General features: G+C 50.0%; 2 protein-coding genes across 3 annotated transcripts; both read right to left on the reverse strand.

Annotated features, from left to right (window-relative positions):
- Window positions 1–7784: 7784 nt before the first annotated feature.
- MYO18B (myosin XVIIIB) lies at window positions 7785–241928 on the reverse strand. Of its 2 annotated transcripts, XM_059895390.1 has the most exons (44): window positions 241751–241927; window positions 228316–228528; window positions 226370–226528; window positions 220141–221403; window positions 219538–219604; window positions 218540–218652; window positions 217061–217237; window positions 212130–212328; window positions 209929–210071; window positions 209001–209101; window positions 207887–207950; window positions 198550–198694; window positions 178923–179096; window positions 175718–175808; window positions 173794–173986; window positions 170438–170518; window positions 167914–168061; window positions 161649–161808; window positions 159035–159218; window positions 158005–158227; window positions 153270–153379; window positions 142989–143054; window positions 138204–138332; window positions 137247–137390; window positions 135676–135765; window positions 122448–122567; window positions 122056–122164; window positions 118708–118832; window positions 114083–114237; window positions 110288–110411; window positions 109210–109410; window positions 105382–105492; window positions 101062–101166; window positions 92075–92227; window positions 75827–75940; window positions 74283–74399; window positions 73418–73501; window positions 72121–72258; window positions 69576–69761; window positions 40285–40415; window positions 31452–31496; window positions 30063–30200; window positions 10239–11427; window positions 7785–8000 (listed from the first exon to the last, which is right to left on the reverse strand). In XM_059895390.1, exons 2-43 carry the CDS (start codon window positions 228352–228354, stop codon window positions 10251–10253), a joined length of 7596 nt encoding a protein of 2531 aa, XP_059751373.1. In that variant the 5' UTR covers window positions 228355–228528; window positions 241751–241927; the 3' UTR covers window positions 7785–8000; window positions 10239–10250. The 2 variants fall into 2 exon arrangements, with proteins under 2 accessions (XP_059751373.1, XP_059751374.1); XM_059895391.1 differs by lacking the exon at window positions 31452–31496 and having other exon boundaries at window positions 241751–241928.
- Window positions 62378–62668, reverse strand: LOC132348012 (transmembrane protein 258-like). Its single transcript, XM_059895132.1, has one exon. The coding sequence runs from the start codon at window positions 62657–62659 to the stop codon at window positions 62435–62437; it is 225 nt and encodes a 74-aa protein (XP_059751115.1). The 5' UTR covers window positions 62660–62668; the 3' UTR covers window positions 62378–62434.
- Window positions 241929–248195: the final 6267 nt, after the last annotated feature.

Consider the following 248195-nt stretch of genomic DNA (forward strand, 5'->3'; position numbering starts at 1 on the left):
TCCACCACTCCTCGCCCCCTCGCTCACCCCACTCCAGCTGTACTGGATTCCTTGCAGATGCTCGAACACATCATTCACCCTCCCACCCCAAGGCCTTTGCACTGGCTGTGAATGCTGCCTAGAATGCTCTTCCCTAAGTTGCAGACATGGCTGCATCCCTCGCTCCCTTCAGATCTTTACTTAATGTGTCTTTTTCAAGAAGTCTTGCTCTACCCACTCCATCTAAAATACTCTCCACACGACTCTCAACACCTCCTGGACCCCTCTCCTGCTTCGTCTTCTCCCCCACACGTTTCACTATCTAAAACATTGAATCTTTTACTTTCTCCTCTTGTTTACCATTTGCCCCTACCCCCAACTAGTATGTGGATTCCATGAGGGCATGAATGCTTGTCTGTTTTAGTCACTGCTCCGTCTCCAGCGCTAGAATAGGTCCAGTGTCTGACACATAGAAGGTGCTTTATAAATCCTGGTTGAGTGAATGCATTTCTTCAGCATCAACCACAGGTTGGGTCCTGCATCTCAGAGTTGGGTGGGGGAAAGCAGTGGGTGAACAGAGGGCTTCATGCTGTGCTACATATATAATGATGGAGGGAGACACAGGTGGGGGGAGACTGTGGCAGAGCCCCCAACCCTACCTGGAAGTTAGGGATGACTGAGGACTGTAGGAGGAAGGGCGATTCATAAGGTGAGAAGACAGGTGAGATGAGATGTAAGTCTCAAACCAGGGACTGCGTCTGGGTTGTTCAGGTTGTTGAGTGGATGCCCAATAAATCCATTTGAATGAATGAATGAATGAGCGAGCCAGGCAGAGAAGAAAGCATATGAGAAAGCCCAGAAGGGAGAAGGAACCGGGTGGGGCTGGGGCAGTGGCCAGGACAGGGGCAGGCAAAGCACTTGGGGACCGTATCACTCAAGACTGATATGAACAGCATGTCTATCATGATGGCAGCTCAAGTCCACAAGTGATTGTAAAGTGCAGGAGAGGTTCCAAGTGCTTTTTCATGCATCCATCTGTTTAATTCTCACAACCAACCTTTGCCCTAGTTTTAGTCTTAGCCCAGGCTCCCGAGGAAATAAACCTGGGGCAAGGTTTAAACATTTGTTATGTTACTGGAAGGTACAATCTCAGGGCAGTGAGACTGAAGGAGAGGGAAGGGAAGGCAGGAAAGATAAGCTACAAAGTCAGTCACACGTTCTGGCCACGGTGGTTGCTGGGCTCCACGGTCTGTCTCTGTTAGAACGCACAGGGAAACTGCCCGGCGTGGTCCAACAGAGGGAGGGGTGGAGAGGGAGCGTGTCCTCCAGTCCTTCACACCCCCACTCACTGGTGAAAGTGCTCTCCAGGGTGATACCCTTCTGGAGTGCTAGGAGGAGCCACAGAGCCTGGCGTTTGGCTCTCTGACCTGCATGTATGTTGCTGTAATAGTAGCTGCAATTCAGACAGCAGCTGAGGGTCCAGGAGATTGATGGGGCCAAGAGAACCAGAGAAAGCTCGGGAGATGGATCCAATACAATCGCTGCTATCCCGCCTCTGTCGCTGTGAAACTGAGGCATCGAGAGGCTACAGAGCTCACCTGCCATGCCTCCAGCAGTCCTGACACACAGTGAGAAGAATGTGGACCCCTTGGGGCTGCAGAGAAAGCAAGAATGTGAAGATGCCATCAGGATTCTCTAGTACACTCTGGGTTATCCACAGTCAACCCAAAGGCTGAATTAGCCTCGAATCATTTCTCTCCAGCTCCAAGAGGCAGCAAGAAGTGAAGGGAAAAACACTAGGTTCAGGTCTGCTCCCAATTTGCTGTGTGACTTTGGGCAATAGATGCTCCCTCTCTGGTCCTGTTTCTGCACATGAAAAATAATGTGCCAGTCCAATGCACTGGTACCAGCAAGGCCCTTCCAGCAGTGTCTGCTCCTCAGCTACAGAGAACATCCCTGCATGCCCCTCCCTGCTTGTCCCTGCCTTCCAAACTCACCTCAGAGATTCCCACACACAGGTATAGTGGGTAACAGTCCAGGGACCATAAGCCATGGCACCCACCCAGCTCTGATTGAGATACCCATTGAGCGATCAGCAGCAAGAATAAATTCAGTTACCTCTCTCTTTTCAGGAGAAGACAGATTTAAATCTATCTGATGGCTTCTTGGGCCATGGCAATTAGGTATGTCACTCAACCCATTAGGCATGAAACTGGGTTCCTTCAAAGACAGGAGAGAGGCCGGGCACCCATGGAGCCAGCCCCCCATTCCACCCTACCTTTGAGGGAGGTTGCTTGAGATCGGAGCTGGCAGCAGAGGTGAACGACTGCTAGGGCGGGGCCCTTGCTCAGTGTCTCTCTGCCTGTGACAGAGCTGGAACCCCCTTTTAGCCTTTCCCCAAACCAGCTAGACAATCAGGCCACGAGACTGGCAGGAGGCCACTGAACCTAAACCAGGAGTCAGGAACTCTGAACTCCAATCCCAGCTCCTTCACTGCTAACTTGGTCAGTCACTTGGTTTTGCAAAGCCTCAGTTTCCCCATCTGTAAAATGGGTGTACTAGCCCTTGTCCTCATGCTTCTGTGAGCCAGACAAGCTTTAAAAATTAGCGTCTCCTCTTCCAACCAAAGGAGTTTAGTAAACTGCTCGAGGTCACAGTTTAAAAAATGGCGAAGACGGGAATAAATCCAAGCCTGTTCCAAGAGTCTGGGCCCCATTACCTCCCAGGTAGAGCAGGCAGGGCCGGCTTAGTTCTGCCAGAGGGAGATGGCGAAGGTGAAGCCATATGATCCATAGACCTGTTCTACCCGTTGACCTTGTAGAAAAGCACTATCTACACTGCCAAGCTTGGCCCATGGTATTATCATCAAGGATGCCTGGGTTTGGAGTCAGAACTCTGGGTTCAAATCCCAGCTCCCCTTGTCACCACTCACGTCCTCTCTGAGCCTCAACACCTGATTTGGGGTGGGGGATCCCCTACCCTCTCCTCTCATTTCCACCTTCTGCCTGACCCCTTGTTTGTTTCCCTCACCCCACATGCTGAGCGATGAAGAACTGCTGTTTATTGAATTGTTCAGAGTCAGCTGCAGTCACTGGACTCAGCTGACGGAGGGCGAGGCCACTGTGCCTTAAAGAACAGCGTCCCCCAGCCTCCCTCCACCTTGGGCCAGAGACTACTCCCCAGGATCAGCTGGGGGCAGGGCCAGGGCAAGGGCTTTGGGCAAATGCAGCTGTGTCTCCCCCTCCCCCCTGCGCCAGCCTGAGCGGGAAGACCACAAACTTGAGATGATGGGGGGTGGGGGATGGAGAGGCTTAAATAAGCCCCTGCCCTGAGCTCTGCACGCTGAAGGCATGTGCGTGAGCAGGATTTTGCCCAGGGCTACCGAGCCTTCGTGCAGCTACTTAACAAAGCAGCGTTTCGAGTCATTTAAAGTGTTTTCTTGCAGGTGTAGAACACACAGCGTGATTGATAGGGCCGAGACCCCCAACACCGCTTCTTAGCAGTGATGTTTGAGTACCGCCCAGCACAGTGGCTGGCTCCTTGCAGACATACAAGGAGTGGGAGTGGCAATGGTTCTTAACAAAGGGTGACAAGGTCACTGCCTCACCTCATCACCAGGCCTGCTGCCTAGCCTCTGTCCCTGAGCCCTGAAGGTTGCTGACAGGTAAATAAGCAATTGGTTCTGGGGGTGGGAACCCCGCCGAGGCTGCCCATCACTCTTGGAAGACAACAGCGGGAGCTCGGCCAGGCCATTCATCACGTCTAGAGCTGCCGAGACTACATCCAGCACCCTCCAGCACCCACGTCCCCCAGCTGCCACAGTCTTCCCTCACCTGTTCTTCCCACTTAACAATCCTTGGGATTGGGAAAAGATGCAAAACCTCAGTCCCTCAGCCCTGAACGGTGCAGACAGCCAGGGGGCTTGGGACAGGGCTGGGTCTCTCTTGGCTTGGGGAGGGCTCTGGGCAGGGCTGGGATGGGACGGACATGGGAGGATGACCTGGAGCAGGTAGGCCACTGAAGGGCCATCAGGTGAGCGGGCCCAGCCGATGGATACATCTCCCAGTTTATTACCTGTCTCCTGCAGTAAACAACAAGCTTCACAAAGGTAGGCCCTCTGGCCATCCTAGTCTCAGCTTTATCTTCAGTGCCCTGGACATGGGGTGGTAGAAAGATTAATAAATATTGATTAAATGAGAAAATGTTAATTGAGTTCTGAACTCAGAACTACCTTTGTCTTGGGACAGATCTTTCCCCTCTCTGAGCCTCCATTTCCTCGCTTGTAAAATTACCTTGAGGCTTTCTTCTAGTCCTGAGAGTCCAGGCTCGTTTCAAGACCGGGGCATGCTGCTAAAAACGGCCCCGGGGCCGGAAACAAGAGGAAACATTTGGGGCGGCCACTCAACCCACCTGGATGTGAGACCTGCAACACCCTCACCTTTGAAATGACTTTGGTTATGATGTCAGGGAAACCACACAGGGCACAGCCGTGCAGATGGAGCCTCTGAGTTGGGCACCAGGGAAAAGCGTTTCTGAGCCCAAAGATCAATGGTGCCACTGTGGACCGCGGGCTACGTGCCAGGCACTGTGCTAAGTGCTTCCTGAGCATTTGATTTTTCAAAATACCCAGTTACCCTGGGTAGCAGAAGTCGAAGAAGTGAAGGCTTGCACGGTGCTTACTGCACTGGGTCCTGGGCTGAGCTTGATGGGACACCAGGATCCATGCTAGAATTTCTGGAGTGAGCTTGCAGGGAGGAGGACCCAGCTGGGTCAGAATCTCCTGCATCAGGCTGTGTTAGGTTGGGGGATTCGAGAGGCAGGGGGACAGTGGTTATCTTCTAGAATGTTGAATTGATTTCTAACAGCATCTTCAGGATTTCTGTTTCCTGATGCATGATGAGGAAAGCTTTGCTGTTGTTATCTGGGTTTAATTTTTTTGAATGCATCACTCACACGACTGAAGAAAAATGATGGCTTCCTTTCTTTACCAAAAGGTACTCTGTAAAATAAACCTCCAGAAAAATTTTAACAGGAAACTTACAAGATAATTTCATCTTTATTTTCCTTTATACCACTTCTCACTCTCTGACAACATATTTATTTTCTTGCTCATTGTCTGTCTCCCCGGCGAGGATGTTGCCTCCAGAAAAGCAGGTGGGGGTTCCACCTGCTCTCCATGGATTCCCCGTGTGGGGAGCAGTGCCTGGTGCCTAGCAGGTGCTCAACAAATATTGGCTGGATAAGTAATCCTGCTGGCACAGGAGGAGAAGCACATGGAAACACACAGGTTCCAGGCCCTAAAAATGTCTGCAAAACTCCAATGCCAGGAAGGCAGTGAGAATCTCTATTCCTGATTTCCACTATTGCTTTTGTTTGGGGACCAAGCTGGGAGTTTGGGACATATTTATCTGATCACTATATTAATAATAATGATCATTATTAATAAACTAACTGGTCACCTTCTCTGGCATAGCATGTGCTATGAGCTGAATTATGACCCCTACAAAATTCATATGTTGAAGTCCTAACACCCATAACCTCAGAAGGTGACTGCATTTGGAGATGGGCCTTTAGAGATGTGACTAAGTTCAAGTGAGGCCCCTGGGCTGGGCCCCAATCCACTCTGACTGGGCTCCTTTATAAGATGAGGAAACCTGAACACAAAGAGAGACACCAGGGATGCATGGGCACAGAGGAATGACAACGTGAGGACACAGCAAGGAGGCGGCCGTCTGCAAGCCAAGGAGTGAGGCCTCAGAAGCCAGACCTGCCACCACCTTGGTCTTGGATGCCAGCCTCCAGAACTGCGAGAAAATAAATTCCTGTTGTTTAGGCACCACTCCCGCCCCCAGCCTGTGGTATTTTGTTATAGCAGCTCTAGCAAACTAGTATAGCCTGCTACACTCTCCCATGCCCAAATCCCATTAGATTCTAATAACTAGTATTCCCACCGTTGAGATGAGGAAACTGAGGCCCAGTGAGGGAAGTGGTTTTTCCAAGGCTCCATGGGTTCCACTGGAGGAAGACACAGGGCTGTGTCTGCTCCCATCCTTACCCCACACCCAAACGTCGGCAAGCTTTTGAACAGCACCCTCTTCCTTGCCAGGACCTCTGATTCCCTGCAGAGATCTCGGATGTCCCCTCCACATGCCCCAGCTCTCTCCGGTGAGCTGGGGCCACTCCTGTGCATGGCAGGCTGGTGGGGGATGTTCCTTAAATACATATAAATATATGATGTATTTGTCTACAGACTCACCAAGCGGGAGAACGCTCCTGCATCTGAGAAAACACAGTCCACTCTTCCACTGACTCTCTCCACCAGAGAGACGGGCAGATGGTGAGGTCTTCCAGGGAGGGCATCCGGTGAATTTCCTTCCCACCCCATCTCTCCTCCTCTTCCCAGTTCTACCCACAACCTCTGGCGAGGATGGTCAGAGCTGAGATCTCCCCTTCTTGGGGTGAGCGCCAACTGGTAAGTTGTTATGGCTTGAATTGTGTCCCCCACCCCCTCCCAAGATACCCGAACCCCCTGGAGCTCAGAGTGTGACCTTATTTGGGGATAAGGTCTATGCACAGGCAATCAAGTTGAGGTTAGGGTTGATTGACTGTGACTATGACTGTGTCCTCATAAAAGGAGGAAATTTGGACACAGAGACAGACATGCACAGGAGGAAGACTGACACATATAAGCCAAGAGAGAGTCCCTTAAGATACTCCAAAGGAGTATCCAAAGGAGTATCCTTTGGCAACCCTGCCAACATCTTGATTTTGGAATTCTAGCCTCTAAAACTTCAAGATAGTAAGTTTCTGTTGTTTAGACCATGCAGTTTGTGGTGCTTTGTTACAGCAGCCCTAGCAAATTAACACACCAGTGATCCCAACAGGGACTTTCCTTCCTGATGGCAGCTGTGACTGGCTGTACCAGAGGGGCCCTAGGAATAGAGGCACATGTGGGGTAGGACGTGGAGTCTGTGCCAGTGGGAACTTAAGGAGAAGCAGCATTGGCTACCTGAACGTAGGCATAAGCTAGTTCTGCCTTTGTAAATAGGAAAAAATAAGTGGATTTATCTCTTGGGACTTTATAAAGTTGGAGTGAGATGCACTGTGTAAAATGCCTAAAATGGTGGTCAGTACACAGTATGTGATCAATAAACATTAGCCTATAGTTTTAGGATTATTGACACTTCAAGGATGTTTGATAAAGCAGGTGTCCAGGCTGTAAGTGTGCCTTTGTGAGTGTAGTTTTAGGTACACGTGCATAGTTGTGTGTGCATGGTAGGCTGTGTATGTGAGGTGTACAGGGGACTGTGGGAACAGAGGGTCACAAGTTCTTGAATGTTGCTGTGGGAGGACATTTGTAGAGATGCATATATGTCAGTGTGTCCCAGGTATTCAGGGTGTATGAGCCACTGACTTGTTCCATGGTTCATTTGCTTGTTCAGTCACTCATTCATCAAAATTTCTTGAATGCCTGCACATCTACACACAATGTAGATATGTAAATAGACAAGGGAAATATGATAGAAGCATGGGATTTAAGGGAGAATAGAGAAAGAGCATTTATTTCAGCTTGATGTATCAGGGAAGACTTCCTGGAGGAAGTGACATTTGAGCAGAACTTGGCCAAGTGAAGAGAGCAAGGCCATTGCATGTAGACACGTAGGGAAAGAAATAGCATTGTGCACCCGAAACTACAAACAGTTTGCATTGGTTCCCTTCCTCGGAACCCTTCTACCCCAAGGTGCACCCCATCAATCCTCCAGAGTCCTAGGTAACATGATCATAGAATAGAGAGAAAGCCCAGATGCCAAGAAGCCAACACTTTATTTGGTACAGACCTAGCATGCTGGGAGCCCCACGCCCCATGGGATGTGCCTCTGCTGGGCCCCCCTGGCCTCTTGAGGGCGGCCACACTGGCTGTGGACTCGAGGCCCCTGGGGAGGCCTGGCTGGTCTTTGTCTCTCTCTCCGGAAAGTCGTGGAGTCGGGAAGTCTTCAAGGAGGGCAGTGTGTCGCAGGAGGCTGGAAACAAATGCAGGTCAGAGCTGAGAAATGGGGCCTGGGGAGTGTGTTTTGGTGGGTGGAAGCCCCTGGAGCCCATATTCCCAGGTGGCGTTACTGCAGCGATGTGCTGAGCGGAATGAGATAGGAGGGGGGCAGAAGGGAAACGAGTGGAGGGAGCCTGAGAGACATCCTGAAGGGCCACCATTTCCAAGTGCAGGTACCTGACATGCACTGTGGCCGCTGGGGCAGTGCTCTGGGCTGGGGTCTCTGATTCACACGCCACTCACAATGCTACTTTGGGTAGCTGGCATTATTACCCCCATTTTCCAGCTGAGAACACAGACGCTCAGCAAGGTTGCATAGCTCGGCAGTTACAGGTAAGAACTGAGCTCTGGGGGCTTGAGTGGTTCCGAATCCCATAACACATTTGTATCGTGGGCAATGGAGCTGTATTGTCGAGCTCAAGACTCCAGCGTGCAAGTCAAATGCGGAGATTTTTAGGCAGGCGCTCCATTATCACAGCGAGCGTTGCTGGGAGGGGGGAAGGGGAGCTGAGCTTTAAAAAAAAAATGGCAGAGACAAGATGTTCTGTGACGACGTCTGCTAAGCACTGTTCCCGTTCGGGACGTGTGCCCTTTACTTGGCCTTTGAAACTGCGTTCTGTGTCCCTGAGAGCATAATAATGTAAATGAATATCAGATCTCTCCTCAGTAATTGAGAGCAGAGAGAAGGCCATGTTAAGTCAATTTAATTTGCTCTGATACAGTCCAAGCCCATCTCCGTGGAAGGGGCAATGGCTTTTTGATGGGCTGAGGGTGACTCTCAAAGTGACAGGACGTGCGGCTTGTTTGGACCCAGGAGGCCTCTGGAAGGAGGGCCGGTGGCTGAGCCAGGTGTGGGCTGAGCGCGACCACTTGACCACCTGAGCCTTGAGCCGCTGCGAGTTCTGAGCTTCAGTGACACGGAGATTTACGGACACCGGGGTTGGGGGGGCCCGCCACTGGGCTGTGGGTTTGCATCGCGTCTGAACCCGGAGGGAGGCTCTAACTCCCCCTCCGCTGCTTCCTGGCCTGCCTCATGGGGCTTTGCATATCAGTCGGGAGCTGTGAAGCGGAACACTCAGTGCCCTGGAGTCTGAAACATGCCCTACGAGGGGCAGTCAGGGGCCAGCCTGGCCTCAGGGCAAAGAGCACTGGACTGGGAGTCAGCGTGGCTGGGTTGGTGGCAGACTCACTGGGTGACCTTGATCTTGAGGTCTTCCTCACTTGTCCAAGAGTGAGGCTGGAGTCTGTGAGCTCCATCCCCCCCCCTTTAGATGTACGATTCTAAGCTCTGCCTCAGTTTGCCCTCCATAGAGGCAACCCCTTTAAAGACCCAGCTCCATCAGTGTGGCTCCGAGTTTACTCACAAAGAGGCCTGGAATACGTACCTAAGAAAAAGTATCACCAACAAAAGTGTGGGGACTCTGGAGTTTCGAATCCCAGTTCTGCCTGGGTGATTCTGTACAAGTGCCTTAACCTATATGATTCTCAGTTTGTCAACCTCTAGAATGGGAATAAATCATACTCACCACCTCTTGGGGTAACTGTGGGCACCAAACGACTGCCTGATAAACACATTCAATAAACTGGAGCTGTTATTAGCAACGAATGTCTCTTCCTACCTTTATTGCAGAGAAGTGCCAGGATCGGGACGGGGAGGAGAAGGCAGAGGGAAGCACTGCTGCTCCCATGGTGTCACTCTGTGACCTTTGTACTTGTCCCCTCCTCCCCCTTCTAGGGCCCCAGTTTCTCTTTACACATTTAATGCAAGAGTTGGACTTCACTAACATCAAGGTCTCGTCTACACTAGCCTGACCCTCCCCCCATCCACCCGGGCTCTCCCGTCACTGTGTGGACAGATGCCTCCACGGCTCCCCCAGCACCAGGTGAAAGGAGCGCTGGAAAGAGAACAGGACAAGGGTGGGAAAACTTTGAAAGCCCAGTGCCTCCTTCAGCACCCTCCCCCCCGCCCCCCACAGGACCCTCACGCTTTCTGATGGGTCTGTATTTTCAAGAGCAGAGAAACCGGTGGCACCTAGTGAGGGCTTCTGATAAGTTTTGCATTTACCAGCAACACATTATTTGCATAAATAGCAACACGTTATTTCAGTGAAAACCTAAAAGCAGTAGCAGCAGCTGGTTGCCTACAGGCTGCCAGCCCTGGGTGGACCACTTCGTTTCATCCCCCCAGGACAGGGCAGCCGGGCGCTGTTACCTGAGCTGGCTCCTACTTCTGTAGGTATTTCTTCATGATGCTCTCAACATCCTCCGCTTTCCTCCCCGCCCCCGGCTCTTCGATCTCGGGGGATGTTCTCTCACCACCGTCACCCTCCAGCCGTGGGATTCTCGGCCGACTCTTGATGCTATCGGCGCTTTTGAAGGACACGATGGAGCTGGAGGAGGAGGATGAGTCGGAGAGGTGAGCGGGGTCCTCCTTGGGCTCCGGGCTCTTTTTCAAAACGGTGGTGATCCCTGAGAGAAAGCCCCTGTCGGCCTCTTCCGTCTCAAAGTGGACGCCTGTACGCTGTGAGCTGTCTTGGCCATCTCTGGCCGCTCGGGCCAAGGACGTAGGCGTCTCCGGCTTCCGGATGGCCGGGAGGAAGTCATCGAAACCCACTTGGGTCTTGCGTTCATAGTTGAGGCTCGGGACCTTCCAGCTGAATGGGTCGCTGCCCAGGGGGTCCCCCATCAGGTGTGCAAACTGGCGGTTCTGGAAGACGAGCGGCTCCTTCCCGAGGTCCGGACAGCCCGCATCTTCCAGCGAGGACTCCAGACAGCGCCTCCGCGGGCGCAGCGTGGGCGACAAGAACGAGCGCCTAAGCGCCGTCGGGGAGCTCGGGGTCCTCCGCGAGCCGGGCCCCGATTCCAGGAGGGACTCGCAGGAACTGAAGCGGGTCTTCAGCTTCTCGGGCGGCGGGCTGGGGCCCCCCACGCTCTTGGAGGAGATGCACTTCAGGCTGGTGGACCGCAGGAGCCCGGCCGACGCGTCCAGGGGAGACTCGGCCCCGGCCCTCAGAGCCAGAGCGCCCTCGTCGCTGCCGGTCCTGGCCCTCCGCAGCGTGGACGCCCCGGTGGTCTGGTAGATGGGGAGAGTGGGCCAGTCCTCCAGGCCCAGCGGCGACCCCCTGCCCCTCTGCGCTCTCTTCCTCCGCAGCCCTTCCACGAACTCCGACAGGGCGGCCGACGGGCTGGGCAGCTTGTCCCTGGGCCGCGGGGACGCGTCTCCACTCGGGGAGGAGGACGGCGTGCCCGACCTCTCTGGGGGCTTTCTCTGGACGCCACACTCTTCGCCGTCCCCGAAGTGGCCGTACTTTCCTCGGCGGAGGGAGAGCGGGGATGTGACCTTGTCCCCCAAGGTCCTGCCGTGGGCGTCCCGGGCCCCGTCGCCGGCCTCCTCCTGGATCCTGCGCCAAGAAGAAACCCTCCGTCAGCAGACATCGTGCCGTCTCTACAGTCGGCGCGACTGAGCCCCAGAGCGCGGGCACTAATAGTATTTTTCTCTGGAAATGCTGACCCCACCTGCACCCTCCAACGAACCGTGTGATTTAATATGCAGACTCAAGCCCGTGTAAATGATTTCTCGTCACTTTCTGAAATGCAATTTCTGCCTATAATTAAACCGAAGTACGTTTGAGTAGATTAAAAGTGCACCTCTGACGGATGACTCAGATTTACGATGCATCGTCTCTGACATGATAGGACCTATCACCACACAGCCTGCTGTGAAATAGGTAATTTGCTTCTTGAAGACTCAGGGGCACCTACGGGAGGTTATTTATTTATTTAGGGCCAAGCCCGGAGGACAGTCCCACCAAGCAGAGCTTGCTAGATAGAGCCAGTGACCCAAATATGCGTCTGAATGAGATGCTCCATGACACCCCTGATTGTTTCATGGGATGGGGGTGGGATTAAAAACAAACAAACAAACAAAAAATACGGTCCTTCAAAAGGGAGACATTTACATCAAATCAACCTGAAACCAAGACTATACACGAGAGGACAGACGCCTTCTATTCTGGGACTGCCAGGCAGAGGTATTTTGCAGCAGCTGAGCCAAAACCACTCTGCCTCTGAAAAGTGGGAATCTCGCAGTGGGGCAAAATTATAGACTGTACAACGAAAAGCAGGGCTTAAAGGAGAGAGACTGGAGTCCATCCACTGTTCCTTTAAAAAATAAAATCTATTTGTCCTCCCTCTAAGACAAACGACCTCCTTCCCACACACCAGCAAAGCTGTAATTTATAAAAAAAAGCAAGAAGGGGCGCCAAATGTCAGAGTTTGGGCGTGGCAGCCAGGGCCGGGGCTCAGCCTGAAGAAGGTGGGAGCAACGGTGACGCAGGTCCCCAGCCGTTAGCCCCTGCTTGCTGCTCTGTCACGACAGGAATGATTCCAAGAGCCAGCCTCCTACGCATAAAGGTTGGAATTCTGGCACAAGACTGAGGAAGGTGTCCTGCTCACCACAGTCTGATTATCACCATTTCCATCCCCTGACCAGGTAGGATAGTTGAGAAGGAAAAGAGCTGACCACAGTGACCCAAAGGGCTTTTCAGTCTCAGAAGAAGCCAAGCCCATGGCCCCTGGAGGTGATGTCAGGAGTGGAGAGTACAGATAGGGTAGGGGATTGGGATCTTTTTCAGGGACCTGGGTAGGGACCTAGGCACTGCCTTCCTGAGCTCCTACCATCCCATAAGCCTCTCTCTTCTGACGCTACCTCCCCTGACCCAGGACCATGGCGATGGTGCTCTGTGAAAAGGTTCCGTGAGTGACAGGCACAGGACTGGTTGCGTTCATCTGTCCCTCCTCATGCCCTAGCTCAGCTAGGTGAAGAGGGTCAATGTCACAGTCTGGGGGCGGTGAGGAGACCAGGAGATGGATCCCAAGGTAGGCGTGCAGATGCGCTGCCTCCATCACGCACTGTCCTCACTATCCTTAGTCTTCCAGGGGGCTCAGGCTCCCGACCCCCTCCCCAACCTCCTGTCTTGTGAGTTAGCCCCTGGCTCACTCTGCTGCAGCCACACGGGTCTTCTGGGACAGGCCATGCTCTTCCTGCTTCCGGGGTTTGCATTTGCAGTTCCCTTCGTTGGATGCACTCCTTCCCCCTCCTCCTAGCCCAGGTCACCGTCCTGATCTCACAGGGAGATCAAGGGGAGAGAAGAAAAGCCCTGGGCCCCGTGCCGGGCACCTAGCTCCTCAAATAATGGTTAACAGTTAGGATTAATAATAATCGATAATGAATGGCTATTAATCATCAATAATTAGTTGTCAGGGCTCATTACGATGACTACTAACAACCTCTGGGTCTCTGGAGCCTAACCCACCACTGGGCTCCACGGAAGCCTCACGTGAAGTCCCAAGAGGAGCGGGCAGGAGGAGGAACGGGCAGCTGACCCTGCGTCCCATCACTCCCGGCAACGGCTGGCCCCCACGTGCTCAAACAAAAGCCTCGCAATTTGCCCAGAGTAGCTGCTCCCTTCCTATTTCTTGCCTGTCACCTTCCATCTCCGTCACAGCTGGACGCAGGCCGGGAAGGGAGCTGGAGAGCTCCTGTGTGATGACCTGAAGGGGTGTTTGTCAACATCATCACTTTAGAATCGCTCCCCTAACACATGGCAAGATGGCATTCACATGCCTTTCTTTCTTTCTTGTCTTCATCTTTTTTTTTTTTTAATAAACAGCTTGGAGCTGCCAGGGGCACTGGGCTGCTGCAGAGCTGACAGAAGTCATTTCCGTCCTGTCTTGGCCCTGAAAGGAGGCGGACGTGATGAATGTGTCTTGGGCGCTCAGTCTCCTCCATCATCTGTCACGTGGGGGTGGCAGCACCCAGGGCTCCTGTTGCCGGGCCTCCTGGGACTCTGCCATCCCACTCGTCCCAGCTCCCCTCTGGCTGCAGAAGCCAAGACAGGGAGGGAAGAGAAGCTACAGGAGGAAAGGGTGGAGGGGGAGGAGGAAGAGTGGTAGGAGAAGAGAAGTGGGGAGAAGTAGAAGCAGGACCAACAAGAGAGAAGGTGAAGTGAGAACGGATGGGGGGATGGAGAGGAAGAGACCGGTGGCGACGGAGGTGGCGAAGGAAGAGGGAGGCTGAGGGCAAGGCCAGGGGGACAGAGGGGAGGGCCGCAGATGGGGTGTGGGCTGGCAGCTGAGGACCGGCCTTCCTCATCTCTGACCACAAGGTGGGACAGGCTGGGGGCACACGAAACTGTCAGCAGCCCAGGAGCGGGGTCTGGAGGTCGCAGTCCATGTGTGCTGCTGTCCAGGTGCAGAGGACACAGGCTCGCTGGGCTGGAGCCACGGGGGACCTCGGCTGCGCCAGACCAGCGGAGATGTGCCCGCCTTCCCCAAGGCCCACCAGGAGCAGCATCTTCCAGAAGGCACAGCCGCTCAGGGCCCACCTGGCTGCCACCAGCTACTGATCACGGAGCCCTGCTGGGGGCCCCCGTGTTGATGTCGTGGGGTGGAGTGGGCAGGGTCCCTCCTTCTGGAGTGGTCTGGTTGGTGCCTTCAGAGCCTCAGCTGGTGGGCTTGAAACCAGAACACAGTCCAAGCAGTGTAGACTCAGCGGGGGAGGGCAGAGAGGACTGGGAGTGGGGGCAGAGTGAGGAGGGAGGGAGGGGAGATGGGGACGGGGTGGGGGAGAAGGAGAGAAAGAAGCCTCGTCTCGGCTGAGCGCTGCCTCCTGGGTTTACCACTCAGAAATCCACCCACGCCTCTGCAGCATCTTATTCTATTTCCTGTCTGCTCCACCACTCCAAGGGGGAAGGTTGCTGCATCCACTCCTTTCTGTGTGGAGACCGCAGCACTGAATCTGAATGCAGACGCCCTCTTGCAAGCTTCAGGGTGTGGGTTCTAGCTCTGCTGTCTGGGTCACGGTGATCCTCTCCGTTTCTGCCCTGGCTCTGGACACTTCAAGCACATTCCCCCGTCTTCCTCCAGGGGCCTGGGAAGACTCATTTTTTCCCCAGCTGTCCTCACGGGACGGCTCAGCTCAGGTGGAACTCCCTTCCGTTGGCATCGCATGACGGACGGATGGTGGCTAATCAAGACGTTGCTGTGCCTGCCTCAGCCAGGGAGAGACGTGATGCACAGGAGGTGCTCCGAGTCGCTGGGAGACGACGGGTGCAGACACAACCTAGGCGGGGGCACTGTGATTCTCTGAGGAAGGACTCCAGAAACATCTTGGGAACTTCTGCACCTGCCCTTCAGTCTATCCCAACAGGAAGAGGCTTCTAGCATACCTGCCTGATAAGGAGCCAGCAGCATTCCTGGGCATCCAGCCGCCCAGGCTCCAGGCTGGGCCCGAAACAGTTACCCCTGGCTGAGCACCTACTGTGCGCTGGGCGCCGTGCTGCTGCCATGGATACAAGGGAGAACAAGCGGGTGGGCCACCTGCCTGCACGGAGCTGACCGCCACGTCCGTTTATAACCTCGACGGCCACCCTGGGGGGTAGGAGTTGTGAGCTCCGGGCACAGTGAGGCGGGGTGGCACACACAGTTGGGAGTAGCAGAGGTGGGGTTCCAACCCCACAGCCAGCAGCACCCTTCTCTGGAAACTTCCTCCACACTCTGTGATGTGATACAGGGTTAACAGTGTCTCCGATGTCACCTTACCAGGTAACATCTGTCCCCTGGAGTCTAGTCTCATTCTGCCACTCACTAGCCACTCACTTGCCTTGGGATAGTCACCTAACTTCTCTAGGCCTCAGTTTCTTCAGCTGTACAATGGGGGGAAACCAGGTCAACCCTGCAGTGTTGCGGAGATAAGAAAGAGCTCCAGGAGGGCAAGAGTTTTTGTCTGTTGCATTCACTGCTCTACTCCTGTGCCTAGAACAGTGTCTGGGCACACAGTAGGCATTCAGTAAACATCTGTTGAGTGAATGAGTGGAGTGCCAGAGCCCTAGCACATAGTAGGTGCTCACTAAATATGTGTTGGATGAATGAGTGGACCTTGAGTCCTCTGGCACATAGCAGGCATTTGATAAATGTCCATTAAGTGAATTGATGAACAAAAGAATATATACGAATACTGTAGCTTTGTGGTATAGTCTGAAGTCAGGGAGTCTGATTCCTCCAGTTCCGTCTTTCTTTCTCTAGATTGCTTTGGCTATTTGGGGTCTTTTGTGTTTCCATATAAATTTAAAAATTTTTTGCTCTAGTTCTGTGACAAATGCCATTGGTAGTTTAATAGGGATTGCACTGAATCTGTAGATTGCCTTGGGTAGTACAGTCTTTTTGACAATATTGACTCTTCCAATCCAAGAACATGATATATCTTTCCATCTGTTCGTGTTGTCTTCCATTTCTTTCATCAGCATCTTATAGTTTTCAGAGTAGAGGTCTTTTGTCTCCTTAGGTAGGTTTATTCCTAGGTATTTTATTCTTCTTGAGGCGATGGTAAATGGGATTGTTTCCTTAACTTCTCTTTCTGATCTTTCATTGTTAGTGTATAGGAATGCAAGAGACTTCTGTGTATTAATTTTATATCCTGCAACTTTACTGAATTCATTGATGAGCTCTAGTAGTTTTCTGGTAGCGTCTTTAGGATTTTCTATGTGTAGTATCATGTCATCTGCAAACAGTGACAGTTTTACTTCTTTTCCAATTTGGATTCCTTTTATTTCTTTTTCTCTAAGTATTGGTGGCTCAACATGTATGAAGGCTTATTAGATAAATCAGGATATGATCATGCAGAAATGCTGGAATTTTTACTCTTTCTAACCTGCAAGGCTAAGAATCCGGGCTTCAGGAAGCAGACAGGCCTGGGTTCAAATCCTAGCTCTGTCCCTTCCTAGCCAGGTACCTTGTGAAGCCTCGCTGTGACAGTGGGAACAGTAACTCCCAACCTCACAGAGACAACGTACGTCATCGGGACAGTCAGTACACATGAGCGTAGCCCATGTACACCTCCACCTGCCCCCAGCTCTTCATGCCAGGTGGATTCTGGTGCAATTGAACTTGCATATATATTACTTATTCATTTCAAAACATTACTACTAATAAATATATGTTTAAAATCTTAATGATTGTTTTTCAATTAATGGCCCCTCCCATTAGGTTAGATTAGATTGAGGATTGAGGGCAGATATTCAAGAATAAACAATTCCTATGTCCGAGCCTGCTCTGAGCAGCACAGAAAAGGGGTGAGGATACCCAAGTGGTCTGTTCAGCCTCAGAGCAAGCCAGCTGCTGACACACGTGTCTCCAAGTTGGGCCACACCCCCTCCCCTGACAGGCCATCCTGTGAATGCGGCTCCATCGTTTTCTCTCTAGTGCCTGCCATAGCAGTAGACATTCCATGAATACTGGGTGAAGAAAAAAATGCATGTACTTTGTATATATCATCTCATCAGGATGTGGATGATCACCCCATCTTGCAGATGAGGAAACTGAGGCTCACCAGTGAGAAGCCATCTGCTCAAGGCTCACACTGCTCAGTGGCAGGGTCTGGATCTGAACCCTGGCTGGCCAGATCTGAAGCCATTGCTTTGTCCTTCCACAACATCACACACCCCCCAGGTAGAAAGCTAAGAGGAAACCTCAACCACTTGAACTCATGTCTACACACATACATTGCTCAAAATCCACTGAGACACAACGAGTAAAACATAGAGAGGCCCAAGTCAGGGAGACACTGGCTTCACTGGCATTAGTCACGGTCACACAATAAAAACCAGAATTCCCAGGTCTGAGTCTGAGCAGAGCCTGAGCCAACGGTAACTACAGGAAACTCGATGCAGATTTAATGACGCCATGAATCATCCCAAAAGACATGCTATCACCCCCCCTCAATTCTGCATCGACACCCTGAAATTAAAGAGGAAATTAAAAATGTATCGATGTTCTTTAACATCGAGGCCTGGATGGGAAACCAGATGTCCTTTGAAGATGGCCTGAAGGTACTGGAACCGAGTCCAACACAGCAGTTGATGGTCTGTAATAGAAGCTGACATGGTGCCCAAAACTGTGCCTGATGCGGTAGGAAACACGAGACATTTATTAAGTCCCTAGAGTGTGCAGATGAATTCTGCATCACAAGAGCCACTGTATATTGCGCCTTTAGGCTTTGCAGACGTTATTCAATTTTATCTTCATGACAGTCCTCTAAGTCAGCAACTCTTATAATCTTCCTATTTCACAAATGAGGCTCAGGAAGGATAAGTAATTTGTCATGGAATAAACGGGAGAAACATGAATTTAAACTAAGGAATCCAGCTTCAGGATTCACGTGTCCTGACCACTCTACTCTGCTGCCCGCTATTGCCTTTGACTGTTCCATTCTACAGAGGAAGAAATGGAGGCTCAGAGGGCAGATGGAGAGGAAGGAGCAGAGCCGAGGCTCTCACCTCAGTCTCACTGACTCTGTATCAATGCAACGCTCAGCTAAGCTCCTCATAGTAGGAGACGGGCTGCCTCAGCCTTTCGGAGGGCACACTGTGGGTGTGGACACTGGATCAACCCATGCAGAAGGGTCAGCAGTGCGAGCAACTCCAGGTACACTGTGAACCGTGGAGTGTAAAATGTGGCAGGAGGCTGGCAAGGGAGAGGCGAGGGGCTGCGGCCTGAGGGCACAGCCTTTCTGGAGGCGGCAGGGTGCAGTCAGGCTTTCGGAAGAGGGGTAGGATCTGGTGGTGGGAGGGGTTGAGGAAGACACCCCAAGTAGAAGAGCCCTCCTGCCAGCTATTAGCTTATTCAATACCCTGGACCAGCAAGGGCTGATGTCTACATTTCACAGGCAGAGACACTAGGGCTTAGAAAGGCCACTCGGCTAAAGGGAAAGACTCGAAGCAAGGAGGAGGCCATGGGGGTGTGATGCCCAGGGAGGCCTGCTTGATGGCAAGCAGGAAAGCTGTGGAATAAGCAGCAGAGAGGCCCTCCGCCTGGTTATTTCTGGCCTGAAGGTGCAGAGACTTGAGTCAGGAAGTAGACTCTGTAAATACCCTATATTCCTTATAGTATAATGTTTTTATGAGGCAAGATAACTCTTAAGCCTTGCGTGCTGTTTTCACTGATCTTAAGCAGGTGCTGAGGCCTTGACACTTAAAAAAAATGACCCATTAACTGCCCTCAGTGGACACCTGCCCACGTATCTCCTGTGGGTCACCAGAATTTGCCTTGTCTCACCCACACATTCTTACTGGTCACCAGGTACTAGGACCAGTGGGTTTTGAACAGAGTTGCCATCAGAATCATGCCTGAAACTCTACTAAAAAAATCAGTTTCAATGGGGGCGGGGAGGTAAGGGGACCATTCTAGTTTAAAAGAGAATAAGGACTAATGGAAGATGTTAATAAGAGGGGAAACTGAGGGTAGGAAGACAGAGACGGGGGAATATGGGCGCTCTGTTCTTTCAGCTTAATTTTTCTCTAAGTCTAAACCTTCTCTAAAAAAATAGTCTATTTACTTTTTTCTAAAAGAGACAGACCCAAAGAAACAAAACAACGAGATGCAATGAGTGCCCTTAATAGGATTCTTCTTTCAAAAAGTACAGTGATACAACTTCAGAACAATTGGGTTAATATGACTGTTGGTATCTTGGATGATACAGTGGATTTGTTCATTTTTTTAGCTGCAATAATGGTGCAAATAGTTAGGAAACGTCCTTCTTCGCAGGATAAAGATGTGAAATTATCTTAAGGAGAACTGTCATGATGTTTTCAACTTACTTTCACGTTGTTGGGCATTAAAAAAATGTGTTTAGATATAGACAGAAGTAGAGAGGAAGGTAAAGATAGAAATCAAGTCAATATGAAAAAAAAAAAACCATTGTCAAATTAAGGTGGAGGCTAGCAGAGTTGATGGTGCCCAGACACCTTCATTGTTTAAAAAAAAAAAAAAAAAAGAAGAAGAAGAAAGAAGGAGAGAGAGAGGGAAAGGGGAAGGAAAGGACACTTTACAGGTGATTCCGAGTGATAAAAAAAAAAAAAAAAAAGAAAAGCAAACGTTTTTACTCGCCCTTCCATGTTCAGCCCCACTGCAGCCACCTCCAGAAGCCTTCGCCCACCTGCCAGGCTGGGCTAGGGGTCTCCTCTGGTTCCTACAGCCCCTGTGCTTCCCCAGCCTCTATCCTATAATTGTTTGCTTACTTGTTTATAACTCCCAACAAGACTGTTAATTCTGAACTAGACTGTATTTTTCTTCTGTGAATTCCCAGGATCTAGAAGAGTCCCTTAAGGGAAGGGCGTGGAGTGGAAAGAGTGAAGGAATGGAGGAATAGAAAGATGAGGGATCGTGGGACTGAAGAAAGAGGGGACAAAAGGCTCCACCTGCCTCATCCGGCTGCTTCATTCAGACCCCAGCAGCCCCACTTACGGGTCAGCCAAACCCACTTCTCTGAGATTCAAACCAAGAGATTCAAAACCAACTTCCAGTACACAACCTAGAGGGGATTCCTCCTATGTCGAAACCCAATCCAAAGCCTGGTTTTATTTCTAGAGAATTTTATCAACTTCAGAATTGAGAGGGAGCTGGAACCACATTTGGTTCGAATCCCTCATTGTCCCCCTGGAAAAACAGAGAAGGAGAGAGCCTCCGGCGTTCACAATCTGATGAGACGGGAAAGTACTGGCTCTCAAACTTGAGCCTGCCCTCTGATAACAACCTCCACAATGTCCTGAAAGAACAAACTGGGTATGTAAAGTAATCAAATCGGATTAGAGATTCAACTTGGGTTCAACAGATTTTAAATAAATTTTCAATGCTTTCTTTCACTTTCTATGCATAAACATTAGCTCAGCTGAGTACTGTACAATGGCAATAACCACATAAAATCTCTGACTTATTCATAACAGCACCCAGTTCATCATAAAAATGCAGCTTTAAGCGAACGGAAGTTACCCATCCATCCACTCCTCCTTCTAGCCATTCAGAATCATTTGTTGAGTGCCATGACGCCAGCTGCTGCTGACACTGAGGTGAATAAACCTTGCATTCAAGAAGCTTATAGTCTAGAGGGGAAGGCAGTTCACCCATGTATGACTGGAGGGAAGTACGAGTGACCCTTCATGTCCTCCTGGGCATGGAAACTAAGGAAGAAATGTTTACTGAGCAAAAGGAGTAGAAAAGTCTCACTCAGCATCCAGCTTGATAGTCTAGCTTGTATCAGAGGAAACTGCTACTTAGGAAAAACAGAAAAGCTAAATTTAAACTTAAAGGCATTGGAGAGTTCAAAAAATAGGCTTATCTAAATTCAGAGCAGAAATTAGGATGGTGGTTACCTTTGAGTAAGGAGGAGGTCACGACTGGACCAGATACAAGAAGGTGTTAGGGGGCTAGCAATGGTCTGGTTTCGATTTTGGTAGTTATTACAAAGGTAAGACCAATTTTTGAAAGTTTCAAAAGATGCAGTTTCCAGTATGTATGTTTTGATAAGTTTACTTAACAAAAGTCTAGCTCAGTTAGAGAACCACAGATACTACAAGAATGTTCTGAACTATCAGTGATTAATCCAAATGGTTTTATGCAAACTTGCATCTAACTTAGGTGAGCCTCAAAATTCCTGAAAGATCTGCAGATCTATCGTATAAGACCTGGAGCTCTGGATAGAAAACAGCCCTCCTTCCCACGGAAGCCTGTCCAAGAGTGATGCTGGCTCCAGAGATAAACCCCGGACAGAGCCAGACTTCGGCTCCTCACTTGCTCAGGCCTTGGGTCCATGGTTAGTATGTTTGCATTGAAAATTTCCATGCTTCCAGCTTCCACATCTTGCGCACTAATCTTCTTAATACTGATAAAACTGAAAAGAACCCTTTTGTCCTAGGAAGACATAAAACCATTTTCATGAGAGGCTCATTCATTAAGTACATTCAGGATGGATTAAAATGATCCTGAGCTCTGGTTCTAAGAATGCAGAGACCAGTAAATAGATGTGCTATTGAAATAAGATTAGCAGTCGGATGCTTAACCTACTTTGAGAACAAGCTGTTTTTAACACCAAGTATCATCCATTCACATTTACATAATTAATGAACTAATTACAAACGAGTCTTATCTAATCATTTAAGCAGGTCTCACATGGACCCATCCTTGGCCCCCACTTCTGCAGTAGAGTAATTGCATTTCCTTGAAAGTAATACAACTTTATTTGAAAGACAATATCTTAGGGCTTCCCAGGTGGCTCAGTGGTTAAGAATCCGCCTGCCAATGCAGGGGACACAGGTTCAAGCCCTGGTCTGGGAAGATCCCACATGCTGCCCAGCAACTAAGCCTGTGTGCCACAACTACTGAGCCTGCACTCTAGAGCCCGCGAGCCACAACTACTGAGCCCGTGTGCCACAACTACTGAAGCCCTCGCACCTAGAGCCCGTGCTCCGCAACAAGAGAAGCCACCGCAATGAGAAGCCCGCGCACCGCAACAAAGAGTAGTCCGCGCTCGCCGCAACTAGAGAAAAGACCGTGCGCAGCAGCAAAGACCCAACGCAGCCAAAAAAAAGACAAAAAAACAAACGAAAAACCCCCTATAGTTTAGACCTTTTTACTGATTCAAGCCAGCCTTATCCTACATAAAAATCCACGGGGGCTGATCAAAGGAGGATGGTGGTGTCTAAATCTTTTGCTTTTTTAAAAAAATTTATTTATATGGTTGAGCAGGGTCTTGTTTGTGGCACGGGGTCTTGGTTGTGGCTCGGGCGCCTTAGTTGGGGCACTCGAACTCTCAGTTGCAGCATGCATGTGCGATCTAGTTCCCTGACCAGGGATCGAACCCCGGCCCCCTGCATTGGGAGCACGGAGTCCTATCCCCTGTGCCACCAGGGAAGTCCCTCTTTTGCTTTTAAACTAAGAACCACAAGCCAAGAGTATGGGGCTGCAAATGTCTACAGAAAGCAAATTTTTCCCTGAAAAAGGAAAAGTTGTAATGCCGTCTTTTAGCCAAATGAAAAGCAGTTGTGTTAAATCAGTACCAAAGCAAATGATACGTACAACAGTAATTAGCGAAGATTACACAGTAATTAAAATCACGATGATTATGTGAGTGAGAATAATTTATACAATAATCTCCACGCTCACACTGCAATATGGTACAAGTCCAATAGCAACAGTGCAGAGCCATGTTTGGTAATAAATTCAAATCACAGCATCTCTTAATTATGTGGTGACAGATCGGTCATTGAAATTGAGGGATAAATAAAGTCTCTGACCAGGATACATACAATTTTATTTGGACTTCCCAAGGCTACCAAATGGGGATCCCAAACACTTGAACACTCCCCATCCCTCCCCCCAACAGAGGGAGCCCCAGACCATCAGGTTCCCCCACTATATTCCAAAAATCCTTGTTCCATGCTGCTAGCAACTTGCTCTGTGATACAAGACAGTTACCCCGTCCGGCAAAGCCACACTTGGCTCTTCATATCAGCGTCATCCTTCTAATCACCCTATCAGAGTGATTAGAGAGGCCATCTAACTTCCATCCACTGGTCATTTATTTGCTCAATGCATGTTTATTGAGCACCTACTATGTGCTAGACACCATGGTGGGTGCTGAGGTAAGAAGGAAAAGAGAAAGCTTATGTCCTTAAATGGTTCACAGCCAATGAGGGAGACAGACACCCGAACAGATGATCCTAACGTATTATGGAAAGTGCTATGGGAGAGGGAATCATGGGGTCTGCAGAACCACGGCAGAGGGGCATGTGACCCAGCCAGGGAGTCGGTGAAGTCTCCTGAGGTAGGTGACACTTGAGCTGAGTCACAAATAAGAGTTCATAAAGTGAAGAAACATGGGAAGGGGGTCCAGTCAGAGCAAAAACCATGGACACAGGACCAAGGGTGGGAAACAACACAGCGTATGAGGGAGTAACATAAACCGTTTGGGGCACAAAGCATGAAGAAAAGATACAGGGAAATGAGACCAGAGAGGCAGACAAGAGCCAGGTCACAGAGGGCACCGGAAGCCCACTAAGGTGCTTGAATTCCATCCTGTTCTATCCTGTAAGGCAGAGGTCACAAAAGGTTTTCTATAAAGGACAGATAGCATATATTTTTGGCTTTGGGGCCATACGATCTCTGTTGCAGCTACTCGATTTTGCCATCATAATGCAAAGGCAGTCATAAACAATATGTAAAATTTTAAAAAAACAAGAGCATGGCTGTTGATCCAATAAAACTTTATTTACAAAAGCAGGTCAAGGGCCATATTTTGCCTGTGGGTGGTAGTTGGCTGACTCCTGCTGTAGGTGACGGGAAGCCACGGAAGAAACCAGATTTTCATTTGAGAGAGATCATCCTGGCTGAAGCTCAGAGGAGGGACTAGAGGAGGGTGGGGTTGGAAGGTCTTTGCCAGAGTCTAGAACAGAAATGATGGTAGCCTGACTTCAAGGTGCTGACAGTGAGGATGGAGAGAAGTAAAAAGGGTCAAGAGTATTTGCTTGGCCGCTTCCCTGGTGGTCCAGAGGTTAAGACTCCATGCTTCCACTACAGGGGACGTGGGTTCGATCCCAGGTTGGGGAAGTAAGATCCCACATGCCGCACAGCCCAGCCCAAAAAAAAAAGCATTTGCTTAAAGCGGGGAGGGGCAGAATAAACAAGATTTAGGGATCAGCTGAATGGGAATGAGCGAGAGGGATGAGAGCCTCAGATGAGTCGAGGGCGCCAGCTTGGGTGGCTTTGTGGATGACAGAACCACCAAATGATACGGATGACACTGGTGGGGGAAAGGGAGGAGTCTCCCCTTGGATACGCTGGGTTCAGACACCAGGGAGACATCCAGGTGGCGAGCTTCTAAAGAAAGGTAGGCGGTTAGATATGATATACGTGTTTGAAACCTGGGAGAACGTAAGAGCTGGAGGGCGAGATTTGGGGGTCATCTGCTTACGGTCAGGGAGTTAAAATCACAAGAGGATTGCCTGGGACCAGGTGGAGAGAAAAACAGCAGGTGAGCGCAGCATCCTGTGATCCCCAGCACACTGGCCGGGCTGGAGAGCCGTCTGGGGAGCGCCAAGGAGCAGAAACAGCTACAAGGCCAGGCAGGCAGGGAGTTCTGAGAAGTGTCTGACAGAGGCCAGTGCAGGAGAGAAGTCCAGAAAAAGATCAAGTCTAGAGAATGTCCCCTGGTGTGTCCCTTTGGGAGCCGCTGACACGGTGAGAAAAGTTTCAGTTCAGTGGCGGGGGCAGGCTCAGGGCTGGAGGAAAGTGAGGCAGAAACGTGAGGTGAGTGAAGACGGTGCATGTGGACCTCGCTGTGAAGAAGCCTGGCTCCAAAGGGAAGGGAAAGGTGATGGGTGGGGACACAGTTAGAACGGGGAGGACCCGCAGGTGCTTATAACCTGTGGAGGAAGGACAAGCAGAAAGGCAGAAGCTGAGGACGCAGGAGAGAGAGGGGGTGCTGCGCGCTGCACGGGAGAGGGGGCAGCGGGATACGGATTCGACTTGAACAGGACTGGATCTTATCTTCTGAGACCAGAGGGAAGACGAGGGCAGAGAGAGATGGATTTATAGACACCACAGAAGTTCAGACCATGATTTTCTTTTCTTTGAATGAACCAGGAGTTTAGGGTGTCTCCTTAGAGTGAGGAATCAGGGCCGGAGGAAAGTCAGGATGGTTTGGAGTAACTGTCCAGTAAAATGAAAAGAAGCAACGGGCCAGTGATAAGACATCAGCATCTGAACAGCTGGTTCAATTAATGCCCCTCAGTGCGTGGACCCTGCAGAAGTGTGTGAGTGACCAAGGCTGGGGTTCCGTGGGACGTGGGGATGGGGGTCTAGACAGAAATGGGGCTTGGACCTGCCTTGGAAAGCCCAAGGTGCTGTGAGGCCCAGAGGGGAGAGGAGAGAAGCCCTTCCTGGCGCACTCTTCCGGCAGGGCAGTGGCCTGGAGGGCAGGAGGCAAAGGCCAGGCACCCTGCAGGGCCGGGGAGAGCATACCAGCCCTGGACGCCCTGGCACCACCTGCAGCCGGCCGTCAAGAGAGGCTCCTGAGCCAGGCGTGGCTGCCACCACCAAGCTCGTGAACTTCCTCCCCGGGGCCACGGAGGTCATTTAGCGTCTCTGTCACCAAAAGCTCTTGCATTTATCAGCGGCAGCTGCATGATTCCTGGGCTGGAAATCATAAAGCTTTAGGTGTATTTCTCTTGAGCTGACATCCCCTTATAAATAATACACGGAATGCTTTGATTTTTTTGGCAGAAGACTGCTTTCTCTCTCTCTTCTCTTTTTAGAGTGACCTTCTTTCTCAGTTAAATTTGGGAATGCCCAAGGGACTCATTTCTTGAGGCCTGTGATGGGCCAGGCAATACGGGGGGCGGGGGGGGGGGGGCGGTGCGGGAGCACACAGGAGCCTTGTATGCTATCCTGCCTCCTCGCACAAACAACGCCCGGATGATCTGGTAGCATCTAGTCAAGTTTAAAATGCAAATTCCCTTTGACCCAGAGAATCATTTGCCCACGTGCATAAGGATGTGTGCCTTTTGTTTTTTTAAAAGGCTTACAGGTTAATAGCAAATATCCTGAACTCAAATAAAAGTGAAACAAGAAGATTGCAGTTTAATAAACCCATGGCATCATTCTAAGATCTTCTGCAGGAATGTAAAAGAATGAGATAGACTTATGTGGACTGATAGGGAGAGATCTCCACGGTATATTGTTGAGGGAAAGAAGCACTTCGTAAGAATTCAGGTAGAGCATAATATACATAAAATAACATCATACCATTTATGTGTTTTAAAAGCCCACAAAAATGGTATGTATTTGCTACAAGTACATGTATGTTTATAAATACACAGAGAAAGATGTGGAAGGATACACGCCAAACTGAAGACGATGGATACCTTTGGGAAGGGAACTGAGGTTGGGGTGGTGGCCAAGAGGACTGTAGCCTTCTCAGTTATATTCTAAGTTCTTAAAAGGGAGAAGGATTTACAGATTATAAAGCTGGAGGTCAAGGCATCTGAACTCTGGGTTAATCCTTACTATAAGCTTAGGTAAGATATTTCCCTCTGCAGACCTCAGTTTTTCCCATTTATATAATGAGAGAATTGGACTAAATAATCCGGTGGTCCCTTCAAACTCAGAAGTTCTAGAACCTTTAAATTGTAAACGTATTCCAAGGACAGGGCTTAAAATTTTCAGGGCTTAATGCCATGGAATCTGGCACTCAGTAGGCACTTAATAAATATCTGTTGGATGGATGTTGAATGTTGAATAAGGATCCTTATGCAGTTTCAATATTAATAACGGGCCAGCTCTTTGCCAGTAAACTCTGCCAGGTGAGTGATCCACCTCCTGGATAAAAGTCAGTCATGGCAGTATGGCAAACACAAATACAGGCTTCGGAGGCGTTCAAACCTGGGTTCAAGGGCTTCCCTGGTGGCGCAGTGGTTGAGAATCTGCCTGCCAATGCAGGGGACACCGGTTCGAGCCCTGGTCTGGGAAGATCCCACATGCCACGGAGCAACTGGGCCCGTGAGCCACAATTACTGAGCCTGCGCGTCTGGAGCCTGTGCTCCGCAACAAGAGAGGCCGCGATGGTGAGAGGCCCGCGCACCGCGATGAAGAGTGGTCCCCACTTGCCGCAACTAGAGAAAGCCCTCGCACAGAAACGAAGACTCAACACAGTCATAAATAAATAAATAAAAGAACGTGAATTTCTTAAAAAACAACAACAACAACAACAACAACAACAACAAAAAACCTGGGTTCAAATCCTGCCTCTTTCACTTACTTGCTGAATGACATGGAGCAAATTTCTGACCCTGAGTCACAGTCAATGATGAGCTGTGACCAAGTACAGTTAGTATTTCTGCTCAAGTGTTGATGTCATGGTCAGCTATTCATTCAACAAACATTTATGGAGCACCATCTGTGTGCCAGCCCAAGGGACACCAACATGAAGAAAACTGACACGGAGCTTATGGTCTCTTCTTGCCTCCTGCCCCGCTGCTGTCCTTGCCGCAGGCCCCTCTGCTCTGAACTGCAGCTGGACAAGCCTGAGGACTTGGAGGGGGAGCAGGCAGGATAAGGGGTACTAGGCTCTAGAGATGGCTGCCTGGAGGCGCTGCCCGAGGCGCAGCTACAGGAACTGGGGTGTGGCCGTCTTTGCCTCAATCAGTTGTTTCCTAATCTCTGGGCCTAAGATCCCTCTTGTGCGACATGGGGGTAATGACATCAGTCTCCTGGGGTTACTCTGGGCATCAAATAGATACCAACACTAATAAAGCAGCTAATTTTCTTGAGCTCTTTCTAGGGCTCTGAGTGCATCCCTCTCATTAACCCTGACAATGATCTACTCACAAGAAAACATGAATAGAGAAGTTAAGCAACTCGCCCCAAACTTATGGTTACCAGGGGGGAATGGTGGGGGGGGGGAGGGATAAATTGGGAGATTGGGATTGACATATACACACTACTATATATAAAATAGATAACTAATAAGGACCTACTGTATAGCACAGGGAACTCTACTGAATACTCTGTAATGACCTATGTGGGAAAAGAACCCAAAAAAGAGTGGATACATGTATATGTATAACAGATTCACTTTGCTGTACATCTGAAACTGACACACCATTGTGAATCAACTATACTCCAATAAAAATTATTTTAAAAAACCCAAAAACTTGCCCCAAATCTCGCAGCTTCAGAGGAGCGAATGTGGGATTGGAAGCCAGATGCTCTGACTTCAGTCCGTGTACTGAAACCACTGCAGCCTCCCACCTCCCACTCAAATAGGTACCAAACAACTCAGTGTGTAATTCCTTATCATGCACCCTAATATAATTATAGTTATGAAACTTGGGTACTATGTTAATGAGCTTTCACATTCAGCTCTGGCTGCCTCAGGTTCTGCTTCTGCTGCCTTATACATTGGCTGACGGGGAAAAACAGAGGTATTTAGTTACCAGGAGAGAAAAAGTCCTCATCGTTCGGAGTTCATAGAGGACATGGCTCTTTCTCCACACAGGTCTTTGTTTTTAATTAAGAGCGGTAATCAGATAATCTTGCTTTAATTAACTCCCCCAATGCACCCCATTCTCAGAGCCTCCCTTTGATATTTTCGACATCAAATCTTTCAGCCTAAGATTATCAGCAGACACGTGCCAGACATTTGTCATTTCCCGAATATGCCCAAAAGCTTGGAGTGAACTTCCACCCCTTTCTTTTTGTAGAGACAACTCCCTGCTTCAGAGCAAACACGTTTCAAGTCAGGAAGGGGTTGTCTGGGTTTGCTCCATTAGTTTGTGATTTTTCTTTCTATCTTATCACATTGGTTCCTCTGTTATCACACAAGCAGTGTGCATTTCATCTTAATTACGCATCTGCTTAATCCATAATTTCTGATTTATGGCCATTAGCTCCTAATTACAAGAGGGCTGCCCTTGAAAAGGAAAACCAAACGAGCTGAGCGGAATGGAGCTGAAAAGCAAGAGGGAAGATGGATTTAAGTCCTACAGCTAAGGCTCAGCCCCGGGGCCCATTTGTTGGAGCAACTTATTGCTGCCAGTCCTATAGATTTGTGAGGGTCCCATCTCAGGCTGTGACTGAATTTGTCTCCTTCTATGGTAGGAAAAAAATATAAAATTCTGACATTCAAACAAAGCTGAAATTTCTGAGGAGGAAATCATCCAGCCTGACGGTCTTTATATGGACTCCCCATTAAAAGAAAAACAAAACCAAAAAACTTTAAGTAAATATGTTTATAGAGAAAAATTTAAATCCATAACTATCTATAAGTGGAAAACTAGTAGGATTTGCCTTAGATAGAAAACAACTATAATAAATCCACAGCTATTTTTTAAAATGTTCAACCCCTGCTATTTAAAATCATCTGGAAAACTGTGCTTTAGGGAGGGCTGTATTAGATTCTCATCATTTCACCTGTTTGGAGCAGTAAATACAATTATATTTCCTTTTACAGGTGAGGAAGTGAAGTCTCAGAGAGGGTAACTGGTCTGCCTAAAGTCACACGGCTAGGAAGTGGCAGGGTCATACCTCAAACTGGACCATGCTTGTCCTTGTCTAGGACAGAGGAAATGGAAGACTTGAACAGCAACCTTCAAAGCCTGAGATTCTTTCAGCTATTGGTCATCCAGAGGCAGCAGGGAGATACTCTTACCTGGGGCTGAGGATACAGCTGCTGGTGGCTGACTGTCGAGAGGGGGTCCTCACCGTGTCTGTGGCCAGGGACAGAGTACAACTCAACCAGGACTGCAGACTGCCCTCTGGCTGGGAGCTGAGGATGGAGACGTTATCTCTAGAACCAGAATGCAAGATGTTGTCAACATGATGACAACCACAGTAACAGCAATAACTAGACAGTCACCCCTTAGCATGAGCCAGGCATTGTGCTAAGTGCTGACATGCCTAACTTTAATCAGTGCTCACAATACTGTCCCTGAGCGGTGCTGCACCTCTTACATAGATGAGAGTAACGGGATTTGGGGAGGCCAGCTTGGGTCTTGACTAAGGTCACCCAATTCCAATGCCTGTGCTAATAACCACTGCTCTTCCTTGGGAAGATAAACACTCTAATATAGATGCTGAGGTATCTCTAATTTTGTAGTAAAGTCTGGCACTGAATTTCATACCAAATGATATGGTCATGGAATATGTCAAATGTGAAGGCCTTAACTCCTTGCCTACCTTAGCTGGAATGTCTTTGGGACAGAGACTTAATTGTATGCCCCCTATTTCTGAAAGCAGCACAGGGAGAGGTCTGTGTGGGACTCTCATTGCTGTGGGTATTCAATGATTATTTTATTTTCTGGTTGATATATTCACTCAAATATATATTATATATAATATATAATAAATTTATATATTGATATATACACAAATTTGTTTGTTTTATAGAACACTCTATGCCGGGCACCATGGGAAGGAACTATAAACATGAACCCAACATTGACCCTGCCCTCAAGACCCCATTTTAGCAGAGTAGACATCTATATAAATAACCATAAAAGAAAATTATCAATGCTGTAGATAAAGACAAGATAGGTTCTAAGGAGGACAAGGAGGGAGCCCTGATTTGCTTCTTGGAGGCATAAGGGAAGGAATCAAGTAGTGGCAGTTGAGCTACATCTTGTTTGAAGGTTAGGGCTTGGCTACGCAGGCCTGGAAGGAACAGCACACACACAGGTGAGGAAGGCACGGATGATATGGACAGCAGGAGTCCCAGGTGGAGGGGGAAGTAAGGGTCAGAATGTGCAGGGCTCAAATGTCAGTCTAAAAGTCTCTTCTGAGGCAACGGGGAGCCATTGACGGTGTCTGAGGACAGTGGCATGGTAAGTCATGGGCTTCTCTTTGTCTGCGAGAAGTTGGACGGTTCAGTAGTACATCCCCGGGGCTATATGTTATGACCATGGAGTCAGAGCTCTCGTGGGCACTGCGGATAACTCTCCAGGTGGGTGTGGATGTTCCTTCTGCAAACTGGACACAGAGGGCCAGGGGCTCGTCTTTGGCTTTGGAGTAATTGGCTCAGTTCTACTCAGGGTTAACTTACGTCTCTTTTCTGACACTGCCGCTACAATCCACTGCTGTCTGGACACTAGAAGGAGGCACAAGAAAGAGTCTGTTATCCTTGTGCTGCCAGGGGCTGGGGAAGAACCCAGTCTTTGATGTTAAATAAACTTGGGTTTGAGTCCCACCTCCAACCTTGGCCACTGTGTGATCTTAGGCAAGTCACTTGTCTTCTCTGAGCCTCCTGTGCTCTTTTGTAAAATGTAGCTAATAATGGGCCTCCTCCCCCAGAGTTGTGGAGCAGACTGAGATAACCCTTATCAAGATCTCAGCATGGTTCCTGGCAAATAAGCAATGTTAATTAAAGGGTAGCAACCATTACCACTCCTCCTGTTTTAGTACAACTAGTACTGCTATTAATAGCATCGTAATTGTCAACGAGCACAGCATTTGCTCTATATTCTTTGTGAGTGTCTGCAAATCAGACACAGGGATGCGGTGGTCGGCTTTCCCAGTGCATTCTGGGAAACTCTGAGCTAATTACAATAGCAGCTATTCTCTTGCGAGCATCCCTTGATTCAACAAATACGCATTACACGCGATCCCACTAACCACCTTGCCAGTCTCCCTCCTGGAGTTGAGGAAGCTGACACCCTTGTCCAAGGTCACGCAGCTTTGAATCCCAGGTCTGTAAGAGCTACTCAGCTCATGCCCTTAACCAGAGTGCAACCACCCAGTGTACGGGTACAGACAGCCAAACCACAAACCTCAGACACCTGAGCCGTGATTTTAATCCTGGTTCCTCAGGCCGGGACCTCCCAGCTTTATTCTTCAGTGAAATCTGGGCAATTCCTTCCCAGAAGCCCTGGTCACTTCCTCTGAAGGAGGCACCTGCAGCTCCTTGGTCCCTACCCTCAAGGGCCAGTCACTCTTGGAGTCTCTACTAACACCTATTCATCCCCACCAGACTGAAAGAGCCCCTCACAGGCCAAGAACACATCTTATTCGTCCCTTTAGCCCCAGGGAAAATTTGGCTAGAGCAGAAGTTCTCTCAGACGATGCCTGGTGAATCCAATAGAACAGGGGTCTGTAAATGATGACCATGGGCCAAATCTAACCTACACATCTGCTCCTATAAATAAAGTTTTATTGGAACACAGCCACTCCCACTCATTTGCATTTTGTCCACGACTGCTTTTGCTCCACAGTGGCAGAGCAGAATAGTTGCAACAGAGACCACACTGTCTGAAAAGCCTGAAATACTTGCTATCTGGCCTTTTAAAGAAAAATTTGTTGACTTCTCCAGTATTAACAAAAAGCACCTTTTGTGAACGACCCCTTGAGAGGCAGAATAATGACCCCACAGATGTCAAGATCCTAATCCCTAATTCCAAGAACCTATGACTGTGTTTCCTGACATGTTAAAAAGGGCTGTGCAGATGTGGTTAAGGTTAAGGATCTTGAGACAGGGAGGTTATCCTGGATTATTGGGGTGGGCCCAGTCTAATGACTCCAATCCTTAAAAGCAGAGACCTTTTCCCAGATGTGGTCAGAGGGACATGTGGCTATGGAAGAAGAGTCAGAGATGCAACATTTCTGGCTTTGAGGATGGAAGGGGCCACAAGCCAAGGAATGCGGGTATCCTCTAGAAACTGGAAAAGGCAAGGAAATGGATTCTCCTCTAGAGTTTCCAGAGGAACACAGCTCTGCTGACACCTTGATTTTAGCCCAGGGAGATTAGACTGGACTTCTAATGAACAGAACTGTAAGACAATAAGCCATAAAATTTGAGCTAATTTGCTATGACAGCAATAGAAAACCCCTGCAATAGAATAAAAGTATTTTTGTAAGTGACCCTAAATCTTCTTGAGGATCTATATAAATTTTTTCTGATACAGCTTTTAAACAAACTATTTATTTATTTGTTTTTTGGGGGTGTGTTGGGTTGCGAGGGCTTTCTCTAGTTGAGGCAAATGGGGGCCACTCTTCATCGCGGTGCGCGGGCCTCTCAGTGTCGCAGCCTCTCTTGTTGCGGAGCACAGGCTCCAGATGCGCAGGCTCAGTAATTGTGGCTCACGGGCCTAGTTGCTCCGCGGCATGTGGGATTTTCCCAGACCAGGGCCTTAACCCGTGTCCCCTGCATTGTCATGCAGATTCTCAACCACTGCGCCACCAGGGAAGCCCTAAACAAACTATTTAAAAATACTTAAAAACTTTAACTGAAGTGGCCAGTGTGAGTAGAACCAGCTTTATTCCTGCTGGTGGCCTGAGTCTCTTCTAAGGCTCTATGCGCTGGGGCTGCAGAAGGAACACCAGACTGTGAGGAAAGGCAACTGAATCCTCGTGTTCTCACTGTGTGGCCTTGGCCTCCTCTCTTCCCTGTTCAGGGTGTCAGGTGTCCCCGTCTGTGAAATGAGGCGTTTGAGCCAAGATGCTTGGATGCTTAAAAATTATGTGCAATGGAGAGGATGCACTTAGGCCCTAGAGTAGGAGTCCTGGGCCTTTTATGAGCTTTTTTTTTTTTAAGATTTATTTTTATTTACTTATTTAGGCTGCGCCAGGACTTAGCTGCAGCACGCGGGATCTTCTTTTTCAGTTGTGGCTTGTGAACTGTTAGTTGCGGCATGCATGCACAGAGTCTTACTCACTGGACCACCAGGGAAGTCCCTATGAGCATCTTATATGAACACCATGGAACTTCCATTTCCCCAGATGCACAAACACAGACTCAAATTTTAGTGCAGTATCTGAGGGTTCAGAGTATAATCTCTAGAACTCGTGTGTGGACACCCCCTCCCTCGACCTACTAGTTCACAGACCCCAGTTAAGGACACTGGTTTCAGCTGACCAACGAAGCTAGAATGTGGTAGGCAAGGGCCCTGGGAAGCGGAGGGAGGGGTTTGCGTGAACAGGGCTACATCTCATTAGAAAGACAAAAGAACTGAAGAGTCTTGCGGCCCAAGCCGCAGAGTTCAAAACAGTGTGGCATGCGCCTTAAAAACAGAGAGGGTGAGTTGTACCTGGAACAAAGTTTCTCGTGCCCGCAAGCAGGGAGGAAGGGCAAACACGGGCCACAGTAGGGGTGGGACTTGAGGCATGATGATAGAGAGGGAGGGGCTTCAGGCCCATTTCCCACCCCAGGAGTCCATGACCCTGATTACAAGAGGGTGCGCCCAGAGATCCTGGTGGGTGCCTGGGCAAGCTAATGTCTCCATCATCCTAAGGCAACTGGCCTTGAACTCTGTAGGAGACAAGGTCTGGGCAGCTGGGCATACTTCCTCACCCACTTCACTGGTTCGATCTTTAATTGAACCCGGCACAGGAATGTCTGCAGAGCACAATGCAACTAACCAAGGTGCAGGCTGGTGTTAATTCATCTGGCACAACTGGACATCTCAAAGTAAATGAGTCTCTAGTCTGGGGGGAAAGAGCCCTTTCAGAAGGGAGCAAATTCAAACACAGAGTCCACCCATGGGGAAACGTCCTCTCTCACTCCGATCAGAGGACGGCTGTACTTCAACCTAAGCTCGAATTTTCTATAGGAGTTTGCTTTGGTGTAAAAGAGGGGGTTCTTCTTAAAGGTGTTTAAAACCCACTGACGCTTCCACCACAAGAAGAAAGAGTCTCTGGACTTCAAGCTCCATGAGGCAGATCCACGTTTGCCTGTTCGCGACCATACCTCCTGCCCTAACATGGGAGGTTCTCATCGATGATGACGATGATGATATGGTGATGATGATGATGATGTTGTTTATCTGCTGGGCGGGCAAGCAGAGGCCCAGGAAGGGCAGGTGACCTGTCCATGGTCCTGATCTCCTTGGCAGTGCAGCCAGCACTGGAACAGGATATGTGGTGCCTGGTTTTCCCCTCATCTCCCGACATGTGGTCAGTGGTTCTTTCTCTTGCCTTGGTGCATGTGACTTTTCAAGAGGAACTTGGGCCAGGCACTTGTGGACAGGGGGATTGCTGATGAGCAAGAGAAGTAACTAAATGTCTTCTGTTGTATTCCTTTCAGGGGAGTCTTGGCTAGACAGCTCCAGCCTGAATGCAAACACTGCCTGGGAAGTAACACTTGAATGCACTGGCACCACATCACAGTGACAGACACAAGTTCACCAGAATGACAGGCCAGTTACTTGGCAGAGAACAAAGACCTTGACAACAGAAAGGGGAAAGATGGGGTACGTTTGACATGACAGCAGAGCTTAGTCACTGGAGGTGTGGGTGATGGGGTCAACCTGGAAATCAAATCCCGGCCCCATCACTTACTGTGTGAGCTGGGGCCAGTTTCTTGACCTCTCTAAGCTCCAGTTTCCTCATCTGTAAACTGGGGGTGATAATGGTTACCAGCCTCAGAGAGCTGTTGTGAGAACTATGTATGTGAGACAGGTAGGCTGTGTGGCCTGGCACAAAGTAAGTCCTCAGGAAAGAGTATTAGCCCAATGATCATGATGTCCTGTAATGCCAGCGTGGATACAGCAGTTTGGAGCCCTCATTCCCCACGAACCCCACTAGCTGGGTATCCAGTCCTTCCAAGCTAGAAAGATGCTTAGAAAGACAGGTGTCCTCTTTGGCATCATTTAAATGTGCTATTCTGCATGAGGGCCCTGTGATGTAACTTGGATGTCTTAGAATAATGGAGAAGTGCTTTCTTTAAGCTCTTCCTTCTAAGCAAAATTAAAAGGTAAGAGAGTTGTGGGAAAAGAGACGCGGGCAGTCCCAGAGCCCGTCCTACTTCGTAGCAGGGACCGTTAGAGTCTGACCAGAGCCTGGGCCCACTGATGAGTAAGTTAACTCAGAATTATGCCCTCAGTGGCAGCTGCAATCTTTGGTTAGACTCAGATCTTTCTACTTGTCCTGCCACAGCCTTGTTTTAGCCAAGTTAAAAGGACGTATGTTGGAAAATGTACAACTTACACTCAACACAGCAACAGAGAACTCCTTTCCAGGGCCATCATCTCAGATGGGGCCAGCTGGCGTGGAGACACTCTTGGCTGACCCAGGAGTCAGGGGTCATCCACTGACCTCTCCACACTTCCCCCCCACCCTGCCCCAAACTCCCAGCCAAAGTGATGACAGAGCAGCTGCAGACCCTGGGCCAGGAACAGTTGGGGCTGTCAGCTGATGCACCCCTCCCTCCATGAGTAATAATCAGGCTCCAGGCCTGGGGGAACAGCTTAAAGCATTTCTCCATTAATCTAAGGAGGTTGACGCCACAGTCTAAGTTACACCGCAAGGGCCCCGGTGCAGGCGGGTACGCGTTTAAATGCTGCCGCACTGGCCACCTGGCTTTCTGAGCACGTAGCCGCGTTTCCAGCCTGGAAGGCCCGTTACACTCGGATCTAATACCCAACATGGGGAAATGCGACTTTTCCTAATTTGAACAAGTCTGCCAAAGAAACTCACCTCCAGCTGAAGCACCGCTCGCTCGCTCTCTCTCTCCCAGGGTGGGTTTGAATCCTAATTGAGAGCTCAGTTTGGAGACAGACCTAGGCCCAATCCCTCAGGCTCCAATCCAACCCTCTTTCCCCAGGCGATGAGGCAATTAAGAGGGGAGTGCAGGGCTGAGCTGTCAGGCTGGGTAAGAGCTCGGGCTGGCCCTGGGGCAGGAGCTGGGGCTCTGCTCTGGATGGCGGCGGCTCTAGAACCCAGCGGCGCACGTATTTCTTTGTACTGTTGATAACCAACTTAGCTGCACTGCGGCCAGACGGCATGGTTTGCACGACACTAATCCTCTGAAACTGAGACTTGAGAAGTGCTGAGGCTTCTCTGTGGCAACTTTTCCCCGGTCTTCCCCCACTCCTACGCTATTATTGAAACCCACGCTCTGTGGAAGTTTCAACTCTAAGTTACAAGATAGCGAGTCAGGACCAAGGCCTACTGAGCATTAGGAGATGCTTCCCGAGAACCACCCTGGGCTCAGGGCTGGCTTCGCAGGCTTACAGCCCGTGCCCAGAGGGGCCTGTGCTTGGTGTGACACTCTGCTGTGACTGCCTTGGAATTCCGAACCTATTCTGAACAAGAAGCCCAGCGTTCTCGTTCCACGGTGGACCCAAACATTGTGCCCGTCAATGCTGCCTGGGGTTCTGGGGCGCTTCATGGGGACACGGTGGGCTTCCGTGGGCCACTTCAAAAGGGGAAGAAAGGTGGGAGAGAGGGAACGAGCAAGAGGAGGAGAGCCTTTTATTCCCACTGATCTCACTCGGGCACACTGGTCAACTTTCACTTCCTAGAATGTTCCTCATTTGCCCTGACTCACTTTTCTTCAGAGCTCCCGCGTCTGACTCTTTCTTTTAATCCGGGTTTCAGTTCAGTTCTTCCTCTCAGAGAGGGCATGTCTACCTCCCTTGCTATTCATCAGAGCTCTGCGTTCTCTGTCTTTGTAATTCCTACTGTATCCTAGCATTTTATTCGTCAGTCTGTCCACTGTATTCATGGGCGGGGACACACACACACACACACACACACACACACACACACACACACACACGCTCGCCCATCACAATGTGGGTTCCACGAAGGCAGAGACCATACCTGTGCTCTCCTCCCTCACTACTCCCTCAAGAATTTAACTTCCGCCTGACCTCGGGCAAGTTATTCAATCTCCCTGTATCTGTAAGATGGAGAAATGTGATAAGAAGAAGCAAGTGGAACAAGACAAACACTCAGCACAGTGTCTGGTGTGGAACACGCAGAATCAATCACATGAATGAATGAATGAAACTGATGATGGCTGAGCCCCCTGCCAGGTAAAAGGTACTAAACCTGGGTCAGATTTTTTCACTTACTTCTTATCATCAACCTGTCTTACAAATGAAGAGACCGAGGCTCCGAGAGGTTGAATAACTCACAGAAGGTCATGCAGACATGAACCGCTGGTTCCCTGACTGGAAATCAGGCTGGCTGAAACGCAGCACCTGCGCCCTCCCCAAGCCGCCCCCAACTTCCAGTTGCAAGAATCCCATGCATCGCCTGGGCTCTTCCAGGTACAAAATGCATTTCTTCACACCTGGGGTTCTATGATCATTTCACCCCTCGCACAACCCTGAGATGCAGGTCAGAGCCCCTCCAATGTCAGGAAGCGTGAGTCAGGTACTGGGCGGACACTGGAGATTCGGACGAGGAAAAGGCACCAGACGTCCAGCCAAGACGAAGATGTAAAGCCCCACAGACAAAAGATCATGAAAATGCAGACAGAAAGCTAGGGTTCGGATTGGATCCCTGTGCGCCCAGGGACTAGAGCTCAGAAAAGCTGGATGGGAACCAGGGGGTGAGCACGAGGCTTGTCACCTGGAGCAAAGACAGATAAAAGAATCTCCTGTTAGGAGGAGGGTGCAGGCAGGGTCCCTTTAAGGCCTGAGGGGATCCCCTATAAACAGAGACCGGAGTGATGTCTGCAACCACCTGTGACCTCACTGCCAGGACCTCATGCCCCAGTTGAGAACCTGCTCCTTGTTCTCTGTCACACCTCTGTCCAGCCTGTCCCCGCACCTCCAAGCACGGACGCTCTGCCTCTTTCCAACCTTGTTATTTTTAGAACTTTTATTGTTTATTAGAAAAGCAGTCTATTGCTATGCAAGTAAAAATGGTTTAAAAGTTTTGCTCATTCACACACAAAAAAAAGAACACAAAATACTAGTATATACAGCCATTAATTCCCATTATGATTAATGCAAAAGCCCTAGCATTTCTATTAACGGAGAGGCCAGCCAAGCATCGAGCGGGTAATATTGACGCCAGGGGTTTGTAATTACAGATGTTAGTTCTGTCATGACACTAATAAAACTGGAGGAGGGGAGGCAGAGGGGGTTCTTGAACGTGACCCTGAGCTGGAAGCAGCTGCAGCATCAGTATTAGCCGTTTCACCAGCAATTTGGCAGCTGTGGAAACTAGCAGGGCGTGGTAGAAATCCTTACAATGTTTGCGTGGGAGCCATTTTTGCACAAACTGAGGACGTTTGAGATAAAGCCCTTGATTTAGAGGCTAGAACATGGCAAGTCCACTGGGTCTCTGTCACACTGACGCTGAGAATGAACATCTTCATGGGAAAGTCGGAGGCTACACGCTGCTGAGCGGCTGTCACCAGCCCAGGACTGCATCAAGGAGAGAATGTGCTCACGGTCTCATATCGGGGTATAAAGTACATGACTTATATGAGCAAGATCTCCCAAAGAGGACGCTAGTACAGCTAGGGATGTGTGTGCATGTTCATTGTAGAAATTTGAGAAAATCTACGTAAGCCTGAAAAAACCAAAAATTTAGGTCAAAATTTAGGCATTTGGTAATGCCTTCCCAATGTATTAGAACGTTGGTGTGCTTCCTTCCAGTCTTTTTTCTGGACTGGGCGTGGTCAGCTCTAACACAGATGCCTGGTTCTTCCCACTGGCTGGACCACAGCCCACACACAACTCTCTCTCCTCCCCCGCTGCCTGGCTCAGCCACACCTCCCGCCGGTCGGCAGCTGGCCCTGCCCACACGCCAGTGCGAGGTCGCTGGCTGGTCCCGGGAGGAACCACACCTGACGGGTAACTCAGGGCATCCCGCCCCTCACCGGCTCATTTTCTACACAAAGAAAACGTCTCTCCCTGTCGCCCAGGCTTTGCTGCAGAGGCTGAGATGGAGGTGGAGACGCCACCGCAAGACGGGCGAGCCGGGCTCTAGGCGTTTGGCGGTAACACGGAGACGTCACCACCAGCGGGGAAGCATCCTGCCTCTGCTGGCCTGAGGCGGCCAGTTATTCCTCCCACGCCCTGGCGCGCCTGAGTCCCCGGACCCCCAGACCTGAGAGGGGAAGCACTGTCCACTGAAGGCTGCAGAGCTCCCCAGGGTGCAGCCCACCTGCCACGCCCAGCCCCAGCCGGCTCCTGGTAGCTTACCTCTCCGTGTCGCTGTCGCTGGACACCACCTCTTCCAAGGCTGCCTGCAGGTCGGCGATCCGCCGGATGGACGTCTCCAGGTCTGTCTGGAGGGTCTGTCTCACTGCGGTGAGCTCCTCCACGTACTTCTCCTGGAGACAGAGACCACAGCACACGCTGACCTTGGGCAAGACCCCCACCCGCCTACGAGAGCCCTGGGGAGGAGCCTGGCGCTCACTGGGACCCTGTGACGTGGTGCGTGCCCACGAGGGGCTCCCTCTACGGACAGGCTCGTGGACCCTCAGATGCTCTGGATTTTACAGAGGAGGAAGTGGACGCCTGGGGGCTCCAGGGCACGGCCCCGCACAGAGCTCACTCACCCACACCGGGGGTGCCGGCCCCAAGTGGACACCCTGGATAGATGGGTCAATGGATGAGTCAGTGAATGTTTCCCAGGAGAGTTGCGGAGGCTGGTTCTGGAAGCGGAGTCTCTGTCCCAGGGATGGATGTGGAGCGGGAGATTGGGGGGAGGGCAGAACAAGAACGGGTCCCTCACAACTCCGTCACCTAGACTCCCCCAACTTTCCATCCTCAAAGGCAGCGAAAGGCAAAGATGGAAACCTCAGTGGGGCTCCCCGTGGAGCCGGCCAGCGCCGCTGGCGCTTACTGAGACCTTTCCACGCCCAGCACTGTGCTCGGCGTTTCATGCTCCTGGCCTCACTCACTCCTCACAAGTCTGGCACGTGGCTCTTTATTACTGATCCCATTTCACAGATGAGGAAATGAGGCCTGGGGGAGCGCAAGCTTGAACTGGAACTCGAGCTGGAACCCAAGCTTGGTGCATCTGACTCTCCATGCTCATCCCGTTACTTTCTGCCCTGATTGGATTTTTGTCCAGACTCTCTGGAAAATCTCTTTCATTTGTAACGTTATTCCCACACTCCTCCCCTTTAACACAATGATTGTCAACTGAGGGTGAGTCTGCCCTCCAGGGGACATCAGGCGACATCCAGAGGCATTTCTGGTTGTCACACTTGGGAGTCTGATGGCATCCAGCAGAGTAGAGGCCAAGGGCGCTGCCCAGCATCTTATAACGCACAGGGCAACCTCCACCATGAAGGATTACTTCACACAAATGTCAACAGTGTCCAGCCTGAGAAACCCTGGGTTAAAACCAGAAACCCACCTTCTGGGAATTAATCCCATGGGGTATAAACCAAAACACAGAGCAAGGCTCTGTACCCGAGGATGCCTGGGGCAGTGCTACTGATGACACGAGACGCTGAGAGCCGCCTTGTCACCCAGCAACTGGGACTGGTTACGGAAATCACAGCATGTCACTTTGGTGCTATTAGGCAGACGTCAACATTAGAAATAAGGATGGTGGCAGTATGGAACGCTTCTGTGAAATAACGTTAAGCAAGCAGAAGAGAACAGAGAATATCGTGCCCAAGTCTACATGCAGATAGCACACATGCAGTTGGGAAAACACTTGGAGAGTTGAGAATATTTATGGATGGGAGCAAAGAGGGGTTATGATTAGGAGTTTTCTTTTGAGCTGCTCTAATTATGTCAAGTTTCTTTTTTGACTGTTGTCTTAAGAAACATGTATATACCAACTGATGAGAGCGTGAAGGGGTGAAAACGTGAGGACTGAGGGTCAATCTAAGCACAATTCCCAGCTCCCCACGCAACCCACTAGCTGCGGGACCGTGAACGGTTCACAGTCCCTCTCTGAGCCTGGGATTGTTTTTATTTTGTAGATGAGGAAACCGAGGCCACTGAAGTCACTCAAGGCAGCAAGGAGTCTGCCCTGCTCCCAGGCCAGTGATCTTTCTGGGGCTCTGTGTGCCCGCCCCAGTGAAAGCCCGCGGGGACCAGGGCTGCTCCTCGTTAGAGGGACACGCTCAGCTCTGCACGGCAGATCAGCTTGTCCATTCGCGGTACTGTAAATCTGTGCCTTTACACTGATTTTGAGTCTTCTCCAATTTGAGAGAGAGAGTGAGCAAAGACCAAGAAAGCCAAAGAAGCAAGCCCAGCTGACGAGAGAAGGGGTGGCGTGGAGAGGTGGGGGAGTGGTGCCGTTGGTTGAAACTGCCAGCTGTGAAATCCCCATCTTGGTGCTGACAAGGTGAGGAACGGTCTGAGGCAGGGCCCCCAGGCAGGAGGTCGGTGGACCGTCAGAGGAAACGACACACCGTGGGACGGCGAGGGGGGTGTTCGCCCAGGATGCGAGCCTGTCAGCTCATAAAGACACCGAGGAAGATGGCTGGGCACACAATCCCAGGAGATTACAGGAGCGTTGCCCGAGCGCTGCTTCTTGCTAGTGGGCCAGGATGACAGCGACCCTGGGAGGCGAGGGGACGAGGCGCCTGTGTATCTGTAAGACACGGAGATGCTACCCATGTCCATGTCTGGGCCATTCCAGGCACGTGGCAAATGTTTCTTTTAGAGACGAGGAAACTGAGCACCAGAACAGCAAAAAGACCCACCCAAGGTCATGCAGCCGGGAGACCACAAAACTGGACAGCCAAGTCTTGGGTTCTCAGGTGAGGCCCTTAGGCCACACGAGCTGAGAGAGAAGAGCCCAGATGTCCCCTCCTGGTTGTGCCTGGGTGACCTTGGCCCATGTCAACGTCACACGGAGGGAGCAACGAGGTCTTACAGTCTCGATCCGCATGAAGCCTCCTGGCGGACAGAGGACAGGGAGGGGAAGGATGCTGGGTCTCAGGGACAGGTGGCTCTGAGCCAGGACCAAGCAGGTGAGCAGAGGAAATAGGGACCTGAGATGCATCAGATCCGTAATATCATGAAAGTGAAAGTAGGCTCTGGAGCCAGGATGACTGGGTTCGAATCCCAGCTCTACCACTCACTGGCTGTGTGACTTTCAGCAAGTTATTCAACCTCTCTGACCCCACGGGTAAAACGGGGGCAGCCGTAGTCCCCTTCCCAGGGCTGTTGTGAGGATCGAATGAGCTTGGCAGAGAGGAAAGGCTTGGCCAGTGGTGGCATTACTACGTTTCAACGCTCAGAGGGGAACGAGGAGCAATTGGGTGGGTGTCCCCACATCACCGGGGAGGTTTGCCAAGGTCACGCAGAAAATAAGGAGGCTGGAATGCAGGACTCTGAAAGCTTTTTCACCATCTGCAGAGGAAAGACAGGGGTGGAAAGCAAGGGCAGCTTAGAGGGTGAGTTATCTAGGCAGAGCAAGGAATGCTGAGAGCAAGAAAACCATCAACAGACAGATGAGGCCTGTGGTTCCGGGGACCTGCCGCTACCGCCACCCTCCACTGTGCCCCTTGCCCTCCGCGCCCCACCCCCATCTGCCTGGGGACGTGCCTCAGGCTCAGCAGGAACCTCCCAGGGAGACGGATTTGGGAAATTCAGAGTCTGTGTAATCAGCAATCAGCAAACCTTTCCTGTTTCAACTTGAAAACCAACTAGTCTGCTGATTGCCGAGACCAAGTCATTAGGCGAAATGGATGCGGTGCCCACACTAGTCTCCTGGGGGCAGACAAAACAAGGCCCAAGCCAGAGACGGCTCGAGAGACATGGAGGGTGGTGCACCAGGAGAAGGGGGCACAGGGGAGGCCCCCCCTCGGGCCTTCTTCCACCTCCGTGACCAGCAGCGCTCAGGATCGGGTCAGGACTGCTACGCAAATGGGATTGTGCTTTGAGGCCAAGTGTGAGCTTGGTCTTCTCTGTTTTTCTCTCTCTTTGGGGGCTTGGAGCAGGAAGAACTTGGGGGGAAAATTAGGGAACAAAACTATTTAGACAGTAAGATGTATACAATAGAAACCTACTAATAAATATACTGTATGTCCATATTACTCCTCAGCTACAATGTAGTGATATACATTGTAATAGACACACAACATACTAACATAGATTATTATATATTCATTTTATATATATATATATATACATACTGCCATGCCATTCATTCAATAAGCATCTACTGAGCATGAACTATGTGCCAGCAGCACTGATCTAGGCACAGGCAGTATAGATAAAATCTTAACTTCCGTGAGCATCATTCTTTCAGGGCCCTGATCTTTCTGTACTGCTGCTGTCTAGAACAGAGCAGGCACTCAATATGTTTTGGGATTGAGTGAATGGCGTTACTGCATGACTGTAAGAGGTGAATGAAGGAGGGACACTCACTAAGGCACACATAATACACACCACGCACACAGAGATCAACACAAGACTACGAGGTATATGTACGCGCCAGCCTCCCCCCGCCCCCACCCCGCATCACATAAGAGAGTCATCAACCCTTGTTAAACTCCCAAGCTGCTCTCCCTGGAACGTGCCGTGTGGAGTCGCCCATGTTGGGAGCAGTTTGTACGATAATTAGTGGCTGCAATTAAAATCATCTCCTCTTGTGATGTTCCATTAGAGGCTAATATTTAAAACTCTTGTCTGGTTTCTCTGCCCCGGGCATCTCAATCTTCAGAGGACCCTCTCCTGCCTGCAGATGCACAGGACTCTCCTATGTCACTTTCTGTGGCTCTGGAGGTTGCCTCTCTAAACTTTGGAGGTGTCCCGCAAGGCCTCCCAAAGTTAATTTCACCTAGTTTGTATTATAGATCAGACTATCTCAAAACATCCTCAAAACCTGATGAAAATTCATCTTGTTATTCTTTTCTTATGTGCTAATGACAAATAGAAACTTCATGTTACAGAGCCTGGTGTTAAGAAAAAATTATACGCACATGCATATGCTGTGTAAATGTGTATAAATATACATTTATATAAAGTATACATGTAGTATATAGAAATGTAAATGTATAAATGTAAATACATAAATATGTATACGTGTGAATGTGTGTTGTCCTGTGTATTTACAGATACACACACAAATATTCCCAGTCTGAAACATAGCACATACTTAATAAGTATTTGTGAATAGTTAATAAATGAACGTATTTATTTCTATTTCTCATGTGGGCAGGCGTGCTACTAAATGTTTGAAAAAAACCCTTATCTCATGTTATCTTTATAAAAACCCTCAGAATCACGTACAATATAAACACATAAAAAGTAACGCGAGAACATTACAACAAACTCGTAGCAGAGCTATTATCTCTGTGCAGTGAGATATCAGGTGATTCTTCCCCCCTTTTTTATACTTCTCCTGATATTCTGCAAAGAATATGATTTACTTTTATTATCAGAAAATTAAAAATACAGGACTTCATTTCTCTCTGCACTGCAACAAACAACTCCCTGGTCCACCTGCTCAATGCCTCTCATGGCAGCCTCATTATCCCCATTTTACAGATGAGCAGGCTGAGCCTCAGGAAGGTTAAGTCACTTGCCCAGGGACATGCACCCAAGACATGACAGGCTAGAGTGGACCCAGGTCTCCTGACCCCAGCCCACAGCTATTTTCCCCTTTGCGCTATTTGCTCCTGCTTCATCCAAGGATGCCTGTGTCTCCAGAGCTGGGGGGGAGTCTTCCCAGAAAGCAAGGTTATGAGGAACTGCCGCTGTTTCATTCAAATTGTCCAAGGGTCACTTGCCTGGGAGAAAGGAGGCTATGGGGGAAAGTAAAAGCCCCGCGCATTGTGTCCTGGCAAGAGCTCCAAGGCCATATTGGCAATGGAGTGAGCATTAGCAGGAAGTGTTCAGTCCCACTTTGGGAAAGAGTTGGGGTGCCCCTTAGAAAACCCCAAGTGATGCATTAGATTCTCTTATTTAAGACTGAGAAAGAGCCCAACCTCCAGCTGGAAGGGGACTAGGGAGAAGGTAGTTGTCACTAGACAATGTCCTTTCTTCATAATCATCCTACAAAGTGTTTTATTTTAATGATGTGGTGACATACACAGAGAGACTCATCAAAGATCCCAAAGTCACCCAGCTAGACAGTGACACGTAGGTTCAAGCTCAGGCCTGTCTGTTTCCAAAGGGTCAGGAAATAACTCACGACTCCTCCTGTCCTTTTCTTCGCCTGTGGCAGGCATGCCTAATCAATCACTGCACAGACCCAGGCAGTGTGGGGCCTGAGTCCTTTCTCTGAACCACCAAGCTAAGTGCTTCACCCCAGTACTGCCCTGTGCTCCATCCACCAACATCAACTGGAACTCCCAACTCTGCCACATTTCAAATGATCTCAATCCTCCTGGAAATGCCTCCTGAATCCTCAAAGAAGACACTTATATAAGTTTGTTGCGGGGGGGTGGGGCTGGTATTTCTCCTTGAAAATTGATGAGTGCTCTATGAAACCCAGGGAAGCTGAAGCCCAACCACACTTCGGGAGGGACCCTGGCTGGTGGGGAGGGGGAGATGCAAACTACCAACAACATGGGAGCAGCAGGAGAAGCACTGGCTTTAGGACTAGATGAACCCTGAAGCACTATGTGAATTTTGAAGAATTACTAACCCTTTCTTACTTTCAGTTCCTCATCTGTTAAAATGACAGTGTTATTCTGCGACAAACAGTACTGCAAGGAACAAATGAAATAATGTAAAACTGCGTATATCTGGTATACCTAATACTGTGGCACGTACTTGATACATAACAAAGGTTCCCATTTCCTTCTTTCAAAGTAAAGACTCCGAAAACATGAAACCTGCAGGGACGGTATAGTGAGGATAGCCTCATTTTCCAGAAAATGAATTCTATGAACCTGATACTTTTTTGTTGAAGCCAGAAGGATTTAATGCAATGCCTCCAAGGAGCCTGTATCAGTCAGGAAACTAGAAATCACTCTAGATCATTCAACCAAAGGAATTTAATATAGGGAACTGGTTTTTCAGGTGATGGAAAAAGATGAGAAGCCAGAAGAGATTAACAGCTACAGGAAGGCACTGCAAACCTAGGGCTGGAAGGAAAAGCCAAGAAGTTGGGCCACCCAACGGGCAACAGCAGGGCTGCCCAATGGGAGCCGCAGTCAGGGAGGAGGGTCCCAAATGGGATCCGGAATTACAGAGGCTGGGCTGCAGGCAGGGATGCCCCCCAACCCCAAGGCAGTGCGAGAGAGGGAGAAATACTCTGGTTCCTCTCCTTCTCCTGTCTTTCAACTGTCCCTCACTGCCGTTCATTTGGCTGAACCTACCAGAAAGCAAGCTCTTAAAACAGTTTAGAGCACAGCAGAGAAACGGTGGGAATGAATCTGAGAGCAAACAGGAGAATTCCCGGTACAGAGCACAGAGGCATCTGGGCTATATCCAGCCTTCATTATTAAAAACAGACGAGGGTGTTTTCAGTCTGTAAAAATTCATCCAACTGTACACTTTTAAGATTTGCACACTCTTCTAGTTGCATATTTCAAGGAAAACATTACAATAAATCCAGAATTACGATTGTCAAGTGTTACAACCAAATTCTGGATTACAACCCCCAGTCTGTATTAGTTATTTATTGCTACATAACAAGTTGCCTCAACACCTAGTCATTTTGAAGTATCAAATATCATTCTCTCTCATGGTTTTCTGTGGGTCAGGAATTCAGAGGTGGCTTACCTGTGTGGTTCTGCCTCATGGTCTATGGTAGGATGAATAAGGCCCCCAAAGATGTCCACGTCCTAATCCCCGAAACATGTGATTATGTTCACTTAGATGGCAAAAGGAATTTTGCAGATGTGACTAAATTAAAAATCTTAAGATGAGAGTTTATCCTGGATTATGTGGATAAGCTGGGTGGCCCCTACATGTAATCATAAGGGTCCTTATAAAAGGGAGGTGAGAGGGTCAGTGGGGAAGAAAACAGTGCTGTGATGATGGAATCATGGATTGGAGTGATGCAGCCAGGAGCCAAGAAATGCTGGCTGCCTCTAGACGCTGGAAGATGCAAGGAATGGATCATCCCCTGGGGCCTCCAGAAGGAGCCAGCCCTCCTTTCGCCTTGATTTTAACCCCTTAAGACTCATTTTGGACTTCCGACCTTCATGACTACCAGAGAATAAACTGTGTTATTTGAAAGCTACTATGTTTGTGGTAATTTGCTGCAACAGCAATGGGACACCTACACAGGATTTGTCATGATGTTACAGTGAAGATGTCAGCCAGGGCTATGGTTGTCTGAAGGCCGCCCTGAAGCTGGAGAGTCCTTTTTAGAAAGCTCACTGACATGGCTATCGGCTGGAGGCCTTAGTTCCCTGCCACGAGGGCCCCCACTGAGCTGCTTGAGTGTCCTCATGACATGGTGGCTGGCTTTACCAGAGCAAGTGATCCAAGGGAGAGCAAGGCAAATGCCAAAGACCTTTTATAACCTAGCCTCCAAGTGACATACCATTGCTCCTGACCATCTATTGGCCACACAGACCAACTCTGATACAGTATGGAGGAGGTTACAGAGGGGTGTGAAGGCAGAGATGGGGACCGCTGAGAACCATCTTGGAGGCTGGCCGTCACAGTAACACTGACACTTCTTCACCCACAGGTCCCATCTCCAGTGACTCCCCCACCCACAAAGGAAAACCCTGGAGGAACCCTGAGCTGCTTCTCGTTTCTCGGAGCACATCTGTTTATAGGTGGTATGAAGTCCCCCCCCCCCAACAAAGACATGTTGAAATCCTAATCCCCAGTAGTTCAGAATGCAACTGTATTTGGAGACAGGGTCTTTACAGAGGCAATCAAGTTGAAACGAGGTCACGAGAGAGGGCCTTAATCCAATATGACCGGTGCTCTTATGAGAAGAGGGAAGTTTGGAAATGGCGACAGTCATGCATAGAGGGAAGGTGATGTGAAGCCACAGAGGGAGAGCGCCGCGTGGAGACAAAAGATTCAAGAGATGCACCTATAATCTAAGGAACATCAAAGATTGCCGGCAAACCACCAGGAGAGGGGCATGGGAGTTTGTTCTCCAGCGCCTTCAGGGAAGCAAGGCCCTGCCGACGACACCTTGATTTCAGATTTCTAGTCTCCAGGATGTGAGACAATACGTTGCTGTTTTACCGAGCTACATGGTTTGTGGTACTTGGTACAGCAGCCCGAGCAAACTAATATAACACCGTGTGCTCTTTTATTTTTCTTTCATACATCATTACCTTCCTTTTCTGGTTCTAATAGGGTTCATTACACAGAATTTAGAAAATAGAGTTGCCAAAGGAAAAAAAAACATTAAAAATTGCCCTTCAGTCTGTTACCTCGGGGACAGCCCCTCTTGATGACTATGCTGGTTTGTCTCCACCCTGTGTTCACTTCTGCATGTGTGTATAGACACATCTACCGGACACGCACTGGGGCAAAAGAGTTTAACAGGAAAGGCAGAATGGAGCTAGCCAGGCGGACAAGCAGGGGACCGCGGTGCCCCTGCCCTGCCAGGACTCTCCGGTATCTCCAGGCAGAAGAACACGTGGGGCTCCGGGCACCTGCTTGCTATCTTTCCTTTCCCTTCTCATTTTTCAAGCTGACTGTTTTAAAATGCCCCCAGCTACTGCCTGAGGGCCTTTATAGCTTTCTGGAAAGTTAATATTTTAGGTAACTTGGGCTGTTCTAGATGATAAAGAGCCGGCCTGCAGAAAGTCTCAGATGTATCTGCTACGCACGTCCACGCATCACATAAACATCTGTGGACACACACACCACATACCAGGGGCCCAAACTGAGGCCCAGGGCAGGAAGCCACCTGGCCAAGGTTGCTGGGCCACTGGGTGGCAGAAGCAGAACTAGAGCCTTTCCTACCCAGGTCATCTCTCTGTCAGCAAGTGTGTGCCTCTCTCCTTTCTCTGTTCTCACACTTCGGATGAGCCATTTTTGCCTAAATCCCGGCTCCAGCTACTCGAGTATTAACAGTGCCACGGGCTGGGGCTACAGTGGTGAGAAGGGGGCTCTGTACTTGATTCTTGGGGTCCCACATTTCTCCTGATGGATGGGGAGTGGCAGAAGGCAGAGCCTCCTTGAAAGGGCATGAGACCCTCACACACAGAAGGGGAATGTGGCTGAGGGTCTTTGGAGCCAGCAGGATGGCAGTGGGGAGGGCAGGGTGAGCAGGCTTCAAGGCACCAGCGGGCAACTCCGCTGTGAGTCTCAGGGTCACAAGGTTTGCAAATACAACTTTTAAAAAACCTCTCTAAAGTTCCTTATAGCTCTAACTACTCAGAGCTTGTAGCCCTCCCAGCCCTAGAACCGCCCCCAGCCTGTGACTTCTGCTGCAGCATCTTCAGAAAGGGATAAAGAACTGTCACCGGAGTGCAACTCTCTCAGGGCCCTCACAAAACCTCCAGCCGCAGAAAGACATCCTGACCTGGCGTGAATCCAAACACCTCACTCCCCACTTCCCAGAGTTGCCCACCCAACTGCTTCCTGCAAAAAGGAAAAAAGGCATTTCATTTTTTCTGCTCCAGTGCAAATATGACATATCTGTGCCACCTGATTTTCCTGACAGATAATTATATCAATGTAATTAAGCCTCAAATGCGGAAATTCTCTGTACCATGTACACCGACACCACACTTCCCCCATCAGAGGGCCATTGCTCCAGGCAGTAATTATCAAGCCACCTTTGACATGTCTTATTTCAATTTAAATGGAAATGAAGCTCATAGATCTTCCCAGCCCACGACCCCACACGACTGCAGAAATAGATAAACTATTGAAACTTTGAACTTTGAATTACTGAACTTTTGAACCGGACTTTGAAACTTCTCAAGTGGCCTCAGGTTTTGCATCCAAAGAAGTTAAAGTGTGAGAACAACTTACTCCTATGAACCCCTGGCCCCTTCTCTGATCCTCAAGTACAGCATCTCATATCAGCACAGTGGGCTTATCTCTTGCCTCTTTCCCCTGCTCTCCATCCCCTGTAAATTTAGTCTTCATCACCATCTCCTGAGGGTTCTCATCGTCTTGGTCCTCCTCTTCAGTCCAGCCCCCTTCTCCAATCCACATTCCATTCAGCATCCAAGGGAGAATCTTTTTAATCCAATCAAGTCCTCTCCTGCTTAAGAGCCTTCAGTGCCTCTTCACCTCCCCAAGTCCAGACTGTGCAGTTGAGCCTATCCAGGCTTTCACAGTCTTTCTTCCAACTCACCTTCCAAGGTTCCTCTCCTTCCACGGCCAACAGTGCACCCACACATCAGTAATTCCCACAGTGCTCAAACATGCCGTGTCCTTTTGTGCCTCTGTGCCTTTGAACCTACCATTCCTCCACCTGGAGTGCTCTTCTCTACTCTGACAAGTGAACTCCTATTCATTCCTCAAGACCCATTCCACAGCCACCTCTTCTGGGATGGCCTCTCTGGCTCCTCTGGGTAGAATCAGCCACTTTCATCTCTGTGCATTGGGACAAGTCACTGAGTTAAGCACATACCTCCATCAGATTGTAATTAATTTCCAGTTTCCAATTTCTAATTTCCTGCTATATTGAGCTCCTTATGAGTAGGGCTATACTCAGCCTAATATCCCAAATGCCTAATGTAGTAGCTGGAACTTAGAAGTCACTCCATAAATATTCATCTTTAAATTCTCCCAGCTCGGGACTTCCCTGGTGGCGCAGTGGTTAAGAATCCTCCTGCCAATGCAGGAGACACGGGTTCGAGCCCTGGTCCCGGAAGATCCCACATGCTGCAGAGCAACTAAGCCCGTGCACCACAACTACTGAGCCTGTGCTCTAGAACCCACGTGCCACGACTACTGAAGCCCACGCGCCTAGAGCCCGTGCTCCGCAACAAGAGAAGCCACCACAGTGAGAAGCCCGCGCACCGCAGCGAAGAGTAGCCCCTGCTCGTCGCAACTAGAGAAAAGCCCGCGCACAGCAACAAAGACCCAACTCAGCACCCCCCGCAAAAAAAAAAAAAAAAAAAAAAAATTCTCCCAGCTCTACATTCATGGTGGGGGCCGTATGCAGCGGGTCTGACCACCACAGGTCTTCAACTCACACAGACATGGGCTTGCAACCCAGCTCCACCACTTGCAGCATGACTATGAGCAAGCCTGTCACCCACCTCCCTGACCCTCAGTCTCCTCATCTGTAAAGTGGGAGTACTGACGGCATCACTGTGCTGTCAGTAGGGACTAGCTGAGGACTCATGGGTGGAAGGTGCTTGAAATGTCGGATAAAACACAGCAAGTTTTATGCTTGATAAACATCAGCCCTCTTCCCTGCTCTCAGAACTACTGGGTGACACCTTGTGAAACACAGCAAGTTTGGGGGGGGGTCTCTTCTCCCCCACTCCCCCATTTCTCCTGGCCCTCCCACACGCCTCATGTAGGCATCTGGTGACCTCAGTCTCACGCCCCACTGGCCTCACCATTTTTTTTTTTTTTTTTTTTTTTTTTTTTTTTTAAATTTTTTTTTTTTTTTTAATTTATTTTATTTATGTATTTTTGGCTGTGTTGGGTCTTCGTTGCTGCACACGGGCCCTCTCTAGTTGTGGCTCGCGGGCTCTACAGCGCCGGCTCAGTAGTTGTGACGCACGGGCTCAGCCGCTCCGCGGCATGTGGGATCTTCCCGGACCAGGGCCCGAACCCGTGTCCCCTGCATTGGCAGGCGGATTCCTAACCACTGCGCCATCAGGGAAGTCCCTGGCCTCACCATTTTAATGCCCCAAACACGGTCCCCCACATCCTTCCAGTCCCCTCGCCACCAGAACATGTTCATGTTTTGTCCCACTCCATCACTGCCAGGTCCCAAGTCACGCAAACATGCCCCCACATCAGACAAAATCCTGACTGCCAACGTGCCAACCCCCCAGGGCAGGTTAGGTCTCACCCCTGCCAGCATCCGTATGTGTCCGGAGCGTCCCAGGAGAGACGCGGCGAGAGACTGCAGACACTGCCCACAGATACAGGAGTCGGAAAACGGCCCCTGAATAAAGTCACCCAAGCCAGCAGTGACCAAAGTGACCACATCCCAGCAGCTATGCCAGGTAGGCACAGCCAGCGAGAGTCAGCACAGGGGTGAGGCTGAGACCCACACCGGACTCAAGACCCGGCAACGAGCCCCACATCCGCACTGGCTCCCCAGGCACCAAGGAGCACACCCTCGAGTCTGTCCCCTCAACTCCATCAGTATCAGCTCCCTCCCGATCTTCAACACAGAAGACTGTGAGGCTCAAGTCACATTCAGGTGCTCTGTAAACCGTGAAGAGCTGAGCGCATATGAGACATTATTTATCACACTGCTTCTTCCCTCTTCAGATCTCCTCCTTTTTTCAGACACATCTGATGGCCTCATCACAACCAAAGCCCTGGCCGGCGTTCTCAACAAACCACAGTACCATCACGAATGAACCCTGGTGAGCGGGGAAAGCAATCCCTCCCAGGTAAATCAACCCCTGTTAATAGTCTTGTATTATTAGATGCGTTCCCCGCAAGAACTGATCAGGGAGAACAAGGACCAGAGACATATTGGTACTGGCGATCAAGGCCATCCTGGCCTTCCTTGTGCTTGGACCAGAGACAATGCCGTCTCGCTGAGAAACAGGTGAAGGAGCTACTGTCAGAGAAAACGTGCGATACAAACAGCAAAAGACGCTGATAAGCGGCGGGCGGCCAGGCGTGATAACGACCAGAGATGAAGACAGTGATCTCTAGACTTGATTGGCTTCCATCTGCAGAGGCAAGAGGATGTTACAGAGACACGAACACCCTGGCCGCATTTCAGACTCGGGGAAAGTTCCACCCATCCATTGGGAAATGGACATTTTTGGTAGTTATGATTCTCACTTATTCATGCCACTTTTGTGGGGCGGTTTCAAATGCTAACTCCTCTAATTCAAGGGCACTATGTGGCCTCCGGAGAGGGGTTCTGGATAGATTTTGATTTTCTGGACTGAAGAAGGCTGAGCTAAAATGCAGGGTTTCTCAACTTCAGCATTACTGCCACTGGGGCCACATGAATCTTTGTTGGCGGGGGGAGGGGAGTGGTCCTGGGTGTTTCAGGATGTTTAGCAGCAACCCCGGCCTCTAACGCACTAGGTATCAGCAGCACCCCGCCCCTAAGTTGTGCCAACCAAAAAGGTCTCCAGATATTGTAAGATATTATTACTTGAGAGGCAAAATCGACCCCAGGTGAGAGCCAAGCTAAAGGCATAGTGGTAGGTGGGAGACGTTAACTTAGAAGACACAGACTCTGGATCACACCGACATGAATCTGAACCCTGAATGAGCCACTTCCCGCTGTGTGATCTCATCTTACAAAACATAAACCTCCCCTTCCCGTGACTTCAGAGGCTGTGGAATAAGGAGAGGGCCAGCCACTCCCAGTGAGGTCCGTGTGCCAGCATCACCAGGAGGCCGGTCACAAATGCAGGCTCTCCGGCCCTGTCCCAGCCCTGCTGACTCAGGTTCTGCCTTTGAACAACATCCCCAGGTGATCTGTATGCACTCGATGTTTGAGAAACACCCGGCACCGCGATTGAGAGCACAGGTTTTAGTGTCAGGAGACTGATTCCATATCCCAGTGCCAAGCTTTCCTAGCTATCCAGCCTTGGGCAAGTCGCTTCACCTCTACGTAAGCCTCTTTAAAATGTGTAAAATAGAGATAAAAATACCACCTCGCTCCAAGGATTGGCAGTGCCCATTTAATGAGATGGGGCACGAGGTGGGCCACAGCACAGACAGGCAGTACGTGTCAGCTCCCGGGCACCCAGTAGGAAGACTCAGAGATGTGGAAGGAAGCTCCCTCTGTGCACTTTTTTGATCTTCCCTTTGATGGAGTCTAGAATTACAACAGCCACGTGGCTGCTCATGGTCCATTTAGTCATTTATTGACCCAGCAGGAAGGAAAAGCAACCGCCAAGCGCTGCGCTCTCTCTCTCTCCCCTGCACATCTCAAGGTTACGGCCTGGTGGCACGTGCCTCTGGGAGGGACAAGCCTCAACACATCCGCCCCGCAGCTGTGCCCAGGGCTCTCCCAGGTCTGTCCGTCCTGCCCTCACAGCGCTCAGGGTCATCTCCTGCTTCTCATCCAGAGGCTTGGCTCTGGGGAAGGCAGGCGGGGTTCCAACGGCTTCTCATTGGTTTCCCTCTGTTCAGAGACAGGCTCTCTGGCTTTCTCCCAGCGCCAGGGAGCACGTCAGCCACAGCCCCTAGAAGCTCTTTCCTCCCCTCATTCCCTCCCTGGAGGCCAGATGCTGTCCTGGGAGAGATGTGGTCTGAACTAGGCAAAACCATCCTCAAAACGGCCCCATGTCCGAGTGGGGCCCCTCAGAACCTCTAAAGTAGGTCTGTGAGTTTACTACGCAAATCCTAGCACTTGAGGAAACTTTTATGTTCCAAACAAGGTGCAAACTCTGGCTCCTGGGATCAAATCTGGCCTGTGCCTGTTTTTGTAAATAAAGTTTTATTTGAACACAACTACACTCGTTTGTTTATGTCTTGTCTACAGCTGCTTTCAGAGTTCAGAGGTTGAGACAGAGGGACTCTGTGGTCCACAAAGCTGAAAATATTTACTACCTGGCCCCTGTTCTAAAATCCTGAGGTTCAGACTCCTCTGGTGGTGCAGTGGTTAAGAATCCGCCTGCTAATGCAGAGGACACGGGTTCAAGCACTGGTCCGGGAAGATCCCACATGCCTCGGAGCAACTACGCCCGTGCGCCACAACTACTGAGCCCACGCACCGCAACTACTGAAGCCTGAGTGCCTAGAGCTTGTGCTCCGCAACAAGAGAAGCCACCACAGTGAGAAGCCTGCTCATTGCAACTAGAGAAAGCCCGCAAGCAACAAGGAAGACCCAATGCAGCCAAAAAACAAAACAAAACAAAAAAATAGCAGGTTCTCAGTTTTGCATATGCAAATGTCTCACCACAGTAGATAGTTGAACCCTTCCTGGGTGTGTAGTTAACTTTTGGGCCCCACCCTGGAAGGGTTAAGAAGAAAGTGATTCTTCTTAAAGAATCAGAAGAAAGGAAGAAGAAGAAGAAAGGAAGTAGACAGTGTCACTGGGGGAAAAAGACACAGAAGCAAAACCACCAAATCACTGATACAAAGGCAGGGACCATAAGCTAAATTGGGCAGTAGACTGTGTGATTAGGGTCTGGATGGGAGAAGCCCTGTCTCTAACCTTTCTCGGCCTCCTGCTCCTCATCTGTAACAGAGTCAGGGTGAAGCACCTACATCAGGGCTCTTCCTGTCTGTGTGAGTCACCTGAGGGTCTTGTTAAAATGCAGATCATGACTCAAAGGTGTGGGGTGGGGCCTGAGGTCCTGCAGCCAAGGTTGCTGGTCTGAGAATGACACTTTGATTTGGAGGTAGGTCACAGGGACTTTGGGAGAATTAAATGGCAGAATGTACAAACCATGTTTAGGCCTGGCACAAATGGTAGGCTGTTAAAGAAATAATAATCATAACAGTGACAACAATGACAACAATAATAAGTAAATACAAACTATACATAACCCAACTTAAAATCAACCTCCAGCTGACGTCCATAACAGAAACAATAAATATGTAAACCCAAAAAGTCACAAATCAGGGTTGTGTTTACCCTTCTCCTACAAAGAGTAATCTCCTCCCCTCCCCCCCCACCCCGTCAAGTGAGTCTTAACTATTAGCATCATCACACAAACGTCAGAATTATCCTGAAGACCCTGTCTAAAAATCGCACCAGTTAAAACACAGAGATAATATTAGCTTTGAAACACAGTGTCCTTGACCTGCAGGCACAGTCTTCAATGTTGGCCCCACATTAAACTACCCTCATCAGCTACTCATTCTAACAAGAGACGTGTGTACACAGAATCTTTGATTTGTGTCCTTGTGATGGAGGTGGGTGGGCTGAGCCAGGGGGGGCATCCTGGCGTGGGAGGGCCCTGGTAGAAACGGACAACAGAAGGACCATCCTTGGGAAACTCAGAGCCGCTAGACCTTCAAATGAGCTACAGAAAAACTGGCATCACCGATCCTGTCCCCATAGCAGGGGCCAACAGGAAAGCTCCAGGCAGCCTTCTTTCATCAGGTTTACTCCCTCGTGATTTTTAGCAGGGGTGAGGAGGTGGGTACTAGGGAGAATTACACTTTATTGACATTTACTATGTGCAAGACACTCCTCTAATATCCAGGTTACCTTAGAGCCCATTTTACAGATGAGGAAACTGAGACTCAAGAAGAGGTGACTTGCCCTGTACACACAGTCTGGAAGAGCTAGAACCATGATTTAAATCTAGTTCTCCTATGCATTCCCTACTCCACTTTTCCTTCCAAAAGAGCTTACAGTAGCAGCTGGCAAACCACAGTCTAGGGGCCAAATCTGGCCCACTGCCTGTCTGTTTTTGTAAATAAAGGTTTATTGGAACACACATGCTCATTCATTGAGGTACTGTCTCTGGCTGCTTTTGTGCTACAGCAAAGTTGAGTAGTTGCAACAGACATAGTATGGCCTGCGAAATGTAAACTATATTTACTACCTGGCCTTTACAGAAAACACTTGCTGATCCCTGGCATAGCACATTTCATTGCTACTGGGTACAACCTCGTGAGGTTTGGCCACCCTCTCAGAAGAAGTGAAAACCATCTTATTTCCTGAGTTCTTTTCCTTTTGTTTGCTGAGAAGTCACATCAGTCGACTTTTTTTCCCCACCTGCCAAGCAATTAGCTCATAAAGGCTGGAGCCTGAAGGATTCCCCCTGAGTGTTTGTTGATAAGCCTCCTTCCAGCAGGACGCTGCATGTCTAAACCACTGCCAAACTTTAATAACAGCATCGACTGCATCACCTCCCACCAAAAGCGAACAGGAAGCCTGGCTCGGCTGCCCAGCTGGGTGGATGTCAGTTGCGGACAGCTGCAAATTGCCTGAACAAGGACAGATGTAGCTTGTCTTTGCCTTTCTTCTTCCATGTGAAAACTTTTCGGGGGGAAGATTAGACTGCTGTTAGGGAAATGAATGTGTTGATTCTAATCATGTGAACAGGGAGGCGGAAGAGGTGACATGCAGCAGGATGGGCTCCAGGTCATTTACCTGGAATGCAGCCAAGGCAAGACTGGGCAAACAACAGAATTCCAATGAAGCTGGTGCCCAGGACACTGAGCACAAAAAAGGAGGCATCTATGAACCCATGGGTCACGGTGCTGGGGGGGCAGGGGGGGACAGCACGTGGGGGACAGAATTCCCAGAACTGTCCAACTGGAAATGATTTAACCACTGCCTAGGCTTATACCTCTGCTCTGAAGCTCAGAGCTTGCCTGTTCTCGAGGGGGCTCTTCTGTGCTCTCTGCTCTGGGTCTCACTCTCATGGTGATGCTGGTGGTGATGATGATGACAGTGTTGAGAATGAGGATGGTGATGATGGTGATGGTGATGATGGTGAATGATGATGGCGGCGGCGGTGGTGGTGGTGATGATGATTACGATGGCAATAAGGATGGCAATGGTGGTAGTGGTGATGATGGAGGTGACAGTGATGATGACTGCTTGGTCTGAATGCTGGCCCTCCACTCCATTCGTATTTTGAAATCCTAACCCCCAAGGTGATGGTATTAGTAGGTGGGGCCTCTGGAAGTGATCAGGTCGTGAGGACAGTGCCCTCATGAATGGGATTAGAAGGCAGAGACAGTCCTAGACCCTTCCACTGTGTGAGGACACAGCAAGAAGGCACCAGCTATGAACCAGGAAGAGAAGCCTTGCCAAAATGCGACCATGCTGGTGCTTTGACCTTGGACTTCCCAACCTCCAGAACTGTGAGTGGTAAATTTCTGTTGTTTATAAGCCACCCAGTCTATGGTATTTTGTTATGGCAGCCTGAACAAATTAAGACAGTGATAATGATGATGATGTGACAGTGAGTTTGCTTTATGCCCTGTGATAAGCATTTAAATGCATTATTTCATTAAATCTTCCTCAAAATGATGTGATGGAGTTGCAATGATTATCCCTATTTCATAAGATAACAGAGACACAGAAGGTGAGCATCTTGACCAAAGGCACACAGTAGGGAAGTGATGGCACTGAGATTTGCACCTAGTCTCCTGACTCCTAGTTCTCTGCCACTTCTGTCAAGCTCCTACTTCATTTGGCGTGCATTTTTTACGCCTCCTATGTGTCAAACAATGTTTGAGGGCAAAGGTAAGCAAATTTTTTTTTTTCTGTAAAGGACCAGTTCATTAGATGAACTGATAAACTCCGTTTGTTTAAGCCAGTTCGAGGTTTGTCACTTACAACCAGAAGAGCTGTAATTTAGACCAGTTCACTCATCCATTTCTATTTCCACATGCTTGCAATTCCAAATCAGCCAATTCTCCCCAAAAAAACCGTTTTCTTTACCATTGCTTGGTCTATCCTCAAGTTCTGAGGTCTCCATCTACTTTCTCATTGTTTAAGTTCAGCCAAGAAAGACAAAAAAAAAAAAAAGGCACCAGAAAGAGATGAATTGTTTTTCAAATCAAATTATAGTCTGGAAATGAATTTAAAACATTAAGAGTCTGATCTGGGGCTCCCTGGGACCACTGTCTCCTGAAGATGTCCAATTGGGACAATGATTGTGCTTTCAATTGTGAAGATTAACCTTCCCAAGCCTCTCTGACATGCAATTAAGTGTGGCTAAATCTCATCTAAACAATTCCAATTGGATTTATTTTAATAATTTAATGTACACCTGCACTGTTCAATCATTATCTCCTCCCACTTTTCTTTTTTTTTTAAGTAACTTTGGGAGGTTAAGTTACTCTAATTTCCAGCAAGTCTAAGGTGACAAAAGTTCAACTGATGAAGTCTCTGGGGACAAGATTAGTATTTGCTCTTCTGTTTGCCATCTCCAGACTCCATGCGTTATTTGTAATTGGTATTAGCAACTTTCAATTCTGATTAATTACTGGAGCGTCTGTTTTTGATGCAGAAACAAAGCCACAAGTCAGGGAGTAATAGACCCAATTATTCCTAGGTAGGCTTTTGGTAATAGATTATATTATCTAGATATCTCATCTCAGAGGTAGACACAAAGAAACTCATTTCGTTAGATGATAAGACCTCTTGAATTGAGACAAGCACATTCACCACCCGGGATCAGGAGAGCCTGGAAAAATTCCGTTTCAGAAATATGTCTGGGGCTGGCAACACCAGGTTCTAAGTCCCTTTTAGGACCACGTTTCTTTTGTACGGAAACCTTTGTGGGGAGACAAGCAGAGGGAGCCCACAGTGCCTGGAAGTGGGGATGATACAAAGGCCCACATTTTCCCCTGCCAGCTGAGAGCACAGGAGGCCGTGACTAGTGGGGAGGGAAGCAATGTGTGAACAGGGAGTTTATAAACGTGTTGGGCCATTTTGGATCACACTGAGATAACGGGACAGTAATTAGGAGAGCTATCTCCCTGTCAAGAGAGCTATAAAAGGTGTTATTTATAACCCTGCTCATGGCCCCAAATGCCCTCCACATGGAATGCCTTTTTAAATACTTCAGTTCCCAGCCAAAATAATTCATCTTTATGCTCTGAAGTTCCGAGCCATTGGTGGGAGAAAAACACTGAGAGCTTTTTAAAATGAAACCCTTAACTCTTGGTTTGGTGGATATACCCTGGGGGGCAGGTGGTGGGAGGGGTCTGCGTTCTGACCTAGAGTTTGGAAACATGGGTCTTCGGGCCGCCAAAAAACAAAACAAACCAAAAGCAAAAACAAACACGAAAACTAAACAGAATCTGGCTCTGGGCTTCCTGAAGCCCTTACCAGCTACGGCCAGATTCTCAGGAGAAAGAGAACCAGAGGCGAAGACGGGGCAGCCAGCATGCCTGCAGGGACAGCTACGTGACAGGCGGGGCGAGAAGCATGGTGTGGATTACTCGCTTCAGTCTTTCTGAGTAGATCTGATCACACCCATTTCATACATGAGGTGAAAGCACGTCCTCAAGAGCACAGAGTTCTCATAGTGAAGTAATCTGGCTTAAAAAAAGACAGTCAGTGAGCGATGGCATTTGACATGAGAGCCTTCGGACTCCACGCTTCTGCTCTTTCTACTCCGAACCAGGGCAGGGCGACCCCGCCCCAAGGAGACTCCAAGCCTGTGATGCGCTGGAACCAGCTCCCACAGACTGGCAAGGGCTGACTGCTGACTTTTCAGGAATTTTGCAAGCCAGCTGTTACACAAATACGTATTATTAAAAATCGAATAACATCGATTTACAATTAAATAAATCACATTAAAGACAAAGGTAACACGTACTCAAAACACACTGCTTCCTAATCTTACTAACATTCTGCCCAGGCTTTTGAAGTTGTTTTTGGCTATCATGTCTGTCCAGTGGAGATGCCATGTAACAGTACTACTGGGCGTGGCTTCCCAACGCCCCATATCGTTAGCTGGAAACCAGCCCCGGGGGAAGATTCACACCACAGAGGAGATAGGAAAACACTACAGACCAACTGAGATTCCACCTACGCTGGAGAGCCGGTTGTTAACCCTCTGCCAGAACACGGCCGCCCCAAGCTCTTCTCTGGTGATCTAGCAGAGTCTTCCCAGATCCCAGTACAAGGGAGAACCTCTCCATTGTGTCCATGGGAGGCTTTCTCCTCACAGGAAAATTCACCAACACAGAAGGGAGACATCCCCTCATCTCTTTTAGGACTCTCATTCTTTTCATTTTTCCCCCCCGAAAGTGGAAAATACACCCCAGAGTTAACACCAAATAAATAATTCATGAACCATATATAATTGATGCTGGGTTTAAAGGAAGTAGAGCCATGAGTGGTTGTCTATTAACTATTTATGACTGCTCGGGCTGCTGACAAGCCAGGCTTGGTGCGGAGATCTCACCCAGGCTCCCATGTTTTATTTAAACATTATTAAAAGCACACAGCCTGCAGCGAGGCCTTCCATCCCACTTAGAATTAGACTCTGCTGTGAAGTCACCTCTGGGTCTTGGAAAGGTTAGGACTGGCTTTTGCTGGAACTGCTACTGACTTTTTCCTTCATGTGGAAGGTGTTAGGCTGCCTCTTCCTCCCACCCTTGAATTTTTCTCTTCTTGATGTGACCCCCACTCCAGTTTTTCTGTGACCTGGGGCGCGTCACATCACCCCTCTGCCCTGAGTCTCAGTTTGACCATCTGTAAAATGGGGAGTATCACAGGCGTTACCTTAAGGGTTACTGTGAGGATGAGATCAGGGCAGTGATTATTAATGGGGTGACTTTGCTCCCCAGGGTACATCTGGCAAGGTCTGAAGATTTTTTTTTTTTTTTGGTCACACATCTGCCTTTATTGTGAGCAGCCGATGGGATACTTCCGGCGTAGTAAAAAAAAAAAAACTAATTTACAAAAGCAGGGATTCAGTGAAGCCGCCTGGTTGGAACCCTTGGGAGCTCATACGTAGATGCTGACCCAGAGCAGCAGGAAGAGGACTCCAAAGCCCATGAAGAGTGAGGCCACGAAAGAGATGAGGAGCGCTTTGTAGATACACCGAGTGGATGCGGTGGAGGTGACCTCATAAACGAAGAACCAGGCGGTGAAGAACATGCCAGTGGCCAACAGCACCACGGTCAGATGCGGAAGGACAGCCGGGTTTACTGGGCTGGTGTACCTGCTCATGGCCGCAAGCTCCACTTTGCCGGGCCCAGGGTAATCCACCGCTCCGCCACCGGGGGAGGTATTTTTGATTGTGATGACTTGGGTGGGGAGCTACTTGCATCCGGTGGGTAGAGGCCAGAGATGCTGCTGAATATCCAACACAGCACAGGACAGCCCCACATCAGACAGTTATTCAACCCAAAATGTCAATAGTGCCAAGACTGAGAAACCCTAGATTACAGAATCAAAGGCAGTATTACTTTTTATGACTCACTTTTTAAAAAAGTACTTGAATGAGTAAATACCACGTGTCTAAATCTTCTGAGGAAGAGAATGGGTTTGAGCTGGTGAGATCTTGGTCCAGATTCTAACTCAGCCACTTAACTGGGATTGTGACTTTGGAGAAGTTGCTTCAGCTCTCTGATCTCAGTTTCTTTATTGGTGAAACAGGGATGGTTAACCTCAGACAGAGAGGCTTAAAAGAGAGATCTCATGTAAAGTCCTTAACCCAATGCCCAGCACACAGCGGTAAAGCACTAGCTCTCATCAACACTGCCCCAGCCATCGTGCGCGTAGGACAGGATGCGGCCGCAGAGCTGGCAGACTTGTGACGAAGTCTGAGTGGACCAAGAAAGAGTCATCGGAGGAGTGAAAAGAAAGGGGAAAGAAAACAAGGGAGCATCTATTAAGTGCCTACTGTGTGCTATCATCGGGCACTTTCACATACACCATCTCATTTACTCCTCACAGCCTCCCAATGAGATCGGTTGTTTTTTGCTCCCAATTTACTGATGGGGAAACTGAGGTTCTGCAGTGTTAACTTAGCCACCCGAGGTCTCATACTTCAAGTCCAATGCTCTTTCCACCAGCCTGCAGTGAGCTAAGGTGTCCTCCCCAAAATCATATCCACTTGGAACCTCAGAATGTGACCTTTTTGGAAATAGGGTCTTTGCAGATGTAGTTAGTTAAGATGAGGTCATACCGGATTAGGGGAGCTTTAAATCCAAGGCCTGGTGTCCTTATGAGAAGAGAGGACACAGAGACAGGGCAGAGAAGAAGCCCATGTGAAGACGGAGGCAGAGATTAAAGTTATGTGGCCGTAGCCAAGGAACGCCCGGAGCCCCCAGAAGCTGGCAGAAGGAGGAAGGAGTCTCCCTTAGAGCCTTCCCAGGGAGTGGCCCTGTTGACGCCGTGACTTCAGACTTCTGGCCCCCAAAACCGTGAGACAACACATCTCTATTGTTTTAAGACAACCAGCTTTTGGCAATCTGTTACGGCAGCCCTGAGAAGCTAATACACACCCTCCTCCTCCCCAAGAGGAGCCAAAACAACTGTGTGAGGAAATGAGAGAGAAAGAGAGAGAGAAACCACATGTCCACACCCAGTCAAGTGAGAACTTGTCCAGCAAGAGAAGCAGCAGGAGAGAGCAGGTGGCAGTGGGGGGAGGGAGGGGTTTTGCAGCTGGCGGCCAGTGGGGGAGCTGCAAGGAGAAAGAAGGAAGAGAAGAAAGAAAGGCGGAGGTGAAGAGTCTGTGTTTACATCCTGATATGTGGGTGTATCTCTGCCTTTCTGGAGACCTGGACATGGCCCGCCACACGGCTGGCGTGCCCTAGACATTTGCTGAATGCAGGTCAGAGACGATGACGAGGTTGAGACGACCATGATCAGACGGCTGCTCGCCCAAATCTGCTGGCCAACACTGCATCCTCCATGCAATCTTCTCCACGTCTCCCGGTTCTACCAAACCACTGCCTCCTTTGCTCGCACATCCCATCCTGTACCAGAAGTATTTAGAGACACATGCATCTCCTCCTCTGGAACTTGAGATCTCCAGAGGCACAGTCCCTGTTCCATTCACATCTGCATCTCCCATAACATCAGGCACAGGGACGGGCACATGGTAGGACGCAAAGTAAAGTGTGTTGATCTGAAAGTTCCAATTTTTAAGATAATTTTTGAGCTGTTCTCTCAAAAGGTAAAACTTCAAAACGCTGTGGAAACTATTCATTCAGCAATTTCTGAGAATCTACCTGTGCCTAACCCTGAACTGGAGACCAAGAGTCAAATAAAACCCACTCCCCTCTCTCAGGTGCTCCCTGTCTAGGAAGACAAGAACAGAAGCAATGACAATAACCCGTATGAATGGAGTGAACACAAGGCGATGTGGAAACACAGAGGAGGTACGTAACTTAGTGACGGGTGGGGGTAACAGTGAGGGCTTCCTGGAGGTGAGCCCTGACCTGTTACAGGCTGAGCAGGCGGGCAGAGGGATGCAGGAGAACAAAGGTGATGAGCCCAGAAATGACCTGGCGCTGGGGCCTGACGCCTTTGTGCTTGAGTAGATCATGCAAGGTGATGAGAGGCACACAACCAAAGGCAGAGAAGTCTACAGAGGCTAGATTTCTGGGAAGAAGTTGGGGCTTTGCTCTGAAGGCAGTGGAGAGCCATGGAAGATTTCTTAGCAGAAGAGCAACACAGTAAGATGTGTCCCTTCTAGAATGACCTTTGGCATGGAGGAGCAAGAGTGGAGGAACAGTGGGGAGCCAAGATACAAGCTAACTGTACAGGCCCAGACCAGAGGGGTTGCAGATTAAAACAGAGAGAGAGGACACGGGGTTGGGACTGGAAAGGATGGATTTGAAAAATACCTCAGTAGGATAAAATCAGCAGATGTGGTCATTAATGTGTATGACTCAGAGGGAGATGGGCCACTGTGATTTCTAGCTTTGGTCACTGGGTGCTGAGCTAAGAGTGAGCAGAGGCGCCATCTAAGGTTTTCAAGGGAAAGTTAAGACTACAGAGAGCCAGGCCAAGGTGCTGAAGGGTAACCCGACAGGTGTAGCCTCCAAAGCCAGTGCACCTGGCTGAAAGCCTACAGAGGGCAGGCCTTCCTGTCACCCTCAACTCTAACTCTTCCAACTGTCCTTGACCGCCCTTGGTCACCCTGTCCTGGGGCTGAGGTGGTTTCCCCTGAGCTCTGTCACTATTGAAAAACAACAGGATATAAATCCACGGATAAGCTGTCTTGCCACCCCAGTGACAAAAGGACTTGAATGATTTAGAGCCAGAATATTCTTGTCTCCATAATGGTTCCTGGAGTCGCCAGGAATAGTGCATTTACGAAAATTAATGGCAACACCTCATTATTCTTTTTTCTGGGAAGAGAAGTTCCATCGGCTGGGTAATTGATCCTGATCTGGACGTGCCGGTTTGCCAGCCAGGGGTGTAAATCATTCACACGGAACAACCTGCGGCCCTTTAAACTAACACCAACAGTGACAAATGGGACAGGGTGTGACGGGCGGAAAGGAACACTGAGGGGAGATCCATCAATATCCTTCCCGCTTCTCACCAGGGCCCAGAGTGTGGGATCCTTTTTGGGGTCTCCGCAGCGGAGCCATTTTTCAGCAGGGTTGGGTTGGGAGGGCAACGTGGTGTCCCAGTGACAGCTTTAGCGCTGGACACGCAGGGAAGCCCATCCCAGCTCCGCCACTCCCGACTCTGCAGCCCTGGGCCAGGCGCCCCTTGCGTCCATATCTGCTGGGGTGACGTAAGCGTGAAAGAAGATGACATCTGCAAAGAGCCTGAGCCCAGAGCGACTCAATCAATGTTTATCCAAGGAATGAATGAAGGAAGGAAGGTATGCTTGGCCCAGGAAGCTCAGAAATTCACTATCCCTCCCAGAGAGATGTGAACTTTAGAAACAGAAGATGAAATGGGCAGTGCTTTACTCAAAGAAGTGATGTGTGGCGATGATCGGGAGCACGATGCCGGCCGGTCTTCTAAGAACCCTCCAAACCCAGCGCACAGACCCTTTGCTTTGCCCGTGAAAGCTCTGAGCGACCACTTTAGAGAAACATATAAAATACACAAGCAATGGCCTTGGCAGTATCTCTCCCTTCAGCACGCGCTCCTCAAGGGTGAGGGTGTGTCTTGTTCCCTGTTGGTCCCCAACATCCAGCACTGGGTTTGGCCCAGAGTAAAACCTAGGGGTACATACCAATCGCATGAACGAAAGAACCAGAACCCTGACTGACAGCCTTGCAGGTGAGGTTTATCGGGAACACGTGGCACGGAGCAGCTCCCCCCTTACCTTACAGGGGTAGGTTGGAGGAAGGGAAATTGGTGGCACAGACATGAACCTGAGAGGTGAGATGTCACCTCCTGGGATGCCTGGAAAAGTGCCAGGACGCCACGCAACGGGAGAGGCCTCACCAACAGGGTTCCTCTGAAAATGACAGTGTTCACTGAACTCTCCCACTGAGCAGCATTCCGTCCACACTGTGAGCGTGTGAAAATCAGGGACGTTATGATTCCCTGCCCCTCCCCTCCAATGCCCATCCCCGTGCCAGGCCCAGAGTTGGTGTTGAATGAATAAATGGATAAATGAAAAAGTAAGAAAATATGATATCCTCTCCTCCCCCAGAGGAAATATCCCAGGGCTCAAAGGCAAGGGGCCTACTTGAGGGCAGGTCGGTTGGTGAGCTCGGGACATCCTCTATCAGGACAGGTCTGCCAGCCTAACACTGTCCCTGTGAGCCCTGCCCATCCACGGAATCACTGCAGAGACAACCGGCTGTGCAGGAACACGCCCTCCCTCCGTAGTGGGTCGAAGGGTGGCCCCCCAAAAGTTACGTCCTCCCAGACCCTGTCAATATGGCCTTATTCAGAAAAAGGGTGTTTACGAATGTAATTAAAGTAAGGGCCCTGAGATGAAATCAAATTGGATTTAGAGTGGCCCTTAAATCCAATTACAGGTGGCCTTAGAAGAAAAGGCAGATGGGTACCTGAGACATACACTCACAGGATGAGGAACCATGTGAAGACAGAGGCAGAGACTGGAGTGACCTGGCCATAAGCCAAGGAACACCCGGAACCACCAGAATTTGGAAGAGCAAAGAAGAATTCTAGCCTGGACCCATCAGAAGGAGCAAAGACCTGCCAATACTTTGATTTCTGACTTTTGGCCTTCAGAACTGTGAGAGAATAAATTTCTCTTGTTTTAAACCACCCAGTTTGGGATAAAATTCTAAGGCAGCCCTGGAAAACTGATACACCGCCCAACCCCAAACACACCAAAATAAAAAGAATAGTTCAGCCTCGGTAAGCTTACCCAGAATCTTACAATGAGAAAACAGAGAAAGATGCAGGTCTAATTTTAGCATACACATAAGCTTTGTGCTTTGCAGTTTTGACCCATATATGGGGGTTGCATTTAATCTTTTCCAGATTCTAGGGCCTTTAAAGATCTGAACATGTCCCTGGGAATGGAGGTAGGGAGAGGAAAGTGAGAAGAGAGGGGAGGAGAGGGGAGGGGAGGGGAGGAGAGGGGAGGGGAGGGAGGGGAGGGGAGGGGAGGGGAGGGGAGGGGAGAGGAGAGGAGAGGAGAGGAGAGGAGAGGAGGGAGAGGGAGAGAGAGGAAAAGAGCAGAGGGGAGAGGAGGAAAACCACTATCTGATGTGACGGGAAAGCCTGGTGTCCGCCCAGTTGAAGAAGACATCGGAGGAGGAGTGCTGGGGATGTTCTCTCGCTGCAGCCAGAGATGGCAGGAGGGGGCTCAGCTGCCAGAGGAGCAGGGCTGGTTAATGAGGAAGTTAGCCCATCAGTTGGAAGAAAGAACCTTTCCCTCTCCCAGGGCCAAGGCGGGTGGAGGAGCTGCTGGTCACGGAGCTTGGATTTGTCTGGGAACCTGGGTCTCTGTGCGGAGCCTCGCCTCACCCCGACACGACAGCCGGGCTGCTGGCTTGTCAGGGGCAGAGCTATGGGGATGACACCGGCCGCGGGAGGCAGTGGCCCAGGAAACATACTTGCTGCAGGAGGACAAGGTGGTGAGACCTGTCACAAAACCAGAGTGGACAGGCCAGGGAGGAGATGACGACGGTGATTTAAAGCCCTCTGGGCCGAACTGCAGCACGTTCTGGGTTGTCTCAGAGAAAGCTCTATGGTGGAGGGCAAAGAGGGTGCCAGACGCCTCCCAGGCTGCAGAAGCGGAAACCTGGAGGCTCGGGGATATCTGGGCTTGCGGGGAAAAGGAGGAGTGGGTGCTCTCAGATGCTCTGTGATCCCTGCAGGAAACTGTTCTCCGAAAAATACAATGAACAATGGAGAAACCTTCCCATTGGGAAGGAAACGAATTTTAAAATGCACCTTGGGCCACACCAGGGGACAAGCATGGCTTAGTGAATAAAAGCAGAGACTACAGAGTTGGACAGACCTGGGTTCCAAGTCTTACTTGCATGTGGCCTCAGGCAGGTGAATGTACCGCTCTGGGCCTCAATCTGGCACGTGTGTCCCCGTGCCTCAATTTCCCCATCTACTTTACAGTACTGACAGGAAGATTTAAACAAGAAAGGTTTAACCCAGAACCTGGCACATAGCCAGTGCTTAATAAATGGTGGATTTAGCATGATCGTTTTTATCTTTTATCTTTATGGTTGCTGTTAACAGCCCAGAAAGAGCTCTGACATTTACAAGGTATGACCTTGGCAAATTATCTCAGCTCTGTCAAGCCTCAGTTTCCTCATCTGTAAAATGGGATAATAATACTGACTTCACAGGGTTATTACGACGCTTACACAGCATTATGGGTGTTAAGACTCCATGCAAGGGAGACATTTAATAAACGTTGGTTCTCTCCTCTTTGCACGAGGCCGCCCTGCCTCTGGAGGAGAATGTGTGAGGCAGGAAGAGAAAGTCCGGAGTCTGAGGCACAAAGGTGGTCGGAAGTCATCCTGCAGGAGTGAATGCGATTGGCTCACTTTGGACCTGCCCCTGGCGTTTGCAGCCCATGGCAGTGTCGGCTCACAGCCCATCCCCTTCCGGTTTCTTCCCTGCTTCCGGTCTACCCCCAAAGGCCCCAGGGACCAGGCCCTGAGGCTCCCATTCAGAAGGATGGAGGGCTCCCCTCCTGAACCCTCCGTCACAGGACCACACTCACCAGCTCCACGCACCGCCGGCTGGCCTCGGCCTCCCGCTGCACCAGCTCTTCCATGTCCACCTTCAGCTCCTCCAGGCGCCGCTGGTAATACTGGCTGCTCTCCCTCTGCTGGGACTCGGCCGTGGCTGCCTGTGAGAGCTCCTCACCCATCTTCATCAGGCTGTCCCGAAGCCGGATCACCAGGACCTGCAGCCCGGGCAGAGAGCACACGCCCACTCTGGAGTTAGAAGCCTGGGGCCCGACACAGGAGGCTCCAGAAAGAAATCTTTTGCTGAGTCTCTGTGCGTTTTTATAAAGTAATCAGGGTAATAATCCTGATTTCTGGTACAAAAATGAAGAAAACATAGAAAATGATAGCTGCTATTCTGAAAGGCAGTGTAGCTTAGTGACAGATGCTGAATTCGTGTTCTGGGTTCAAATCCTACCTCTACCTCTTCCTGGCTGTGTGACCTTGGGCGGGTTATTAACCTCTCTGAGAGACAGGATGATGTCCGGGATGCTGTCAGGGTTGAAAATGTTAAGTTATGCAGAAGGCTTAGCTTGGTGCCTGGCACACAGGATGTGCTGGGTAAGGGCTGGGAATTAAGATTCAGAGCGACCTTCATTCAGCTCAAGGTTTGGGAGGTGGAGTGGCACGGTGGAAAGGACACTATGCCAGGGGGTCCAAATCCCTTCCCCAACATGGATTCTGGTTTCCCGATTTGTAAAATGAGGAAGTTTGAGCAAATAATCTCCCATGAGCCGCAGCTCTAATATTTCACGGCATTTTTCTTTGTGTGTGTGTGGGGGTGGAAATCCACAAGGACACAATGAAACTATGAATAGAGAGAAAAGAGCCGTAAGCATCACCAGTGCTACAGAAAACCAACCCAAAAGCTGTTCTGCAGAATTCATTAGTCAGCCAACAAGTCTGGAACCAATCGATTCTGATGGGTAAATACTTGAGTGATGACATAAAATGCAGCCCACATGAATATTTTAGGTGCCTGCTAAGGACTCTGAGCCCCTTTCCAGATCAGAGACTGAATAATGGCCTAAAAGAAAATCTTTATGATTTGTTTCCTCTTTCCCCTTTCAACTGGAGTTTAGCAACGGTTTCAAAGGGCAACAGGAGGGTCATAAGAAGCGTAGTCCTCCAATTGTGTCCCCAAGGTACCCCATCTCAAGGACCTGGGATTCTACTAAATTCCAATAATGATGGCAGAGAGAAAAGTGAATTTGGAGATAGAATCTGCCATTTAAAGTTACTCTACAATTGTCTTCTTCTCTGCTATCACTTGACCATGCTAGAATCAAGCAAAAAATGATATGTGATATAGCTCAAATTATGTATTTAGTCATTTAAAATATAGTAGATCAAAGTTTCATGGTAATCTGCAGAGACAATTATGCCTTGAGGGATCCCTTGAGCAATTCTGAGAACCACTGAGGGCCAAGGCAAAGAATTTTTCTCTGGTCTTCATCCAGAGCAGGCTTCTTAGAGACCAAAAGCCCAACAGGGGATTGGGAGTAAATGTTTCGGAATGAGAAGAGCAGCCTCCCATCACTCAGACATACCGTCATACTTTGGGTAAGCCCCCTGGCTGCAGGGAGATTAGAACCTGAGACCAGGATGGAGCGAAGGTCAAGAGTCAATCTCCTCCTGTCACTGACACTACCTGGCTTTATCTTAAATAACTCACTTGACCTCTCTGGGGCCATCTTCTCATTCTATCCTGCATGCCCCATGGGGCTGTGAACATCACGTGGAGTAGCTGATGTGGAAGGTTTTGGCAATGGTGATCTCCTCGGTAAATGTCCCATGTCATTGGTGTACAGAGCTAAATGTGAATATAGTCACTGAACTCCACCCCAGCCCATCCAAGTCTTACCTGTCCTTCAAGGTCCAGCACCAAAGCCACCTCCTCCTGTAAGCCTCCCTGATTCCCCAGCCTGAAAGGACCTCCATCCTCCAAACCTCACAGCCCTCTCTCCTTATTATGGGTATTTATGTACATATCTTACCCACATCTCCTACAAAGCTCTATGCTTCTGGAAAACAGAATCTATTTAATACATCTGTCTTCCACACACCCAAAACAAAGCTTAACACACACTAGGGGCAAAATAAATTTCTGCTCAAAAACAAGTCGGGTGCATACGTGGGTAAGTGGTTGGATGGAGATGGGCAGAATTGGATCAATGGATAAAAACATGGACAGACAGAGGGGTTAAGGTCTGAAGGAAAAGAAAAGAATAGAGGAAGAGAAGAAAAAATAGAGAAAGGAAGAAGAACAAATGGAAAGGGGGATGATGGATGGACCGATGATGGTGTATGGAGATGGAGACAGAGGAGGTGACTAGGTTGAGTGAATGGGGAGCTTGTGGGACAGTGCGATAGAAGACAGGAAGGAGGGATGGAGGAAGGGAACTTTGGAGATGGATGAGTGATACAGATCCAGACAAAGGCATATGAGTGGACAGGTGGACGGTGGGAAGAAGGATGTGTTCACATGAAAGCCCTCATAGCTCTAGGCCTGAGCAATATTTACACGCCAGCAAGTACCTCAAATCTCTTGATCTGCACTTTCTGGAACTCCGTCTTGTTCTCCAGGTCACAGATGACCGCCTCCTGCCTGCTGACGATGGCTCGGTCCACTGTGGACTGCTCCAGGTACTCAATGCGCATCTGGGCCACCTGCAGCTGGGGACACACCAAAGAAGGCCGCTGACCACCTGGCAGCCCTGAGTCCCAGAATCGGGGGTCCCAGCAAGACCCAGCCCCGGGCCCGTCCACGCTGCTCCTTCTCAGCTCAGGTGCACAAGCACGAACTGCTGGATCCCAGCTGAGGACCCCACACGGGACCCTGCCCCTTCCTGTGCCTTCAGCTTCCCAAGAGGCCTTTCAGTCAGTGCCTCTCTTACCTCCTCCTCCTGCCCTGATGAAGCACCAAGCCGGGCTGTGGACAGCAAGCTTCAGCATCAAGAACACAACCAAGAGTGGGTTCGGGAGCCCAGCACATATTTCGGGGTTCCACACCTGGCTCCCCACTTTCTAGCTGGGTGTGTCGGGCAAGTCAGTGTCCTCCCCTGAGCCTTGTTTCTTCATGTTTGTGTGTGAAGGAGATTAGTGCCTGGTACACGGCAAGCCCCCAGCAAGTGGCCACTCCTGCTATTATTTTTGTTCTGCTTGTTGTCACTCTGTGCCCGAAGATACTGCTGGAGAGTAGGTCACTCCGACAGCCACCCTAAGTGGGCACACACAATGGTTCTAGAAGAGCTTTCAGAATTTCATGGATGATAGCAACCCACTAGGTAATGAGGGAAATTTAGGGGTGTTTGGAGGAACCATGACTTCAAAGGAAGATGTCACAAAGGATGGTGATCCTGTCTTGCACAGACCAGCCCCTTCTCCTTGGAGCCATTTCTCAGGGGTGAACATCCTGCACGGAATGCCTGATGAGCCTCACTGCGTGGGGCATCTATGGATCCTGCACAAGCATGGGCAGGAGTGTGTGTGCGCGCGCGTGTGTGTGTGTGCGTGCGCGCGCGTGTGTGTGCGTGTGTGTGCGCGCACGCGTGTGTGTCTCTCTCCTCTCTCCCCCTCCCTCTCCCTCTCCTCTCTCTCCCCCTCCCCCTCCCTCTCTCCCTCTCCTCTCTCTCCCCCTCCCCCTCCCTCTCTCTCTCCTTTCTCTCCCCCTCCCCCTCCCTCTCTCTCTCCTCTCTCCACCCCCCTCTCTCCCCCTCTCCACGCCCCCTCGGGATTGTCCTCAATCCATCTGTCATGCAACTGACGTTGAGTGAATGAATGAATGACAGTTCCCAGGATCCTCCCCCACAATACGGCGACTCTGAGCAGGTACTTGTTCTTGAAGCTTGTGCTTCTCCTTCTTGGCTTCCTCTAGCTGCAGCTGCAGTTCCTGGATCTGCCCAATGTCGGCAGCAGACTGGTAAGACGAAAAATGTCACCTTGAGACCACAGGCTTTGCTGGAAGTCCCTTCTCCCCCTGCCCACAGATGTCTACATATCACAGAGCATGATAACAGCTGGTTCTAAAGGGCACCTCACATGCTCCCCAGTATCCCTCATCTCGGTGTGCACCCAGTCACTCCCACTACACAGGCCCATAGCTTCGGTCAACTGTCCAGCGCTTTATTATACACCCTTGAGAGCCCAGACAGAATGAGCTGGCTGCGGCACCAGGACCAGAATTCTGAGGGAAGAGAACTATTCTAGGTCAGGTAACTTGGATTCTAGACCTGGATACCAGCTTTGGCAAGCCACAGAACCACTCTGCACCTCAGTATCCCCATCTGTAAAATGGGCTGATAGTCTCTGCTGAGACCCTCTACATAGGGTTTGTCCAGAGATTAAAATGAGGCAATGGAGAGTAAAGGTCCTTGAAAAAAGAATTGAACCAAACTGTTGAATGCGACTATCCCCAAAGAAAAGAACTCCAGAGGATAGGAGGGCCCCTAGCTTTCTATTTTCCACAGGTATTTATTATTTAAATTATTTATAATGGGCATACGAATCTACTGCTTTTGTAAATGAATAAACTTCCATTTTGAACAAAAGTAAGTGTGATTCACAGTTGCTATTTACCTGTGTGGCATTTATCCCTCCAAGGTCCTAGCACCAGAGAGTGGCCTGACCACATCACCTTCTCACTGTCCCCATCTACCCCATGCAAGGCCACCAAGCCTTCTTCCACCCGAGGCCATTACCTGAGCAATGAGGTCCTTGTGCTTCTGCATGAGGTCGTTCAGGTCGTCCTGGTCCTCATCGATGCGCTTCAGGAGGTCCGCCCTCTCAAACTGCAGCCGGTACAGCTGCTCGTCTACCTGCGGGGGCAGGACGATGGTGGGTGAGAAAAAGGGGGGTAAAAGGGGGACTACAGGGGGCTGATGAAGAGCAAAGGCGGGGCTGGACTTCCCTAGCGGTCCAGCGGTTAAGACTCCCCGCTTCCAATGCAGGTGGTGTGGGTTCGATCCCTGGTCGGGGAACTAAGATCCCACATGCCACGCAGCCAAACAATTTTTTTTTTAATTAAAAAAAAAAAAAAAAAAAAGAACAAAGGGGGACTTGCCTGTGGGTGTGTCAGGTGAGTGAACATCTGCCTGTAAGGGAGGCCATGGCTGTGTCAATGAATGCTGTGTGTGTGTGTGTGTGTGTGTGTGTGTGTGTGTGTGTGCTGGGCCTGCCTGCGACTGCGTGAATGCAGCATGTGTGCACGTGAATGGATATATGTCCGTGTAAGCCTACCTGGGAATCTACATACATACAGTTTAAGTGTACATGGTGCACATGTGTCAGTGATCTCAATAAATATGGCTAAACTTAAATGTATATCTTACCTACGAGGGCATTTATTTTGTATGTGTGTCTGGTGATTTTGTATGTGAGTGTGTACATTCATCCTTGCGTGAGCACGTGTGGGAATGTTTGCGGGCAAGTTCCCCTTGATCTAGCACAAATAAAATCTGGGACAAAAGGGCCAACGGGGATCCTGAGAAAAGCTTTTGCCAATAAATCTCTAGCTCTGTCTAAACTTCGGATTTCACATGTTGTGTATAAATTTAAGCCAACCCTGTACATCCAGACGGGGCACTTAGAAACCCACACCCAATCTTCACCAACGTAATAGATCCATAATATACGTTCATTTGTTCCTGTTCAGCGTTGAGCACACAGTAGGCCCATTACAGATGGCTGGGTCTCTCTTAGGAGTGAGCCCAAGTGGGCCCACAGGCTACCCTTGGCTTAGCTTAGAAGAAAGGATGTGAAGAAGTTGCCCAACAATAGTGACCAAGTGCTCTTGAGGGTGGTGGTGGTGGTGGTGGTGGTGTGTGTGTGTGTGTGTGTGTGTGTGTGTGTGTGTGTGTGTACAGTAGGTCTACAATAGATGGCCGGGAGCTGCTTCCAGTGGTGGGCACAGTGTGGGCTCACAATAGATAGCTGTGCTGCCACTTCAGGTGCTGAGCAAACAACAGGCTCGTACTGGAAGCATCCCCATGGGGCTGAGCACACACTGGGTCCACAGCAGGGTTCCTGGCCTCCCTTCGCACAGGTGAGCACACAGCTGACCCTCACGTGTGTCCTTACACCTTTGTAACGCTCAGCTCTGAGTAGGCTGCCTGTGCTCTCGGAGCGTCCAGCACCCAGTAGGTCTACAATGGATGTCTGTACCGCCAAGTACAGTACGAGTGCCCCGGTCCCTCCTCTAATGCCGCACACACAGTAGGCCCCCAGCCCCAGGAGGGACCGGTACCAGGCTCCTGCTGCGGGTCACGCTCTCCAGCTCGCTGTGCACGCTCTCCAGGTCGGCCGCCAGCGCCTTCTGGGTCTCCAAGGCATCCTCACACTTGGCTTCACTCTGCTGCAGCTGGACCAGGCAGGAGGGGGAGGGGAAAGGGAGAGAGGCCTTGTGACACTGTCTCCTGGAACGTCCCTCCCCTCCAGCCCGGCCCGGCCCCTCCCAGGCAGAAGAGTACTTTACAGGCGACCCTCCCCTCCTCACGGGTGTCCATCAACCCACAGAGGGGGAAGCAGAGGTGTTTGCAGCAGGGGCAGCTGGGCTCTGAGCCCACTCAAAACTGAACTAGCCCTGCCCCACGAAGTAAAGCCAGGCGACCCCCAATTCAGTGCCAGGAGCGAGTCCCCAGTTCCGTTCAGCAGCTATTTGCTGCCGCCCACTCAGTGCCAGGCACGGGGCGTGCACAGAACAGTCAAGGTGGCCCCTGCCCTCCCGTGGGGGAGACAGGCAGGGACAGGTAGTGACAGCCCCTCTGAGGGTACCAGGAAGGGGAGGGTATGGGGACCCTGGAACACAGGATGGGGGCTGGGAAGCCTTCTTGGAGGAGGTGCTCATAGTTCATTCAGTGGGGACTTGCCAAGTAGGCATTTTTAACCAGAGTTGTGAACCCCCTTTTAAATGGTAGGCAAAATAGTCTGTGTGTGAGCATTTCCTGGTACATGACTTTCACTAGATTCTTGATGGTTAAGAGCCACTGACTCAAAGTTTCTCCTCCTCACCCTTTCTTTCTCTTCCTTCCGTCCACATGTACACAGTAGGCCTCCTATCCTAGCAAAGTGGGGCCATGGAGATAGGTACAATGACCTGTGTGGCCCCACAAGACAGACATTTCCCCCGGGAGAGACCACAGTCATGCACAAACCCTAAGTTCGTTCTGCGATTGAGTTTCCCCCTGATTTCTGAACCCTAGAATCTCCAAGCAGAAAACCACCTTATAAATCACTGAAGGCAAATATCTGAGGTTCAGAGAGGGGTGGCGCCTTGTCTGAAGTCACAGAGCTACAAGGAGCAAAGACACCACTTGTATCGTCCAGACCAGCTCGCTTTCTCAACTGCCAGGCCACTGTCCCTCCAAAATAGTAAATGACATTAAGGCTGGTGCTAACAGATAGGGGAAAAAGAAAAGCCAACTAGACCCCTACTGAAATGACATGCACATAATCTGATCCCCGAGGCCACCCAGTGAATGGGGCGCATTGATTTATGAAAGGAAAATGAGGGAGCCAGGGCAAAGGATGCCCCAAGGACAGCTGACCAAGGCGGGGCTCTGTGGGGAGAGTCCGCCTGGGACCATTTTCATCTTCCAAACTGGGCAGAGAACATCTTCCTCAGAATGTCCAGGAGCTCACCCCAGATGCTAGAATAATAGTAATGACACGGGAGGTGGGGAGCAGACAGGCTGCCATTTGTTCCAGTATCGCCCATCAGCCCTCCTGGCAGATCTGGGAGGTGTGCACTGCTAATACCTCCATTACGCAGGCTGGGAAACCAAGGACCCAGCCTCCTCCCACAGCTTCCCCACACGGCACCCTAATCCCAGCCCCACCCCACTGCCAGCAGCCTCAGCCCACAAAAGCCCCATCTTCAAGGCGCCAAGGAAAGCATATTTCTGCAGCTGGGCTCCGTGCTGGGCCTGGGAGGAGGGCTCGGTGGCCCGTTTCCCTCAGCGACTGGAAGGGATCAAGACACACTGAGAAAAATGATGTGGAGCAAGGGAGGTAACTGGCGTTGTTAGAGCATAATCGACAGAGGAAATGAGAAGTCAGGCGCAGTCTCATCTTCCCCGCAGGCGACTCCAGGGCCTCTGGGAAGGCCGGGGGCGGGGGGGCAGTGCTGGGGATGGAGGGCCGCCCAAAGCCAGCCCTGGATTCACGCATAAGTCAGAGGCCTTGCTGAGGAGAGGCATTTAAACTAAGACCTAAATGATGCAAAGGAGACAGCCAGGTAGAGCTTTAAGTGGAAAGGTGCCCTGAGTGGAGGCAACAGCAAGTGCAAAGGTCCTGAGGCAGGAACAGGAAGGAACTTGGTGCTGCAGAACAGAAAGACAGCCAGTGGAGCTGGCCAGCTACACAGAGAAGGCCAGGAGGAGGCGATGCTGAGGAAGTGGATGGGGATCACATCAGTGAGGCTTGCGAGCCAGGACGCAAAGCTTAGCTTTGTTTTTAGTCTGTAGGAGAACCACGGCTGCTCTCTGAGGACTGAGGAGGAGGGTGGCATGATCTCCCTCTGGCTGCTGTGGGGAGGAGGGGCTTTGGTGGACAAGAGTAGCAACAGGGCAGCCAGACAGGATGCTGCTGTGGTCTTCCAGGAAGAGGGAGGTGGAGGTGCTCCAGTCGGAGAGGAAGGAGAGGAAGTGGAGAGAAACGGAAGGGTCTGCGCAGGGCGGTGTGCCAGGAACAAAAGAAATGGGCAGGCAGGAGCAGATGGGCCAGCGTGGGAGAGGATGTCAGATAACTAGTAGTGGAAGGGAGGTGTCCGGCGGGGCCCCGCTGCCAGGCCAAGTTGCTCGGCCCAGGGCCAGGAGGCAGGCGAGAGCCATTGTGAGTAGCTTGACAGGGCAGAGCCGATAGACAACAGCAGTTCCCCTCTGCTGAGCCCCTGCTTCAGCTGAAGGAGGGTTTCATCAACATGATGCTGCTGGTTCTCCTCTGAGCCCCTGGAGAAAGAAGGCTCTATTTTTATCCCCATTTTACAGACGGTATACCCAGACATGCTCCTTCCTTTCCCCAGTCTCCCTGGAGCAAGCAGGGAGAGGGACGATTTATCCCCAGGCAGAAAGGAGCGCAGAGGCAGCATGCAGGCAGTGGAGGGCCTGCTGGCATGAGTCCCAGCTCCCACCGGGCTGGAGAGAGGACTATCTTGGCCCTGATGGTTTGGGCATGAGTGGCCACACCGGCTACTGTTGCTTGGGGACCATTTCCAGGGCACTGGGCTCTAGCTGCTTTGCTTCACAACAGCGCCACCACACCTCTAGGAGAAAGGCGCCATCGTGAGGACCAACTGACCTCGGAGGAAACTGAGGGGAAGCAACGTGCTCACAGGCACACGGCCGGCAGCAGAGGAGCCTGGTTGTTCCAACTCCAGAGCTCAAACCTTAACCACTGGGCTCCGCTGCCCCTCATGGAAAGCCACGCTCTGGAAAGAGTAACATGGATTAAAATGAAGAGAGAATTCCAACTGCGGAGAAAACAGCCGAGTGGCTTGGTGCTACCATGGAAGCCACTCAAGCCGTGTCACGGTGACCTGAGCCAGGAGGGGACTGTAGAATGAGAGGTAGACACATCAGGAAGAATGGACAGAACTTGGAGTCTGAACCCACGTGGTGGCGCTGAGGAAAACACGTCGTGACCGGAGCCTTCCAGGGATGCGCGAGTTCATCCCAAAGGGGAGAGGCAGGAAAGCACTACCCGTGTGGCATCTGCTAAGCGCCAGGTGCACCACGAGCGGGGCCAGAGCGTGGGCACTGGGGCCAGACCTGGGGGGTCTGCCTCTCAAGCCAGTCACTGAACTCACCACGCCTCAGTTTCCTCATCTGTAGAGTGGGGACGGTCACATCCTACCACCCGTGAGGGATAAACCAGTGAAAACATGAGCGTGCTTAGCACAGCACCCAGCACTGAGAAAACGCCAAAAAAGCAACGGTGGATGTCGCTGTTGTTTGTCTCCTTCAGCCCTTAACAGCCTGAGAAGTGGGGACTTTTAACCCCGTTTTAGAGGTGAAAGTGCCAGAGGCCAAGTGAGCTGTCAAGGTCACGGGGCCAGGGGGAGGCAGGGCCTGGACCACAATCCCAGGGAGGGTTTTTAGGCTTCCTGGCCGACTGGGATGTATGCAGGGAGGGTGCCAACCCCAGAGGCACGCAAGTCAAGCAGGCCCAGATTTTCGCTGGGCCTGGGGCTACTGCAGCAACACTAGGAATCCCCCAGCCCATGGCCTCCGCCGGGCAGGCCCGGGGTTGCTGCCGGCGAGCCGTCTTAATGCCGAGCTTTAAAAATTTCTGTTTATTACACTTCAGGGAGCAGGAAGAAATACAGGCCATCTCGGGCTGATTTTCCATTATGGTTGACGTGGCGTAAGAATAACTCACTGCACATTATTTCCATATCGGGGCTGTTTGACTGACGTTTTTATGAAGTCAGGCGGCAAATGGTGTCAGGGCTGAGATCAGCTCCCTCAGCGGTGCGATGCTGCCACCGCTGCTCTGACACTGTCCTCCCGGGAGGAGGTCCGGGTGGAGCAGTCAGAGCAGCCGGCTGGCAAGCGAGTCCCCAGGAAGGGCTCTGGGGGTCCCAACTCCAGCCCTGGCAGCCAGCCTGGCTATGAGGATCCCACACCCCCCTTTCAGCTCCAAGTCACCATCCGGTCCCCATGGACAAACCCTCCCAGGTTCCAAGCAGACCTCCACAGCATGGGGTGGGGAGCGCTGGGGGAGAAAAAGGCCCCCCGGGATTTCCATCCCTCTCCAGACCCAGCGTGGGGCGGGACCCACAATAGGCTCTCAATGACACAACTGATTTGATTTTCGCACAAGTTCACGTTTTTCTTTCCTTCCAAATCTTGTTTCTTGCAAAATCAATACAATAACTTGCAAAGTATGTGGGTACAAAGCACCAAAATGTCTTTAACAGCCAGAAACTCATCTCCCCCTCGCACATGTCCGGTCACGCTATCATTCACTCATTAGATCAGCCACCCTTCCCCAGGGGCTGCTGAAAGGCAGGGTGTCATTTCCTCCCCAGCCCTCTACCAAATGGACACCTTTGTGCATGAACGAAGGGTGTCGAAGCTCTGGCCTGGGGACATGTGGTGAGGTCCTGACTCTTGGACCAGTGTGGGAGGACACTAAGGGTCCTCAAAGCCTGAGTTCTGGGGGGCAAGATGAGACGAGCGGCGTCCAGGCTCGAAGCGCTGCAGCGGCCCAGGGGGCTGCCGTGCACATGGGTTAGGAGCCTGCGCTCTGACACGGTGCCAGGCGTGGCTCTGCCGTCACTCCTTTAACCCTGACAACAACACGCGGAGATAGGGTCAATGGCCATTCTTGTTGCTACCGTTGAGGAAACTGAGGGATAGAGGGGTGAGGTGACTTACCTAAGGTCACCCCGGTACTACGTGGCAGAGCTGGCATATGGAACTAGGCAGCCTGGCTGCCAGCCTGTTATGCTGTACTCCTGTAACAGCAGTGCCCACCACGCATGCTCCAATGGGAAAATCCGGTAATGTGACTGCACACGGCTGCTCTCATTTCTTTTTTTTTTTTTAATTAATTTATTTATTTATTTATGGCTGTGTTGGGTCCTCGTTTCTGTGCGAGGGCTTTCTCTAGTTGCGGCGAGCGAGGGCCACTCCTCATCGCGGTGCGCGGGCCTCTCACTATCGTGGCCTCTCTTGTTGCGGAGCACAGGCTCCAGACGCGCAGGCTCAGTAGCTGTGGCTCGTGGGCCCAGTTGCCCCGCGGCATGTGGGATCCTCCCAGACCAGGGCTCGAACCCGTGTGCCCTGCATTAGCAGGCAGATTCTCAACCACTGCGCCACCAGGGAAGCCCCCTCTCATTTCTTTTGACAGCAGCAACCTATCTTCTCTGCAAAGAATGTCCACCCCCCAAACGTCCATGATGGGGCCAACCCTCCTCCCTCCAGCCCAGAGAAGATGCATGCAACTCAGCCTAGCCAGGCAGAGCACCACTTCCTGCTGGCCACGGTAGTTGGTCGCGGGACAACAGCACGACGGACACCAGGATTTTGTCTGCGACTACGGACACAAGATTGGCTCTTTCTGATGCAGGATATAAGCTTGGAGTGTCTGGGGGCCCTCCTGCCACCAAGAAGGAAGAGATTGCCTAAGAATACAAGGTGACATCAAGGTCGTTGAGGCGAGAGACACATTCTTGATGACATGGTTGGAGCACCTAGATCCAGCCAAGCCTGAAGGCAATCGCAGCCTCAGAACTTTTCAGATATTTTGGCCAATAACGTCCCTTTTTCTGCTGGAGCAAATTTGAGCTGGGTGGCTGTTACCCAGAACCCAGATACAGGATGAGTGAGCAAGTCAGAAGAGCTAATACATACACAGGGTCAGCCACAGAGTAAACAATCAGAACTGTGGTGAGAGTGTTTGCTGATGCTCTTCTGTCAAAAGTTGGATCAAAGTAGCTCCCTCCAAAACCCTGCGACAGAATAACAAACATCTGTTTAACTAATTCTGCGTATGGATCCCTCCTCATAGGGGGATAAATAGTCCCCCTTCCGGACTGTTCAATGGGGAGAAGAAGGAGGGATGGATTTCTTCAGCACCAACCATATCAGGCATGGTATAGGCCTTGATGCTTATTATGACCGTAGCCTACAACAGCCCTGCAAGGGAGTAATCAGCCTGGGCAGGGAAGTGACTTGCCCAAGGTCAGAGTCAAGTCCATGAGACTCTAAACCCAGGCTGTTTCTGGGCCACCACCAGCCCCCTCTGCACACAGTCTTTCTCTATTGCTGAATTCATCTCAGGCGTTCTCTCCCCAGCACCCACCCCCTCTCATTCAGTGGGAGGGCGATTGAGATTCCCAGCACACAGACAGCAACTACAAACCGATGAATAGCATTACTTTCCTATGCAATGCCATCTGCCCACTTTAAATACCTGGGTAAAATGTTTGCTCTGGACTTATTAAGCTACGAGATGAGTTGGCTCGACACACGGAATGAGGTGGGGGAAGAGGGAAAATTCTGATATTTCAGCAGAGCGGTTAGAACCTGGATTTCTGGGTCTGATTGAACAACTCAGAAGATTTAAAAATACCACATTGCAAACGCCACGGGGAAGTGCTCTAAGAAATGGTGGCTTTGGCAGGCTGATCTCAACACATCCCAGGCCTTGACATCCCATCAGTGCACTTGGAAGAGTTAACCTTCAGTAGGAAGGCTTTCCCTGAAGGGAATCACCAATATCTCAAACTACAGACAGCCGTGATAGGGAACAAATTTAGTAAGTGCAACATATTAAAAATGTCAGGTCAGGTCCACCAATGGTCTGTCCAACTCAGAAGTTTGATGACAGTGGCCTCAAGGGAAAGTTCCTCAGACCATATGGTGGTTACTCTCTGTGTCCTTGATCTCCAACTATTTGGGCATATACTAAACATTCCATGATTTTCCTTACATTGTGCTGGACACCCATCGTCTATGGATGCACTGAAATGCTTTCTGAGGATTTACTGTTTCCATCATCTTCATCTTCAGAGTAATAATAATCATGACGAGTAGTGGAATAATAATAACTGCTCCCTGTGGATGCTGACCATGTGTTTGTTCATTTGCAACATGTACCGCGTCTGTGAAGTACACAGTTTCATCTTCATTTTATCGATGAGGAAACTGAGTCTCAGAGAGGTCAGTTAATTTGTCAAGGTCACACAGCTATTAAACGGTGACTGGAGCCAGGACACGAACTGAGGTCTCTTTTAAACGCACAGCTTTTCCTTGTAAGCCCTGTGGCATGTGCTTACCACTTGCTGAGTAAAGCAGGTCTCCTTTTACTTGTTTTAAGTCTGTTTCTTTGAGGGTTTAGGAGTCCTTTCTAATTTTGTGTCATAGGATCTAAGGACGGCACAGGTCCTACATGATTGAACAGACTTCAAGAATTTCCTTCCTGACTTCCCTCTGGTGACAATGGATTTGTAACTCACAGGTGCTCTCCAAAGAGAGAAAGAAAAAAAAAAAACACAACACTTGGAAAAACAGGATAAAATACTCAAAAAAGGTTCTCCCTGCCCCCATCCTATTCACGCCCCCCCTTTTAAAATTATATTCCAGCTCTCCAGTGCTCCTATAAATAATTAGTACAACGTCTGAGGGCCTCCACGTCTGTCTTCCTGCTGGACAGCGGGCTCTGGAGGGTCACTGGGTCTTGCTCACCTCTGGGGGCCCACACAGTAGCGACTCCACACCCACGTGCTGAGGAGACAAGGCTGCGAGGTCAGCTCTGCGTATCACTGAGCCCGCCCCTGTCGGCGGGGCTGCCCACGTCTGCAGCCTGAGCTGCCCACCGCCCCAGGCGGCTCGCAGGAGCCCCGAATGCCCCCTCGGGAGGCCACCCGCTGCCTGGCCGCCCCCGGGTCCTCCCGAGCACAGATCTCTGACCCAGATGCCGGCAGGTGTCCAGAGAGAGGCTCCACGGTAAGGACAAGGGGCGGGGGCAGGACCCTGCCTGCAGGAGCAGATGAGCTGGATGGGGAGAGCAACCACAGACACGTTCAGCAAACCCCGGGGCCCCGAGCAGGTCCCTTTCTGTAAAGCTGGAAGGAAGTCTGTCCAGGTTACACGGGGGAAACCCAGTCAAGGCCCAGCTTCCGGGTGGGCAGGGCAGAGGGTGTTCTCATGAGACTTCCCTTTAATAAAAGGGTTCTTTCGCACACACAAAAATACACACATACTTGAAAAGCACCAGGATAGATTAAATCTGCCTTCCTCACTTCACAAAAGAAAGCTCTGAAGCCGCCCACCCTCCCCGCCCGCTTGAGACAGTGCATACTGGGGAGGGGCTGGACGGCCTCCCGGGGTACACCCTACGGAAATGCACACACATGTGCCTCCCCCATGTAAGATAGCATGGGGAAACATTCAGAGCAGCTCTATTCCTAACAACCAAAATCTAGATGACTCACTTGTCCATCAACAGCAAGGGGGCTAAGTTGTGATACAGTCTCATAAACTAGCAAGGAGAATGACGCAGCTAAGACATATGGTAACATCAGCAGGTCTCGTCTATATCAGTGGAACAAAGAAAGCAAGACACAAGGAGAGAACAGGCGGAGGATGGGAATTCAGCCAAGGGGTAACAAGAGCGGATGAGTAACCGAGGAACAGCTTTTAAATGCGCATCTGGTTCACTGGCTTCTCCCCTAAACCTATGGGTACCTTTTGAGAACAGGCCTTACGGAGAGGCCAGAATTACTTAGGGCTTGAGGCACTGGCTCTACGGTGACCAGCTCACCCCTGTTTGCCTGGGACTTTTTTGGTTTTAAAATCAGAAGTCCCGTGTCCCGGGAACACGCTCAGGGCTCTATGGATGGTGTCACGAAACTGAGCACAGGCTGTTAACACATTCTAGGTTGGATCCTGAACAGGGAGAAAAATTGTTACAAAGAACATCAGTAAAACAACAGGCAAAATTTGAATAGTCAGCAGATTAGATCAGGGGTCAGCAAACTTCTCCTTCAAGGACAAGTTAGACAATATTTTAGGCCATGCAGGCCGAGAGGCAAAATTGAAGTATATATGCAGGTACTTATCTAACTGTAAACGTAGCCATTTGAAAACGAAAACCATTCTTCGCTCTCAGGCTGTAATAAGAAAAACAAAAACAAGACAACAATGAAAAAATAGGCAGCATGGGCTGGATTTGGCCTGTGAGCCATAGTTCACTAACCCCTGGATTAGAAAATAGTATTTTATCAATGTTAAAATTTCCGATTTTGATTAGGGTAAAGGGACCTCACGTCTGTAACTTGTTTTCAAATAATTCAGAGAACGTGATTTAGTGAGAAAATGATAAAGCAAATGTGGCAAAACGTTAAAAAGTGAGGGCTCTAGGTGAAGGATCCAAAGGAGTCCTTTGAATTATTTTTGTAATTTTTTGGTAAGTTTGAAATTCTTTCAAAGCACATTATTTAAAATACATCCCAGTTGCCCCCCAAACTCTGTGACTTTGGGCAGGATTCTCATACGCTGCGCTTCCTCCCGCATAAAGTGGGCCTAAGACCAGCTGCTTCCTCTGGAGACTCCGCCCACCCCGTGGGGCCCTATTCTCGCACAGAGCACTGCTGTGCGCAGACACGCTTCTGCACTCTGGCCCCAGAGAGAGAGGCCGCTCTACTCACGGAGCTCACTACACTCAAGCGGGCTGGGGGGATAAAGTTCGGTCATGACCTCTAAGCGCTTGGCCCTGTGCCCGGCACGGTGTAAGCCACGGATGCTTGCCATCAATGTTCCCTGGTTATGATTACCCTGGTGGGCGGCCCGGCTGCTCTGGGGGCCTGGCACTCCGCAGCTAAATAGTACCAGGCCCTGTGGGAGAGATGCATAGACGGTGCTCCCCAAAGGCTGCAATGAAACCAGCCTTTTCCCGCCTCATTCATCACCGCCTTGGAAGTGTCAATATTTGTGGGGTGAACAGGCTCCTGATAACCATGTTTTTAACCAATTACAATTTGGACTTTATCTCCTCTGGCAGGAGGTTATGCTAATATTGAATCAATTCACTCCAACACAATCTTTCTTTAGAAAAGTCTCTTCAAATAAAACATCCAGGCCACCTGTTCTGTGGTTCCGGGCTGGAGAGAAGTGTTCCCTCAGTGCTCGCTCACACGCAAGACTCCTATTGGGGTCGTCCTCCCAGAGCTTGCTGGTTACCTTCAACGTCTCACGGAAGCGCGGGTGACACCTGGTGACCACCATCCTGATTAAGGGCACCGGGGATCCTCAGTCGTCTGCGCACTAGCAGGGACCACTGGGGGTTCACTGTGTGTAAGATGCACCAGGCCTAACGGCCCACCTGAGGGACACTGAAGCCAAGCCGCAATTCCCCAGTGGAGGGGCTACAGGAGCACTGGGGCGTCCAGACGGGCTGGGAGAGCCCAGAGTGGGCAGCAGGCCAACAGGAGGCACACTGGTAGTTTGGGGTGGTGGTTATCACACTGCCAGGGGTTTAAGTCAGACTCGGGGGGTTCCAGTCCCACCTCAATCACTTCTGACCTTTCTGTGACTCAAGCAAAGAGGTAACTGTGACAGAATGATCTGGACTGTCCTGGGGGAAGCCCAGGAGCTCGTGAGAGAAAGGAGCTGGGCCCCTCGCCCAGACCCTGGAGGTCAGAGATGGCTCCCAGAGATGAGGCCCAAACCCAAGTCCGGAGGATGACTAGATGCCCATCAGGCAAAGAGGTTTCAGTGGGAGAAGCGAGTGTCCGGCAGAAGGCATGGCTTGGTGTGGGGACCCCAAGACGGTCTAAGCTGCTGGTCAGAGGTGACGGGAAGGTAGGAGCTGGACTGTGCATCTTTAAAGGTCACGTTGAGGCACGCGGACTATACTCTGAGGGCCAGGGGAGCCACTGATGGATCCTGAATGCAAAGAACCAAGATTGTATTTAAATTTTAAAAATCTCTCTCCAAAGATCAGGGGGCAGAAAGATTGCTCGGACAAGACCGAGGCCAGCAGACTTGAGAGAATTCCAAATGAGAGATGCAGGTGGTGTGCGATAAGAGGGGAGAAGCGAGGAGGGGCTAGATTCCAGAGCTCTTTAGGGGGCACAATGGCTGAGACTCAGCAACAGCTTTGTCCTCTGCAGGAAGGGGGGAACGCGGCCCCCTGGCATGAATTAAGTAAACAACTAAAGAGCTCAGTGCAAACTCTTCTCCATTTAACAAAACAAAACAAAAAAAGCAAATAACATAGTTCCTTTCGGGAGGAGGCAAAGGTCAAGGCATGAATCAAATTTAAACAAAAAGCCACCACTGCCTGGGAGCAGACATCACCTTCCACTTTCTCCTCGGAGCCAGGTGCCGGCAGCTGCTGCTCACAGATGTTATTTATGCACAGCGATTATCTCAATGATATATCTTGGTTGTTGGAACTGCTTCTGTCTCCAGATTAGTTTGTTTCCAGTGGCAGCATTCCACGGGAATTAATTAGTAATTGCTCCTGAAGAACAGGTGTCATTAGACCCACCCCACACATGGCCTCGTCTACCTGTCCAAGAGGTCTTGTGCAATCCTGGGCCCAGGATCCAAAGTCTTCCACCAGCTGACGCCGGGGGGTGGGACGCAGGGGCCAGTGGGCAGCTCTACATTTAAAACTCATTGTCTTGTAGTTTTCAATTTAGAGAATTCCTTTGAATCCAGGGTCTAGGGTTCTTTATACTAGCCCAATAGCTGGGAATATCAGGCTCTTTTTTTTTTAGGTAAGGAAAAGGAGCCTCTGAAAGACAGGGTGACTTGCTCAAAATCGTACAACTAATTAAGTAGCAGAGGCAGGATCTGAACTCACAAGGTGTGTGTCTTTCCTCCGAGAGTCTTCCATGTTTTACCCCAGAGTCTTTAGCCTCAGGTGTTGGCTGAGACAGAGCCAAGTCTCCCAATGGAGGGAAACTGGGCAGAAAGAGCCAAATAATTTTCTCGGGACTCTAGATGGTAGGGCAACGGGCAGAGGGGAATGCCTGCCCACCTGGGAAGAAGGCAGGGGCTCTGGGAGATGCCCTGCCTAGGGGAACCCTCCCATGCCTCTGGTTGAGCCCGGCATGCCACACATCACTGCTTCAGTTGGGCCTAGAATCCTGCCGTTGTTTTTACAAGCACTTCTGACCGTGCCCTTCCCCGCTCTGTAGCTCTCTACAGCTCCCTATCACCTTTGGGATAAAACCCAAACTCCTTAGTTGGGCTCACTAATCCGTTCACGAGCTGACTCCAGCCTCGATGACCGACGTTACCCTCTCTGCTCTTCCCCGGGGAACGCTGCACACCAGCAACACTAGGCCAAGCGGAACACGCTCCCTGTCTCCTCCCGCCCCCGCCCCTGGTGCTCCCTCCTACAACGCCCATGTGCATCTTACCCAGCCAGCCATTCGTTCCCACCTTTAAGAAGACAGCTGAAGCCACCGGCTCCTCTCCCACAGCTAAATCAAGGGCATCCTTTTTAGCTAAACCCCAACATTCCGCCAGGAAAATTCAACACCCTGCTGGCCACAGTCTGCTCCTAGGTCGGCCTCTCGCCTAGACTGGGAGCCCCTCTCGGGAAGGGCTCTTCCTTATCCCCGCAGCCTGGCCTTGAATTCGTCCAGAGTGGACACCTTATCGGGATCTGCTGAACACACACAGTTCACTAACAGGTGCTTTCAAACGCATTCCCTCATCTTTGCCCTCAGAGAGAAAACCTTTCTCTAGGTTACCCGGCACCATGGTTAGCGAGCTGTAGAAGCTGCAGAGGGTGTTCAGGCTTCTCAAGCCTTCGCGGGCTAGACCTCATTGGCCCCCACCCCCACCAGCACCTGGGACACGAGGCGATGACGATGCTCCGCTTCAGGAGAGGGGCTCATGGAGGTCCTGTCACACGGCGAAGGTCACAACATTAGCAAGTGCGGGATCCAGTTCTCCTGACTCAATATTTAATGAATTGTAAAACTGGTTGAACTAGGCTCTGTCACACTAATATAACCTCACCATCAGTTTTCTCATCTGCAAATGCGCCTATGCCATGGAACTTGAAAGGGAGTTTTGAGGGGTAAACAAGGCCCATGATTCCCAAATGGTGGTCCTAAGACCAGCATTGGAATCCCCTCATGTGACTGTTGAAAATGTAGATCCTGGGGCTTCCCTGGTGGTGCAGTGGTTAAGAATTCGCCTGCCGATGCAGGGAACACAGGTTCGAGGCCTGGTCCGGGAAGATCCCACATGCTGTGGAGCAACTAAGCCCGTGTGCTACAGCTACTGAGCCTGTGCTCTAGAGCCTGCAAGCCACAACTACGGAGCCCACGTGCCACAACTGCTGAAACCCACGCTCTGCAACAAGAGAAGCCACTGCAACGAGAAGCCTGTGCACCGCAACGAAGAGTAGCCCCTGCTTGCCACAACTAGAGAAAGCCCGCGCGCAGCCATGAAGACCCAACGCAGCCAAAAATAAAATAATTAATTTTAAAAAAAATGTAGATCCTGGGTCTCAATGGGAAGAGAAAAGGAGGAGGGGGGCCTGTAAATCTGTGATTTTTAAACGGTACTTAAGTTATCGGATGTGCAGCCAAGTTTGGGGACCCCGAAATTCCAAGGAAAAGCCTGATACATAGTAGGTGGTTGAAAAATGTTAACATCATGGGTACAGAACTGTCGGCGCTGGCGGCATTAAGACATATGCTGCTGTGTGCCATTGGGTAAATTACTCAACCTCTCAGAGCCTGTTTCCTTATTAGTAAAATGGGTCAAAAATAGAAATAGCCACCTCCTAGGGTTCTGGTGAGGATGATCTAAGTAATGCACTTCTTGTTGCCACCCCGACCATCTACCAGTCCCGTCAGCTCCAAACCAGCCCCCACTTTGCCTCCTCTCACCATCCCCACAACCATTTAACCCAGGAGACCCTTTCCTCCAGCCTAGAGGGGTACTCTAGCCTCCTAACAGCATGCACTCATCCCTCCTCAATCCCTTCCCCACACAGAGGAGTGATCCTCTGAATCCGATTATGTCACGCTCTGCTCAGAACGTCCCAACGGCTTCTCATCACCCCTGGAATAAAATCCAAACCTCCCAGGCCCCGCACATTCTGGTCTCTGCCTGCTTCTCCTTCTCCCAGGGGAGTTTAGCTGATCACCCAAGCTAAACGAGACCCCTTGCAATTCCCTATTCCCTTTATTATTTATAATAACCCCACTTATTTCCTTTACTACCTGAATTAAGATGTGGGATACTTCTGTTTATGTGTATCATTGTTTGCTTGTCCTCTTTTCCAGCAGACATCAGTTTCAAAGGGAGAAGACCATGCCTGTCTTACTAACCATAATATACTTAGATCTAGCACATCGCCTGACACTCAGTAGATGCAGCATAAATAGTGAATGAAGGAATGAATGGAATAGTCCAGCACTGAAGACACAGCCGGCAGCAAAGTTAGCTCCCTCTCCCTTCCCCCCTCCCGTCTGCTCTCCCTGCCTCTGTCCCTGGAGGCTTCAGGTAAAGGACAAATACCGTACACGGGAGAGGAGAGACAGCAATGCCCAATGTCATCGCTACTTTATTTGATTAGCTCTGACTCTGGCATCCGGGACACGTGTGCTGGGAGCCAAAGCAACTGTACCCTGACCTCTGGTCCACACGATCCCATCCTTATAACAATTTCCATGACAACAGCAACAGAAAGCCAAGGCTGTGAATTCTCTTTGATAGGAGCCGGATGCAGAGATGGGGAAGGACTTTCAGAAGAATGAAGCTCTTTGATTCAGCTCAAGGCGCCTTCACTAAATACCACTATTTTCCAAGAACACACATTTTAACCCTGCAGAGGGAGACTTCTCATGAATAATAAAAAAAGAAAAAAGAAAAGAGGAAAAAACAAAACCACTGTGGTTCCTTTCCAAGAACATTCACCTACGGAGAGAGGGGACTTGGACGGCATCAGGAATATTTTGATGGAAGACAGGCAGAATACAGGGCCTCCTGCCAAGGGGGCCGCATGAACCCAAGATGCCCGAGTGGTGGCTGAGTGCTCAGACATCCTGACTGCCTGACGGAGGAGGCTCAGGGTCCTCCACCCACCTGGTCGGTCAGACAGACAGGAAGACGCAGGGTGAAGCAAAAGAGCCCCCAGATTCTGCACTTAGAATCATGAGCCCTGGATTTGAATCCCAACCCTGCCACCTACCTGCTGTGTTACCTTGGGTGCATTGCTTCCCACCTGTGGACAGAACTTTCCCATCTGTTAAATGCGCACAATATCATTTGCCCTCCCCCAGGGGTACCACGAGGATTGAGGGAGGGGACACATTCAAGCACAAGTGATTCTAATGTTCTGACATGGCCATGAAGAGAAATGAGTGACCAACTGTCCTGGTGCCCCTGGGGCTGAGGGCTTGCCCGGGACACGGGACTTTTAGCACTAAACCAGGACAGTCTGAGCCCATCACGTCTCCTGAGGTGCTCAGCTCCCTCCTGGCCTCACCTCTCATCCGCCTCCCGTTCTTCTCTGAGGCAGCCAGGGAAGGTGGGGCCTGAAGACCTGGGTTTGAATCCCGACTCTGCCACCCTCTAGCTGCGGGCCTCCGCGTGAGTCACCGCTCTTGTGAATGGAGGTGCTCACCCTCACGTAGGGTCTGCATTATCAGCACTGTCCGTTTCACATCCAGCCCCGCTGGTCACCACGCACGCACGCGTGCACACAGGCACGCGTGCGTGCTGCACTCAGCCATCCTGCCCCAGGGCCCTGATCTGCCCAAGGACTCAAACTCACTCTGCCTCAGTCCTAAAGAAGGGAACAGGACTCCTAAGTCATTTATAAACCCCCTTCCTCATCTACCATATCCATGTGACCCATCCAGCCCCGCAGTGCCCTCCACCTCCACGCAGGTCTGTGAAAGTCAGACATCAGCACTGTGGCCACGCCCATCTGGGTGGGAGAACCATTCTCCCCCCGCTGGCCGCAGCATCCTCCCCATGGGGTTCTGAGAGGACCCCGTGACACCCACCTGGCTTTGCACTTTCTCCAGCTCCTCCTTGCTGACCGACGTCTTGCTGTCCTCCATGGTCCCCAGCAGGAGCTGCACGTCTGACAATAGCGCGTGAGTCCTTCTGAGGTCCCTCCGAAGACGCTTCTCCACATCAAAGTCCCGATGGCCGATCTGGAAGCCAAGGGAAGGCTTGTGAGCTAAGATGGCAAAGTAGTGGCCAGGGTCCAAGTTCTCTGGAACCTGGAACATCGTGCCTCCACCACTCACACTGTGTGACCTTGGACAAGACCTTTCTCCTCCCCAAGCCTAAGCCTCCTCATCGGCAAAACAAGAATGGCAGCATTATCTTCAATAAAGGAGGCAAGAATATACAGTGGAGGAGACAGCCTCTTCAATAAGTGGTGCTGGGAAAACTGGACAGGTACATGTAAAAGTATGAAATTAGAACACTCCCTAACACCATACACAAAAATAAACTCAAAATGGATTAAAGACCTAAATGTAAGGCCAGACACTATAAAACTGTTAGAGGAAAACATAGGCAGAACACTCTATGACATAAATTACAGCAAGATCCTTTTTGACCCACCTCCTAGAGTAATGGAAATAAAAACAAAAATAAACAAATGGGACCTAATGAAACTTAAAAGCTTTTGCACAGCAAAGGAAACCATAAACAAGACCAAAAGACAACCCTCAGAATGGGAGAAAATATTTGCAAATGAAGCAACTGACAAAGGATTAATCTCCAAAATTTATAAGCAGCTCATGCAGCTCAATATCAATAAAACAAACAACCCAATCCAAAAATGGGCAGAAGATCTAAACAGACATTTCTCCAAAGAAGATATACAGATTGCCAACAGACACATGAAAGAATGCTCAACATCATTAATCATTAGAGAAATGCAAATCAAAACTACAATGAGATATCATCTCACACCGGTCAGAATGGCCATCATCAAAAAATCTACAAACAATAAATGCTGGAGACGGTGTGGAGAAAAGGGAACCCTCTTGCACTGTTGGTCCAAATGTAAATTGATACAGCCACTATGGAGAACAGTATGGAGGTTCCTTAAAAAACTAAAAATAGAACTACCATATGACCCAGCAATCCCACTACTGGGCATATACCCTGAGAAAACCATAATTCAAAAAGAGTCATGTACCACAATGTTCACTGCAGCACTATTTACAATAGCCAGGACATGGAAGCAACCTAAGTGTCCATCAACAGATGAATGGATAAAGAAGATGTGGCACATCTATACAATGGAATATTACTCAGCCATAAAAAGAAATGAAATTGAGTTATTTGTAGTGAGGTGGATGGACCTAGAGTCTGTCATACAGAGTGAAGTAAGTCAGAAAGAGAAAAACAAATACCGTATGCTAACACATATATATGGAATCTAAGAAAAAAAAAAAAAAAGGCCATGAAGAACCTAGTGGCAAGACGGGAATAAAGACACAGACCTACTAGAGAATGGACTTGAGGATATGGGGAGGGGGAAGGGTAAGCTAGGACAAGGTGAGAGAGTGGCATGGACATATATATACACTACCAAACGTAAAACAGATAGCTAGTGGGAAGCAGCCGCAGAGCACAGGGAGATCAGCTTGGTGCTTTGTGACCACCTAGAGGGGTGGGATAGGGAGGGTGGGAGGGAGGGAGACGCAAGAGGGAAGAGATATGGGGACATATGTATATGTATAACTGATTCACTTTGTTATAAAGCAGATACTAACACACCATTGTAAAGCAATTATACTCCAATAAAGATGTAAAAAAAAAAAAAAAAAAGAATGGCAGCAACCACACAGGGCTGCTGTGGAAATTAAACAGGTGTTTAGCCCACAGCATGACTCATAGTAAAGGCACAACAAATCTGAGCTGCTGTCATGACTGTTATCACAGCCTGTAAGGATCCAAAGTTATTCTGTCTCATAATGTATACCACAGCCATCACCTTGCAAGAGCTTACATGTCAGGCGAGGCCCTCTGCTGACAGAAGTCAGGACAGCAGTTACCCTGGAGGGGCAGTGACTGGGTAATACAGGAGGCAGGGTTGTTTGTGGTGTTAATCTGGGTGCCGGCTTTAAGAGCTGATGCAAATTCAATGAGCAGTACAGGTGGGATAAGGTGTGCTTCCCTGCATGTATGTTACACATCAGTAAATGGTATTAGAAATATTTGTGCTGCTTTTGAAGGTCTAAATCAAGCTCTTCTGTCCCTTGAGCGGGTCTCTTTTGCTCGTATAAAGACAGGCTATTTTCTGCAGAGGGACCTTGCCCAGAGGTGAGCACATTCCCTCCCCCAGGATCCTGTCCTCCAAGACAGTAGTCACGTGGCTCCTGAAGAAGCCGCAGCCTGGACTTGGCACGGGGAGGGCGAATTAGATTCGTTAACAACTCCCAGTGGCCAACAGTACAGGCCGAGACAAACCAAGGGAGGTGCAGAATCAGGTAGGGGCCCCGTGAAACCCTGACAGCCCATGGTCTCCCCTAGAAACAGAACACCTACTTCAAAAGCATTGGGGTTAATGTCTCTGAAAGAAACTAACAGCCCCTTTCTCTGCAGGAGACCAGAGGAAGGAACATGGCACCACTGGTCAGATGGGGAGTTTTCAAGAAAATGGGGTGCAGGTGTGTCATCCATGGAACCCAGTTTCTACACCCCTGGACATCTGTGCCTCCACACCAAGTGCAACCAATTCCTGGATGCTCAGAATGCCCCAGAATATTCTAGAAAGAACTTGGGATTTAGAATGAGGTGGCCCAGGCTTGAAACCCTGGCTCGCCACTTGCTGGCGGTGGGACTGAGGCTGAGTCATGCCACCTCTCAGAGCCTGAGTTTCCTCATCTATAAAGGAAGAGGTTAAAAAAAAAAAAAAAAAAATCCCTATCCTCCATGTTGAGATAAGACAAGGATCAGATGTGATAATGGATCGAAAAGCACTTTGTACGCTGTCAAATGCTTCACAAATATAAAAGATTATGAGTACTGTCTGATGACCTGGAATGTATTCCTCTAGACTTTGTGTTATTTTTCTACCGCCAGTTCTGAATTCTTTGAAAAATGAGTTGGTTCTTAGAATATAGCCTCTTAGTTCTCAGATTTATTGCTTTGTTAAGTTTAAAATGCTGAGGTGTGTGTATTTATATTTATATATATATATCTCCTCCTGAGCTGAGGAGCTGAGGACTGGGCATGGTGCCAGGCCCTTTGTCACATATTACTGCATTTCACTCCTGTGATAGTCTCTTTAAAGTGACATTATTATTATTGCCTTTATTAAAATAGTAATAGCTTACACTTCGGGCTTGCTAAGCGTCAGACACTGTTCTAAACGCTTTATGGGTATGAACACGTGGAGTCCGCATGGTGAATCTATGGGGTGTGAAGTATTATGATTCCCATTTTATGGATGATGAAACTGAGGCTTACAAAAGTGAAGCAGTTTGCCCAAGATCACACAGCTAATCATAAGTGGCAGAGTTAGGATATGAACCCAACTTTTCTGACTGCAAAGAGGTAATTTTAGTAAAATATACAAGAAAAGAGGTTATGTTTTGCTCTTTAATTTAAAAAAAAAAAAAAAGGGTGTTATGAAGGCACAGAGGAGCATCCCAGCCAAGGCTGGGATGGGACTAGACACAGTCTCAAGTAAGCAGGAGCTAGTTAGGTGAGGTGCAGGAAGGGGCACAGCTGAGAAACCATCTTGAATATGCGGTTCTGGGTGATTAGCATGAGGGTATAAAACACAGGGATGGGGAAGGTCACAGAATGAGAGAAGTTCCCTGGGGCCAGCTCACGTGAGCTGTGTGGAGCTCTTCAGTATGTACTGTCATAGGGAAATGGAGGCACAACCGATAAAACAGAGAGTGTAAGTGATCAGCCCAAGGCCACACTGCTCCTAAGTGGCTACCCAGGGACTGGAACCCAGGCAGCTCAGTATTAGAATTCAAGTCTCTAACCACTGCACCAGAGTGCCTGGTGAAATCTGAGCCGGGACTTATTAACTCGAGAGCCCAGATTCTTTGCCATGATTACACTCAAGCAGCATGCTTTTGCACCTTCCTCATTTTTGTATCTGCTCTTGCTCTGCACACATCCTAAAGTGCCTTTAATTCTCCTGTGGGGCAGGTCAGCATCAGGGACATTCAGGATGACCCCATTCTTGCTGCCAGAAAGGCTCTGAAAATGCTGGCACCATCTCCTTTCCAGAGGGATCACTGCAAACAAATTCACAACAAAACCTCAGACCAAGTCATCCTCCCCTTCATAATAAATTGCTACGCAAAAGGAGGAGAAAAAAAACCACCCCAAAACTCATTAGGTTAATGGGAAATAAATGTCATTCTACAAGTTTACATTTTGCAGCACAAAGATTCAAATTTAGATAAAGCTGGTGAATAATTAACCAATAAAACTAAATGATGTTTAGTGTTGTTGTGGGAAACTCTGTTCCAACCTGGATTGTTTCACCATTTATCATTAAGGGTAAATTGTTTGGGGCAGTTGTTCAATGTCTGTCATCAAAGAACTCTCTAAGCACTTTTAACAAATGATCTAAAAATGTTATTAGGGGTAATCAAACCACTTTACAGATGGGGAAATTGAGGCTTAGAGAGAACGTATGTAGCTGAAGGTTGCACAGCAAATTAATGGCAGATCTGGATTGCCTGATAACATTAGGAAAGAAGATGGCCCAGAAAAGGATAATTCTAGTTAACTAAACCTTAATCACTTTTTAAGCAGCATGGTGTTAGATTTAATTAAAAAATACAGGTTTTCAAATAATATATTGATAGACCTCACTTCGAATTCACGTAGGCCACTAACAACCTATATGATCTTGGGCAATGTGCTTTACCTTTTGAGCCTCACTTGTTTCATTTATATGAAGGAACTGATAGTATCTAATAGAACAAAAGAGATCATAGAAGACATTATCAATCTACCCCAAAGGAGGAAAGGAATAAAGGAAGAAGCAAAGAAAGGGGGCAATAAACCAACAAAATTAAACACAAAAGAATAGAAATAATTTCAAATGTATCAGTCATTATATAAATGTAAATGAATTAAATTCTCCAATGAAAAGTTAGAGACTAAAATATTGCATTAAAAAGTATCCATCTGTTTAAGGGACACACACACAGAGAAAGGTTAAAAACAAAGAGATAAAAAAGGCCTTGCGGGCAAACTAAAAGAAATCACACAAAATAAAATAAGGCAAAAATAATTCACAGAGAAAAAAAGGGACACCATACAACAATTAGAAGAACAATGTACAATGTGCCAAGGAAATAAAACAATAACAAACTTAAATGTACCTAAAAATATAACCTCAAAATATATAAAGAGAAAACTATAACACAATTATAAGCAAAATGTATCCCCATGTACCACTATAATTAATAGAAGTATAGAAAAATATTCTACTTATAAGAGCCACAGAAACAACAAGATTCCTAGAAGTAAATCTAACAGAAGAGCTCAAGACTTATATGGAAAAAAATAATAAAATATACAATAAAATAAATATTATTTTTTATTATTATAAGGTATTAATTTACAATAAAAAATATATTTATGAAAGCCATAGATATATGAAGAAACATAGCATGCTCATGATTGCAATACTTCAATATTAAAAAAATATGTCTCTTGTTCCCAACTAACTTACAAACCAATGCATTTGAAAATCCCCACCAGGCTTTGTTATGGAATCTCAAAAAGAAGATTAAAGGATCGCAAATAGCTAAGACAATTTTAGAGATGAGAAAGATAAGCTGTTTACAAGTTATCAAACCCAGCCATTAAGACCACATGGTGCAGGAACTGAAGAATAAACCAATTAAACAGAATGGGTAGCCCCAAAACACAGCCATACATGTATGGAAATTGTAGAAAAAATTACTCACGAAATAAAACAAAGGTGGTCTATATCGGGAAAATATAGATTCCTACCTCACACATACCAAAATAAAATCTAGGTGGGACTTCCCTGGTGGCACAGTGGTTGGGGGTCCGCCTGCCAGTGCAGGGGACATGGGTTCGAGCCCTGGTCCGGGAAGATCCCACATGCCGCGGAGCAACTAAGCCCGTGTGGCACAGCTGCTGAGTCTGCACTCTAGAGCCCGCGAGCCACAACTACTGAGCCCACGTGCCTGGAGTCCATGCTCCGCAACAAGAGAAGCCACCACAATGAGAAGCCCGCGCACCGCAACGAAAAGTAGCCCCCGCTCGCCGCAACTAGTGAAAGCCCACGCGCAGCAACGAAGACCCAACGCAGCCAAAAATAAATAAATAAATTAATTAATTAAAAAATAAAATAAAATCTAGCTGGGTTAAAGGCCTAAAAATGCTCAAAACTTTAGAAATTTTCAGAAATATGGTGAAATATCTTTACGAACTCTGTTAAGGAAAGAAATCTTAAAAGAATCAACCATAACTGATGAATATGACTATATAAAAAACACTTTTTATTAAGTAAAAAACATTATAAACAAAGTGAAATGATTATCCATAGAGTAGGAGATATTTGCAAAATATACAACCAAAAGTGGATTAGCATCTTGGATCAGGATCGTGAATAATGAATAGAAAAAAAAGGTGAAGACAAAACACTACAAACAGGCAACTCACATAAGAGAAAACCATAATAAACGTGAAAAATGCACAACTTCACTAGTCATGAGGGACAAGCCGTACAACTTAACACTCAGTAACTGGTAAAGATCTTTAAATGTCTGACAGTGCCACGTGTCGGGGGTGGGGGGAATGTGTGGTAGCAAAGAAAAAACTGCTGGTGACAATGTAAACCGCCACAATCACTCTGAGGAACAATCTGGGCAACATCTAATAATTCCAAAGTGGTACATTCCTAACAGCCAGCAATTGCTCTTCTAGATTCATACCCTGGAGAATCTCTTTCCCACGTGCACAGGGAGACATGTATAAGAATATGCACTGTAGCTCTGCGTCCTAGAATGGAAACAGCTAAATATCCACCAACAGAAGAGTAGGATTAAAGAAAATGAATACTGTGTAGCAGTTAAAAAAGAACAGATTAGAGCTACATGTATTATCATGGAGGAATCTCAAAAACAGAGTACGGAAGGGCAGTAGAAGTAAAGGCAGAATCATATGTACTGTATACAGTTAAAGTTCAAATATACACACAGGGGAATTAAAGTCTCCAACCTCAGGAGAATGGTCCCCTCTGGGAGTGAAGGACGAAAAGATGGAAGGATAAAGGGATGGGAGATGAGGAACAGAAACCAAGGGGCCACCAACTGTTTTTGAAATGCTTTGCTTCCTTAAAAGCATCGGAATCTGATGCGGCAAAATGTTAATTTCTGTGAACCCTGTCCCCTTGACGCACAAGCATCAATTACACTGTCTGTTCTACTTTCCCATGTGTTTGGCAAATGTCTTACTAAGACATTTAAAAGTATCCAATGCGATGTTATTCAAAGGCTCCAGCTTGGTGACTAACACAAAATTAGCTTCTCGTTCACTTAAAGTTACCTTCTCCTTGCATGTAAAACTTCAAATTTTAGCAATATTTATAAAAACCTTTCTTTACTGGATTAATTCCTTTGTTTTCTTAAACAGACCATGCTGGATAGAAGGCAACCTTCTCCCAACGATTTCCGACTATCATTCCAGAATCAAATCCTGGGGTGTTCTCTCTCGCGCGGATGCCGAAGGGAGAGGAGCCTCAGTGGCTCTGCACTCAGTGGCCCCAGTTTGCTCGGCTGAAAACCCAGAAAACCCAAAGAAGGAAGATCATGTAGTCCTCCCACTGATGTCCTCAGCTTCCGACTCTCACTCTCACGGCTGTAGGGGTCCCGCTCTAGAACTCACTCATTTACTCAATAAAAAAACAAAACAAAACATAGTGAGCACCTATTTGTCCGAAGCCTGGCTGCCCTGGATGACCGTTTGGAGGGGACCCACATTCCTCTGTGAACAAGACGAACGACTGTGGGGAGGTTATTGACAGCAAGGTCGTTACTAATTAAAAGACAATGAACACAAGTTAAGCAGATACATTAAAAAACACTCCTATGATATTTAAAAAGAAATCATGGAAGCCACCAGCATTCCTCTCCAATGTCGGGGTTTCATGGAGGAGCGATTCCCCCCAACTCTGATACTGGGAGCTGGCTCTGGGCACTGCTGGCTGCTTCCTTCACAGCAGTGGTTCTCTGTAAAGAGGGAGGTTGACTGCGTCCTGGAGGAACACGTGGTAACGTCCGTAGACACTGGTGGTCGTTACAACTGGGGGAGATGCTTCTGGCATTTAGGAGGTGGAGGCCAGGGATGGTGCTCAACAGCCTACGATGAGACAGCGCCACCTCCCTCCAGCACCCCGGCCGGCCGCCAACAGCAAAGAATGATGCAGCTCAAAACGTCTGCAGTGCTGCAGCTGACAACCCTGGTCTACAGCGACGACGGCAACAACCCCACAAGGCTCTGCTCTCCAGCAGCTCAGAGCAGTTCATTAGATCACGCAAAGCCAAGGAGATAGAAGTGGCCCAGCTAGGGTCTAAAGAGCCATTGGCCTGACTCTGCCTTCAGCAAAAGTCTGTTCTCACGAGGCCAGCTCTGAGCACAGCAGCCATTCACAGTCAGCCCATTAAAGCAAAGGCTGTCTATACTCTCACCCCAACAGCGGCTGAAGGCAAGGCGACCTCGTCTGTCACTTGTGGCTGGGCCCACTCTCTTTATTCTCAAGGGTTCTTCCAAGAACCCTGCTGTGTGAAGACTCCCCCCATGGAAGGTGCCCTCTGAAGAGGCAGTGACTGAGGGCAGAGACAGAATTGGTGAAGAAGGCGCCTGGGAGGAGCAGGTGGAGGCCAGCTGAAAGGTCTACCCTGGGCTGGTCCTAAGACCCCTCCAGCTGGTCTCCCCACAAATCAGCTCTCTAACAGGGCCCCCGGAGGCAGGGGATGCGCTTCCCAAATATCTGCTGGTGTCTCCCTCTTACCTGATCACAGAGGGTTCCGATCAAGCCTTCTAAGTCCTGCTTCTCATGGAGGACCATCTGCTTCTCCTCATATTCTTGCTCCAGCTGCATTTCCAGTTGGCGGAGCTGTGGGCACAAAGGGCAGATGAAGGCATAGGATACAAGAGCTCTACCCGACAAACCCCACGAGGCAGGGACCCTCTGGAGGATGGGGTGGGGGAGGTGGAGTTCACGGCCCCTCGCCCAGTTCCACAACGGCTCACCTAGCAGTTGGAGGGGGTGTCTCTGTCAGAGGACTTGGGAGCCTAAAAGCTCAGGAGCCGGACAACTATGGGGAGAGCTGGCCAATTACGGGGAGCCCCCTGCCATTCACTGTGAAGTTCCCGCCCCCAGTTCCTTTCCCATTTCCTAACACATGTCTCCTTCCTCTGCCATGACCTAGCTTGAATAGTTACAAGTCTTGGCACTCTGACTTTTTAAGACTCTGCACAACATTGTATCCAGCACAATAAAATGCATTCACCTCGCTTATTAAATACACTGTGATGTAGCAAAAAAAAAAAAAAAGTTGCATTTGAGATTATTTGGTGTTTGGACTGCACGTTTGTCTCTCCAAAATTCCTAATCCCAATGCAGTATTACTTGCTGATGGGGCCTCTGGGGGATAGTGAGGTTTAGATGAGGTCATGAGGGTGGAGCCCCCATGCTGGGATTAGTGCCCTTGTAAGAAGAGACACCAGGGAACTTGCTTCCTCTCTCTCTCCACTGCGTGAGGACACAGTGAGAAGGCAGCCGTCTATCTACAAGCCAGGAGCAGGGCCCTCACCCCACACCAAATCTGCCAGCACCTCCATCTTGGACTTTCCAGCCTCCAGAACTGTGAGAAATATACGTTTGTTGTTTAAGCTCCCCCACCCCACGCCCCCAGTCTACGATATTCTGCTATAGCAGCCCAAACTAAGACCTTTGGCTACGAGCAACTCATTTAGTTTACAATTGGCTCTGATTTCTCAGTAATCACCCAGCAAAGGCAGGCACTCCCTGCTAAAGTGGATGCCCCACTATAACGGTGCTTTGCACATCCTCTTCTGCACCAGACTCTCTCATGTGTGTTGTCTCACCCCTTCCTCCTTTCTCCATCCTGTGCTCTCAATGACCTTCTTTACACAGACGGGCAAACTGAGTCAGAGAGCGGTCCTGAAGCACAGACTCCTACATCAACTGCTGCTGAGAACAGTCAGCATGCCGTCTCCTGGCCCCAGCTCTTGTGCCACACAAGACAGCCATCGGCATTCCCACCCAGGTCTCTAATGATTGATTTCCTGCCCTGGTGATAGACAGACTGAGCAGAGCAGTCACTAGATGTGCAGTCAATGTTAGTATCTGTCATAGGAGAAAAACACCTTTCCCTGACCTCACCCTCCCCCTCTATAAATCTGTCCATGGAAAAGCCTCAGGAGGGTCTGGGTCACATCTCCAACTCATCAGGGTCCTGGCTCGGGGCACTCATGATGCTCGGAGGCACTCTTGGAATGCACTAGAAATTGTGCTCCCTTCACCTGAGGGCACATGGGCAGGGACTGGGGGCTTCTATCTCCTGACCCACGGACAGAAAAAAAGTACTGATGGATGGACATTTCAGAAGAAAGTTGGTTTCAAAATTTTCTTTTAAGAGTGAGAGACACAAGGCACTCTGCTCACACCTGCTTAAAATGAAGACTGCAAAAGCTGAAACTCGTTTTGAGAAATATACAATAAAAATTATGTATCAAGCAGGGCAAAGTTTTCTGGAGTGTGTTCTGTAGAACATTTCCACATGGTGTTCACACGTATACTGTGTGTGTGGGGAAGGGAGGGAAGTCCACGCTAGAATAAGTGTGGGAGAGCCACTGAGTTAACAGGGCCTTCCATGCAGTACTTATCAGAGCCTTTGGTGAGTTCATGTGCAGAGAAGTGCTAAAGGATGCAGCACTGCCCAAGGTTGACTTCTATCAAGTGCTTCCTAAATGGCCTTCCATAGTCCAAACATTTGCAAAATTAAAAAAAAAACTTTTTAAATCTAGTTATTTTGGTTAAGAGATTGGGCTTTGGAGTCAGACAGATCTAAGTTCAAGTCCGAGCTCATTTACTTCCCAGTGAGGTAACCTTGGGGAAGACCCTTCACCTTTGGGACTCTATTTTCCTCATCTGTAGAACCAGTACTATAACCCTTACAGAGTGCTTATGAGAATTAAGTAAGCTGACAGACATAAAGAACCCAGCCTGAAACATGGTGCCCACTGGGTATTCAAAGAATCTCATTCATTTCTTCCAAATATGCAATAATGGAAAATAAGCAGAAATTGGCCCCTCAATGATAATTCACAGCAGTTTACAGTTTATAAGGCATCTGCCATTCTTTCATCTTATTCTCACAACAGCGTAGGTAAGGTAGAACATTTTCTCTTATTGCTCCCATTTTGTAGATGAGAAAACTGAGTCTTAGGGCAGTTACAAGACTTACTCAAGGGCACACAGGTCTGGTTGAACCTAAAATCTATGACTCTTCTTTTCCAACTCTGGGGAGTTCTGGGGGGAACGCACTTGGCCCATTGGGATGATCCATGTAAACCCCCAGAAGGGCTGAGCTCTAAAGGGGCCCCAAAAGGAGTATTTGAGGAGCAGGAAGGGCAGCAGATGCAGCAGCACCAACCACTGGGAGTGGAGAGGGGCTCAGTTCTTACTTACTCCCCTCACCCCCCCCAGAGTGATGACAGGATGCCAAGGCGACCCCATCTGCCCAGGACCTGCTCACTAGAGTCCCGTCTCCGCCGAGGTCCTGACACCACTGAGGCCTCCTCCAGCCCCGCCCAGGATGATGCTCTTGGGGGGCTCTGCAGAGCACCAAGTCCCTGAACCCTTCTTCTCTTGGATGGATTAGTCACACCCAAGAGCAAGGCAACCACCAGGTTTGTTCCCTGGTTCCTCTGGAAGGATCAGCTACCTGAAAATCCACGCACACACCGGTATTGCTCATAAGTTTCCAACCATCAAGGGTTACATTACAAAGCTCTGTGCAATAGTTCCACATCTGTGATCTCCTTGAATCTTCCCTGTGACCCGGCAGGGGGCCATCATTATCCTATTTTACGGATGAGAGAAGTGAGGCTTATTAGCAAGGTTACGTGATTTCTCCAACGCCCCACAGTTGATAGCTAATGGAGCTGGGACTTGATCCAAGCCTCTGTGACTCCAAATAAAGTAGCAACGTTGGCTTTTTGTGTGTCTTGTAAACTGGCTCTGAGTGACCAGCGGTGGATACAGAGAATGGAATGTAGTTTAGTTGGAGTTGAGGGTTTAAAATCACTTTCCCAAAATCACAGTTGTTAAGTTGGAAGGGCAAAGATTCAAACCAAGAGTCTATGAGTTCCAGCACCCATGCTCTCAGGCCCTGCAGTTTGGAGGTCTCTGTTTACAGAACTAATAATCAGAGTCAACTTTGGGAAATGCTACTCGGCCCCTTCTTGGAGATTCACAATGTACCCAAGGCTATGAAAGGCCCACAGAAATCCTGCCTAGACAAAACCTGTTAAATGAGGCTTAACCCAAAGCTTCTCAGCAATTCCATTTTAAAGATTCATCTTACACATTCACATCAGTGAATGCATCTGTAAGGAGGTTTGTCTCAGCATTGGCCATAAAAACAGAAAATGTCCAATGACAAGAGAATTAATGAGAGCACACGCCTAAGGTGGAATACTTTTATGAGACATTAAACATGTAAATTAGATCCGCATTTACTGACATGAGAGGAGGCCCAGGACAAACTTCCCAGTGAAAACAGCAGGCTTCAAAGCAGCATGACCCCATTTAGGTAAAATGGTATCTCTACAAATATGCACTTGTGGGTACAATGAAAGAGAGAGAGGAAAGAACATTTAAAAATAGTAATAATGATGGTGCCTTGGTGGTAAGATTTCAAGGGTTTACTGCCTTCTTATACACTGTTTGAAATGTCTGCAAAGAGCTTGGATAAAATGTAAGAAGTGATGTGCAAGGCAAATAGCCAGAAGGGACTGGTCCCTTTCTTGAAACATATAAATCCTTACCCAAAGCATCAGTCACATGGCACTGTGGGCTCTTGGTAGAAATCTTGGGGTGATTATGCTAGACAGTTTCAGAGGATCGTAGTTAGGACAGGTACGTCTGCTCCAGCACCCTTGAAAGCACTGAGGAAGCTAAGGTCTCAGGTGGTTGAAGAGTCCGTCCCCAGGCCCTGGGATTCCCCTCCCTCTAAGGATGAGGCACCCAGACTGACCCTGCCGGGACCCCAGGACACAGCTGTGCTCGTGGCTCACGTACCCGCTTCTGGCAGGACTGGCGGATGTCCTCCATCTCCTCCTCCTTGTCCTCTTGGTCCTTCTGGTGCATCTGCTTCATCCGTTCAATCTCCAGCTCAAACCGCTGGCGGAGCTGGGGGCAGCAAGGACAGCGTGTGAGGGTGACCCACACCGTCCGTGTCGTTCTTAGCATTTCAGCTGCATTTCTCATTTTGGGACTGCATGGATGAGAGTCAAGTTATCCCCCCCACCCCGCCCCAGGCAGCCAGGGAGGTCAGAAATGGTAGATAAATAGCCCAAATACTGCCTCTATCCCTTCCGTGGTCAAAACATAACGTCACTAATCAATCACACTCTTTGCCACTGAGTTTAGATATCATTTTGGAATCCTTCTCAACACTCTCAGAATGAAACAAATTTGTCATCCCTGGAGCAGGCATCAGGGAAGTTCTTCTAGATGGGTGGATAGGTGGGTGAATGGATGGTAGAATAAAAGTTTACTTATGAAGACAGGAAATCCCGGAGAGGGAGATAACTTGCCCAAGATGCTACCTTGACAATTCACTTTGCCTCTGGTTAGTTACCTTGCTCTGTAGAAAACAGCTTTCTTAAAATACATTTGTGAGAATGAAATGAAATGACATATAAAGCACTTAGCACAACGCCCGGCACAAAAAGATTACGTTTTCTTTCCCCATTATTTTGAAAACAGAGTAAGGATTGGCCCCTCCCTTCCCGGAAGCCTGACATAACCAAGAACTGTGTTCCCATTAAGGAGGTGAGTCTTTTCAATGAGAGCCTCCAACACCTGCTCAGGGCAGGAAAAGAGCTGCGTGTGATGTTTAAGCTGTGCCATCTTACATAAAAGGCTCCAGAACTGGAGGCAGAAGTCATGGGATCCAATTCTAGTTCAAGAATTTACTTTCTTGATTTTCATAATTGAGAGACTGATCCAAGCTCTTGCTTGTCAAGTTTTGTGGCATATTAGAATTACCTGGTGCCTTTTTCTAAAAAAATTTCAATTCCAGGACTTCACTCTAGACCTACTGGGTCAGAATCTCCAGGATACGGGCCTCAGGAACCTGTACTGTTAAGCTTTCATTGATGTATCCTCTTCAGTGCTGTTGGTCATGGAGCAGCGTGGAACCCACCAGTGCAGAGGGTCAGACTGTAGAAACTACAACGTCCTGACCATTTGCTACTCTGCCCTGGCACCTCACAGCAAGCTTTCATGAGGCTACAATTGTTGCCTCTCTAACATGGACATGCAGTTGAAAAAAGACAACTGTGGTCTTTCCCAACGTTGATGATATTCTCTACTACAGAGGACTGTGGTGAAGAGGAAGAAGAATGGCGTGCATCAGAGCCCCTACTGTAGTTCTCGGCAGAAAGCAGGCTCACTTTAAATGCCAACTTCCTTCCCTGCCTCCTTTAAAATGACAGAGGTTATGGGAAGATAATCCAAAATGAGGAGCATTTAAAGCAAGTAAATGTAATATTTCTTTTTCATTTTTTTCCTAGCCTCTTGGACACTCCTGACATCTGCAATACCATTTATGTCAAGCTTATATGAGTTAACATAAAATTTCCTGGAAAAAGTGCTATGTTGTAATCAATAAATATCTCCTGGATGTCTACAATAGCCCAGTGCAGTGTGAGATGATGGGTGAAGCTGAAGATGGATGAAAGGGTTGAGTCAGCTTCGCCTCCTGTGTAAGCTGACGGGGGTACTGGGAAGCTGCATTCAGCCTCGGGTCCCTGAGGTCACCGTAGCACATTTCTGCTTCCGAACACCGAGTGGTCCCCTGGTGACATCTTCAAGAGGTAACACAGCTTTCCAAAGTGCTCACTCTGTTCTTGACTCTGGGTTGCTATGTGACGCTGTTCCACCCTCTACGTCCCAGAACGACCTGCACAGATATCCCCCCTCCTTCACGAACCTTCACAGATTCACAGCTGGGGTTGGGGGGAGGCTAGGGGGTTGACAAGGCTCTGACTTCACTGTACAGATGAGGAGACTAAAGTCTAGAGAAAACAGGGGGCTCGCCTAACGTCACACAGACCCCATCTGCATGTGACCATCTTGCAGTTCCTTAAATGCCACGTGACTCCCCTGCCTGCAGGTCTTTGCACTGGCTGTTCCCCCTGCCTGGAACTCTCCCCCGTCAGCCAACTCAGACTCATCCTTCAGCTTTCAGCTTCAGTAAATGTCACTTCCTCCAGGAAGTCTTCCCTGACTGTTCCAAACCTGCTCCCCAAACCAGATCTGCAAGTTAAACCTTCTCATAACACTCAGCATAACTATAACCTTCGGCAGAGCGGAGACCACATTCGTCTTGTTTACAGCTGTATCCCTAGCATCCACCCTGTGCCTGGCACACAGTAGGTGCTTAATAAATATGGGTTTGACTGAGTGAGTAAAGAAGCTGTTTTCTGAACCACTACAGACTGTCCCTCCACGCCTGCCACATCCATGTCTCAATACTCAGCAGACTCCATCCCGATGGAGTGGGGATATGTGAGAAGCAAGGGCCAGCACCCCAGCCTCCCCCTGACCGCCCCCACTTTACCAGAGCTGCTCAGTTTATTTGCTTTTACGTATTCATGCTGCCTGGTCAGATGTTCTTGAAAAAGGAGTTCCAACCTTAAAACCATTTCAACATAATTACCCCTTATGAAATCCCACATGAGAAATTTCTTTAGAACTAAGCATCAAGAAAAGCCTTGCTTCCCCTCAAAAACCTGGCTTGTTTTTATCTTGGGGATGATAAAAAAGCATGTAACTCACATTTCCTTTTTCTCTCTGGCCACCAGGAATTTTAGAGCTAAACCTATTAAGTGTGTAAGATCGTATGTTCTGCATGTCTGCTTATTAATTCACCACCCCACCGTTCCTTAGCACCGGTTTTAATTTGTGTTTTTCTGGTTTGGCTTGTTTTATTTATTCTTCTATTTTATTATGCATACATCTTATAAGCTGCCTCAAATTCTTTGTGGAATGAGTTGGGCATATAAACAAACAAGCAGATAAAATATTCATCAGGTGCTTCGTTGAGCGGGCTGGTACAAGAGTATTGGATTCCTGCCTTATTCCCCTCAGTTATTTTGCGTTTTCCAAAGATCAGGGCTCCCATCTCCCTGGAGGCTGTGCACAGCACAGGTATCCGAGGCGCTGTGGAGTCAGATGGTGCAGGCTCCAAATTCCGTACCTGCCATTTTCTCCCTGTCCCTGAGCCTCAGTTTCCACATCCGTAAAGTGGGGATAATACTAATATCTCAGCATATAAACTTCTTGGGGAGATTGATGAGGTGAGATGTGAGGAGAGCTTAGGGCTGAGTCTGGTACACAGACAGTGCTCAATAAACACCAGATATTGGGTCAACAGTTATTTAATGAGTACCAACTATGCACCGGCCTCATTCCAGGCTCTGGGGATGCCCTGATAAGCAAGATCAACCAAAAAGGCCTCCTGCTTCCCTGAAACTTATATCCTAATGGGGGAGAGAAGCATTGAGTACATTTTTTAAAGCACTATGGCACACGACGGCAGGTGCTATGAAGGAGAACCAAATGGCTAAGGAGTGGCGTGGAGGTGGGGTTGTTTTCAAGAAGGAGATCAGGGCAAGCTTCTCGGAGGAGCTGACACTGACGCCTGCAGGATGGCAGGAGGGGCTACATCATGAAAGGTCTGAATGGCAGACCTAGGGGGGCTGAGGTTCTCTGGGGTGCCAGGGAGCCGCAGAAGAATGAGGAGCCGCTGAGTGAGGCGCTTATGTCGTATCTGGGTAACGACCTTCTGCACTGGAGTCAGCATGCGGCAGGGCATCGCCCTGGACAGGACCTTCCTACCCGCTCCAGCTGCTTGATGGTGTTTTCCTGCTGCTTGTGGATTTTCTCTTGCTCGAGGGCACTGGATTCCAGCTTCCAGAGCCTCTCCTTCAAGGCCGCAATGCAATTCTCCCCCAGAGAGGGTGACCCCAGCAGCTCCTGCTTCTGGGCCTGCAGCATCTCCACCTCCTGCTTCAGCTGCAAGGTTTCTTGCTCCTTTCGCTACAGAGACAAAGTGGGCAGAGATCCGAAGTCACATGACCGTACTCCTGCTCCCCTTGGGACACCTCTACAACCTGCGGGAGGGCGCCTTCCACTGTTCAGTGCACGTCATCTCCACTGCCATCTCCACCTGGATCTCGCGGCCCCCCGCTGCGCCCCCTGTGGGACGCCAAGGGCCCCTCCCTGGGACAGCTCAGACAGGCTGGGGTGGCGAGTTTGTGGGAAGCAACGCCCTTGCCCCTAGAGCTAGACCTCAGAGCACAAACAGGAGGTGTGTGCCCCATTTGAAAGCTGTGTACCTGCCAAGGCTGGGCCTGAGATGCTGGAGCAGGGAAGCAAAGTGGCCAGGAATGACTCTTCCAGGTTAGAAAGTCAGCTCCAGGGTGAAAGAAGTCTGGGCTACATCAGGAAGGAGCTGCCCGCCAGGCTAAGAGGTGCAGAGGTTCTCCCAGAGTAACAGGGAGCCACAGCAGGCCTTGAGGAGCAGCTGAGGGAGGTGCCTGTGTCATATGTTAATCAAATCCCTCTGCACTGGAACCTGCAGTGGACAGGGCACTGCCCCTAGCTGGGTCTACAGCTAATTCATCCTGAGCCAAGCCTCTCCCCGCTCCCAGGTGGGCAGCTCAGAAGTCAGGTAGGTGACCGGAGCAAGATCGTGAGGGACGTGGAGCTAGGGAGGCCTGCTTATCCATCACCTGCCACCCACGGTTTGTTGATTCAGGCGCCCTGGGCTCCGTGACCCCGGCAGGCCAAGGCCGGCCGACCAGGACGGCCACACACAGAGCTCTCGCCCCGCACCATCTGTAGCAGGCGCGCGAGGGGTTTCCTGAGACCCAGCAACCAAGAGCCAGCGGGGCGCCGTGCCCCCGCCCCTCACCTTCAGGTGCTGCTGAAGCTTGCCCAGCTCGCACCGGACGCTGGTGTTCTCCTGGGCCACTTTCTCGCGGAGGCCCTTCTCAAACACGGACTCTCCCAGGGCCTGGGCCAGCTGCGTGTCAAACCTGTCAGAGCAGAACGCGGGTCATGGCCCCGAGGCGGGTGTGCCTGGGCCGGGGGGCGGGGAGGGAAGGCGGGTGCTAGAGAGAGGCAGTTAGCTTGCTGAGAACCGCTAGGGAGAGAAAGAGAATTAAATGATGCAGGGTTTGTGGATGTGGGGTAGGAATCCTGAACACCAGAGGGCAACACTGAGGGTTTATAGTTTCCACAAAAATACCGGACACTTATTTAAAATGTGATAAAAACATATACACAAAAATAAAAATAGAATAAAACTATACAAATAGAGAATAAGAACAAAAACCATATAGACATATAGAAAAAACTAACCTATCAGGTTTGCTGACATACACCAAGGACCTTTAATTCTACAAGGCCCAGGTTTGGCATCTAATATCCATTGATTGGTATATGAATGTATTTATCAGCCCAAACAAGGGATATTCAACATTTCATATTGTGCATGATACTGTGGGGCTCATGCACTCATAAGCCATATTAGAGCACGGTTATTACGGATAGAATGCTGGACGGTTATACATTCCACCTTGTCTTCATTTGGTTCCTAAGCAGAAAACACAGAGACTGGACAGTCCTATGCGGGCCGTCGGGGAAGGAGGAAGTACCTCCTTTGGAGCGCACCGGCCCCTCCACGATGGTGACCACTGGGTGGGAAGCGCTTCCTGGACTGGACATCATTCCACTCATCAGCCTCTGTCCCTATCACAGGCGAGGAAACTGGCAGAGGTTCTGACAAGCCTCAATAAGATGTGACTTTGGTCACTTGCCCTCAGCCCACACAGAAAGGCCACCTGCTCCAGGGAACTGGGTGTGGCCAGAATGGCTGAACTGGGCGCGGGGTTTTGGCCTTGGTGAGAAGAAGGTCTCCCTTGTTACAAGATTATCCAGTGTCCCTTAACGCTAGATGGTCATTCAAAGCCTCAAGACTCCTGAGAGAGCCAACTACAGGTCATATGAGGGAGCCCTACTGTTGGAAGGGCCCAGAGGCTTTCTGATTGGCTGTTGGTGACATCATTCAAGAGGCACTATTGGCTGCCTCTGAATGGCAACACTGATGATGATGATAATGGTCCAGCAGTCCCAAAATGCCAGGCTCTGAGCTGGGATCCATGGGGTCCTTATAACAATTCAGTAAGAAACACATTATAACCATTTCATACAAGAGAAAACTGAAGTTCAGAGAGAGCTGAACTGATTCAGCCAAAATCCCAAAGCGGGTTTGAGCCAGCTTCTCTGCTGATTTAGCTGGTCCCCCATCTACCTGTTCATGCCCTGGAACAGGGAAGGAAAGACAGTGGGGGCCAGACAGTGATGGATGTTTTAAAGGAGTCCTTACTGGGCCACCTGATGCCAAAGAATGCCTCCAACAGACCCTAACTTTTGGAACACACTGACCGACCAACTGCCTGAGGCCAGAGGGACTCACACCCTTCACCCCACTAGGAGCGGGCTGGGGGTCCAACCTCCTGTGGCTCCGGCACAGGCCTTATCCCTGTGGAAGCAGCTGGGAGCTCCATCAGCCCTCGGAACTGAGCTTTGTGACCCATGAGGAACCATGGCAACAAGAAGCCAACCTCAAATGGAGCCTTTCTGGGCCACTCTGAACTTAGAAGCCAAGGTGGGGCAGGGAACTCTATCAGCATGGAGACATCACTCCATCCAGAGCCCAGCAAACTAAGGAGGCAGCTGCATCTACACTTCAATTAAACTTAAAGAGGTGTGAGGAAGTAACACTAACTTCTAGATCTCTCCCTCACTATAGGCATTCTGTCTGAATTTCCACCGTTAGACAGAGACTTCTACCCCCTTATGGGCTCCCTGCTAAAATGCTAGCCCACCTAGAAAGGTAATGGCTGCTATTTGCAATGAGCATCAAAACATAAATTAACTTCTGCTAAGATACGGTAGTGGAGTAGAGAGCATGACAGGGCAGGTAAGTCTTAAGAAGAAGAAATGTAAGTATGATGAAATGGGGACTTTCCCGGGGGCCATCATGGGGAGGTTCTTGAGGACCTGGAATGAAGGGTTCTGCCCAAGGGGGTCGATCACAGGAAAGACCAGAGAGATGGAATTTTCTGGCTGCATAAACTCCAAGGACAGAACCCTGCCCCCTGCCACCCATCAGAAATCTGAAACCCCCTCATAAGGCCTCTCAGAACAGAAGTGGAGCCCACAGATAAGGGCCAGAATTGTCACAGCTGGCAGAAACCTGAGGGGTGATGGAGTCTCACTTCTCAATTTACAGATAGGGGTCTGTCAGAGCCACTCTTCAGCACCAGGTGGCCTGCTTAAGTCCAAGGACGGCTCTGAAACATCAGTCACTGTCCGGCCCAGACAAGTAGTGTCACTTGACAAGGTCACCCAGGAAATGACCAAGGTGGGACTAAGCCATTCTCCCCACTGCAAGGACAAGGTTTAGCCAGAGCATCCATGGGAAGCTGGAAAAGGAAGCAGAGTCAGCTATCAGCAAGAAAAGAATAAACTTCTCTCATTTTGGGGGCATACTAATAACACCCCAAAGAGCTTCTTTTTTTTTTTTTTCCCCCCAAATGAAGGAGCCAGCTCAGGAAAGCTCGAAGGTAAATGAGAGAAACAATATTTAATGCAGATCAAGTTCAAAACCTGTGCCAGTCCCATGGAAATAAAACTCAGCTTGCTACCTGTTGGAAATAGGCACCCTCGGCAAAACCACATCCTGGCACACATAGCAAGGTTCTTCTGTATTTTTATCCTGGACCTTCTCAAAGAGGCTGTGTTTCATCTATTTGCCTCCTAGGAAGTTTCCATTAGGGCTTATCTGGCTCAGAACAGGACCCCTGCACACCTTTACCCTCACCAGGTGAGCTGAAGAACTTTGGACACAGCCAAGGAGTCCAGGGATGAAGGCACCCCAGGAGCTGAGGTTCCACGTAAGGAGGCCTGTGAGTGTAAACCTGGGCTCCTGGTCTAGGCTCCACCCACGGAAACCTGTGACAGCACCGTCGGAAAGCAAGCACGGGAACCAGTGTGCAGATTCAAGACTGGCATCTTGTTTGTGCACAAAGCCCAGTCTCTGCCAGAACTGCTCACGTGAGCTGAGAGTCTAAACTTCAAATGAAAAGGGCACTGACTCAAGTTTTTGGCCTCCTCACCATTTTCAACAGTGGGAATAGGAACCAGACTCTAGTCCTGCGGGATCTACCAACTGTATCATCTAGTCTTCACCACAAGGGGAGCGCTCCACCTAAGGAGAAGAATCAGGCTGAGAAGGGTTGAATGACTTGTCCAAGGTCACACAACTAGCAAGAGGCCCAGCTGAGACTTGAACCAGCACTTGCACCCCTAACCACCAGGCCAGGCTGTCTTTGCCCTCCACAACGAACTCTACACTTGATAAGTGGGGATGCGGAGGCCCAGAGAGGCCAAGAAAGTTCCTCAAGCTCACATGGTCAGTTGGTAATAGAGCTGAGACTAGATAACAGAAAAGAATGATTTCTTGCTGGATTCTTGGGAGAACCATATAGGAATGTGTGAGGGGAGAGAGAGGAAAATCAGAGCAGAACAAGGATGGTAGGCTCCATGGACGAAGAGCCCTGACTGAAGTGGAGGGGTTTGGAAGAACCCGGAGACCCCAGAAGACCCCAGCGCCCAGGTGCTGACGTGGAACGCGACTCACTTCTTCTGCTTCTTCTCTAGCTCGTGGTTTCGGCTCTGTTGGTTCTCCAGCAGGAAGTGGGTGTCCTGCAGGTCGCAGGTCAGGTGGTGGCACTTCCTCTTCAGCTGCTGGGCCATCCTCTTGGCGCCCTCGTAAGCACTCTGCAGCTCCCCAAGCTGTGGGAGGAGTAGAACGAATCAGCCAGCTCCGTCAGTGCCGAACTGCCCCCTACTTTCTAGGTCAAGTAGCTGCTGTTTCCAGTGTGAGTGTAATGGGAAGAGAATAGGCACGGGGGCTGGAGCGACCCCGTCCTGACCACTTTTCACCTGTGTCGCCGTGAGGAAGCTACTTCTCTGAGCTTCAGTTTGCTCAGGGGTAAAATGGGGCGGGGGTGTCTATCATTCTCTTCGGGTTTTTAATTTTCCTCAGTAATCCTCCTGCCAGTGTGCCCACAGAGTCTTTACATGCCCTGCCTCAACTCGACGGCCCCTTGAGGACTGTGCATAACTGACATCCCCATCAGTGGGCATAATCTGGGGAGACGCATGCGGATCAGCCATGAAGCAGCCAAAATGGCACATGGAGAAAATCTGACCAGGAAACCCCTGAGACGGGCTGTAAAGGTCAAGGCGGTAACTGGCACTTGAGATGGGCTGGCTTCCACAGGGACACGCGCTGCTGGAAACAAACGGAAAAGCCACGGCACTTGCATCTTCCTCCAGGAAACACCCTCCCAAATGTCCTAGTTTAGATCTGGGAGAGAGGGCAACTCAGCACACTCGCTTTGAAGAAATGGCCTCATTAAAGAATTGCTTTAAATAAGCAAAACGCTGAGTTAATGAAGCCTGTAATTCTAAATTCAGTATTTGAAGGCAAATGGGATGTTTTCGTATATTCTGCTGCTCAGAAAAAGGTTGCACTTTTATTACTTTTTAATGTAGCATGAGTATCCCTCCTTCCTTGGGGAGGCTGACCCGACTTTATAATTTGTTATCAAAGAACTGGGCTGTTCCCCTGTGGCTGTCCCTTGCTGGTTATCTATCTATGTCTTCTGAGGACCATGATACAATGTCCATCTTGGAAGTGACCCCTAAAACCATCTCCAGAGAGCCTCACTTCCACTGTTTATAAAATCCCGTGTGATCTCTTCCTGGCCCACCTCTGCAAGTTGATTCCATGATACTTTTCTCTCACAATGAGGATATATATATATATATATATATATATATATATATATATATATAAAATAGCGGGACAGGAAATATGACTTCAACTCTTATTGTGCTTACCTCTAATGGGGACACCAAGAAGTAAGCAGATAATTACAACACAGCATGATGAGGCTTGTTATCTGGGGAAATAATTCAGGGGCACCCAACCCAATCTGTGTCAGGGAAGACTTTCTGGAGGGAAGGACATTTAAGCTGAGATCTTAAGGTTAGTTGGAGATATCTAGGTAGGGAAGAGAAAGAAAGTGTCCTAGGAAAAGGAAACAGCATATGCAAAGGCCCAGAGGTGAGAAAGAATAAGGCTGTTTGGAAGGAGGGGGAAAAAAAAAGTGCAATGGAACAGAATAGAGTCCAGAAAAAGACCCACAGAAATACAGTCAGTTGATCTTCCACAAAGGGGCAAATGCTATACAGTGAAGCAAAGACAATCTTTTCGACAAATGGTGCTGAAACAACTGGTCATCCACATGCAAAAAAAATGAATCTAGACACAGATTTTACACAAAAATGAACTTAAAATGGATCACAGACGTAAATGTAAAATGCAAAACTATAAAGCTCCTGGAAGATAACATAGGAGAAAACCTTGATGACCTTGGATTTGGCAATGACTTTTTAGATATGATGCCAAAGTCACAACCCATGAAAGAAAGAATTTATAAGCTGGACTTTATTAAAACTAAAAATTTCTGCTCTGCAAAAGACATTATCAAGAGAATGAAAAACCACTGACAGGAAGAAAATATTTGCAAAAGACATATCTGATAAAGAACTTATCCAAAATATACAAGGAACTCTTAAAATCCAATGATTAGAAAACAAACAACTCAAATAAAAAAACAGGACAAAGACCTTAACAGACACTTCACCAAATAAGGTTACTGATGGCAAATAAGAATATGAAAATATGTTCCACACCTTATGTCATCAGGGAAATTAAAACAAGATACTACTACACATCTATTAGAATGACTAGAATACAGAACACTGACAACACCAATTGCTGACAAGGATGTGGAGCAACAGGAACTCTTACACATTCCTGATGGGAATGCAAAATGGTACAGCCACTTCGGAAGACAGTTTGATGGTTTCTTACAAAACTAAAGATACTCTTACCATATGATCCAGAAACCATGTACTTTGGTATTCACCCAAAGGCACTGAAAACTTACATCCACATAAACACCTGCACATGGATATTTACTGACAAAACATGGAAGCAACTGAGATGTCCTTCAGTAGGTGAATTGATAAATGAACTGTGATACATCCAGATGATGGAATATTATTCAGAGCTAATAAGAAATGAGTTATCAAGCTATAAATGAAAAGATGTGGAGGAACCTCAAATGCGTATTCCTAAGTGAAAGAAGCCAATCTCAAAAGGCTGCATATGGTATGATTCCAACTATATGACATTCTGGAAAAGGCGAAGCTATGGGGACAGTAAAAACATCAGTGCTTGCCAGAGGTTGGGGGCGAGGGTAAACTGATGGAGCACAGAGGATTTTTAGGGCAGTGAATCTATTATGTATCGAACTATAATATGGATACATGTCATTATACATTTGTCCAAACCCACAGAATATATGACAGTAAGGGTAAACCCTAAAGTAAACTACAGCAAACTACAGTCCTTAGTGATGGGTCAACGAATGTTCATTGATTGTAACAAATGTCCCACTCTGGTGGAGGATGTTGATAATGGGGGAGGCTATGCAAGTGTAGGGATGGGGGTAGATGGGAAACCTCTGTACCTTCCTCTCAATTTTCCTGTGAGCCTTAAACAACTGAATGGGTTGGACTCAGTGGTGTGCTGGAGCTGTCTTGTACCAACTTACAAGAGCTGATTCTGCACATCTCTTCCCAGTTCCACATTCAGTAACATCACAATGGTAGCCTGAAATTGGTCATGGTGGGAACATTTACACCACGGAAATCGGCAACTGGCAAACATTACACATCAGGGTCTGTTTTTAGAGTGACAGTTTATCAGCACACCACTGGTTAAAGTGTAGACTGGGTAGAATGTAGACTAGGGGTGGTTGGAGACAATGCAAAACAGAGGCCAAATTACTTTCATCTAGATATGCCAGACAAAGTTACATTATATTTGTAATGCCCAGCTGCACTTTCAAGAAAAAAAGGGAAATTGTAGGATGTCAGAAATGCAGAGGACACAAAACAAGAACACTCATGGTAGATGCTAACACTATCGCAGTCAAGGTGGGGGAGAAGAAGAGCAGCAGAAAGATCCAGAAATATCCCTAATGATAGAGGCTGTGTTCAAATGCCCAGAGGGAGACAGGAGACAAGGCCTTGGGGCCATGGAAGGTGGGAGCTTGGAAGGAAGACCCTTGCACTAAGCCAGGACCCTGAAAGAGCTGCACCTATTTGACAGGGGGCAAGGAAAGCTCCACCCATGGCCTGGAAGGTGGTTAAGAATGCTTGCTGCCACTCTGGCTCCCAGTCAGGGAGAAAGGGTTCCCATGAGAAATCAAAACCCCAGGTCTGTGCCTCATGTGAGTTCAAAGCTCAGACTGACACTTTGGACATGCTGCAAAAATCTGAAATGCAGAATTTATTTAGCATAACCTCGGGGGCTGCTGCAGAAGAAAAAGTGCAAAAGTGCTTCTTCTAAGAGGAACACATCCAAAAACATAAGACTCCATTTAAAATCAATAAAAAGGTTTTTAAAATTTTTAAAATAAGATCAACTCAATTAAAAAAAAAAAAAAAGCTAAAGACACATAAAATCTCACCATGAGTCAGAAAGGAAAAAAGGAACATCTACAATGCCAACTACGTGGGGCTGGTGTGTGGGAGGCGCCTGTGGAAGATGAACTCACAATCAAAATTTACAGAACACACAGGCAAACAATTCCCAGCGACAGTCAGTCTAACTTGTGATAACAGAACAATCTGAAAGAGATGCTGAAAGATCCCCTGGCTGCTGTGTGGTTGCGGGGAGAGGCTGGAAGCACTGAGACCAGTTAGGAGGCTGTTGCTCTGATATAGACGAGAGATGGAGGTGGAAAGTTAGGCTAGAGGCAATGGGGGCTGATATCATTTGACTATTTTAGGAGCACATTACAATCATTTTACAGATGAGAAACCTGATACCCAAAAGGTAAAAGTGCTTTCCACAAGGTCAGAGCAGAAAGGGAACTGGAACTCAGGTATCCCGAGCTCACTTTCATGTTCTTTAGTCCACAGCGTAGAACATTCGCATGTAGAGAAACTATCACCCATATCCCATAGCGACCTTCATGTGTAATATCAGTGGAGGTGGAGAAGCACGGAACAGGTGATGCCCTCTCTCCCTTCCTGGGTTCAGCCAACACCCTGAAGAGGGAGGTGAGACCCTGCCCAATCGCTGCCACTTTTGCAACCCAGACTATCTCCCCCCCTTACCTTCTGCTCCAGCTCGTTCCTAGACGCCAGCTCCGAGTCCAGCCTCTCCTCGGACTGCTGGAGACGCTTCCTGAGGAACTCGTTCTCCATCTGAGCACAGTCGAAGCGCATCTGCCACTCATCCACTGTTTAACAGAGTCAGAGAGGCCAGGATGGGAGGCTCAGTGAACGAGGGTGGTTCTCTCCCACGGTCTTAGCTCTTTGTGCACAATTTCACAGTGTTAATAGAATTCCTGAGGCTCGACCTCAGGCTTCAGATTAGGAAATCCCACTTTAAGTCCAAGCTTTAAAAACCACTTCCTCCAGGCAGCCTGCCCTGACTACCTCCAGGTGTCTAACGTTATTGACCACTCACTATTTTAAGCTTGGTCGTTTTACACTGTTCAATTTCTCTACAAGTGTGCAAAGACCTTTTTTTCCCCAAGGAAAGTCCATAATTTTTGAGGGTAGGGGAGCTGTTTTACTCATTTGCGGGTTTCTCCACACACTCTAGAAGAGTTTCCCACACACAGCCATTCCCCCCCCCAACATGGTAACACAAGTTCTCCAACTGGAGTCATCCTACTGGCCTACCACACTGGGTGACAGAGAATAAAATCAGTGACTGTTGGTTGAATTAATTAACAAATAAATCAATGAGCAATAATTAAAGTGTCTATTAAATGAAGAGCAACAGACACACTGGTCGCAAGATGTCTCTATGTGATAGCAAAACAATCCCTTGATTTGGTAAAAATCTAAGAAAAATCATTTGCTGGTGTGATGAAAACTGTCTGGCTGAAGAGAACAGGCTGCAGTAAGTTGTGATATCTTTTAACTGAATAATAGAGTAACATCCTTTAAGGTAATGGAGATGTGGAAAACACTGCACAAATGGACAGTTTAAGATACAGACCCATCCATTTCTCCATCCACCCATCCGTCCTTCATCCATTGTTCCATCTACCTTCCATCCATCCAAACACTCACTGGGCACACTACTCCACACCAGGCACAAGGGATCATGAACAAGAAACCATTCTATCTTCTGGAAGTATCTACTTGTGGAGACAAACATGTAAAAATTCAGCTTCAACACAGCATGACCAGTAGTCTCATAAAGGAACTTAAGGAACTCCAGAAGAGGACTCAAACTCATAAGGGCAGCAAACTCTGTTCTGTTCATGATTGTGTCCAAAGGACTTACTACGATGCCCAGCATATCATAAACGCTCCATAACTTTCACTGGAGAGGTGGGTGGATGGACGTTAGGGTGCACGGAGAGGTGGGTACGTGGATGGGTGGATGGATGAATGGATGGTGGGACTGAGGTCTTGTAGGAGGTCACCCCAATAGGGATTCTCACATAAAACAGAAGAATGATATAACTGTAAGAAGTCAGAGCCTCTTCAAGTTTCCATCAAGGTAAATAATATCATGGTAGGAAAGGAATCCTATCCCCTCGCCAGGTAAAAAGTCTCAAGTAGCAAACAGCACAGCCTGCAAAAGGAAGGGGCAGCAGAAAGGATTTCTGAGGCAGCCTGTGTACTCTGTGCTCCAGAGAGGGGTGTGAGTGGGCCGCACGAACGGATGAGGAAACTTCTCCACTCTGCAAGGCTGATTTCCACCTCCAGCCTCCCTCCCCATGGGCACCGTTTTTCACCAGTATGTGTAAGTGGGCCCTTCATTTTCCAGGCACATCTTTCCTGGGTTTCTCTGACCTCCCCATTTACATCGCAAGTTTCTTGAGAGCAGGGCCCAACTAAAATTCTTCTATAAACCACCCCCCACACAAAACAGGGTCTGGCTCAGTGCTGGACGCATACCGTAAAAGGTTCTCTTTAAATACTTAACCATGTAGAGTGGGAAAACATATATATTTTTAGTAATTTCTACTGCACCTTGATCCATAGAAGAGGCTGTGGTGCCACTGCAGTGGTGTGGTTAAAGTGTTTTATTGCTTCTTTCAACTTTCCTGTATTTTAGAGATTTTCTGTAATGAGTATGTATTACTTTCATAATGAAAAACAAAATATTTGTGGATTAGCTTCCTGGAATAAGCATCCCGAGCTGAAAGCCTGCACAGCTAATGTGCTCGTGAGCTAAGCGCATTTCCCCCATCGTCCGACTCCCGTATCTTTGCACAGGAAAACAAATGGCCGGGGAGTATCATTCAGACATAAATCACGGTCAGGATGGAACTGGGGCTGATGTTCTTCTGGGGAAATTGTGCCGGTTCTGGGCCAACACGTTCCCCACTCCCTGCATGGATCCTGCCTTGTTGGGTCTCAGGTATCTGAGAACCTCAGACTCCTCTGGATTAACCTCCCTGGTAGACACCTGCCCTGGGGGTAGCCAGGATGAGAGGATAACGAGAGTAGAGCAGGAAGCAAATGTGCCTTGCCTCTCCTCCACCACCTCTGGCCTTGGCTCCTCTGAGTGTCCCTGATGTTTCTAGGGCACTGATTCTCTGGGGGCACTGAAGGAATGATATCAACGTTTTATAAAGGCTGACAGACACGCTGGGAATCCTCCTCAGCTGACTCATTTAGACTGGGGAGAGGAGGTGACAAAGACGTCATCCTGCCCATCCAGCCGTGAGACGTGAGTCCCCAGGTTACCGTCTAAGACGGGCACCACCAGGAACCCCTGGCTCCTCCGAACATACCTCTCATTGGGCAATTCAGGGGTCCCCTCACCCTCTCTCCATTCATTCAGTAACTGCTAAGGGCCTGACGTCACTTTTAAATGGGGACAGTAGTCGCTGCTCCACAGGCGATAAGCAGGGATAATGATCCCGCTATCAGTAATATCAGAAATAATGACAAAGTAACTAACAGCTATTCAGCATTCTGTACCATGCACGTGGCTAAACACCTTCCATTAATCATCTATGGCTACATCCATTTGAAAGATGAGAAAACCGAGGCCCGATAAAGTCTTTGCCCAAAGCCACCCATCTAATAAGCAATGGAGTCTAGAGTCAAATCCAGAAATGGGATTTTGTAGATTTCACTTTTTAACCACTGAACTGCCTTCCTCAAAAATTATATTAAAAAGACTCATATAAATATAAGGGTACCTTGCTCATCCATAGAACCACTATATTTTTAAATCATTCTTTGCATTATTACTAAACAGCACCTGCCACACTGATAATTTGTTACTTGGGATATTGTTGGATTATCTGTTTAATGACTGTGTCTTCCACTGGGCTGAGAAGGCAAGGACTGTTCCTTTCTCTCTGCCAACGTCTCAGCCCCTAATGCAGCGCCTAGAGCATCGTGAGTGCGCAGTACATGTGAATGAATGGAATAAAAGGACAGCTTTTCCACCAGTGTCTAATGCCAGGGGTCCCAGTGGCTCACCTCCTCCAGTGTGACTCCTTTCCAAATCATTCAAGCGAATTTTCTGCTGGGCTTCTTCCAACTGCTTCTCCACTTCTCCCAAATTCTTCTGGACTTGCTCATACTTGCTCTGGAAGAGAGGTCTCAAGGTTTCAAACTGGAGCTAGACAGAGGCCATCTCACCTAAGGTGCCTCCAAACCAGTACTGGCCACCTACCCCCTGCACAGTCTTCACCCAGGACACCTCCAAGGCCAAGACTTAGGAAGACTCAAATGTCCTCCAGGACTCCGAGGGTGGGAGTCGGTAAGCCTGTGCATCCCAGATGTGAGCCCGGGGTTGCAGGGGGGGCAGGCCCACCTCTCCCAGCCACTCTGCTCGGCCACTCCCACCCCCGGCACTCCCGACCACTCGCCTTTAGCTCCTGAACTTCCCGGGAGGCCCGCAGCCGCTCTGCCCGCTCACTCTCCAGCACCTGGCAGGCCACGTCCCCTTTGAAGCGCTCGTCGGCCAGCTCTGTGGTCAACTCAGCAATCTGGGAGGGGGAGGGTTAAGGCAGGGTTACTTGCTGGCGCTGCAAACCCTTCCCTCTCCACACACACTCCACGGGACCACCCTTGAACTAATCACTGGGTCTTATCGCAAGGCAACCCTTCAGCATAAGGTGGTTAAGAGCACGGATGCTGGAATTTTACTGGTCTTGGTGTGTTAGGATTCCTGGCCCAACGCTCTGAACTAGGCAGCATGCCTCTCGGATGCTCAGTTTTCTCAGCTTTAGCGGGGTGGGGATAACTGATAGAACTGTCGTGAGAACTGAGATAATCCACATAAAGCTTAGCATGGTGCCCAGCACATAGTAAGCATTCAATTAAAACCCAGTTATTCTAGTAGAAACTCTCCTTAGCCATCCTTCAGGGAGCCATCTCACTGGACCAACCAACAGGCTCCCTCAGGAAGACACACTCACAGGTGCCCATCCCCCAAGGATGCTCTCAGCCAGGAAACCCCTCCATGGTTCCCCAGGGTCCACCTGCCTCCACCAGGTGACAGCCACGCTCACCCGGTATCGACTGTGAGTGCTCCCAACCTGTTTATGTCTCATATACTTTTACCACCATTACCTATCCTATTAGCTATTACATAAACCTGTAAAATGTGACCGGGCAAAGAGTTTCCATGAAAACTAGGTTGAATGCTTTGGAGGTAACAAATACAAGTGAGTTGCTTCTTAAAATTCTGTCAAACAGGTGTAGGTGCAAAAACTATACAGAAAAAAACAGAAGTAAAAAATTTAGGCTTTTGCGTTCAAATTTCTTTGCCATTTGCTCTGCTTTAAAGAAATCAAAACTGGAAATCATGTAGCTGTGTGTTAGGGGCGTGGTCCAAAAAAGAAGTAGATCTGGGGTCAGACGCTCATCCTCCAAGGGCTTTGGTCCTACCTCAGTGAGTTGAGGTAGACACGTTTAAAGTTAAAAATAAAAATGTTTATTTTTAAATGAATTCCCACTTGCACTGACTTTTTCCCCCCGCCCCCAAAATAACCAACCAACAACAAACACCAAACGGGTCAGCGCTTCTGTGGTCTTATTGTTCCAAAATACAGCCTTCTGGGTTAAAGGATATGCCGAAGAAAGTGAGGAGAGAATCATATGAGTGGACAGTTTAGACCAAGAGGCACACAATTGACCTTGCACAGAAGAGGAGTCCTCATGAAACTGAGGCTACCCCTTGTGCGGGGCAGTGGCTCAAGTCCAGAGGGAGAGAACGAAAAAAAAAAAAAAAAAATAGAGGCAAGAACCCCGTACAGCGTTCAAGTTCAGACACAACAACTAACATATTGTGTGACCCTGGACAAGTTTCTTCCTCTCTGGGGCTGTGGTCACCTGAACTACAAAATGCACTGAATTAGGTGATGTCTCCTGTCCTTCTGGCAATCCCATTCTATGCCACAGATCTTGCATATAAAGATGTCAGAACACCACAGTTCCCCATCAGACCCTCTGTGTGGTACCGAGGGGCGGCTGTGCGGTGCTCTCACACACACTCGAGGTGGCCCTTCTGGTGTGGAACCCAGGCCCCGTCAACACTATCAGCTCACAGGCGGCCTCAAAAACCACTCAGCTGCCCCATGAAGGAGGAGGATGCAGATCTATATGTTCCGACATTAAAAAAAAAAAAAAAAAAAAAATCCCCAAGTCATATTGCCAAGGGCAAAAAGAAAGCAACGTTGCAGAATAGAACGTTTGGCATGTTTCCATTTTTGTCTGTACTTGCACAGAAAAAGGCACGCCCAAACTGTGAATGGGGATTCCCCCCCCGCGGACCCCCGAAGGATGCACTCACAGAGGACTCCAATTTCCTTGTGACGCATTTCTGTACTGGTGACTTTTTAAACCGCTTTTGTAATCAGAAAAACACAAAACAATCTTTTTAAAATAGTCTAAACCATAAATTGAGCTGGGGCTGCCCTGTCCATTCTATGCCCCCCACCTTTCTTCCTCCTCCAGCCCATCAGCTTCACTCCCATCTTGATGACCATACCAGTGACAGCTCAGGCCAAAACGCCAATTTCAATAAACAGAGGAAAAAACCGAGGCTTAAGGGGAGCGTTCTTAAGTCACACAGCAAGTGAGCAGCAGAGCGTAGATGTGGACCCAGGTCCCTTACATCCAAGTACCGACCACCAGTTAAAGGGGAAAGGGCTCTCTGGCCCTGTTCCTGGCTGTCTTTGGGGTGGGGCTTCCTTTGCTATTCCTCACACTGTCGTCTCTAAAGTATTCATTGCAGTGACCTCGGACGGTTGTTTAAATGCAAATCTCAGGATCCTCAGATCCGCCAAACCGAAGTCTCTGAGGTGGGACCCAGGAATCTGAATTTCAACACACTCCAGGGTGATTCTTTAGCACCACAAAGTTTAAGAATTACTGCCGTAGAAATAGCTAGGATCGCCTCCTAATTTTGGCCTCACTTGGCTTTAGACGGGTTAGATTTGCCTAGGGATGTGCAAAGGCATTCAAGCTGGAAAAATGATCACTTGCAGTGGGTGCCGACTACAGGCCAGTGCAATCCAGGAGCGCCCCAGGTCACGCCCCGAAACATGCCCCGCAGCCGTGAGATCAGCACTGATCCCAAACGCAACTGTGTTCTCTCTGCCTTAGCCAATTAGTATGAAATTTAATTTGTGCTAATGGGCCTGAGCAAACGGAACACAAAATTAATTTAATGCATTAATTCTGAGTTCCACAGACCCAAGTCTGGAGACCAAAGGACAATTAGTCCTTTTAACCTGGGGAAACGACAGCCGCTTTTAACAGAGACAGTAGCCCTTGACCTCCCCCTGTCCCCACAAAGCCCTCTCCCTTCACACGTTTTGGGGTCTGGGGGCTTTGTCCTTGTGGTGAGGGGTAGGCACTACGCCCAGAGCGATTAGGTGAGTGCAAAATGAAGGCCAAGTTAATGAGGGGAGGGCCTGGTCTTTAAAGCCAGAAGGGTCCTCTGCAGATTGCTCCAGGACCAGTTAACCAGAAATTATTCTGGAAACCTCCCTGGGTCCATCACTTGGCCAAGTCATCAGAAACCCTCTTTCTACTTAGGGACAATGACTCCAAGGGCCTGCCAGAGAGGGGGAGACAGAAAGGAATTAATCTGCTGTACATTTTGCACAAACAGAAATAATATATCCTGCATGCTGACACCATGCGCAGTTTGGGGCAACAGTGGGTAACGGGGATTTGAAAGACATTAGCGCTGAGCACACGTGGGGTCCCATGGGCTGTCACTGTCACCTGCCCTTCATGATACAAGCACCCCTGCCCTCAAAGACTCCACTGTCGAGTTGGGGAGAGAAAAAAACCACATGTGAGGCGCCCACGTGTCTTGGCTCAACCCTGCCCTGGGCTCTTATACTCAAGGACCCTCTGACCCCAAGTCACCTTTCCCGTCGAGAGCAAACAGCACCCTTTCCCTCTCCTCCTGTACTTTTCAGTTTAACCAAAAGGATTTGTTCATAATAAGCTCTCGAATGAGAAACAGCTCACTCATCCACCGCTGAGGACAGACATGAGCTTATTGAGCACTGGGCATAGACACCTGACGAGGAGGGTCTTTGCACAGGACAAGAAACAGAGGCACTGAGAGGTGAAATGATGTGCTCAAGTCAGAGCTGATGAGTCTCGGAGGGAGTCCGCCAGGGCGGCCTCACTCCCGGGTCCTGGCTGGACCTCTGTCCAGACGGTCCTCTGTCCCACATCCACTGCGCAACTCAATCCCCTGCCCCTGGGCCCCTGGGGGCAGCAGAGCAGGAATCGTCGTCCTCCAGGAGCAGACGTGGAACAGCCGGCGGGTGCGGGTCAGCGGCCTGATAAGACCTGGACCCCAACCACTCCACGGGGCCATGGCCAAAGGAAGCCTTGTGGACCCCCCATAGAAGGGAAGCCCCCATCCCCCCATCCTCATCAACCTGAGTGGCTAAAACAGAAAATGGGAAAAAAAAAACAGAAGAGAGAAAAGAGAGAGAGGCGAGAAAATGAATCGACAGGTGAAGGGCAGCCTGACGGCAAGGCCAGTGGCGGGAGGGGTGGGGGGGCCGCTGTCTGCTGGTCAAGGAGATTAAGTAGGTCTCACCGTACCTGCCCCTAAAGCTGCCCCAGGCATCATGGATGACTCAGGACAAACCTCCGGGGGCCCCCAGAGATGCAGGCGGACACCATTGCAGGCACCACTGTATTTCCCTTCCCAGCTGGGGACGCCACCTGCTCGTAAGTAACAGTAATAGTGATAGTGACAGTAATACCTTAGTCACAATCACCACCACAGACAGTGCTGATGGCGTGCCCAGCACGGGCTAACCCACAGAGCCTTCACGGCAACGCAGACAGGCGGGTACTGACAGCTCCAGGCTGCAGATGAGGCACCACGGTGCAGGCGGCCAAGGACAGCCAGCCAGCCAGGGGCACAGCTGGGCTATGAATTATGGCAGCCTGGCTCCTGAGCCTTCACTTCTAACCACAGCATCAAACTGCCTCTTGGGGGCTCAAAGAACATGTGCTGAATGAACAAATAAATGTGTGTGAACCAAGGAGTAAATGTCGGTGGAGACGGGCCGCTGCTTTAAGAATGCCGAGAGAAGGGGCATCTCCTGAGCGGGACATGTGGGGATGGACACGTCACCGACTGGCCTTGGGGGGAGAAGGGACAGTTATGGGCTTTCACGAGCATTAGAAAGGGTCTTCAAGGAACCCTAGCACCCCCCAAAAAGATAATAACCCCTCAGATGCTGTCACCCACACATCCCATCCTAAGAATGTTCTTTGGTCCGGCCCCTACCTTCAGGATGGAGTTCAACCCTCTAACATGCTTCTCACGGCCCCTGTGACCCGGCCCAGCTTCATGGCCTGACCCCCACCCCGTAATCACCCTCGTTACATGAGACACTCCAACCGCCAGGACTGCAGGTGCCAGATCAGGTCCCCTCTCTCTGTCTCTGCCCTTGCTCTGCCCTCCACCTGGAATGCCTCCCCACCCCATGGCCTGGCTGGGCCTGCTCATCCTTCAAGACCCCTCCTCCGAGAAGCCCTCCCTGAGCCCATTCCCAGTCTGGGTAGATGCTCCTCCTCGATCCCAGCCAGACCTGGGTTCCAATCCCAGCTCTGCTACTCACGGGCTGTGTGATGTCAGACAAATCACTTCCCCTCGACGACCTTCACTTTCCTCATCTAGGACGTGGGGGTACCAACACCTCCCTCACAGTGTGATTTGAAGGTAAAATGAGATGATGCAGGTAAAGTATTTATCACAGCACCTGGCACAGACACACTGCTCATTAAATGTTACTTTAATTACTAAATTCGGTACTATTCCATTCATTCATTCAACGCCCACTGAATGCTTGGAGGGGTGCAGAAATAGCTGAGATGTATCATTATCTTTGAGGAACTCAGTTTGCTGGGGGGAAGGTAAAAAATGTCAGCTGTGTATTAGTCACAGTGGTGATGCGTCAGAGGTAGTGTGATGGCTGCTTTACAGGCACCTCCCCACACAGCCCTACACAGAGGAACGCGTAATATTACCGTCACCGTCTTACTCATGGTGACACAAGGGCTCAGAGTCTTGAAGAATCTGCCTACAATCCCGCAGCAATAAGGGCACAAGGTCAGCCGTCCCGATGGACCCTCCGCTCCTGTCCCAGAGCACCGGGGCAGGTCACCGTCCTCATCCCCACCTCGTACAGCCCCCGCTTCTGCATTTGTGTTGCAAGGCAGGTAGAGACGAGATGACGGGCCCCATTTTCACCTGGGGAAGCAGAGGCACACAGAATGGACTTTCCAGCCGAGCCCTCCTCTGTGGGGCTTTGGCTCACCCCACCGTGGCCATCCTTGAACAGGCTCACCCGGTGTTGGCAGAGCCTCTGCAGCTGGCTGTCCGCCGGGAGGATGCCCTCCCCGGCATGTGCCCCCAGTGAAGGCCCAAGAGACCCTAACATCTTGAGTCAGGTAGGAAACCAGGCTGCTTTATTCTCCTGGGGACGAGGGGCTACCACATCCCGTCCCCACCGAGGCAGAGCGCTGTGCCAGAGCACGGAACCAGGCGTCAGGAGAGCTGGGATGAGGTCAAGGCCTGTGACCCCCAGCAAGTCACTTCCTGTCCCCTCCTAGAGGTCAGCTGCTGCTGGACACCGTCACGGCCATCAGAGTCACCTCCCTCAGGGCTACGCTAACGCACTTCTGCCCTAAGTCTCCAGTCCCCGCTGCATCCCGGTGATTCTCTCGGCAATTCCTTACCCAGAAGTGAAACTTCCTGGGCTAATGAGGCCAGACATCGGGGCGCATGGGCCTCCGTCTTTTGCCGTAAATAAGGTCCTGGATACATTCCAGAGAGAGAAGAGACCACCCCTCTCTCACGCACCGCCACGTGCTCCCGCAGCCTGCCAGGTGCTCCCTACCAGACTGGCTGCTTCCTTGTGAAAATAAAAAGCCCCACTTGGCATCCAGGCCGATTCTGCTTGAAGAAGATTTATAGCCAGCGACTCAGAGGCTCCTCGTCTCCTCTTCTGCTCCTTCGCAAATGAAGCACTCAAATCATTTTGCCATAACGTTGTCTTTTGACTAAGCCCCGTCAAATGGAGTTCCCACTGAAGAGGCAACACCATGTTTCAGCCATGGTTCTGCGGCTGTCTCCCCCCTGCTGAGATGAGGGTGGGGTGCAGATGCCGTGAAGGGGGCTGGGGGGTCTTCAGGAGGCACAGCCCTGAAGGAGTGTCTGCTCCCCAACTGTCAACAGAAACTTGCTTCCAAGAAAGGAGAACCGTGTGGAAGATGTGGGAAGAGATACTTTGTATTAACGTTTCTCAAAGTGTGATCCCCGGACCAGCAGGTTCAGCATCACCTGAGAACTTATTAGAAACACAGAAGCTCCAGGGCCACCCCAAGCCACCGACTCAGAACCTCGAAGGCCGGGATCCAGCGATCTACATCCTGACACGTCCTCTCGGGGATTCTGACACACATTCACCACTGCTCTAACACAGCACAACCCTCCCGCGTCAGAGTCACCTCAAGGCTTGGTGAAGAGGCACTGAAGGACCCCCACCTCCAAGATTCCCTCCTGGGTCAAAGCCTTGAGAGATGGGACCAGGGAAGCTACAGGGTTAACAGCTCCTCTGGATGATTCCGATGCTCTTTAAAGTGCAAAAGCAACCAATATAAATCAACAGTAGCTTTGCCCAGGCCAGGTCGTGGGTGGGAGGTGGTGGGGAGGGAAGGGAATTAGAGCTCTTTCTTCAAATAGAATCTTACTTGGGCCCCAACATGCTACATTCCACCAAGTCTGAGCTGCCACTGATTGTTAAGATGCACCGTTACAGAATGTAAGAAACGAACATGTGGCCAATTTTTAGTGTTAGCTGCCAATGACTGTTAAGATGCATCCTGAGTCCAGAGATGTACAAAGGGAGAAAATAATGTGCATCTGAGAATCGATAAAAACATAGAATGAAACCAAAAAAGTGCATATACTGTAATGGATGCAGGTATGGGAGTCCTGGAGCCCTCTGACCTCCTCCTCACCCTCTGGTGGGTCTGAAGAGACACAGGGCTTCAGAAAACACTTCAAATTACCGCATCAGAGAAGGCAAGCCACGGAGTGGAAGGCATGTGTACTACTTACATTGAGCAACTGACCTTATATCCATGGCATATAAAGAACTGCTACAAATCAACAAGAAAAGCAACAGAAAAGACGTGAAAGACCACTTTGCCAAAGAGGATAACCAAATAGCCAAAAGCATGTGAAAAGGTGCAAATTAAAATCACAATGTTGTACAAGTGCACACCCACCAAAATCGCTAAATGAAAAAGGCAGATAGTGCCCAGTGCAGGTAAGGGTGCAGAGCAGTCAGAATGCTCACCTGTGGCCACGGGCAAGTGCAAACCGACACAAACACGGTAGCAAGCTGTTTGGCAGCATCTACGAAAACTGAACACAGAAATAACTTAAAACCCAGCCATTCCATCCCTAGGTGTATTCCTAACAGAAATGTATGACCTGTGCACCAAAAGACACGTGTGAGGCTGTTCACAGCAGGCTTGTTCTTTATAGTTGAAAAACAGAAACAACTGAATGTTCCTTTAGAGTAGAAGGGGTTAAGAGTGGTCTCTGCGCATAATGGACTACTCTACAGCAAAGGGAGGGAGTGATCCACCATCACCCATGACGAGGCGGATGAATGTCACAAATGATGTCAAATGAAAGAAACCAGACACAAATGAGTACACACCTTTGATGAATTTAGGCAAAGTGCAAAAACAGGGAGAAAACTAATCTATAGTGTCAGAAGTCAGTTTGGTGGTTACGGGTGGAGGGTAGTGGCTGAAAGGGGGCACCAGGGGGGAATCTGAGGGAAGCTGGGAGTGACCTGTGTCACACTCTGGGTGCTGGTTGCATTGGTGTGTCCACTTTGTGAAAATTCACTAAGCTGTACACTTAAGATGTGTGCACTTTTGTGTATGTTGGACCTTAACATAAAGTCTAAAAGGCAGGAGGAAAGGAGAAACAGGAGGAAGAAGAAGAGGCGGCAGAAAGGGGGGTTTGAGGAGGAAGAGGAAGAAATCCTAACACTCAGTCATCTTAACGTGCTTCCTAGATAAAGTGCTGCTTCGACTCCTGGCTGAATTCTCTTTATGGCACTGGCATCACACCCTTGGCTTGCGTTTCAAGGAGATGCTACCAAAAGCATTCCTACAGACCCCTCTTGTATTTACTGTGTGAATAGTGCCCTTGGTGCCCTTTTAATGAGGATTCATGGGAGAAACTTCTCTAATATCTAGATTATCTCAATACCCTGAAAAGTTACTCTTTTCTCAAGCAACAGGTGTGTGTGTGTATGTTTAACCTAGGCACAACATGTCTATGGAATATCCTGTTTTCCTCTTTGCTTTGGTTGCTAGGAAGCTCAGTGTCAAAATTTCGGCCCACTTTTAATGGTTCCACTCACCCATTCTGTGTCTATTCTGTACCTGGGGCCGGGCTGACGTGATAAGCAAGACACATCCCTGCCCTTGGGTTCTCCCAGTCTAGCTGGGACACAGGTGATTAGGTTGCACCAATCAATGCTGTGAGGGGAAGGAAGCACAGGGCCAGTGGTAGAATATAGTGGGGGCCTAACCCACCCTTAGAGGGTCAACGAAGGCTTCTTGGAGGAAGCACCACCTGAACTAAGTAAGAAGGAATGACCCGACATTTACCAGGTGAAGAGGGTGGAGAGGAATGTTCCAGGCAGAGGGAAGAGCACAGGCAAAGGCTGTGAAGTAAGAGTGAGTCTGAGGCCAATAGTAAATGTCTATATTCTAACTCTTTCCCTGGTTTTCTATATTCCTCAAATCTTAGTTCCTTTTGCTCTGATTTTCTTAGCTTTAAATTTTTGTCTTATTTTTTCAAGGCCCCGTGCATTCAACTGTGTGTGATACAAAGACAAAAAGAGCCTGGACAGAATATTCCATAGGTGCTGACATGTCTATGCTTGGTTCAGGTCTCAGAAGCCTGGCTCCCTCCCTCTCTCCTCCCAGTGTCCCATAAGCTGGAGCTCTAGATGCTAAAGGTGCTCACCACATCCCTCTCTCCAAGTCTTGCCCAGCAGCGGACACATCGCAAACCCCCAAGTCCAACCTGACAGCTCGAGATGAATTACTGCATCAAGCGTCAGCTCAGTGGGAAGGAATTTCTACCAGGAAGTCACTGATATTCCCCACCAGCCCACAGAGCTCCAATTTTTTGCTTCTGCTGCTCTACTCATGGCTACTTCCGGCAAGAGAGGTCAGGCCGCTGGCCCTCTGGAGCCTCGATGGAGAATGTAAGGCACTCTCAGTTGTCATTTCCACTCCGCCTCACAGTCTCGTCCACGAGAGGGGCACCGGCTCATGACGCAGCAGCCCCGCCCGCCCAGCTTCTCCTAACTCTGTGTGCAGACGTGACTCTCCCTTCCAGGGGCCCCTGCCTCTTGCCTGACCATAGGAGTGGGTGTGGATTAAGCAGACAGAGGACGCTTGGTGGGGAGAGTGGACACAGTCACGGGGAGGATGAGAAGGGTGGAAAAGAGACAGCCCCTCCACCCCAACTTCATTCCATGTCCCACGTGAGCCAGCCAGGCTCAACTCAGGCTGTGAACGTAGGGCAAAGGAGGAGTTATGTTGGCTTGATGGTGAATCTAATTACAGTCCCCATTAGCCATCAACCAAACCAAGCAATATTACCAGTAATGATAACATCATAGCCTCGCTGGTAGAGAAAGCTCTAGTTTTGCTCTGGACTGAGCTTTATCTCATGTTGCTTCAGGACCTTTGCACTTGCTGTTTCTACCCTTCCTCCGGATCTGCACAGAGATGGGTACAGCAAATCGTTCTGATCTAGATTCAAATATCTCAATCCACAGAAGCCTTCCCTGACCACTCAGGAAATATTGGCCCCCACTCGACCTCCCTCCACCGTCACCTCGCTCTGCTTAATACCTGCAGCACTCCACAATCTGAAACCAGTTTGCGTGTTTATTTACTTGTGATCTGTCTCCCTCTATCGGCCTGGAGACTTGGTGAGGACAGGGACTTTGCTTTGTCCCTGGCTGTATCCAAGGGGTCCGGTTGAATGCCTGCCACGTGGGAGATGCTCAGACATAGTATGTGATGAACAAGGGAATAAATAAGTTCCATCTGAACTTCACCAGAACCCTGTGAGGTACCCAGGGCTTCCTGAAGAAAGGCAGCGAAGTGTTCAACTAGGGTGCAAAATTGAAGGGAGCACCAAAAACCTCAGAAATCAAGATAAATTAAAAACGTTAACGCAATCTTTAAGAAAATCAAAATTAATGCCAAAAATCTGTGATGACTAAAATATCAAACTTTTAAATAAAGAATCAAGACAGGATCCCACCGTGCAGAGTTCGTCACTTGCCTCACCCTAATCTTGGCCCGCAAACCCTGCATTTATTTAAAATTCTGATATTCAACTCATCCTGGATTTTTTGCATGCAATTTATCTCTTAAAAGATACTGCATTAGGTCTTCCCTGGTGGCGCAGTGGTTGAGAATCTGCCTGCTAATGCAGGGGACACGGGTTCGAGCCCTGGTCTGGGAAGATCCCACATGCCGCGGGATCACTAGGCCCGTGAGCCACAACTGCTGAGCCTGCGCGTCTGGAGCCTGTGCTCCGCAACAAGAGAGGCCGCGATAGTGAGGGGCCCGCGCATGGCGATGAAGAGTGGTCCCCACTTGCCACAACTAAAGAAAGCCCTCGCACAGAAACAAAGACCCAACACAGCCATAAATAATAAATAAATAAAGGGAAAAAGATGGTTCTATTTAAAAAATATATATATACTGCATTAAATATTATTTATCTCGCTGAGTTTTTTGGTGCCCCTTTCAATTCTGTGCCCCAGACACGTGCCTTCCTCTCCTCACCCTCATCCAGGCCCCGAGAGCTGAGTGGGATGGCAAGTTTTCCTTGGAGAGCTCTTTCGCCGTCTCCCCACAGCTCACTGACCACGACCCACATAATACGGAATGAAGACGTGTAGGGGTCTGTAATATAAGATCGTCTCCTTGGGGGCAGGGCCATCCGGTTCACGTCTTCATCCCCAGCCCACGAACTCAATCCCCAGCCAAAGAGAGAAAATCCCGGCCTGCAGTCACACACTCCCCCAGCCCAACCTTCCCCAGTCACGTGTCCCTTCCATCCCCCAGAGTCAGCCACTACGCAGAATCTGGCATTATTATTCCCATGAATATCTTTACACCATAACTACTTAGGTATATTCCCCAATCAATGTATAGTATTGTTGTGCACATTTTAAAAATTGATATGTACTGTAACATATTTTAGGCATTCTTTTGTAAATTAATCCTTTTCCTTCAGCACTTTGTTTTCGAGGGCAATCCATGTTGGTTCATGTATCTCTGGTTGAAGGGTCAGGAAACATCTTCTATAAAGAGCCAGATAGTAAATATTTTTAATCTCTGAAGGTCATACAGTCTCTGTCACAACTACTCAACTCTGCCTTTGTAGCACAAAAGCAGCCAGAGACTATGCACAAATGAATGGGCGTGGCTGTGTGCCCATAAAACTTTACAAAGAACAGGTGGTGGAATGGATTTGCCCTATGGGCCACAGTTTGCCTGCCTCTTTATCCATTTTCACTTTGGTAACTCAGTTTTTAGTATAACAAAATGTGTTCATCCATTCTGTCAACAGACTCCCTTTTGGGTGTTTACATTTCTGCAACATGACAAATGCTGCTGCTATAAGCTTCTTGTCCTTGCATTTAGGTGAGAGAGATTCTCCTGCAAGTGTGCCTAGAAGTGGAATTGCTGGGTCACAGGGTACAGGCAGCTTCATCTTTCAGAGATAATGCTAGATTGTTCAAGAGCCATGAGATCAATTTACACTCCCACCAGCAGCGTGAGTTCCTGCTGCTACGCACCCCTGCCGGCACTTGGCTACATCAGACTTCTGGATTTTGCCCATCTGAAGCGTGAAATGACACCTATTGTCGTGTTAATTTACATTTCCTGATTGCTAGTTAGTTGCTCATCTTTTCATGAGTTTATTGGCCATTTGAATTCCTGATCACAGGAACTCTTGTTCCTGGGAACTGCCAATTCCTAATTTTTGCCCATTTTTTTTAACTGGAGTGTCTGCCTTTTTTCCAGTTGATTTGAGGAAATTCTTTACATATTCTGGTTACTCTTTGTCAGTTATATGAGTCACAAATTTCATCTCCAAGTATGTGGTGTGTCTCTATTTTATGCTCTGACAGTCAGAAGTTGATTACTTTACCCGGGGTCACAGTGATCATTTTCCCCCTGCGATTTGTGCTTTTGTGACTTATTTAAGAAATTCTTCCCTTTGGAGCCAAATGACATGGGTTTGAATCTCAGCTCTATACTTGCTGATTGTGTGGCCTGGGGAAGGAACCTAATATCCCAGAGCCTCCGTTTCCTCCTCTGTAAAACGGGGACAGTAACAGCATACACCTCACAGGGTTATTCTGAGGCGGCGTGAAGGCACTTAGCACAATGCCAGGCTCATCCTCATCATCTTCTCCATCAGCAGACCTCCCCCCGCACAGGGACCCCGCACAGGAGGGATGGGGCTACCTTGCTCTCCAGCAGGTCTGTGTTCTGCCGGAGATCATTCCGAGACCTCTCTGACTTCTCTAGCTTCTGTCTCAGCGTTGTAAGCTCCGCCTAGAAAAGCAAACACCTTAACAGAAGCCATTCTGGACTGGAGGTATAGGTTCCATGTATACAATAAAGAGTGGCCAGGGAATGAAGTAGGCAATTCAGCAGCCTATCTGTGATGACACCCAGATGCTAAGTTCCTATGAGGGATGTTTCCTTTGACCATTTCTGAATATCAATGTCTCTGCTCACGCAAGTCTGGTCCACACCAGCCCAGTCTAGGGGCTGAATGCAAATCCTCAGAACAGGACCGCTGCTTACCCCGAGACTGGGCACGCCCGAGTGAGACGGGCGCTCAGCTCTTCATCTTCCCCAATTATCACTTTCTGGCCAGTGGGTCAGCACGAGGTTTACAAGACCACCATTAGGAGCAAGTGAAATGCCCACCCACTGCAGGCTGGTGGAGTGAACCATGAAACACACACACCAAGGAGGACTATGTGGCCATGAAAAGAGAACAAGGAAGACTTCTTTTAAAATGGGAATCCTGTGACAATATATAAATGTAACACATTAACATGTTGCACACCTTAAATTCACAATGTTGCAGGTCAAATATATTTCAATTAAAACATTTTTTTAAAGAAAATCCAAAAAAATAGACATGGCATGATTCTTAAAATATATTTTGAAGTGAAAAATGCAAGTTGCAGAAGAAAACATAGTATGCTACCTTTTGTGTAAAAAAGAAAGGAACCATTAGCTCAGTGTGTGTGTATATGTGTGTATACAGGCATACTTTGTTTCACTGAGCTGGGCTTTATTGCACTTTGCAGACATTGTATTTTTTTACAAATTGAAGGTTGGTGGCAACCCTGTGTTGAGCAAGTCTATTGGTGCATTTTTTCCAACAGCATTATTTTTTAATTAAGGTATGTACATTGTTTTTTTTAGACAGAATGCTATTGCACACTTAATAAAGTACAGTGTCAACTTTTATAGGCTCTGGGAAGCCACCAAATTCACGTGACTCACTTTATTGTGATATCCACTTTATCTCGGTGGTCTAGAACTGAACCTGCACTATCTCCGAGAAGTGCCTGTATTTGCTAATTTTTGCAAAAAGGAACAACAGGCAGGATAAACCAGAAACCAATCAGAGCAGTTATCTATACCAGGTGGGTGCTAACGGGGTAGAAGGGAGAGTAAGGGGAGTGCCCCCTGAGAGGTAAGAAGATAAAGGACTCAGAAACTCTCGCCTTGAGTCTCGCGGGGATGAGCAGTAAGCGAGCGTTCGCACGCCCCCGGGGTGGTGATGGCGCCTCTGACCAGCACCCACTAGCCTAGGGAGGAGCTGGCCACGTGGTGCAGGGCGGTCTGTGTCGAAGGGAGCAGAGGGATATCTGCAAGGGGGCAGCGAGGGCTGTTGGTGGAGCATTCCCAGATGAAGAGTTTCGAGGGGTGGGGCACTGGGTCTGGATGCAAACACTAAGGGCCGGGGGGTGGGGGGGGCGGGGGGAGGCGCCCTGCCTGCCCCGTGGACCCACCTCCTTGGCGCGGAGCTGCTCCTCCCCGATGGTGGCACTCAGCAGGGGTCGAAGGGAACCCAGGAGCTGCCACCACGGCCAGTCCTTGACCGCCAGGAACACAGCCACGTTCTTCTGGATGCACTGGGCAGCCAGCCGGTGAATCTGCAGGGGAGGGAGAGTGGAAACTGAAGGGCCTTTCCCAGCTGAAGGAGGCAGAGGGTGGCAAAGGGGGTAGAGGAAATGGGTTTATCCTAGTGGAAGGGATTGGGTAAACTTAAAAAAAAAAAAACCTTCCTTTCATGGAGTCAGGCTCCTGGCATCAATATTAGCCCACAGTTTAATCTTGCATCACCTAATAATAATAATAGGACAAGGAGTAGAAAACATTACGTAACACAACAGGGTCACCTCTTACATGGGGATCAGGCTCAGAAGTCACTGTGCAAGGCAAAAACTATCCTCAAAAATCCCTGACACTGCCTGCGAGAAACAGTGGCCACGATCATGTCACTAGTTGATATTTGGTCCCAAAGGCCTCTGTGGCCAGGTCCTGCCCACGTGCTCTCTGCTGACCCATGAAAGCCAAGTTCTCCAGAGATGGGACAGGTTGAAACCATTTCCAACCCAGGAGGGCTTGGACAATCTCATGGATATCCTGACCAAGGCTCACATCGGTGGTGATTTGATGTCAGGGTCCTAGAACTATCGTATCATCTTACAAAGTGTCTATTAAAGTCTGACCACTCGGGGTGGGTCTGCGGACCAGCAGCTCTGGCACCATCATGGGAGACGGGCAGACCCCCGTGCTCACTCCAGACCCACTGGACCAGAATCCACAAGTTAACATCCCACTGGAGATTCATGCACAAGAGGAAGTGTGAAAAGCAGGGATGACAGCCCCCGGACCAGCACAGATGGTGCTTTTCCAGGAACCAGCACCCCTGCCAGGTTCACAAGGCACTTGGGCCCCCGCACCTTCAGCTTCTTGAATTCCTGGCGAAACAGAAAGCCCTTGCAAGCCGCCTGGAACAAGATGATGCTGTGAGACACCAGCTTCTCCCGCTGCTTCTCCAGCCTGGAGACCACGCCCGCCTTGAGGAAGACCTGGAAGGAGAGAAGGCTGCAGGTGACTTCGCTGCCACCGAATCAGACTGCCTCAAGTGGGAGGGGCTGCCGCTCAGACCCCAGTTCTCCTAGATCTACCCGAAATATCTGTCAGTAGCTGCCCTTGACTGGGGGTCTAAATGGTCAAAGCATCTTGTCTCCTGATGCCTCCTCTTTCCCTTCTTCTGGTCCCTGGATGCTCAGAGTGGGGTCCACGCACCTGAGTGTGGTCATCGTCACCTCCTGGGGGTTTGTTATAAACGCAGCATCTCAGGCCCCACCCCAGAGCTGCTGAAGCAGAACTGGCATTTTCATTTACTCCCCAGGGTATTCATGCACACACTCATTTGAGAACCACTGGTAGGACAGATCTGACTAAGCGTCTCTGTGCACCGGAATCACCCAGGGAAGGTGGTCAATGCACATTCCCAGGCCCCACCCCAGGATATGCAGAATCATGGGCTTGGTGTCAGTCCTGGGTGTGCATTCTTTTTTGATAAGTGCTGTTGGCCATGAGACAAGCGCCACCCCAGAAATACTCGGTCCTGCCTTATAAGGAGGGGCAGAGAATGTGGGGGAAGTGAGGGCAGCCCTCCTTGGTCAGGAGGGGATGGGGCCTGGCTGGTGCCACCGGCGGGAGGCGTAGGCATTGAGCAGAACACAGCGGAAAACACAGTTTCCAGGCCTTGGCGCATCAATAATGGATGAGGGCCCCTGCAGCAAAGTGATCACTGCCTCCCCGGCACCCCCGCAGCTGCCCCCAAGAGACTGCAGGGAACACGGGAGGGTTTTCAGAGAGAACCGGAAGCTCTGGGGCCAGGCCTGCTCCGGCCAATGCGGTGGGGTCACTAAAGCTGGTGTCGCCTCCCCAGAGGCAAAGGAAAGACACTCTGCTGCTGGGATATGTATGAGTCGGTGACAGTGGAGGGTTACGTTTCAGACGCCTTCGTGCCGCTTATTTCGAAGCACAGTCCTGTGCGTTTCCTTGCCAGATGTGGCTTGTAGCCCCAAAGGTGTTCAGTTTCTCTGGAGCCACTGGTGAGCTCCACCTTGATCACTGATATTGTCAAGTAATCCATGACATTATCAATCAATGGCTAACATTGATGGAGCCCGCCTGTGTTCTGGATCTGAACTAACCGTTTGGTATGCAGGCAAAGCACTTTACATGCAGAATCTTACATGGTAGTTACAACAATCCCCCCATTTCATGGAGGCAGAAACTAAGGCTAAAAAAGGCATGTGCCAACAATCCTCCACCAGCAGGTGGTAACACCGGGATTTATTTCCCTCTCTCTGACTCCAGACGAGACTACAATTGTCACTGAATGTAATTAACATTTGCATGGCATCTACATTTTTCCAAAGCTCTTTCTCCTATGTCCCATTTTAATACGCAGAACAGTCCCATGAGGAATCTGTAAGCTCAAGGAAGCTGTGTCAATGACTCAAGTTCACATAGCTGGTGGTCAGCAAAGCTGAGACTTGAACCCAGAACCTCAAGTCCACGCCCTGTACCCGTTCTCAATGTCGGCAGGAAGCTTCATTTCCTCGCTCACATGATCCAAACACCGGGAGTTTGAGGCTGAAATGCAATGTGATTCCAGGTGGAACAAAGGGTCTCAATCGATTCTCCATTCCCTTAAACCCATTTTCTGTAATGAAGACCACTCTGCTAATCCCACGGTAAACTTTTTCTCAGAGGGAAAATGGAAATTAGCGCAGCCAATCGGTGCTAACTCTGCTTTGCAACCCTCCATCGCTTTACAGAACACTATCAGCCAGGACTACCAAGACAATTAGCCTCATTGAAATAAAGACACGACTGACTCATTACCTATCAGATTGCCTCAATAATGACTGTATTAATTTCACAAGCTATTGAGTCCCAAAAGCTGCTATAAAAAAAAAATCAATGATCAAAGTGATGAGAGCGCTAGTCCATATATTACAAAAGGCAGCGAGTGCTGCCAAACCCGTTATTGATTAAGTATGAGGCTTTCATTAAAAAGATAATTGGAAATGACCATACGCAGAGTGGGAATAAGTCATCGCCGCTGCAGAATCTTAGCTTGATTTTTTTTCTTTTCCTTTTAAGAGCGTACTGCCGACCAGAAGGCCGACGGCATGTGGAATCCCACCTTTTTCATAAATGTCATGGCCCTCGGCACAGGCTTCGATAAGGTACCGGGGGCTGAGAATCACAAAGAAAAATCTAAATTATTCACTTTTCAGGGGTCCAGCTGCTTATCGGGCCCACGCAGAGTGTAACATCCCAACATCCCTATCTTTAAGGGATCTCTGGGAGCCACTGTTGGGCAAGCCAAGGTTTAAAAATCTAATATGGCAACCGCTCTCCTTTCTGGTATTGCTGAGGAATTAGCTACCCGTCTCTTAGTAATTTTCCAGATTAGAGGAGTTTAATTCTTTAAACATTAAAACGCTATCCTGTTTGACAAGCATCCTGACCCCATTGGCAAATGCCTGCCACAAGTGATGACAGCCAGCCCCTGTAATTTACTGATTCCCACAGCCAGCTTGGGAGGTAGAGAGCAGTGGGTCCATTTTACAGATGCGGGAACTGAGGCTCAGAGAGGCTAAATCACTTACTCAAGATTCACACAGTTAGGCAGTGGTGGGGCCTGGGTGTGGACCAGGTCAGCCTGTTCTCTTCCCCTATTCACAGCCTTCCCACCTACTAAGTGCCGAACCCTGCAAAGCGTGAGAGTTGCATCTGCCCTTAAAGATCTCAGTCTATTGCCTTGCCTGGCTTCCCAAAGGACACAGTGACCTTGATTTGCTCTGGACAGTTTCTTAGTGAATGCCAAGTATTAATAATAATAATGTTTTATTATGGGGATGTTTTTGGCTTGCCTCGCCACTGTGAGACTCTGTATAGCGACTTTTCATCTTGCTGTTTTCTTCCCTGCTCTGCAACAGTTGATGGGATCACAGGGACTGGTTTTGAAATTCATGAAATAACTAAGTAATTTATCTAAACAGTGGTTCTCAAACTTGAGCACGTACTGGAATCCCCTACAGGGCACGTTACAACCCAGACTGCAGGGTTCCATCCCCAGAGTTTCCGAATCAGTGGGTCTGGGGCGGCACCTGAGAGTTCTGTTTCCGGGAAGCTCCCGGGTGATGCTGCTGCAGCCGGCCTAGGGACCACACTTCGAGAACCACTGGTCTAGAAGGATGAAGTTCCTGGAGCTGAAGAAGAATTCCTCTGATTCAAGACCATAAACACCTGTGTGTAAAGAATTTGCTGTATATTTCCATTAATAAACAATAGAACCCACAGCGTATTGAAGAGAACTTGGGGGTTGGACCAGTACAGGTTTCCATGGGAGCTGTGCTCCTGGCTCCCTAGAGGACCTGGAAAAGGGGCTGACTTCCCAGAGGTACATTTTCCTCGTCTGTGAAGAAGGGATACCGTAATTATCTCAAGAGAGACTGTGAGGGGAAAAGAGGAATAATATATGAATTTGCCTAGCATAGCACCAGGCTTGTGGTGGGAGCCCAGTAACCCAGGGGTTTATCTCCTCTACTGGACATGTCCACAGAGTTGCTGCCAGCTCCCAGCAGGATCAATCAGGTTGGAACCACAGCAGACTTAACAGCTTCAACCATAGGCTGTAGAAGGACCAAGAAGCCTGCGGGGAGAGGCTAGTGTGTCTAGGGGGCAATGACCAGCGTGAATGACTGTGAGCTCTCCGAGGAAAGAGGTGTGATGGGGCGGCACACTTCACTTTGCAAGAGGTACTAATGGCCAATAATGCCACCAACACTTTACACGGTACCTGAACGTGGAAGGCAATTAATTGACAAAGGTTTCCTGGGTGCCATTAATCAATCAGTAGATAACTAAGTGGGGAGGTGGTCCCTTGGTCTCTTCTCTCTCCAGTTTGTATTTCTAAACGTTGTCCCTACTCCCCTGCCCTCCTCCTGGGTCCCTGAGTTTCCAACCTCTGTTCCCCACTCCCCACACTATGACCCAGGGAACGCTAGTTCTGGGAGGTGGTAATGGGTCTTCCACAAAAACGAAAGGGTGAGGGTTCCAGGGTCAGATCATTTGGGGAGCCCTAAACAATATATTTTCCCTCTTGAAAACTTACAAGATGTATGAGCATATTAGGGCTCCATGAAATTCTTCTCTAAAGGTTTCAACTTTTCTGGAAGGGCTTTTGGCTCAACACCAGCTTGGAGAAATCTACGTCTCTCAGCCCTAAAATCATGTACCTTCTTCTCATGCCCTCTCCTTTCACTTACTGCTGCTAATCCGCTAGGACTACTGTTGTGTTACAGTTGGTTGCAAAGCAAAAGTTACAAGGCTCGGAGTGAAGCTGGGTGTTTCTGAGGTTCCGAAAGTCCTACCTGAAGTCCAGATGTTAATTCTCCAGACCACTGAGGTCCCTGGGAGTGTTACCTCTAATAAATGATATTCCCCAATGTTATTTCCTCCCACATTATAACATTTTGTCTTAACAGCCTTGTCACATAACAAGGGCAGAGATCACTTAGCCCCGTGTTCAGCCCTGTCTGGTGGAAAGGAGACACACAGAAGTAGTGGATGCTGAGGAAGGACAAGACTCAGGTCTCACGTGCGTCCCTGATGTCATGGGTAGAACGGCAAAAGGAAGAAGCTCTACTCACCTGGCTGTGCCCCACGGCCACTGTCTTCTTCTCCAGATCCAGGGTCTGCAGGAGCTCTGCCACAGCCTGGGAAAAAGAGGAGAGTTAGAAAGGAAGACAGACTGAGGGCAGGAGACTCCCAAAGTGGAAGGTCAGCTGGCTGCATGGCTGAGGGATACACCGGGAGAGAGAGGGTGACCCCACATGTCCGTGAGCTGACAGAGCTCCACCTCCCCAGGTAAGTGCGGAGGATGAGCACGTACTGGGCACCTACTGTGTACCATCCACCCTGCTGGGACCTTCACAGACACCACCTCGTTCCAGCCTCACAGCAACCCTAGGTGGGTCGTCATACTACCATGCCCATTTCATAGAGGAGAAAACCACAGATGCAAAACTCAACGGAAAATGTGTCTGCTACGGAAAACAGTATGGCGGCTCCTCGAAAAGTTAAACATGCATTTACTATATGATCTAGAAATTCCACTTCTAGATAGATACCCAAAAAAGTGAAAGCAGGGACTTGAACAGATACTCGCACACACTCATATTCATGCCAGTACCATTCACAGTAGCCAAAAGGTAGAAGTAACCCAAGTGTCCATCAACAGATGGATGGATAAACAAAATGTGGTACATATGCCCAACGGAATATTAATCAGCTTTAAAGGGGAAGGAAATTCTGACACATGCTACAACATGGATGAACCCTGAGGACATCATGCTAAGTACAATAAGCCAAACACAAAAGGACAAATACTGTATGATTCCACTTACAGAAGGTCCCTGGAGCAGCCAAATTCATAGAGACCGAAAGTAGAATGGTGGTTGCCAGGGGCTTCGGGGAGGGGCGTGGGGAGTTAGTGTTTACTGGGTACAGAGTTTCGTTTCAGTTTTACAAGATGAAGGAATTGTGGAGCTGGATGGCGGTGATGGCTGCACAGTAGTGTGAATGTACTTAAAACCACTGAGCTGCGCACTTAAAATTGGCTACAATGGTAAATTTTATGTTACCTATGTTTTACCACCATTTTAAAAAAACGGAATGAAAGCATTTCCCCAAGGTTATAAGTTACACATGGGCCGAACCAGACTCGAATCAAGGTGTGTCGGGCCACAATGCAACACCTATGTCTCGACTGCTTCCCAGGCCCCAGACAGCTGCAGAGGGCCCTGGGCTACTGGGGAATTTACCTGCTGTGTCCCCCGTGACAGCCTCCCCAGCACCCTGTCCTTCTCATCACACGTGCCGGAGACGGCCTCACTCTCCCAAGTATGTGAATAAATGGCGTGGCCTTTAACCCTGTGTTCCTGACCTAGGTTAGGGAGGGAGAGCCTGTGTTTAATTCACCTGTTTCCTCCACTGCACCTGGTACTGTTCTATGCACACGGTAGGAGCTCAATAAATATGATGACTGAATGAGGAACGCCCAGCAAGAGAGACCCAGGGAGGGTAGAAACGGGGTAGGGTTGGGGGGGAGTGTGGAGAAAGGCCACCCCCTCCAGGAGAAACAAATTCACTCAGAGATCCCTGGATGCAGCCTTAGCCAAACCACCAGCCATTTAATGGAATTTTCCTCTTGTCGTATAGGCCCGCAGGCTCTGAAACAAGCCTGCCAGAGATCCGTACCCTCAGATGAACGCAGGTCGTGCCTCGCTCCCTGGTGACTGCCATTCCCCTCCCGCTCCACCCTCACACCACCCCTCACGGACCTTCCATTCACCGGAAATCACAAAGTCTATCTTCAGAATAAGCTGTCAGAAAAGTAATTGCGACACTCAAAGAAGCAAAAGGTATTATGAGACACAGTGATCTGGTAGATGAGTTTCAATTCCATGGGTCATTGGCATCACAGAAAACTTCCTAAGATACAAAAAAAAAAAAATGCTTATTGAAAGTCTACTCTGAGGCTGTAATCTGGGGGGAAGTTTCCTCCTCTGGCCTCTGAGAGGAACATTCCATAGCGCCCCTTCCAAAAATTCAGTGGTTTCACTTATTACATTTTAGCCAAAAATGTTCCAAGGGAGCTATAGGCAGCAGAATGCATAAAACCAACATATCCAGACTACAACATTTTTTTTCTCTCTGCACGAGAAGAAAACAAAATAAACACTGGCTGAAAACAAGATGGACGGATGGAAAAGAAACGAAGCCTACAGCTGGTGACAATTTTCTAACCTACTTTGGAGTTAACGCCCAGAGTCCACGTGTGGGAGGAAAAAATCAGGATGTGGAGTCAGATCCGCCTGGACTGAGATTCTCGTTTAACCACTCACGAACCGTGTGACCCTGCACAAGCATTCTACTCTGAGCTGCAGGCTGCTCTTCAGAAAAGTGGGGGGAAATAACGGCACCTATTATGGAAGACTCTGTGGCTGTGCCTGTGGAGGGCTTCACAAAATAGCTGTATACAGTAGGCACTCAGGAAACATTCTGAGCCTGTCCTGATGTCCCAGAGCTGGTCCTAGCGGCCTCTCTCTTGGATAAAATGGCAGAGGTGCTGCAGAATGCGGACTAAGCTTCCATTGCTCAGGTGTACCCCAAACACGGCCAAAACACACACCCGGCCCCACAAGATCCAAGGATTCTTCTCCGTCTCCCTGCTTTCTTAGAGCCCTTTAGATGTCTGTGTAGCCAAGCACATTAGGCCTCACAGAGATATTCTGTCCTGTTGACCTCATTGTACAGATAAGGGCGCTGAGGTCCAAGTGACAGAGTGAACAGGTGGCTGCGGGCACTGAACTGTGCTTCTGACCCTCATTTTCCTCACCTGCAAAATGATGCTAACATTCCCTGCCTAGACTGTACAGGGGCCGGGACAATTAACTGAGAATATGTACATGAAAATGACTTTGTCAGTGACTTTGTACTCAGTTGCTCTCATTATCAACATTAATAGTACTCTTAGATCGAACCACATGAAATTGTCACTTGCTTAGGTGAAATACCAGTGATTTCATTTGTTTCTACCTAATACGATCACTGTCTAAGAGCCAGCTGGTGGATGACAGGGCAAGAATCCAGGTGGCTGTAAGAAATTTCTTCCTTGTTCCGCATCTTTATGGAATCAGCTAATCCATCTGAATTGTCCCGACAGTTGAGGTAAAACCTCTCGGCATGGAAGGCTGAGTAAAATGTTGGCCATTTTGCTTCCAAAAAATGAGTTTTCCCTTGTGTTTTGGGGTCTGAGCACTGCTCTAAGTGTTTTACCCATAACTCATCTAATTTTCAAATCTCTGTGACTATCTTAGGAAGTTTTATGCCCATTTTATAGAGAAAGAAAGTGAGGTCGAGTGCAATGAAAGGATTTGTCAAACATCACATGCTAAGAAGTAATGGAGGGGGACACAACCCCAGGGAATCAGAGAACTCAGTTTGTTCTCTGCCCTCGGATGCTGCGATCCAGTACAGCTCCATCTTCTGCTAGCTGTGTGACCCTGAGCACGCCGCCCCTCCCCTCTGGTCCTCTTGGTGCCCTATTCTAGAATAGGAGTAGTCATGCCTATGCTACAAGGATGTGGTGGCGGTTTAATGAGACCACGAAAGTAGTGTGTAGGAGTGAGACTTCCAGAATGCCATACAAGGAGCTTGATAAATCCTCTCCCCCCCAAAACAAAGATAGAAATGGATACAGTTTTCAAAAACAACAACTTTGATACTCTGGAAATTGAGCAAGGGGATACAGCAAATTGAGAAACATTTATTCAAGAGAAACTACTGGGCCTTTAAGAACCGTGGGAGTTTATGGCAGTCATGACCAAGACCCTTCCACTCCCCACTAAGCTCTGTCACTGCAGTGGTCCTACCAGGGCGAGGTAAGCTGTGAAAACCATCCACTTTGCTGCCAGACGGAGTTCACTTACAAGGAGCAAAGTAAGGGGACATCCCACACCCAGGAACATTGTCAGAAACAGTAGTGCTCTTGGCAGCAAACAAATGGAGAAGGTCAATGGCACAGCTAGCCTGTTATCCTGACAGGGGCAAGCAATGGGCCAGTGACTAGCCAGGTCCCTATAACAAGGAGATATAGGGAATGGGACAGTTATAGTGGGCCTTGAGAACCTCCCATATATTCCTGGCAATCTGGAAAGCTACACACATGCACAGGAGGGACTGAGAGAGCCTTAGGCATCTAAATAGCCCTACTTAAATATAAGGCCATGTGCACAGGCAGAAAACATGTGAAAGAGCCACATAGAAAGTAATATCTGTGGCACACTGCAAATGCCTGAATGTCGAATACATTTCCCAACCCACACAGAGTACCATAAGAATTAGATAAAAGCTTCACAGATTCAAAATGTTTGACCACAACCTCTCCTGACCACTAAGCTGTGCGGACACAGGGGCAACTCTTGAGAAACCACAATTTATAATAAAAACAAGAGTGAAACAAACTGAAAAGAGTTGGCAGCAGTCTCCCAACATGGGGGAGCCAGACTCCACAACCCTAGTTCAGATAAGTTACCAAGTAACTGGGAAAAGAGCAGGATTTAGAGATGCAGTTTTATATTATTGAAAATGGCCAGCTTTCAACAAAAAATTACAAGACACGCAAAGAAACTGGAAAGTGTGACCTATACTCAAGAAAACAAACAAACAAAAAGCAGTCAACAGAAACCCTCTGTGGGCTTGGATGCTGGACTTAAAGACTTCCAAGCAGCTCTTACAATGCACATAATGTACTTAATATCATGCCTGGCACATGCTAAGTTTCAATAAGTACTAATAACTGGTGGAGACTCTGAGGTTATAAGCCCCTCTTTGGCACTGCAGAGTGATGACACACCCTTCACCTTCACCATTCTAGGCTCAAATTATGAGTCCTTCAACGTACCTGGGAGAAACCCAATTCATGCCTCCACTTGCAGAATCCTTTTGTGTCCTAGAATTTTGCACAGAGCTTTCCCTCCAATGTTCAATAAAAAGCACACAGTCTGACATCTCACGTTAAGCTGAACACGCCAGACAAGCAGCAGAAGACTCCAGGAACCACAAAGAGCCATGGCTGGGAAGAGCTTCCCCAACTCAATCCTCAGCAGGCAGTGTGATGCAGGGAACCCACGTCTGTGGAGATAGATGCTCTCCTAGTAAACCATTTGGCTGCTGTCAGTACAGCACCTTCTGCAGGAAACCCACACCATGACCCAATGGCTGCCATGTGTTTGGGCACCTACTATGTGCCGGGCACTTTGTTATGCCCTATCACGTGTTGTCCCTGGTCATACAGCTATCAAGCATCATGGGGCATGGATGAATGGAAAGAGAGATGGCAGATACCAGGATTTGAACCCAAGTCTGTCTGGCTCTAAACCACATGCTTTTAACCACTGAAAACTCTCACTTACACACTGATCAAATCATTCCATAAGGGTGGGGACTGTATCTCTGTTCTTTAACTCTATAGGCTCAAGACTGTAAACAGAATGTCTGGCACAAAGCATAAACTATATGGACGAACATATAAATAACACACACATATTTATATAATTGGGTTGGTTAACACAGAATGGAAAACATGTAGAATTATTAAAACAGTAGACCCCAACTGGAGGAGGACAGCAAGGTGAGAAAGAAAAGGATGACGAATAAATTCCAGAGGGCTAAGGCTATGGAAGGCCCTGTAAAAATCGTTTAGCATCGTGAGACCGGACAGCTCCCTCTCTCCCTCCCCCCACCCCTCTGCCCCAGTCACGGGCTCGCAGGGGCCTCTCCCCAGCAGAAAAGGGCTCTGAGACAAATTCAGAGGAAATCGGGAGTGTCTACCAGGGTCTAAGACGGAACAAGAGTGGCTGCCTTTGAGAAGACAGACTGGCATGCCTTAGGTGTGTTCAGATCAAGTCCCCAGGGACACAGATTTGGTTGGCTAAAATCAATCATCACTGTAGACTCAGGGGAAGAGGGTGGGCCCAGGGCTTTCCTATCATGGATCAGGGAGACTGAGTGATTCCTGCCTCAGCAGCAGAGAGACTGAAGGGACCAGAATCTGGGACAGAGCCAAGGTGAACCAAATGAGCTCTTCCAGGAACCTGCCTGAGGTCACTCTGGGAGGGCTTCAGTGTGGGTTAAGGCATAAGCTTAACCAGATGGGATAACCTGGGAGACAGCAATGGGACCCACGATGGTTACAGAGGGGAAACAGGGTCATTTTGGAGACCGGAGCAGGTGCCTGGGTGTCTAGAAGAGACGGGCATCCTCAACGGCTGGAAGTTGGCGTGAAAACACTGCTCCCTATAGAGGGCCATGGAATGGGCAGAGCCAACTTGACTTCCTTCACAATTTTGCTTAAGCCAGTTCAAATAATAACGATCTGGTCTTCAAAGCCATGCTCCTGCTGATAACCTTTTGGTTAGCTATCACTGACCACCTGATAAAGCCCAGACTCTATCCCTGCTAACAATGACTGTGGTCTGGCCCCTGCCAACAACCTCAGACCCTTTTCTTGACACTTGGCAGCATTTATGCTCCAGCCACACTAGATTAGCCATGTAACCTCACGACTCTGGATCTCTGTTCATGCTGTTCCCAATGTGGCTTGCCCTGTACTCTTTCACTTACTTGATTCCTCAAAATTGTCCCAGAAACCTCAACTCGATCATCATCTGCTCTGAGGTGTCTTCCCTGAATGTCCCACCCTCACCCCTGCTACAAAAATCAGAAGTTTTAGATGTGTTTCCTGGGGCATCCCAGAACTATCCCTCTGTCTGGAAATTACTCATTTTCATCTTTCTTCCCCACGAAGCTGTGTTCTGTTCATTCCTGTCTCTCTGGCAGCTAGCACAGGGCCTGGTGCAAAGCAGGCACTTGGTTACAGTTGGACGGGATCAATAATAATTATTTTAAATTAACATCACAGATGGCACATTCGATACAAAACTTCACGGAATACTCTTGTCTTCAAAAGGCTCCCATTCGGAAGTCCTTTATGAACATGGAAAGATGCTCACCAGCCCTGACCATCAGAGGACTGCAAATCAAAACCACAATGAGATACCACCTCACACCCATTAGGATAACTACTGCAAAACAAACAAACAGAAAACCCAGAAAATAACAAACGTTGGCAAAGATGTGGAGAAACTGGAACCCTCGTCGGGGGGAATATAAAATAATGCAGCCATTATGGAAAACAGTTTGGAGCTTCCTCAAAAAATTAAACATAGGATTACCATATGATCCAGCAATTCCACTTTGGGTATATACCCAAAAGAATCAAACACAGGGTCTCAAAGAGATATTTGTACACTGTGTTCATAGCAGGGTCACTCAGAATAGCCAAAAGGTGGAAGCAGTCCAAGTGTCCACCGACAGAGGATGGATAAACAAAATGCTGTACTACATAAACACAATGGAACAGTATTCAGCCTTCAAAGAAGGAAATTCTTCTTTTAAGAATGTGCTGCAACATGTGCTACAACATGGGTGAACCTTGAGGACATCATACTGCGTGCAGTAAGCCAGTTACAAAAGGACAAATACTAGATGATTCCACTTATATGAGGTCCCTAGAGCAATCAAATTCATAGAGACAGAAAGCAGAATGGTGGTTGCCAAGGGCTGGTTGGGGGGCGGGGGATGGGGAGTTCGTGTTTAATGAAGACAGTCTCAGTTTTGGAAAATGAAGAGTTCTGGAGATGGATGGATGGATGGATCCATGGATGGATGGATGGCAGTGGTGGCTTCACAACAATACGAATGTACTTAAGGTCACTATGCTTGAAAATGGTTAAGATGGTAAATTTTATGTTATGTGTATTTTACCACAATAAATAGTAAAAAGCCCTATATGAGCAATTTGAGAGCCTGAGTTCAAATCCCAGCTCTATCACTGCCCCACTGCCCGGCTGGGGGGTGACAGCCTCAGTTGCCTCTGCTGTAAAATGGGGATAATTCCCAGAGCAGGGAGGCTTTATATACTGAGAGCTGTAACCTTTTCACATTACGCCTGGTATTTTGTGATGAGGGTTTGTGCATCTGTGGTAAAAGGCACACACTATTTTTGTTTCGGGAGCACAAAATATCCATCAGGGACCCTCCAAATGAGAGTACTTCACTGGGAAAGAGCCTTGTTTAAGCACCACGTGCATGTTGGGCACACAGGGGATGCACCAAGGCCCATTTCACACCCTGACAATGAATTCCCTCTGCTGCTGTCTAGTGTCTAATGATAATATTGACCTTTTCTAGCTGTCAAACTTGTCTTATTAAATCCTGAGGTCTTAAATGCTTTGCACACAGAGGCTGACAGTTTGCCCACCCGAGCACGTGTTCATGTATAATTCATGGCATATCATGTTGCCTGGCAAATGAATATTTATCAGCTTTTTCATAAGAGGCAGGATGGCGTTTCCTTTTGTTGCTACCAAAATCCTATGCTGCAGCAAATGAAATTTGTGAGCAAATAAAAAGAGAATAAGCAGCAGTAAAAACTCCCAAGTCCATTCCACTTGTAATTTTCCACTTTCCGAGGCCTCCAGCGAGGGTATGGAGGTGGTTTCGGTTTGGCTACAAGAGAGAACTGCTGAGTCGTCCAGAATAGAAATGCTTCCATATGCTACCCCCACTGCCCCCGCAGAAAGCTCCCCCACGCCCCACTTCTGTGCTGTTTTCAACTGCAGAGGAGCCCAAGCCCCTTTCAATGGTTCCATTCCAGATGCTCTGAACGGAGATTAAGACTGGGGGGGGGACCTAGGATAAAGAACCCCAATGAAGCTTGGTACAGAGTGGCTGGTGGCACCAAGCCAGGCAGAGTTTCGTGGTTTCCAAGACGGGTTGGAGGGGATAGCCCTGCTCCACACCAGCTTGCGTCTGAGGTCCCCTCCCCACGGTGACTCAGGAGGGCCACAGAGAAATGCCGCCTTGTCTGCAGGAGGTGGCCTGCGCCCTGGCCCCTGCCGCAGAAAAGAGCCGAGAGATGACTTAAGAATTGTGACTCTTTTCACTCTTCTTGCCTCACAACTCAGTGAGCTCAGGCATGCAAGGACACACTCACTTGGAGGGGGAGTTTCAACATGGTTGTGAATATCCAGTCTGTGTGGCTTGGCTGCCATCACTCTGGCCTTGAAAGATGATGATGGTGGTGCTGATGCTGCTGACAGTAGTTCATATATAATGAGCCCTTATTATATGCCGGGCCCTGCGTCAAGCACATCAATTATACTATTACATATAATCCTCCAAACGCCCCACTGGAGTTGGTATTATTGTTGTTCCCATTTTACAGATGAGGAAACTGAGGCAGAAAGATAGATTCACTCGTTTACGTTCACACAGCCCCAGCTGGGAGTCAACTGCGAGTCTGTTTGACTCTGGAGCTCAGGCTTTCTCAAAGGCACTCCCTGGAATCAAGAAATTTGGGTTCAAGGACAAAACCCATGAATGCTCGGCTGTGTGGCCTCAAGGGAATCATTCATCTCCATGAGCCTACGTCTCCTCATTTATAAAAGAGATGTAATAGCTCTTGTTTTGCAGGGCTGTTGTGAGGATGCACTAGGGCTTTGCAAATTCTGAAGAGCTCTATCATCATTGATTAGCCGGTGGCCATTCTCAATAGAAACATTTACCGAGGCTTTGGCACTAGGGGTGAAGACTTCCGGCTCCAGAAGTTTACAGTAGAGATGGAGAAAGGAGATACCCAGGCGCAGAAATAACAAGGTTAGGTACATATTTTCATTCATTCATCCAACGGGAAATTTATCGAGCACTTGCTGTGAGCTAGAGAACACACAAGCAATCTGTGTATAATTTCAGATAAGGATAAGTGCTATGCAACTATTAAAATAAGATAATGTGATGGAGAATAGCATCTGAGCCAAGATCTGAATAGCAAGATGACAATGACACTGGCCAGGCAAGGACTGGGGAGAAAAGTGCTCCAGGCAGAGGGGACAGTTAGTGCAAAGGCCCTGAGGGGGAGTGTTTGGGACCACAGAGCCCTCTTTTCATAGACTATATCTCAGGGTGCTGGTGCCGCGTGGAACACTCCTATGGGTGGGAATGATGACTTTTCATCTTGCTAGGAGCCCTCCTGGCTGGGACTTGCTCTTTTCGTGGCTCTAATTCTTTCCCTGCACTTCCTCACACAGGGTTTCAGAAAGACCATTCTGGGCTAGGCGGTGTCCTAAGTGACATGGCAGGGGGCGAAGTCTGGAGCAGGGGTCTGAGTCAAACCTCACGCTACCGTCATCTTAGCCCCCAAGGCCCAGCTCTCGGATCCCAGCTGCCCCAGCTGCCCCCAGGGCCATCCCCTATGGAGCAGAAGCAATGGGGCCTCCACCTCCCCATCACCTGGCTCCACATACCGTCTTCTCATCCACTCTCTCGGGGGCCGACATGAGCTTCTTCATGAGCAGAGGGTCCAGCACCTGAAATCTTCGGCGGAACTGAGTGAGCCCCATGTGGTCAGCGTAGCCTGGGGTGGGGGGAGCAGAAGAACAAAGAATCCAAATGAGAAGCCCAGCCCAGGGGTCCAGGGGTCTGCTCCCAGCCTTGCTACTCATTGTGTGCCCTCATGTCTTGGGGCCTCAGTTTCCCCATTTGCTAATTTAAGAAATTGGGTTCAATCAGCATTTCCCAACTGCATTCCCCAGAACAAGGACCCTATAAAAGGCTCCAATGAAAGTTTGAAAAAGCTGCTCCCTCATCTGCTTCTTAGAAGGTCACAATCTGTGTGAGCACTGACGTCAAAGGTTCCAGAACCTCTGCAGGGAAGATGCCCTTATTAGCTTTCCTTAACCCAGAGTTCTCCAAACTTGGACCATGGAAAAAAAACTTTTTTTTGGTTTAATACTTTTTACCGCCCCACAGACTGCATGTGGGAAATGCTGCATCAGATGCTATCTACATGTTAAATCTAACATGTAGGATGGACACAGCTGCACCCTTCTGTGTGGAAACTGGGAAGTGGCATCTGAAAAGCTACTGAGAGAAGGTGACGTTCGAGCTGGCCTTTGAAGGGGCCGTGAGAGTGTGCCAGAGGATTTGGTGTGGAAGGAAGTCCAGGCAGACGGAGCCACAGCAGGAAAATACAAGGTTTGTTCCACAGTCATAGCAAAAGCAGTTACTGAGCTTTTATGTGTGCAAGACACTAGGATAACAACTTCCTTGTGTTACAGACACTCTGGGGACTGTATTATTACACCCATTATATAGATTGGAAATTGAGGCCCAGAGAGTTCAAGCCACGTAGCCCAAAGTGAAGTCAACCCTAACTCTCCCAGATGGCATCCAAACCCAGACAGCGATGATAACGAACCCAGTGGAGAGTAACCAACAATGAGGTCAAAGACAAGCAGGAACTGGGTCCCCAAAGAACTTGAAATCAAATTCCAGACCTCGAGGCTTGAACTTCATCCTGGATACAAGGGGCGTGGTAGAGCCTCAGTTGTCTTAAAAAGACCCCTCAAGTGGCTGGATGGGAGAAGGTCTGGCGAAATCTTACTCCATTTTGAGACTTCACTTTACAATAAGCCAAATGCATAAACCATGAGGAAGAGTCATGGTGGGTACATGTGGCAAATCCATGAAGCCTTCCCGGGGGAAGAGGAGGGTTTCAGGCCAGGTTGGAAGGATGCTGACCGCACAGAGACCTGGGGGCTGGGAGGTTACAGGCCTGTCCTTTTGAGTCAGACTTACTTGGGTTCGTATCTCACATCTGCCCTGATTAGCCCTCTGACCAACGACAAATGACCCTATTTCTTTGAGGTTCAAGTTCTTCACTTGTCAGATGAGAGTAATAAGATCTCCTGTCACACAGTCATGATGAGGATTAAATCCAATGATGACTGTAGTATTGGGTTGGCCAAAAAGTTTGTTCGGGTTTTGCTGTGCCACCCCGAATGAACTTTCCAGCCAACCCAATAAAGGAGGCTGATGTGTTTTGAGCACTCTCCCAGGTCCAGGCACTTTTCTGTTATTCCCTTATTAATTTATCAACCCACTCGACAGCTCTCTGAGACCTGAGCTATCACAGGAGATAGAAGGCAGGCACGACCTAGGGCCCTGCCAGTGTCAGCCACAGTCAAGCCCAGGCCAACTGGTTCCAGAGTCTGAGCTGTGTCCACCAGTCTGCCCCATGTGTAAGGTTTGCTGAGCATTTACTCTCCTCCAGGCATTGTGCTAAGGGCTTTGTGAGAACAACATCAGTTAGTATGTGTAACCGCAGTGCCCAGCACATCGTAGGTACCTGAGAAACAGCATATGTATGTGTGGATCATGCGTGCATGTGTATATGTATTCAGGCACACCTGACATGTTGCAGGTTCAGTTCCAGACCACTGCAACAAATCAAACATCGCAATAAAGCACCCCCAAAACTTTTTGGTTTCCCAGTGCGTATAAAAGTTATCTTTAGACTACACTATATTCTTTTTTTTTCAATGTTAAACTCATCTTTTTAAAAATATTTATTTATTTATTTATTTTGGCTGTGCCGGGTCTTAGTTGCGGCACGCGGGATCTTTGTTGCGGCATGCGAACTCTTAGTTGCGGCATGCGCACGGGATCTAGTTCCCTGACCAGGGATCAAACTCGGGCACCCGGCACTGGGAGCGTGGAGTCTTACCCACTGCACCACCAGGGAAGTCCCTAGACTATACTATATTCTATTAAGCATGCAATACCATTACATCTAAAAAACAATGTACATACTTTAATTAAAAAATACTTTATTACTAGTATTTTCCTGTTGAATTTTATAATCACTTTATTTTTACTAAAGGGTATTAATTGAATAAGTAAATTGATACATTACTTATAATTCTGTGTTTTTATAAAAATAAATTAAAAATTTTTTTAAAATACTTTATTACTAAAAAATACTAACCGTCATCTCAGCCCTCAGCGAGTTGTAAATTTTTGCTGGTGGTGGGTTGGAAACATTGCAAGAATTAACAAAATGTGACACAAAGACACAAAGTGAGCAAATGCTGTAGGAAAAAGCGGTGACAACAGACTGGCTTGACAGACGGTTACCACAAACCTTCGATTTGTAAAAAAGTGCACTCTCTGTGAAGCGCAATAAAGCGAAGCACAATAAAACAACGTCTGCTCGTGTATACGTTACATGTGCACAGATTCCAAACCATAAATATGTGATACATGTGTATGGATCTTTGTATGCTTGTAAATATTTCTTGTATGGTATGAGACAGAAGTGACTCAGAGCAGAAAACAATGAGGAGGACTTCCCTGGTGGCGCAGTGGTTAAGAATCCACCTGCCAATGCAGGGGACATGGGTTCGAGCCCTGGTCCGGGAAGATCCCATATGCTGCGGAGCCACTAAGCCCGTGCGCCACAACTACTGAGCCTGCACTCTAGAGCCTGTGAGCCACAACTACTGAAGCCCGCACGCCTAGAACCCATGCTCCGCAACAAGAGAAGCCACCACAATGAGAAGTCCGCGCACTGCAAGTAAGAGTAGCCCCTGCTCACTGCAACTAGAGAAAGCCCGCGCACAGCAACGAAGACCCAATGCAGCCAAAAATAAATAAATTAATTAAAAAACAAAACAAAACAAGAAAACAATGAGGAAATGAACCAGGTCTGGGAGACAGAAATTTGGGAAGTTATACCACTAGACTTCAACCCTTCACTGAGTTGGAAGCTCCCTGAGTCGGGCGGCGCTGAGAACGCAGAGGGCGGACCCACAGGGAGGAAGGGGACGCTGACCCGCGCCTGAACGCAGGGACTCCAACCCTCGGGCAAGGGCGCCTCCGGCCAGCGGGGCGCCATCGATCAGCCATGGGCTGTGACCACCTCGCTCTGCCCGTGCGACAGTATCTGTCTTCCTGTGCCTGTGGCTGCGTGGACAGGTGGGAAAATCAATGTGATGCTGAAGGGAGCAAGGGGCTCATCTTTGCTTCCAGCTGCTCCCTGCTTCTCCGTCAACTACCTCATGCCCAGGGTTCCGTATTAACGCGGTGGGAGGACACGGGGGCAGTGACCACAAGCTGAGGCGTCAGTGACCACAGAAATATTAAACAAATGGGTGCCCACCCAGACTCCCCGCCAGCCCTGCCACCCCATCCGCTGACTTCGCCTGAGCTGTTTCTGGCAGGGAGGGGAATCCATGGGGTGGCCTATGGGGTCTCAGAGGCAGAAGAGAATGGGAAAATTTCAGATCAAACTCAACTCATAAGATGAGCTAATGGGGGAACCCTGGTGCACGCTTGCTTTCTCAAATACAGGCCTGACACTTCGTTCCTTTGGCTGAAACCCCTCATTCCGCTATCACCCCATCACCTCCTCAGCTGGACCCAGGAAAGCCAAACTTCCAAAGACAGCATTCACAGGCTGTCTCTCCTGGTGGATCCGCCCCTCATCTCCCACAATCCCCCACTCATTTTGAACCCGATTCCCTGAAAACCAAGGCTCCTCCATGCCTCCCTGCCTTTGCGTACGGTGATCCCTCGGCCAAGCTTTTCCTCTCCCTGCACCGGCCAGAGGTGAGCTACCTGCTTCCTTCCAAGACTCAACTAAGACGTTATCTCCTCCAGGAGGTTTTCCCAGTCTCCCTGCTTCCTCCTCTGGGCATCCCCATGTGACACATGCCCTGGTCCCATCACGGACCAGGCTTGTTTCCACACAGATCTCCCAAACCAGGCTGAGTGTCTTGAAGACCAAATATTAATCGTTGTGGAAATTTCACCCTCTACTCCAAGGTAGATGCCCCTGAGATGTTTGTTGTTGAAAGGAAGATGAGTAAGACACACCTGTAGTCTTCCAGGAGTTCACAACTAAGTCAGGAAATAAGATGTGCTTTGGACTCAAAGAGACCTCGGCATAAACCTAGGCTTTGCCGCATCCCGCTGTGTGGCCCTAAGCAAGTCCCTTCTCCTCTCTGAGCCTCAGCTTCTTCATCTGTAAAATGGGGTAATCATAGCTCCCCCCTCACAGCATTGCTGGGCAGTTTCGACGGGATGCCGCATGGAAAGCTCCTGGCACATAGCTGATGCTCCTGTCCCTCGGCTGCCACTGGCACAGGAGCGTGTCCCAGGAGTCAGAGACAAGGTGCTCGCTCCCAGGCCGCCGCTTACCTGCCCTGTGCAGGCGCAGCGCCTCCAGGATGTAGGACCCTGCAAGCTGCACCCTCAGTGCCGGGATGTCCAAGGGCAGGGACCCGCCTGCCCCGGGCTTGTCTCTACCAGGCTGCGGTGGAGTCAGAGAGCCCTGCCCGCCTCTGCTCTCCACCACTGGGCTCGGCACCAGGCAGTGGATGAAGTGTAACTGAGACCGTCTGATCACGCTGATCAATGCATCCTAGGACAGAGAGGAGATGGGGTCGCGGTCAGGGCCAGGGTGAGACAGACAGGGGTCTGAACATTCCCCAAATGTATATGCGGTCTGGCCTGGGCATCTCTGTGGGGCCCCTATGTCCTACACCAAGGACCTCCTATCCGTGGCCTGATTAGTACTCATGAGAAATAAAGGACCTTTATAACAACCCTTATTATAACAGATGGAGAAATTGGGACATGGAGAGGACAAGCGAGCGGCCTCAGGCCGCATGGACCACTAGCCGAAAAGGAAGACTAGAACCCGGGACCTGGTCTGCGGGCTTTTCCAGTATAACATGCTACGAGTCATTTCTTCAAACCAATCCTTCCCACATCCCACCCTCCGGAGCTCAGCCTGACTCAGCCTGACCACTTGTTTTTGGATCAAGGTGTCCAGGTAACATCTTTACACCCAGTGCTGGGTCCTGCCGCCTCCCCTATGGAGAGCCTAGAGGTCAACATGCAGACCTGTGAGAGGTGAGGAAGGCAGGCGGGGATGGTCTGGCTGTGACATTTGTCACCTTGGTCAAGAGAGCAATTGTGGTTCCTGCAAACTTCCTGAAGCTGCTTAAGCTAAACCAAGGAGCTGAGGCTTTGGCCTCAGACTTGGACGGATCACTTTCCACCAAGTTTCTTTGCTTCTCTGAGCCTTGGTCTCTTCCTTGGTGAAACGTGGGTGTTGCCGGCCCCTTCAGGCTCGCCGGGGAGCTCAGAGATGACGTGGGTGGGTAAGCCACCCTGGAGGCGGGCAGCGAGGCCATGACTCCGCGGGGACAGGGCCCCCACTCACCATCTGCAGCTTGATCTGGGAGCACGGGGCCTTCCTCTTCACCGCGGCCAAGCTGCTGGCGAACGTCCTCCGCACCGTGCAGCTCCTCTGCTGGGCCTGCTGCGAGGTGCCCTCCAGGCCGGCCACGGCCCGGCACACAGGGGACAGCTTGGCCCGGGCCTGGAACAGGCCCCTCAGCTCCTCCCTGGCAGGTAGGAGGGGAAAGAGAGAGGTGCTTCAGGGGGCTCACAGGGTGGAGCGAAGGGGACCCCCCTTGCCTCCTGCTAATCTGCCTCCTGAACCCTCCCCTCGAATCATACCCTAACTGCCTACTGTTCATGGTCCCTTCTGCCACACGAGCCTTTGCTTGGTGACAAATGTCAGCCCCTTCCTCCATGCCTCCCTCCCTCCCCTGACCTCAGAGCAGCTTTCCTTCTACTGGACGTTTCCGTCACTTACGTACCTGCAGGAATTCTACCCCGCCTGCACTTCCTTAGAGGGCAAAATCACCTCGGGATAACCGAGGCCCAGTACACAGCAGGTGCTTACCGTGCTTGTTGTCGAACAGACAGCCTGAGCACCAGGCAGACCCTACTGCGCCCTAGGAGGAAGCAGGGGCCCAGAGGAGGACCCGTGCCTCTCTGGTCGCACCAGCCCATCCCCACCAGTGGACACCTGCGGGCACCTTCCATCGCTCCCTGCAAGTCCGGGCCCCACCCCGGTCCCAGCCCTCAAGACCCATTATCCACCCGCCTCTATGCCTACCCGACTGTCCAATATTAAGGAAATGAGTCTTGCCAGATGCATCAAGGGTGCTGAGAGTGGTTAGACGCATGGCAGAGCGCACAGACTAACAATGGCTTGAATACACTCACGTTGAAATAAAAATCTGGGGAGGGAGCAGTTGGGGGCGTGAAGCCCCTGGAAGCAGCAGCCCTGAGAGCGAAGGACGTTGGCACCAAGCCCTGGTACAGGGAGAGAGGGTCGGGCCCGCAGCCCTGACCCCTGCACAAGGACTGCCCCATCTGTGGGGCTGGGAGACCTGGCTTCTGGTCTCCAATTCAATTTGTGCCTTGGGCAGTCACGTGTCCTCTTTGGCCCTCCACTCCTTATATATAAAGTGAAAGCTGAGTGGGCATGAGAACCTCCTGGGAAGCCCCCACCTGAGAGACTAGATGGGCCCAGGAATGAGAAAGCAATACCAGCAGTCCTAGTGAATCAGCGACCTTGGCTGCAGAACCACATGCTAAGAAAAAGCACCGTCTGCTCTCAAAATCACCAACGCTTGGCTCTCAAGCCTGCAAGACACTCTGCTGGGATTTACCGCCAACCTGCCGTGCTCTCTCACCTCCAAGCACTTTTTCCCAGAACGTTCCCCCACTCACCAGGCCATCTGATCAACCAAGGTGTGCCCGCCCTTCCCTAACCCTACACCCCTCACTCAGCTTGAGCCATGGGATTTTAGAGCAGCAGGGAAATTTACAAGGCCACCAGACGTGTGTTGAGGGCCGGCTATGAACCAGGCTCCTTGATAAGCCATCTGTTATGTTACATCACCAAAGACTGACAGCACAGGTGTAAGCTTGGCAGCACCATTCCCATTTCTCAGACTGTGAAACTGTGACCCAGCTCACGCAGTTTGAAAAAGGCAAAAGCAGCATTTGTACATTTGCCTGACTCCAGAGCTGTGCAACATGGCCTTGCCCAACAAACCCTTATGTCATGGTGGAGGAAGCAAGAAACCCAGAGGAGGGAAAGGGACTGCCCACAGTCACCCAGGTGACACAGGGCAGGGCTGGGAGTTGACCCAGGTCTGCTGGCTCCCCACACAGCCCTCCATGTGCTCGTTACCCTTCCTTCTGCCCCATCCTGACTTGATCTCTCTCCAGGAGCTGTGCGCCCCTGAGCCCCCCCAGATATAGGCTTTCCAATCAACTCTGACCGCCTAGACCCAAATTGTACCCCGGCTCTGCCACTTTTTTTTTTTTTTGCTATGTGATCAAAGGCGAATCACTTGGCCTCCTGGGTCCTCAGTTTTCTCATCTATAAAATGGGCCTAGGGATACAGTTGTTGTAAGAATTTAAAAGATGCTTATAAAGCATTCACCCTGATGCCAGGTGCATAGCAGGTGGTTAGTAAACGTTGTGGTCTCAGCTTCACTCACACGCGCGCACACACACACACACACACACACACACACAAGCATTTCCCAATAGCTCTTTGAAGTCAAAGCAGCCCTCTGCTAGCACTTCTGAGCAGAGCAGTCAAGAAATGCAATGAGCTTTTTTTAATGCTACAAAACATTATCACTTTGGTTTTACGACCCCCTAGTTTGAAGATGTCCATAAAAGTCCTTCCAGTCACATCATCTCCCAGATATTTAATGAAAGGCCAGAAGCCAAAATAAGAAGTCACAGCTTCCTAGCTTTTGTTCCACTTCCCCAGAAGGCCGGCTTTTCTCCTCAGCTGGACTCAGGCTGGCCCTGGGAGACACTGAACTGCTCCTACTTGAGTACGGGTCTTTGCGTCATTAGGGAGGGGTTCCTGTACTGCTCTCCATCACTGGGTTGCTGTGACTTCACAGCCCCAGCACCTCGAATGCCCCAGCCCGTCCCCAGCCCTGGCCAGGCTCACCTCTTCGACTGCTGCAGGACCTGCGGGGCGTCCAGGGCCGAAAGATTAGGCTTGGCCCTGTGGAGCCAGCCCGTGAGGTCATAGCGCACGGGGTCGTGTCCCAGCTGGTGGGCGATCTCGCACTGCAGGGGTTGCTCACAGGTCCGGAGGGCAGAGGTCCCTGAAAGCAGATACGGGGCATGAGTCTTGGGACCTGGTGGGGACACTCTGTCATCACTTGGCATCATTGAGAACACGCTTTTCCCATTTTAATATGTTCCAACCTAGCTGAAGCTACCAGTTCTGGGCACCCATATTTCTCCTGCTTTGTGCATTTATGTGCATTACATCCAACCTCGATTCTGTTCCTCCTTGCTTTCTTAAATCCAGGATACCTGTTTTTCCCAACCACCATCAGCACACACAATCTCCATGATTTTTGCCATACCCATGTATCACCTGGGCTGTTATTTACTTAATGTTTTCTTTCAATCGACTCATGTTTTTACCGGTAAAACGTATTTATACAGAAGCATTATACTGCAGATTTGGTGTGCCAGCCATATTTACTTTCTAATATTTGTGGAAATAAATACATAATTATTAAATATTTTGAAAATTCGTGTGTGTACCACCTGAAATTGTCTTGAATACCAGCTACCAAATAAATGCACAGCATATTCTTGGGAGATGCCGGCGGACACTTGGTTCCAAGGGACAGAGCGGGAGAAACAAATGGGCTTGGAGTTGAGAAGACCTGGGTTCCAATCCTGACGTGACCATTTATTACAGTGGGACAGGGGCCAAGCCACCTACATCTCTGAGCCTCAGTCTCCTCCTCTCCAAAATGTGGATTAAATAATACATGTCTCCCAGGGCAGCATAAGGTCTGAGGAGATAAGGTGTGTGAAGTACTTTGGTGGGGTGCCAGGGCAGTCACTCAGGAAGCAGCAGTCGTGGGTGTCACTGCCACTTCCTGCACTGAAACTTTTGCTGATGTTCTGGAATCACAAAAGGTTGACCTTCACATCCCCAGAGCCCAGCATCACGGTTGGCACATGACTGGAGTCTGGAAGTGCTTGTGGAATGAATGAATGAATGAATGGATGAATGGATGGATGGATGAATGAATGAATTCCTGATCGTTTTTCACATCCCTCTCATTGCAGTGATGCCCTCAGGCTGAGTAGTGGCTCCAGACCAATTATCATCAGGAGGTGTAGTACCATCTCGGTTCCTGTATCTACTCTGAATGATCTTTCTACATTTTCTCATCCCGTGATTGCCAATGGGCCAACACGTATCTAGGATCTTGATTGCCTCCCTTAAATCTTAATTTGCTTCCTCTACACTTCACTGAGCTAAGAAACGAAGGACCTGCGTTTCTTAGAACTCTGCACAAAATAAACAAAGTCCGAGAGTCTTCAGTTCTGATAAGTAAGGGGCATGGATTCTGCCGTCTGTTTGGCTGCTTGGAAATCCTTTGTGCTCACTTCCTGGATCTCCTCTACGTTCTGGATCATTAAAGTTACCAGAAAGGCACACTTCTGGTTAAGTGAAGTATCACTGCGTCAAGAGCGACGCATGAGCCCTTCAGAGCCGTGCAGTCCCTGTCCTTCCATTGAGAGAAGAGCAAGGGACTTCCCTGGCGGTCCAGTAGCTAAGACTCCGAGCTTCCAATGCAGGGGACCCGGGTTCAATCCCTGGTTGGGGAACTAAGATCCCACATGCCACGCAGTGCAGCCAAAAGATTAAAAAGAGAGAGAGAAGAGCAAGGGACAGAGCACACACTCGGCCCTGGGATATACGTCCCCGACGCCCTGCAATGCTGCAGGTGTCTGCTTGCAAGGCTGCCTCCCTGCCCTGGACCGGCAGCAACGTGAGGGCAGGGGTTGTGTCCATTCAGCATGATGTCCAGCAGCTAGCACAGAGTTTGCTTCGAATGATGACCCCAAGGGCATTTGGGGAGGGGAAGGAGGCCAAGAGAGAAGAAAGGCTGCTCATGTCTGCTAAGCCCTGGCCACCCTCCATCACTCAGTCCTCACTCTGGTCTGTGATGTGAGTGTCACTGGCGCCCAGCATGCACCTTAGGTGAGAGGCAACAGACAGCGAGCTGGGTCAGCCAGAAAGCCCCATGTGTTCTGCTTGAATGAACGTTCCCATTAAACGTTGGAACGATGATCAGAGCTAATCAGAAAGCCCTAGAGGCAAAATATATATATATTTTAATACCAAAACGTCTGAGTTAATGTGTCTATCTCAGTCGGTCCAGACAAGAATCTCCCCCCTGGGAACCGAGAGCCTTGCAGCATCCTGCTCCGGGTGTCCGGGACCGGCATGGTCAGGCCTCACAGTGAAAGGAGAGGGGCCGAGGGTCCTGCCCCAGCCACACCCTACAAGACACTTTCCACTTCTGACCCTACTCTGTGTGTCTTTAGCCGAAAAATCAGGACGAAAACATTCCATTCAAGAACTCCATTTCATTCGATTCTGGATCACCAGTGTGACTGGAGCAGAGCAAGCGAGGGGTAGGGAAAGGAAGATGGCAGGTGTCCACGGGGGCCCTGCTATGCTCCAGGCACTGGGGAGACAGCAGAGAACAAGACAGGGGCACCCCGCACCCTCGGGGCATACAGGGTGGTCGGGGGATTGACAAGAAGCAAGCAAAGCAAACGGTTCACCAAACATCCCAGAGCCCAAAAGGGGCCCTGAAGGAAATAAGCAGGGCGTCCTGTGATGGGACAACGTGGCTGAAGAGGGGACAGCTACAGACAGGGGTCAGGGAGGCCCCTGAGGAGGGGCCCTCGAGGAGGGGGCTGAAGGAGCACGTAGGCACACACAAGCTCCTCCGTCCTCACGCCAGCCCCCAGGGGCATCGCCATCTTACAGACGGGAGAGGGAGGCGATTTCCCAGAACTCACACGCATTGCAATTAACTAGTGGAGCAGGGGTCCAACCCAGGTCTCTGGGGTCCACAGCCTGGGTGGGCTTTTAACAGATCTGCCTCCTGGCTTCCTGTGGGTCTACCATCCGCCGGAAAAATAAAAACCATTCCAGAACCCTGGAGACGTTTCCTGCAGACAGAGGCTACTTTCATAGCCTGGAGAAGGGTCAGGGGCCTGGCTGGCTCTCTGAGTGAGGCCTCCTGGGCGCAGCGCCAGCTCCGTTCTCGGTGCCTAAGGGGCCCCGGTCAGCCACATGGCTTCTCCAAGGCCCCAGATGCCCCCTGGAGGTGGGGCATAGTGGAGCCCACAATGCCCAGCTCAGACTAAGGGCTCCACAAATAGCAGTTTCATCTGCCCCTCCATCCCTGTTCACTGGCTGGCAGAGGCGGACGTACCTCGGAAAACAGAGGTGACCTTCCGGAACAGAGATGATCACTGGCAGCATCACATGGAGCACTAGGACCCCCTCCCCACCCTCCCGGGGGAGGGCAGTCCGGGGCTGCGCTATGACCTCCCCGGGCACTTTGCTTTCATGAGCCCCTTCCTCCCTCTCTTTCCATATATATAGATATAGATATGTATTGTGTGTGTGTATATATATATGTATATACAAATACATATATATACATACACACAAAATTACATTTCATGACTGTTGGTATAAAAGCAAATAGATTAATATTAGTAATATATAAGTGTATTATATTAGCTTACTACAGCTGCCATAACAAAGTACCACAGACTGGGTGGCTTAAGCAACAGAAATTAATTTTCCCACAGTTCTGGAGGCTGGAGGCTGGAAGTCCAAGATCAAGGGGTTGTCAGCAGGGTTGGTTTCATTGACGTCTCTCTCCTTGGCTTGGAGACGGCTGCCTTCTCCCTGCATCTTTCCTCTGTGCATGTCTGTGTCCTAATCTCTTCTCCTAAGGACCAGTCATATGAAATTAGGACCCACCTCAAAGACCTTATTTAACCGTTATTACCTCTTTGAAGACCCTATATCTATATAAAGTCACATTCTGGGGTGCTAAGAGTTAGGAATTCAATATATAAATTATTTTGCGGGGGAAATACAATTCAGTCCATAACATATACTTAAAACAATGTACTTAACCTAAACGTTTTTTCTTCTACTTTTAACAGAAATCAAAAGACTTTCATGGGCCGCTAAGAGTACCGTGGGCCCCTAAGAGTACCGTGGGCCCCAGGCACTGCCCCTCTTGCCTGGGGGAGGAGTCGCCGCAGACCCAAGCTCTCCAGGAGCCATCGGGGTATTAACGCTCTGGGCACGGTCCAGGGAGAGCGGCTGGAGCCATCAGGTGGTACTGCTGTTTCTGCTGCTGTCAGCAAATCCAGCGCAGGAGTCCTGGCGGTGAATCCCGGACAGAGGCCCCAGCCTAGCGACATTGAGAGCTGTCACACGTCTTTCTCCAACTCTTCCTCCCAATTTCTCATAAACCACTCCAGTCAGATGGTCACCCCCAACGCTCCCATTGGAGTTGTACTTGTCTTGGTGGTCAGTGACCTCCATGCACGCCAAGTCAGTGCCATTCCTCAGCCATGCCTCACTCGACCTTTCAGGAGCATTCAACTCGGTTGGTCCGTCCCTCCTCCTGCGGCTTCCAGAGTGCCACATCCTCCCACTCCCCTCCTCCATCCCCGGCCACTGCTCCCCAGCCGCCTTTGCTGGACACAAGCTTTGTCCCTGGCCCCTTGACCCTGGAACGTCCCAGGGCTGAATCCCTGGCCATTTTCACTGCCAACCCTCATTCCTTTAGTGATCTAAACCAGAACTGTGGTCCTCAACATCTTACAGATTTTTTTTTTTTTTTTGCTTTATCATACATCTCCTCTGCTAGAATGTCAGTCCCTTGGGGTGGAGATTTTTGTTTTGTTCACAGATGTATTTCCTGGCCTAGGGCAGTGGCCACCACATTTTAGGTGCTCCTGAAATATCTGTTGAATGAACCAGTGAATGAATAAGCCCACATCCTGACCACCATGTCACTTAGGACCTAAAAGACCTCAGAGTGTACTTGTCTTCTTACGTGCCTGGGGGCGTCCAGGTGAGGGGGGCTCACAGAGGTTTAGCTCCAGACAAGGCTTGTGTTGAATCTGCCTTCTGACACTCACCCTCTGGGTGATCTTAGACAAGCGTCTCTACAAGCCTCTCTCTGGAGCTCACTTTCCTCATCCTGGGGGGTAAGAATATCGACCTCCAAATACGTGACAGAATTCTACCAGACGCTGCACAAAGCTCAGAGCCCTGCGTGGAGTGCGGACAGCATTCCTCCAGCCCCTGGAATGACAGGGATGATATTCTTCGTCGCATCCACAGCCTCGGCCTCATCAATGACATCACACCTGGCAGCTGACGACAAAGCTCCACAGGTACATCCTCTCACCCAATCACAGCAGCGGAAATTCTGGTGAAAGGGAGGCCAGGGCGAGCTCCAACCCCATTGTTCAAGACTACGTGAGATTTGTTGGTGCCACGTTGGTGAAAATACGAATAGCCGGACTTGAACTTGAGGCTGACACGTGCCAAATCCTGTGGTCTCTGATCCCACTGTCCCAGCTCGAAGTGTCCATCTCCCCTCACACTTTTCCTGCTGCCAATCCAGCCCATCACCCGGTGCCGGGGACGCTGCCTGCTCGGTACCTCCAGAGTCTGCCCACCTCCCCGGGGCAGGCAGCTCCGCTCTCACCTCCCTGGCCTCCTTCCTATCGTGTCTCCACACTGCAGTCTGGGTGAACTTTCTAGGACATGAATCTGACCATACCCCCTGCTGCCTAGAATCCTTCATGGCTTCTCATTGCTCTTGGGTTAAGACCAACGTTTTCTGTGAGGCCTGCAAGGGCTTGAGGTCTGAGCCCAGATGACATCTCCCGCCTTGTCCTGTACTGTGCTCCCTGCTCTCTGTCACATTCACCGGCACGCCTCTCCCCGTGAGGGCCCCCGGCTCCCAGAGGAATGAGGTCTGCCTGCTGCCCACCACCAAACCCCAGTCTGCCATCTCAGGCTCAGCGGCCACACATGCACTTATGTGTTAGCTTGTCATCTCCCCCATCCCCGACTCCCCCCAGCAAGGACACAGATCCCATCAGTGCGTTTGCCGCCATATAGCATGGTACCCAGCACACGGTAGCTGCTCAGGACACTTGAGGAACACATGAACGAATGAACACACAAATGAATGAAAGCTCACCCAGGCACATGCACAGACGTTTCTGCACTCAGACTCCCCCACCCTGCTGTGCAGGCCTTGTCAGGGCTTTGACAAAGACAGATTCTAACCCCAGGCTGGACTCAGTACCCCGCCCCCACCTTGCTCCCTCACCTTCAGCTGCAGCACCTTTCTTCTCAAAGGCGGCACAGAGGCGCTCGAGCACCACGCCGTCCCCGGAGCCCTCCACCCGGACCTCCTCATCCAGGACCCAGAAGAGGCCCCTGGCATCCTCAGTACCTCCTCTGGCTGGCAAGCGGACCTGGCAGGAGATCAGGATACACTGAGGAGTCCTGATCCTCTGACGGAGGCCAGGCCCGGGTTTCTCTTCCCACCTGTGGGAGTCGGGGGACCTGCCTCCCAGGCACCACAGGCCTAGATCCACACTCCCTACACCCCACACTCCCACTCACTGAAAGACTCTCAGTGTCGAAGCCACAAAACTAACAATCTCTTGGATACCAGGGGTCCAGATCCTGCCTCTGTCTTCATTTCCAGGGTGACCGTGGGCAACTTAACTGCACCTCTCTGAGCCTCATTTTTCCTCTTTTGCAAGATGGAGACTGGTAATCCTTTCCTCCGAGGGCTGTCGTGAGGGTTTAATAAGGGCAAGCACTCTGTAAACTACACATCTCTGGCTCCACACAGGCAGCTGGTCTACTTGTGCACAGCCAAACATGAAAGGATTAATCCCATCTGCATCACTTCCTCTTAGAAGTCTTAGTATTTTTTTAAACTAAAATCTTGAGGGAAAAAAAAAAAGTTCCCAGGGGCTTCCCTGGTGGCGCAGTGGTTGAGAATCTGCCTGCCAATGCAGGGGACACGGGTTTGAGCCCTGGTCTGGGAAGATCCCACATGCCGCGGAGCAGCTGGGCCCGTGAGCCACAATTACTGAGCCTGCGCGTCTGGAGCCTGTGCTCCACAACAAGAGAGGCCACGATAGTGAGAGGCCTGCGCACCGCGATGAAGAGTGGCCCCCACTTGTCGCAACTAGAGAAAGTCCTCGCACAGAAACGAAGACCCAACACAGCCATAAATAAATAAATAAATAAATAAAATTAAAGAAAAAAAAAAAAAAGTTCCCAAAGCATGTCTTAGAGAAGGTGAAGTTGGTTCAGCGGCACAGACGCGGAATTCTAAATCTAGCCACCAGTGTCAGAGACCATCCAGGCGACCCTGACGCTTTGCATACAGGAAACTGAAAGAGGTCTGGAGAGTCTGCGGGACTTATCCGAGGGCCCACAGTGGGCTGACACATCTGAAAATGGTGCCAAGTGGTTAAAGTGGGAATGTGATGCATACGATGGCCAACGGTCCCAGTGTGCCTGGGGCCAGGGGCTTCCCAGGACGTAAGGATTTCAGTGTTGAGGCCAGCAAAGTCCCTGGCAAACCAGCACAGTTGGTCACCCTAATTCAGGAATATTAGTCCACACCCCACTGAGAGGGGTCCAGAGAGGGGAAGGGGCACATCCAGGGTCACATAGAGAGGCCCAGGGGCAGAAGTGGACCTGGATCCCAGGTATCCTGAATCTTCACCTTGGCCTTATTTGCTGGGGTTGAAACCTACAGTCAGCCCATCCCCAGAAGGCAGCTGTTCCAGCCACTGCCCAGGGGTCCCGGGGGTACCATGGTCCTTCCCTCCTTGCACTGCCCGGGTGGTCCCTTCAGGCCTGCCCCTCCCCGGTGAGGAAGCAGGACAGGGACGGGGAACCAGCCCGAGAGGTGCCAGCAAGAAGCAGCAGCAGCAGGTGTGACGGGCCGGCTGGGCTCACAGACTGAGAGAGCTTTGCAGGGGCAGGTACAGCCCGCTGTGAGCCCAGAGAAGCCAAGGGACCAGGACAAGGTGTCCAAGTGCAGGAGAAACGCAACCTGCGGGACACCTACTGTGGGCCACACACCCTGCAGGGGCTTTACGTGCCAGATACCACGGGCGTTCACGACAACCCAGGGGATACCATCTATCGTTCCCACTTGGGTGATGAGGAAGCTGAGGCTTGGAGAGGTTAAGTGACGTGCCCAAGGTCACCAAGATCGGACCGGAGCCCAGCAAGTTCCATGGCCCAAGCACTTTCACACCAAGATGCGCAATGGCCGAGGGCAGCTCTGGGAGACGGTTGAGCATAGGTGCAGATCTGGGGTCAGCACAGTGGGGTCTGGGGCTGGGGAAAGGGAGATAAAGACTCAGGTATCCCCCAAACTAAAGCCTGTCTGCCTCCAAGGAGCTCAAGAGCCTGGATCCACCATCACCCCCGCTCTCCATCCCCCAGGGGCCCCTACTGTCCCGGTCTCTGCTGGGCACAGCACCTTCGTCTGAACACCCCATCTTTCCAGGTGACAGTGGCTGGAGATCACTGGGCACCGGCCCTGGACTCCCCTCACCTCAGACCACAGCCCAGGTGTGGGTGCGTTCTAAGACGCAGACTCAGATTCGCAACCTGATGGGATGTAAATATTCTTTGCCCAGGCCACACCCCCCAGACCAATCAACACAGAATCGGGGAGTGGGTCCCAGGCGTCAGTGTTTTTAACAATCCCTGGGTCACGCTAGGTGCAGGCAGCGTTGAGATCTAGTAGCTCAAAGGCTCAAATCTGCCAGGATTTCTAAAAAGGCCGTGCGGCATCTGAGAGGCCGTTTTACCTGCGAGGGACTCTGATCCACAGCAGCCACCGTGGTCCCCAGGGACGGCTCCGGGAGGTCAAACTGCACAGGAACATCTTCCTAGAAAGTCACAGAAGTTCAGCGTTAGCTCCTTCCATGAGCTGAAGGGGAAGAAGCTTCTGAAGGAGGAAAGAAAAGTGAGGACTTTCATCGTCACACTTTGGCCATTTTTTATCATTATTTTTTAATTGTGGTAAGAGTAGACGTGGCATAAAATTTAACATTTAAATCATTTTTAAGTGCGTGGTTCATTGGTGTAAAGTACATTCACACTGTTGTGTAACTGTCACTATCATCCATCTCCAAAACGTTTCTCACCTTGCAAAACTGAAACTCTGCACCCATTAAACACTAACTCCCCATTTCCCTCTCCCTATTTCTGTGTCTATGAATCTGACTACTATAAACATCTCGTATGAACAGAATCGTACAGGATTTGTCCTTTTGTGACTGGGTTATTGCACACTTAGCATAATGTCCTCAAGGTTCATCCAGTCGTAGCACGTGTCAGAATTTCCTTCCTTTTTATGGCTGAATAATAGCCCCTTGTGTGAATAGATCACATTTCTTTATCCATTCATTCACTGATGGACACTTGGGTTGCTTCTACCTTTTGGCTATTACAAACGATACTGCTGTGAACATGGGCGTACAAATATCTCTTCAAGACCTTGCTTGAAATTCTTTTGGGTAGATACCCAGAAGTGGAATTGCTGGATCAAATGATAGTTCTATTTTTAATTTTTTGAGAAAACACCATACTGTATCCCACAGCAGCTGCACCATTTTTATTGTGCACAAGGGTTCCAACTTCTCTACATCCTCCCCAACACTTCTTACTTTTTTTAGTCTAGTGGGTGTGAAATGGTATCTCAATGTGGTTTTGATTTGCATATCCCTGAACTAGTGATGCTGAACATCTTTTCGTGTATTTGTGGACCATCTGTATATCTTCTTTGGAGAAATATCTATTCAAATCCTTTGCCCATTTTTAATCGGGTTCTTTGTTTATTTGTTTTTTATCATCACCCCTTAGCCTTTGTGTGAGAAGAAAGGATACAGACCAGCATCCCAATAATATCCTGATATTGTTCCTCAGGGTGGTCAGCAATCATGGTGAGAGCTTTATCAGGAACTGATAATTCAGGGCAAACTTTTCTAATATTTACTGAGTACCTAATAAGTGCTGGGCTGAGTGCTGGGTGCTGGATGGAGCAAGAAAACTATGGATAATAACAGTTGGCATATAAAAGTAACCAGAAACATCCAGATAATGCTATGCTCAAAGATGTTCATCACAGTGTTGTTTATAACAGCATAAACGTGGAAATAACCCAGACGGCCAAAAGAGAGTTCAAATAGAATCAGACATAACCACAAACATGCATCCTTACTAAAAGCTGTGAATGGAGTGAGGAAATGTGAATAACATAATGCTACGAGGAAAAACACTACAAACTCGTGTGTACAGATGGATGGGAAATCCGTAGAGAAGACCATATATGGAAAAATGGCTGGTATAAGATACAGACAGTGGTAACAGTGGTTGCCTCTGGGTGGTGGGGCTAAAAGAGATTGTGTTTTCCGCTTCTTGACACTTATATGCACTTTCCAGTTTTTAAATAAAAAACATGTTTTACTTTGATCATCAGAAATAAGTGAAATATTATGGGAAAAAAAATATGATGGCTGCTACCATATGTGGAATGCCTAATACAGATTACGCATTTTCTATCCCACTTCATCAAATGCTCCAAATAGCGCCTTTAGGCAGTACGGTAAAAATGATCGTGAAAATAACCGCCACCTCTCCCCTTCCCCGTATCCACACTCTCTGTACAGATATGGAAGTTTCTCCCATCAAAAAGTGGACGCCATTTCCCCGCCCCGTGAGTCAGGGCTCAGCCTTGGACTTGCTGTGACCAACTGAATAGAGCAGAGGTGACGTTGCCAGTTCCAAGTCTCGGTCCCAAGGGGCCCTGAGCACTCCTGCTCGCTCTCTTGGACCCCTGCCCAGCGCCACGAGAACAGCCTGAGCTAACCTGCTGGAGGACAGGGCACTCCTGGAACACAGGTGAGTCATCCTAGCCAAAGGGCTGCCTGGATCAGCTCATGGCCAGCTGACCCCCAGACACAGGGGAGAGCCAGCCAAGAGCCACCTACCCAACCTGCCTCTGACCACAGGCACATGCTCTCCCAGCCAAGACCAGAAGAGCTACCTAGGCAACCCACAGACCTGCGAGCAATAACAAAAGGTTAGTTTTTAAGCTACTATGTGTTGGGATAGTTTATTATGCAGAATTATTGCGGGAAATGGTAACTGATACAGGAGTATTGCTATTTCTATTTTACATGTGATGAAATTGAGGTTCAGAGAGGGTGAGTGACTTTCCTAAGGCCACACAGCCAATAAGTGACAGAGTTAGAGTGAGACCCCAGGTCTCAGCAATGCCATGTGTTTAAGATTTATTCATATTGATGTTTTCATGTTTATTGCTGTGTGGGCTCCAACCAAAGAAATGACCATCATTTCAATACCCATTATCCTAGTAATAAACAATATGATCATTTCTCATATTTTGCCATTAGCACTTGCTAGAGCCAAAGGGGTCCCCTTCAGGGAGGAAGGAGGGAGCAGATGCTAGGGGGCGTCTGGGGTGCTGGCGATGTTCTCTCCTTTTATCCTGGGTGGTAGCTGCAATGAGTGTGCATGGTTGGACAAATTCACTAAGCTGTACACTTCTGATTCAAGCACTCATCTGTGTAAATGTTACAGTTCAAAAAATTTTTTTAAGTATAAGTAAAGGAGGGCAGGCAGGGACGTGCCTGTACAGGTTTCCTGGTTCACACATACAGAGTTTCTCCGGGGGGCCTCGTAGAAAGGGAACTGCATCTTCACCTTTCCTAGATGCTCCCACATTATGATCCAAAAGGTGTGCAAACCCACTATTTTCACCCACAACCGGGCATGAAGGGCCTTCCACGGGGAAGATGCAAACTAACGGTTGGAGGAGGATTCAGCTTGGGTACGTGGGCGAGGAGGAAGAGGTCAGCACAAAAAAGGGACAGCTGTGGGAGCGAGGTCTGCGGAACCCCAAGTTCTGGACTGTAAGGCGCAGGGGCCGTGGCTGGAGACTGGGCTGTAGAGGGAGACAGGGGAGCAGCAGAGGCCCAGGAGCAGGCCTGGAGTTTGGGTTTTAATTTAATCATCGACGGACCAGACAGGATGAAGCTAAAACCTACCGGAGGACCAGACGACCACCCCCTCCCCTGCCCCGCCCAGCCTCACGCCCTCACTGAGGCCCTGCGAAGGCCCCGCCCCAGTCCAGCCATACCTCTCGGAATCGCTCCAGCGTTGAGACAAAGGTTCGCTGGTAGAAAAGCAGCTGCAAGCGCTCGTGAGCGTAATTGTGGCACAGCTCCTCAAAGGTGGCGGCCCGGTCTTTGCCCTGGTGCCGGGGGTTCTGAAAGCCTGGAGAGTCTACCACCATGATGGAGGCCATGGAGAGGTGGTGGGAGGAGAAGGATCTGGGGGGAAAGGAGAGGAGCTCCGAGAGGACATGGACTCTTAGAACCCCACTGGTCCAAGCCTCCCGCACCCCTGCATCACAGAGATGGAGGAACCGGAGCAGCATGCTGGGCGGGTCTGCAGATCCAGCAGATCTCACCACTTGCAGGCTGTGTGACCTTGGGAAAGTTACTTAACCTCTCTGAGCATGGGTTTCCCCCACTGTTAAATGGTGGTAGGGATGAGTAGGATGACCCCAGGGGCTGCAGTAAGAAGAGAAGGAGTTGAAGTATGGAAAGTGCCTCCCATGGACACCACAGGCCTTCAGGAAATGTGCTCTCTCTACCAGGCCCAGAGGAGAGAAATGACTTGCTTAAGGTTGCACCACAAATTGGCTATAAAGTTAAGACTAGAGTCTCCTTTTCTTGCTTAGTGACACGCTGCTATAGAAAAACAATTTTGTTCAGTGCCTGCCTCAGTTTACAAAGATCTCTCAAGCCATCACCTCCTTGGAGCCTCTTGACAAATCTATCAGGGGGACAGAGAAGGGATTATTCACATCAAAAAGCAGGAGTTAAGAGACTCTGGAGAAAGTCACATGTGGGCTCCAACCCTCGCTCAGCCACGGAGGGGCTGTGTGTCTTGGGAGAGTTGCCTGACCTCTCTGAAACTCAGCTGTGAAAGGGCTAATGACGGAGATGAACTTAGAAGGCCGTTGGGAGGGTTGGATGTGGTAAGACATCCACGGCTCTGAACGTGGCAAAGCGGTAAGTGTTTTCTGCTATTATTATCATTAGCATGACCAGCTATACACTTTGGAGGGCCCTTAGTTTGATCCTGAGCTCTTTGCTGTTACTTGCTGAGGTTTTCCATCTGTAAAATGGGGCCAATAAGATCAGCCACCACATAGACATGCATGAAGATTAAATCAGTTAATGTTCAGAAAGCCAGACGCCTGCGAGGTGCTCATAAACGTGAGCACAGTGGGTATCGTTCTCACCGATACACCCACTTTATGGAGGCAGGCTCCCAGAGCCAACCAGGAAGCAGCCGCCCTCCACTGGCAGCTCACCAATCAATACTTCTTCCCCTAAACACGCATGATCCCCCTGGTTTCTAGATAATGTGTCTGTGGTCTCAGAGGGTAATTACTCCAGCAGCAAGAGAGGGAGCCGATTCTGTGTCTGTGGAGAACCCCACTTGCACTGTTGCTACACGCCAGCCTCATCCCCTTAACAGGATGTCAGAAGCCTAATTACGCCTCCTGCTTTCACAGAGGAGGGAGGGAAGCCCTTGGCCCAGCTCTGGTTTGGCCTCACTGGAACTGCTTAAAGATTCCCCAGGGCTCAGCAGCACTCAGCACGGTAGAGGACAGAGGCTCCCGGCCGTACTACCTGCAGATACCTGCAGTATTTTAGGATCACGATTAGGAAGAGTTGTTTACAGACACTACTTCTTTTTTTACTTTATTGTTTAATTTTTTAGTGATTTCTTTTAATCCTTGCAGTGACCCTGAAGGAAAGAGCCATTTTTACAGATGCAGAAGGGGAGGTCAGAGAGGTGAACTGATTCGCCAAAGTCACACAGCCCACGGGTGGCCAAGGTGGAATTTAAACCCAGCACCATAAGACATGGCTCAACAACCCCCTCTCCGGCTCAACAAAACTCCACTCTGCTAATCTCCCCGGGCTTGGGCTCGTTCATACACTGCAAAGAGGCCGCCTCTGTAACCGGGAGAAGGTTGCCATTACCTGTTGATGAGCGAGACCACAGCGGCAAAGACCTCTTGGTACAGGCCCGAGGCCATGCCCTCCACACACTCCACTCCTGTCATCTTGAGCCCTACAGTGGGGAAGAGGGGGGGGGGTTGGCACCCCGTGGTCAGGACCTTGCCTGGGGCCGAGGACGTCGCTCCAATGCCATCACTACTGGCCTTAGCGCATCTTCCCCCAACGCGCACACACACGTCCCCCTACTGCTGAAATTACTTACGTTCTTAGGACCAAGTTCAAGGGTCTTACCAAGTCTTCCAGGGTCCTGTGTAACCTGGCCCTACCTCCCTAACCTCCATTGTGATCTCCTGCTCAACCCTCAGGGCTCAACCCAATGTCACCTCCTCAGGGAAGCCTGCCTTGACCATCACCACCAACCCATTAAGCCAATTCCCAGGTCTACCTTGCTTTTTTGAAAATTTTATTTATTTTTCAAACTGAAGTAATGATTGACATACCAAAAAACCTGTACATTTTTAATGTATACATCCTGATGAGTTTGAAGTATACACCCATGACACCATCACCATAAACACACCACAAACATAACCATCACCTCTAAAAGTTTCTTCCCTCCCTCTTTGTGTGTGCGTGTGTGTGTGTGTGTGTGCGCGTGTGTGTGTATGCGTGCACACGAGATAGGAACTTTTAACATAAGATTAACAAATTTTTAAGTATAGAATACGGTATTGTTAACTATAGGGACTTTGCTGTACAGTAGAGATATTCATCTACTGATCATTTTATTCATTTACCCTCTAGGATTTATTCATCTTCAATAAATAAAACTATGTGCCCTTTGATCAAAATGTCCCATTTCCCCCTCCCTCCACCACCCTGGTAACCACCATTCTACTCTCTGCCTCTATGAGTTTGACTTTTTGAGATTTCTGATGTGAGTAGTATATTATTCAATAGTAAAAAAAAAAAAAAGAAGGAAATCCTGCCATTTGCTACAACACGGAGGATGAATCTGGAGGACGTCATGCTAAGTGAAGTAAACCGGACACAGGAGGACAGATCTACCCTGATTTTACAGCACTGACCACAGCACATATGTACTTTGTGGTTATTTCGTTAACCTGCGTCTCCCCCACCCACCACCCAGGCAGGGAGCGCCCTGAGGATGAGGACTACCTCTGGGTTTGCTGGCTCCAAATCCCCAATTCCTGACACATAGCAGTTGCTCAGTAAATATCTGTTGTTCCCTCTTTCTAGAGGGAAATTTGGCAATTTTATAGTAGAAGCCATAACATGTTCATATACTTGGACTTAATAACTTCACTCTTAGGATTTTATTCTAATGAAATAATTCAGAGAAACAAAGATTTCTAAGTATGTATGGTCTCCCAATTGTTGCTTAAATTGGCAAAAAAAAATCACTTTTTTGAGACAACCTGAACATCCAACAATAGGAAATGGGTTAGATAATTCGTAGTCCATCCATACAAAGGAATACTTAAAGTCAGGTTTAGAAGAATACTGAATGAGATGGAAAAGTGCCTGCCTATAGTGTTAGGAGGAAAAAAAAAAGCTTAGAAAATTATTATAATGGCGGCCTCAATTTTGTACAAACACACACACTGGTCCCATTAAAACAGCCAGCCTTGATTAGGGGTCACTGAGCAAAGCGGGATAAGGAGTGGAGGGCTCAGATCACAAATATTGACCCTTAGGTTTTGGTTCCATCCACAGGACTGGAAACACAATTTCCAAATCTGCACGCACTAGTGCCTAGAGAAACAGTTCTGCTTGCACATTCCAGGCAGCCCACTGCAACCCCAAAGCATTTCCCGTCCCTGCTTTAACTCTGCCCCCAACCTGGGTCGTTGCTAGGCAACCCACAGCCTCCCAGCATCTCTCATAAGCTTGCCGGTCCCCTGCCTGCTTAACGTCTACCCTTGAGACCTCAGCCTGAGAGGGTGACTCAGCTTCACCAAGCAGCGTGTGCATGCGTCTGTGCTCGTGTGTGCGTGTGTGTGCATATGTGCATTGTGTGCATGTGATGGTGCACGCACATGCATGTGTGCGCATGCCTGTGCATGGTATGTGTGTGTGCCTGTGTCTGAGAGGAACTGTAACCATTAAGCAGACCCCAGCTTACACCAGGGCACAGACCTGGAAGGCAGTGGAGTCTCAGTGACATCAGCCATCAAGCTGAAGTCCCTGGCAGGTGGAGCAGCCACGGGAATCCGAGGGGCCTCTAAGAGATGGACCCCAAAACCACAGTTCCAAACACTGCTACCCACTAAGTCCAGACTCTGTGGTCTCTGGGAGAGCTACTCTTAGAGAGTTTTCAGTGAACCCTGGGGCTCCAAGGGGTCCCTCCGCCCTCACCTTCTGCAGCCAAAGCATCTGGCTGCAGAGGCTGCGGACTTGGCACTCAGCAGACCTCACTCTAGCAGGTGCAGTACAAAGCTCCTGTTTTTCCCCCGGGTCTTTTCAAGCACTCCCATTCCTCCTGCTGCTCAGGCCAAAGTCCTAGAAGGTGTCCTGGCCCCTCGCTTCCACCTAGGGCCCATGCCATCAGCTCTAACTGTAAACTAGACCTTGAACTGGTCCACCTCATTCCATCTGTTCCCACCTCCATCACCTCACCAAGGTGACTTGTACCCATTCCCACTCATTCCCTGATCTTCCTCCAGGCTGAGCTTCATGAAGAATAAAACAAATCATGCCATTCCCCTGCCTGTGTGCCTCCACGGCTTCCCTTGGTCTGAGCAGAAAACCCCTAGTTTACAGACTATTATGTGAGCTGACCCCACTGAGCTCTCCAACCTTATCTACTGTCCTCCCAGCTGGGCCAACCATCCTGGCCTTACTTCTGTTCCTCAAAGTGGAAGGTGAGTCTTCTGTCTACAGTGTAGGGGCTCAGCAGATACAATGTCCACTGGAAACGCGTTGGTCCCTTGGCACCAACCACAGCATCCCCTCTTTGCAGCACAGGGCCCCCTCCTGGGTTTCAGCAGCCTTTGACCCCTGGGCAGAGCTAACTATCTGACCATAAGCACGGTGCCAGAAGGAGCCAAGTCCATTTCCAGGGGAGTGGCTTCCCTTGCACCTAGAAGGTCTGCACACCGTAGACCCTCAGGAAATCCTCAATGGATAGGGAAAGGATGCTGGTGTGTCCCCAGGGGCTGGCCCGCAGGGACACAACCCACCCAGAGAGGCAGCAGTGAGGTACCTGAGCTGGCCTCCTCATCCTCCGGGCCCCGGCGGCTTGGCCCAGACGTCACTTGCTCAATGATCTGTCGCAGGTGGTGCTTGAAGGTGGCCGTGTTCAGCTCCTCATACTCACAGCCCAGGGCCTCTGCTGCGTGGTTGGCCGACTCGAAGTGCATGAACTGCTTCCGGCCCACTGTGCAGGGGACAGAGCAGAAGGAGGGTGGTGAGGTCCCGGGCGGGTGGTGGGCGGGCGACCAAGAACACCTCGGAGAATCTCGCCACCTCCCACCCTCAGCAAGAGCCTGAACAACTGCCCAGGCCTGAGCCCCCAGCTGATGGCCCTGGGCAGGAGATGCTTTCCCAAGAGACAAGTTTGTCCCATTTCCCTGCCATTTGCATTGCTCACTTTCCCAAAGCAATTAAAAATATCATGGGGAACACTCTAAACGTGGGACTGGGGAATGGTCAGTAAGAGTATGACTTACCCACCCACATACCCACTGACCTATCCAACCACCACCCCTGCCACCCACTAACCTAGCCACTCAACTACCCACCCAGCCACATATCCAACCATCTAACCACCCTCCTCTTTATTCCATACATATTTCTGGAGCTCTTACTATGGGACAGGCACTGTGTCAGCCTCTGGGAAATCGGTGATGAGCAAGACAGACAAAGTGTCTGCCCTCACGGAGCTTACAGTCTTTTGAGAGAGGGAGACAATAAACAAGTAAGCAAATAAATAAATATTTCAGGTGATGAAATTATAAAGTTGTTTTTTCCCTCTAAGGAGAAAATAAAACAGGGTGATGGGGTCAAGAGAAACCGAGGGAGTGGCTATGGATGCATGGTGGTCAGAGGCGGCTCTATACGAGGATGTGATAGGTGGACTGGGGGTATGAAAGGTGAGGAGCTGGCCACACACAGAGCCAGGGAAGCGCTTTAGAGGCAGAAGGAGGAGGTGGTGCAAAGGCCCTGAGGCAGAAATGAGCATGATGTGTTAGGGAAGTGCCAAGAAGGTCAGCGTGGCTGGGATGTAAGCGGGGAGGGGAGTAACCAGACGAGGTTGGAGAAGCAATGGGGAACCTCTCTGTGGACTATTATAATGCCACTTAATATCACAACAAAGACCGTACAACATGGTCAATTCTTATAATCAAAATGTTAAATGAAATGGGCTAGAAAATCACGCCACAGTATGACATCAATTGTGTAAATCACTCTAAACTACTATTAAAAAAAATAACAAAAAGGAAATATATCCCAATACGGAACAATCACAGGGTAGGGGAATTTTTTATTTTCCAAACTTTCTGCGGTGGTTCTGCACTAACTTTGTAATCCAAATTTTAAAAAATAATGACTTATTAAAGCAAACACTAGTTCCATCCTTAAGTAATTTTCTCCCAACTCCTATCTTCCCATAAATGTGTTTCCTTCTTTGAAATAAGAATCACAGCTGCCAACAGAGATTTCTCAATCCGTGAGAAAGAGATCATAAGGGCCCAATTCTTCAAACAGACATCTTAAAGAATCTGCCTGGTTTAAGAAAAATTAGGAAATTTGGAAAAAGACTTTATCTGGGGCCTTGACAATACCCAAGAAGAAGGAGCTCTGGCCACTGCTTATCAAGTCCTCCTACATGCCAGTTATTCAGCACTGATTATCTCAAGAACAGCGTTTTATTACCTCCATTTTAGAGATTGAATCTCAGCTTTATCAGAGAGGTTACATGGCTAGTAAAAAAGTCCTGCCACTTTATTTTTATTTTTTTAGTTAATTAATTTTTTTTTTTTTTTGGCTGCATTGGGTCTTCGTTGCTGCGCGCAGGCTTTCTCTAGTTGCGGTGAGCAGGGCCTACTCTTCGTTGCGGTGCTTGGACTTCTCATTGCAGTGGCTTCTCTTGTTGCGGAGCATGGGCTTTAGGTGCATGGGCTTCAGTAGCTGCAACATATGGGTTCAGTAGTTGCGGCACGCGGGCCCTAGAGCATGCAGGCTTCAGGAGTTGCGGCACGTGGGCCCTACAGTGCGTGGGCTTCAGTAATTGTAGCTCACGGGCTCTAGAGCGCATGCTCAGTAGCTGTGACGCATGGGCTTAGTTGCTCTGCAGCATGTGGGATCTTCCCGGACCAGGGATCGAACCCATGTCCCCTGCATTGGCAGGCGGATTCTTAACCACTGAGCCACCAGGAAAGTCCCCTGCCACTTTAAAAAATGGTGAAGAAGGTAACGATGGTGGTGATGACGTGGTGATGATGGTGGAGGTGATAGTGGAGATGATGAGATGATGATGATGACGGTGGTGATGGTGATGATAGCAGTTACCACTCACTGACCCCATTTTATTCAACATGTCATCTTTGTTCAGCTCATGGGTTTTGGAGTCAGAAAGCCTGTCTTGGAGTTCCAGGTGTGACACAGAAAAAAACTCAATACATGCAAGTTGTAATTACTTATTATTATTATTATTACTATTACTGAATCTTCACAAAAGTCCTTGAAAGCAGTATTATTCCCATTTTACAGATGAGAAAACTGATTCGGAAAACTCACCAGAAATCAGGCTAAGTGGAAGAACTATTTCCCCAAAATCAATCCTTCCAATGTCACCTTTAGGAAATTTGTCAAAGCCTTGTGTCCCTAGATAAGACTTTCTTTTAAATGGAATCACTAGTCTTTTTCATGTACATAAATACCTTGTGAAAGGAAATGTTATAGCACTAACTTAAACAAGAACCCATTTGTTGAAGGAGGTCCTTGAGAGAATATGACCACCAGGTGACCTGCGAGCTGGCCCTGGGCAATTAGAAACTCCTCACCCCCTCCCCTGCCCTTGGAATATACATCCAGCCCCTCCCCCACTCCCACGGTGGGAGCTGTTACAAGGACACAGCCTTGAGAGAGCGCGGTGTTACTGAGACCATCCAGAAGGTCTCTGTGACTGAGCCCAGTTCCGGCCTCTATAAACTTTAAGACTCTGGCGGGCGGGGGTGGAGACCTACCCTTCTTGCAGCATCCAAGACAAGCCCTGTATGTCAGTTCCCTTGCATATTACACCTGCCACCCACCAATCTGGAGTGGCTGCCTCTTTCTTCAGTCTCTCCCTGCTCTCCACCACAGTGGGGGCCAGTTTCTGAACCAACACTGTTATCACTTGTCACAAATAGAAAGTAGAAACAAATACAATATGCGTACAGAAATACCATTAGATTCTAATTAGATACAGTTACCTGGGAGTCTGAGGTCTGCTTTCTCTTTGTTGAAAAATGGAGATTAGCAAGTATTACAGAGAGGAGTTAAAGGCTACTAGCCCTGAATGAGATTTCCTTCTTCCTGTGATGGGGTTGAAAGTGAATTAAACAGGAGATGACTGTCTAGGTGGGCAACATCCTGCCCCTCTCCTGCCCCGTCACCTTCACTGCCACCCTCTGAAACAGTCTCCCACACTCTGCCCACAGTGACCTATAGCCTGGCTGAGCTGGGGAGAGCTCATGAAGGGGCTAGGCAATGGTTGTTTCTGAAAAGAGGAGCAGGAAGTGGACTGGGCAGGACTCTCGAGGTCCCGCCTGACTTAAGGGGCATATTTCCAAATGCGCTGAGCAGCAGCCCGCTGGTGAAACCCAGGAGGCACATGGGAGCTCTGCCGGGAAAATGTATTTCTGCTTCCAGCTCCCGAAGGCTGGCCAGGCACCAAATCCAACCCCATGGGCCCCTCCGTCTTCGTCCAGACCTGGGTGGAGGCCACGCCTTCTCAGTGGAGGCTGAGAGCCCTGGGGCAGCACCTGCGGTGAGGAGAAAGGGGACTGGGCAGGAACACAGGCACCAGAGCAGACAGGGTCTGCGTCCCGTTCCCGTCATTCCCAGCTGGCAGCCCTTGGACCAGTCTCACAGCCTTTTTGAGCCTCAGTTTCTTCATCTGCAAAACGGAGTCATAAAACCTCAAACACCTCTTCGCTGGGCTGCAAGGACTGGGCGAGATGGTGGCACGTGAGGTTCTCAGCAGAGCACCTGGCCCTGAGAAGGTGCTGAACAAATCTGAATTCCCTTCTCCACCTGCAAAACCAAAGAGGGCACCGTTCACCCCAACCCGGATTGCCCCGTCCTGGGGCTGCAGGGACTCCTCCAGCAGATGTGTCTGTTGCTTCACGGAAAGCGTGTGTAGAAGGGATAGCGAACTGGTGAACTCCGGATGCCGGTCACGCCCAGGGACTCTGAGCCCACTGAGGTCGTTTCTCCTCCAAGGAAAGGCGGACACACGCTGGGCTCAGCACTTCCCACCAACCTACCCAAAGCCGGGGACAGAGCTATCCTCGGAATGCCACCGAGGTCGGAGATGCCAGTACGCAGAGGGCTCCAGCCCCCGTGAAGCCACCACCAAACGAACGAGGACAGCCACCAAGCAGGGAGCGTGTGCCGTGTGCCAGGCACTGTGCCAGCACTTCCCCCGCCTCCTCGCTTTCCTCTTCTAAGCCCCTGAGATCATTCAGATATGGAACGGGGTAGGTAAGGTCTCATCTCCTGTCCAAGGTGGTTCCAGGAGGGAGGGGCAGTGGGGGAGCCCCACCCTCCCGTGCTGATGTCACACCGTGTGCAGCCGCCCGCTGTTCTGTGCCAGCAGACGTCTGTGTGATCACTGCTCTGGCCTAAGAGAGCTGGCACCAGGAAGCGTTCAATAAACATTAACATGGTGAGTGATGAAATGAAACAAGAAGTGAACGACGAAATTAACATTTCTCACTGATGGCCAGCCCTGCCCAAAGTGGCAGATCTCCAAGATTTGGGAGAGAGAAACACTGTGTTTCCCTCTCCCCCACAAACCAGCCCATCTGAACCTTAGAGCTGCCTTCTCTAACAGGAAAGGTCAAATAGAAGATAAAACAAAAGGGAGAGAGGCAGAGAGACACAGAGAGACACAGAGAGACACAGAGAGGGAGAGGCAACAAGCCAGAGATGGAAACAGAGAGACAGGACCAAAAAAACCTTGGAGGGGAGGGTCTGTGGATTTTTCCCAGCCTCGTAGCCCACCCCATAGGGGATCACACACTCTATCAGGATGCTTTCTTGCCATACAGCAGGAGGCGAGGAGGCTGTGCCCAGAATGATCCCAACGCCAAGTGCAGAGATCATTTCAGGCAGGTGCGTTTGGCTGCAGCCATGCTGCTGGTCACTGGTGGGAAACAGGACCCCGTAGCAGGCGGGCCCAGGGTTCGGCTCTGCGATGGGCTTTCATGCACACCATCTAGGAATCCTCTGCCTCCTCTTCTGCAAACACCACACAAGGACATGTGATGGTGACCCACAGGAAATGCTCCCTGGTGCCCCACCCGTCACCTATCCTCTGTCTCACCCATCCAAGAAAAAAGAATCAGAACGCAAACGCCCAACAGTATTACAAAGGTGACCTTAACATCACAGCATCAGACAGCAGCACCTACAGTACCCCTTCCCAGGGCCAGGCACTGGGCTTGAGCACTGGACACCGCTGCCTCATTTAACCCTCCCTGCAGCCCTACGAGGTCAATGCTAATATCGCCCCTTGACTTATGAGAACACTGAGCCGCAGAGAGGGTGATCTTCCAAGGTCATGCAGCTGGTAAGTGGCAGAGGCAGGATTTGAACTCAAGCCTTCTCACTCCAGCTCTCAATATGCTAACCATGGGCCCATGCAGAGGAGCTTTCTCTCATAAGGGGGTATTGTTCTGAAACCAGAGTCTAAGGTGAAATATCAAGTACCCTTAAAATTACCCTTGAGGATCTCTTAAATCGTACAGTACTGTAGCATATTTCCCTAAGTCCAACACTGCCAGCTTCCCCTCCAGTGGAACACCAAAGGAAATGGGTGGCTTGCCTTTAGGGCCCATGACATATGAAAAAATATGTATCTGTAACCACTGGCCTCACATTTGCCTTTGCGTGGCTGGATTTACATAAATACAATGCATGTCTGATAAGACCGCCCACCCTTGAAACAGTTCTATATTAAAGAACTACTTGCAAATACCAGTTCTATTATTATGCTCAGTAGCAAATGGCCCATGCACCTCGCCATGGCCTGGAGGATGCACACCTGGACACGTCTATACGGAGCGGGAGGACGCTTGTATGACCCTGGCTGATCTCCCAACTGCCTTGCGAGGTCTGCAGGCTGAATACTGTTAGGCCTGATTTATAGTAGAGGCCACCAAGACCCAGAAAGGGACACCGCCCTGCCTTGGGTCACACAGCTGGTAAACGGCTGAGCTAGAACTTGAGTCTAGGTCCCCGGACCCCCAGGTCATGGCATGGGGTTAAGGGCGGCTCTGGTACTCCCAATATCCCACGTTAGACCCAGCTTGAGCACACACGTGGGCTGTAGGTCAGGTCAAAAGGAAACAGGGGCAGACTTCACAAGGCAACAGGGTGGGCGGACCAGAGCAGGGCTGTTGCTTCTCCACAGTACCCCCTGGCACTCACTGTGCGCCCTACAGCTGAGGGCCTTCTCTCGTACTGGCATTTGCTGCAGAACAGGGCATGGGAGGATGTGGCACGGATTAACATTCCCGGCCTTCAAGCAGCGACGAAGGTAAGGCCCTCCGAGTGTGGTAACTCGGGTGCGTGCTCTATGCTGCCCCCCAGAGGTCCCTAGTGGGATGGAGCCCCAGTTGCCCACAGCGGCAGCCGGTTTTGGTGACACTCTTTTTGGCTGCCTTCCTTCCCTACTTCTCTTCCTCACACCCCTCCCAGGACTTCCTGGGATCACCTCCCACATGAAAGTCTACCCCTTGAACCCTTGTCTCAGCAGCTGCACCCATTTAAAGTGCCAAGGCTCAGAGAGGGCCTCAGAAGGTTCTCTGAAAGGGAGCCAAGTTCTTGGCACGCTGCTCTGTTGTGTGTGCGCCTTTGTCTATCATTCAGAAGCCATCTGCACATCTGAGGTGAGGCCTGGCCCCAGCCAATGTGCTACCAAGGGCAGGGCTGAGTCAGAAACTCCCCGGGTGCCCAAAGGGATATGGAGCGGGGCACAGAAGCCACACGGCTGGGGCTCAGAGTTTCCCAAAGGGGCTCCTCATAGCAGTTGTTCCATGGAACATTCATCAGCGTCACGGGGGGAAAATGAATTCTGCATTATACCAACGTGGGCATCGCTTTGGTGAAACAAGTTTCTTAACTTTGGGCCATCTCAGAGCCTTTAAAGTATTATCATATAAAGCTCCAAGAAGGGGATGTTCTGTTCAGACTTATTTGGCCTTGGAATGCTTTTATAGAGTATCTTGATCTAATGTCCCAGGAGACACCGGTTTAGGAAATACTGGCTTAGCTCAGAGAGCCCTCGATTAACCAGGTGACTGCGGGCAAACTGCTTTACCTGAGTCACTTGCCCAAGATCACTCTGCCGGTAAGAGGCAGGCAGGGATTTGAATAGAAGAATGAATAAAGGAGGAACGAGAAAAAGAAAAAAGAAAAAAGGAAGGAGTAAGGGAAAGTTATGGAACTGTAGTTTCTGAGCTGCTCAGATCCACCTGCAAAGGTAGGTTTTTCCCTTTATGCTCAATACAAAAAAAAAACCGAGAAAGAGAGAAAGAGGAAAAAATAACATGACCGTTCTCCCCTCATGCACCGTGAGTTCAATTGCTATCAATTACTGTGACCTCCTGCATTTATTAATAACCAAGTTATTTCTCCTTCCGACAGTAGCCATGCTGCTGCTGAACTACTGAACGTGATGTGACTTATTTATAACGCCGGCACTCCCGGTTCACATTTCCTCACACAGAGGTTTACAGTTCGGAGGCCTATGAAGGAGGAGGCCACCTGCAGGGAACAGACAAGCCTAAAAGGCTGTGGGTGCTACGAGAAAAGGCAGCGCTCCAGAAACAGACTGCGCAGGTTCAAATCCCACCTCTGCTGCCAAAAGCCACGTGATGTTGGCGAAAACTGTCACCTCTTTGAGCCTCAGTTTCCTCCCCTGTAAAATGGGACTCTACGCCATGGAGTCCTCGTGAAGCGTCAGCATGGTTCCAGGTGCAGATCGCTTAGCACAGGATCTGCTGGATAAATGTCTAGGATTATGATCACACTCTGAGAATTCTGCCCAGGGACGTCAGGTCAAGTTCAATTGCTGGGATCCTGGACAATGGGACTGTCTTAAAGGCCAAAACTTTGAGTCTCTTCCTGCATCTTAGGGCTCCCACCTGTTCCTGCTGCCCCCGGGTGCCACGCAGCCCTGCAAACCTGGACAGACCCTAGAGAAAGTCACCTGTCCATCTGCAGTCAGCGCACCCCGTAAGGCCTGGCCAACAAGCCGTCAATAAATCGCTGCTGAGTCCCTCATAATCCAACATAAATCCCTGCTCACGCCCTATCAACTGGAAAGACAACACTTGGACCACCCCTGATGCTCTAGCGTTCTGGACAAAGAGGGCTTGCTGGACAAATCAGCTGGGGCAGCATCCAATTAAACCAACCAAAATGGGCTGCTTCCCTGCAGGACTGCTCTAACCTTGAGTATGCCAATGTGCATCGGGAGTTGACAGGAGAAGGGGAGCATGGGTAGGGGTCTCCTGGACTAATTTGATCAAGAGGCTTAAGGAGAAAGGCGTGGCATCTTTGGGATGGTGGGCAGTTGTGGAAAGAACCAGAGGCTGGGCATCCAAAGGCAGTTTCCGCCTGGTTGCAAGATCTCAAACAGGAAATCTCACCTCTCTGAGCCTCAGTTTCCACATCTGTACAATGGGATGGTTCCTCTCCCAATGGGTCATTATAAGGATGAAACAAGACACTGGGTGTGAAACTGCCTGGGAGTGTCCCCAGAGCAGGTAATCCGACCTGAGAAGCAGAGTCACCAGGGAGACCTCAGTCGAAGGCGTCACTCATCACCTGGGGGAACTGCAGGAGCAAAGGCTCAGGGGTGGGACCAACAGCCGGTGAGTGACCTGTGTGAGGTCACACAGCTAGTGAGGCAGAAGCCAGGATTAAACCCGGCTCTGGCTGGCCCCCAGTCCAACATTCTTTCCATATTCAAGGGTCGCTCACCAAGGTAGACTGAGCAGGGGTCCCTCAACTTATCACACTGTCTCCTTTGAAGCTGGGGCCCAAGGGAAGCCCAGGAACAATAGCTGGTGTTTCCCGAGTACTCACCACATGCCTGGCCCTGTGCTAAGCACTTAATCTCATCAGTGTAAGAACCATATGAAAAGGTATGATTACTAATTCCCCATTTATTGATGACACTGTGGACCATCCAGCAGAACATGGCATGAAGAATAGGGAGAAAGGCTTCAAAGACAGAACTCCTCGGTCCCAAATTGAGCTCCTCCCCTTCCTGAGTCCAGGACCTTAGATAATTGCCTTTATCTCTCTGAGCCTCCACTGACTCACCCATAAGATGGGTATAACCCACCATATAGAGTAAACAAGGATTAAATGGAATAACCATGCACAGCACTTAAATCAAGCCTGGCAGAGAGCAGATTCTCAGTAAACAGTAACAGCTACTAATCCCATCATTAGCATCATCATCATTGCTGTCAGCAGTATTGTTATGCTCTGTCACTGAAGGGTGAGACATGCATGTACGGTGAGGTCCTCACTGAGTCACAGCCTCCTGGAGTCTCTGATGAGCAAGGCTAAACGAGACGCCAGAGAGTGTCCATCATCCCCACTGGGCAAGTCCTTTCCCCTCTCTGAACCTCAGTTTCCTCATCTGTAAAATGGGGTAATGGTGCCTACTCCAGGGGATCATTGAGATGGCCAAAGCTCTTAGAATAGTACCTGCACCTTGTAAGCACTGGATAAACGTCAGCTGCTGTTATTACTTACGGGAAACAGAGGCCAGAAAGAGGGGAGGGGCTTTTGCAGGGCCATCCAGCAAGAGTGGCTAAGCCAACCTGAAGTCGGGTCTCTCGGGGGTTCCATCCTCCTCCCCCTGCCCTCCTGAAGCCCGGGGCTGCCGGCAGGGAAGCCTTCTAGCATCAGCCACTTCAGGGGTTTGTGGCTTTTATAATATAACTGTTTACATCCCACAGCCGCCATTCCAGCTTAACAAATGAATTCAATATGCTTAGAAAATGCAGAATCAATCCTTGCCTGTGGCCCAGAATAGGCCCGGCTGCGGCAGCTGTCGGGCAGGGAGCCAAGCCACCAGCTGGGGGCCTGTGGGCGCGGGAAGGCAGGCAGAGGACAGGGCCCAGGCAGGGACCAGCCTCGGGGGTGCGGGGCCTGCTCCAGGGCCACGTGGTAATCCTCTCTCGATCCCGCAGCACCGGTGCCGGGGTCTGAGGTTGGCGCCTCGCAGACGGGGACACGGAGGCCCCAGGCCTTGCTCGGGCCACCACACCTCTGCTCACCGAGGCTCTGCTGTCTGGAGCATCCTCCCTGATTTCCGCTCTGTTTGGGAGATTCGGTTCAAGGGTCCCAGGCCCTAGGACCCCTTGGGCGGGACTGACCCCTCTGAACTTTGGGTGTCTCCTGCCTAGAATTTTCTCCTGGCGTCTCCAACGTGCCTGTCTAGGTCTCCCTCCCTTGATCAGACGGAAGTTTTGTCTTGGAATGTAAGAACGGCGTTGCCGAGGGCCTACCATCCAATAGGCATAGAGGAGAAGAAGAAAAGGAAGAGAGAAGGAGGGAGAGGAGAGAGAGGAAGGAGAGCAGTAAGGGGGGAGCAGAGGGGGAAGAGGGCGAGTGGGGGAGGAGGAGGAGGATGAAGAAAAGGAGGCCGCGGGGGTGCGGGGGTGGGGAGGGGAGGATGGAGCAGCAAGAACGCAGCCACGGCCCAGGTGTTCAGAGATCCAGACTCCAGTCTCACATCCCCCCCAGGCTTGTGAGGCTGCAGTGAGCCGACCCTTGTGAATACAGGCAGGGGAATCGAGCCATGTCCATGGAAATGTTCAACCTCAAACACGCCCCCTGGTCCAGCAGGCCCAGGCCCAGGCCACCATGGCTCCAGAACGCTCACCCCTGCACCGCCTCCACATACACGGATGTATGCCCACGTGGCGCTGTTTAGAACCCCCCAAAGCAGGAGACTGCCCAAACGCTCATCAGCTGGAGAAGTGCGACATCGACTGAGGCCCCCTCGCCGGGGAAGCCCTGCAGTTAAGGGAGAGAACAAGGGGCGCTGCTGTGAGCCACGGGCAGAGAGGCCCACGCCGCGCCGGCACGGGGAGCAGCAGAGCACGTGGAAGTGGAGCCGGTGTGAACTTGTTTATATTGTAACAGCGCCAGCCAGCCACCCCCGTAGTTGTCACGTGCACAGGTGTAGCTCGTGCTCAGTCTAAAAGGCCTGAGGGTGAGGCCTACACTGGGGACACAGTGACACAGCCACGGCCACTCTCTACTTTTGAGAGGGACTGCAGCCACGTCTGCAGCCACAACTGGGGGAAGGGGTCAGGGACTCGATGTGTTACTGTTCCAGCTACTTATGAATCTATGATGATTTCAAATGAAAAAGTTTAAGAGAAAAAAAAAAAAAAGCCAGCCTGTTAGGGCAGTGGAACTAGCCTGGATCACACGGTCATGGTGGACACACGACATGACATGACACACTTGTCAAATCCCAGAGAATGTACAACACCAAGGGCGAACCCCAAGGTAAACTGGGGACTTCGGTTAATAACGGTGTATCAGTACTGGCTCATCAGTTGTAATAAATGTCACCTTTGCACCTTAACAACGGTCACCTTTGAGGTCAGGAGGATCAAGGGAGTGGGGGGGACCTGCTTTCGACATTCTGTGTTCGTCTGTATTGTTTCCATTTTTCATAGGAAGACAACTTTACAGTATCATTTGTGCAGTTATTTTAGAACAATAAAAAGAGTAAAGTGCGTGAATACATGGTGATTGCTTTGCGTTGACGGCATCACTGTTGCTACTCCCCGGGGCCTTCTGTGCTCAGGGTCTTATCCGGGCTTGGGGAGCATCAGGCCACCTCCTCCTATCCTTGGACGGACTCCCCTGGCTGCTAGATGTCGGGGGTGGGGGGAGGTTCCCAGCAGAAGGTAGGGGGCTGGGTTCCCGTCATCATGACAATCGTCTCTTCTTCCTGCGGGCCCCTCCGGGCTCCCCGAGTTACGGCCCCATCCATTCAGGGACTGATGTCTCTATTAGAACAGGCGCAGAGTGGTGGCCGACGGGCAGCCTCCCTCCATCACTCCATTACAGGCCCCCCCCGGGTTATACATGGGCCCGACTGCATCATATATTAGGCAATGGGGTCAGCAACAAGTAGACTGGCAAATTTAGTAAAAGACAAATAAATTAAACCTCCCATCAGCCTTCAGAGCCAAAGGAAAGCAAAGCAACTCGGCCATCAAGGCAGATACCGCATCCTTGTTATTTTGGATTCTGAACAGTACTGTCATTTTTATGGAGTAATGAGGGACAGCGGGCAGAGTGACAAAGAGTCTCAGACTTTCCAGGGAGGGTGTACGTCTCTTACAGCTACGGGACCACAGGGATTGGAGAGGATTAAAGACGAGCCCGAGTCATCTTTGTAGACTCAAAGCTTTGCCGGGGAAATGCCTGGATGGTGGGCAGGTTTTCCATTAACAATAATAATAGCAATAACAACAAGGGTGGCCGAGCTTTACACATTCAAACTGAATAATTTAAGCCTCCCAAGGACTGTTATCCCCAATCTACAGATGAGGACACTGCGCCTCAGAGGTGAAGAGAGTCACAGATCACACAGGAGAGCTGGGGTGAAACACAGGGCTGCCTGGCCCCAGAGCCCATGCTGTTAGCCTCGATTCCGAGCTCTCCTGCCTCGGTTCTGCTTAGCGGATGCCCTTCCAGATGAAGGAACGGAGATTGGAGACTGGGGACGGAGCTGAGAAGCTGCTCTTAGAGGTGAGGTGGAGGTCCGAGCACCCAAAATGCACCCAAGGACTGGGCCAGATGAGCGGCCTCACAGAGGAGAAGGACACTAGCTTTGGAGGCAAACAGGCACTGATTCTAACCTTGGCTCCACCACGTGGTGCCGTTTGGCCTCGGCAAAGTTACATAACCTCTCTGAGCCTCAGCAGCCTGAACTGCCAAGTGGGAATTCCCTCCCTACCTGTCACGGTTGCCGTGGGAATTAGAGGAGAGAACACAGGTAAGTGACTCCCAGCCTTGGGCTGACATGCAGGACAGCAAGACCCCAGAAGGATTTTGTTCAGGGAACATTCCTGAGAAGAGGGTCCTGACTGGTTTTAATCTCACGCAGCCAAGAGGTCCCGAGACAAGAGAATTGTTTCTTGCTGCAAAAAGGGCTCCGAGTTCCTCCTTGATTTACTCTTCTGTGGGAAAAGGGTCTTTAGGGGAATCAGAGGACACTGGGGGGCACTGGTAATAAAAGTAGGGAGCAGAAATCCCAGGAGCATCCTCCTGCCATCCCAGCAGGGAGCCGGCAAGTATCTCCAAGCTTTGCGACGCCCTAATTCACAACAGCAGCTCTGACAAGTGCCTGGCACTGAGCTTAGCCCTTGACATACATTTCACTTCATCTGCTTAGCAGACCTGTGAAGTCACTACTGTTTTCAATCCCATTGTATAGGTCGGAAAACTGAGTCTCAGAAAGCTTAAGTTCCTTGCTCAAGACCAACATATGGCCACACCAGTATCTCTCACCCGACATGTTCTCGAACCTCGTCACTCCCCCATCCAGGATTGGAGTCTAGACTGCCTGGCCCTTGAAGCTGTGACACAGAGCATGGCAGCAGTGACACTGCATGATAGCTGAGGCCAGCTCAGAAGAGGTGATGCAGCTTCCATGCTGCTCTCTGGAAGCTTCCTTGGAGCCCCGAAGCCACCAGGCCACAAGGAAGCCCGATCAGGCCCACGCTGGGACCCGAGATCTGAGACTCGGAGAGACGGAGGTGCCCAGCTAGTCCCGGCGACTCCAGCCCCACTGTTTCTGGGTCAGCCACCCTCTGACCGCAGCCCAGCCGAGTCCTTCCAAACTGCAGACTCCCAGGAGCTTGGGGAGATAATAAAATGATCATTGTTCAAGCCACGGAACAACATGGGGCTGCCAGGTCATGGCAGCAAGGTCACATGACCAGTCACAAAGCTAGCAAGTGCTGGAATCCTCACTTCCACTTGAGCACAAGACCGTGTCACTCCTGACTGCTCTGACCACTACCCCACACTCTCCCTGGCCCTCAGAACCTTCCTCGAAGCTGTGGGAAGAGCACTGGACTGAGAGTCCGGAACTGGACCCTGGTTCTGAAGCTGCTGTTCACTAGCACAGAGGTTTCACCATGTGCCCTTCAGCAATGAGCTGCATTCCCTGGAGGCTTGAGTTCTCCACCCCGACCCGGCCCATGTCAGGGCAGGCTTTGATGCCAACAGAGCCAACAGATAACAAAAAGCACTTTGCAAAGAAAAGAGAGTCAGGGCTTGCTGAACCCCGCCCATGTGCCAGGTGGGTGGGATGCAGCCATTACCTGACTAACGATGTAGAAGGTAGACAGGGTTTTACCATTTTACAGGCACAGAAGCTGCGGTCCAGAGAGGTGAAATCTCTTGCACAGGTTAAATCACACAGCCAGGAGGTGGAGGAGCCTGAACTCAAGGCCGGCTCTGCCCACTGCAGGGCCCAGAGTGTCCCTCCTCCCCCGCCCTCTCCTTGTCAAGTGAGCTCCAGAGAACAACTGTTTGCTGCCATTCAAAACCCATGGGTGCCAGCTGATTGTTCCATGGGCCACATTCTGCCAAAGGAAAGAAACACGAGGCTGGATAAATGGTTCCCTGATGGCTCCTGAGGGACGGTCCAGGCCATGAGTCTTGGTTCACAGCAAACCATCCCGCGTCAAATCACCCAGGGTTTTCTGCCTGCCATACCGAGGCAGGCCCCAGGGCCCCCTCCCACAGCCTTCCCAAGGGACCCAGCAGGGACAGTGCGCTTGAGAAACAGAAAGGAGGTGGAGACAGTGCAGACAGAAGAAAGAACGCGGCCTCTTTATGACCGGCCGCAGGAACAGCACCCTGCAGGAACTCAGCGCCCTGCTGGACTCAGGGGTCAGTGGGGGCCTAATGCCACTCCCCCAAGAGAGGAGACTCAGGGGCCCCCAGGAGTGTGCTGGGGCCGTGATTGATTACAATGATTTAATCAATCATGCCTGTGTAATGAAACCTCCAAAAACCCCGAACGATGGGGCTCAGAGAGCTGCCGGGTCACTGAACACACTGAGGTGCCGGGAGGGTCGCACAGTGAAGGCAGGGAAGCCCCTTGCTCTATAACTTGCCCTGCGCATCTCTTCCGTTTGGCTGTTCCTGAGTTGTGTGCCTTACGATAAACAGGTACTGGTAAGTAAAAGCCCTCCTAAGTTCTGTCAGTCATTCTAGCAAATTATCAAACCAAGGAGGGGTCTGTGGGAGCCCAACTTTATAGCTGGTCCATCAGAAGTACAGGTGACCCAAACTTATGAACAATGTCTGAAGTGGTACAGTCTTGTGGGACCGAGCCCGTAACCTGCACTAACTCCAAGTAGTATCAGGAGTGGACTAAATTGTAGGACACCCAGTTGGTGTCCGGAGAATCAGAGGACCGGTTGGTGTAAGGAAAACCCCACACATTTGGTGCCAGAAGTGTAAAAACAGGGCACCCCAGTGAAAAAGTGACATCACCAGCCCTTGGAGCCTGTGAGGCCAGAAGCAGCGGCACACAGGGCCAGGGAGGCGAGAGGTGTCATCTCAGAGGTTAGGCTCAGTGCCTGGGCAGACCTGGGTCCAAATCCCACCTCTGGCTTTAGCTGTGTGCCCTTGGGGATGAGGATGAACCTCTCTGGCAGGCCTCAGTCTCCTCATCTGTAAAATGGGCATCTAATAGTTCTCGCTCCTCCTGGGCTAGTCTAAGGCTGTGCAGTGACATCACGTCTGTAAGCACTCAGCACAGGGCCCAGGAAAACAGGTCAATTCTCCAGCAAGGAATGACCCTAACAGCCCTCTGCAAAGTCTAGGGCAGGGGAGTGATCTTTGCAGGGAGACCGGCCGTGGTTCCAAACTGCACTCTGGAACATACTAGCTGTGTGACGTCAGGTAAACCGCATTCCTCCTCTTATAAAGCCGTGAGCCAAGTCCTGTGCTCACACGTTTGGCACTGACTCATTTAATACTCATGACAAGCCTACAAAGTGGGTGCCATCATTAGCCCCATTTTAGAGAGGAGGAAACTGAGGATCAGAGAAGCCAAGCCAGGAGGCTGACTCTTGCCCATGGCGCTATCCTTCCTCACCAGGTTATTGTATGAATCCAATCAGATCAAAAGGCACAAGAGAGGTACAAGTGCTTTTGAAACCATCAAACGCGAAACCAATATTAGTGGTGGTTGTCGTTACTGCTGAAACAGTTCAAAAATCCTAAGTCCAGTTATAAGGGCTGAAATCTCCCCACAGGGACTGATATTGGTTTTTAAAAATAGGATCAGGACTTTCAAAATAAGTTAAGGAAGCTGGGTGCGCTGGGAGGAGAGCATCGTTTTAATGAAAAAAAAAAAAAAACCCTGATTAACGGAAATGATTCTTAATATATTTCGAAATGATCTGTTATGACACAAAGCAAAGACGTTTATATATGACTTTGAAATTCTTAATAGCTGATTTTAGAGCAACCTATTATGAAATCTTCCAAAGCAGAATATATAGTAAGTAAATCATCAAGCAGGCCTCTCAGGCAGACTGACAGCAGCTCCTCTTAAAATAATTTATCAGGTGGTGTGGGGGGAGGCTGGGAGGAATTATTGCCATAATCGTGTACTAATAAAATATTTATAAATGTGCCTTTCTCTTTTATCGTTACAGGCAGCTACAGGTATGAGTCCCGAGCCCCCATCAGAGGGGGTGCCCCAGGAGCCTCAGGAGAAGAAAGTCAGGCATCTAACCTCTCTGGTGACAGGTCAATAGACTGGGGGCTCCCTTAGCCTCTGTTTTGTCGCATCCGAGGCAGAGAGGGTTCAAGCGTGACAATGGAAATCGGAAGGTAGGTCCCAACCGCCCTGTCCTCTCCCTAGGCTTTGCTGAGTGCCGGGAGGGAACAAGACTATTCGAGTTGAGCAAAGCAGAGAGGCATGTGGCTGTGACACCCTGGGAGAGTCACCTAACCCAGGCTCAACAGCACAATCTACCGAGGGACCGCCTGGGGCTAGAAGCATGGATGAGCTGTCCACCACCCCTCGCCCGGGCCATTCCATACACACCACCCCACACGCGTCCCTGGCCTGTCACTACAGGTACCTGTCTGCGCCTCTCTGCTTCCCTGGCTGCCACACATGCCAGCTCATGCATGGGGCAGGCGGGAAGGGCAGGGGGGATGCTCCCCAGGGGCAACCTTCAACCAGGGAGAAGCAGGAGGCGGTAGATCAATATCCCGGCTCCCTCGTCCCTCGGGTAATACATGATGAGGAGGCATGTTCTTCAGAGTCTCCTAGAGGTCCCCAGAGATACTGGCCCCCCACTTCCCAGAGCTAACCCACTCCTTAAGGCTCCAGCATCACCTGCCTTTCTTCCCTCACTTCCCTACTGGTTCCTCATGATACCCCCTCCCCCAAAGCCTACATGCAATTTTTGTCTCAGGGTCTGCCTCCGGGGAAAGCAGCTTAATTCAGCTTTCTCTTCTTTATTCCATTTAATCCTCACACCAACCCCAGTCTTGGCCCAGTGAAAGAGGAGGCCTCTCTGAAGCTCAGAGAAGTTTGGTTTTGAACTCAAATCTGCCTCCCTCAAGTGCCCATAGCCTGGAGTTTTTCTGGGAGGCTGCGTTGGGTCTTCGTCGCTGCGTGGGCTTTTCTCCAGTTGTGGGGAGCAGGGGCTACTCTTCGTTGCGGTGCGCAGGCTTCTCACTGTGGTGGCTTCTCTTGTTGCGGAGCACGGGCTCTAGAGCACGGGCTCAGTAGTGGTGGTACACGGGCTTAGTTGCTCCGTGGCATGTGGAATCTTCCCGGACCAGGGCTCGAATCTGTGCCCCCTGCATTGGCAGGCAGATTCTTAATCACTGCACCACCAGGGAAGCCCCAGCCTGGAGTTTACTGCACCTAGACCTTCTGAGCCTCAGTTTTCTATTCGGTAAAATACGTTTGCTTCCTTCCACACATCCCCAATCTATAGATGCCTGTGCCCCAACTCTAAGCCTTCAACAGCTTTTCTGATCTGAACTGTGCAATGACATCCCCAATCCCAGTCCATTTACAAAGCTGGCTGATTTCCAAATGGTCAGGGCGTTGAGCATGGCCCACGGCTGATTTTTGGAAAAGGCAAGTGGCATTTGATTTTTCCATGTTTGCCCAGTTAAGCATGTCTGCCCTTGGCTTGGACCAACTGTGGACTCCCTACCTTACCTATTTCTGACTCAGCATAACTTCTAGAAATGTCCAAAATCAAATCAGTGGACCAATGCAGCTCAAGTGTATGAAAATCAAAAGAACAGGCCACAAGGCCCACGGGTATGGGAATGGCAGGAATAACATGCCAGCATATTCCAAAGAAGTCTGCTGCCCCACAGAGGAATGGCCCAGAATGTCAGCCAGAGTCAACACATAGCTCCAGAGGACAGACCTCCATGAACACGTGTGTCCGTTCAAAAAGTAAATTCCAACTCTATGTTCTGGGCCCAAAGGAAGCCACTCTCTACAGGAAACAGCTAGACAAGGACACAATCACAGTATAAGGTACCATAAAAGCCCCATGAAGGCAGGAGCCACACTGCTCTCGATATTGACCGTCTCCCCGGGACCTTTCGCAGTGCCAAAAGCAATGGCACAAGAGTCTGGTTAGGGAAGCGAGGAGCCTTGAATGCCAATCCAAGGCATTTTACTTGATGTAGCAGACAGGAGCGCGCCTCGGGAGGAGTCTAAGCAGGGAATGGCACACCAGGTCTACGTTTTAGAAAGGAGCCCAGTGGTCACAGTGAGGGTGGAGCCAAGCCATCGGCAGTGACGCTACCGCAAGAGTCCAAGCAAAAAAAGGATTAGCAAATACTTAGTCTAAGGTGACAGTAGTAAGAATAGGGAAGTCAGGACAGAAATGCCGTCACAGAAAGTATCTACGGGGCAAGGTCAACAACTGGATAGGGACGGGGGAGGGAGAGGGACGATGAGAACCACTCGGGGAGACCAACTTGAAGCAGGGACAATAAGCAAACAGACAGTTAAGGACGGCGAGCAGGTTTGGGAGGAGAAGGAGAGCTGGGTCAGCTCCAGCGCATATGGCGTGAGCATCGCCAAGATGTCCAGACAGAAAACATCACCTTTAGTGCGTGGACCCAGCCTTCTCTCACCCGTTTCAGGGTGTCTCTTCTCAGCACAGTAACCACAAGCTAGCTACATGTGGCTATTTAAATGGACGTTACTTAGAATTTAATGCAATGAAAAAGTCAACGCCTCGGTTGCACCAGCTGCATGTCAAAAGCTCGACAGCCACGTACAGCTAGCGGCCATCCTGCTGGACAGAGACCTCCCCCTATCATCACAGAAAGCTCCACTGGACAGCGCTGGGTGACGCGGTTTGCTTGAAACATCCAGCCCGCTTCCTTCTCGGCACGCCTGGCTCGGCAGCCCCCCCGAGAGCAGTCCCAGAGATGTGGAAGATGACAGGCTGACCCTGTCCCACCTCACGGAAAGAAGGGCCTTGTCAGGCACCTGCTGGCGGAGACAGCCGGCAGCTCAGGTGAGCCCGGCGGCAGGCACGTACCTTTGCAGGCCCCCGCCGCACCCAGGTGGTAGATGGCTGCCAACACCCGCCAAATGGCCCTCTGCTCGCTCTCCAAAACGCCCAGCGTCTCCATGGCGCCCTGGAGCTGGGCGAAGGCAGCTGCCGCCCTCTGCTTGTCTTCAGGCTGAGAGCAAGGGGAGAGAGGAAGACAAACAGGCCATCACGGTGGAGGAAATGCAAACTTGCAAGTGGAAGCAGGGCTCGGTCTGGGGGGAATGGGTGGTCATTTTATGACCATGGTCAATTACCCACGATTAAGCTGGGGAGTACTGACACACAGAACTCAGGCTGCTGGGAAAGTTATAAAAATCATGTCTATCTGACTTTGGAAGGCGACACGAGTTTTATTCATTCGTGTGTTCATTCAATAGATTTATTGAGGCTCTGCACTGTGCTGGGCTCTGGAGAGACAGAGATGAGCGAAATCCAGAACTTGACTTTGAGGACCTCTCAAGCTAGAAGTGGAAAGAGACGTAAAAACAACTAAGTGCGAAACTGGCTAAGTGGGGGACTGTGGGATCTCAGAGGAGGGCCTGGCCGATCAATCCCACTCGAGAGAGTCAAAGAGAATGTCGCAGGAGATGAGACAAGATTGTGATTGAAGTCTGAAAGACAAATAGGCAGAGCTGACCAACTGGATGGAATAGAGGCCTGACGGGCAGAGGGAACAATGGGAACAAAGGACATCTTTGGAGACAACAGGTGCTCAACTGAACGTGGACAGAGAAGCAGGTATTTTTGGAGGTGGGGCAGACAGAGGGGGGGAGGAAATAAGCACGAGAAGCTGGCCGGTGCCATGGAGAAGGCCTCAAACACAATATTCAAGGGAACAGGCTTAAAACTCCAGCCATGATGGACAAACACGCGTCCCTATTTACACTCCTGGACCCGTGGCAGACAACACCAATCGATGAAGATCCCACAGCAAACCAGCGAGTCCAGATTCTTTTCAGGATGTCCCCCCTTGCAGCCCCACCCAATGATCTGCCTCAGCAACTGAAAGAGACCCTGTCTGCCATCCCCAGGGCACGCAGAGGGAAACTGCCAAAGATTTTTAAGCAGGAGGAAAGAGAAAATAATATGACCAGATGTTTATGGGTTGTAGGGTGTCACTGTTCCTTTTTCAGATTTATGATCCCAATTATGTTTGTCTTTTTTTAATAAATTTATATATTTATCTATTTATTTCTGGCTGCCTTGGGTCTTCGTTGCTGTGCACAGGCCTCCTCTACTTGTGGTGAGTGGGGGCTACTCTTCGTTGCGGTGCGCGGGCTTCTCATTGCGGTGGCCTCTCTTGTTGCAGAGCACGGGCTCTAGAGCGCAGGCTCAGTAGTTATGGCGCACGGGCTTAGCTGCTCTGCGACATGTGGGATCTTCCTGGACCAGGGCTCGAACCCATGTCCCCTGCACTGGCAGGTGGATTCTCAACCACTGTGCCACCAGGGAAGTCCCCCCAATTATGTCTGATTTAATATTAAAATTAGTCTGAAACTCCTAACTCCACACACGCCATCTGGCCAAGGAGACGCGACCCAGAAGCCTGCTGGGTTGAGAGGAAGTGAGCTGGGGATGAGAATTCTTCTGTCAATAATCCTCCAACAGATAATGAGGACCTGATTTGCACTTGGCCTGTTTACAGAGCTTGGGTGAGGAACTGTAAGCTGTCAAAGCTGGCAGGTCCTTGAATTTTATGGAGTCCAATGCTTAGAGAGGGGACAACGCTTGCCCAAGGTCACACAGCAAGTTAGTATCAGATACAGGATTAGAATCAGGCTTTCTGACTCCCCGTCCACGCCACTTGTCCCCTCCACTCAAGCCAATTCTTCTAACTGGGAAAGAAACCTGCAAGGATCATCGACCTATTGGGACAACATCAAAGCATGCAGTGACACTGAGAGATTCACTGTGGGAACATTTCAATTAATAGCAGAAACATGTTCCACTGATCCATCATATTTCTGGGGCACCACAGGACCACAAAAACCCTAGCAACGAGGAGCTCAACCTAGCAACTGCAGCTGCTCCGCTGGAGCAAACGGAGGAGAGGAAGGCATCTTACCAACATGCTCTTGGTTATTTATGAGACCTCAAAGTAGCAGAGAAAGGACACCAAAAGGACAGTGGCAACACATTTATTATGGCTCCCACTGTCAGCCATGAGCATTTGACTTTAAATTACAGGCAGACCCCATCATCTGCCACTTAGCTCATACGAACAGAAGAATTAGAAAACTTCCACTAGAGCTTGTTTGCTTCTTTTTCTCTCCTCCCCGCCTCCCCCGGTCTCTGCTGCAACAGAAGACACGGAGGGATGAATATATATGCTTCTGATCTAAAGCAATTAGAATCACGAGGATGTTTACAGTTCCCTAAACTTCCAGGGAGCCAGACGCCTCTGCATAATGCCCTGACAAAAGCCAGTCCTTGCCTCAAAATCACGAAAATAGACATCAGATCAGTGGGATACATCAACTCACGGCCGAAATGTCTACCAAGAGGAGAATGGATAAACAGTGGGTGGTCCAGCCAGGGCACAGTGATGGGGTACCACGCAGCAATGAAAAAGATCACGTCACTGATCATGCAAGCACATGTATGAACCCCCCAGATTCCACGTGGGACAGAGGAGCCCTGTACAAAAGACCACGCACTGTGGATTCTGGTTACATGAAGTCCAGATGTGGGCAAAACTCCCCTATGGGAAGAGAAGTTAGGATGATGACTCAGGTGGGAGGGATGCCTCTGATGGGGTGGGGACTCAAGGGAGCCTTTACTGGAATGAGGAATGTTCTAGATGTTGAGCTGGTGTGGGGCTGCAGGTGCGTGTGAGAATATAATCATCACTGAGTTGCACACTTACAATTAGTGCTTTCATAAACATTTGACTGTATGTCTCAACTGAATTGAAAAAAAGAAAGTGAAAAAGTAAAAGCTGACTCAGAAGATGCCCAGGCTTTGTCTGATGCAATTAAAGACGCAAGGTTAACCCAAGATGGCAGGTAATTTAGTGCAAAAAATAAAATCCAAAATGTTCTCTCCACGTTCAACCGGGCTGCATTTAGAGCACCCAGGAGATTCCGACAATGCAGAGAGAGGCCAGGTTTGGATTTGGAGGCAGACAGAACTGCGTGTTCTCTCGGCTCTGCGTCCCCGCGGTGTGACTGCACAAATCTCTTGCCCTTCCGCTGGAGGCTCAGTTTCCACCACTGTAGAATGAAAATAACAGCCAAACCTCCTCCCAGGCCACTGTGAGGATTAAATGAGTCGAAGTGCGTAAAGCACCAGCACAGTGCCCGGCACACAGTGGCACTCAGTTAATGCTGGGCTCGACCCCGTGCCTCTGCCCAGGCTGTCAGGCCTTCCAGAGACACCTTCCCTGCTGCCGCACAGCAGTCCCTGGCAAGTGAATCAGGCGTGGCCCGTCCTTGAGGGTCTCCCAGTCCAATAAGGGGGACAGATGTGCAGACAGACACTGACAGCACAGGGTGAGTGCTGGGCCTGGGGGGCTCCGGGGAGCGGTAAGGAGCCGACTTCTGGGAAGAAGCACTGAGTGAAGCCACCAGCACGAGCAGGAGAAGCGGGTACTGGGCGGGCAGGCGGGCAGGCAGGCAGGCAGGGTCTCCTAGCAGAAGGGCGCGGGGCTGGAAGGCATGGTGCGTTAGGTGCCAAGCCCCCTGAGGGGGCACGTGCAGGCCTCTCTCACAGGGTGCAGGGCCGCAGGGAGCCACGGTCTGCAGCTGGGCGCTGCTCTCCGGTGGAGGGCGCGGCACCGGGGGCCTCCCTGGCCGAGGGAACCGGCCCCTGGAGTTCTGCCCCTGGTTATAAGCACAGTCTGGGCCCGGGGTCGCACTCTGCTTCACGGGGATGTTAACCACACCCCCTCCTCCAGGGCCAGGGTGGGCGCCCCTGTGTCTCTACAACCAACCAACCAACCAACCCAGGCCTGGAAGGATTCCCACGGTTCCAGCCCCTGGATCTGGAGCCGGATCTGGGAGGGAAATGCAGAACACTGACTCTATTCATTTGCAAAAGAAACGTGGGTGCCTGCACAGGTGGGTGAACTTGACGGAGACCACGGGGAGGGCAGGACAGGTGTCCAGCCAGAGCCAAGGGCTCCCTTTACCTCAACACTGACGGGTCCACGTTCTCTCCGGGCACTGCAAGTCCATTTAAGGAGGGAGAAGAGAAGGGTTAACTGAGCACCTACAATGCTGCACTAGGTGCTTTTACCTTGTAAGGCAGCTGTGAGTCTCTCCAATTGTCAGAGGAGAAACTGAGGCTCAGAGAGGCTAAGGCACTTGTCCAAGGCCACGCAGCTGGGGAGGGACGGAGCCACTATACACCAGATTCTCTACTGAGCGCCCACCCTAGGGGCAGACCAAGGGTCAGGGCGTTGCTCCACCCACTCCACAGGGGGAGGAACTGAAGCTGAGAGAGGAGAAGTGACCCAAGGCTGCACACTGGGGCACATCCCAGAGCACGCGGTCTGCAGCCAGGGCACAGACCTGAGATGACAGCGAGGGGCGAACAAGAGAGACAATGTGGAGTCAGGCCAACCTGGATGCCCTGCTTCTGCCACTTCAAAGCTGTGTGCCCTTAAGCAAGTCGTTTCACCTCTCTGAGCCTGATTACTTCTCCCAACCAACACATGTGATAATAATCCCTTCTGTCAAAGGGTCCTTAGGAGAATCAAGTAAGAGAAAGCTCCTGGCAGAGCCCCTGGCAGGAGGGCCTGATCCCCCATCCTTCTGTCTGGAGCCCATTCCTCCACAGTTGATGCCTGGGTCATAAAAAATAAATGTGCCTCGGGCCAAAGCCTGGCTGCTGCCAGCCAGAAGCAAACTGCTGGGAGGCAAGGATTATTGTTATTATTATGACCACTGCTGCTGGTACTTTTTTAAAACATCAGTCTAGGGCTTCCCTGGTGGCGCAGTGGTTGAGAATCTGCCTGCTAATGCAGGGGACACGGGTTCGAGCCCTGGTCTGGGAAGATCCCACATGCCGCGGAGCAATTAGGCCCGTGAGCCACAGTTGCTGAGCCTGCGCGTCTGGAGCCTGTGCTCCGCAGCAAGAGAGGCCGCGATGGTGGGAGGCCTGCGCACCGCGATGAGGAGTGGCCCCCACTTGCCGCAATTAGAGAAAGCCCTCGCACAGAAACGAAGACCCAACACAGCCATAAAATAATAAATAAATAAATTGTGAAAAACATCAGTCTAGGTTGAGGAAAAACAAATTACAGAGGAGAAAATAATATGAAAGCTTTGTGATTTCAAATGTGTCCTGGTGCCCTAACCGATCTCAAAGAAGTTCCATTTAAAGCTGAAATGTGGGGCTTCCCTTGGTGGCGCAGTGGTTAAGAATCCGCCTGCCAACACAAGGGACACAGGTTCGAGCCCTGGTCCGGGAAGGGAAGATCCCACATGCCGCGGAGCAACTAAGCCCGTGTGCCACAACTGCTGAGCCTGCGCTCTAGAGCCCGTGCTCCGCAACAAGAGGAGCCACCGCAGTGAGAAGCCCGCGCACTGCAATGAAGACCCAATGCAGCCAAAACTAAAATAAATAAATTTTATAAATAAGTAAGTAAGTAAAAGCTGAAATGTGGCAGGCAGGGAGGACGCAGCGCAGGGACAAGGAGGGGAAGCTGGCCATCAGCGAGCGAAGGCGGCCACGGAGGGCCAGCACCACCCCGAGGGCCGGCTTCCCCACAACCTGGCCCCGCCGCTCCAGCTGACAGCCCCCCGGGCCCACACCCTCACCCTGTGCTCTGCAACCACTGCACTGCTGGCTCTCCCCCCGTTGCCTCTGCATCGGGAGCTTGGTGCAGCAGGAAGGCTGGCCTCACTGCACCTGCCTAACTTCTCTCACAGTCCAAGACCAGCTTGTACTCACCGCCTCCAGGTAGCCCTCTCTGATACAACTTCAGCCCTCCAGGCCTGCCCATGTAATATTTGGGACACACTTAAGTTAAAAAAAAGTATTCGATGTTTATGTGAAACTCGAATTTAACCGGGCATCGTGTATTTTTTCCAGTTTTACTGAATTACAATTGACAAAGAAAAATTGTGTATTTTTAGGTGTGCAATGTGAGGATTTGATATACATAAACACTGTAAAATGATTACCGCAATGAAGTTAATTAATACACCCATCACCTCACATAGTTACCGTTTCTTGGTGTGTGTTAAGAACACATAAGTTCTACTCTCCCAGGATATTTCAAATGTACCATAAGTCCAGTATTATTAACTACAGTGACCATGCTGTTAGATCAGTTACAAGATGAATATGGTCTAGGTATCCCGTATTTTTATTTGCTGACTCTGGTGACTTCGGGGGCTTGTACTTAGCAACTCTCATTCTTGGGGTGATTTCCTGACCACCAAATTCCTTCACTGAGTCAGTACCTGATGGCCCAATCCCAGAAAACTAGCCCAGGCTTCTATCAAAGACCGACGAATTTCCAGCTTGTATTTTTGCTCTTAGAGAACAAAGAAAACACTCTCCATACCTGCCAGGTAGCAGGGTGAGAACAAAGAAATACCCTACCAGTTCCCACAGATCAACTGGTCTAAAAAAACAACCCCCAGAAACACACAGAAAAAGAAAGCCACTTCAAACACCTCCTTGATTGGGTTCACACTGTGCCCCATTCCTGTATGCAGACTGTGAACAAACAGGTCAGTCTGGGATGCTCACGAGGGCCTGGCTTGAGCCCTTCTCCTCATCAAAACCAAGAAAACAAACAACAACGCTCTTGCTGATTCAAATGGATACATGTGGCCCAACCTCATTAAAGAAAACCCAGCACTGGGATAGCCTCGCATCCCCTGCCGTGCTGGGGCCAGTCTGGGCTCCTAGCGCTGCGGAAACCAGGGGGAGAAGAGGCATGAAAGAAGAACACACTGCAAGTCCCCCCCCCCCGTGGAGGGGGGTGTCAGGCAGCTGAAGCTGGGGGACCCGCATCACCCCACTCCATCCCACTCCACTCACTGTCGAAACAGACTCACCTACAGTGGTTCTCAAAGCGGGGTCCCTGGGCCCACAGCTTCGCCATCAACTGGGGACTTGTGAGAAATGCAGATTCTCAGGCCCTAGCCCAGACCTACTTAATCAGTAACTCTGTGGATAGTACCCAGCAGAGAGAGAGAGTGTGAGACAGCCTTACTGAGGTGTAACTGGCAAAAATAAACCACTTATCTTTAACAAGTACACTGTGATAAGCTTTGACATCTACACCCGTGAAAGCGTCCGCACTCAAGACAATGGACACATCCATTACCCGCAAAAATTCCCTTTCATAATCCTCTCTCCCCTCCTCCTGCAACCAAAACCCCAGGCAACCATTGACCTGTTTGCTGTCACAGCAGATTCGTTTGCATTTTCTAGAGTTTCAAATACATGGGATTATATGGTTGTACTCTTTCATCTGAGATTTTTCACTCAGCACAATTATTTTGAGAGCCATCATGTTCTTGGGTGTATCAGCAGTTCATTGTTATTACTGAGTAGCATACTACCTTTACGGTTTTCTACAATGAATTCATCCATTAACCTGTTAATAGACATTTTGGGTAGTTTCTAGGTTTTGGCTAGTACACATAAAACTGCTAATGAACTTGCATGTAAAATAAATTTTGCACGGATGTCCACTTCCATTCTCCTGCATAAACACCTAGGAGTAGACTAGCGTGCCACGTGGGAGGTGTATGTTTAACTTTGTAAGAGCCCGTTTTCCGAGATGGTGCACTATTTTCCACTCCCACCAGCAGGGTATGAGAGCTCCAGTTACCCCAAATTCTCACCAGCACTGGTACAATCAATCTTTTCAAGTGTAGACACTCTAGTAATTGTGTAGTAGTTATTTCATCGTGGTCCGAGTTGCAATTTCTTTAATGACTAAGGATGTTTAATATACTTTCACATGCCATCTAAGTATCTTCTTTGGGGAAGTCTATGTTGAAATCTTTGGCCCATCTTTTTTGTTGGGTTATTTATGAGTTCTGAGAGTCATTTATAAATTCTGGATTCAAAGACTTTTTCAGATATGTGATTTGCAAGTGTTTTCTCCCAGTCTGTGGCTTGTATTTTCATATTAACAGTGACACGCAAAGAGCAGAAGTTCTTAATGTCAACAAAGTGCAATTCATCAATTTGTTCTCTCATGGACTGTGCTTTTGGGGTCACATCTATGAAGTCTTTGCCCAATCCGAAGTTACAGAAATTTTCTTCCTGTTTTCTTCTGGAAATTTTATGATTTTAAGTCTTACAGTAAGGTCTATGATCCATTTTTTTTGGTCGATTTTTGTACATGGTGTGAATTTGTGGACTGAAATTCTTTTTTTTTGCATGACGATACCAAATTATTCCAGCGCCATTTGTTTCCCTGACACGTATGTTTGGAAAAGGGCTTCAGAGTAGAAATGATTCACTCCCCTCTGCCTGGTAAGCTCCTACTCATCCTTCAAAACACAGGTCAGATGTCCCCTTGGCCAAGAAGCCTTCCTTGACTGAGGCCAAGTAGCTTTCATCTATTCTCTGGTGTACAGAATGTTGTACAAACTCTGGCATTTTTCTTATCCCACACGATTGCATTAATTCCCAAGTCTTTCTCTCTTGATAGGGTGAAGATTCAGGGATGAGGACCATAATCCCAGCACTCAGCACAGGCCTGGCACAGGGGGTGATGGTAGGAGTGGGGGTGGGGGTGGGTGACTCAAAACAATTTTTAAAATATAAAAAAATAAATAAAAGAACAAACAAGTGAACAATGTGCTTTTTTAAACAACCGAATACCACCTCTCAAGGCCCTACTCACAGGCCCTATCTTCCAGGAAGCCACATTAATTATCAACAATATTTCCTAAGAAAACTGCCACTGACTGATGTAATCCAAGCCCAGTGCTAGCTGCTTTCTGCACATCGTTTCATTTAATCCTGACAACAGGTCCATGAGGCAGATACCGCTAGCTACTGTTGTTATTTTACCGAGGAGGACACAGACATTCAGAGAGGCTAGGGTCCATGCCGGAGGTCTCATATCCAGTAAGTGTCAGAGCCGGGGTTTGAACCCAGACAGCCTGTCCCGGAGACCGCGCCCTTACCTCTACACAAACCACCTCCTGGTTCCCTTTATTAGCACAAGACTCATTTCCCTGACAAGCCCAGGCCCCATAAAGGCAACCCTGCCTCCCCCACGTGACCAGCCCTTGCCAACTACTCACCCCAGTGGCAGAGGGACGAGCCACACAGGGGACCCTCCCATCTTGGCCATGGGGACACAGACACCCACTCACACCCAGAAGGACCTCCTCTTTACCTTAGGCCACACGCCCATGCCGAAGGAGCTGCTGTCTGCCAGCTGGTGCAGGTACAGTTCTGTCCTGGAAACAGAGAAGGGACCAGAAGTAAGGGAGGACCCACCCACACCAGTGGCCTGGCAGGGCAGGTGGGCATCACGGCACGGGGCTCCACACAGTGCCCCAGGAGGCCCCGGGGTCTGCCTCAGGCCCTGGCCCTGCCTCCTGAATATTCCTCACTTGCTGCCCTCGATGGGCCCTTCTTAAGTGAAGGCCTTCCAGAAGCTTCCTTACTCCTCAGTTACCCTGCTCTGAAAACTGGGAGTTTCCTCTCTAATCTGCCCTCTCTCCAAAGGGTAAGGTGCCCCTCTGGCCTTAGCCAGGAGGCTCAGGACAGGCTTGGCCTGCCCTTCAGACGTGGGTGGAAGGCAGGAGACAAATGATGGGGGACGCAGAGGCAAACTGAAAATTATCACCCCTCGCCTGGGGTGAGCACTCCCTGGAGCTTCACTAGACAGAACCTTACTCATTCGTTCAACAGATGAGGAAACCAAGGCTCACAGACAGGGAGCCACATGTCCAAGAATTCCCAGGAGTCAGCGAGGGGCAGAGATGACTCCCTGGGCCACCTCCCCCAGAAGGCCCTCCCAGATGAGTCTTCTGGCTTCTCTGCTGTTCCACCTGGTGCCTCCTCGCCCTGAGCTACCTCAGGTGCACCCAAGGCTCTCACAGAGTTTAGGAGCTTCTGGAAGATGTGGGGTCTGCTGTTCCTTGCCCACCTCCCACGCTGCTGTCAGAACCTGTACCAAAATGTCACCATCACAGCAGACATCCACCACCACCCCCCAGCGTGTATTAAGAGCCATATGTGAATTATCTCACTTAATCCTGTAAGGTCAGTCAAGGTACTATTTCCACTTTACAGAGGAAGAAACGGACATTCAGAGCAGGTGACACCTGGCCAGGTTCACCCAGCCCAGGAGCAGTACCAGGCAGCAGGAATCAGAGGCCAGATTCCTAACCACTGGGCTCCACTGCCTCTCAGCTCTGGGCAGAGGCAGGGCTGGGGCCCTGGAGAGCGGAGGCCCTTTGTCTCACTGCCCTCGGCTGTCCCTGCTCAGCCCAGTCGCTCACCTGAGATCCAGGTCCAATCCGGCTAGCATCTGGGAGAAAACCTCGAAATTGCCTTCCCCTTCCAGCTGCCGCGCCACGTGGCTCTTCTCCAACAGCATCGTCTGCCAGGGGAGAGGACAGGCGCCGGTCAGCACGAGGCCCCGCTAGGCTGCCCGCACACCCCCACCAACCCCCAGGCCCACTCTTCGAGGCAGCACCTCAGGCCCCAACTTGGCTGGACGCCTCCAAATCAAAACGTGCCAGGCCTTTGTCTCACTGATTCAGAGTCCACGCAGACAATCAAAGAATGCAACGGGCTCATTCCGATGAAGGAATCCAAGGGTACTAACAATTAACCCAGAGCCGCCCTCCAACACACTCTTATGCAACCGAAGCCCTTAATAACTTGACCCACATGGTGATGCACGGTAGACTTTCAGGGCCGGGACAGAAAGGGATTTATCGTGCACCAGCGAGTCTGGGTATTCTCCTAGCTCCACATACAAACAACCCTTCTAATAACCTAATCCTGTTTTCTGTTCAAACAGAATGTTTGCGGGGGCGGGGGGGGGGAAGGGGAGGAGCCGGGTGATTTCAGAGAGAGGAACAAACAGGCCATGTGCCTGTCACACACGGGCGGCCGCAGAAGGCCAGCAAGCGCCTGTTTAATTTCAGCTTACGCTTTTAAGACCCAGCTAATGAGCGGCTGAATTATGTATCTACTCATGAATATTTCATCCCTGTGATACTCCGAGGCACAGACGAGCCGGCGTGCTCCGGAAGATGTCTGGGCACTGAGCGAGGTGGAGAGGAGCTGGCCTTGGCCTGGGAAGCGATGACCATTTAGACACATTCCAGGGTCCCAGCTGGAGGCGTGGGCCCTGCTGAGGGGGGCTGAGGCTACTGCAGCCCCATAGAGCCCCCTCTCCCTCCCACCCAGAGGCCTCACCTGGAGCTGGGCGGCCGTGACTCGGCCTGTGGCGTTGAAGTCCAGTGACATCACCATGGAGAACCGGGTGGCACGGCGGCTGTGGCCGGTGAACACGGAGCCAAAGGCCCGGAGAACAGTGAAGGTGGCTCGAATCTTCTCCACTGGTGGGGCACAGACAGGGCATCACCCGTGGCCTGGGTGCTGCCACCCCCACCTCTCACAGGACCCCATTCTGGCCCCAGGCCCCAGCAGGGCCCCCTCCACTCCCCCAACTCAGCTCTAAGCCACACCTCTTCCGCTGCTGGGCTGGCCCTGTGCTGCAAGCAGGGGCGCGGGGGGAGCAAGAGTGAGCCCAGAAGGGGAGATACACACACCTAGGATTGGTACAATCTGAGTGACAAGGGCTGCCCTAGGGCCTCCTGGGCCTGGTGGAGTCTAGGAGCAGGGCAGGGCATTCACATTCTTGGACCTGCTCTCGGGGAACGCCCATCACAGCCAGCTCAAAAAGCCCTGCAGTCCCAGGCTTTTTAACATAACTATTTAACGAGCACCCACTATGTGCTAGGCACCTGGATACAGCCTAGCCTGACTCCCACGCCCCCAACACACACTTTCAGCAGAACTACATTCTGGGAGGGCCTCTCCTTGCTGTATCCCCAGCTCCTAACAGGGCTCTAACCTGGGCCAGGTGCAGAACAGGTGATCAATAAAGCATTGGAATAACCCCAGTGGAGAAGCAGGATAGTACAATGGTTAAACAAGCTTGAATATGGCCTCTCCCCGTTGTTAGTCACCTGATTTGGGGCGAATAAATTAACCTCCCTGTGCCTCAGATACCCCATCTATAAGATGGGGGTAATAATAGTACTTACTTACCTCATGTGGTTGCCACAAAGACTAAAAGATTTAATAATGTAAAGTGCTCAGAACATGCTCAAAATGTGGCGGTGTTAGTATTGTTTGTTATTATTAGAAAAGCAACACTGCCTGGGCCATATATTCTCAGCAGGGGGAATACTGCCCCCAGGAGGGCAGAAACTGATTCTTGAGGATGGGGGCAGTTTTCCTTTCTTACGTATAGAATAGAGCACAGTTACACACACACACACACACACACACATATATATATATATATATATATATATGTCTGTGTGTGTCTGTATATATATACACACATACACACACACTGCATAAACAAATATATGGTGAATCTATGGCATTAACTTTTCATGGTGGGAGACGATTAGGAGAAAGAACAACTAAAAAGGCTCCTCAGAGGGGCAACAATACATTGAGAACACTGGCCCAGCGGTAACAGCTCTGGAGCCAAACTGTCCGTGTTTGAATCTCGGTGCTAGGATGTATGAGCTGTGTGGCCTTGGGCAAGCTGGTTAACCTCCCTGCGTTTTAATGGCCTCATCTATAAAATTCAAATAATAATAATGTCTACCTTATAGGGATGTTTTAAATAATAAATAAGTTAACCTGCTTGGAATAGAGCCTGGCGCGTAAGTCCTCAGCAAGCATTTACCACGATCACCATCAATATTGTAATTATTATCACCAATTGACACTATTTTTTTATTGAAGTATAGTTGATTTACAATGTTGACACTCTTTCTTTAATGCCCAGCTCAAACATCATTTCCTCAAGGAAGCCCCCCGGCCCCTTCTCTGTGCTCCCTCCGCCTCTCCCCTCCCCAGCTCGGCCAGCAAGCGGTGCAGAGCACTGGAGTCTGGCACAGATGCGCAGCTGAGTCTCCCTTCCGGCTGTCGGTGCCTCCTTGTCTTTGTTTTTACTTATCGGGTCCTCTGCACAGTCCAGTGGGCTGTGCGCTGCACAAGGACACCACACCTAAGGGCACAGCATTTATATCAGATAGCCATAGGCCTGTACGCTTATTAGGATGATGGCCCAGAACGCGGGGGTCAAGTGTTTGGTTCTAACAATGTCAATGCGTGACGACGGTTCCACGTGTGGCAGTGAGTGTCTTAGGCAAGGAGTACCTGTTTCTAATTCACACAAAAGTACCCAACAGCCTCGGGGCGGCCCTGCCCAGAAGCCAGCACAGGGTCTGCACACAGCCAGGTGCTCAGTGAACGCTAGCTGAGCAGACAGAAGGAAGAGCCGCCCAGCACCCCTCCGACTCTCCCTTCCCTTCCCCCACGCCACCGCCCCCACCACGTCCCAGCTGCACGTCACCTGGAGACCACTGTACCTGAGACCCTGCCATCCACACCGCCTGCCATCCCCACCAGGTGCTCCAGGACCTGCTCGCAGCAGGTGGTCTTGCCAGCACCGCTCCGGCCCAGGGCCACGATGCTCTGGTCCCTCTGCTGGCTCAGCAGAGCCCAGTACGCCCGCTGGGCCAGGGAGCCAACGTGGGCGGGTAGGCCATCCCGGCAGCTCCTGGGCACCTGCAGGAAGATCGCCGGCATCAGCCTTCCCACCCGGCCGGGGCCCAGGGAGCACTCCACAATGCTCCAACCCGGCCTCAAGCCCAGATCCACGTCCATGCCTCCCATCCTACTCCAGCCTTGTCAGAGACGTCGTGCATTTTTCTGGGGAGAGCCCAGCCTGGAGATCTAGTCCTGCCACTGGCTCACTGTGAGTCCTTGGGCAGCCTTGGACCCTGCTCTGAGCCTGGCCTCTTCTTCAGCCAATGAGAGGCTTGAACTAGAGCTGCATTAGCTCATGGGGCTCATCTCACTTGCTACACAAAGGACTGGATCGTACCTCTCTGAAATGAAGCAGGTGGATAAAATGGCTCAATTGATGAGTGATGTCTGCCATGGAAACAGAATGGGGCATGGGGGAATTGGCGGTACGTGTGCTATGTATTTGCTATAACAGATTTAGATACCCGAAGCCCCTTTGACTTCATTCATTCATCCATCCATACATTCATTCACTCGGTAAAAAAAAAAATATTCATCGAGTGTCTACTACATAGCAGGCACTAACCCAGGCACTGGGGGCACAACACTACTCAAGGCGAATAAAGGAAATCTCTGCCAGCTGTGAGGAGATATCATTATACACCTATTAAGATGGCTAAAAAACCTGTTTTTAATTTTTCTGACACACTAGCAAGTTCTGGTTAAGATGCAGAGCAAGTGGAATTCTCCCACAATGCTACACAATACAGCCACTCTGGAGAACAGCTTGGCAGCCTCTTTTACAGTGATATGTACACCCGTCATAAAACTGAGCAATCCCACTCTTAGGTATTTACCCAAGAGAAATGAACACTTGTGTTCACCAAAAAACCCTCTGTCACTGGTTATATGAGTAGGTATTCAAAATCATCAACAAACTAGAAACAACCCAAATGTCCCTCAACTAAAGAACTAAGATAACCAACCACCCTGGTTTTAGCACTGAAAGTCCCATGTCCCAGAAAAACCATTCCCTCCCACGGAAACCAGGACAACTGGTCCCCCTCTGAACAGACAAAGCTGTGCAATAAAATACAATAGAATAAAAGAACTAACGGCTCACAGCTGCAACAATATGGGTGAATCTCAAATGCGCTGTGCATTGTGATAAGTGGAAGAAGCCGATTCCAAAGGTTACACGCAGTACAATTCCATTTTTATGACTTTTCAGAAAAGGCACAACTAGGGAAAAGGGACAAAAGAACAGATTAGTGGCTGCCAAGGGCGGGACATGGGGGAGGGGATGACCAAAAGGGTATGGAGAACTTTTAGGGGTGATGGGAACTGTCCTGTAATTGATGGCAGAGACAGTTTCACAACTATACGTGTTTGTCAAAAACTTACAGAAGTGAACACTAAAAAAGGTGACATTAACTGTATGTAAATTATACCTTAATAAACCTGACTTAAGACAAAAAAGCCCTGCCTGTAGAGCTTGCTTTCATTTGGGAAAAGACAGATGATAAAAAACCAACTAATTAAATTACACTGAAGGGGAGTCATTTTAAAGCCATGAGCTTGGATGAGATCAGCAAGGAAGTGGGCGTTTAAAGAGGGAGAGAGAAGAGGTGTAGGGATGGGGCACCCAGACTTGGAGAGATCAGAGACCAGCAAAGGAGGCTGAGAGGGAAGGCCAGCGGGACAGAAGGAAAACCAGGAGAGCGGAATTCCTGAGCTACGGAAGGGAGTGATGGCAGGAGGAGGGAAGGACCAGCCCCTGAAGTGCTGCTGAGGGTCAGGTCAGAGGAGGCCGGAGAATTGTCCACTGGGCTTGGCAGCATGGAGGTCACTGTGACCTTGACAAATGTCTGCTTAACGTGGTTTTCAGGAAGAACGGAAGAGGGCGGTGGAGGCAGTGAGGGCAGTAGAAAGGCACCAAAGGGAGCAGGGAAACGGGCCTGGCTGGAGGAGGACCCTGGAAGCCCAGGATGCTAAGCGGGTGACAAGTGGGCTAGCATCCACCCTCCCAGTGGCTTGGCAGGACCAGGGGCACAAACTCTGGTGTGGCGGCCCTCCCCCTCCCCGAACCCCCAGCCTGGGGCTAAGGAGCACCCCCAGTGCACTGTTGGCCTTTCCTACCCCGAGGCCCCCAGGAACAGCAATGAGTCCCCATCCTGACACAAATCAAAAGGCTCACAGACCTACTAGAGAATGGACCTGAGGATATGGGGAGGGGGAAGGGTAAGATGTGACAAAGTGAGAGAGTGGCATGGACATATATACACTACCAAACGTAAAATAGCTAGCTAGTGGGAAGCAGCCGCAGAGCACAGGGAGATCAGCTTGGTGCTTTGTGACCACCTAGAGGGGTGGGATAGGGAGGGTGGGAGGGAGGGAGATGCAAGAGGGAAGAGATATGGGAACATATGTATATGTATAGCTGATTCACTTTGTTATAAAGCAGAAACTAACACACCATTGTAAAGCAATTATACTCCAATAAAGATGTTAAAAAAATAAATAACTAAAAAAGGCTCAGCAGGACCCCAAAGCTGGCAGAGTAGGACAAGCCGCCACAATGGCTGGACACAGCCTAAGGGAACGCAGCGGGCAGGGGGTCCTGAGGTCCGAGCCTCGGAGCCACCTCCCACTTTGGAAACATAAAGTTCAATGGCCAGGCTACCCCAATCGTCAGCCTTCTCAGGCCTGCAAGGGGAACAGGGAGGGTTCTGCAGACCCAGGCCCCGCAGTCACACACAGGTACCCCTCTGCATGCTTGCACACGGGCACGCTCAAGGGCACACGCACCCAACAGCTGCAGAGGCCTCTGCACACAGGTGTGCCCATCTACACGCCACGCAGTCACAGCACACTCACCCCAAAAGAGGCCTGCACCCCCAGGCACGCACCCAGCTCCCAGCCACCCGGCAGGCCCAGACCCCCAGTGAGAGAGGCCCCCAGCCCTGCCTGGACCCCTCCTAGCCCATCTTCAAGGAGGCCTCAGTCCCAGCCTCACCGCAGGTCTCTGCTCCCACCTGGTGGCCATTTGAGGAACCAGAGGGGACTCAGCCAAAGACAAGGCAGCTGTGGGTGTGGGAGGCAGCGTGACTTGAGGGGGACCCACGCCCACCACAGGGTTACAGTGGCTTAGGGGGACCACGGGACTCAAGTTCCTCCTACCAGGTTGGGTCCCAATCCCCGCACTTTTAGGCTCTTTGACCCAGGCCGTGTAGCAGATGCCGCAATCGAGGACAGTCACGGTTGAGAGAACTGGGCTTGCGGAGAGACCTGTGACAAACACCCCTCCCAGGGGCCCCTAAGGAACAAGAGCAGGCTCTCGGGGGCCTCGGGCTGCAGTAACAGAAGCACAGCCTGCCTGGCAAGGGAGGGGAGAGTGCAGCGTCGCCCTTCCAGGACCCTGGCCAGAACAGCCAGGCTGGGGAGGGGCCTGGAGGGCGACCTAAGGGTGGGGGGGCGTCCAGGAGAAGAGAAGCCCCAGGGAGGGGGTGCAGGGCCACTGTCCCCTCTTTAATGGACTTAGCATCATTCGGGGGCTAGGAATGGCTTTGTCCCATGGGACGCCAAAGGGTAAGATGCAGCTTTTCGTCCTCCATTGACAGATGAAAACACCCAGGCTGGAGAGGTGTCCTCATCTTTCCAAGGTACCTGTGGCGTGTTGAACCTTCCCACCAACAAGTCCTCAGAGTGGAGCACAGATAAGACTTTCGACCTCCGGTGGGTCTCCCTGCCTCCACTTTTGTCCGCCTCTAACTAACCTCCACTGAGCAGCCAGGAGGGTCCTTTTACAGCGTCAGACCACATCACTGCCCTGCTGAAAATCTCCATCATGCTCAGAGTAGAAGCAGAGTCACTATGACCACGTATGAGACCTGGCACGACCAGTCCCTGCTCCTCCTGACCTCCAGCTTGCTGTCTCCTCCTCCACATTTCTCTTTGTCATGTTGGGCCTGTCTTCCCCCACGAGGATGGAAGCTCCATGAAGGCAGATTTATCTGCCCATCTTCTTCCCTGCTCCTCCCTCCAAGCCTGGCATACGGGACCCTCGATCGATACCTCAACCAGGAGCTACTGAGTGAACGGAGGGGATGGGGTGCAAATGACTCGGTCGTAGCTGCAGACCTCTCCAAGAGGTGGCGCTGACAGGTTTCCTTTGCTCTGACTGCGGTCTTAACAAAAAACGGGCCATTTTACACTCCACAGGGAAAAAAAAATAAAGGCGGAACCGAGGCTTCTGTTTCCCCGTTCACATGGGTGCCTGGGACTCCCGCGGGTCCAGCATGGGGTTCAGAGCACAGAGGGGCCAGCGGCGTGGGCTTCACCCCAGCTCCTCCACCTGCTGGGCATGAGTTTGGCAGCTGGCCCAGCTTCTCGTCCATGGAACGGGGCTGGTCATGGTCCCTGTCCTGTCAGGTGGGCCTGAGAATTGACGGAGATGCACACGAAGGTGCTTGCAGCAGTGCCTGGTACACAGCTGATAGCCAGTCAATACGCTCTCTCTTATTACTACTGTCTTTCACGCTCCTGTTGCTCTATCAGTTACTCATCCTTCCCCTCTAAGGAGCGGGGTTCGTGTGGTCCCCAAGGCTACCCAATGCCCACGGTGCCCCAGAATCCACGTCTGCAGGATGCTGCCCACCGACACGTTTGCAGGGAGCTCTGGCTGCCTGCTCTCCCCTGAGATGCAGAGGGACCCCTCCACCCCAGCCCTCTTGTGCAGCCCCCCAGCCCTGGCCCCATGGTCCCCCCTCACCTTGACTGCAGAGGGCGCCGTGGGTCCCTGGGGCTGAAGGACGATCAGGTCGGGCCCAGCGCAGGTGTGCAGCAGCCGAGCCCGGTGGCGGTGCAGAAGCGTGTTCAGCACACTGGACTCGTTGACACTGACCAGGGAGGCCAGGTCCTCGGCCTGGTCCAGCTCGGGGGGATTGGCCTGTGAACCAGCACACAGTGTCCTCTGGCCTCCTGGGCCCCGCACCCGCCCAAACACACACACAGCCCTGGTGACCCTGTCCCTGGAGAGCTCTGTGCCAAAGACCAGAACAGAACACAAGGACTCTGGAGACAGTGAGGAAACCCTACAAATGACACAGGGGCACCTCTTCTCCTTTGCTCTTTGTGCAGCCGCCCCCTCCCCGCATGGTCCTTCCTCCCTGTGCTCATGGCACCGGGAGGGGGGATGCTCTCAGGACGACACAGCAAGACTCAAGCACCTTGTCTCTCAAACACGAAAGACGGGTGGTGCTCTAGAGTGAGGAAGTGTCCTCTGCTGTTTCCTCCTCTTCTGGGTCTTGTCGGGGAGCTCTGCGTGTGCTTCTGTGACACTGAGGATGGAGGCCAATGCCCTAACTGCCCCATTTCTGATAGCCCGTCGTACACTGATCGCTTGGAAATATGCCCAAACCCTTCTAGAAGCAAGGGACGACTGCAGCCTCTCCTTAGGGCATCCACTCTAAAAACCTTCCTATCATTCTTTCCAGCTTCAAGGAGTTTGGGGGGCCTAATGCTCTGGCGTTTGGGTCAACCCTCAGCTCTTTAATGGGTCAGTTTTTCTTCTGAGGACACTGGCCTTCTGCAAACTCCCAACACTGGTGGGAGTAGAGGCCCCGGGGTGGGCAGAGAAGGAGCAAAGAGGGATGAAGATGAACGAGGCCCATATGGAACTCCTGGAGGAAACTCCTTCTCAATTAGTAGGCTGTGAGGGGTGGAAAAAGATCAGGATAGGACCTTTTACTTCTATCGTTAGACTCCGACTTATCCGCAAATAGATTCATGGTGTAGTGCAAAAATTATGCAAAACAACCAAAAAAACAAAAGGTTGATACCCAAAAGGTAGGCCACTGGAATCTAAGCTATGGTCAATGGCAAACTGCTAATTTGGCTCTGAATTCCCTGGCAGCCAGGGTGAAAAAGGAAGCATGCTTTGTAGCATGATTTGCAATGTCCATAAAAAGGAAAACAATCACTTTCTCAGATCAAGCAGAAGAATTCCCAGTCCCAAGACCTGACAAACACATCTCTTAATGTGTCCTCATAAAGGGGACACCATGGGACAGAGTAATGAGCCCTTAACAATATACCTCCAGCAGAGTAATGACTTCAATGGTGATCTTCCCTATAATTCCCCCCCAGGGCATCAAGCCGAAGTATTATGTGCAGTCAAGCACAGGGTAATCTCTCCCAGGGGTGGGGAAGGAGGGTGTGGAGCAGGCAGGGAGGGGGACGGGGGGCTCACCCGATGAACGTGGTCCTCATCCACCTCAGTGATGCTTTTGTCAGCATCAATGCACAGTCGCACCCTTCCTGCCGGCAGGTCGGCTGTTCCCTCGTCTGGCTTCAGCACCGTTGCTGGTAGACAACCCAGTGGGAGAGAGAGAAGGGGAGGGTGGTGGGGGGAGAGAAAAAGAGGAGCAGGGAAAGAGGGGAGGGTAGAAGACGGGGGCAGGTAGGGAGGAGAGGAAAAGAAAGGAGAAGAGAGATTGATTCTGAGTTGCTGAGCCAGGCCAAGGAGCTGGCAAGGTCTGAGACATGTCAGAAATGGGTAGCATCGCCTCCCCTCGGAGCTTATTTACAGGGAGGGTTCTGAATTGTGACCCCAAACTCTTTGAGGAGAGAGGCTGGGTCTGACTCATTTGGGGCTTTTAGCAGCTGGCACAATGCCAGGCACCCAGATGGTTGGGTGCACTGACCCAATGCATATATAGACCTGGGACGGCAGATAATGGCATACAGGCTGCCGTTTTTCTTTCCAGGGCCCATGACAGACATCACTAATCAATCACTCTTCCCAGCCGTGTTCTGAATGGGACTCAGAGTAACTTCTCGGTAGCGTCTGGTCACTAGCCACAAATCACCAGCAAAAGATGAAATGAAATGAAATCCACTGAGATGAAATCCATTTGCCCACCTGCACTAGACTCCAAGTTCCTTGCGCAACACTTCAGGAAGCAAACAATGCTTTTGCTGCTTTAATGAATTAGTTAAATTAATTAATTACCAAGGAACAAATGCCTTCGAAAACAGCACCCAACAGACCAGCTGCCAAGGGTGAAATGACATCCACCTATTCCCACCCCAAAGCCACATATCCCCATCCCAGGCCCAGCTGCCCCTTACCCCTTCCCTCCCCTTACTCCGCAGACTGGAATCAGGGCCTGGCAGATACAGCTGGCAGCAGCAGGGGGCGTAAGAGGGAGAGGCTTAGCCCCCAGATGTGCTAACACCCCTAATTACCAAGAGTAAATCCATCCTTCTGAACCAGCCAGACTTTCTCCGCCTCATACCATCTGTCCTCAGGAGCCTGAGGGCAAAGATCACATAAATTAGACCAAGATGACGCTGCCCTCCCCCAACCCCCGTGTGAGGGGCAGACCCCTTATGTAGGCACTTCTCACAGTGCGTCTGGGACCAGCGAAATCAGAATCTCCCGGTGCGGGTGAGGGTGCTTATTTAAATGCAGAAGCCACAGCCCCACCCCAGCTTTCTGAATGGTAAGCTCCAAGGTGGGGGCCGGGAATCTGCATTTCGAGCAAGCTGCTGTTTACCTAGCACGAAGAACTGTTGTGTGACAACGTAAGCTCAGGCTCGAGAGGACATCTCACATGGTTGGGACGTTCCCTCACTCTGTGGAGAATCTCACCCCGGGACAGGTGCTGCGGGGTCCTCAAGACCCCCGCTTGTGGTCGGGGGAGTGCCTGTTCCCTTCTCTAGGCTGGCCATGCCCTCCACTCCCGGTCCATCTCCTGTCCCTGCCTTGTCCGCCTCCAGGGGCAGGCCCTTCCCACCCCTCCTTCTCTGGCCTGCCCCTCCCCGCCCCCGGGGCCGCAGCCCTCTCACCTGGTCTGAGACTCCGCTCTGGCCTCCTCCGCTCCCCTCCTGCAGGGCTGGTCCCTCTCGGCTCTCCTGCCTCTGAGGCCTTTCCGCACGGTTCTCCAGAGCAGGCTGTCCGGGTCCTTGCGGCTCCCTCTCCAGGGCCCCAGCCCCATCACCTGCTCTAGCGCAGGCCTCCTCTGCTTTCCGCCCTCTGCTCTCAGGCTGGTCCTCCTTCCCAGCTGTAACTGGGGTCTCTCCATGTGCATCCACCCGCTTGGGGGCTTTAGAGTCCTTCTCTGTCTTACTCCCGGCTTTACCTGCCTCCCCAGACTCGCGCTGAGGTTGTCCCACCGTTTTCATCTTCCCCTGGGGCTCACCTGCCTTTCCAGTCATGCTCTGAGGCTCGCCTGCTTTCTCCATCGCTCCAGGAGCTTCCCCCACATTCCCCTGCACTGCGCCCGTCTTCTCCACCTTTGTCTGAGGTTCGTCTGTCTTGTCTGCCTTACTTAGGAGCACACCTTCTTTGTCCTTCTTACTCTGGGGACCGTCCCACTTGCTCCTTCTGCCCAGGGAACCTCCCCACTTTCTCACCTGGGCTTGGGCCCCAGCCCACTTCCCTTCACCTGCTGCATCCTTGGAGAAATTCCACTTTGCTCCCTTGTTTGGGGGGTCCCCTCTCCCTTTCTCCGCTGCCCCCAGTTGCCCCCCCTCACCCAGCCCCTCTCTGCCCTGGGGCTCACACCCTTTCGCCCCTTTGGTCTGGGGGGCCCCGCCCCCTTTCCCCACTGTGCCTTGATCCTTCTCGCCCTTTGTCAGTAGCACAGTTCCTGGGTTCCCCAGATCCCCAGTCTGGGTCATCTCAGCCTTCAGAGCTGCATCCTTGGTGCTGGCCTGGGGGCCACAGGGAGTCCCTGGGGTCTCCCCCTTTCTTTCCCCTCCAGGGTCTGTGGCTGGGGTCTTGCAAGTGGGGCCATCCCGGGGCTGGGTCCTCTGCTCTGGCTTGGCTGAGTCCGGGTCCAGCTTGGCCACCATCAGCAACACATCGCCCCTCCTCATCCCTCTCTTGAAGGGCAGGCTTTTTTTGGCTGGTGTCACACTGGGGCCCGACTCCTGGGGCTTCTCGCCATTGATACTGGTCATCAGCACCGGGTCCATGGTGCCGGCCCCCTCACTCTTCTTGCCCAGAATGTCTGAGCTCTGAGGAGAGCTCGACTGGTCGTCCTGGGAGATGTGCTGGCTTCCAGATTTGGTACCGCTGTTGGGTTGGCTGGTGGAAATCTCTGGGGTCTAGAAGAGACACCACAACCATACTTAGCTGCTTGCTGACCAGACAGCTTTGTCATTCACTCATTCATTCACTCATCTGTTCAGCCAGCCATTCATTCATCCAAAGACCCTCAAGCATCTACGGGCAATGGGCCAAACCTCAGCCAGCACCCTACACCCTAGGCTTTGGCTCAGAACCTCAAGGCCAAGTGACATTATGAAAGGAGAGTGGACTTTGGAGCCCAACAGACCCAAATTCACTTCAGAACTCTGCCACTCACTAGCTGTGTGGCCTTAGATAAATTACGTCCCCTCGGGACTTCCCTGGCGGTCCAGTGGTTAAGACTCTGCGCTTCCACTGCAGGGGACACAGGTTCGATCCCTGGTCGGGGAACTAAGATCCTACATGCCGCGCAGCACAGCCAAAACAAAACAAAACACACAAAAAAACTTCCCCTCTCTGAGTCAGTTTCCTTACCAGTAAAATAAGAAGCATAATGTCCTACCTCACCAGGTGGGCGTGAGGCTTCCCAGTAGCATATGGAAGCTGAGCCCAGCACCTAGTACGTCCTCGGTAACAGGAGCTATCGCGGCTGCTGTCACTGGTGCTGTTGTCACTGTTCTATTATTTATGCCTGATTCTTCCTGCTGGGCCAGGAAGGGATGGGGAAAGGACATGGAGCCTGTCATCAGAGGACCTGTTCTAGTCTTGGCTCCGATGCTTTCCAGCTCAGTGACCTTGGACGACATCGCCTATCCTCTCTGAGCTTTGCTTTTCCCTCAGTGCAGGCAGATACCACCTGACCATCCAGATTTTTTGTAGGCTGAGATGTGGAAATTGCAGAGAACTGAACAAAGTGATCTGCTGCTACTTTCGCCACCCTGGTCCCCAGACCACACCTGCACACCAGGTGAGGGCTCTGGATCTGCCCTGAGGTCTTCCACTTTTGCTTGGCCGAGACATCTGGGTACCCGACACTCAGGGGTCTCCACTGCCTGTTCCTCTCCCATGTCTTTCTACTGCCTTGTGATGTCAGCCCCGCCCTGCCCTCCATCCTTAAACCAGCCTGGCTGTGGCCGGAACTGCTCACAGAGACAGCTTTGCCTCTGCCTCTGCAGAAGGAGACCACGGGGGGAGTTCTACCCTGATACCTGGCTGCACCATCTGCCCTAGTCTGGGTTCTGCCACTTTGGACCCTGCTCACACCAGCCTCCCACACACCTGTGCCTGAGCATCTGGGGTCCTCATCCTTTCGCATCCAGAACAGTCCCAGGATTGCGTTGATTCCACCTGCAAAGCTTCACACCTGAGTCTCCTTTCCCAAACCCAGGTCCACTCTCTCTTACCTGGGCCACGGCCACAGCCGCTGAGCTGATGTCCTGTCCATTTGCTGCCAGTCATTTAAAACCTCATCAAAAGATTCTGGAAGCTGCCCAGAGCCTCCAGGAAAGCCATTCAACACAGCCATCTGCCATTCAAAGTTCTTGAAGAGGAGGCCCCACCTCCACCTGGTCTCACTGTCCCTGCTCGTCTCCATGCTTCAGCCACACCTGGCATCTCCTGCCACACCTGACGCTTCCCAGCTTCCATGCTTTTGTTCACCTTGAGCTTGCTGCCCAGAACGCCCTTGCCCTCTCCACTCGTCCACATTCTACTCGTATTTCTATACCCAGCTCAAATGCCCCCTCCTCCACAAACGTGTGCCTGAAGACCTCAATCAGAAACTGCCTCATAGACCCAGAGTCCCAGAGCCCTGTCTGTTCGTGCACCATCTGCACCATGACCACATTCTGCATCCCGTTCTAGCTCTGATTTGTGTTGCTCTCCTGTTTTAGGTGATGGATGCCTCCAGAGCACAGTCTCCATCTTCATCTTTGTAAAAATGACAATAATAATAATAATGGCTATCATTTATAGATCTTGCAATGGGCCCTACATCGCCATAATGCAATATCCTTCTTAACCTAATAAAGAACCCAATGAAGTAGGTTCTGAACTTCTCCCCATTCTACAGATAAGGGAGCAAACACAGAGATGTAGGGGGCCCAAGAGACAAACCCAGAATGGAAAGTCACACAGGCCTCTCTCTGAGTCTGAAGCCAGTGCCCTTAACTGTTGAGTACTGACAGCCTCGCTTGTCTTTCTGGGACTCGCTGGAATCTCCTGGGAGCTTTAAAAAATTCTGTCGCTTCGGCTCCACTCCCAGAGAGTCTGATGCAGCTGGTCTGGGTGGTGGCCCCCCAGGTGACTGCAACATGCCACCGGGGCTGAGAACGCCAGAGCCCGGAAGCTCAGTCTGACCTTCTGGGACCAGGCAGGACACCGCCTTCAAAAGGGGATTGGCTGCAGCTGGCAAATCTCACCACTGTCCACACCATTTTGAACAGTGAGTCAGGGCCTTATTTTTAACCAAACCCCCATAGAGGAGACAGTAACACAGGGGTGGGCCAAGCAAGACAACCCATCCCAACCTCCCTCCCCTCTACTCTGTGCACTCTCTTCCTTCAGATTTTCTCAGTCACCAAAACCCTCAGATCCCATCTGCAGCCTTCTTAGTACAAGGGGGAAGAAGAACATCTAGAATCACTGGGGCTGAGAGGAAACTCACAGCCCAACCATTTTACAGATGAACAAACTAAAGCCAAGAGAGGGGATGGGATTTGGCCTGGAACACATAGAGTGGTGGGGCCAGAGCTAGAACCCAATTCTGACATTCGATATGGATCTCTTTCGGCCCCTATGTTATTCCAGTCTCTCCCCGTCCCTCACTGGCGGGGTGGCCTTAGGAAAACCAAGTCACCTCCCAGAGCCTCGTTTTCCACTCCTGCAAAACGGTGATGGATTCTAATGGCTCCCTGCAAGGATCATATGAGGCTCCAATGAAATGGCTGTGCTGGGGCGAGGAGAGAGAGGCCAAAGTTATTTAGTGATCGGGGCAAGAAAAATTGGCAGGACCCAGCAAGGGTTCTCTGCCTTGCAGGAACATGTCCTGAGGCTGCCCTGCTCCAGCCCTGGGAACATCTTGGCCCATGGTCCAGACACCTGTTGTCGTCTGAGGCCTGTCCATCATACTCAGAGTCTCCATCCATGCCCTGCAGTGACAGCTTATCTCTGTCCTCTGCTTAGCTCTGCTTCTCAACTTGTGCACAGCAAAGCCAGCATAGCCTGCGGGCTCCTGGAACCCTTTCCTCCCCAGGCCTCTGTGGCCACCACACCAGCCACCTCACTCCCCAGACTGGCCCTTTCCCAGGCAGCTTGCCAGAGCAGAGGACACACAGACTCTGGCCCTGGTCTGCCTCTATCTGGCCTCATGACCTTGAGCAAGTGTCTTGACCTCTCTGAATCTCAGTCTCCACCTCTGATAAGTGGGTATAATCCCATCCACCCCCTTGCTGTACAGGGTATCAAATGAGCCCCTGAGAAGACAGTGAATCTTGTCGAGTGATAAACGGCACACAGTAACACTGCATCGCGACCTAACAGCAGTCTGTGGGGGTGGACTTTGGCCCCCACTTACGCCTGCGTCAGCCACGGGTGGGGACAGAGCCTGCCCTCCCTGTCACCCCCCCACAAAGGCTCAGCAGGGGGGTTTCAGCAGCTGCTGCCGTTCAGTTGCTAGAGGACTTCGCTGATGCATCAGAGTCACTGTGACTGGACAGGTGCAGGCACGTGGGGGACCTGCCAGGCAAACAACAGCTGAAGGGGCATGGGAGGCAAAGCCAGGGTGGCCACTGGGCTCAAGCCAACTCCAGGCCCTGAGGCCACCAGATCTCTCAGCCCAACCGCTGCAGCATCCACCCAGCGTCAAGAGGGCGCAGCACAGATGCAAGGAGATGCCCTTTCTGTTAACACTGTGATATGCCCAAGGTGCAAGCACCCCAAGCCTGCTTCCCTGGTGTCCAGGCTCATCAGCCTGCCAGAGTTCCCTGGCTGAAGAGCCGGGGGAAAGGAGGGAGGCAGCACTGGACACCATCAGGGATCAATCTGCAAGTCCTTCAAGCACAGGGACTGCACCTCGTCCACCTACTGCTTCCATCCAGCAGTGCTGTTCAGAACATGTAAGTGGGCACCAACCAGTCAGAAGGGACGCCAGCTGGAGCAGGGCCCTGAGGTCCCTCCTGTGCCAAGCAGTGAGCCTTTAATCATTGGCTGTGGCCACTCTGAGGGACTCAGGAAAGGGGCCTAGCTGAACATGGCAGCTGGGGGGCACTTGGGGTACTTGGGGCCATGGCATTTACCACCTGCTATGGAAGGGTTTCAGAATTTTAACAACCAATACAGCAATAATCAGAGAACACCAACTGAACATCTTTTCTGCTTAAATGAAAGCAAACTATCTATACATCCTCAGTTAATATTTAGGTTTCCCTTTTTACAAAAGTAGTGGCAGAATGATCCCCTCGTACATCAACTGTTACCATCCATTCACTCAGTGAACAAAAATTTTTGAGCATTCACTATGGGTCAAGTTCTATGAGAGCTGCTCAAGATACAGAGTCGAATGAGAGAGAGAGTTGTTGCTCTTAAGGAATGACTAGTCAAATAAGTCACATGATCAACTAATTACTATGCTGACCACAATTAAGACAGGCATAGAGGGTGGAGTGGGAATTAAAGGAAGGCAATGGGAGAGCTTTCCAGAGATGTACCATTAGAGCTGGGTTTTGACATAGAGGTGTAGGAGTTCAACAGATCGAGCTGAAGTGGGGACTGCAGGAACAAAGGCTGGCAAGTGACTCAAAGGATGCTCACAGGACAGGATGGTGGGTATTTTTAAAATTATTTATTTAGGCTGTGCCAGGTCTTCGTTGCGGCACGCGGGATCTTTAGTTGCAGCATGCACATGTGATCTAGCTCCCTGACCAGGGATTGAGCCCGGGCCCCCTGCAGTGCGAGTGCGGAGTCTTAGCCACCGGACCACCAGGGAAGTCCCCAGAATGGTAGGTACTGAGAGTCACCTGGAACCCTTCCTGTGGGGCCACTTACCTCTCGTTCCGGGGAGGCAAGTGCTGCCTGTTTCCTCCGTCTTGCTTCCTTCGACTCTTTCTCAGTCTCCCGGACCAGTTGCCTAATGAAGCCCCCTGGGATGACAGAGAAAAGGGGAGGGGGCGAGGATGGTGGAGGGCTCCTGTCCTCTTCCCGAATCTGTTTTGCAGAAGCAAGGAAGGAGAAAGCTCAGTGAATGAACCAGTGGAGGCAAGCTGCCCTTTAAAGAATCTGCGACAGAGCCAGGGAGGCGCCCAAAGAGGACATACACGACCAAGCTCACGTACAAGAGGCCACAGCAAAGCAGGAGAGGCTCGGCGAGGCTCTGGGAAGCCTCGAGACAGCGAATGAAAATGGAATGCACGAGCTTCAGAGGTTACTCCAGTTGGGGCGATCTCTGCCTGGACCCAGTTTCCTCATAATACGAATCTGCATGAACAAGGCCATGGGTTCCCTTCCTTGGTGTGGGACAGACCCATCTCTGGGAAGACCTGTTTCAGAAGGAGCTTTTCCAGGTTTCCAGAAGGGGATGGATCACAGGGAACCATCCACACTCTCCTGTCCCATCTCAGCTTGTAGTTAATAGATTAAGCAATTAATTCATCACCTTAATCACTTTCTGTGCCAGGAGCATGGTAAGGGAGGGAAGGGCGGGAAGTCATGGTTTATATAAGGATCCAGCCCTATGGCTACAGCCCGCTCCGCTGACCCAGTGCCGGGACTTCTTGATGGTCCTTAAGCCAGAATATGGCCAGCCAGGGGCTCCCCAATACTGGGCTTTAAAGCCTGCATTTTACCCCAGAAATGTGGTCTAAGCCAGCTAGCTGGACTTGGATTGCAGCTGAGACTTGCCACAGAGACCTCGGAGGCTGAGACATGGGCCTGGCTGTGAGCGACTGGGGTGCGTCTTTAACCAGCATCATTGTGACTGCTCGTGAGTTTAAAAAAGAGAAAAAGCTCCAGCGCTTCTTATGGCAGAGCTACACACTGGTTTAAAATAAGCTCCTTATCAAGGTCCTCTTCAAGAGGGTGGCAAAGACTTGATCTCTGCAGCCCTGCTAATAAAAGGGAATCTAAAGGAGATAGGAAAGGCCAGGAGACAAAGCAGAGGCCAGGAGATAAGGCAGACTTCTGCCTAGGAAGAGAGAAGACAGAGACACACGGAGAGTGGGCTCACGTTTACACCACGCTCTAGTGGGCTGAAACCTGAGCGTGAAAGGCACACTCCGCAGGTGTCAACCTCCACTCCCTCCAGCACTGCTCCATGCTACACCCAGATCAGCCTGGGAGGGGCAGAGGCAGCCAGAAAGAAGCTTCTCGACCACCCCACCCTTCAGCCTCCAACTCATTTAATCGTGTCCACAGGGTGGGATGAGGTGAGGAGGAGATAACAAGCATCAAAGAAAGAGGCGGCCCTTCATGGAATCTTATGAGAAACACAAAAGGGAAAAGCAGAATCACTGGGAAGAAGGGCCCGTTGCCAGTTCTCCATGGTGACAGAAGGCAGGGACCGCAGAAACTCATCCCCATGGCATAAACCTGGCAGCCAACAGCTCTGCCTCTGCCCCCTCACCCCCCGCTTCCCCACCCACGCTTCTCCCACACAACCCTCATGCTCATCAGAGCTGCCATGAGGATGGAGACTGGACAGCTGGTCTACCCTTGTTCCCCCGCCACCTATTGCGGAACAGACGGAGACCAGGCAGCCCTGGGAGGAGTCAAGGGCATGGTCACTAATGCCTGGCTGGGTTGGAGAGGCCATGGCTAACCGAGGCAGAAGACCGAAGGGGGACTGGACATGCCCCAGGGAGGCTCTGGATGTCAGAATCCCTGCCCCCGGTGGCCCCAGGTGGGAGGGGGCAGCCTGGGCCACCGGGGCCATGACTTGTCCTTGGAGGGTCCAGTTGGCCCATGTGGCTGCAGCCCGAGCCCTGACCGTTACTTTCCTTCTGCTCCCACAGGGCAAGGCGTGATGAGATGGCCATGCTGAGGCAGTGCCAGGACCGTGAGGTGAGATGAAGTGAGGTGAGATGAGGTGAGATGAGGTGAGGTGAGATGAGATGAGATGAGATGAGATGGGATGGGATGAAGCTCTCTGCCGGGCAGCACGGAATACGGCTTTACGGACACACGCAGCGCATGAGGTGATGGACACGAGACTGACCCACGGAGACACAGAGGGGAGAGAAGAGAGGGACAGGTTAGCTTATGGGTACTGCCCATCTGTAACCCCCACCAATGCCACGAACCAAGACCACAAAGCCGGGCACAACTCACGGTCATTTACATCTGGGAGGAACGCGGTCAGCAGGGAGCTGCTGGCCATGGAGTGGACAGTGCCCTGATATCCTTGCCCCCTGACCCCGCACTTTAACTTTCTCTTGATGTACACAGTCAGAAAAGTACATACTAGTAAGTGTATAGCTCAGTGGCTCTCACATAAAGAACACAACTATATAACTAGCACCCTGACCAAATTAAAACTATTAAACTTTTAAAATAAAAACATGATTTTATTTTAAAGTATACTGAATTTAATTTAAAATATTATTAAAATTAAATTTTAATCTTAATTAACAATTTTAATTAAAATTATTAAAAGTACATTTGAATTTAATTTGAAATATTCTTTATGAATATTATAGTAAATATTGTAAACATATTATATAAATACATAAATATTATAAATAAAATAATAAACAGGCAAATCTAATCTAATCTATAGTGATGGAGGTGGGAGCACCACGAGTGGAACTTCCTAGGGCAATGGAAATGTCCTGTATCTTGATGCGAGTTGTGAAATGTGAAATAAAATGGAGTCACTTATGTCAGGGGTTTTACAATGGGGCCATTAGGCCATCAAGGAGGGGGACCTTACACACATCCTCCCCCGGTGCAACCACGAACTTCGGAACTGGTCCAAACCACAAAGATTCCAAGGACTCTGCAAGAACACCTGAGATTTGTCCCAGTGAGGAACTTTTACTTCCCTCTAGTGATAGCCTTAGCGCTCAATCATGTTAATCAAAGACCAACTTCGACCTCCTACTCCAATTAAAATTCTTTGTAATGCAAACCTCCCCACTTTGCCTTTAAAAGCCTCTGAATTTTACTCCCTAGCAGGACACTGTTTGCGTTGCTACCGAAATCTGTGTGCCCGAATTACAGTTCTTTAATCCCCAATAAAATATTTGTTGGATTACTGCCTTCTAAGTTTATTTAGGTTGACAGAGTGCTGGTTACGCTAGTATAGCATGTGTAAAAATTCATCCAGCTGTACAATTAAGCTTGAAAATTTTACTGTATTAAATCATATCTCAATTCAAAAAATAGAACATTATCAGCCCCTTGACCATCCCTCATGCCCGCTTCTAGTAACTATTCCCCTGAGGACAGCCACTCTCCTGATTTCTAAAACCACAGAAGACTGTGTGTTTCTTTTGTGAGGTAGTAGTTGGCTCCACGGTTTGACCGTGAAAATGAGGAAAGGGTAGGAAACCTTGACTATTATTAATTGACCCAGAGCTTTGGGGAAAAGATTAAGCATTTTTAGCATCATTTTGAAAGCCTTAACATACATACATAACTTTTGACCTAGAAAGCCCTCTTCTGGAAAACAAATTTGAGGAAGTGATCCTCAACCAGAAAATGTCACCACTGTGTTGCTTGTATGACTAAAAAACCTAAGTCTCCGATAACTAGAGAAGTTGCATAAATTAGAGCACATCGGACTTAAAGGAATAGTATGAACCCATTGAAAGGGATGCTTAGGAAACATTTTAAAACAGCTTTATTCATCCCAGGTCAGACCTTCTAGGCCAGTGTTTGTACAAGCCTGCTGAAGCGAGTTTTCCGGTCTCCTTTATTCGCGTACTATAAATAGAAATGTTGGAGGGGGGGAATGTAAATTAGCAAGCCCAAAGTGGAAAGAACCTGTCAGCCTCATATCCAGGTGTCAATAATAAAATAAAATATTAAATTGTTAAAGTAAAAATAAAAAACTGCTTTCTCTGAGGTATAATTTCTATGCCAGCCGTAAGCTTCACCCATTGTGAGCATACACTTTGATGGTTTTTGATAAATTTACAGTTTTTTAAATAAATGTATAGTTTTGCAACCCTCACCAGAATCCCATCACCCCCAAAAGGCCCTTCATGCCTATTTGCCTCGCTAGCTGTTCCCACCCTCAGCCCCAGGCAACCACTAATTTACTTTCTAACCTCTATAGATTGCCTTTTCTGGACTTTTGATATGAATGGAATCCTAGACAATGCACTCTTTTACGTGTGCCCTCTTTCATTTTGCATAATGTTTTTGAGGTTTGTCTGCATCGTTGCGTATATCAGCGTTCCACCGTATGGATAAACCACATCCTCTTTATCCATTCACCAGCTGACGGACATTTGGGTTGTTTCCACTTTGGGCCCTGATGAATAATACTGCTATGAAGAGTCCTGTAAGCCTTGGTGTGCCCATGTGTTTTCACTTCTCTTAGGGAGATTCACAGGACGTCGCACTGCTGGGTTGTCTGCTAACTTTGTTTGACTTTTTAAGAACTGGCCCAACCGTCTTCCAGAGTGGCTGCAGTCATTTCCCATCCTGCCTGCAGTGTCTCAGGCCCATTTGGGAAGCATTTGCAATCACACTGGAAGGTGCTCCGATCGGCTTGTGAGGTAAAGGAGGCAGAGGGCAACACGGCGCACACGCGCGCGCACACACACAAGAACTATCCAAAATGGGCAAATAACAAAGCATCCCACACAGAAAATGAAGAGCCCTCCTATATGCTCAGGTTCTGCATCTACGAATTCAACCAAGCGTGAATTGAAAAAACTTGGGGGAAAAAAAATTCCAGAAAGTTCCAAAAATCAAAACTTGAATTTGCTGTGCCCTGGCAACTATTTACGTTGTATTTACATTTACATTGTTTTTACATAGCATTTACATTGTATTTATAACTGCTAACATAGCATTTACAGTGCATTAGAGATGATTTAAAGTATATGAAGGAAAGGAGGCTGTGCTGGGTTATATGCAAATATTACACCGTTTTATATAAGAGACTTGAGCATTCATGGACTTTGGTATCTGTGGAGGGTTCTTGGAATCAGTCCCCGAGGGATACCGAGGGACGACTATACAGCAAGATCTTAGTGAAGGGGGTCAAGAGGGGAGGAAGGAGCCTCTTTCTTCCCCCTTCGGTTTTTCTCACTTCTATCTCTGAGAGCAGGATCCCTCACTGACCCCTCCCAGCCCCCTCCTGGAAGATAACCCCATCCTCAACACTCAGAGTTACCATGGTTCACGAGTTTTCGGAGGTCCCCTTGGCCTGTAAAGAGCTGCTTTCAGGGACTTACCCATAAGAAGACGGCTCGGGCAGCGTTCCCGGAAACCCTGCCCCACGCAGAGACAACTGCACATCCTGGAAGCTGATGAGACAAACCTCACGGGGTGGCGCTGAGCTGAACCCATCTCGCCAGACAACACCACGGCCCTTGTTTTCCAACTCCGCGTGGAGCGAGGTCAAGCCATTCCCATCATCTCGCGAGAGCCCACTGTGGCCCTCTTTCCAGCTCCGCGTGGGCGATATCACCCCCCCCACTCCCCTCATCTCGCGAGATCCCACCGTGACTTCGCTTTTCTACCCCCACGTGAGGTGACGTCACGCGACTCTCATCATCTCGCGAGAGCCCATTGTGGCCCCCGCTTTCCAACTCCACATGGGGTACTGTCACATGATAGTTTGAAATCAGCCAAGGGAGTGTTTACACCACAGAAACTGGCAAATACCACAAAGCAGGGCTTTTGCTCCCAGCGCCGGGCGGTAAATACTGACCAGCACAGCGCTGGCTGACACTGCAGCGCTCCTGCAGGGCCTGGCAACGATGAAATCACAAGATCCGAAGACCCAAGAAGGGATATTTCAGCTCTGATGAGGTCACGTGCCAATGGGAGACCCTTAAAACATGTTGGAGTGAAAACAGCCAAGTCTTTGCCTTAAGGAGAAGGCCGCATAGTGTGGGCTCTCCAGGTTGCAGAGGCACAAGAGGTAAATAAAGCTGGAGAATAAGCAGGAGCCCAGGTCTCTGGCGAGAGGGGCTGGGGGAGAGAAGGGGACAAAAGACCCCCTCCCCACTCATCCCCTTAGGAGACACTGGAGAGGACCCGAGTGACTCACAGCCAGAATTCACTCTGCTACACGCCTGGGCAGAGGAGCCCAGGTTATGAATAGGCATGACCTGAGGTTGCTGCCCTGGCCACTGCCCTCCCCGCAACACTTCCCATCTGGCCCAGGTCAGTGGCTGCTTCCCAAGAATAGCCCTCAGCTTCAAGGCTCTAGGGGGGATCCTGGCTGATGGTCTGGGTAGTCCTCAACCGGGCTGCTGGCAGGCCCAGGGGTCCAGAGCACATGGGGGAAATGAGAGCGCTCAGTCTCGGGCCTTTCCTCCTCCTGTCTTGCCCCTCAAAGGCACCAGGCCAGCCCCACTGACCCAGGGCCAGGAGCCAATTCTACCAGGGTGGCTTTGTCAAGCCTTAATTTAAGCAAGTGTTCTTATCACCACATTCTCATCCCGGCCTGAAACTCAGACCTGCCTCATCAGCTGCTGTTTTAAGCCCATGAGGAGGCCCCAGATGCTCCGAATTCGTGGGACAAAGTCTCAAGTCTCCCCTCAGAGGTGAGAGAGGCTGGTGAAAGGAGAAGTAACCCCCAAAGCCAGGGATGGTTTGAAACAGTTTTCCATGTAGACATGCTGGTCTGAGTGGCCCCACGGGGCCCTCGAGGCTTTCCCTCTCACATCTCAATGTTCAGCCCTAACCCAGCAGCTAATCCTCCAGTGACTTCACCTGTCTCAAAGAACAAACTCCCAAGTCTTTACAGTGGCCTACAGGGCCCTCGTGGTCACCTGTCCTAATGTCTCTCCCCGTTGCTCCCCCACTTCAGTGAGGAGTGACCTGGATGCACCCTTCCACATTCTGTTCCCTCCGCTTCACACGCTTTTCCTTCTGCGTGGCTCACATCTTCAGCTCTTGTAAGTCGTCGCTCAGAGTCACCTTCTCAGTGATCCTGCCTTCACCATCCCATTGAAATTGCTGCATAGCTCCATTCCACCTCGCCGCACCCTTATCCCAGGACTGCCCACCATCTGATCTTACTCTTTTTCCCCCATAGCCCTTGACCACTGTCCACCATGCTGTGTGTTCTTTGTTTAGTTTCTGACTCCCCATGCAGAACATGGCCCCTAAGAGGTTCAGCATTTCCATCTGTTTTGTTAGCTTATGTGGCCCCAGAGCCTAGGACAGTGCCTGGCACACACTTGCTCTCCATACATATTTGTCGAGTGACTGAATGGATGAATGACTACGAGCGTGGCTGGGGAGGGGCAGAGCAGGCCGTTGCCAGCAAGTCTACAGCGGGGACTGCTGACGTCCCCCTGTGCTGTCTGCATCTACATCTGTTATCATGGCCCACGTTCATGTCCTGCCACCACTATTCCCTTGTGGGCACCCAGGAAGTTCTCTGAGACTGTTTTCTCAGCCGTAAAATGGGAAGAGGACGGCCACATACCCACATGCTTAATCACTGGTAACTGCTTTCAATCATCTTTTCATTTTCTTTCGACTCCATGGCCAAAGCCGGCCTGGAGGCCCCAGCCCAGGACCCAGAACGGGGTGATTCACCGACATTTAGGGAGAACCTACACTGTGCCGAGCACTGAGATAGAAACCTTACACCTAAACTGCCCCTGGCCCCCTTAAATTCCTACGGGACCTGAAATTTAATTATCTTGAAATCCATTATCACATTTCTTTCCCAAGACAGCAACCACACGGTTGGCGCCACTCCCATAGAGCAGACAAGAGTCTCAGGTTGAAGCACTTGCCTGAGGTCACCCGGCGAGAAGGTCAAGCTGTTTCCTATCAGGACCCGGACCGGTACAGCTAAGGGGCAAGTAGGTTTCAACTCACGTATCAACTCTGATAGATGAGTGGTTGTGTCTGGAGTGTTATACGGGAAGGACTCTGAGCTTCTGTCGGAGTGACAGATAAGGCATCCCATGTGACACCTATGGGGTGCACCCTCCATTTTCTTGCCTGGAGCCTTCAACCATTTGCCAGGTGAGCAATTTCTCATAGCTCCCAGATTCTTCAGAACGCGGGCCACTGTCCCCTGGGAGTGTCCTCCTAGACTGCTCTCTGCAGCACAAGGGGACACTTCCCTCCACAAGAGGCTGACCACGGTGAGCACAGTAGGCTTATGCCCTTCAGGGGGCAGACGTCAGTCCCGGAGCCCTCACATCTGAGCTTGGGCCCCATGCTACCTGTTGCCAAACCTCTCTGGGCCTCAACTCTCCCATCTGTCAAATGGGAGCGCCAGTCTTTCTTGTGCACTTCCGGGGGGGTGGGGATGGGGGTGACACTAGCCCTCTGTACACCTGTGAGCCGTTACTGACTTTATTATGATGGCCTTTTGCAGCAGCCCTGTCGCCTATTGATTGAGGTTGAGTCCCAGTCTTTTAAGTTCCTGGACCCAATTCCAACGTGTGTGCGCCAGGGTGTACGTGGGGCAGGTCAACTCAGTCTGACACTATCTCCCCAGACATAAGATTATATTCCATGAGTAAAGGGCTCAGTCCAACGAGACCGCCCTCCCCCCGCCCCCACTTCAGCCACCAATCCCAAGCTCCGATTGTTACCTGTGCTTCTGACCAACTGGCTATAAATCAGAGGTTCCCACAAGCCCCTCCTTGGGTTAGATCTATTTGCAGAGTGGCTCACAGAACTCAAAGAAACATTTTACTTACTAGATCACCGGTTTATTATAAAAGGATACAACTCAGGAACAGGCAGATGGAAGGGATGCACAGGGCGAGGTAGGGGGGAAGGGGCTCGAAGCTTCAACGTTCTCTACTCGCACCTCTCACCCCGAATCTCCACGTGTTCACCAACCCAGAAGCACTCCAAACCCCATCTATATATTTGGGACTCATAGCTTTCAAAACCCTTGGAATTTCCTAAGTGTTGAGAGTGATAAAGTTGTCATATATACTCTACCATGTATAAAATAGATAACTAATGAGAACCTACTGTATAGCACAGGGAACTCTACTCAGTGCTCTGTGGTGACCTAAATGGGAAGGAAATCCAAAAAAGAGGAGATATATGTATATGTATAGCCGATTCACTTTGCTGTACAGCAGAACTATTCTCGAATAAAAATTAATTTTTTTAAAAAGGTGCCTTTTGTTATGTTAATGAGGTGACTTTTGGAAAGCCAAATATATATGAGATGACCAAATATATACATATATATATTTTTTTCTTTTTTTTTTTCCTCTCTAGATTACCAGTTTATTATAAAAGGATCTAACTCAGGAACAGCCATATGGAAGAGACGCACAGGGCAAGGTATGGGGAAAGGGGTGCAAAGCTTCCATGTTGTCCCACTCGGCACCTCCCTGTGTACACCAATCCAGAAGCTCTCCAAACCCCATTCTTTTAATTTCACTGAAGCTTCGTTATGTAGACAGGATTAACTGATTCAACCTCAAGGCCCTCTCCCCTTCAAGGGGGTGGGGGGAGGGTGGAAGAGACTGAAAGTTCCAATCCTCTAATTCTGGTTGGTTCCCCTGGCAACCAGCCCCTTCCTTAGGGGCTTTCCAAAAGTCACCTCATTAACACAAACTCAGGTGTGGTTGAAAGGGTTTTGTTAGGAATATCAAAAGACACTCCTATCTGGAAATTCCACGGGTTTTAGAAGTTTTGTGCCAGGAATGAGGGACAAAGACCAAATATATATTTTATTATACCTACTCCCTAATACTAAATCTTACTGCTAATAAGGTAAGTACAATTAAAACTACAGTGAAATACCATTTTCACCTATCAAATTGGCCACATGGAAAAGTTTGCTATTACTCTGTGTTGGTGAGGACACTGGGGAACAGGCAATCTCATACACTACTAGTGCAAGTATGAAGGGCAGCATCTGCTGAAATTTTCAATGTATATTTCCTTTAATCCAGCAAGTCCACTTTTGTGGGCAATTCAGAACCCTCTCTAGAATAAGGGTCAGCAAATTTTTTTTTTTTTTTTCCAAAAAGGGCAAAAATGTAAATATTTTAAGCTTTGGGCCATGTGGGAGATGACCAAATATATAGTTTTGGTCTGAATGACCAAATATGTATTTTTCTTCATAAATCATAATATTGCACCCAGCTCAATAAAAATCTCCAAATGCTTTGCACATCAGCTGTCTTTGACAAGTCTTCACCTCTCCCCCCACCCCCTTCCTCTCTCCCTAAATCATGCTCTGAGTGTTTCTTGAAGAAATAGAAAAATCTTGGCTCCTCCAGCACATTGCCTCTCCACTCTCCATATTTGTGGTTGCCTCACTGACCCAGCTTGGCCACACGTCCCTTGCCAGCCACGTACAGCCTAGTGAGATCCTGGACCTCCCAGATGGGCCTTCTGGCCTAGGGATGACCAGTAATATTTCTCTCAAATGCTAGCATCTACTGATCTGTAGTTGGGGGCTGTCTGGAGTGTTGTGTTGAGAAGGATCCTGAGCTATGGCTGAACTAGCAAGAAAGTGTGTGGTGATTGACTAGCAATGTCTGCCATGGGTGCAGGAATGGTTAGGAGCAGTGCCTGTGCCACGTATTTGCCATTTCCAGGCTGGTGCTTCCCCTGCCACAGTGAGGCAAGAGGCTGGTCAGTCTTTTGCTGGGTGGCTCCCCTGATTGCTCCATCACAGGGCTGTCTTTCTACCCCTGCTCCCTTGCTACCTGGAGTTTTGCTGTCTAATACGGCAGCCACTAGCCACATGGGGCTATTTAAATTTAAATTAATTAAAATTAAATGAAAACTTCAGGGGCTTCCCTGGTGGCACAGTGGTTAAGAATCCGCTTGCCAATGCAGGAGACACGGGTTTAAGCCCTGGTCCGGGAAGATCCCACATGCCTCGGAGCAACTAAGCCCGTGCACTACAACTACTGAGCCTGCACTCTAGAGCCCGCGAGCCACAACTACTGAAGCCCGCACACCTAGAGCCGGTGCTCCCAACAAGAGAAGCCACCACAATAAGAAGCCCGCAAACCACAATGAAGAGTAGCCCCCGCTCGCCACAACTAGAGAAAGCCCACGCGCAGCAACAAAGACCCAATGTGGCCAAAAATTAAAAAATAAATAAATTTATTAAAAACCAAACCAAACAAAAAAACCTTCAGCTTTTCATCTGCACCAGGCACTTTCCAATGTTCCACACGTGGCTAGTGGCTACCATATTGGACAGCAGAGATACAAAACATTTCTATTATCGAAGAAAGTTCTGTTGGACAGAACTAGGCTAGATCAGGGTTTTCAATAGGTGGTGATTGTGCTCACCCATGGATGTTGGGCAATGCCTGAAGGCATTTTTGGTTGTCACAGCTGGAGACGGGGTGCTACTGGTACCTACCAGGTAGAGGCCAGGGATGCTGCTAAACGTCCTACAGTGCTCAGGACAGTCCTCCCACCACAAAGAATTACTCAGTCCCAAATGTCAGTAGTGCTGAGGTCAAGAAACCCTGGTCTAAAAGAATCATGTCAAGTGGAGAGGAGCGTTAAGGGGAAGAAAGGGCAAAATAATCTTGCTTCAAACAATAAATAGATGTGATATAGAAAGAATTGAGAAAATGAGTCAACCCACTGTTGACAGAAGAATAAGAGGAGAAGTCATTCCTGGACCCATCGCCACTTAGTGGCTCTGTGACCCCAGGCAAGTCAGTAACCCTCTCTGATTCTCAGTTTTCTCCTCGATAAAACTGGAACAGTATGATGCCCCCTCCTGGATTGTCAATGGATTAAATGAGATAATGAGTTTGAATAGGCTTTGTTATCTGTCCCTGTGGAACAGTGTTGCATAATTGGTTATCTTAGCTCACGTTGTTTATTAGACTAGACTAAATAAACAAGTCTCTGGCAGCAAGGCACCAAGTCCCACTTTCATTTCACTCTGCATGACCTTGGGTCACTTAAGCCTCTAAATCTCACTTCCTGATCTGTAAAATGGGGCTAATCACTCATGCCCAAGCTCACAGCAATATCCAGTGTGAAGGAGACATTTAATCCCAGTAAGCAACCATCTCTCTCTCTCAACTCGACAGTTAATCTGGTTCCCCTCCATGAAACTGAAACTCAAACCCCAGCTGGTACCCAAGAAACAGCTGAAAATGCACGCACGCAATCTTTTATGAGCGGAGATGAATTCCCTTGGGACCCCGGACCTTGAAATCCCTGACTCCCTGAGCCTGAGTACTGGCTGAGTATTTGGTAAATCCACCTCACCGATTCTCGAAGATCTTTCCTTTACTGCCAGAAACTGTACTTCTTCAAAGTAATTAAGTAGCAGGGAGAAACACAGTGTAGAGCAGGAAAGGAAAATTACGGAGCTGGGTGAGTCACGCCGGGGCCGGGGGAGGTGATTCAGGTGAAGCTGATGTTGGCTCTGGGTCCTTCAGAATGAATGGTGTACACGTGTGTGTGTGTGTGTGTGTGTGTGTGTGTGTGTGTGTGTGAGAGAGAGAGAGAGAGAGAGGGAAGGGGAGGGGAGGGGAGGGGAGGGGAGAGGAGAGACTGACTTCTGCCTTGATGGTTATGAGATATCCCAGCAGCTCTCATCCCAATGAGCTTGTTTGTGTAATAAAGTTCATTTTTGTTGAAACTAGAGCTGAGATTTAATCCTTTCATTTGAGGCTTGGAGGATGATGGTGGAGAAGGTTTTGGGGGTGGAGTAATAGGAAAAATTGGGTTATTATTCCAAAATGGGGTGCCCCAGGCTGTTCCCTGAATGCCAAACTTCAAGGCAGGGGCTGTTCTAAGCCCAATGCCGTCACTGCAAAGCTGTGTGTCCTTGGGCAAGTCGCTAACCCTCTCTGTGCCTCGGCTGCCTGATCTGTGAACAGGTGAGGCTGGATTTGACAACACCCGGGGGGCCCTCCACTTGCCGACTTTCTCCATCTTTCAAATAATTCAATTTCACATAGCTTAAATATTAAGGATACCGTGAAAAGACATGGAGGAAACTTAAGTGCATGTTACTAAATGAAAGGACCCATCTGTAAAGAGTATGTACTGTAGACTCCAACTATATAGCATTCTGGAAAAGGCAATACTGTGGAGACAGTAAAACGATCAGTGATTGCCAGGGGTTGGGGGGAGAGGGGGATGAACAGGCAGAGCACAGAGGATTTTTAGAGCAGTGAAACTGCTCTATAGGATACCATAATGATGGATACATATCATTATGCATTTTCCAAATCCATAGAATATACACCACCAAGAGTGAACCATCACAGACACTATGGATTTGGTGATAATTACGTGTCAGTAAAGGTTCATCAGTTGTAATAAACATCCCACGCTGGTGGGGAATGTTACCACGGGGGAGGCTGTGAACGTGGGGACGGAGGTGTATGGGAATCTCCGTACCTTCCGCTCAATTTTGCTGTGAATCTAAAACTGCTCTAAAAAATAAAAGTTATTAGTTAAAAACATTCAAGGATATGCCATAAACCACAGTCGCCATACCGCGACTAACCACCTGCTTAAACCAGCCCATTCAGACAGTCGTTTGTATCTCCTAGGTAAACCAGGAGCCGCTGAAGGGCTGTGTCATCAAGGCCTAGAAGGAATCTAGCCAGAGTTCCCATTCTTTTGGCCGTGCCGGGAGGTTCTCTCCGGCGTTGGGGCCTTTTCATCTCATCTCACGAAGCCCCCAGAAGCGCTTGGTCTTGCCCCTGGCTGAACACGGGCCTTATGAAATTTTGCAATAATCAGACCCTAACAGAGGACAGTGCGTGTTTCCATGTCTGTGATACCATGAGTTTTGACAAGGTGGGTGCTAAGCAGCAGCCCCCTGGGGTTTTGTCCGCTCCCACAGAGGAAAGGCGTTTCTCCAGCTTTGGTGGGCACCAGACGCGCCCATCCGGTTTGAAACCTGTGAATTTCCGGGCCCCTTCCCCCCAGGACCGCTCAGTAGTTCTGAGATGGTCCCGGGAATCTGCATGTTTAACACCCCCCCACCCCCACCCCCGCCCCGTGAGGCCGGTGGAGATAATCAACAACCCATCCTTGGAGAAACGCTGCCCTGGATGTTGAATCCTGGTTGCCATCTCCAGGATGGTCTTGCCAAGGCCCTCAGGTTTAGAAGGCGAAACTAAAGCTCAGATCCCGGAAGGGACTGCTCCGAGGTCGCAGAGTCAGCAGAGCCCAAACTTGGCTATTCAAGGTCACCGGGCCTATGTGCAGGTGCCACCAGACATCTGCACTGGTGACATGCAGCCCCTCCAAAGTCAGGAGACCCTCCTTCTCCTCCTCCTCTGTCTCTCTCTCTGTGTCATTATTTTCTAGAACTCATCCACAGCCTAAACTACACAGCCCCCCCTGGACGTATCACCCAGATACAGGAGAGCCTGAGTCAGTAGCAAAGACAACCCTGAGGGAACCACGGTCCTGTCAGACACAGGAAGCCCCAGTGGGCCCCTCAGCCCCCCTGAGCTGGTGCACTGAGCGGGCCAGGCATCTGCTCGGCCGGCCGCAGAGTGAAAGCGGCAGCCCAGTTCTCCTGGCCCAGCAGGTCGAGGCCAGACTGGAACCGACTGGACTTTCCCTTCCCGGCCACCTCTACGGAAAAGCCTTCCCAAGGCCACGGCCCTGAGGCCTAACTCCAGGGAGGGAGCTCCATGTGAAGACACAGCCCCTCCCCACTGTGCCCACTGCCCACACCACCCAACGAGGCCTGTGCCACTTCTCCATTCAAAGAAATGCCCACAATGGGCGAGCCAGAGAAAATCCCTCCTCTCGGACAGTGGATCAAGTCAGGGCCACATGAAACTCAAACCTCCGTCCACCATCCCCCTTCCCGCCCCATGCTTATTTGGAAGAAATGGAATAAAAAACCATTACAATCAAGGCTTAGACTCAACAGTGTTGGAAACGTGAAAGAAGCGTTTGGCTTCCTGACCATCAACTGACACCCAGTTAAGCAGAAACCACTGGTAGCTGAGGGAAAATACGAACCCCTGCCGTCTGGCGGCTGAGATTCCAAAGTGAAGGTTATCTCATGACTCTAAATATATTTAATAATTAGCAAACAGCTGGGGCCTGACCAGGGTGATCTTTAAAAGTATCCCCTCACCCCAGCGTTTGGTCATAAAAATCCTTCCATGAAACACTCTTGTTTTCTAAGCAGGCAACCAGCCAAAGGGAAGAGGGCTCAGAGGCCAAAAGGCCTGAAATAGATGGCAAGACCAGAGGCCACCGCAGCCCCCAAAGCACATTCTGGAAAATTAGGCCTATCCGCTCACAAGGCGCGCACCGTCAAACCCAGCCCGACGGTACCTTCTCCAGCCGGTGCTGAGGTCACGGGATCCACTCCGGTCCGAGGGGTCTCCCCAGGTCCCAGCGCAGAGACCCACCAGGCCAGGAGAGCAGGGACAGAGAAGAAATGGCAGCAGCTCCCCGCCCGGCGCCGGCACTCACATCCCCTTCCCTGACTGCTCCTCCCCGTCCTCCCCCACGCCAATGTGATAGCAGCAGCTGAGTGGACAAGTCATTTCTAAAATTAGCCGCTGAGCTCCAGGTCTGGACAGGAGGCAGCAGCTCGGGGTGGCCGCTGACCAGGCAGTCGGAGCGCATGGACGTATTTGGTGGTGCAGAACAGGGGCGGGGACAGCTCCCGACGCCAGCGCCTTCGCCCCCGCCCCCCACCCCACCCCCCGCCCCCCGCCCCCACCCCCACATCCCCCGCCCCGGCCCCGGCCGGCGGCACAGCCATACTCCCGCCCCGGCTCCACGCAGATAACCGGAGGCCACAGCAGCTGGGTGAGGAGGAGTGTCCCGGCTGGTCCTGGGAAGGAAATAGCTCGACCGAATGCCGGTGTCTCTCGGTGTAAGGAAGATGCAGCTGCTCTCGCTCACCCGGACAGCAGCCTGAGGTCTTTAATGAACTCACGTCCTATTCTCGACAACCCTAGGAGATAGGGCTTTCCCCATTCCCATGTCGCAGATGGGGAAACGGAGGCACAGAAAATGAACCGACTTACCCAAAGCAGTGGAGAGCCAGGAATTGAACCCACGTAGTTCTGACCCCAGAGGGCACAGTCTTAAACAGCAAACAGGATGCTCTAAAAGGGTGCTCTGTCCACTGCCTGCATGACCCACTCGGCTCCTTGGGCCCTTTAATCGATAGGAACTGGTAAGAGGCCAGATGAGAGATTCAGGCGAGGCTTTACTGGGGCTCATGCTGCAGCACGAGGGAGCACGAACAAGGAACAAGTGCCCTTGCTCGCTCCCCAAGGAGGACGGGCTGATTCCTTAAATGAGGTGAGGGTAGGGGCAGATCAGTGGGTCGGGCAGGAGACGTAGCCTAGGTGGTCTGCCCACCCGCTCCTGGTGCCGAGCCGTGTGCAGGGATCATGCGCAGTGCCGGCTTTTGCTCCCGGCACCTTAGAAATGGCAGTTGGTTTGCGGCCTTTCTGTATCTTATTGTTCCTAATTACCCCAGCTGCGCATGCTTGCAGTTAATGTTAGTCCCTTATAGTTCCTCCGTATTCTGTTGCTCCAGAAGACGTTTGTTCAGGTGCAAACACTCTGGTAAAGGGCCCCAGGTCTCGGCCTATCTCACCTGGAAGGAGAGAAGTAGGGGCTTCCATAGATTAAGTATATCGTGCAGGTCCACACAGCTAGCAAGCGGTAGAGTCAGGACTCAAATCCAGGTCCTCCTGACTCTGAAGCCCACGGTCATTGGAACATGACATGCTGCTTCTCTGAAGAATCATTTCAACCATCAGTACGTGTTGTAACTCTGCTGTCCCCATGGCTGATTGAGCAATAGTTTTCCAAAGGAAACTATTATTTTCTTCTGGCTGTTGACAATTAGCGTTTGACAGAAGTTCATAGAAACACAAAGTAAAGCCAGCTTTGGAAATGGCTATCTATACAATCAACATGAGATTGAGGAGGGTCCCCAGGGGTCCCACGGAGGGTGGTGTGGGACATCTTAGGCTGCTCCACACAAAGAGGTTGAAGATGACAAGTCCCCTCAACCTATTTTCTCCATGTCGTGCTGGATTATCTAACATTGAAACATGAACCCACCTCGTGCCACGTCCTGAAACTCATTTCATGGTGTGTTTCTGCCTCTTGTATCTTTTCATGGCTGTTGGTCTTAAATGGTGGGGTGGATCTCTGGGCCAGGGGCTGGGGGTCTTCATAAGCTGAGACCTATAGGGACGGTTAAGTTAACTTGGATCTGTCTGCCCTGAGGGCCCCTGGCAAGTCTGCTTTATTCTCCTGGTACCCGTGGTGGTAGGTTTTCACCACCCAGGACAGTCAAGTATTGCTCTGACTGTGCTATGATTTAGGGAAGCCTCGTAAGCAACATTTTGTCACCTGGTTGAGCATTTATCTTTCTGTCTTGAGGCTCTGTTCCCTAGGTGCGGGAGGAAAGGACTAGAAAATGAAGTGGCCCTTCTGGTGCTTCCGGTGCAATTAGCATGGCATCACTGGTGCTATTCTTCAGGGTGTCCAGGTGGTCTAAGTGGCTATAGGTCATCTTGGGCAAAGACTAAGGGAATCGTTACTGATCACACCTGCCCTGGGGTTGCTGGTCCTTCATCCTGGACACCTGACCTCTTCTTCCTCAGGTAGTGAGCTCTGGGTCCACAAAATGGCCAAGGGATTGTGACGATTTATTGGGACAATTGACTTCAGTCGCTTGATTATCCTTAATTTTCTTTTCTGAGTGGGACCCTTGTTGGCAGCTCAATGTCTTTTGCCCCTTGGGGTGCTATTCATCATCTCCATCCGTCCTTTGAGCTAGGAGCCCCCCGCTGCTCCCCGGACCTCATCACACACTAGGATGATTGCTTCCACCCAGCGTCTGATGGTTAAGTGCTGTCATCGGCCTCTTTCATTTTGAGGCTCCTACCATCCTCACTGCCATCAGAGAGCTGTGTGTGTGTGTATGCATGTGTGTGTGATGATAAACTGGAGAACAGTCTCGTGTGTGTCTGTCCGTTTGACAATCATGAGAATCCTCTCACGTGACCACTGCGGGGCCCGGTGTTGTACGTCATGATCCCCTTAAGGATAAAGGGGAACTGTCTCTGTCTCTTTAAGTGTCTGGTACACAGTAAGTGCTCAAAAAATACATACAAAATGAATAATCAAATGTATGGAAACTGAGCTGGAGCAGGTGTCCCAGGGTCTGGTCCCACATCATGCTTTCTCTAGATGTCTGTCCATCTCCCACCAGTCTGTGGTCTCCCATTCACCCAGCACAGGGCCAGGCACTGAGTAGGTGCTCATGGGATCTCTGGAGAACAAAGTAACCGATGAATAAAAGACCAGCCTGGGGTGCAGAAGTGGGAGAGACTCCTGTAGAGGAAACCCCCCGACACCTGCCCTCTGACTGAGGTACAGAGATGACATGTCTGCACAGAGCCTGGCTCAATCCTGACCCCGGGAAGGTGGCCTCGCCTCATTGGGCCTCCAGACTCCCCTCTGTAAAATGCGGATCCTGATCCCACTGACCATTCCAGAGTGTGTGGCCCATGCTAGATACTCAGTGGATGTTTGTTGAGTGACTAAATGACCGAATGGAGATCTGTAAAAGTTTTTCATACCATCGGAGCTGCCAGCAGAGGAGAGCTGCCACTGAGCTTCTCAGTGGGCCTGATACGGGAGGAAAGGGATTATACCCAGTACGTATCCAGAGTTTAGTGAACAGATGTTTTAAATTAAGGAGTGCCCTTGGCATCAACACCTATGGAAGGATAGAGCACTCTTCTTTCACTCAGTGTTACCTTTTGACATTGGTGCATGTAACTGTGGTTTATTTGGGTTTTTTATTTTGTTTGTTTTATTTTTTGTGTTTTTTTGTTTTTGTTTTTAATGTGACTATCAAATATATATTACATGTAATCCATACATATAAACTTAATCACTGAGCCTAACTAAAGTGGCACTTGTTTTTTATTGAAGTATTGTAGATTTACAATAGTGTCTTAGTTTCAAGTGTACAACATAGTAATTCCAAATTTTTATAGATTATACTCCATTTAAAGTTATAATGCAAAAGGTAAGCTTTTGCGATGGCAACTACAAAGGGCAAATGTATTTGTTAAGCTTATGTAGCTAAGCCTCCGACCGTATGACCTTATTTTACATTGAGGGACCAAAATTTACACAAACAAATAGAATGTTCATAATTCTGTTCCTTTCTTTTTCCATTCCTCCTTGGTCATTTCAAGACAGAGAAGTGAAACCATCAAATCTGTCACACAGAAACAATGAGGCCAGAAGTTAGGTTTAAAACAGGATCAAGCTAGTAGCCCCTGATGCATCTTCTTCCATCTTTCACTAATATACACATAAAAGGCAGAAAATTTGGAAAATTCCAATGCAGAAAACTATGACTGACAGTCAGGTAGAGACATATTTTACTGGCTATCAAATCAGCACTGTTTCTACACCTGAAGACCTGGGCATTTTACCCACATCCCAAAGTTAATAAGAATAAAAATGTAAAACACATTCATTTGGGATATCCATAAGTTAGGCAAAATGTCTCCTTGCCATGATTATCTGCTCTGTCTCCCATTTTGCCTGTTAGGGATCCATTAATATGAGCCACTAAGTAAATTTCCCCTCATGGGCTTTTTTGATTACGTGCATGTCCACAGCTGCGTACATGAGCACAGAGTGAAGCTTCAGTGTTTCATCTGGTTAATCCGATCCCGGGAGATAACCAGCCTGAACAATTTGGACTGAAAACCTTTTTTCAATCTCCAGTACCCAACATGGTTAGAAAGTGGCCAGGAAAAGAAAGCCTCCCCTTCAGTTCAACACCTGGTTTCCGCCCAGGTAAACCAGCAGGGGCTCCAGGGTTCAGGAAGGCACGGTTTAAGGGGGAGAGTGACACAGCAGTGATCCTTAAGGCGACGTGGGAGGAGCCCTGGGATGTGCGGGAGAGCATTTCCTTTTCGCTCTACAAGTACAGCCAAAGTCCCTCACATTTACCCTTCGTAGGAAACTTGGGTGTTTTTGGCTAGAATGGTCCGTCAAGATCATCTAATTCAACTCTCTTAATTTAGGGATGAGAAAACAGAAGACCAAAGAGGTCACCCAGTGACCTTGCTCAGAGCAGGGTCCCCAGGCTGCTCTCTCTCCTCCTGGGCGCCAAGGGGTGAGTGGATTTCTGCAGCTCTCAGGAGCGATCCTTGGTTACGTATGGCATCAGACCAAAGGCCCTATCACGCGGCTGACCTCTGCCTACGATGCTGACTACGTGCTCCGTAGCTGGGGCTCCCGTCAACTGTTTTGTTAAGAGGTTTTCACGTCGGCAAACACACATACATTCCAGGGAAACTGGATGGCTCCATGGCCCAATCGTGATGTCCTTCTTTCTTGAACCCGCAAGGGACAGGAGGTGTTTCCACCTCAAGGACAGAGGTACCTACCCTACCCTCGACCTGTGGACCTACAAGCAGACAGTTCTGCCCAGGCAGCTGTGGCTCTGGGGCCACCACTTCCTTGGATTTCTGTTTTAAAGTGACATGTACCACGGGGTCTCTCCTGAAGTCTTCATGAGAGTAGGGATGGAGAGTGAGAGGCCTTAACTTCTGGGAGGGATGCCAAGGTCAGCCCGGGAGTACATGGGGGAGCCTGGCACAGGTCCTAGAAAAACTGGAGACGAGATGGACCTCCTGGCTTTCCTAGACTCTTTTCTGGCACCATGTCTTCCACAAGCAGGTAGTCTCCCAAACCCTGATGCTGAAGTTGGCTGTGCTCCAAGAATCCATGAAATCAGCAGAAATGCTTGTTGGCAGTTCCCTTCCCTTTTTTTTAAAAAATAAAATCAGCCTCTGCATGAATTTCCTCCGAAGTTAGGATTCTTACAAATGAGTCACCTCCTGATGACCTAACAGCTTGATAAAGAAATGTAGTTTTTAGTTGGGGCGGGGGGGGATAGCACACCGAAGTAAATCTCTTTGTACAGATCCTTTTTATTGAGATTTACATAAGCAATTTATCAACACAGAAAACCAGCCTGGCTGCCCCCAAATAACCGTGAAAGATGGTGAAACTAACCGACGGTGACACACCACACACAGGGCAGGTGACTGCGGACTTGAACCAGCATCTTACGTGGGATACAATTTCAAACGTGCACTAGTAAACACATACTAAGAGGCGACCGTAAACCTCCACTGGCACAAGCGATGGGAAAAGAGATAAAAACAGATGGTAATTTAATAGGTACAATATCTAGACTTACAATATCAAATTCACTGGCTTCACTTGGTATAGCAATGCATGAGAGAAAACAGATTTATTTCTTCAAGGGCATTACACTTGGCCATGAACAGAGCAAATATGTGACCACGTGGATGGCTGTGCAGCTAGGGCAACAGGGAGAGAAAAACATCAGCATGTGAGGAGGGACCCCGTCTCACAGGGACCGATCTTCACTCTATTTCACGTGGACCCTTTTAACCATAGACGAGCCCATTTCCCAAACCATTTTGAGACGGCAAGGGGGGAAGAGTCACGTTCGAATGTGCTGCTCCCAGAAGTGCTGTTTTAAAACCCAGCAGGGCCGTTTCTAAAGAATGTGGAAGCAGCAGCTTCCATTTAGTAGTTGATGAATCAGGTGCAACAGTCAAATCTAGAGGCAATGGCGAGACCGACTGGGGGGACTTGGCACAAGAAGAATCAGAAATGATGCTCTGCAGGTGAACTGCAGCTCCTGAAGGCTGACCACACAGAAGGGATGGTACCT

Source organism: Balaenoptera ricei, chromosome 14 (genome assembly GCF_028023285.1).
Source record: "Balaenoptera ricei isolate mBalRic1 chromosome 14, mBalRic1.hap2, whole genome shotgun sequence".
Lineage (NCBI taxonomy): Eukaryota > Metazoa > Chordata > Mammalia > Artiodactyla > Balaenopteridae > Balaenoptera > Balaenoptera ricei.

Bases quoted from the DNA above. Each gene is read 5' to 3' on its own strand.
- LOC132348012 (XM_059895132.1), bottom strand. From the start codon at position 62,659: ATGAGCAGGTACACCAGCCCAGTAAACCCGGCTGTCCTTCCGCATCTG.
- MYO18B (XM_059895390.1), bottom strand. From the start codon at position 228,354: ATGGCCATCTCATCACGCCTTGCCCTGTGGGAGCAGAAG. The intron at 210,072-212,129 runs GTACAGTGGTCT...GTGCCCCACCAG, and splicing joins TGTGGATGGCAGGGTCTCAG to TGGAGAAGATTCGAGCCACC. The intron at 75,941-92,074 runs GTGGGTGTCACG...TGCCTGGTCCAG, and splicing joins TGGAGAAAGTGCAAAGCCAG to CTGCAGCAGAGTGAAGCCAA.